General features: G+C 39.1%; 1 protein-coding gene across 1 annotated transcript; it reads left to right on the plus strand.

Annotated features, from left to right (window-relative positions):
- The first annotated feature begins 78,401 nt into the window (after positions 1-78,401).
- On the plus strand, positions 78,402-206,238 carry slc12a5a (solute carrier family 12 member 5a). Its single transcript, XM_036571237.1, has 26 exons — positions 78,402-78,507; positions 146,320-146,414; positions 148,779-148,910; positions 166,592-166,738; positions 182,326-182,380; positions 183,962-184,092; positions 186,984-187,231; positions 188,536-188,747; positions 189,133-189,300; positions 189,851-189,949; positions 191,595-191,652; positions 191,802-191,976; positions 192,713-192,831; positions 192,930-193,028; positions 195,434-195,553; positions 195,860-195,964; positions 196,643-196,811; positions 197,485-197,680; positions 199,108-199,277; positions 199,481-199,612; positions 200,401-200,508; positions 200,966-201,091; positions 202,893-203,083; positions 204,334-204,348; positions 205,046-205,179; positions 205,311-206,238. Exons 1-26 carry the CDS (start codon positions 78,453-78,455, stop codon positions 205,400-205,402), a joined length of 3,351 nt encoding a protein of 1,116 aa, XP_036427130.1. The 5' UTR covers positions 78,402-78,452; the 3' UTR covers positions 205,403-206,238.
- The last annotated feature ends 6,843 nt before the right edge of the window (positions 206,239-213,081 follow it).

The following is a 213,081-nucleotide window of genomic DNA, read 5'->3' on the forward strand; positions in this document are numbered from 1 at the left end:
ACACTGCAGGCCAACCCCCAACCTCTCTTAGCTGGTCACTCTCATGGTGGTCTCTGAAATGTGTGTCACACTGTCCTCAACAGTCTAATGTTTTGGTTGTCATTAACTCTGAAAGAGGACATTGTATTGAGACGTTTTTTTTGGTTGTAAAAGCCAAACATAGCCCGTTCCCTCCTCCTCCTCTGTGCTTCTTGTGTCCAGTCCAAAAATGACCATCCGTTCTCCCTTTTAACCTCATTTTCTCCCCTGATTACAGCACCATTTACATGTGCCACTTTGCTTTACACCTCTAAAATGTCTGCCTGAGCTGTGGTGTGCTGCCAGACGGGCTCTATTGTCTTAGCTAATGTATTGTTTGTTTTTGAAGCCGGCGCTGTAGTCACCGGCCGCTCCGCCTGATCTTATTTGCATGAACATTACGAGTCAGTTGTTGCCTGAATGCGATGGAGGCCATTAGTCTGTTGATTATTCCTCGTCAGCAGTGAACTGTTGACCAGCCCATTGCTTCCGCACAATGGCCTGTAGAGTGGTTGTTTTTTGATGAAGCTGGTGGAAGCGTGAGTATTTTGGCACAGTGGCTGTCAGGTGTTAGAGGTGTGAGGCCTCAGAAGCTTTTGTCTGTCAGACTGGGTAACACTTATATGCACAAAGTTATCAGCCCCTTTTCAGAGGAGTTATAATGTGTTGATCAGTAGCCCTGTGGGGCTGAAAGAGTGCTGAGAATAATCTCTCTCTCTCTCTTGACCTCCGCTTCTTCCTCTTTTTCGCTTTTGAACTCATAAAGCCACTCTCCTGGTATAGCTCTAGTCTTTTGATTAATAAGTGTCTTTAAATACCATTTTACCTTTTTCAGCCTAATTACATCTGATTTTGGTCACGCTTTATCCCATGGCTACTCTACACCCGGGATCATCACGTAGCAGCCCACAAGCAAGTGGCCTCAACATACAGTTTATATTCAGTTTTATTAAAATTATGTGGTAGGGTAAAGCATTTGAACACTGTTCTTGCATCACATAGGGATGTGCATTCTGACTAATATTCATATCCAATATCTGAATATCCTTAAGAATTAACACACAGATATTTGGTTACCTGCAGAGAAAGGAAAAAAATATGTGGAGACCCTTCCTAATTATTGAGCTCAGGTGTTTGAGCCACACCCATTGCTAACAGGTATATAAACTCAAGCACAAAGACATGCAGAAACATTAGCAGTAGAATGGTTCATACTGAAGAGCTCAGTGACTTTGTATGTGGCACCATAGTCTGCCTAGATCTGCTAGATCTGCCCCAGTCAACTGTAAGTGCTATTATTGTGAAATGGAAGCATCTACTGAATTTGAATTATTCGAAAATAGCACACTTAAATATATTTAGCACATATATTTTAAAACTTCACATAAATTGCACATATATAGTGTTTATATAATATATATATATATATATATATGTGTGTGTGTGTGTGTGTGTGTGTATAGTTGCTCTGCATTTTCACTTAAAATAGATGAGAAGAAAATCTTCGATGAAGTGGAGAAGAGAGGAATCTGTACGATACTTCCAATAAACAATATTTGTGCTATGAGTTAGAGATAAAAACCATTTGTTTTCTGTTAACTAGACAACTAGTTAGGTTAGCCAAGTAGATACCAGTTACCATGACTGATCTGCCTAACACCATGGCGGAATAATGCTATTTCAAATTTGTTATTTAGACTAGTGATGTTAAATGTGGGGATAAAACGTAACCCATTAGAAAATCTATTAAATACATGCCCACGTAAACAAACCAGGCCAACTCTAAACATCACTTAATTTCGGTCTGATTTTTTCCCCCTATTTTCATTCCTGCGGTCAACTGAATATCTGGTCATTAACTCTTACCAAGAACATCAAAATTAATCTGAATGCACATCAGTACCATGTGTATTGATTTCCCTTCACTCTTGCTCTCCAATGCAATTCATGCTGGTGTTTCAGATTTCAGGCCACTGGTCTTCTGATCCATTTGTGAACCGTTATGTTGCAAACACAATTTGCTCTTGAGTTCAGAAGCACCGCAGCAGGCTGTTGACTGCTCTGAAATTTTGTCTGCCTGTGTCACAGTCTCTCAAGAAATAATAAGTGAGGCAGCTTTTGTGTGGCAGGACCGGAGACTGATTGGTTTCAGTACACTGCACCTGGTGCAAGGTGCACATTTGAACTACACGTACAGCATGTACGTCCACGCATACATGCACACACATGGTGCACACACTCATAACATATTGATATTGATGGGAGAGCACTCACCTGTGCAATAACGTCATTAAACAAATGCAGTCCTGCACAGATGAAGGGCTTAATTTGATCGCCAGTTGTGGACTAATTGTATTTGTATGGCGTAGCCAGACCAAGTGCTGCAATGATGTAACTGCTCTGCTTCATCATAAATGCATTTGTTCAGCAGCACACACTTCCACAGAATCATCTCGCTGAGTAATCACCCAACACATCGGTCATGGAACTTGCTAGCATTACACTCATAGGTAGAGAGAAACTGCTTACTCCAGTCTTAAGAAATCCTATTAAACTGTGATATGCATTTCATCAGTGTTGAAAAAATAAACTCTCCAAAATGGAAACTTTGTAGGAGAAGGAAAAAGCATTCTTAACTTAACCAAGTCATTTTAGACCAGGGGTGTCAAACTCAACCACTAAAGGGCCATATTAAAAATCTCAACAAATCTGTGGGCCAGAGAAAAAAAATGTTTTCATTTAATTTTTAATTAATGTTGTGCTACAACCTAAGCTGGCCATTTTTTTCAAAATATGCAAAAAATGCAGCAGTAAAATATATAAGCACTTGTAGTAGACTTTGAAATATTACATGAATACTTGAAAAATTCTAAATTTAAATGTCCTCAGGAGCTCAGTCTTTTAAACCTACCTGTTTGCTTGAACTAGACAGCTGGCATCCTTTCTTCGCTGCAAGTTCATTAATACTTAAGCTAAATTTCTGAGCTAACGTTAGGTGTTTATATTGGTTGAACTGCAGCTGAACTGCAGTTAGTGTATTTGGTGACATGACTGGTGTGGAACTGTCTAGAATTGAGGTGTAACTGCTGCCCCAAAAACTGTTGTTGGGGTAGGAGAGTCAGAGTGCACATAATGTTGCAGTGCATGCTGGGTACTATAGTGTAGCACGTTGTGAAACGGGCTAGTAATAATAGAAATTTAAAACACTTTTGCAGGCCGGATAGGATTGTGTCGCAGGCCTATCTGGCCCATGGGCCTTGTTTTTGACACATGAGTTTTAGACCATTTGTATTCCCTACATCATGAAATATTGTTCATCATGACGGTGTAAAGAGCAGTGATTTCAAATAAAATTCGTAAATCAAATAAAATTTGATTCAAAATTTGATCACATTTTTAAAATGTGTCACATCTCATGCTTAAAGGAACAGGATGGTCTTAGTTGGGCGAATTGACGCATTTCATTGACAAGTAATTGATGAGACAGTGACTTGATAGAATACTAAAGGCTGAGATGATCAAGAAACATCCTGAAAATGACACATATAATAATAATTTCATGTTTAGATAGCATTAATCTTTGTTTCATGTGTTGTACAGCTCCAGGTGCTTGTTCCTCCATGTTGGATGAGTAGCTTGACAAAAGATATCCTGGATACTGATTGGTCAGATGTGGGTGATGCGTAGAGCTCTATTCGTGGGTACCCAGCAGAATAGTTTATACCCCAATACAAATATTGATATTTCTGGAAGCCTTCTAATGCATATAAGAAGGGGAAATCTTTGGTAAGAGCAGATATCATCAAAATACTGTATATTTGAAATTCTTCGCTTTGTTATTAGTTTTTATGTATCTATTTTTGACCTATTGTAAAATTGTGCTCCTCACAAAAGAAGAGCTGTATCAAGAAATAAGAGGGCTTAAATGAGTAAAGTAACCTCTCATTAGTCAATGTATACCAGGGTAATGTCTGTAATGCCCGTTCCTGTACTGCACATTTGTTTGCTACAGTCTTTGTTCACTTTTTCCAGCGTCAAATAGACTTTATAGATAAATATCTATATCACAATTACTGGTTAGGAAAAACATGTGGTATTGATATTTCTGTATAATAATTGATTCTCAAAAGGGAACAGGATCAGAAGTATCGATCCATGAATCCATCATGATGGATCCGTCCATCGTGATTATGCACCAGTCCTGACCTCCTGCTGGAATTATAGAGACATAACATTCAATGTTAGACAGTCTTTTTTCACAACCAAACTGAGACACCAGTATTAACCATATTATTTTATCTTTGGATGGAATCATTTCTAATGTTGAGTGTTCCTCGTTACACTACAGCATACAGATACTTTCGCATGGCACCTAAAAAGCATCCAGCAACGTTAATGCACCACTAGGGAGCACACCAGCAATTAAGCTGTCAGCTTTGCTCTTTAGTGGCTCATGCCAAGATAACCTGCTTGACATTGCTATTATCCTGTTATCAGGAAAGAGTGTCTAGATTGTAGAGCTTTCTATAGAGCTTTTACTCTGGTGTCATCATTTGAATATAGTATTTAATTACATTTCTAATTATTTCTTTGAAATATGCTTTACACTCAAGCTTTCAAACACAGCAGTTCTGGGCCGTGCAGAAATGTTTAGCATATTTCTCCTATGAACCAGAATGTTGTTCTCAGATCTTCTGTAATTTGCTTAATGCCAGTGTGCTAGTGGCATAGTTTAGGGGTGAGCATGTCAGGTACAGCATCATTGCTGGGGTTTTGAAGCACTGTGCACTGTGCTAAACACACCTACCTTATTAGTACAGCTGGTAGTGCACGATTAGGGACTATAGACATTTTCCCTGAACAGTTTGTCTAGTCATCCTCTAGCCTTTCTTCAATGGTTAGATTAAAGATGATCCATCATCCAAATAATATCTGGTCAGGGCTGGCCCTATGGTGGTCCCTTTCAAATAATGGATGGGGTAGAGTAAGTGCTAGCAGTATGAGTGGGCTATGCAGGTCTAAGCCCACCCACCTTTGTCACTGGCCCACTCAAAATGACTGCTTAAGTGTACTTTTAGTATCAAAATCTTATCAATAAATAAGCCAAAACACAAATAAAAATGCATTGGCTAAATAAGTGACATATTAGAAAAATCCACTTTAGATGTTGACTGGTCAATTCAAGTCAACTTAACTTTATCATTATACCAGTACAGGGTTGTACAGTATAACGAAACACTGTCTGGCTACTTTTCTGTGCAGTGATTAAAAAAAAAAAACAGATTAAAAAGACAATAGTGCAAAGACAATAGACAAACATGCAGTTTAACAAATCAAACATGCAGTTTAACCAATAGCCATAACTATTGAGGCATTTGATAATCATTTAGACTTATAATTGGGCAAAAGCTCGATATATAAAAAACTCTCAAAACCATCGGTGCCGCATATAGACTGGAAGCATGAGCGTGACTTGCTCAAAGCATGAAAGTAATCAAACACATCATGTAACATTACTACTAACAATTATCCAACTTTAAATGTAGCTCATTAAATCCAAAGTCATCAATGCCAGAATAAAGGGGAGAAATAGTGAGTATATTAAAGTTATGTTAGACATTTACTTTTATTTCTAAGTTTTATGTATGTCAGTTCTTCTCTGATGAACCTGCTTAGAAAATCTTATAGTTATGGTTCCTTGTTTGATGTAGCCCCTCTGTCAGGTTTGGCCCACTTGTGAACTTTTCCGACTAAAGGCAGCATTGCTGGAGCTGCTACTGGACAGAGGTGGTCTGATCGTTGTGCAGTCATTTTAAACCTACAAAGTGCACTTACAATCTTACACAAAAGTTTGGGCGCCCCGGTCAAATGACATTTTGTTGATTTTCTAAAATTAGTTAAGACGTCCTCTACAGAGAACTCACCTCTGCTCATTTTAATGCGCAGGTACTGTTTATTTGCTGAATTTAAGATAACAAATAAAACATAAAATGTGGCCTGTACAAAAATTGTGGCACATTATCATTATATATTGTTGTTTTAAACTCAAATAAATGGAAATTGTGCACTAAAACATGCAGGAAAAAAATGCCACGTTTATGTTTACGGTAGAAGATGTATACTTTCTCTTTTTTATTTAGAAAACATGTAATTTGGAGGTGTTCAAAATTTTATGTACAACTGTATATGGTAGGTGTACCTGATGGAAAGGACAAAGACTGTAGGCTGTCATTAGGAGAAGCCGGTGATGGTGGGTTCTGTGCTTTGCTTTTTGTTTTAAGCACCATCTTTATCTTTTATTACAACAGCAGAGGGCAGCTGTGTTCTGCAGAATTGTCCTTGTACAGTGCCTACTGAGAATCATTAAGACATCTCCCTCTCTCTCTCTCTCTCTCTCTTTCTCTCTCTCTCTGTCTGAGCTGGGTATCAGGGGTAGAAACAGCAAGGGGAGGGGGCACATCATCATGGAGTAAAGCCATCATAGGGATGTTATGTAATGCAATGTCTGCACAAAGAAAGAGGGGGTTGAGCAGAAGTACTAACACGAATCTCAAAGAAAAGGGGGATGAGTGTGCACACTTATGATAGTGAGGATGTTTTCTGACATATTTTAACACAGAAATTGACTCCAGACAAAAGATGCATATAGAAATTGAACGAATCCATTGGTCGCCTGTACGTTTATGTTTGATCTCATGCTAAATTTGCATTTTTACCTGGAAGACCCTGCAAATGCACTTCAAAATGAATGTGATTGTGTTATACCTCTTGTAAAGAAACATGTTGTAGGCTCACATGCACTCGCTGCTCTTTAGAACCCAAAATCTGAGTCTCCTTGTGATGGAGCGACACAAGATCATCAAGATGAACACTGTCATAGGTGGGTTACATTGTGCTTTTTCCAAGAACATCTTGATTCTTTTCGATGTTATCTGCAGCACATGCTGGTCCAGTGTGTCTTTATCACAGCAGACGTTGCATCTGATTTCATCATCGTTTCCAGGCTGAGATCAGTGCGGATCCTGTGCATTATGGTGCTGAGCAGTGTCACATTTCTCAGAACAGAACCTGCTCTTCATGTTGATGAGCTCCCAGCATCCTGCTACTGTGCTTCTATTGTGTGTAATTGCTGTAACCTATCTCCACCCACAAATGCTTTCTTAGGTAGCAGCTGTGGTGGAGTTGGACAAGCTTTACAGATCGATGGTAAAAATGTAGATTTGCACAACGTAACTTTTTACACCAATAGCCACGTTTACATGCAGCCTGATGATCCATTAATAATCCGACTAATAGCTCAATCAGAATACAATACATCTAAGTAAACACCTCAGTCGGACTAGTCTAGTCCAATTGAGGCCGTTTTATCCGATTTGTTTACTTAGATGTATTATATTCTGACTGAGCTAAGTTTATGCTCTGAGCTTTAGGCGGTGGGACGGGCGTCCAGCTTATGTGTCTCAGAAACACGTCTTCCTCTCGGCCTTCTTTAATAAGGACATGTGAAGTACGTTTTCCTGAGTCTGACATCATTTTGAAGTAATTAAAAACACAAGCGCTGCTCACTGCTGCTCATCTCACTCTGACAGGACTCACGTGATCCTCGTTGTCATGGTAACGTCTGCACTAAGCGGTCCTCTACGCATGCGCATAATTTTGGATCAGATTACTTGTAATGTGCATGTAAACTGAGATTTTCCATCAGATTGTTGAGTAAAGTGTGATCTATATAAAGTGTGATGTATAATCTATAATCGAAATGTATTCAATCAGATTTGCATATAAACACAGCCATGGTAAACAAAATAATATTCACTTGGTGTCAAATTCGTCATCGTCATTTCCGACATGCATAGTTTGAATTTGCTACAACAACATAGTCCAGCTGAGTATAGTATTTAACTGGAAACTTAGTATTATGAAAGCAATCTTAACAAAGACAACTACAATTTTTTTTAGGTTAAATGGAATTTTTACCAGCATTTAAAGGTTGTGCATCCTATGAAAGAATATATTGCTTGGCAGAGCAAGGATAAGGCCATTTAATTGCTGTTCACCATAAATGATGCCAAAAGATGCCACTATATTGCTTGCATGCATTTGGCGGACACTCTTATCCAAAATGACTTACAGTTGAGCCATGTTACAGAGGTAGGCAAACGTAGTGTTAAGAGTCTTGCGCAAGGCTCTTATTGTTGGAGCGTGGTGGGCCTGCCAGGGCGGAGAATCAAATGTCAGTCTGCTGCAGTACAGGTTAGCAGTACTGCCTACTATGCTGCAAACGTCAACTTTTTGAGTTCCGGTCTTCTAGATTTTAGGGTACAAGCTTCATGTTGCTGACATACACAGCTTAATTTTGCAACAACATCTAAAATGGGATTCGAACCCAGCACCTTCTCATCAGATGGGACATGTTTTGATGTTTATGTTTTTACCTTAATGGTGGGCAAGCCTGTTTAGTTTAGGTTCCTGCTAGGTTCCTGGTAAAAAAAAACAAATTTTCTTCATGCTCATGCTGCAGTGTATCAGTGTACTGCTGCCCCTGCAACATTGTGCTGGTGCTAGCATTGACTGTAACCAATTGGATTCCAGCTCTGCTCCATTCCACAGTGAAATCTCGTTGGATCCGGATGGCATTGCATAACCTATAGCAGCTGGGAATTGAGGTGAGGAAAGCTGGTCCCAGGTCAGATTTCTATGCAGGTCACATTGTCCCTGTGGGGTAGGCGTTCAGACACGGCGGCATTCTGCATCTCCAAGGACCAGGACAGGTGAAAGAGACGAAGGTGTTTTATGACTGCAATTAGTATTGCAGCTTCCATTATCACAAGTGCTTAGCTAAATAAGGGTTCGGAGAGTCTTTTTTTTAGGCGGTGTAAAAGTTGGCCAGGGCGAAACATGGCAGGCTATTAAATGGCGACTTTGAGAAGAGCTGAAGGTGAAATGCTGTTGATTGCTTTTTGTGAGTTGTGCCTTCCAAACACATACACATAATGCCCTCCTGGGTAGCACGATACCAATATCCAACCTGACCTTATTACGTCAGTATGCTGTTGGCACACGTGGATGATTCTCTCTTTCTCTCTCTCTCTCTCTCTCTCTCTCTCTCTCTCTCTCTCTCTCTCTCTCTCCCCTCTCTGGCCATACCTTCAGGCTCTTTGTGAAAATGGAATGATGCTGAAGTGAATGTATGGGTAGAGAGAGTCTCCCTCTCTCAGTCTTCACAGCTCCACAGAATCCCCCAATGGCCAGAGTTCAGCAATCCAGCAGAGAACAAAACACTGCTCTACTCAAATTGGATCCAAACGTACATCAAGACTAATATCCACCCAAAAAGGCACGTCACCTGCTGCTGCTGCTGCTTCTGCTGACACTCCCTTGAGTGCATAATTTATCATTGCCATCATGGGAGCTATTACATCTCCCACAGTTCCACAGCTGAACAGTGTCAAAAAGGTGACTGGAGTTTTTAATGCACCCTTGACCAGCTGTCAGATTGCACACAAAATGGTAGCAATTAGGCACTTTTATCTCATCTTTCATGGAGATTCAGCAGATTAATTGGCAAAGCTTTGTTGATCACCATCATTCGTTATCAGTTGGGTGAGGCCGCCGCCTGTTAATGAGGTATTACAGGTTTGGAAGTATAAGTGCTGCCTTGGAAGAGGTAGAAGGCTGTGATGAATTGGAGGGAGGTTTTGCCAAAGCTCGACTCTCTCAATTATGCTAGCTTGGATGAGGTGTAGCCTGCAAGGCATCACTGGCATGTGGCTGAAGCCAGGAACAAGAACCATGACTGATGGATGGTCAGTGCTTAGTTTCTGCTAATGTGCCAACAGAGGCATCAAAGTATACTAATGTTTCATGCAGTACCTCAAATTGTATTATACCAGGATGTACACATTCATATTTTGGACACTGAACAAAGCACCTGTACACCTGCCTCACACTGTACTGAGTTCCTTACCTGTACATACAATGAATCATTCTAGTACTAAACTTTGGCAGACTATTAGTCATTGCTTTTCATTGGTCAATTTGAATGCTTCCAGCTAACAACATCATTTCTTCTTTCACAGTCATTACTGTACATTCAGCAGTCATTTCTTTATTCATAATTCTTATTGCTTTGTTGTGTTATTGTTTTGCTGTCTGGTATCAATCAGCGGGTTGGGTTCCGCTTTTTAGTCTTGGTTCCTCTCAGGGTTTCTTAGGAAGTTGATGCATAATGATATCCGATTCATATCGGAATAGCCAAATAATTGCTTAAAACAGTTATCAACGTCGGACAGATGTTCAAATATCGGTTTGAAATAACAATTTAATGTATTTATTGTATTCAGAAAGAGGAGAATGTTTAGTAGCAATGCTGGGCTACTGTGCCAAAATGTCTGCATTTTATTTATTTGACTGCATTTGTAACACTAGTAACAGAAGGAAGTGCTCGTTTAGGTAATGCAACACTAATTCAAGTAAATTTAATCCCAATTTCTACATTTAGACAGTGTTTCTGTATCAGTATTGACAGACATGGAATTATAGGATATTGGCATCTTCCAACAATTCCCTAATGTAAACTTTGAGCTTCGGACCTGGATTTCTGTAAAGCTTCTTTGCGTCATCCAGTGCAAAATGCACAACAAATTTGTATAAAATTGCGTTGAACTGAACTGAATTGAACTTAATTGAAAAGCCATGAGGTTTGCCAGGTGCCCTTAGAACACAATGACTGGCGCAATGTAAAATCTTGCCAGCCTTGCTTTCTGCTACCACTTTTCCCTTTGGCATCAGTCATTTCATTGAATTTCATGGATTCGTTAATCACCTGCATCGTCTGTCTCCTTTCACCACGTTCTCAGTGTCTGCTAGTGATTTGCTCATGAATGTTCTATTCATTTGACTAAGAATTTTGTCCTCTGCGTAAATGGCCAACAGCTTTTTCATTTCTGAACCATTCCAGTTTCCAGACCTCTCTCATGTAATGGTTTCCTCCTGTTGTCACTTTGCTGTGTTAAGGTTTTAATCACCCACCTCAGAAGGTGTCAGCATGACGTAGGATAATAACGTAATCATCTCTTTCCCAGTGGTGGCTTCTGTTCGCCCTCCTGATAATTTTCTGGGGTTACTAGGTCTCGTGCCGATCGATTGCCGCACATTTCAAATCCGGCTGGTTCACACTTAACCCATTACTGAATAATTACCAATCAATTCCTGTGTGAAATGGACTATAGATGCATCTCGTCATGTCCTGTGTTTGGAAACTTGGCTGGAGTTGTTGTTGTCACTGACTGGAGCTTCAAGCACATGACAGAGCTCTGATTGTGATGATAGATGTAAACATAAGCTCATACACAATTTCTTTTCTAATACTTTTGCACGTCTCCTTGCTTTAATGACCGTGTTAATCCTGTCATTAAGGATTATACCAGTCTCTCCAGATATTTCCTGTCCATTTCGCCTACTCAACTGATAATTTTGCTGGGCAGTCTGCCCCAGTTTTCCATCATGTTTGTTAAACCAGTCAGATACCAACACCCCACTGTTGTCATACTGGAATGTGGGAGTGTCAATGTAGTTCTGCTCAAAAATAAAACACAAAGTTACTGAAAGAATGGGCTAAAATGCACTGACACTGATGGAACCTGACAGGATTGGCGTTGTCATTCACACAGTTGCTAAACCAAGTTTTAGAGAAAACGTTATGCGTGTGACTATTTTTTGACAGGTGAGCTTATTTTGTGCCATTGCTGCTTCACTTTCAGTAGTGAATATTAGCAAATGTTCTTATACACCTAAATGTAATGACCATGTATATGTATATTGTAGTATATTAATCCATTAGATTAGGTTGGCTGTGAGCTCCCACCACTGCCTTTTCTTATCTATCATACACCCACAGGCTTAAAGGTCACATCTGTCAGCTCAAGGTCCCCTTTATCCCCATTTAACACACACACACACACACACACACACACACACACACACACGCTCCTCACAGCCCATTATTATTACGATAGACCTTCGCATTACATTATTACTTCACATACTACATACAGATATGGGAAATTTAGCAAATGCACAATGACATTACCATAATAATGATAACTGCATTACAATAATCTTTTTGTCTGATTAATTTAGTTCCACATATGTGTGCCCACCATGTTCCTAAGGCTAGTGCATGTGCAATACATGAGCAGCACAGTTCACACACTCGTTTGCATTCCTTTTGTAGATCTGGAAGATTCATTCCTGAACGAGACTTCTTTCAATAACTTTTCATAAATTACAAACCAAAAGTGGGTGTGGCTTAAACCAGAAATGTGTGAAGTTCTGAAAAAGAGTGTATTTACTGACCGCAGACTAATCAAGAAGCCTTATGGTTAGTGACATGCATATAGAATGTTATTTAAACAGTCAATCAGCAGCCTAGATTTCAGAGCAAACATGCTTATAGGCTCACTGATGCTGAGACTCACTTTTTAAGTATTCAAATTCAAATAAAGCAGTAATTTGGAAACAAAGTAATTTGGTCAGCACCATGAAAGTATTGAATTTTGATGCTCAGCCCTACACAGGATACTCAGGGCAGCCTTGAGCAGTTAGAATTAAGTATAACCCCAACACATTTCCATCTTAAGCATTGAAAGTGTAGCTATTAACTACTACATCCAGAAGCAGCCATGCTGTGCTGGGTTTTTTACATACGTGTCTCATCTCTGAGATGAGCTGACACTGCTGGCTTTCAGCTCTGTTACAGAAGGCTGCTGTCATGGATGAATCTTCCTCACATGTTTAATTTCCTTTATAGGTACGTATCTAAAACATCAAAGCCGCTTCCACACGTGTGAATCTGTGTGCCGCAAGTGAACCCAATGCAGTATCAGCCAGTGAAAGTCTTTCTCTAATATGATAATACGGAGTTGCCGTCTTGATATGATAATTTGGTGTTGCGTGGTTCCTTTGTTTCAAGCCTCTGTTTAAGGTTTCAAAGGTTACATATGATAAATGTTATGAGCGCTTGGGATGTAGACTGTGATTCCTTTAATTTGCATGTAACTTATAGAAACATGAATTGTTGGCTTCATTTTACTTTTACAGGTTTGCTGCTGTACTGGTAGCAGCTGGGATAAGACATGTGCTTATAAATTATTATTGCCTCATGATTTATCATGGTTTATGGTATGTTTTTTGTGTTTTAATAGCAATAATGTTTCGGTGCTTATACATTTTGGGGATTTCTCTTCCCTGATGGCTCATTATAATGGCACAGCAGGCCTCATTTCTGCAGTCCTTGCTTTTTCATTGGTCTTAAAGAGCATTGTGTCTTTTTTTACCCCTCTAGTGATATTGGAATCATCTGTACTGGAAGATCATAAAAAAAAGGCAATATTTCAAACCGATATGTTTGGATTAATTGCATTTGTAACCCTGTACAAATAAATGTTATATTTCTCTATAATGTGAGTCCAGGTAGATGTATGGAAGATAAAACATAACGCAGGAAAGGATAACATTGCAACCTTTACCGTGAGCTGTGAAGGTGCCCAAACCAATTACACACTAAAGCTGTACGAACATCATGTAAAGTCATGAGATCACAATGAGACAGCATAGTGGGACCTTGTATAACTAGAACTTCCCGGCGTTTCTAAAAAATCTGTAAAAATGCAATTTGTCTGACTAAATTGCAGCAGCAGTTGTGGCAGAACTTCTTCCTTAAGTATGAGTTTTACCAAAACAGCCACAAATAATCACAAATTACGCAACATATAAGTAATGCACACCATGCTAACAGTTTACGTTTGGCTAAATCAGGGAGGTTCTGTCACAATTCAGATCAAAATGAAAACACAGAAGACCATCAGTGACCTCGCGTTTTGGCCTGCAAGGCTAGTGTTAGGAGACAGTATTGACGTAGGTTTATCTATATATTGTTCAGTTTTGTTGTTACAGTTTTGCTCAATATCAAATATTTCAGATTTAGTTTGGTTTTTAAACATGGTTATTCTGTAAAAGATAAAGATTCCAGAATAATAAGCCACTGATAACCTACAAAAACAGGTTTACTTAAGCCTCTTAAATTATTTTATATAAAAAAATGTACATGCACCACGATATATATATATATATATATATATATATATATAATCCCGAATAGCATCAGAAAGTTTAATTATACTGTGATATAATTTTTCGGCCATACCACCCACTACTATTTCAAAGTGTTCACAATAATATTGCAGTAAACCTTAATGAATATCAAAACATGTTAGGCTGGAATATATCTCCATTTTTGTTGTTTTTCAGATTCTGACATATTTCAAAAATTCAAAAATGCCTGTTGCTCTTTATATTGTGTGTAAATTTCATGATGAATGCATCAAAGGAAATGGTCCAAAATGACTTTCTGGTTCCTGGTTGTGGTTTCTGGTTCAAAATTACTATTTTGGAGATACAAGGTTTTGGTCCGATAGCAGTGATGCATAGATATAGAAACAGGAGAGAAGAGTAATATGCAGTGCATGCACTTGTTTTTCTGGGGTAATGACTCTCTACTTTAATTGAAACCTTGGGCAAAATGTGGAAATGTAGTTAATGACTGGAACTTGATTGTTTTGGGGCTTAAGCCCTCCCTGACCTGTCAGTCCACAGTGCAAGCCAGATAGATGGAGGAGAGATGGATAGTGTGCCTTGCCCTCCCGTGCTGTGGGGACTTTGTTTCATTCTTCATCTGTCTTTCTCTCTCTCTCTCTCTCTCTCTCTCTCTCTCTGGATTTTGGTGCAATGCAGTGCCTTCACCATATTGCAATCACATAGACTTTGGTATGGCAGATCTCCGTGTGCGCGTGTGTGCGAGAGTTTGTGTATCTAGCTATCTTTTTCTTCTCTTTCCACTAATTCCCTGCCTCTCAGCAGGTTAACAACAAAGCTATGACAACGAGCTCACATAACCAGTGGATTTGCATATCAAAAGTATTCACACATTCTGGGAACACACAGAGAGAGAGAGAGAGAGAGAGAGAGAGAGAGAGAGACTCCCTTGTGTTTATTCTGGTCTCTATTTGCATATGAACCACACTGTTTCCAGCCTTCCTGCTACTGTTAATGGAAAAGAAGCCTCGTCCCCTTTATATTCATAGAGGACTTGACTTCAATCGTGCTCCAGCAATAGCGGCAAATTTAGTCCCGCCGTATGAAAATATCACTGCGACGGAGATCCATTTCTCTCTCTTCGTTCCGAGAGCAGTCGAAATTGTCAAACCTCTGGCTTACCAGAGCGTTTATAGACTGCATATTTGATTTCTCACAGAGTGATTTAGCGATTCTGTGTTGCTCCATTGTTTTGAGAGCGACCTCCTTTAGAGCGCTGCTGCCAGAAACGGGGCCACCGCGGCACGTGCGCAGGGGCCGGAACCTCTTAGACCAGCCTGTGGAGAAGCTCACCTTTTGGTTTACGGCTCTCTGTGAGCTTTATCATTCTCCAAATGAAGGCAAGAGTGAAGGGATGAGTGAGGTGGATCAGCTGAAGCTGGCAGGAAGATCTCGTCCTCTTTTATTCTCCTCACAGGCAGCACAAGACCACTTTTTCTGAGTACCTGAACAGACCCCTACTCCTACGAATACTAATCACCAATCAGAGTGAAGTAGTGATCGTCTTTTTGCACAAGTGCATGTGTGAACACTGAATCGTTTCTTTTCCCTTCAGTTCGAGTGCATATTTGAATGCTGAATCATTTTCCTTCCTTTTTGAGGGCATATTTGAATGTGGGATTGTTTCATTCTCCCTCTACTCAAGTGCGTATTTGAGTGCTCAAAGATAGGCCTTGCACCACCGTAGGGGAATAACTGGTTCCTCAGCTTTGCTGTGGGTTTCCTAACTGAGCTGTTGCAGTCGATATTGCCTGCAATAAGCAGATATAGCTATGTGCTGCAGTTTTCGGTTTGATTCACTTTCTGTTGACATATTGAAAGTTTGTCATTCCAATTCAGCTTATAATAACATTGCTGCCATAATAATTTTGTTGTTGTAGATTTTTTCCATTAGACGTTATTGCTTTGTGGTTTGTGCCAATATGGCTAGGAAAAGTGCATTAAGTGCAATTTCAGTGTTTCTCCTACCATCAAACACATGAGCCTTAGTTACAGAATTCACATAGTTAGTGGTTGTGTTCATTTCAACCTAAAACCAAAATGGACCTTTTAAGTTCAAGTCTCTGCTCATAATAAGCACAAGTTGTCATATCATATAATTTAAAAGACAAAACTTTTTTTCCCCATAATCTTTACTTGAAGTGTAGTAACTTTTGGCCAGCCTTACAATGTCGTGTGGTTTTTGATTACATCACTGTGCACCAGCGGGTGGGAAAAAATCATATTAATAATATTATACAACATAAAAATAATAATACCTCCCTCTTCCAACCCACTCGTGATCACTCAGCTAGCTTAGAGACCTTCCTTAATATTGTCTTTCGCTCAGAAATACAGTGCAGAAAAAATCTATTAAGATTTCTGATTCACATTGGACCTCATTCACCAATGTCTTCCTAAGTTCTTCTTAAATTTGTTCTTGAGAAAGTTCCCAAGAAAAAGTCTATGTCAGACTCTGTCATGTTCTTCAAACTGCAGAATTGCTCACACCTTTGTGTGCTTAGATTCTGTTCTTACCTAAGAACAGATACCAAATAAGAAAACATTGGTGAATGTCAGAATCTTTGTGAAAACTGTGTGAGTGGGTTTTAAGAAAACATTTCTTCACACTGATTGTATGACTGATTACATGAGAATGCTGTGCTGTGTGTTTTGGTTGTTGAGCGTTAAAAACTAAATTTGTTTCAGCTTTGTTTAAAAAAAAAAAAACAACTTCTGCGAGCATTTTCCACAAACATCTGTGCATATGTGGAGTGGAATTCCCAAAATCATACTCAACATACCTTACATACGAACATGGTTTTGTTGAACAACCATCTCAGCAGATGGCTATCAGGCTAACGGGCTCCTCCAAAAATCTACTCAGAGTTAGGCTTTACTATAAAACTGAAACATAAAATATAAAGAATGGTACTTGGCTCTGAACTTTTGTTTAGACGTTAAGCAGCATTAAACCCAGTATGATAAATTAATGTACACCACTGTTAGCTTGGCGCTAGCATAACACTGAAAAGCCCAGATTCTATGCCTTTCATGTTGTTGCACCTTCACAGCTTTCAATAAAGGTAAAATCTTCAATACCTTCACCTTTGGTTAATATTTTTAAACTTTAATATTTTGCTGATAGGCTATAATATAACCAGTCTACTTAATGGTAGTGCCTGAAGAGTGACAGTAGTTCTGTAATGATCGTTTGCCTAATTAGTCCTGCCACCAGGCCGGATTCAAGAGCATATTTTAACATTTCTATTCTTATTCAAGTGCATATTTGAACACTGAATTGTTTTCCTTCAGTTGGAGAGCATATCAGAATACTGAATAATTTCCTTCCTTTTGATTTGAGTGCGTATTGAATACTGAATCTTTTCCCTTTGATTTAAGTGCATCTTTGAATGCTGGACCATTTTTCCCTCTTATTCAAGTGCATATTTAAATAGTGAACCATTTTTCCTGCAATTTTAGTGCATATTTGAATGCTGAATAATTTTTTCCCCTTTTAGTTCAAGATCATATTTAAATGCTAAACTGATTTATCTCATAACGTGCATATTTGAGGATGGAATAATTTTCCCCCCTTTAAATACAATTGCATGTTTGCATGCTGAATCGTTTTATTCAAATGCATATTTGAATGCTGAGTCATTTATTCTCTTCAATTCAAGTGCATTCTTGATTACTGAATCGTTTCGCCTTAATCGCTACCCCCACTCCCCCAAATCGAGTGAATATTTGAACATTGAATAATTTTTCCCCTTTTACTTGAGGGCATATTTGAATGATGAATCGTTTTCCCTTCTTTTCAAGTGAGTAGTGAATCGTTTCTTTCGTTTGAGTGTGGCTACTGGCTGCATGAATTGTTTTTTCTTGACCAAGTGCATTTTTGAAGACTGAATCATTTGTTTTCCCTTTGATTCAGTTGCATATTTGAATGCTGAATCTGTTTTTCTTCTCAATTTGAGAGCATATTTGAATGCTGAATAGTTTTTCCCTCCTGAATGCTGAATTTCTCAAGGCTAATTAAACAAGCTCGCATCTTTCAAAAAACCTTTCAAGGCTTTTATGGTTTTTCTGCAGTCAGTGTCCAGGCATAGCTGATGGAAGGAAAGACAGGTCAGTGGGGTAACTGGAGGGTCGAGCGTGTTTTAGGCACTGGGAGATTTGCGCTGTTTGTAGGAGGAGGGCAAACGCAGTGCCGCCACCACTAGCACATAATCCTGAGCTATTTTAGAGCTTCCCTCCCACGCATAAAAAATCCAAGGCATCCACTCTGATTTAGCATTCCATGCACGCCTTACGTAATGCCTTTTGTCTTTCATGCCTCATCTCTTCACGCGGCCAGGAGAGAGAGGGAGAAGCATCGTTTATTAATGAACGGAGTGTTGCTATTGGGACATGACAGAGATAGATGGAGACATTGAAGAGAGGGAGAAGAACTTTGCTGGTCATGTTGCATGAGAAGACTCAGCACAAGGCTCTCTCACGCACGCAGATACACCACCTCACGGATATGACAGTGACAGCCCTCAGAGTAGGATGGGAAATGGTTGAGTTCAGCCCCCTGAACTCAGTACCTTCTTGCCAGAAAGGGTTGCGGTCTGACATCAGCATGAAATGCTGGATCAGATATTTTGGAGGATCTGATTCTGTAATAAATCTAGCATAAAATATCACATAGCTTGTTTCATACACAAAGTAAAAAAAGCAGGTCACACACTGTTAGAAATAAAGGTTCTGTGCATTTTTTGTTCATCAAGGTACAAACAATGTAAATGTTCCCTCAAAAGTACAACAGTAGTTTTAATTGCGTACATTAAATAAGTTTTTCCAGGTGAAAAGTACATATTAGTACCTTTTCATAACCAAATGTTTTAAAACAGAACAATAAAATAAAAGCCTGGAGACGAGACGGGGTGTGTGGAGTCAATACAGCTTAGAAAATATAATTTCAATAGATTATGGTTCAATTATGTTCCCTGACTAAAGGTACTGTGATGTACCCTTGAGGGTATCACCCCAGTGACAAGAGGGGTCCTACCCTGGTGACAGTTTCATACCTTTTCTTTTCTGTGAGTACATGATAACAGTAACCACATGTAGTTTAATGTTAACTTAAGAACAAGTAGCTCACTATTCAGCAAAGCACTCTGTTGGAGTTGCTTTTATGTCAGTGTGGGAAATACTTCACATTTTAGATGACCAACTTAAGAGAAGTGCTTTTTATCTAAAATAGCTCATTTTAAGGTTTATTAGTTTTTAAAAATAAAAAATGTCTTTATTAGCCAATACTCAAGGTTTCAGTATCAATATTGGTAAAAGTAGTACTGTGCCAAAGAAAAGGGCTTTGGCTACCATTAATGCCCATGCATAGCTGAAGCCTATGCATATAGGCTTTAATTTTGCAAAATAAACTCAGACAAATATTACAGACAATTGAGAGAAAAAAAAATGACTAGCCCTAATATAAAATATTTTTTTGAAAATGTTTTTGCTTACATTGTGCTAGATTGGTTACAGCTGTATAATTGACTGTATTTATAAATCTGCTGTTAAAATTATGTACTAAACTAATTTACAAAAGAAAGAAATGAAGAAAAAATAAGTAAATTGGACTGTGAGTGGAAAATAAATGATGAAAACTGACACTTTGACTGACAATACTCTGCTTGATCACCAGTGGGCCAACCAAAAAAAAAAACTGAGCAAAAAGCCAGTGGGCTGCCAGTTGCCGTCAGCGGGCCAACAGTGGCCCGCTATTATTTCACTATCTAGATTGTGCCAAATTCTGCCTCCCCTTTAATAATCTAGCTCACCTTCATGTGTGCACGTCATTCAAGCATTTAGATTTGAGATTAGTGTCCGTTTTTATAAATTTACCTTGAAAATTCAAGATTAACAGTTATAAATAGAAGCAACAGACACTGCAAACATACTCTGTAGCGTTCATATGCTTGCATGACATGCATGCATGCAAAAGGCAGTCGAATTTCAGCACGACATCTGTTGTCTAAAGCTGTTGCTCGCAGCGTTTGACAAGTCTATGAGACCTCTGTGAAGATCTGGATGTGGAACATGTTGAGGGAATCCATGAGGTTCCATGAAATGGACAAGTTTTCAGTGTCTGACCTCACAAATGCTCTTTTGACTGAATGGACACAAATTCCCACAGACACACTCCAAATCTTGTGGAAAGTCTTGCCAGAAGAGTGGAGTCTGTTACAGCCACAAAGTGGGGGGTGAGTGGATAGCTGAATATTAATGTCCATGGTTTTGGAATGGGATATCCTACAAGCTCATATAAGTGTGATGGTCAGTATGTCCACATACTTTTGGCCATATTGTATATATCAGATTTACTTAATTGCAAATATGAGCAAAACTGAGTGTGTTTACATGCACTTAATAATCTGATAACTGCAGAAAATTGGATTTTGTCAGTAATCCAATTAACACATTTACATGCACTTGGGTAATCAGATAATGGAAAAACTCCAGGTCTACATGGTTCAGGCAGTGATTGGATTTCTGCTTGCAACTGGCCAATAAGCTCACAGAATAAGACATGATGTAAACGTAATGTAAAACTCAAACTTCATGCTGCTGCTTTTTTTCACACCACTTTACCTGAAAATATGAACATACATCATCTAGAACTGAGCTAAAATCCAGTTCTCTGTCAAATTTCTTAACCTTACTCCGGTCTAAGAAATCAGAGTATGTAAGTAGTAACTTAACAGTGTATCACTGAATTATTGACCTGTATGTTTTCTTCTTGACATTCTGTGATGCAGCATAACGAATATCAGAATATCCAAATAGTGATTTCAGTATCTGAATGCATGAATCAGGAATGGTTGACTAATGCCATCTTCACCTCACACACATGCTCTAGTGGAGAGTGTGGGGGCTTGCTTAAGTGTGAAAGCGGGCTCACTATATGTGTGTTTGGTTGCAGGGAGATTTTGGTCCCTGTGCTAAATTTAGAGCATTTCACATCTTTTTCCACACAGCAGAGCTGCAGCCTTAATGAGGTTGAAGTTGCTCTTCTCCAGGGTTTCTAATTTCCATCAGATATCATTAGTCTGGATTATGGTGTTTAATGGTGTACAGCAAGGCTTCACCCTCGTGGCGAATGTGCCTTGTATCAATCATAATTTGCTAGATGTTTTCTAAACAAAACACTGCCTGGCAGAAGTTTGGGCATAACTTCTGTGTTTTTGTTATACAAATAAGCATATTTACTTTGTCTGTTTCAGTAACTTACAGGGGCACTTAACACCAAATGTAGTGATAGATGCATTTTTCATTTTGGCTAAACATGTTTACTCACCTCATACAGTGATGCTTCAATAGTCTGTGTCTGTGTTTACATGCAAAGATTTTAACCAATCCGATTGAATACATTCTGATTATAGATTAAGACTGAGGTCTTTCTGTGCTCACTGTACTCAACAATCTAATGGAAAATCTCTGTTTGCATGCTCACTACAAGTAATCAGATCCAAAATTACGTGCATGCTTAGAGAACCACTTAATGTAGACATTACCATGACAACACGCATCATGTGAGTCCAGTCAGAGTGGGACGAGCAGCAGTGAGCAGTGCTTGTGTTTTTAATAACTTTAAAATAATGTCAGACTTAGGAAAACATCCTTCACATGTACTTATTAAAGAAAGATGAGAGGAGGACGTCGTGTTCTGAGACACATAAGCTGGACGCCCGTCCCACCGCCGTCTTTTAAAGATCAAAGCATAAACTTTGTCTCCTCTGCAGTTTCTGCTCCCATCATGTTGAACGGTATAAACTTTCGCTATGATGCGACGAACATGCGCAGAATGTACTTAAACTTTCCGATTGGGAAGGTAATCAGATACAGGCATTTACATGGTTATTATTCTTCTATTTAACGTATTATTTACAGGATTACCCACCTCGTTCAATCAGATAGAAATTGTATTCCGAATGGCCTCAATCAGACTAGTCTATTCTGATTGAGGTGTTTACATGGACATATTCTATTCCGATTGAGCTATTAGTCGAATTATCAATGGATTTTTAGGCTGCATGTAAACATGGTTTGTGAGATTGTCTGATTTAAAGACTAGGAACCCCCCCCCCTTTTCTGATGACATATCTCGAAGGTGAGAGGAACCAGTACAAGTGCTTTGGGTTGGATACTTGAGGGTGGGCTGTTTTTAATGTTTTTATTTTTTCTATCTGGTTAGTGCAGAAAGAAGATGGATAGCTAATGTTTCTGCTAGGAAGTTGAATATTACATATGTATTTTAAACCTCTACACCAGTGGGCATACATGCAGTCACCATTCTTAATGGCTCTATGATGTATTTGTGTAATGCATGCTGGGTATTGTAGTGAGAAAACACTGATAATGAGAGTACAAAGATACAAAATTGTGACTTCTGTCAAACTCATGAGGCTAAAAAATACAATGCTGTGCTACAGAATGCTACAAGGCATGATAAATAACATAATACATATTAGTTTTAGGCCAGAATGCCTCTCGTTAACATATTAAAGATGTCCAATGTCCAAATCAGTTTCTGTACAGATGGAAAACATTTTACTGATTGCTTTTAATCAGCATTCTTAGATTCTAAAACAAAGAATCCCATCCCACTTGCATATAAAAGGCTTTTTTTTTTCTTGAAACAGCCAGGGCACAGTAACCGCCCATTTCTGGTAAACAATATGGGACGATTGCAGTCATGCCAAAGGACCCTCCCACTGCACACGCCTGACATAAAGCACATCATGTATGAGTAAGCATTCATTATTACACTAATCACAGTGCATGTATGACACAGATTCTGCAATTCTCTCTCTCTCTCTCTCTCCCTCTCTCTCTCTCTTCTTCCCTCCCCAATGTGGAGGATGTACTGATTGGCATCGGAGGAGGGACGGGTCCGGTGTAGTGATCATTTTAATTGAAATTGATTTTGTGTGTGACAAAGAGAAGTAGAGGTAATAGATAGCTGAGCAGCCAGATGAGGTGTGCGCAGTCTCTGGATTTCTAATAGCGCCCCATGGCTGGAGTTAAATTGAAAGCATGAGCTGTGATATCCTTCGGGAAAGGGAGTGTAGATTAGGTCTCTCACTGTTCTCACACACACACACACACACACACACACACACAGATACACACAGACACACACACACACACACACACACACACACACACACACACATATACCCACAAGCTTGCTGCACTGCTCTCGACAGGCCAAAACACATCAGATTCTTAAGCACATGCACTGCCATGGTTTCTGTCACAATTCATCTCTGTTCACACAGAAACTGAGAGGTAGTTTCTGTCTCTCTGTTTGTCTTTCTCTCGCTCTCTTTCTTCTATCTTCCCTGTCTGTCCCTCTTTCATACTGTTGAGTCTTTCCTGCATTTCCTTTTTTTATCCTCTCTTCCTTTCAGCCAGTGTGGGCACCCAAGACGTATTGCCATTTCTGATATGAGGATGTAGCCTGCGTGTAGGTGTGCGCAGGAACAAAAGCTCACATGTTTTATGTCTCTCTCTCTCTCTCTCTCTCTCTCTCTCTCTCTGTACACACACACACACACTATATGCACAGTAATATATATATCCATCCATCTCTCTCTCTCTCTCTCTCTCTCTCTCTCTCTGTCTCTCTTTCTGTCTTTTTCTCCGTTTCTCACTCTGAAATAGTAGCACTGGATATGGTGTTTGTCTTGCAGTATCATTTGGAATTGAATGGCCTGCAATTGGCAAACCTATTAGCGCTCACCCCTAATTGAATTGGCTCAGACCAATTGGAGCGGCAGTTTCGTTTTATTGAGTCGGATGTGTAGGTGAACGTGTTTATCACATTTCTGCCTAATCTCTCTCTCTCTCTCTCTCTCTCTCTCTCTCTCTCTCTCTCTCTCTCTCTCTCTCTCTCCCTCTCTCTCTCTCTCTCTCACAAACACATACAACACACACTCCCCCAGGCCTAACAGGCTGCAAATATCAATAACGCTGGCCGCGTGGGGGGAATCCTGAAGTGTGACGGACTAATGTCAGCACCCGCGTTCCCACACACTGTCAGTCTCGCCCACACCTCCGCTCAGCTGGCTAAAGTGACAATTAAATGTGCTGAAGCTCAACGGACCCCCCAACCCCCACAACAGCCTGCCTCTGCCCACCCCACCTTAGGGATAGAATCACCGGCGTGATGTACTTTGACCCTAAGAAGATGGTGATAACAAAAGTAAGCCAATATTTGTTTTTTAATAATTCACTCAGAAATATTAATGCTAAACTTTCAATTGATTTATATCTTTATTAGTTTATTTGCACCCCATTAGTGGTGCCAATGCATGTGACACTATTACCATGCAGTGGTTCTCTGTTTAGTTAGAAACCACAAAATTGGCAAACTGACGCTTGTACACCCTTCTTCTGGAAAAGCTTGCATATTTTATTCTCTACCAGAGAGCAGGTCTTATATACCACAGTTTTTGTTTCATTTGCATATTGAAAATCTGTATTATAATCTATCCAAGTGCAGATCAGAATGTGTGTATGTAGTTAACTAGTTGCTCATGTTCTGTTTGTGTAGCCTATAATTAAGAGCAGTCTTTTCCATTGTATTCTATTCTATAGATTAGGCTGATCGTACAAATGGAATTGATAAATAAATGCAAAGCAATAATAAAAAAAAAATCATGTGACTCATCAAACAGAATGAAAGAATGGTAATTTGCACAATATTGGCACATATTTAAGTGATTGCAATAGTCAATATTATCAAGTCTAGGTAGGAGGTGAGCCAACAACAGGAAGGTTACTGGTTCAAATCCCAGGACTGACTGGGTATACCTATTTATGCCTTTGATGTGTTCCTCTGCTGGCAATGCAGTGCTACTCCCAGGCTGGACATTAGAAACAAAATGACAAATTTCCCTTAATAAAGTACAGAACATACAGTGTTACATTACTTTGCAATTGCATTATAGTAATAGAGCTGTTTTAACTGCTCTAAATAGAATACAAAGAGAAAATCACAATAAACCATGTTTTTTTTTTTTAGTTATGTTAGGCTATATTATGAAAAGAAACAATCCAGAATTGTTTTAAATTGTTATCAGATGCAAACCATAGCTGCAGTATGGTTTTCTTTGCAGATGTGAAGCCTGCCATCCACAGCCTTCTCTGAGTTAAAGAAAATCAGTAGCATGAATCATCATTCAACAGGAGTAAACAAGGATCTAAGTCAAGAGTTATTTTTGTAAAATTACTTAACTCACTGATTCCAAACTTCCAGGAAGATAAAACAACTGGGCAATCCCTAAACATGCAAGAAAATGACCTTTAGAATCATTCTTACATATTTTACAGCTTGGATCTGACTCACGATTCATTACATACCTACCATACCATACATTTATATGGTGTACAGTACATTCTGTCATAAGTTTGAAATGAATGAGTACATGCACTAGATTTTTTGTGGTGATAGAGATTAGACCACACTGTTTACCGTCCCAGCCAGCCAAGCTCTCTTTTCTATACAGACAAGATTTTTACTGGTTTGCTTGAGCTTTCAGGTCATTTCTTGTAGATGAGAGTGACGATACCTTGCGAGCTTCCAGTGTTTTAAGTCAGATTTAACAGTGGATGAGAAGGTAAAGCACAGTTCCAGGGTACACCATAAGCTTTCATTGCAGATCTCAATTTCAAATACATAAAGAAGCCTGGAAGGGAATATTTTGTTTGAATAGCTTGGAATGTCCGCAGGCCATTACAGTCAAAAATATAATAAACAAAGTTTATATTTGTGTTCATAAGTACAATAGCAAGTTTGTTATCATGATGGCATGAAAAGCTATTGTGGTACAGAACAAAAAAAGAAGAAAGAAAAGTCAGAAGTGCAGACTTAAAGCCATCAACATAGAATATAAATCAAATGTAAATGTCATTGATTGCATAACTCGCCATGTGATTTAATATATAATTACGTAATCACATTTGAAATTGGTAAGTAGGTTAGAGAAAGGCTTAGCTGCCCACTGGAGACCATTTAGCTATTTGTTTAACCCTATAGTGAAAAATGTTGGGATTTTAGAAGCACATGCTGATCCTAGATCCATGCCTGAGGGCAGTTTTCGCCCAGTCACATTCGCCTCTAGGCTACAAAAGTATTTTTTTGCCAGAAATGGCGCTTGAATAAAACTTATTTTCCCTGACAACCACTTTACACTTGTGCCCCAACGTATTCTCACTTAGGCTATTTCTGAACTCTGGCACTGTGTGATTAATTCTCTGCATCTCAGCTTGCCTTGACCTCTGTGTTTATCCTTTCCCACTGTCACTGTGAGGGTGATTGGAATGCGTGAGTGGTGAGCTAAGACTCCTGGGCATCTTTTAGCAATCTCCATCTCGTTAAAGCTGCTCATTACTCATAGGGCACATTAGCATAATCCATCCCACTCAGTGCCAGAGTGGACAACGTCACTGTTCTGCTTGTTTCAGTGTAAGTTTATTCAATGCAGATTAGGACTGACAAACCAACAAGGTCACGTGATATTTTTTTCTTCCAAGACGTTTAGCATTAGCTTAGCTATTCAGCATACAGCGATTTTGCTTTTCGCATGCACAAGCATGTTATGCCAAGATTGCTGATATCTTTTAATCCCATCCCACGGTTAATTATTCAATTACCAGGTATTAACGAGTTCTGTAATTAGTGTTAAAGTTGCCAAAGGTGCTTTTCTGCCAGTTCGGACATCAGTCAAGTTTTTTTTCATCTTTTTTTTTTGAGGGTTCCCCCAGGACTATATAAGAGGCTTAACCATTGGCATGTCCATTGACTGGAAGTCTTGGATAACACATCCTGTGGTCTTGATGGTCTTGGTTTTGTAATCCTGTTGGACAAATATGCTTAGCTGTGAAACTAGATTAAGACTGCTGTGTATCTTTCACTTAGAAACTGGAAATGGCTGTTGAGTAATCAGAAAGGTCTTCCACATTTGCCAACATGTCTTTCTGTGTAAGGATGGTGTATGTAGTTAGGACTGCCCAGGCTAAAGGTTAATGTATGTAAATAAACCTGGAAAGCTGTAAATGACCTTAGATTATTTATGTGTATGTTGTACAGTCTACATTTAAGAGTGCCTACAAGGTTAAAAATGAGTGAAGGCTAAGCTAAGTACATTAGCCTAAAATACATAGTTTTGAAGTTTCAGATTTAGTGCAGTCCTAGAAATACAGGTTTTAAATCAAATGTAGTCTAAGGCTAGGGTTAATATACTTTTGTGAAAATAGTGGTATACCCAATCCACCAAGTTGGGGTACGGCTTTATGGCTTTCCCTGAGATTAATGTAAAATGTATTTATTTACGTACTTATTTAGCTATGGGGCCCATAAGATCCTTGTTACACCACTGAATGGCACTAATCTAATACCAAGTATTGTTATCAGGCCTATATCAGCAGAAAAATCTGGATCAGATATCCAGAATATCCAGAGGAAAAAAAAATGAATCAGATTCAATCCTGTAACGAATCTGTCCTGAAATAGCCACGGTCAGTGTGTGTGATGTGATCTGAGTAGCTGTGTATTTCCTCTAGTGGGATAGTAGAGTGTTTGAGTATTTTGAGCACAATAGTCTGCTGAAGCTTTCAATATTGTTATTGGAGAAAAAAAAAAGTGGCATCATGTCAGGATGTGCATTCAAAAATTCAAAATTTTGATGTTCAAGCATTTTGTAAGACTTTTTTTTCCCAGTTTAAAATACCTCCCTGTGCTCTTTGAAAGACATTTGTGTTGAGTGAGGAAAAACAAACACATTCATCTTTCATGTAGTGTGTTTTAACCTAGAATCTTCTCATCTCTGAAGAAAACATCGTTTTCTGGGTGTTGATTCTATATTCACATAATGGCCGACTATGTCATTGTGCTGCTGTGTATAGTTCAAAAAGGGTTGCAGCACTGTGAGGCTGTACAGCACCACATAGCAGAGCGGTGCTATAGAACACATAAAAACATGTTCAATTTTATTTTTTAAACTCTGCTTGTTTAAATTTAAGGAAATAAAACTTTCAACGTCATTTATCATGCTTGGAATCGGTTTACTGCCTCTTCGAGGACTCGTTTCGTGCTGAGAGTTATGAGGTGAATAAAAAAAGGACTACGCTGGTAACATTAGCAGAGGTAACGGACCATTAGCATTTGTCTGTTTATCTAAAAGACTGACTTTCTTTGTACAAGTTTCAAGCCTACTGTGGCTTTCTGTGTTCTTGATACAGCTTTAGTGTAGTATAATAATGGCAATAATAATGGTTTACCTTTCTCCTTTATAAATGAATATTCAATTAAATGGAAGGAGGGGCAAAAACATAAAAAATAAATAAATACATAAAATCCATCTTCTAGCCGCATTTGAAAACATGTTTTTTTGTTTAAAAATAGCCGAGGGAAATCCGTAGTTTGTCATGCAGGATGAGTAATGCAGGCTGCCTCTTCAGATGAGCTAATGCTAACACTACAGCTAACCAGAACACTGATTGATGCCGATGGAGACTCGTTGTCTTTTGCAGGTGGTCCCTATCCCTATGTTGATATGAAGTGCTCATTCTAACCTAAAGAAAATCCATCGATTCGTAGTTATGTGTGATTACAAACCCATGTTTTCATTAATGTATATAGTATATTCCATTTGTGCTAATAGATCCCCTAAATCTTACACACAGCACCTTTAATGTGTCCTTGGCAATGTGCTCACATTAAGGCACTCATTGTTTGCGGGTAGTAAACTGTAATACATCCTAATGTTTGCATTTGCTTGCAAATATGAATAAAAACTCACCACATTTTACAGTACTGTTAAAACTGGTTTGAATAATTTTTCCCCCTATGATGAAACATAATGAATACCCACATATTTACATAGTTTTACAGCTGACTCCCTGAATTAACCAGTACCTGAGTACCCATACATCCATAATATCATGCCATCTTTTGAAAAATGGTTGGCAAAAAGCTGGTTATAGATGGATGGCTGGATGGATAGATGGATGTTGTCTTCGAAAAAGATGTCAAGTTGAATGAGAGAAATCTGATACTCTTTTGCACATTGAAGGTTGCATTACTGAGGGAAGAAATTTTCCATTTTATCTTTGAACTTGAAGATGTTTTGTCTTGAGTTTGAGTTGAGCTGGGTTGGCATGACCCATTTACTGCTCTTGCGTATTCTTTTCTGGACTGGTTATAGTGGTCAGAGGCATAATATGATTCTTTTTATATGTCTCATGGGTGAATACAGTGTAAGAGTATGACATTGGTTGGGGATTTGTGGCTTGTTTGGGTTTCTCTCTCCCTCCCTTTCTCAGGTGATTGATATTTGTACTGACTGCAATAGACAATAGAGGGCACTGCAGACAAATCCAGCACTCCCGGTTGGCCTGACAGAATGCGGTTTGGATCTGAACAGGAGAGAGGGTTCTGTTCCAGCATTCTCAGTGGAAATGTAGCTGAAGTGATTTACGTGACAGACAAAATATCTCCAAAGGCCAGTCTATAATAAGGTGATCTTTGCGCTGAGAAAAAGTGCCAGTCATCTTAGGCAGATGATGTTTCCTCCAAGCGTCAGAAGATAATGTGGAGATAAAGTGAATTTTGGAAATGTTTTGAAGGATGACTTCTAATAACTGCAGCAAAATGCTGCTCTTCTAATTTCTGCTGTTGTGGTTGCAGGTTTGTGTGTGTGTGTGTGTGTGTGTGTGTGTGTGTGTGTGTGTGTGTGCAGATAAGGACTAGCGTCAGTGGACTGGAAGAGGCCAGTCTGGCAGGCCTGAACCCAGCAGAGTGTAAAAAGACAGCATGCTGTTTCTCAGAATGGACAGGGAGACAGAGAGAACTGGAGGAGAAAGACAGGAGAGAAGGAGCGAAGCAACCAGTATAGAAAAGACAGTGGTAGGATGCTTTAATGGAAACTGAGTGGTAATTTATAGGATTGAGGCCAGAACCGGTGCAGTGGCTATTACTAAGAAAAAAAATCAGCTTTCTTGGAAGCCAAAGAACATTTTACATATTTTTCTTATAATGATGTTTGATGACTCATCTCTTTTCCAGTGTACGCAGGCCTATATAAAAACTGCTGCCATATGTTTCTAAGCATGAGAGCTGAAGTACAGCGCTTTAATTAGCTGTAGTCTGTGGTGAAAAAAGGGGGGAATGGTGGGTTCAGAAAAACAGTCAAGGAAAAAGTGTTGAGATATTTCTCATCTTATACTGTGATTAAACTGCATTTATTTTTTTAGAACAAAGTATGTCATGTTGATTTCATCTATCTGAAGTTCTCCAAGGGTATCTGAATGCCGTCTAATTTTCCTCTCTAAACTGGGTAGGATAGGACTGCAGCAATTAATTAATAAAGTTAATTAGTCAATGGCAACATTTATGTAAAAAAGTCAGAATGTTGGCCTATCATTTGCTTAAAGCTACACTATATGTTTTTTCATCTTAAAACTGAAAGGAGTAGCATTAATGAGCCAGGAAAAAACACTACAGTATGGTGTCCATGCACTGCTGCTAGTCTGAAATAATAATTTAAAAGTCAGGGAGTTTATATGTCATATGGAAAATGTTTTTATGTATTCATACTTTATACGGGAGGAGCTCGGAGTAGAGCCACTACTCCTCCGCATTGAAAGAGCCAGCTGAGGTGGTTCGGGCATCTGATCTGGATGCCCCCTGGACGCCTTCCGGTGAGGGTGTACCAGGCACGGCCTACCGGGACAAGACCCCGGGGTCATCCTAGGACCCGCTGGAGGGATTATATCTCCAAGTTGGCCTGGGAGCGGCTTGGGGTCCCCGGGAATGAGCTGGAGGAAGTTGCGGGGGACAGGGTCATCTGGGATTCTCTGCTCTCCCAACTGCTACTGCGACCCTATCTGGACTAAGCGGTTAACAATGATGATGATGATGATGATGATGATGACTTTATATGGAACATGTCTTGACATACTAAATTGCACACACAGGCTCAAGAAGAAGGTCTGCCTCAATGTTTAGGCCTCAAATGCAAGATAAACATTATACTGATGAAGATATAATGACAATCAACACGACAATGATAATTCACTTACATCCTCAGAAGACACGGCCTTCACCAAGTTTGACTGAGTTTTCTTTGAATACTCTTAATGTGCTCACAATCATCAGATTCGTCCGCTCGGGAAAGGAGTCCAAAGCACTTCGCATGCAATTACACATTCCCTCCTGAGAGATCTACAAATCCCCAAATCTTACCTAGTGCAGCTTTTAAAAAAAAAGCTCTGTAATACTTTGTATAGTTCTTTTGATGTGCACTGTCATTCTGACAGGTGGCAGTACACTACAGGAAGTGTTGTGGGTGGTGTGGTTTTTTTATTGTTTTGTTGCACCATAAATAAAGAAATCTCTTGTTGGGGCTGGTCCCAAACGGTTCCCTAAGCCCAGAGGTTCTCCTCCAAGTCAGCACTTCGGTGACCTCAAGGACAAACAGGGGCAAAAAAGGAGTCCTCAAGGGTTTTTGGTTACAAAGCATGTATTTTGGACAATGTGACATCAAGAATATGTATGTGGTGAAAATGTTATACTATTATACTGTATTTTTTTAATTAGCTAATTTGCATATTGATTATCACTGCCCCAGATGTTAGCCAGTCCAACTAAGGGTGACTTTTGTGCTTGAGGCTATCAGGTTGATCAATGACCATTCTCACTAAGCTATGTGTAACTATGCATATTTATTTCTGTTTCTTCTTTTTCATAACAATGTTTATCTGTTGTTTTTGTTTTGTAGATGTTTACATATATTGTCCCTCAGCGACAGAGAATGTTGATTCAGTTTAATACAGTACAGTTGCTCAGTATAGGTTAGAGTTGTCAAGTGGTTCAGTGACAAATTAAATTAATCTACAATTTAATTCGCACCTGAATATGAAGGGTATCATTACACAATGCATTATAGAGCACCTTCAGGAGTTTTCTTTTCAGGATATGCACTGTGGGCTTTACATATACAAGAAATATCAATGCTATGTTATGCTTAATATCACCTTTCTTAGATTAAAAAATGCCTTTTTCATCATATATTAGTGGTTAATCTTTTCGAAAACATATCCAAAGTTGTTACAAATAAATATACAGAAATAAATATACAGGATTTTGGAATTAATCTCTTCATATATTCTTCACCCTGTTGGTCAGGCATTTTGGCAGCACCTCCGGGTGGCTGTTTTCGCTCATACAAGACTAGGCTCCTATCTGTAACCTGTAAACGTGCAGCTCAGAGCCACATTAATGTTTCACAAACTTTGAAATTTGAAATCACTGGTAAAATCTGACCAACAGCATGAAGAGTTTGTACCTAAATAACACCAGAAAACATGTTTTTTCAGCTTGTCCAGGCTATTGCGCATGTGCATATCTCCACAATAAGAAGAAGCTTTTCCCGCCTGCAGCTTTACCTGCAAACTAATTGGCACTTTTTATTGATGGGTGGTACTTTCCCCATGAACAGAGGTCATGTTGAGCACTGCAAGCTTTCCCATTCCTGGGCTTTGCTCCGACAGAATGTTGAATGATGGTGGCTCTGTGATGGAGCAAAGTGAGAGAAGCATAAGGGTTAGATTAGTTGAGTAATCAAAATTATAGTCAATAAATGAATTGATGGATTAATTATAGAAGTAATCATTGGATGTAGCCATAAAGAAGAATGAATCAGATTGGTGACCATGAAATAAACTGGCTTGCCCGACATTCATGGCAAGCATTTATAACCACTGACACATGTTCACAACTTTGCTCACCCTTTCCCCAGCAAGGTGGGGCTGGTGCCAGTTTACATAATGTGTCCAGACAATAGTCTTGTCAAGAAATGGAGCCTAAGGTAAACGTAATCTGACTGAAAGTACAGGTCCCTGGGCGGCACATGCAGCGTCCAGAGGGAGCCTGAGCAGTTAACCACCTCCACCGCTGTCTGCATTCATTCATCACCCCCACCACACTCCCCTCTGCTCGTGGACTGAGAGCCAGAGGTCCGGAGAGACTGGAAGCGTGAAGGAAAGCCTGGAGAAGGGAAGAGGGAAATGTTCCAGGTGCACAGGAGGAGCAAAAATGAGGGGGAGCAGGAGAGAATTAATGAAAGAGAAGTAAAGTGTAGAGACAGTGGCAGAGAGAGAGAGAGACTGAGGCAGGGAAAAAAAGAAAAAAGAGAGAAAAAAGAGCCCTCTCCGTGCAGGCCTGCTGCTCGTTATATTGGAGAGGAGTGCTGTTGCCGGGGCAACCAGCGGGACCCACGATTGGTATTTGGAGCAGTGCTCCAGTAGAATAGCAGCAGAGAATTTGATGTTCAGCACACATCTGGGGTCGACTAATACATCACACGTATCACCGCTGTCCTTCTCTCTCTTTCTTCCTCTTCCTCTTTCATCCCTCTCTCCATGGCAGGGCTTGTTCCTTTCTGTATGGTCTACAAAACCTCCTTGATGAGACACACCCCCAGGGGCAGCATCCAATCTTCTTTTATCGCTGTATGCTTGTTCTACTTGAGAACCACCGAGTCAAACGTGTCTCCGTGCAGCAGTTTTTCAGTGTTAGCTATTAGGGAGTCTATTATACTGAAGATGCTCAGAGTTTTTTTTCCCTAGCATGTCGTCCCAGTGGTCAAGGTCAGGGTGATGACTTATGGCGTTTTTCCACTTGGCAGTGCAGTACGGTTACAAATCCGTGGTCATGCATCTTGTCATTTCCACTGCCATGCTAACCATACCTGAGTGCCTGTGCTGAATTTGGTTACCTTTCCTGCTGAGGTGCCAAGTGTGCCAAGCCAAACGTATGGATGGAGCTAGAAATCGTGCAGACCACTGATTGTCACAGAATCCTCACGTGTTTTCACTTGATGACTGCCACTTCTACAAGAGAATACTTAGCCAGAAACGCTACCTGTGAATCAGTGGTTCAGCCAAAAATTCAATGTACTGTAGTCGGTTAGCCAAGATTTGATGTCTGAAAGTTGCCTTTTAGTTTTGCACCTGGAACTACTAGGCCAGGGGTCGGCAACCCAAATATTAAGAAGAGCCATTCTGTCCTTTCAACAAAAATCAAACCACCTTGGGAGTCACAAAATGTTATGTCAATTTTACCTTCTTCGCTGTAATATGTCTCAGTATGCTGTACTGTATATGATGTATAACATTAGGCTAAAAAAATATAACATAAATGAAAACACAGACTTACTCTGCTTTAAACTTACTCAGCTATAGTTGCTTTTCTCGCATCTCTGGAAGGATACTTTTCCACAAAAGTGGAATAGTTTCTTGTAAAATTTCTCTCAATGTTTGGCTTTTCATGAGGCTAAAGTCAGCTTCTCATTCGCCAACTTGTTGTTTGAATTTACCATTCCACCTTAAATAGTGCCCAAGGCACCAGAATGTAACTGCTGGAACAGGAAAATTAAACAAGAAGCTGGTGAATGAGAAGCTGACTTCAGCTTTGCGACTTTTTAGTGTTTGACAGTTTCTCGTTGCTGATTAAACGTATCAGAAAACCAGTTGGAGTGCATATAAAGTCTGTTCGTCTCCAAATTATTGATGTTCATCTTTGCCTTTTCACTGATTACTAGCTAGGCAAGACTGTTGTCTGCATCACTATGATGACCAGCAGTCTGCGCGACAACCTTCAGAGTTAAAACGTTGGTGAATTAGCAGATATAGGCTACATTAACTCATTACCATGTTTATATTAACTTGTTAATGTGTTTAAGATCATTTATTGTTAAAACTGTGTTAGAACGATCATCAGAGCTTTGTTTTACTAAAAATCTAATTCTGCTGTGGAGCCACAACAGGACAGGAAAAGAGCAACATGTTGCCGATCCTTGTGCTAGGCTAATGTACCTACCCAATAATGGAAGCTTGTGATCATTTTAAGCTGAGGTTAATTAGCATTATGCAAAGTGCATAAATAAATTATCACACATCTCGGTTAGACTCAAGTATGCAGTTTCTGGCACTGTATGATGTGCTGATGTATTAAAAAAGGACAAAAGTAAGTTGCTTAGCTAAAAACAGTAGTAACAGGTTAGCTGCACAGTTACGCAGCTGCAGTAATGTTTTCTGTCTTCCTTCTGCACTAATGAATAAAACACAAAATTAAACAACCTGTTCTCAATCCATGATAATGCATCTAAGCCTAAGAAACTAAACATTTTATTAAGAAGCTGGTGAGAAAGAAGCTGTTCACTTTGTGGAATGCAAAGGAAACCGTGTTTTAATCACTATTTCTTATTTTCATTACTATTAAAATGATTTGTGAAGTCTTAGATTTTGATACTTCATTGTAGCCCTATTTAATTATTTTCAATCAAAAATATCAGCCCCTGTTCTTCTTCAACCGAAAACCGAAAGTGCTATTTTTTTCTATTTTTGTCCAAAGATTTTCAGTGGCTGAAATTTCAGTGCATCATTAATGTGTACATTTGATTTTTGGCCAAACCATGGCTTCAACACAGTCACCCTGACCAGATACGACTGGCCATGGTGCTGTATTGCTGTTTACTGTTGTACTGCTGTGTGTGGTAACTAGCCACAGATCACACTGACCACACAGACGGAAATCCACATTCCCCGAGGTGATGTAACACAGATACATACCGGCACATTTAAAGATGCTCATCGATTGCACCACACCAAGACAAGAGAGAGAGCGAGCGAGAGCGAGAGGGAGATGCCGTTTGATCCTCTAGAGAGCCGCACGGTGGAGGCGTGTGGTCGTCGTATTTGTTTTCAGTGGCAGTAATGTGGCAGAGACGTGAACTCAGTTTGGAGATGACACACACAATGCAGAAAGCCCATCTATAAAAGATGAGAGAACGGAGAGAACAGAGGCTCGCAAGGCAGTCTTTTTCCATGGATGAGTGTGCCTTCCTCTGAGTGTGCGTGTAAAAGAGAGAGACGGAGACAGATAAAGGTCTCGGTGTTTGTGAGATTGCAGAGAGCTCTCAATTGCACTGCGTGTGCATGCATTTGTGTGTGTATGTGAGGGCTCTGACTTGTGCATGGCGTGATGCCTTATTCCAGCCTCAGGGAGAGGAAGAGAAAATGCAAATGTGGGATCCTCATTTTTCTCCCAGCTCTTTAAAAAGACATGACCACTGAAAAGCACAGTGGCCTATTTGCACTGTTTTATTTATGCCTCATTCAGGCCACTGCAAGCAGCTTAAGCAGTGTTGTACATGGCATTGTTATTTGACTTTCCTATTGGAAAGATGGATTAGCCAATTATAATTTAGAGTACAACAGCTGGAAAATGCCATACTTCCTAATTTTCTTTTTTACTTGGTGCTCATTGAAAAAAGGGTGAAAAAATAGGTATCTTGGCAAACAAAATAGTCTTACGTCTAGTTGATATATGCAATATTTCTCATTCTGCAATGGTTGTAAAAATATGTAAGATTCACTTTTTTACTTGCTTATGAGATCTTTTATCCTATTCTACTGGCAGACTTTTGTTTGTTTGTTAAAATGGTTTAAAAACTAATAAAAACATCTAGAAATAAGGTGGTATAATCAACTGTAGGCTAAAGATTAGGGTATGAGTTTTTCACATACATGTCTGCTGATGCTGATACTGATACATAGACACAGAAATGTCCACCTAGATTAGATTAGCACAAAAAATGATAACATTGAAGAATAAAATGCAGTCACTTTAGCGCAGTAGCCCAGTGTCGCCTAAATGTTCAGCTCTTCCACACTACAATAAATATCAGTGGCAAACTGTGGCTATTAGCACTAGGCCTTCAATTTGGGCCATAAATGTCAAAACTCACAACATAAACCCAACTCAGCTTCTACTAGCGTCCCTATAGGATTCTAGTCATTTAAAAGCACTAAGCTAACAAGGATTCACATTGAACACTTCCTGATGAGGCTAAAGTTAGCTTCTTATTTGAATTTTTCCGTTCCACTTTAAATGGTGCAGCAGTACTACTGTGTTAATGGTGGGGTGGAAAAATTAGAAAAAGGTGACACTAGATTAAACACAGACACAGCGTCTTCTAAAAGACATTACATATTTTACTTGAGGCTTGTGACAGATAGTTTAGCTTGCACAGCATGCCTAGCGTTAGTTTCACAGTGACTCGATAGAGTGGCCTGGTATAGAGCTGCCGCCACTGTTTTACTTTTCCAACAACTCACTGATGATGCTGCTGCTCGCATTTACAGACAGTGACGTAACTAGGGCTTCCAAAAGGCCCAGAGTGATGTTTTTTCTTACAAAATTGGTCCCACACATTGTAAATCAAATAAATAAGTAAAAAACTGTCAAGATACTTCAGAGAAAAACTGTTTCTGGTCGGCCAATTTTCTCTTTGTCATTTCAAGAATTTAACAATTATGTTTCCAACCAAAATTTACAATACAAATGACTAAAAATTACAGACATGTATTTGTCTTAGCTCCCGGAAATCATCTGGCCTGCTCTCAAGGCCTTGAAGGTCCTGAGAGGTCCCCTCTGATAAATACATCATAAATCTAACAACCTGTTAATCTGTTCAATGCAGATTATTTTTAAGCAAATTTCTGCTGTTGCAGATATTATTCCAGTGTCATCGTGCATGCCTACTACACATGTAGCAGATAAAGATTAGGCTAAAAACACTGGAGTATATACATGCAGTAGTATAATTTAAATCCTGTGTTACTCTGAAAATGATACATGGACTAAGATCTCAACCCATTTTTATGAGAACCTTCGCTTTTCTATTAAGAGAATGTGATCTAGGTGATCCTTGCTGTAAAGCAGGTTGTCTCATAGCCTGGAGTCATTCCAGGCACTCAAAGATTCTCCAGAATCAAGACTGAGTGGTTGATTGCAGCCCTCATAAGGGCAGTCCTATAACTGCACAAAGGAAGGTCGTGTCCATGTGAAATGTTGAAGGAGCATTTCAACGAAAAACTGAAATTCCATTTGTGATTCCTGGATCATTTCAAATGAATATAGAAAGCTCAATTAAACAATATAGAAATGTTCGTCTTGTCTATAGATTGTATTTTGATATATCTATTGTAATGATAAATAACCGTTAGTTTCTTGCTAAATACTGCTTTCAGCTTGATAAGAAATGTGGCATTGTTGGGGTCATCAAACTTTCTTATGACATGAACCAAAAAAGGCTATTTTCTTTGAGAATGTATACTATTACATGAGATTACGCATCAGACGTCTCCCACTTCGTTCACAGAAGTCTAGAGGTGTCCCTGTTGTTATTGTTATTACTGTTGTTAAACTGTTTAACCCTCTGTGTTCTGAGGGCATTTTCTCCATTTTTGAGTATCTTCTTAAATTCTCCTTTAAAGATACTTGCACATGACATAATACCCATGTGTTTCATATCAAAATGCTCCATTGTCTTTGCCACTACTTTCCAAAACTGCTGCAGTAACTTCAGCGGCTGTAAACTCTTTGCACTCCATTTCACGTGTGTCTCCAATGTTGAATTAACGAAGAATTAAGGGTTTCTGATGTGATGGTCAGTCCTTAGTGATTACCTGAGTGTCCATTAGTCAGTTTCACACAAAATGTAGACGGACACAAATCCAGCAATTACACACAGTAAGAGGCAGATGACGTGTATCTCAACCCCTCTTCATAGCCTCATAACTCCGGATGAGAGTCACGTATGATCTTGCGATAAGATGGAATCAAAAGGATGACTCTGCAGATTCAGGAAGTGTTTGAACCGTATTTCTGCTCTGTATTATCACAAAGAGAAAAACATACAGAAACACGGACGAATTTGTGGACCGCAGAGGGTTAATGAATTATATTATCAGTTGGGATAATGAGGAGGGATAATGGTCTGGAGCTGTTTTTCAGGGTTTGGGCTATAGCCCCCTTAGTTCCAGTGAAGGGTAATGTTAATGCACACAAAGACAATTTGGACAATTGCATGCTTTCAGCTTGGTGGCAGCAGTTTGGGGGAGGCCCTTTTCTGTTCCAGCATGACTGTGCCCCATTGCAGAAAGTGAGATCTATAAAGACATGGTTTGACAAGTTTGGTGTGGTGGACCTCCAGTGCACAGTGACTTCAGTGACATCAGGGATGTCTAGAACGCTTATATAGGTGTGATGGTCAGGTGCCCACATACTTTTGGCCATAGTATACATTTTTATTTTTGTTCTTTATATGATTTCTTGATATTTCACCTGGTGGGTCCTGTGGTGGGTCCTGTCTGAAATTCTTTATCTCCTTGGGCCACCACCCCCCTCTTTGAGCCACGATTTTCTGCTTTGGATCACCGCTTCCCCCAAGTATTGGTCATTCCATTTTATGTCCTTTGGTTTTGTTATCATGGAATATAAATGCAACTTCTAAGACTTAATGTTGTTTCTAAATATATGACATTACAATACTAAAGGTCATAGTGCTCCATGGTAAATGGCCATTTTAGATTCTGCTTTGGGCTCCTGACCATGGATGGCCACAGCATCATGGAGATTTGGGTCCCAAAGAAAGGACGCAACTCTTGAAGCCACTTGCGCCACTCGAGAGCCCCCCAAATAGTGCAATTCTGACTGTGCACTGCTATTTAAATATTTCAGCGAATATCCCACGTTTAGTTGGCTGAGAAATGAGAGTGCTATTCCCATTCGCCCCCCTCTTCCAAGCTTTCCTTCTGCCTTCACGCTCTCCTCTCTCTTCCTCTCTTTCTCCAGCAATCCTTTTTTCCACCCTTCTTCCTTCCCAGCCGTCCCGTGAGAGCTGTGAAATATTCTTCTTCAGAAACGGAAGAAAGAGAAAAGAGAGTGTTTTTGAAGCACATCCTTTCGCAGTGCAGTGTTTATGCGCAGACCAGTCAGACGTATGCCTGGGTTTGAAGTAGACCAATATGCATACTTATTAAATACTGTACCAGGAACAGTACAATGGAAGTAAGATTTGGTTTTCTAATGCCTTGCATCAAACTACATACACAGCCTTTGTGTGCTCATTAAATTCAGTAGAAATGCATAATGCATGACCCAGCAATATAGATGTAGATGTAGTGGATTTCTTTCAAACCACATTTTTGTATAGGAACATAGTCTGTAGCTGTATTTTTATAGGCTGGCGAAGTTTAGTTGCATAACAGTATTGCTTAAAGGGCCCTTTTCATGGAAAAATGATTTTTTTAATTAATTATATTTGATGTTTTGTGTCAATTTTGTGCAGAATTTTCAAAAGTTATCATTACTCTGTAGTCGCTACAGTCCAAATATGGAAATTAAGCTGCAAAGCAGCCTGTTTGAAACTCAGCCCTGTTGTGATAATACAACCATGAACATGAATACAGTGGTGCTTGAAAGTTTGTGAACCCTTTAGAATTTTCTGTATTTCTAAAATTTCATCAGATTTTCAGCAAAGTCCTAATAGAAGAGAACCAAATTAAACAAATGAGACAACAATATTAGACTTGGTCATTTATTTATTGAAGAAAATTATCTAATAAAATTAAATGACCAAGTCTAATATTGTTGTCTCATTTGTTTAATTTGGTTCTCTTTATCTTCTATTAGGACTTGCATGAAAATCTGATGAAAATTTTGGTCAAATTTATGCTGAAATAAAATTCTAAAGGGTTTACAAACTTTCAAGCACCACTGTAAATATTACTGCCCATTGAGTCCACAGCATTTTAACCCCTCCCATTCACAATAAAGTTACTGCAAAGAGTCTGTAGCTGTTATTGGAGCAGAGATTAAATGTTGTACTGTTCCTGGCTGTCGACACAGAGTCTGTCTGAGAGGTTCCACAAATCTGAGAGGCGCGGCTGAAGCTTCCTGAGGGTTTTAGTCTGAACTTTACAGCTTGTTTTGTACATTTTAGCCTGGACTCCTTTTAAAAATGGTGTTCCTCATTTCTTCTGTGAAAAGGTCAGCCAATCATAACAGAGTATTTACAGAAATCAGTCTTAAAAGGGACATTAAAAATGTGAAAAACAGTATTTTCCTCACTTTTCTGAAATAAAAGATTCTGATGTAGAATGTAAACATCAGTAAAGTTTATACAGTTCTGAATTGTTTGTGATGTCATCAAAACCAACACATTTACATATATCGTTTTTCAGCCTACAGCAGTTTAGCCCTGCCTATTCTTGATGTTATATGCTGAAGTTATAAGGAGTGTTTCAGTCTGGTCTATTTTGAATGCAGTACAATGCAGGCAGCCAATCAGAGCAGAAATCATTTACATATATGAATCTTACAGGCAAATAACAAAAACAGTCTGTTTAAATCTATGGGATACAGAGAGGTTGCAAAAGGGTTCGTGTAAATTGAATTGTGACTGCACATAAAACCACACAGAGTTATGTTGACCTCGAGGAAGAAAAATAAAAATGTAAGATATGGGCCTGTTAATAATAAGGGTTAAAAAGGGGTGATGAAGTTGTCATGAAAGAATAAATTCTGACTGTGTTTAGTATATAAAACCAAACAAACACAAAGTAATATCAGGAAAAAATAAAATACAAGAAAATTGTAGAATATGAGCCTTTTAATTCCTCACTCTATAGCAGTGCATTTCTCTTTGAGACGTTTAAGGCCAGTAGAAGCATCACCTTGCAGCAAAGCCCCTAGAGGCTCCACCACTCAACACCTAACCCCCCAAGGGGGAAATGTATTGACCAAATGATTCACCATCTGGTTCTCTCTTAATTCCTCTTTTCTTTCCTTTTCCTTCCTTACTCCCAGTTGCTCTCATGTGTTGCAGTGTCAGTCCCTTCATGTCTCACATTGCCCACTTCTCGGTCACTGCGACCTCCTGAGCCTTGGACAACCCACAGGGAGCACGTCGTTCAGAAAGCAGTGGCAAAAGCAGCCTAAAAAGCCAGGCTAAATCCACTCGTTACACTATAGAGAGGGAAAAAAATCAATTTGCTAGGAGGACAATACTTAATATTTGTATTGCTCCCTGTTCCCATCTCTTAGCTCTTGAATAGACCATGTTTAAAATGTGGACCATTGAGATTAATAGACTTTTCTGCCGGCCTGTCCGGCAGCTCTGGGGGTGACGGTTCAGGCTGAGATTTCCTATCGTAAAGCTGAGCTGACTGTGGACTCTTATCAGCCAGCCCACAAGGCGAGAGCGCTTTTCAGCTTTCAAGTCATATGCTTGGCAAGCGGCAGAGGAATGATAGCCTCAGCTACATTTCAGCAGCCAGTGGCCCCAAACATCAGGCCAGGCTCTTTATTCTTTAACAAGGTGATGCCAGCAAGATGCAAGTGTAAGAAACCAACACTTAGGGAAATTTGGGTGCTTCTAATGTGGTACTGGTGTCTGTATGTAATACAAGCCTATAAGGATTCTTTAGATAGCTTCTGACCTATGCAGTTTCTGTCAGTATACAAATGTGTAGAATCAGATCATTATCAGATTTACAAGCCTGCCAACATTTTAGACAAAGGGAGGCCATCTTTCCTCAAAGGTACTTTATGCATAGGGCTTAAACGACCTATTTGAATTGACTCTAAGGAAACTGAAATTAATTAAATATAAACATCATATGTATAGATTAGTCTGTAAGTATTTGGATTTGAGCACAATTTGATGAAATGGTGACTAAAGCGCAGACTGTCAGCTTTAATTTAAGGATTGTGCGCTGTCCGGTGGATCATTATCACACACACACACATTAGCCGCTTATCCTTCTGGGTCACGGTGGTGGAAGGCAGGAAACACCCTGGACAGGCCGCCAGTCCATTGGTCCATTGGCCCATTGGATCACGAGAAGCAGAAAATGCAACCACCTTCTGAGACTGAACTTTAGAGGTGTGGAAAAATATCAGATTTTCTTGAAAAACTGAAAGTAAGTGTTTTGAAAAAGAATGGAAGCTGCGATATAAGCAAAGAGCGTACACACTAAATATATATACACACACATCGGTGGCACGATGGGTAGTATAACACAATAAGCCATGAGAGGCTGTGTTACTGTGATTTTATCACAGGAAAGGTGTTCAGCCTCAAGTGGCTTATTGCTTTTATAAAATGGCGACCAACATAAAATCTGATAAAATACACAGTTTTTCAAAAGGTAATTTATTATTAATAATAATCGACATAAACAAGTATTCCGCCAAGAAATGTAGTTCCTTTAGAGTATGGTATCGCTGCCAAGTAACCATGGATGAGGAGAACATTCGGTGAGAAATAGTCATTTGGGACACTAGAATTTCTAAACTTTCATAGCTAGCACACTTTTTAGGGAGCACAAAGCCGTTTGGGATTCAGCCTGGGTTTTACACTACTTCTGACTGAAACATGGACATTTGAAGAAGCATGTAATCCATTCAAGCGATAATTTTTAAGCTTTCGTACCGCCGTTTTAAAGTTAATCACACCGTAAGTACTTTAATTCAAGCCAGTCATATTAACGATGGAGTTGTTTAGGCTGTTAGCACTCTTTTAGCCTGTTAGCTAGCTGACCAACCTAGTTCTAGTTAAGAACTTAAGGTGCCAGCCCCTCAGTTTAAACAAAAACAGGTTTTCACTTCATCAGTACACTCAGAGGTCCATGTGAGCAGCAGCATGAGAGTAAAAGATCATTCCATTAACAGCACAAGGGTTTTTTTTTTCATGCCATGGCAAAGTAATACAGAATTAAGTTGTTGTGAGGCGGTCATAGGTGTGCATATATTGTGGATTTTACATGCAGTGAAAATGACTGTTGCTCTTTACATTGTGTGTAAATTTTATGATGAATGGACCAAAAACATGAACCAAAACGACTTGGAAAAAATTCTGGTTCCATTGACTTACATTAAAAGTAAAGTATGTTTTTTCCTTTTCCTGTACAATTATCATTTTGGAGATATGAGATTTTCTTCCGACAACAGCGATCTACAAGGTGGACTCACAAAGTAGGAGTGTCTAATAGAGTGGACAGTGAGTGGACACAGTGTTTAAAAACTCCAGCAGCACTGCTGTGTCTGATGCACTCGTACCAGCGCAACACACACTAACACACCACCACCATGTCAGTGTTACTGCAGTGCTGAGAATGATCCACCACCCAAATAGTACCTGCTCTGTGAGGGTCCATGGGGGTCCTGACCACTGAAGAACAGGGTAAAAGGGGGCTAACAAAGTATGCAGAGAAACAGATGGACTACAGTCTGTAATTGTAGAACTACAAAGTGCGCCTATACAGTAAGTGGAGCTGATAAAATGAATATTGTACTTTGTACTTAATGGCCATACAATATTGTGCAAAAAGGTACTCAGTCCTTTTATACATTATACCAAAGATAATATTTTGCAAAGGTGTCCATCGGTTTACTTATCAGTGCTTAGATGACTTGCTGAGGAAGCTAACAGACCTAACTAATAGACTTGCCAGAAATACAGCAGTCACTTTGACAAAGAAATCCAAGCAGCAGCTGCTCCGTCATTAGATCAGACTGTGGGTTTAATTACATCTGATGAATGGAGTACGATGAATTCTTAAGTGTGCAAAAGCATCTTAACTGCTCAGATCCAACCAAATGCTGCAAACGTGAATGGCACTGAATGGCACTTCACCTTGCAGTAGGACAATCACCTCAAACTGCTAACGCAATTTCTTTTCAGGGCCAAAAAGTGTTATGTTCTTGACTGGGCAACTCGGTGACCCAGCCTGAACCCCACTGAGCAGCATTTCACTTAGTGCAGACAAGAGTGAAGGCCAAACCCCCCCAAATCAACCAAGAACTGAAAATAACTGCATTACAGGCCTGACAGAATGTCACCAGGCAAGAGACCCAGCGTCTGCTGATGTTCTATGGTCTGCAGACTTCAGTCTGTGAGTCAGTAAGGATGTTTACACGCACACTGATAGTAATAAGACTATTATTTTATTTTGGCAGTTGCCTGATCGTGTCAACAGCGTTCTACGATTTCTTCTATTAGATTAAAGCTGTTATCAGATTCCAAGAAATTTAGAATCAATAATCAGGTTATTCAGTGCAGGCAGGCATTAATCTGTTTTTCTTGTTTTTCCACGTCTGTGCAGGTGCACAAAGATATCAGGAGAGGGGGGGGGCTTCTTAGGAGGCAGTAATCTCTGCAGACTTAATTCAACACTGAAATTATTTTTTTGTACAAATAGCAGCTTTGTGTGCAATTTGGAGCCATAAAACTCCCCAAAAATATTTGGCTGTAAAGCGACTCCATCTGATAAAGAACACAGCAGCATCAAGTTAAAATTTTGTCATGTGCTTCTTCTTCAGTGGGTTCATTGGTGGGCTGCGAAGCAACAGTACATGTACAAACACTGTTTGTTTGGAGAAAAAACAGCTTATTAAATAGTAACTGACTCACATAGACCCAGCATTTTCCCATGAACAGAGCACTAAACTTGTAAACATGTTAAATGAATTATTACCATATATGTCTGGTTATCTGCGCTTGTGAGATTATTTTGAACATGTAAACATACTCACTGATTGCTAAGCATTTGCAGCCAAGTACTAAAAATTTGTCATTATTTAACCCTTCAAACCCAGAACCTACATTCTGTGGGCTGTCTGCATGGCTGCATCCTCTAGGCTTCATAACACATAACAATTTTGGAGACGCTGAGTAAATTTTTGATTTAAAAAATGGCCAAATTCATAAAGATATCAAAGATCAGTTAGCATTTATAACTCAAACCATGACATATCTGAATAGCCTAGGGTCTTCTGACCATAGGAACATATTGAATGAACATAGTGATTGTCTTGTATAAATACTTTGTGACTGACCAAAACACAACAAAATTACACAATTAGCCTATATTCTAAAGGTTTAAGACCGTTAACATTAAGCTGCACTTTAATTTCATAATCACTGTTTAATTTCAAATCCAATGTGCTGGAGTACATTACTAAACAACATAAACTGTCACTGTCCAGTTGTTTAGTCTTTGTATATAATTTTTGGAATCATTTGGAAAACACCTGTATATAGACCAGATTTTTAAGCATACAGACATTCAGATTGGACCACAAAGTAAACAAGCTAAATAAGCCTATATAGTCTAATCACTCATAAGCCTAAATAGTCTAATCAGTCAAACTCGGAAAAAAAAGTGATGTGATGTAGTTTTAAGGGATGCTACAAGTCATGACTTATGTAAAACTAATTAAAATATATCTTGTGGAATGGTATAAATAAATATATTAAAATGGTACCACTTGAAAAAAAGGCTACCGTTATAAAGAGTTTATTAATGGTTTAAATTAGTTTACTAATGAGTATTTTTGGTTATAAACTCCTTAAAAGTCATCAATAAGCAGTTGTAATACATAAAACCTGTTGCTTATACTGTTAAAGCCCAGATCTTGTTGGTTACTGATATTAATTTGTCCTCTCCATCAGTCAGCATAACGTCTCACTGTTGCACTTTTTATTTGTGTATTATAACTGCATATTAATCATTTAAACAATCTCAGGACACATGACACTTATAAAATACTGGGTTAAATAAATACAAAATACGGTATTTTATCTATTTATATAACCCGTCAAACTCGACAGTGTCTTTGGTGTGAAGTCTTTCTCACGTCTTTTTGGAAGGAAGTAGCTGCTCAAGGTTTTTGGAACTGTTTTAAAGAGTGTTCCTGTTTAAAAGTGTTTTTCAGCCACAGATGGTCAGAACGGCGTCTGAATCCATATCTTCAGGGCGAGAGTGAAGGCTGAGCTGCATGCATGATGGTAAATGGCTGTGTAGCGATGGTAATTCATCATTCTGCACGTGCACGTGCCACTTTACGCTCAGATGAAATCTGCCAACAGATGAGGCCATTTATGTTCTGACAAAACATTTACATCATTCTTTTCAATGGTTCTTCTCTTTTGGAGGGCAAAGCGTGGATTCTGGAGCTCAGTTTAGTTTCTTCGTTTTTTCAGTCAGTCTCCTGCATCTCCAGCCTGCGCGACATGGGATGATTCAAAGGAACAAATTAGGAATCTGCAAGTAATTCCAAGGATGTGCAATGGAAGTTTAGTTCAGTTACAATCAAGCAGTCGAGTACATATATACAGTATGCACAGCTAAAAGTATGAGGAGCGAATATAAAATACATGTAAAGAAATTGTGTGTGTGTGATAGTGGGAAAGGTTTCTCTGCATACTTTGTTAGCCCCCTTTTACCTCGTTCCTTAATGGTCAGGACCCCCACTGGACCACCACAGAGCAGATACTATATGGGTGGTGGATTATTCTGAGCACTGCATTAACACTGACGTGGTGGTGGTGTGTTAGTGTGTGTTGCGCTGGTACGAGTGGATCAGACACAGCAGTGCTGCTGGAGTTTTTAAACACTGTGTCCACTCACTGTCCACTCTATTAGACACTCCTACCTTGTCAGTCCACCTTGTAGATGTAAAGTCAGAGACGATAGCTCATCTGCTGCTGCACAGTTTGTGTTGGTCATCCTCTAGTCCTTCATTAGTGGTCACAGGACGCTGTTTACTGGATATTTTTGGTTGGTGGACTATTCTCAGTCCAGCAGTGACACTGAGGTGTTTAAAAACTCCAGCAGCTCTGCTGTGTCTGATCCACACACACTAACACACCACCACCATGTCAGTGTTACTGCAGTGCTGAGAATGATCCACCACCCAAATAGTACCTGCTCTGTGGTGGTCCTGTGGGGTTCCTGACCGTTGAAGAACAGGGTAAAAAGGGGTTAGCAAAAATAAGTAGAGAAGCAGATGGGCTACAGTCTGTAATTGTAGAACTACAAAGTGCACCTATAAAGTTTAACGAAATTATTTGAAAACATTTATCTCAGCAGCTTGTATGTTTTTGCCTGTAAAAAAAAAAACAATGTTACATTAAAATAAATACAAATGAATATAAAACAGTAAAATATAACAAAGATTTCTTGTTCTCAAAAAAGTATTTATCTTATGAGCCGCCTGGAAGAACACCGGTTCAGGTCCTGAGTTCTCTGTGCCATCGCAAGGATTTGTTCAATCAATCTTCCACCAGCACATCTGATATTACATAATGAAGAAGAAGAAAAGAAGAAGGAAGAAAGACACACAGAGTGGGCTCTGGCAGAGCGGTGGGCATTAAAGCTGTAGAAGAGCTTTCACATCGCGTCAGTGCAAAGTTCTCAGTTAAGTGGCACGTGAGTGTGATGCCTGCACGCGTCCCGTTACTCTTCTCCTCCTGTGTATTATTCATCAACCAGGATGACTCTGAGGTTCCCTGCAGCTATTTATAAAGCTCAACCCCCCTCCACCCCACCCCCAGCTCATCCACAGAATTCCCATGAGCACACTCACACTCACACAGCATCCCAAATACACAACTGGGTGAGCCTCTTATGATCTCTCCCTGTCTTTGCCTCTCTCTCTCTCTCTCTCTCTCTCTCTCTCTCTCTCTCTCTCTCTCTCTCTCTCTCTCTCGCATCTCGCATCTCTCTATGATCTGTAGACTTATGATGTTTTGTTTTCATTAATCACTGCAGATGCACAGCTGGAGAAACGGGTGAGGCATTCACTCTCAAGTCAATCTTTTGTGGCCTCTTGTGTTCTCGGAACCCTTGAAATGAATCATCTGGCTATAATTCTCTCTAATTAAGGCTGGAAAATAAAGAGTAAATATGATAAGCCAGACTGGAGTGTAAGGTTGCAGCAGCGTTTGAAAGTTATTATGATATTTAATATTTCAAAATTCATTTTAGTAATGAAGACAAATAATGATAGTGTATGTAATTACCAAGATCATTTGCATATAGTGACTTAAACAGTATAAAATACAATCAAGAAATAAAAATAATGCAATACTGTTGCTTCATTTTTTTTTCAGGTTTATTCTTTTTATATACCAGGTGAAAATGTCAGCTACCCATCACATCAACAATCTGAAGAGAGAGCTTTTTTATCAAAATGCAGGGTGTTTCCTAACATTTTTTTTATTATTTATTTTTTTGTTTCTTGTGTATAATTAAGCTAACATTAACATTGTGGAAAATTTGTAGCCATTCCCAGCCAGTTTAGTTTCACTATATCGGGGGTCGGCAACCCACATGTTAAGAAGAGCCGTTTTGTCCTTTCAACAAAAATCAAACCACCTTGAGAGCCACAACATTTTATGTCCATTCTACAATCTTGGCTGTAAATATGTCTCAGTATGTGCAACTGCTGCACCATTTAAGGTAGAACGGGAAAATTCGAACAAGAAGCTGGCGATTTGGAAGCTGACTGACTTCAGCTTTGTGACTTTTTGTGTTTGACAGTTTCTCGTTGCAGATTAACGTATCAGGAAACCAGTAGTACAAGCAGAACCTTCTTTTTCTATCGTGAAACCATGGCACCAAACCAGACTGACTCAGATCCAGCTCTCTTGAGCGTGAATGATGCTTACATCAGTTTCCATCACTCCAGCTTGAACTGTTAGGCCTGAATGTTTGGCCAGCAGTCAGACAGGAGGGAGGAGGGAGCCAGAGGAGAATGCTGGGATTCTTCATAAGCAAGTTGCCCAGCTGGAGCAACAGAGATGCTAACAGTAATGCAACTGTGGAGCCAACAGCCCGAGTCTGACTCCTCAGCCTGAGTCTGACTCCGCTCCCTGATTAATGAGCTCAGTTTAATTTGTTTTTAATTAGCATTTTCTGTCGCCCATGTTTATCTGTTGCCTGCACGGCAGCCTGGACAGGACAGATGCTCGAGAGCACATGTCCATATACACCCTCATGCTTCCTGGTGCATGTTCAGAATGCAGGCGTTTCGCTCACAGATAAGAATGTTAAACACATGCAAAGAGACGCACAGCTGCATACATATTTAATATGTGCAGGAGTCGTTTGTGTGCATATTGCAGTGGCGGCCAAGATGCAACATTAACACTGAGGTTTCTGTTCATTATCGGTCAAAACAGTTCACTGTTCTGAACACGCAAGGGGATTTCAGATATCCAGCAGACAAGTTCAAACAAATTGTGTCACGCAGACCTTCGTCCTCCACTAGGTAAATCTGCATATTCCAAAGCATATATACATATATATATGCTTTGGTCAATGGAGTGTCAGTACAAACTGAGTTGAACTTGAAAATACCACTGCTAGTTTAGCCAGCTGGATGTCAATCCTTTACAAGACACTACATGACTGAACCCCACTTTGTGCTTGGTACTTGAGAGCAACTTGTTAACAGCTCTGTATGCACATAGGCACATCATGTCTGCAGTGTACATCAAAGAGTAATTAAAATGTAATCATATAATGCAATCTTGTTTTCTTTTTCCTGGTTTATTGTTTCCATTAGTTGTATTATTAGCTATGGCTCATAATTGTCAAAATTGTTTCATAACTACAAAATATTTGTTTATTGGTCAGTTGTCATAAATTGCTTTCATGCCAGAAAATGTTATCTTGTCATCAAAGTTGGCAAAAGAAACTTTTATAAATGTTTTTTGTAGGTTTATGTCTGTTGTCATGAAGGGTTATGTAGGCATCATGTAGCCTTATGAGCACTGCCCTTCTGTAGAGTGTTACTGTAATTTGTATAAAGTGTTATTAAGGTGTTATGCACTGTTATTAAAAATGAAAACAGCTAAGGTAAATAGTTTAAAATTGCAAGTAAATATGAAATGACTGATTTGATTAGACTGGGAAAATGTGCTCAGATACTGTAACAAAAGTGTCGCACTTTACACAACTCACTGATTCTGCAGTACAGAAGGTCCCTCTCCAGCTTCTGATTCCTCTGCACAATGAGGTAACATGGAAAAGGAGAATTCTAACAACATGTCTGCGGTGAATCTTCAAAGAAGGCACCATGGCGTTTCAATTTGGCAGGTTCACACTTGAAAGTGCGAGCGCTCATTCTCATAAGCAGTTCACATTCTCTGAGAAAAAAACAGCACTCAATCAACTAGGCCTCGACATGCTCAAACCAGCCAGCAAACAATAGCGAAATATGAAAGAAAAAAAAGAAAAAAAACACTTTTTATAGGTTCCCTGAAGGCAACACGCCCAAACATGTCCATGTTGTTCTTATTAGATGCAATTTCCCAGCGCACTACATGGTTTAATATTTCAGAGGTTCCCTCCTGGTGACAGCAGCTCTCGATTATATCTGTCAACAGCAGAATTAGAGGAGTAGTGGGGAAGGAGGAGGGCTAAAACTGGCATTATTACTCCTTCTGAGCAAGCCCTTTTGTTTGTTTCCTTGCCATTTACTTGCTATTCAGGATTTCTAATTGTTTCACGTACACTCCAGTGAGCTGTATTAGATTAATGCTTATGCTTGATTTCTGACTGGAGCCTGACAAATATATGTGACTGCAAAGCCACCATGATGTTCAGAGAAATATAATTCATGTGAAGTGCTACCCTGCTCAGAGCTCGACAGGACCAGCCGTTATTTATGTCTTTCCAGCCGAGACTTTCCTGAGCAGCCTTATGGGAATCCCAACTTCTAAATTGCTTCGGTTCCTTCACAGCTTGGCCTCACACATAGTGTGGCTGTAGAGTATTTGTTGACATGCATTTCTCAGATTGTCTATCCTTTCTTTGCAGATGTAGAATAACATTAGCATCAAGACTGAAAAGGTTAACATATTATTGCTGTCCAAAAAAATAATAATAATCAATTAAAACAACTATCTCCAAAATGGCAACTTTACAGGAGAAGACAACAATGTTGTAATGGAAGTTAAAAAAAAGAGTTTTTAAGTTTTTATTCTAAGCAGGTTTGCAGCATTTCTATTGGTCCATTCATGTTGCAAAAACTCTGTGAGTCAGTGGAACGATGTAAGCATTTATATTTCCAAATCTTGAATAAATCGGACAGTATCAGCCTGGTTCACAATCACACTAAGCTTGGGTTCACCAAGACCTAACAATCAAGCCAAGCTGTTTGCATCATCCAATCTTAGTTAGACTAGCAGTCTCAGTTAGATTAATATCAAACCACTGGTGTGTTTGGAACCATATTTATTGTTGTAAATGAGCTGTGCGAGTGAAGAACCTTTTTAAACTTTGAAGAACCTCCACGAAATATAACAGGGGTGTCAAACTCAACCACTAAAAGGGCCATATTAAAAAATCTCAATAAATCCAAGGCCCAGAGAACGCCTATGTTTTAACTCATTTTTAATTAACATTTTTCTATAAACCAAACTGGCCATTGTTTATTCAAAATAAACAAAAACTTCAATAGTAAAAGATAGGCACTTATAGTAGACCTTGAAATATTACATGAATACATGAAATATCAAAAATTTAATTGTTCCCAGGTGCTTGGTCTTTTAAACCTATCTCTTTCCTTGAACTAGACCCCTGGCATCCTTTCTTTGCTGCATGTTTATTAAGACTTAGGCTCAGTTTCTGAGCTGCTGAGCTGATGTTAAGTGTTTATATTGGCTGAACTACAGCTAGTATGTTTGGTGATATGACTGGAGTGGAACTGTGTAGAATTGTGTAGAACTGAGGTGTAACCGCTGTCCCATAGACTGTTGTTGGGGTAGAAAGGTCATGTGCATGCAGTGCATGCTGAGGACTGTAGTGTAGCACGTTGTGAAACGGGCTAATATTAATAGAAAATTAAAATTCCTTTGCCGGCTGAACAGGATTGTGCCCCGGGCCTAATCTGGCCCACGGGCCTTGTATTTCACACATGGGAAATATAACGATTCCGTACAAGTTGAGGGTTTCTCCTAGAAAAAGCTCTTAGGAACCCTTATTTGTAAAAGAGTTAGGCTGAAGTCCTTCTCCATCAGTATGTCGGGTATGTTGTGAATAATGCCTCCACTGCCATATAGGGGCACCAACAACAGCTTTCCATTATGCCTGGCTGCACACTACCCTGTTTAGTTGCTGCACTCATACGCTTTCTCTTGAGTTGGAGTCATCGTGCAGAGGCTAACAAGGCTTGGCTCACTGGCTTTAATTTGTTTACAGTCCCATCAGTACCACCTACTCAGCTTCTCTATCCAACATCAGCAGAAATAATCAGCTGCTGAGGAAAACAAAAACAAAGCTTCAGTATCTGAGAAAAAAACATCCGTGTTATATTTCTTCATGAAAATGTGACGCATTGAATTTACTTTCTTGAATTCTCTTAATTTCACGTGAATAAAATATATTTCAAAAAAAGCTACAAATAAGCAAATTGAAAGACAAAAAAAGAAAGATTTTTTGGAGAAGAAAAGATTTTTACCAACTTAGCATCTATATGAATAAAATTAGTCACTTTGCAGGTGAAGCACATCCCCATACTCATCTGATTTAGCATGCTGTTTATTTTTATGTTCATAAATTTAGTATGTTTATTAAAGCCTTTGCAAGACACTAAAAAAATTAGGGCCACCTATTTGAGACTACAGGATCATGTAGCGTAATGTAATTGCAGTGGCTAAAACATTGTATATTTAATAACATTATTCTCATTTTATGACCATCACGAGGTCACAGTCATTATCATATCACGCCCTTTGAGAAGGCACAATACTACCTTCTCTTTAAACACTGACAACGATGTTGAAACTTTGAACACCGGCTGAAATCGGTTTACATTTAAAGTTTAAGTAAATCTAAAAGTTTGTATTTTTGTACCAGAGCCACTTTTATTTGCCATACCGAAGCCTTGAGTATCGTCCAATACCAACATCGGTGTGATATTTTTACAGTTTTAAATGAGCTATGTTTAACACAAGCTATCAATCTGTCATGCTCAAACTACCTAAACCCTGTACTACCCCACTGGAAGAGCTACACAGCTTACAACGTCGCATCACACAGTGTGAGTGAGCGCTGTTTCAGGATAGATTTGTTACAGGATTGGATCAGATTCAATCTTTTTTCCCTCTCAGTATTCCATCCAGCATTTTCTGCTGATCGGTCTGATGCTGGTCCGGTGGACATTGTAATAAGTCTGCAGCCAGTGTATTAGCCTAACGCAGGCTGTCTCACTCAGGCTTGAGGTGTTTAACATAAGTTAGTGGTAGTTTCACTGTAAGCTGTCCCGAGAGTTTAATGTGCCGCTTAAGTTCACCCATCATCAAATATTTATGGCCATTTTATACCCTTTAAAAAGTTAACAGGGCTAAATATTTCATACAGTATGAAATATATTCTGATTATCACCAACAGAGTGTATGTTACTGTATTCAACGTAAACTCTCAGTGCCCCCTATAAACAAATGCATCATCTTAAATGTGCCAACTATGCGGCTTTCACTGAAAAGGTTTCACTGCTGCAATATACCCTGAAGGAACTATAGAATAGAGTGCATTATTCATTTTTCTAAACATGTTCCTCCTAATAGGTTGTTCTTTTTGCCAACAGGGCTACATTTGGGTCTTAAATTGGAAAATATGCACATCTGATCATCTAACATATATGAATAAAACATTAAATAAAACATGGATAGAATTTTTTTACATAGGTCATATTTTATGGCTTTTTTGTTGCAAATTGTTAAATCTAGCAAATAAATAGTAATTGTGCATTAAAATGTGCAATGTGATTCCCTTTGGGATCAATAAAATCTATCTATCTATCTATCTATCTATCTATCTATCTATCTATCCATATGACTGTATATATACTAATGTCAGTATAAGGAATGTGTTTAGAGATGCTTTCACAAAGCCAGGAGTCAGAAACCTTGAACAGTGTGGGGAGATAAGAGAGGACTTTTTTTGAGCTGGCCAGACTAGAGCCGAACCCTAAGGACCACATATGGCACAGTGTTCCAAAACGAATTTACTGACCCGTTACTGCAGTCGACAGAAAAGATTATGGGATGTCTGATTTAGATCAGTGCATGTACCCGCCTGACTGCCTCCACACACGGCCACCGGAGGAAGATGTGCAAGTAATGTGTTGTCCAACGTGAAAAATCAATATCTTTGTCAAGTTTGGGGCCGACTTACCTGTTTTTTTTTTTAGATTTGAATGCTTGATTTCCACTTTTTAATTAAGTAATAAAAAATACTCTAAAGGTTTTGTTGACATAAAACAGCTTATTAATACTTTGGCTATAGAAGAGATTCTACAAAGAATATTTTCCACCAACTGAGCTGTAGGTGATCTGAGGGGTTTGCAGTAAGCCTGCCTCAGCTGAGAGAAGTGGTCTGGACGGGCCTCAACGGATCAGTAGAACATGCCAGAGTTATAGGCTTATGAATAAAAAAGGTGGCAAAAAAGTGCTATAGAAAAAACACTTAAGCTTGCTAGAATAAAACTTTAAATGGATTTTTTAAATGAGAAGTGTGATTGTGCAGAATCTTTTTAAAGAACCTCCACGGAATGTAGAGGTTCTAGGAAGAAACCTTAAATCGGTAACGGACTTTTCAAATCAGATCAAATCAAATCACATCAAATCGCTACTGTCGGAACAAAACCTTGTATCTCCAAAATGATACCTTTACAGGAGAAGTAAAAAACACACTTTACTTTTAATGTAAATCAGTATAACCAGGGGATAGAATATATATATATATATATATATATATATATATATATATATATATATATATATATATATATATATATATAATGGAAAGGAGATGACACAAGAGGTCAATCTATATGTGCAGGTATAGGTTGGCTAGATAGAAGCTACAGTAAGATCTCAGTGAGTCTGTTTGAGGTGTGGATGTGGTGTGGATTGTCTGTGGAGATCATTATGATGATGATTCAGAAGTGTAGTGACAGGCCCATAGACCGATACACCAGCACTACTGATTATGTTATGTGAAAGATTCCTCACACTCACACATCTCATTTTCAAAAAATGGTTCTTCACGAAATCAAGCCCTTACAAAACTACAGCTGTCTCTGAAATGTAACAAATGCCACCTAAGTCAGTATTCTGAGGCAGGAAAGCACCCAGCCATGTCCGAATCGAATGTTTGCATAAAGCGCTGCCTGCTGAGTTTCCTGAATTCGGCTGTTTTCTGACTGCAGCGTGGAAGTGTCCTTCACTGACTTACATATACTGTCACCAGTGTATCAGCACCAAAAAGGAGGAAAAAAGCTGAAGTCACCAGCACTGGCACAGTTTGTGAACAAATGCAAGTCATGTGTAATTTTAAAGATTTGATTTCTGGAAAGACAGAGCCAGTTTTATAGCCATTCATTTCATCTTGCTGCAGTTTATTTCTAATACAGAATTCAATTTGGCTGTTGCGATTTTTAATAATTATTTCATGGAGAAAAAGCCTGTTTTTCACAACCTAGCTTTAGCTGGTTGTTGAAACTAATTGCACTACTCTTTGCTAAGCAGCTGTGTTGTGTAGAACAAGTACAGCAGTGATAGTGCTTATTTTAAACTTTAGAGCTTCTTTCTGTGAGGCAAATGCTTAATTGATGTAAAATACCACATTCTGGTTCAGTAAGAAGTTCAATGAGACATGTTTCTGTGCAAAAGATGCTAACACAGATAAATGCTAACAGCTATGAGTGGCATGAAGTATCGATGCCTTTGAAGCCTATCTCAAATGTGATTTGGTGGCAGGTACCCTCACTGGCAGTGGCTGAGATAGCATGGACAGTAAGGCATTGAAGCAGCTGCCCTCAGTTGCCTTGTAGTTAATGCAAAACTTAACAGGAGGTCAGTGTAGACTGAATAAGACTGGAGTAATATGCTCAAACTTTCTTTTGCTGGCGAGTTCATAACCATATTTATGTTAGCTGTTTTTTCAGTTGCAGTTTTTGTAAATATATTAAGTAATTGCTACCTGACCCAGAAAGCCGGCCCATTTATTACAAAATATGGGAAACTAGGCCTGAAACTGTTGATGGTGTGATGGTTAAGGTACTGTGTCAAAATACTGCTTTAGTACTAACAGTGGCTTTAATTTCCTTATATCTTTGAACTGTTTCACTCTTAACCAACACAATAAAATGATTCAGTTACCTAAATTGCTAAAATACATTTCTGAGAGGAAGTTACACTGTATGAGGAGCGCATAGCCACCGGCTTAACTCCTCAGTATGCTAACATGAGGCTTATCTAACTTCTTTACATTGTCTTAATTTAATCAAGCAATTGTGAGGACTGTAATCTCATTATCTGAAGCTGTAGCCCTGGATTGAGAATGATGATGATCTAGGCTGTTGGGATTACCTCGGAATTATCCACTGAACAGGCCCGTTATCGCTGATCACCGACGCAGGTGTTGATCGATCTCTCTTGTGAGATGTCTGCCACTGCTTTCTGCAACTCACACACACAGATGGCTGCCTGACAGAGCTAGTCTACAGTTTCTACGTGATTCATTGAGGGATGCTAACGGAGTTGGCAGCAAATGTGACCATCATGGTTTCAATTGGTTTGGCTAATAGCCAGTCATTGGGCTGCAATTGCCATCTATTGATATAAGATAAGATGTACATTATGGTAGGAGCTCTGTTTTGTAACAGTGCGGACCACAACCATGTGTTATTGAGGTGTGTTCTAAGGTTCTTGTGGTTTGCTCAGTGACCAATATGATCTGAACGTATCCTGCTTCCCCACATATTCAGTTCTATATTGATCTGAGGAAGCCAGAAGCCACAGCATCAATGACTCTATCTGTACTGAAAGGGTCAATAAGTGATTTCCAAACAGAAGCCAAAGGCAAATTTGAATGTATTTGATTTAAATGTGTACATGATTTCTGCATGAATTACAATTAGCTAAAGTAAGTAAACTGAAAGATGAAGTTGTGTTGATGAATATTCAGGGATGGCAGAAGTACACAAATTCCTCCACAAATTACTCAATTGCAAATACTCCTCTAAAAAGTGCTCTGGTAGAAGCTGAAGTATTCAAATTCTTTAATCAAACTACAAAAGAACAACCTCTCAAGTTTACTGAAGGTATACTTGTAAAAATAGCCCCTCTAAAAGGAAATTTCTAATGCCAACTGTGGCTGAAATTGAAATTTTGCAGATATATCAAGATTATTATTATTATTATTATTATTATTATTATGATTATTCCATTAGAATATGAACCCCATGCTACACCAATTGAAGTGTTTGGGCAAGACTCCCAACGCTACATTCGCCCGTCTCTTTAAGTCACTGTCAATATGAGCATCTGCCACATGCCTTGATCTACAGCTGGAAAGTGTTTCATGTAAAATAACTTATGATTTCCAAACATATGTAGATTACAAAGTACTGAATCTTTTAAAATGTAGTAAGTCAAAATCCTTAAGAAAAATAAAAACTAAGATAAAGTTCAGATAGGTAAAACACATTTGACTACAGTTACTTAAAGTAACTTTACAGTGACAGTCCATTTTATTTATGTGGAAATAATGTACACATTTGAATCCAGTAAATTAATAGCATTTTTAATGCAGTGTCATAATACATATTTTGAATGTCACACATCCAGATCTTGATAGTTGCTCAATGAGTGATGTCAGATCTGCTTTTCTAGTGCTTTTAGAATGATATCCAAGCTACATTTTGAGATGTGGGCATAATATACACTATCTGTCCAAAAATATCCAGACAGTCCTTCTACTTTCAGGTCACCCATTGCTGACACTGGCATTCAAATGCATACACACAGCTTGTATAATCTCCACAGAAAGCATTGACCAATAGAATGGGATGCTCTGGAGCAGCCACACATGAGGCTGCAGTCTCCATGCCCAATGCCAGGCTTCAGCTAGAGGGGTATTAACCCCCCCAGCACTGGGCTGTGGAGCATCCAATTCCTTTGGGATCCAGAACTGATCCAGAACTAAGCCTGTTACCGCAGCAAAGGGGGACAAACTCCCTATTAACACCCTTGATTTCAGAAAAAAAGCTGGAGGAGAAGGTGTCTATACACTTTTGTACATGTAATGTAGCTTGAAAATGAAGTTAATTAACTACTTATTGAAAAAAGCCAAATACAAATCTATTCTATTAACAGTTTAGATTTCACATCATAATGTCAGCATAACCTTTTTTCTTGTTTTGTCTCATAAGTAAATTAATTGTAGGAAAATTTAAAAAGCACACTTGCTTCTGTCTCTCTCTCTCTCTCTCTCTCTCTCTCTCAGTCTCTATTTTTGTCTTTCTCTCTCTCTTCCTCTCTCTTTCCTCCTTCCTCCCTCCTCCAGGACTTAGTGTCGAAAAGGAGCTTGTGTGTTATCAACCTTCGAGACACAGACTGGCTAATGAGAGCAGAAACATTCATTTTGTTTCTCTCTCTCCCTCTCTCTCCCTCTCTCTCCCTCCAATTCTTTCTTTCACTCCTCATCCCTCCTCCCAAAAGCACAGAGCTGATTAGACACCAGGAGTCTTTGCTTAGAGCTTGTCTGCTCCGTTCTGTTCGTGTTGGTCTCCTGCCTCATTTGCTGCGTTTTTTCTCTCTTAAATGAGTTTCCTCTTAGTCTTTTTCCTGGTCATCTAACTTAGCAAGGCCAGACTGCTCAGTGTGACCTGGTTGTGTAAATGTTTTACTTCCTTTTACGATAAGGATACAGAGAAATTCCCAGACTTTTTTTCACCTAGTCTCACTCCCCTTTTTTTCAGAACAAGCCATTTTTGGTGAGGCAATTTTAGGCCCTGCTGTGTTTTTGAGACTATAACAAAAAGGCTGTGCGATTCTGAAACTGCCACATTGAATTCGCTGGCATTGAATGCCATTTTGAAAATGGCCAAATGTGTTTCATGGAGGAACATACTGTAAGTGTGGCCATTCCAGAGCTAAACTGGTAATGTGCTGTCTTTGCTAAACTGCAGAGTGGTAGTGCATGTTGTAGTGAATGGGAAAGGTCAGTGCAGCATGAAATTACATTTAATTTTCAGGCCTAATGAGTTATAGCTGTAGGAATCATGTACCCACATGCATGCACAAACCCATACGTCATCAAAGATTAAATTGTGGTTCACATAAACTGCCTGTATAATCTCTATAGAAAAGCATTGACCGATAGAATAAGACACTGGAAGAGCAGAATTTGAGCCTAAGGTCACCATGCTCAATGCCAAGTGTCAGCTAGAAGGGTATAAGCCCCCACCAGCATTGGGCTGTGGAGCAGTGGAATTGCATTCTCTGGAGTGATGGAGTCCAATCCGATACATATGGGATGAGTTGGAGTGTCGTTAATGATCCAGAACTAATCATCTAACATCAATACCTGACCTCACTAATGCTCTTCTGACTGAATGTAATCAAATCTTCACAGCAATGTTCCAAGATCTAATGTAAGGCCCAGATGAGTAGAGACTGTTACTGTATCAAAAGGGAGGCAAAATCTCTATTAACCCCTTAAAAGGCCAGGACTCACTGGCAGGCCCAAAGTTTTATTACACCCTTTAATAATCTCTGTGCACAGAGATATACTACCTCACTTTAACTGTATGACATCTTTCCATGAACAGGCAATTCTCCTAATCATTCAACAGACAAAAAATCTAGCAGAGGTCACAGCAACAGTGATAAATGTCACTTCTTTGGCAAGCTGAGCCATCCAAGAACAAGTCTTTTCTTAATGTACTGGCTGCAGCTTTAATGAGCAACAAAAAGAGCATGCAGGCCACTTACTTAGTCTCAGACTTAGTCACACTTTTACTTTGGATTAGAATGATTTCCTACAATACTTCAAACAGCTGCTGGTGTCTTGCAAGATCGAATTAGCCAGAAGGACTTGTTTCGTCATGGCTGAGCACTCGACGCCAGCCAAAATGTTCTCTTCCTCTGGCTCTCCACGCTGTGTAATTAAATTCTCACTTCTGTTATTTGGACAATTATTTATTTCACCGCATTCCAAAGTGTGACCCGAAAGGTTATGAAAAACGCACGAGTTAACTGCATTTCCCAAACACTGTCTTTCATCTCGTACGCTTGCATAATGCTGCATAACCAGGCCTGTAAGCCAATCATACATGCCCCACATATTTGCACACCTGCACCATGCACCGTGGATATTTGCCCTGTTTTTCGAACCCTGGGGGGGAAGGGTTCCACAATGCCTACTTAAGCTCCAATTCCAAACCAAATACAAGCAGTGTACCAACAGCTGATTCTAATGTTGCCTAATGCCCTCGGAGATTGGCTGTGTTGGCTGGAAGCGTTACTACAGAATTTGTTGCAAATTAGTAAATAATGTGTCGTGACAAGAGAGAATGGAAGTGGAAGGCAGTGCAACTGCAAAGGAGGAAAAGATTGCAGAAAATGGACTCTTTGATATTTATTGCGTTTGTGTACTGTGTGTGTGTGTGTTTATTCATTTGTGAGACAAAAATGGCCTCACTGTGTAGGGAATACAATATAAGGGGGAAATAAATGGTCCTTATTTAGTAACATGTTTTGACAAAAGCAACATGCTTCATTTCCTTTTTTGTTTGTGAGATTAAAAGCATGTAAACTGAAAAATCAAATTTACTCAATATTCCCATTACTCCCAAACATAGTTGATCAGTGAAGGCATGTTTGGTGTCCAATGTTTGCTACTTTTGGGGCTTTGAAGCTAATAGAATTATGATTTTGAGAGACATAGATTATGACACAGTTAAGCTAATATAGCCTTGATTTTGAGTGATATAGTTTTCCATTTTTTATTAGCCACTTTAGATTAGATTACATTAAGAATCAAATTTTGGCAAGGTTCAGAATAAGGCTTGAAAATTCTTATTACTTATAGATATATATGATATATGGGCTAGTTTCCCAGAGATGGAGTAAGTCTAACGTTTGACTACATTGCAGTCATTTTCTAGGATTAGCCTTATTTTGGGTCTGGAAAGCCGGTCTAGTATGTTCAAAACCCCTTCTAATTAGTGCTTTCATCTAATTTAAGGTGTACCCATTGCTGACACAGGCATTCAGGTGTGCACACGACTCCATAGAAAAGCACTGGCAATATAATGGGACACTTTGGAGCTGCTGCGCATGGGCCTAAAGTCAGCATGCCCAACGCAAAGCATGGGCTAGAGGAATATAAAACCAATGCTCTTGTGGCTGAATGCAATCAAAACCACACAGCAATGTTCCAACATTTAGTACAAAACCTCCCCAGAAGAGTAGAGGCTGTTACTGCAGCAAAGTAACTCCCTATTAATACTCTTGACTTCAGATGAAACAAGCATCTATGAGGGTGGCACAATAAATTATAATGTTAGTGTTATGACGGTATGAGTTAAACACAGTAAACACATTGTTAAGACCTACGATGACTAATGAAATTAACTACTAGCTGTAAAAATGCTTCAGACATGACTGTTACTCTCAGTGTTGTGTGTGTATAATGTGTGAAGCAATAATGGCTACTGTTACAACAAATCTGCATCACTATAAGGAGCTTTTTACAGAATTAAATATCTATTTATTAGTTTACATATGCCTATGTACACTATAAAACATATACATATATAGAGTTTATAGAAAAAATCCTTGCAGTTAAGATGTAAGTAGCTATTAGTATTTTGTTATTTTTGATTTGCACGAGAGTAAGTAGTGCTTAGTAGTGTAAGTCTGTATTATTTGGCTGTTTGCTTTCTATTCATACAGAAAAAAAGTTGATACTGGTCACTCTATCTAGTCACAGGCACACTATTTTAGTCATAATTTGTTGCTTCTCATATCGTCATTATGAAATCCAACAGTTTTACTGAACATTGCATTTTATATCCATATGGTGAAGACCTACTGTCTACAAACCTTTGGATATGTAGTGTATTTATACTGTAAATGTAAAACTACCTGCATCAAGTGTCATCCGCATTCTAAACGCAAGCTCAATTTCTGTTTATAGCTGAAACTGCCCATAATAACCAGATATTCCCTTGAGTTCCATACATTATAAGAGTCAGGGTCAGTAGCCCTCTGCTGCCCCCAGGGCCCAAAACAAAGCTGATTAGCACAAACGTGTATGTAGATTGGAGCTTGTTAGATTGTCTTCACTTCTCCAGCACTGTTCCTCCTTATCAGGGTATCACTTCTTTTGCCCTCTTTTCTGCTGAGGGGAAAAAGTGGGTCACAATTCAAGTCCCACTTCCATATATGGGCCTCGTCGAGTGCTCATAAAACTGAAAATAGTAAGTAATTGGTTTGTTGTTTGCACACAGATCCGAAGGTGACATTTTGAGAGATGTCTGTCAGGTTTACATGGACAGGGGAAACGAGTCGTTCTTAATTAGCCACGGGGATTGATGAATGTCACTAATAAGCCCAGAACCGAATAAATCCCAGTGACGACTGGAGCTACTTCTCCTTCTGAATCCAGCCTTCAGATACGCTCACACACACCCACCTCACGGCTACGCAGCAGTGTCGGATTCCTGTTGCTAAAAGATACACCTCGCAGTTTCCTCCTCCTGTTTCCGCCATGTCTTCATCAACACGTCCTCGAAGGTTTTTTTCTATACAGAAAAAAGTGCTCGCTCTGTAGCTCAATAGCTCTGTCAAGTTCACCTTTTCAAGAGTGAGCTCAACCCACATCCTACCATCCTCCTCTGTCTCTCTCTACACAGCCCGCCTCAGGAGAGCTGTGTGAAATACTGTTGGCCTTGCTGTTTGTTGTTTGTGCAGGGCAGAAAAGAGAGAAAGAGAAAGAGGGAGAGAGAGAGAGAGAGAAAGAGAGAGCTATTGTTAAGGAATTAAGTAGTTCAGGGCTGCAGCTTGTTTTTCCTCTTCATCTACTTGATCAGCTTCCTTCAGCCTGCATTTAGTGGGTGAGGCTTTGATCTCCTGCATTTGCTTCTGGCTGAGAGGCCATGGTGCTTCTCAAGCAGGTGCTTAGTTGATGTTTTCTGGACTTGTTAGCATTCTAGCTCTTAAAATCATTGCTGTTTCGATGACCCCCTGTCCATGCCTCAGGTCATTAGCAACCCGACACTTACACAGTGATGTCAGTTTAGGTACCTTGTACACTCATTCAGTTATTTTATCAGGTACAGCCACCATATAGTTCATCAATGACGGTGGTGAACCATTCTCAACACAGCAATGACACTAATATATGATGCTGCTGCTGCTTTGATTATTCTAGGCTCAGCATATACACTATATGGACAAAAGTATTGGGACAACTACACATTGCACCCACAGGAGCTTTTACGACATCCCATTCTAAATCCATAGGTATTAATATGGAGTTGGTCCCCCTTTGCAGCTTTAACAGTTTCCACTCTTCTGGAAAGCTTTCTGCAAGATTTTTGAGTGTGTCTGTGGGAATTTTAGCCAGTTCATCCAGAAGAGCATTTGTGAGGTCCCATAGCATCATCCCTCCTCCACCAAACTTTACAGTTGACACAATGCAGTCAGGCAGGTAACGTTCTCCTGGCATTCACCAAACCCAGACTCGTCCATCAGACTTCCACATAGTGCAGCGTGATTCATCACTCCACAGAATACATTTCCACTGCTATACAGTCCAGTGGCATAATGCTTTATAGTGTATGGAGCAATGGAAGAAGGCCCCACCGAAACCATGGGCCCGGGCACTCATGTGGATGTCAATGTGCCACCTACCAAAACATCATTATGGACCAGGTAACCCCTCCATGACAATGGTATTCTCAGATGGCAGTGGCCCCTTTCAACAGGATAATGCACTGTTTGTTCTGCAGTTTTCAGTGATTCTTCCAGTGAATATGTTAACTAAAAGCTTGCCAAGCTAGTCAAACTAAGACATATTTAGTATGGTTTTTGACAATTTACTTCATATACATGCAGTTTCTGACAGCAAACCTAAGTTATGTTTATTCATACATTCATAGATACATAGATACTTGCCCATGGAAATGTTTTGCCACAGCCCTTAAATTAGGTATTGTTGCAGGAAAATGCATTACACCTCATATGTTGACATTACATCCATGAACAAGCATTCACTTTGCAAAGAGAGAGTACAAATAGTGGCTTCACTTCACTGTGTATATTGTAAGTCATCAGTGATCTAGTTCTCTGTATATGTCTATGGTTTTTGTAGCCAGTAGCCATGTTTACATCCAGCTGTCAAATTTAATTCAAGCAAGGAACTTAAAAGTCACAAAACTATGCAAATACAATATGCCTATAAAAAGTGTTCACGTTGTTGTTTTTAAGCCATACCTGTATAGCTTTGGCTGTATGCTTGAGGTCACTGTCATACAGAAAGACAAACCTTCTCCCAAAGCCGGAGTTTCATGCAGATTGCATGAGGTTTTCTTCTAGGGGTTTCCCTGTATTTAGCTGCATGAATTCCACCCTTTGCCCTCACAAGTCATCCAGGCCTGCTGCAGAGGAGCGTCCTCACAGCATGATGCTGCCACCACCATGTTAGGAGGAAAACTAGAATGTGAATACTTTTTTATAAGCATTGTAAGGCTGCATTTCCATCATTGCTGTGCAATAGAATAAAACTCTCTAGATCATGTCTTTAACATGTTTCTGAGAAATATGGATGAAGTTTACTGAGAAATCTTTTGAGCAGCAATTAATTTGAATTAACTTTGGAATCATAAAAGAGCAGCAGAATGCAAACATAATGGCTTAGGAAATGTCCATTAACCAGCAAAGGCATTATGTTTGTTTAGCGTCTAGTATGACTGCTATGGTTTTGCTTTGATAAGATAAAGGTACTTTTTAATTTGTGCATCAGTCAGCTGGGACTTGTTGCCATCTGTCGTATTTTGTACAGCTGTACAAAAAAACTGAAACACCTGATCAGTCACACAACTTTATTCTAGTCATGTTCATATTATTTACTCAGTTTCCATTTGTCACTTTTTATTGCTAAAATATTTATCCATTTCAAGCAAGCATGCAAATCTTGTCAATTTTAAGAGATATTTATAACACCTTACTTAATTAAGCGTCATGATCTTTTCTCCTTGGATTTTTTTCAAATGATGAAATGCTCTGATACTGGATGACTTTGCCCATCCAGGTAAAAAAGCACAGGAATCCTGCGTACCATACCTGTATTTTGCATAAATGTTTGAAACAAGCCTTAACATATGGGCGTCACAGTCTTAGATCTTAACTACGCAGCAGCTGTTGCTTGGATTTCTTTGTCTGCTTAGATTCCTTTTGTGATGGACATGTTTCTGTGCAGGTCTCTGTAATGCATCCGTTTCTTCAGCAGATGTAATTCTGTCAGTCAGTTAAACACCAGACACCTTTGCATGAGATCAGTGTTACTCACAAGATAAAGTCGTCCCAAAGAAAATTCTTTTCAAGCAGATCTGAGTGATTCAATGTCAAAGATGTGATTGTGTTTTGTTACTAAAAGTTTGTGCTGTAGTTAATATCACAATTGTTGAGTCCAAGACAAGTTCAAGACCATAACTAGCCGAGACAGAGTCAAGACTGAGTATGAAGAGGAGTGAGACCAAATAACAGTGAGACTGGGTCAAGACCGAGTCCAAAGAGAGTGAGACTGGGTCAAGACTGAGTCCAAATAAGAGCGAGACTGGATCAAGACAGAGACCAAATGTTCTTTGGCCTTTGCTCATTTTCTGTGAAGACCATATAAAATGACACATTTTCAGTGACTCCACGCTGTACAGCCCCTATATTACACATGTGCTGTTGGCTGAACCTGCAGGGAATAAAAAAGTGGAGGTGCTGTGTCCTTCACTCTGTTCTCCTCCTACATGGCCTGCTGTTAGTGTGTGTGTGATTGTGTGTTTGTGTATATATATGTTTGTATATGTATGTATGTGAGTGTGTGTGTGTGTGTGTGTGTGTGTGTGTGTGAGGGTGGACAACATGGACAGGCTGCTGACTGGCTACAGCTGCTAAAGGAGAACCCTACACTGGCGACTTGTGATATTTTAAACATCTGGTATTTTACATAAATTGTAATGGCTGTATTGATTTAAAAAAACAATAATGTGGTGGGCCCACCAGACCACTGAGTAACACAAACATGAGCACCACACAAGGGTTAACAGTTTCTTGGCATTCAGAGGCCACTCTGAATGAATGAAACCAAAATGTTTAGGGGTTAATTCTCACTGTGGTTTCTCACAGTGAATAGATAAATAGATTTAATGAAGATTTTATAGATTTTATATTGAAACAGTTTACATTTCTATCAGCCCTCTGTGCCAGGTACACAAACTCATTATTAAACAGTAGTCAAACTCAGTCAAGACTAGAAAATAAATCTGCCGAGATCGAGACATGAAGTACTTACAATATCAAAAGAAGATATGTTTGTTCTCTTATTGGATGAACTCAGCTCTCTGGTGGTCCAGTGGGTGCTACTTTAGCCACCCCAGGTCTAAAGGTACAGTCTTATACAAGAAATGAACTTAAATATAGCTTTTTTTCTGTGAATTTTATTGGACAGTTTCTATTTATTTGCTGAATTCAACATATTGGAAAAAAATAAAACATAAAATCGAAAATGTGCCATAACTGTTGCTCAGGCCATATTTTGTGATTTTTTTTTTTTGTTAAATTCAGCAAATAAACAGTAATTGTGTATTAAAATGTGCAGAGTTGTGTTCTCTGTAGAGGATGTGTTCACTTATTTTCACTTAGAAAATCAACAAAATGTCATTTGACCAGCGGTGCCTAAATTTTGCATATGACTGTATGCTTTCGTGCTTTGACTGTTTGCTTTCAAGCCTGCTTTCAATTTCATAAGTACTAAAATACTCTTTTGGACATCTTTTAAGTGGGATCACCATATGCTTAGTATCATAGGCTGTTCAAAAATTCATCCTTTTGTGATTTTGTGATGTCATTACGGGACAAACACTCCAGTGCACTAACTTTCTACATTGGAACGCCCTAGAAATTGTTCAATTCCCGTTTAGTCTAATACATGCAGAACAAGAGGTTGATTGGCAATACACCTTAGCAATTCCTTATCATACAATTTCTATAAAGAGTTAGGCTTACCACATTCTTCCTGTAGCCAATCAGCACAACCTCTCCAGTCAGAACTTGAGAAGCTTCCAGCTGAGCCACTAATGATCCTTGTATATGTACGGTTTTACTGGACTCTATGCACAAACTATTTAGAGGCGAACTCACGCCCTGTCAGTCATCTTTGCGCCAACATCTAATGAGCCCTTTAGAGGTTAATGAAGGGTGTTTTTGGCAGCAACCTCAAATGTGATTGAATGCACAACAATGAGAGAACAGGACAAAAACTAACAGACAGGAAAATGTATTCACTCCAGCAATGAAGTGCTGTCACATTACATGGCTGTACAGATCTGATGGAGGGTTGCTAAGACACAACACAGTAGGTGGCTAATATTTTATGATAGTGATGTGGGTTGAGTGTTTTTATTGTAAATTCCAGGCTAGATTATGGTATTTACATGGACTGTGAAAGGAATATGTAATATTATGATGGATAATGCTTTGTTAATGCTTTGTTATTAGCTGTTTTGGCTGTGTTCATATCCCTTGTTAATACCCCTTAATCTTCTGCCTCAGTGGTAATGGGTTGTGCATTGAACGTTTCAGTCATTTCCCTCCACGACACGCAAGCACGTATACACGCTGCACCCACGCAACCTCTCGAGAGGTCACACTCCTGCTTCTCTGCCCACTAAATCAATCTCTACCTATCAGTAAAGTATTTCAAGTGTCCGTCGGGAAGCGTTTCTCATTAAGACGGAACCTTGAGCGGGCCAATATGGCCGCTGTTTACCACGGCCAGTCTAGCTCATCACCTTTGGAGACTTAGTGCTCCAGAGTCGGGCCTAACACCTAACACATACGAAAAATTTGTGACCTGTTTCAGTGCCCATTTTAAAGAGCCCTTATCCTACATTTTTTGCATTTTATTTTTCCCCCTGAAATTCATAGCTTATCTATTTTCTGTATGTTTATGAAACATTTCTACATGAACCCTTTTTCCAGCCTCTTTCTGTCTCTCCTAGTACACTGTTAGTGATAAAGGTTCTGTGCAGGTACGTTTTTCGTTCATCAAGGTGCAAACAATGTAAATGTTCCCTCAAAGGTACAACAGTGGTTTTAAGGTCCAATTGTGTTCTTTATGTAAGTTTTTTCTAGTGGAAAAGTACATATTTGTATCTTTTTATAAAATAATGTTTTAAAACACAACAATAAAAAAAGCCTGGAGACGAGACGGGGTGTGATGGAGTCAATACACCTTATATATATGCTTTCAATGGATTATGGTACAGTTATGTTCCCTGACTAAAGGTACTGAGATTTAACCTTGAGGGTAGCACCCCAGTGACAAGAATGTAGTTCCTGCCCCAGTGACAGTTTCATACCATTTATTTCTGAGAGTGTAAGCAGGCTGTTTCTGTTACAGTGTCCTTGAAGGGGAATTACCCCATTTTTTCAAAATTTCTTTATAATTTAGATGTAAAGTCATTGAGAGGTTTGATGTATAATGGTTAATTGTAGAGAAACTTACCAAACAAAGCCGTTTTATGTACTATCCAAAACAACGAGTGTGTGTCTTCTGAGTTTTTGTATTGTGGCATCGGCATAGAACAAGATACAGAGACATTGAATGTGTGGGCAAGTTCCCTTTTATTGAACAAGCATCCATAGGAAACTGCTAACCCCAACATAAAGCACAGGCCGGGAGTAACGCAGGAGGACACAATATACATAAAGGATGGACACTTTAAACACACTGTAGCCTACCATCATAGGTCACGTTCCCTCCAACCAACACAGCTTCATTAGTAAGATCCACAACAACAGCACCCGCAGCAACATTACCTTTTTAAACGGGGAGTATCCTCAGAGCCTGTTCGCATGGCTGCACCTCCTGAGCTCCCATGGCATCGTGGCCCATGCAGATGCCACAATATAATGTTAAATGATGGAAAAATAGTGATAAATCTGAAAAAAAAAAAATTAAAAAGTACTACTTTGCCTCAGAACACCCTACATGTACTCATCCACCAATTATGGAATTTTTACAAAAGAGTTTTAAAAAAGACAAATACTTTTTCTCAAAAATATTATATATGAGGGAGCTTTCAGAGGCATTGAAATCAGACTATTACTAACACTGTGAATAACTCTGACTTTGTTTCTTTAGAACAGCACATTTCACATCAAACCAGTGGGAATGGCATTTTTTTAAAGAGCTCTGTTTGCTCTGTATTGTACCTCATTTGAAACACTCCTTCTAACATCAGCCTGAATGAGCGGAGCTAAACAGCTCTACCCTGAATTGCTGGAAATGTTGTTTTTTGTGACATCACTGAAACAATGAAATCTATTTGCCTGTTTTTGTTCATGGCTGGTTAAAAAATATTCGGCGCTATAGGCCCCCAGAGGCCCAGGCCCGGTGATGCACCCCTGAACACATTGAGTCAGAGTCAAGACCAAGACTTTGTAGTTAGATCGGGTCTAACACATTGCATTGTAGTTCAGTGTACATTCATTATCATTAATCATACATTCTACATATTAATAAATAGTATCATATTTTGTAAAATATGACAATAAAAAAAAATATATATATATATCCTAGAAATATTATAAATTATTATCACATTACAATCTTAGTCCAACTTTGTATTGTAACTTTTGGAAGCAAATGATGGTGAGATTCTTCTCTAGCCATTCTTCTCTAAAACTTTTTCAAAATTAGCAGCTAAAGTCAACTGAATGTAAACCAAACAATATATATATACATATGTGTATATATATATATATATATATATATATATATATCCATCCATTTTAAATGAAACCATAGTAATAATGACATTCTGAAAAGCCCTCAAGAGATGTTTTAATTTTGGAATCAGTGAAGATCAACAAACAAATAATACCCAGTTAAGCCATAATGAAAAGATTAATTAGATCCTCAAGCAGCACCAATCAAATTTGATTTATATATGTAGAGAAAGGACTGATTTATTCTGTTGTAGTGTTTTTAAAATTCAAAAATGATAGGAAAACCGAGACAAGACCAGGTCCAAATGATGTCTAGACCAAGACAAGACCGAGTTCTACAACACTAATTGTATCAGAAAGGACTGGAACACAAGCATGAAATCATTACATCCTCAGAAATGTATGGTTTTCCTCACATCAGAGGTGCATGTGAATTACAACGTAAGTGCTTTATTGGCAGGATTTTTGCCCATATTGATAAATCTGCAGAACCAACAGGTCAATATCGGTTTATCAGTTATCAGTCAGACCCTACTCCAGAGGAAGAATGGAACCCAAGGCTTTTTTTTCAGAGTCTGCGCTCTCTGTCAGCTGCTGACTAATGAGGATTGGCTAGAACATTATTTTGGTCACCAGTAGACGGTAGTTAATGGTTATGTTTCTGGCATAGAGGCGAAGCTTTGAGTCTGTGCGTCCAGACTGGATGTTTTATTGTGTGTTGTGCATGTACAGAGGTAGAAGTACACCGTCTGACATGAAGACACACACACACACACAAACACCCAGGGATTGTGACTCACCCTACATGGCAGTGAAGCGTGTAAAACTCCGACATCCTCCATCTGACAGGCCTCCCTCGCCGCTCGTAGCGTTTTGTATGTGTGTATGTTAATGCAAACTGAAGCTAGACTCCTCACTGTCCTCACTGGCCAAATCCAGCCTGTGTCCACCGCATCGCCCCATCCGGCTGTCTTATTTACTTCTACGTAATCATGCTAGGTACATTCGGCCGGTCTGCTCTGTTCCTGAGAGCGGAGTGGACTGAACTGGACAGGATGAAGCATCTCTGGAGTAGTATGTGGTTGAGTTTTGCTCAAGGGCATAACAGCAGCTGTGTTCTCACCATCCACCAAGTGACATTCCTGCCCGCTGCCATAGCACACACTCCTGTAATGGCTTGGACGTACAGTAAAGTGCAAAAGTCCCTTCTTTTATTTAATTTCCAGTCAAGATGGTCACTAAGAACAAGTTATTCATTTTTGAGCATCTGAAACAATCAGAAAACATACTTAACAGAACATTACAAAGGAGCCTCAGGAACTAAATATAATTTCAGATTTTAAGTCTGTTTTTCTGATGCTGACGTCTGTAGAGGTCTACCAGAGTCTTGTTTTCTAATTTCTGAAACTCCAGTTTTGTTTTTTTTCACTTATTTTCATTTGACTTCCTTTTGCAAGTGGATTGTCATATACCTGACCTACTGAAAAATGATTACCTTGAACTTAATGGACTTTTTAATGGAGGAAATTAAAGAAAAGAAGTTTGGTCTCTGACTGTTGCACCATACTTTGTGATTCTAGGGGGAAGAAAATGATATAGAACCCTTACAGTATGTGGAAGTTCTTTAAAGCAGCACTATGTAAGATTTGGGGATTTAGAGACATCTCTGGTGGAAATGTGTAATTGCACACAACGTGCAGAATAACATATTTTAAAATGGGTTGTGTATCAGACCCCTTTCACAAGCAGATGAATCTGATGATTGCATGTGAATTAAAAGAGTATTCAAAGAGAACTCTTTATGAGCCTGTGCATGTGACATTAATACAGAAAAGATATATGATGAAAAACTAACTGAAATCCAGCATGACGCCTCTGACTTTTAAATTATTATTTCAGGCTTTACAGGACAAATTGCAGCAGCGCACACACCCCATATTTTAACATGTGTTTTTTTCCTGACTCAATAATGCTGCTTCTTTCAATTTTAGTAAAAAAAAAAAACAAAAAACAAAAAAACTTACAGCTTTAAACTTCAGATACACTAAAGATTCTTCACGCTCACTCATCTCTCAAACCGTTCATTGAATGATGAGTGGTTGTTCTATCACTCCTAAGAACTCTTTTGGCACCTTTATTTTAAAGAGAATAGATGTTAATATTCTAAAATGATGCTAATAGAAATTTTTAGATTTTATTTTTCAATATTTAGTACTTAAGTACTTTGTCATCAACAAAAAGTAATTAAAGATAAATAATTTATTTGTATTTATCTGTTTGTAATTCTTTTGTCAACTTGCTTTCTTTTAAACAAACTGTTGCAAAGGGCTCTTTGAGCAACTGCACAAAATAATTTCCTAAAAAAAGTTTGTAAAAGAGATTTGTGGGTAAGAAAAAAATCTTTTAACGGTTTAACGAACGTTCACATGAAGTAAAGGTTCTGTGCCAATGCAGGGGTTGCTTATGTTATGTGTAGATTCTTTAAAAAAAAAGGTTCTTAATATATATATATATATATATTGTTTAATGTATGTCAGTGGAACCAGACTTTTTGTCCAAGTAATTTTGGCCCACTTTTTAGTAAAGGGCAACAGCTATTGTCAAATTATGAAATGTGAAGATTATTCCATGCATTTTTTGAGCATTTCTATTGGTTCATTTATCATTACATTTTCACCTAATATTGAGCTCAAATTAGGCAGAAACTTTTGTTTGTTGTTGTTGTGTTTTTGGACAGTGATATGTACCTAATGCATTTCATTAACAATCATAAATACTTGACCAATAGGCCTCTATAATGAAACACTTACATTGATTTATCCCATCTAACAGCTCCGTACTACCTTTCCATGCAGTCCGAAAGTGGAGCTTATCTCTTAGCTGCTGTAATTGCACCAGTCAATGTGTGCACATATGCAGCGAGCGCTGACAGCTTTGTAATTGAGTGCTTACAGGTCACAGCCCATTTCAGATGAAAGCTCTCCTCACTGCTGCCGATTCCTCCAGACATCGTTGTGGCCCAAAAATAGCTCTGTTTTTCGGCCTGGCCTGGGCCACACCGGACTGAGTGGCTTGTCATGTATGTTGGGTGTAGAAGTGAGAAGCAGAGGGATGGGGTTGACGGCTTGTACTCAAAGACTAACAGGAAGAGAAAGTTCCTTCCCCAAGCCTCCATGTGAAGAGTGTGTGTGTGTGTGTGTGTGTGTGTGTGTTCTGAAGACATCTCTTTTCATTTACACTTTATGAAATATGGATTAATGGAGTTATGAGATTTTGTTATGTAATCTACCCATGAAAATGTACAGTACTGTGCAGACGTTTGAGAGCATCCTTCTTTTTTAATTCATAGTGAAAACAGTGCTTAAGTACGGGTTATTCATTTTTCAGCATCAAGGAAAAAAACGAATTTTTCTGTTTTTAACAGGTTTAACAGAAAATTACACAAAAGCATCAACTAACAAATATCAGTGTGTCCATACCAGGGGACTTGCTTTCAGTTTTACAAAGAAATATTTTTCCACACCTCCAAAGTTCAATCTTAGAAGTTGGTTGCACTTTCTGCTTCTTACCATCCACATAATCCCAGACATGTTTAGTGATGTTGAGGACCCTGAAGTGAAGTCAATTGTTCTGACAACACCAGAAGCTTCTTTTTGTCTATTTCCTTTTCTCAGTGAGGTTCTTCTTGACAGCTACACTTTCAGACCCATAGTGCTGAGCTGTCTTCTCACAGTGGAAGGATGGACAGAAACACCTGTGGATGTTTTCAGATCTGAAGCAGCTTGATTTTCTCCTCTCTCTCAAAGATGAAAGCTTTAAGTGCTGTTAATCTGATGGGGCAGTTTTGGTGTCTACCAGCTCTTGCATGCTCTTGGTTGTTAGGAGTCCCATTTTCTCTGTAGCTTTCCATCATTTTTTGAACTACTTTTACAACTTTACAGTTTTGGAAACTTTTTTCTTTGTTTTTCCTTTGACTTTCTGCCTCATTAAGTGGATTATGTTATATTCAATCTCAACAGAAATATTTCCTTCAGCCTTTTTAGATGCTAATGAGAGAGAAATCTGCAGGCAGTTAAGGTGAGTCTGGGTAGCTGCTTGCATGAATGTTAGGCTACGTTCACACTGCAGGTAAAAGTGGCCCGAATCTGATTTTCTCACCAAATCTGATATTTTTGTTTGGCTTTTCACCGTATCTTTTAAATTTGACATCAGTCTGAACAGATCACCCTCCTAAACTGACCTGCATGCGCAAAACAACAATGCTTCACGTGCCGCACTCATCCAGAGGTAAACAATCACGACTGCCAGCGAACTGCCAGCGAACAAGTCTCTTCTAATGTCATGAACAGAAACATCACCCCACATTTTTGTGAGGTCCAGCAGCTCGAAATTATGATGAGTGTCAAGTTCGATTGATGTAAAAGACGATCTGGCTGTTCAGACTGAGTCGCATTGCTGCATATCGGATACATATCGGATTTCAGTCGGATTGCTGTTCACACTGTGTCACATATGAAGAACAAGATTGGATTTAGGCCACTTATACCAGCTGTGTGAACCTAGCCTTAGAGTCTGAGTGAAGGGGGACATAATGTCAGTGACTCCTTTGGGAATAGCTTTTGTTGGGAGGACACAGCTGTAACTGGCTAGTTGTAGGATTGGAAGGATGGAAGAGTTAAAGGGACAGTAGAGTGAAAAATAGTAAAGAGTGGACAAATGAAAAACTGATAGATTTATACTCGTGTTGGGTGTTGGAAGCTTCTCTGTCATGTTCTGTCTGTTTTGTGTATGCGTATATGTGTGTGTGCGTGTGTGTGTGTGTGTGTGTGTGTGTGTGTGTGTGTGACATGCCCACATACTCAAACAGAGCATGGCTCCATAGCATCCTGTTTAAAATGCAAGATTGATTAGAATTTTCTTACATAAATATGCCTCATATGCACACCTGTCATTTACTGTGCAGTGCAGATTACTGATTATGGTTGCCATGGCAGCAATAATGACATTGCAGGATTCACCTGAGATTAACAAAGGGGTTTGTCTCATTATCCCCTCAAACTCAAACACAATCCTCTTCTCAGATTTTGGCAGGCATTCTCTATCTCTCTCTCTCTCACACACACACACACACACACACACACACGCAGTTACATCTATGTGTTTATACACACAGACACACCGATCAGCCATTCTCAGCACTGCAGCAACACTGGTGTGGTGGTGGTGGTGTGTTAGTGAGTGGATCAGACACAGCAGTGCTTCCACTGTGAGAAGACGACTCAATGCTATGGGTCTGAAAGGATGTGTAGCTGTTGAGCAGCCATCACTGAGAAAAGTAAAACCTGCTCTCTAGTGGTCCTGTGGGGGTCCTGCCCAAATAATACCTGCTATCTAGTGGTCCTGTGGGGGTCCTGCTCATTGAAGGACAGGGTGAAATACATGTATCTGTATGTAATAATATGTGTTATATAATATGTCTCATTTGTATTATGTATATAGGCATCAATGTCATAAAATATCCCAGATATACTGTATATGTGTGTAGCTATACGGAATATACCCCATATGTATTATATATGGAAGTAGTGATATGTGCTTAATATGCATTATGTGAGTGCCTATATATAATAATACATACTATGAGTATTATATATGAAAGTTCCTATTTGTAATGAGAATTGTGTTATATAGCCCTAATCTTAACCACAGGAAGCCAAAAAAAAAACTTGCTCGTTCATTTTAAAAAAATGATGCATGTAGCTTTTGCGGCTCCTAAAGAGCCAGTTTACTCTTGCGGCTGCATGATAGTTATGAAAATTGCGATTATATTGCACATACTACAGTTATAACAGGCCTTACAATACACTGAAAACACAATTGTGTACCAGTAAATGTTGTTAATTTTTGTTAATTATTAACAAAATTATTTGTAGTTCATGTGAGGTGCTGATCACATGAATGCATCCATTCATGAAAACAACAAAAGAACACTCATGTGGAACATCTGAGATTGAGCAGGACACTCAGAGAGAAATGTGTGACTTATTAGGTGGCTCATTGGCACATTGCCTTCTGTGTATCAATATCTCAGAGATCAATATTCCAGTAATAATTAACAAACCGTATGTTATGCAGCCTTAATTGTCTTTTCTACTTTTTTCTGCAAAAAAACATTTCATCCTGACAATGTGTAGCGACAAACAGGCACATTCACACAAACGTGTGAGGTTAAGGCCGACGCTGGGCATTTCTACGGCTGAGGTCCCGGCAGATGTTCAGAAATCATTTACTGAGGTGAGGTATGTGTGTGGGTGTGAAGTAACCGGGACTGAACCTCTCTCCGGTGGTTCTGCAGCAGCTCCAGTGTCTTCTAGGTTCCACTCTACTGTGTGCAAAGGGACTGTTTTGACTCTTCTTGTGACTTTTGGATGATGGTAACTGTTTTTTTCTTCAGCAGCATGTAATCACAAGTTCATTTTTTATGCAAAATTTGTCTCGCTTGAAGATTTGCTTGTCAACAAAGTGCTCGTTTCCTTTGTCATATGTAGAAAAAGGAAGTGGAGCAGAGAATGTGAAGGTTGTCTGTGGCTCCGTCACTCTTATCCGTGTTGGGTCTGAGGCTGAATGCTGATTGTATTGATTGTGTTCTTCAAAACAAATCTGAAGACACAAAACGCAGTGTTATTATCTGACATGAAAAGCAGTGAGCAGGGGCTATTATTACTAAACCCACCATGAAGACCGAGAGAGAGAGAGAGAGAGAGAGAGAGAGAGAGAGAGAGTAGATTCTACGCCTAATGCACCCTTCTGACAACCAGCAAATATGAAGAGCTGAAGAAATGGGTTATATGTGGATCTAGGTCTCTCACTCTTTCTCTCTTTTTCAATCTATCTATTTCTTATCTCTTGCTCTCTTTCTTCCCCTTCTCACGCTCTCCCACTACCTCTCAGTTTTCTCTCTATCTATCTATCTATCTATCTATCTATCTATCTATCTATCTATCTATCTCCATCTCTCACCCTTTCAATTTATTTCTGTTTCTCTCTCATTCTCTCTCTCTCTTCTCTCTCTCTCTCTCTCTTTCTCTCTATTTACCTTTCTCTCTCTCTGTTTCTCTCTCTTTCTCTCATCTCTCTCTCTCTCTCTATTTATCTCTTATCTCTTTTCTCTCTCTTTCTCTCTCTCTCTGTCTGTCTCTCTCTCTTTCTCTCATCTCTCTCTCTCTCTCTCTATTTATCTCTTATCTCTTTTCTCTATTTCTCTCTCTCTCTTTATCTCTCCCTCTCTCTTGGTCACTCAGTTGTCTTGGTGAACATGAACGAGCGTGTATGTGTCCAGCCCCCCCCCCGTGTGTGTGTGTGTCTGTGTGTGTGTGAGCGGACGAGCGAGTGAGAGAGAGCGTTCCATCATCCAACTCCTGCAGCTCTCCGCGATACCCTCCTCCTCCTCCTCCTCCTCCTCCTCCTCCTGAAAAGAGAGAGAGTCAGAGAAAGAGAGAGAGATAGAGAGAGAGGGGAGACGACGAGAAGAAGAGAGGGGGAAAAAAGCGCGCTCTCTTTCTCCATCGGCGTCGTTCTTCCTCTCAGCTCCAGCAGGGAAAGAAAGGAGGACAGGAGGGTGAATCTGTCCATCTCTTCCCCTCTCTCTTCCACCTCTCCGAATTTGAGTGGGAGTGCGTGTCTCCGTGAGTGGAGGACAGTTCGGAGCAGGGGAGCGAGGAACAGCGGAGAGCCAGGATGCTCAACAACCTGACCGAGTGTGAGGAGGGAGAGGGGGGAGCGAACAGCCAAGGTGAGTGCTGGAATCTCTCTCTCTCTCTCATACAGACAGAGTGTCGTTTTACCGTCATTCCGTTAGCAGCGTTACGCTCCAGTATGCAGCGCACATGAACGCAGTGCAGTCACATGCTGCGCACACATGATCCGTCACACACTCGCAGCACATACACACCCACGCATGCGGCCGTGGATAGATGAGGAGGAGGGAAGATGGAGAGATGGAGAGCGAGAGAGTAGGAGGAGGAGTGTGTTCTGCTGGTTCTCCCTGCATTGCATCCTCTCTCCTCTTTTACTGCATGGCTGCCGTGACTAGAATAGTAATTGGCTCTTTTGTGTACGTGTGTGTGTGTATGTGTGTGTGTGTGTGTGTGTGTGTGTGTGTGTGTGTGCTCTGATGCTCCAGAGCTCACCGTCTCACACACACACTTCAGAGAGCTGCTACACCTGCGAGCTTCACAGAGTCACGTCTGAAATGCTCTTCACTCCTGGTGAAGATGGACATGCCAACTTGTGCTGTCACTCAAGCCCCATTCTCTCTACAGGTCTATCTCTCTCTCTCCCTCTCTCTCTCTCCCTCTCTCTCCCTCTCTCCCTCTCTCTCCCTCTCTCCCTCTCTCTCTCTCTCACCCACTTAAGCTCTGACTCTCTTTCTCATGCTCTGTCTGTCTGTTCCTCTCTTTTTATCAAGCTCTCTCTCTCTCTCTCTCTCTCTCTCTCTCTCTCTCTCTCTGCCTATCTCTCCCACTGACTATCTTGTCTTGTTTTTCTCTCTCTTTTTCTTCTGCCTCTCTCGACATGCCTCTGTCTGTCTCTTTCTCTTGTTTTAGCTGTCTTTCTCTTCTCTCTCTCTCACTTCCACTGTCTGTCTTGTCTTTCTGTCTTTCTCTACGTGCCTCTCTCTCTCACCCACTTATGCTCTGTCTCTCTCTCTCTCTCTCTCTCTCTCTCTCTCTCTCTCTCTCTCTCTCTCTCTCTCTGTCTGTCTCTTCCTCTCTTTTTATCAAGCTCTCTCTCTCTCTCTCTCTGGCTCTGTCTCTATCTATCTTTTTCTCTCCCACTTGTCTTTCTCTCTGTTCTCTTCTGTCTTTCTCTACATGCCTCTCTCTCTCACCCACTTATGCTCTGTCTCTCTCTTCCTCTCTTTTTATTAGGCTGTCTCTCTCTCTCTTTCTCTCTCTCTCTCGTCTCTCTTTTTCTCTCTCCCACTGTCTGTTATTTTTCTCTCTTTTTCTTCCATCTCTCTTTTTCCATCTTTCTGACTCTCTCTTCTTTCTCTCTCTCTCTTCTGTCTCCCCCTCTCTCTCTCTTATCCTGTCTCATGCTCTCCTTCTTTACTCTCTCTCCGTCTTTCTCTTTCTTTTCTCTTTTCCTTTTCTCCTCAGTTATCTCTGTACTCTTCTCTTTGTCTATCTCTCTGTCTTCTATCTCTGTCCTTCTCTCTCTTGCTCTCTTTTTCTCACTCTCCCTCTTTTTCTGTCTTTCTCTCTTCTTTCTCCCTCTCTTTCTCTCCATGTCTCATATTTTCTATCCGCTCTCACTTTTCTGTCTGTCTCATTTCTGTCTTCTCTCTTACTTCTTTCTCTCTCTTATTTCTCTCTTTCTTCTGTCTTTCATATTCATTCTTTTTCCTCTTCTGTCTCTCTGCTTCTCTCTCTCTCTGTTCTCTCTCTCTCTCTCTCTCTCTCTCTCTCTCTCTCTCTCTCTCTCTGTCTCTGTAAGGCAGTGCTCCAGACTGCCTCAGCAGTGTCTTGCTTTGTAAAATCCCGTCTCCTTCAGAACAGCATCCTACAAATCCCCATGTTGGGTCATGGCAACCGCACCACGGCAACGCTGCCACAGTAACAGTGGTGACTCTGGACTAATATTGGGACCAACACAAGTCAGCCAGTGTCACCTGCTTCTATCTGCAGATCCAAATATATGGGAAGCATCTGAATATTTATGAGTGTTCATATTTCTCTTAATTACTACTGTTTTATTGGATGAGGCGGGGGCGTGTAGAACATTGGTGTGCGATGACACCGAGGCTGTAGATCTTATTGAGGACAGTTTTTTCCCTCACACACCCATTAATCACGCAAATCAGATTAATAAAGATGTATGTGCGTGTGTGTGTGTGTGTGTGTGTGTGTATGTATATAACATGGAAGCAAGGCTTGCAGATGTTGGTCTTATACAGGTGTATTGTCGGTCCAGTCACAATTTTAACATTTAGCTGGAGATTCATTTTCGTATACATAATCACAATTAATAATTAAATGACCTTTTTGTTGATTTCATTCCACTGTTATGGCAAAAGCTTAAAGCTTCTAAACTGGATTATTAGCTACTTTGCTTTTTATCCTAACCTGTTATTTAACATTAGGATGCACATAATATAATATGATGAAATGACGCCTTCTACATAATTATGAGTAGAGTCAAGCAAAACGTAAAGGGGAATTACACAGATTTTTCTAAATTCTGCATAATTCAATCGTTAAGGTGTAAACAAAATCATTCAGAGAGGTTTGATGTGAAAGGCTCTGTTCTAGAGAAACTTACTGAGTCAGAATTGTTCACAGTGGAGTTCATGGGAACCAGACATCCAAATGCAAAAGCTCTAAAAGAGCTTTCACAGAAAGTTATGGTTATGAATATCCTGCCCAATGAATGAGACATTGTTTTGAGAAGAGTTTAGCCTAAAATTAATTTAATGCAGGCAGTGCATTGACATTGTTTCCTATAATGTAATACCTGTTTAGCAAACTCCTTACAAAGTGATAATTCTCAAAAATAGCAGTTGACACATCAGCATACCATTCCGTTTTACCTTCTAATGCGCCTAGTGTTTATGTAATAGTGTTTGGTAACTTTATCCTCTTCTGCAAAAAACAAACAAACAGGAAAAACAAACCAAAGAAACAAAAACACATAAAATAACAAAAATTCTGTTTGTTGTAACAGTTGTATGATTTTGAAAATACTATAGAAATAATCACTGTCAGACCAAACGACCACAGCTCAAATAATCCAGTTTGTCAGTTACGTAATAATTATGACAGCCTCTTATTGGTCTCTTCTTTCTTGTACAGAGCTGAGGTTCCTACCCTACATGGTGAACCCCGTCTCTAAAGATGACGACACTGAAGCAGATCATTTACGTAATTCAACTTTTTCCTTCCGCTCAGACCCTTTCAGTCGTCTCTTGCTGCTTTCACATTATTCTTTCACATCATTTTATTCACTGAAACCTTCAGTTCACGTTGTTCCAAATTAACCTCCACGCGCAGCAGTAAAAGAGCAGCCATCACCTTGCCTCTGTCTGGCCCTCTCCATGGTGCTGAAAGCAGTCAGGCTGAGTGAGTGTGGCTGCAGTGCTGCTGTCCAAGGTCCTGATTTATCCTCTTCATTGCGTGCTGAGTTACAGCCTGGGCGGGATTATCAGGAGATTTGGGCGAGCAACTCCGCATCTCGCTCCTCCGAGATGAAAGGCATTCGTCTCCAGATGCATTCGCCGTCCGCCCTGTTAGCATATTCATGAGACGCCATTTGATTATGCCATTTGTTAATTTTCGGGAGAAGCTTGATGCTTATTCAGAGAGAAAATGAAACTTATTTATATCTGTTAGAGATATGTAAGCAGTGGCTTCGAATACGCTCCTCAGATGGTGGTCATTTCATTTATATGCACGTGAGGATGAGAAATATGATGATGCGATACCATCATCATCATTAATTACGTCATGTAGTTGATGTTTTCTCAAAAAGGCATCTAACAGGGGAAATCAAGTGTCGTAGCTGTTTAAAGTTTCGCTCTGATTTCAGGGGATCATACGTTCAAACCCCAATGACACCTGAGTCCAAGAGAGCGTAATTGGTCCTGTTTAAGTAGATGTGGTGATACGCAGTAAAACATTTAGTAAATAAATTTTGTGCATAGTTCTCATGGCACACAATTTGGTTCTGCTTCTTAAGACTAGAAAAACTCTCTTCTGGTTGATGTATCTTGAAGGTGGAAAGAGCTTTTGGAAACTACAACTGCTTTACTGTGGATTTTTTGGGGCTGTAGAGGATTTTTTTTGTTTTGGCTGACTAAGTGCAGAAAGCAAAGTAACCCGATAGCCTAATGTTACTGCTCGAAAGTTCGAAAACACATTTTTAAACTACCTACCCCCAAATATCCTCCCCAAAGCAGTTGCAGTTCCTTCCACCTTCAAGATATGTCATCAGAAGGGGGTTTTCCTAGTCTGGCCAAAGTGTCCCTTTAAAAAGAGCCTTTTTTTTTTTTTTTACAAATATATGGACTATACACCAAATTAAAGAATTATCTATCTATCTATCTATCTATCTATCTATCTATCTATCTATCTATCTATCTATCTGTCATGCCTTTCGCCGGCTTAGCAGAGTCTAACACTCCATACTCCGTTCAAAACTCCAACTCCCAGAATCCTTTGGGGGATCACATGACCACGGACTAACAACCCTCCACCTATCCACGCTCCCATGCACCTGATTATTGATTGTTGACACCTGTTCTAGTGCCTGTATAACCTGTTTGTGTCCGTAGCCTTATTGTGAAGTATTGTCTCAGCCTCCTGTGCATCACCAAGCCTTTATTTCTGTGCTTTGACTTCCCAGTTTATTTTCTTACTTGTCTTCTCATTCTCGATTCTAGCCTGACCCCTTTTTGACTCTGTTTACTCTTTTGGGTAGTGACCTCTAGCTCATGTTCTCTCATTCTGATTTAGCTTAGCTTGTATTGCCCCGTTTGCCTGTGTATGGACCCCTTGCCTGTTTTTGTACTACAGTTCTGAATTAGCCCTTATTAAACATTTTAACCACAGCCTGCTCTGCGAGCGTCTGACTCTTTCAAAGCCGTCACAGACGCTTGCTTTATCTAACATTATGCTGAGTGATGGTAGGAGAGGGAGGACCGTTCAAACAAAGAGGTGAAGGCCTGTTATGGTCTCTTGGACTCCCAGTTACAGATGGCTGGGGCATCACCAATTTCCCAACGATAGATCCAGTGCTTAGACAGATGTGCCAATCGTGAGGCCCTGAAACATTTACAGCCATATGCAAAAGTTTGGCCGCTCCTTTTGTTGCTTTTCTAAGTAAAAATAAATTAACATGTTCCCAACACACTTCTGCACATTTTAATGCATAAATACTATTTGTTTGCTGAATTTAACATGCTAGAAAGAATAAAACAGAAGATGTGGCCTCTGCCAAAGTTATGGCATGTTTTATATTGTTTGTTTTATTTTTCCTGTGTGTTAAACTCAAATAAATAAAAATTGTGCACGAAAATTTTGAGAAAAAAATGTCACATTTAAGTCTGTTCCCTATAAAGCGTGTATTAACTTACTATTTAGAAAATCAACAAAACATTTGACTAAGGATGTTCAATCTTTTGCATACGACTGTAGGAGAAAGAAGCTCACACTGAAAGTCAGCAGTGACGTCACTCCTGAGAGAGAGCGAGTCTTCCACAGGAGGATTAGTGTCAAACACCTGTTTGAAAAAATGAGCAAAGCTCTTGAAAGGTAATTAGGAAACAGAGCTATAGCATGTTTTATGAATTCAAAAGATGCGTTTTACTCTCACTCACTCAACCACACGCGCTCATCAGTGTGGTGGAAGTTGGTGCTGGAGTTGTCTGAGCAGTGCTTATGCATTCAGACACCAGCCGTGCTGATAGACAGTGCGTGAAGGATGTGACATCACAGCTAGCATGCTAATGAGCGGAGCAATCTCACCTGATAATCATTGAAGGTGTCAGCTCACAGTGCTGGCTCACACACAGCCCTCAAAACCACAAACCACAACCTTTTGGCCTCTTTCACTCGACCCAGGTGTCTTGTCTTTGCTTAAATTAGGAAATAGTACGAAATAGTAATAGCAGTTCTTTTAGAAGGGAGAAGATTGTGCACTTACAGGCTACATTACATTTGCACTTATTTTGTCAGCAGTTTGTAAAAAGTCAGAGACACCAGGACTTCTGAATGATCCCAATGTAAAAGGGCGGCTATGGAAAGAAGAAACAGCAGCACTTAATCTTCTAAACCAGCTGCTCCTGTCTGGAAGCAGCTGAGCACTGAAACTGACTGATCAATTCTTTTCAGTTGGATAAGTTTTAATGATAACATCGTCACTGTCCAAACAGAAAAACTTACATCTCCATTTTTTTTTTTCATATTTTACATTTCTGCATCATTTGAGAGCAGCAACTGTCCATTGTCAAGATTTTGTCATGAAAGGATGAAAGGAAATGGTCCAGAATTACTTGGAAAAAAAATCTCATGACATTGATTGACATTAAAAGTAAATGTTTTTGCCTTTCCTGTAAAGTTACCATTTTGGAGATATCAAATCATTGTTGATTTTTTGAGGCTTAACATTTATAGAATAAAGGCAAATTCCACCTTTTCAAAATTTCTGCATAAGTAAATGCTCTGTTCTAGCTTACCGAGTCAAAAATATTCACAGTGGTGGTAATAGAAACCAGGGTTTAATGCCTCTAAAAGCTCCCCGACAGAAAGTTATGACATGAAATGTTTACGAATATTCTGCCTGATGCCTGAGACACTGTTTCATCACAGTTTGGAGAAGGTTTTGGCCTAAAACACATTTTTTAAAAAATACATTCAGGGTATAGAGGTACATGCAGGCTGTTGTAACACAAAATAGTCTCCAAAGGAACCTTTTTTTTCCCTCTGGTTCCTGTCACCACCATTGTAAAGGAATCTGAGTTGGTAAGTTTCTCATATCATACCACTCTGAATTACATTGTTCAATTATGCAGAAATTTGAAAAAGTCAGTGGAATTCCCCTTAAAGTGTCAGATTGACTTTGATTAGTTTGAAATGATCACAAATAACAAAATAGGGAGGAGAAACTGGGTTGGCGATGTGGCAAAAATATAACATCACAATACCTGAAGACACTTTTATGATACACAATGAGTGTCACAATATTTTGCTTTCCTGAGGTTTGATCAGCTGGAACAGACCAAAAAAAAGCATAAGAACAGACAGGATATGACTTTTATTCAATGGGCTGCACTTAATCCACTTAAATTGGACTAAATATTCTCTCTCTGCAGTGAAATATGCAGGCGGTCAGTTTTCTTTGAGTACTGACGATATCCCTGATATGGTCAGAAAAGCACACTGTGGCATAATGTAACGTGTATGGATGTTCATTCTGATTCTAATTTTCATATTTGGGTAGGTGTAAGAGTTAATGCACAGAAAATGGAATGGAAAATTAGAAAAAAAGGACTTAGACTGAAATTAATGTGGGGCTTTAGTCTGACCTTTTTTTGGTTACAGCACTGGTGTGAACACAAACATTTGGAAACATATTTCATAATTGAAAAATGATGCTATAGGAGACGTTGTCCTCTTGCAGGTGTTCTTTTCTCCTCAATAGATGATGTGCCAACACAAAGTTTGTGAGAAAAATAGATTTTCACTGTTTGTAGGCCTAGATTACATGAGCTAGAGAGGTTAGCCTAGTTAGTTTGTCTATTTAGCCACACTGTATCTGCATTCTCAGCCACTTCCTTAACAACATGTATTTGGCAACACATTGGTATGACATAATTATTTGCAAATGTGAGAAAACACCACATTTTGCAGTGCTATTAAAACATAAAGTCAGTGTTTAACAGAATTGTTGGTCTTTCCATGATTAACTGAGTGCTCCAGTACCTGCGCACATCCCTGGGAGTGGGATAATGATTGATATCATCACATTGCCCACCTGTAATAATGATGCAGAAAAAAGAGGGGGAGGAGCGTCGAACAGAAAAGTAACATAATTGGACAGTTATTCAAAACGTAAAACTTTTAATAGAACTTTTATTTATTTATTAGGAGCTTGCTCTCTCCCTCTCTCTCTCTCTCTCTCTCTCTCTCTCTCTCTCTCGGTCCTGTCTCCTGCCTGTGTGCCACAAAAGGCCGTTAATGATGATTTAGTTTCAGCTGACTGCACAACATTGTAAAAGCTCCACTGAGATTCGCTCCCATTCTAGAGGGGAGTTTTTATATTGCTCCTGTCGGAACAAAAGCTCGTATCTCCACTTTTGTCATTTTTCAGTTTTTAATATAATTTGAAAATACCTGTTGCCCTTTACACTTTTTATAAATTTCGTGATGATTGGACCAAAAGAAATGACCCAAAATTATTTGGAAAAAAGTCTGCTTCCATTGACTTACATTAAAAGTAAGGTAAGTTTTTTCCTTCTCCTGTAAAGTTACCATTTCAGAGATGCAAGGTTTTGTTCCCATAGCTGCGATATGTATTTTTATTATTTCTGATAGAGAACACTACAGTTCAAAGTGCATGAGAGGCTTGAGGGTGAAAAAAATGGAAAAAGGTCCAGCTCCCAGGGTTTTGTGTGATCAGTGGGTTCACTCCATGAGGCCCGAGGGCAGCTCTGGTCCTCCACTGCTGCCATCCAACCCCTTAATTTGGATAATTTTTCTGTAAAAATAACTGTAATGTTTCCGGTTAACAGCTGCATAAGAATGTCCTAGATTTAGAGCAGCCTGGCCTTTTGTCTAATGGCCTGTCATGAAAACAGTGAATGTAAATAAGGGGTTAGAGTTCGCCAACGAGGACGTGGACACCGGTGATACTCGCACAGCTGGTCATCTTCTGTCATGTGATTAAAGAGATATGATTAACTGAAACAGGGCCTGTTCACTGTCCTCCAGCACTGCTGTTACAACTCACATCACTTTTTACACACACACACGCACACACACACACACACATCCAATTATAGCCCTGGATAATAGGTTTTTCATAAAGAAAAAGGGTTACTGATTAAAAGATCAGCGGTTTCTGTAGTGAAGGCAATACAGCTGAGCAGTAATTTGAAGGTAATTACGTCAGTCTTTCCTCAGACAGAGCAGCTACAAAAGAGCTCCATTCACACGCAGGTTTCACTCTGAAGTGGCTCAGTGGACGAGAGTGTAATTAGAAAAAAGACAAACGTTTCTGTCAGAAGCTTTGATTGTGCTTCTCTTTCCTTTTTTCCTTCTTTTTTCTTCTCTTTCTCTCTTTCTTTCTTTCTTTCTTTCTTTCTTTCTTTCTTTCTTTCGTTTTAATCTTGACTGGTAAAGCTTGGCCACACCACTCCAGCCCTGGCCGTTTGGGGACTAATTACTTGTTTGTTTTCCTCTTTGTTTCCTTTTCTTTTTGTATTTAAATAAACATATGTGCACAAGATTAGCAGCGTCCCGCGGGGGCAACGGAGGGGGCTACGTACCACCCACCTCTTTCTTCTTTCTCTTCTTTTTCCTCTTTTATGCACTTCTTTCTTTCTTTCTTTCTTTCTTTCTTTCTTTCTTTCTTTCTTTCTTTCAGTCTCTCCTGCCCTCTTCTTTCTTTGTTTCTTTGTAAAAATGCATTAAAGTGCATCTAATTTGACCAAAGAGTAAATGTAGTTATTGTCCTTCTTAATTTTGTGTGATAATCTGACCAGTTTTTAATTCTTTAAAGAAAAAGATATTTTATCCCTTAAAAGTCTAGAGTAGTTATCATTATTTTACTGTACTATTTAAAGGTAATTATGTAATTAATTGCATATTGAATTACATTTACGATTGATAATAACATTTACATTCTGTATCAGCAGGTTTGATCTCTGCTCTTCTGACTTTCTTCTGATCACTGATAAAACATGGCCAGAGTGTAAAGGATATTTTTCTTTCTGCAAAACAAGACTGTCCTTACAAAAAAGGACTTTTTATCAAATTTGTGTCACAATAATCTCCTTTTAATCTCCTTTTCTGTTTACAAACACAAACATGATGGTGATTGAAAGTTTAGCATAAAAATCCTAGACTTTCAACACAGTTTCTCTTATTTCTATGAGCTACAAGTGAGAACTGGTCATTTATATGAAATAACATGGTGCTCTGTTTTGACCTGGTGTTAGAGCTGCTGAGACTCCATAGGGTTCAAGGCTGATGGTGTCAGGAGGTGTAGATAATAAACTGGAATGAGCTGGTTGTTCATTGGTGGGAATGTGCCTGTGTGTTGGAGCTGTTTTAAGTGTGATTTCCTTGATGTACCGTCGCCTCAGAGACTGCAGTCGCAATGAAGCAGCTACTGAAGTGAACACCACGGAGAAAACATCTGTGTGTGTGTGTGTGTGTGTGTGTGTGCACATGTGGGCAGGTGAAAGAGGTTTATTCTAAAGCTGAATGGAGGAGCGGAAATAAGAATGAGCGAGAGAGAAAGGATGAGGTTGTGAGTGGTCCTTCACAGAGACTGAGAGCAGGATGGGAAGACGGAGGTGAATGAAGAGATCACGACAATCGAACAGCATGACGCAGGGGATTCTGTCAGGAAGGCTGAGTCTAGATACCCTCCCAGTCTTCCACTGCTAATTCAACTCTATATATTAAAGACTACAGATGAATTATTACTATGAATTACTCAGTAACTACTGGGGAACTATATGTAGGTATGTAGTTGACCTTTCTGTCTGTCTGTCTATCTATCTATCTATCTATCTATCTACCTATCTATCTATCTATCTGTCTATCTGTCTGTATTTCTATCTGTATGTCTGTATGTCTGTCTATCTATCAACCTATCAATCTGTATATTGGTGTGTCTATCTATCTATCTATCTATCTATCTGTCTGTCTGTCTGTCTGTCTGTCTCTCTGTCTCTCTCTCTCTCTCTCTCTCTCTCTCTCTCTCTCTCTCTCTCTACCTACCTATCTATCTATCTGTCTATCCAAATAATATCTGGTCAGCAGCGGTCCTTTAATCAGAAACTGACCAATGATGAACATGATAGAGGGGGCTGGTAATTAGTGCATGATTTCAGATGAGCTACAGTCTGTAATTATAGACCTACTGGAGTTATAAGAAAGGTGGAGCTCGTAAACTGGCGAGTGACTGGAAGTGTAACATAGGTGTTTCTAGATTTCTAGGTCTAGTAGGTTAACCTCTTAAACGGCCAGGGCTCGCCAACAGGCCCAAGGTTTTATTATACACTTTTATAACCTAAGAATAGCTCAACCAGTTTGCAATGAAGTTCCTGTAGTTACTGAATAATAAGCCTTAGTGTGTTATAAGCCTGTGATTTTAAGGGGTTAATGAGGGTGTTTATACATCTCATCATGAGTCTCTCTGTCTATCAGTTTCTTTCTCTCCTATTTGAATTCACATTCTGCACTCTGCAGTCACTCGTCAGCTCTGTATTTGTGCACATATATTGAGCAGCTCATTAGCGATATTGAGGCTGTGACGGCTCTGTGCGCTGTGGCGGATTAAAGATCCAGGACTCTTGACACATCTCAGCAACTTTAATGAGCTCAGATTCAGAATCAGATTACTTCCTGCACTGCTGCATTTGTCTCAATTTATTATTATTATTATTATTATTATTATGTAACAGTTTAGACTTATTATTCTATAGCTGCATGGAAAAAATGGAAAATGACTGACTTATTCTTATTAAACAGGATTTCCACTGATTCATATAGCATTTTTTTACTATCCAAAATAACCAGTGAACCTATGTATGTCATTTTGTCTTTGTTGGAATGTTGATGATGGTAAAACTGAGTTTTTTGGGGGGCTATTTTCCCTTACAGTGCTGCACATGTATGTCTCTATCTTGAATTATTACTTTCTTTAAACAAATTTTTTATCTTATCTCAAAATTATCACACAACAGTGTCTCAGACACCAGGCGGCATGTTAATGACCATTTTCACTGAATAACTTTCATAAGGGAGCTTTCTGAGGCATTAAACTCTTTGGACGTCTGGTTCCTATCACAACCACTGTGGACAATTCTGAGAACAATTCATATCAAACCACTCTAAATGGGTTTGTTTACATCTTTACCATTTAATTATGCAGAAATTTTATAAAATCTGTGAAATATGTAGAATTAGGTTTTTACCATATCATTTCAGTTGCTGTGGCTTTGGCCTTTTTCTTCCTATTAATAGAAAAAACCCTCAGGAGTCTGAAACAGTCTGAGTGTCTGATCTTGCTTAAAAATACCATAAATACAGCAGAAGCTTATGGTAGTTGTGACTGATTTATGGCGTGCTTACAAAAATCTACATCCTGTGTTTGCACTAATTGCATCCCATGTTGACAGCAAAAGCCTGTAGAGATGCAGACACACACACACACACACACACACACACACACAAACATACACATTTTGTATAAACTCTTGCCTTTTGTCAAGTACAGACATAGGCAGGGAGCTAATGTGCATTTCCATGGTTACCCACTGTTAGTCGTGATTGGTAACCTCACTGTTCTCACTCTTTCACCTGAAGGAACAGAACAAATGAATGCTCACAGCTCGTAATAATGTGTTGGATATGGGGATTTATATATCAAGATACGTATATTAATATACTTATTCTTTTTTAAATTGGTGCTGTGGACAATATATGATGTGCATTAAACCAATTTTACATTTTTAAAAAAGAAGATTATGATTTTTTTATGGCAATGACAAATTGTGCAATGACAAAAAAGTGTTCTACTGTTGTATCACAAAGAATCATACAAAAAAATCTGAAAAGAGCTGACCATAAACATGAGAAAAAAAACCCTCTGCCAAAACCATTTACATTTTTTCAGATGCTTGAAACTAAACTTTGACTATTTAAAAAAAAATCATATACCGATACTGACGTCTCTGGTATCGGCCGATGCTCACCTAATACTTCTTTTTTTAAAAAAACTTCTAAGTATTAAAATCAGCTATTTTTAATTGAAGTACTTCACTTAAAGGGGAATTCCATCAGTTTTTCTACATATTTCCACTGAGAGTTCTGCATAATTCAGTTGTTGAGATGTAAACAAAGACATTCAGAGTGGTTTGAGTTTGTGAAATGGTTCATTGTAGAATTAACCAATTCTGACTTCTTTACAGTGGTGGTGATAGGAACCAGGTATCATAATAGCTACAACACCAATATAGCCATTTTATTTACTATGCTAAACAAGCAGCAAACCTGCATGTGGCGTCTGAGTTTTTATATGTAATGTTGATGATGGTACAATAATGGAAAATTATTCTGGGGATGCAATGCATATATCTTTCTGCCTCATATGGACTTACTAACTAAAAATTATGTTTAGGCCAAAGCGTTTTCTTAAAACATTTATTAAAAAAAATCACAGGCCTCAGGCAGCATACTTGTAATGATTTTATGTAATAACTTTCTATAAATGAGCTTTCAGAGACATAAAACTCTTTTGATATCTGATTCCCACCACTATGAACAAATTTGACTTTGTGTCTCATTTCACCTTTCTGAATGACTTTTACATCTTAACGATTGAAATATGCAGAATAAAAAAAAATTAAGATGATCACCTAAATTTTATGTCTTTATGTCTATCATTCTGAAACTACTCAAAAACTACTACCCCACAGGAAGAACTGCACAGCTAACAACATCACATCACACAGTGTGCGCGAGTGCTATTTCAGGACAGATTTGTTACAGGATTGGACCTGATTCATTCTCTATTTTCCCACTTTTGATACCTGATCCAGCATTACTGCTGACATCAGCCTGATACCTGGTACTGGATCGGTGGCATTTCTGTTTTACTTCTGTATTAAAAAGTATTGTGGTGTAGAAAACACATCAAAAATAACAATATCATGGAATTTGTTTATCGTTTGCATATGATTGCACCTCAAACTGGATTTGTTGTGTGTTGCGCGGTGTGCTAATGATATAGAGGCCGTGCCAGCAGATAAGATGTTTTCTTTCTTCTGGATCTTCTTGCTCACTTGTGTCAAACGTCCGCACGGCTGCACGGTGCTAGTGAGGAGAGGAGACATGAGTTTGAGAAACAGTCGGGGTGTTTGTGCAGCAAACTGCCGCAGTACTTCAGCCTCAACAGCTTTGTGTGCAATAATCTTTGTGTATGCAGTCAATTTGCTGGGAAAGTGCTGTTGATTTCCCTTGTGTGTGTGTGTGTGTGTGTGTGTGTGTGTGTGTTGCAGCATCCACACATTTCAGGATTGTTTAACTGCTAAAAATAGCAAAAGACGGAACTTTACAACGGAGCTTCAAAATATTTCAAGCAAAGCAAAGAGCCAATAACCCCAACACCACACAAGGGTTAATGTGAAAGTGTGTGTACATGTATCCAGTGTCCACACACTCTCCTCAGCAGGATTCCAGCATTGTCTTCTTTCTAAACACATAAGACGAGTGTGTAATTGGTGCTTTGTGAAAAGCCTGGGTGGATAGATGATGTTGAAAGAGAGGAATGGAAAGTACTGGAAGGGAATCAAACGAGTTCAGAGTAATTGGGCAGTGTGAAAGGAGGAGTGTGTGAGAGGGATCAAACTCCATGCTGCCTGAGATCGCTGCCAAACCCTCCGTCACTCCACACACACACACACACACACACACACACACACACACACACACACTTCAGATCTGAAGCATCGGTCTCCTAATTAGAGAACTAGTGGTGATGCTAATGCTAATGACTGCTTACTATAAATAGCCATATGAAACTATACATTAGCCATCATCAGCTGGGCCGTGGAGGCTGAAGCAGACTATTGTTATTAGTATGGTTGGAAATGGCTGGAGAGGAGCTCGTGTTTGTTGTGATGTGCTGTGTGGGATCCGATCTTTTCATACTGTCACATCTCTGCATGAGAAAAAGGGAAACCATCTCATTGCCTGAGTGCTTGATAGGACTGAGTGTGTTTTGTGTGTGGGCGTATGGAACAACAGTAATTGTCCAGTTAAGAGCTTTAAAAGATTGAAATTCATACATTTTGTACATATTATGTTTAAATGTTACTTTAAAGGAGTGCTTCTGTACAGTGGTGGTGATAGGAACCAGGGGTTGTGATGCCTACAACTCAAATATTTACTATCCAAAATGACCAGTGAACCTACATGTGTCGTCTGAGTTTTATATGTAATGTTGATGATGGTAAAATAGTGGTAAATCTGAACAAATACTTTTTCTATGGGGATTACTTTGCCTCAGAACTCCTTGATTGTACCCCTCCGCCATGTATTTACAGCACATACAGGCTTAAAAAGAATGTCTGACTTAATGTTTAGGTCTTAAATGCAAAATTATCATTATACTGATGAAGACATGATGACAATAGTAGATCATTCACTTACATCTCAGAACTCATGTCCTTTAACGTGTTTTGGCTGAGTTCTCTTTGAATACTGTTTCAACACGCTCGCAATCTTCAGATTCGTCTGCTTGGGGAAGGGGTCCGAGGCACAACCCACGTTACTAAGTGTTCTTCCGCATGTTGCATGCAATTACACATTTTCACCAAAGGGGTCTCCAAATCTCTGAATCTCATGTAGTGTAGCGTAAAAATCTGACACAGTGATATATTTAGAAAATACTCTAATACTGCCAGCACTAGATAACACACAAAATATTAGATACCTTGTAGAAATAGTTTAAAAAAACAATTTCAAAGCTGCAGGACTGTTGAAAACTTGCATGTATGTTGTTTAAAACTCATTTGGTTGTTGAAATGGAGAGGATAAGTCATAATGGAATGCACAACTAGACATCCTGAAATCAAAACTGACCTTTTTTATTATTTATCATTATTTACTTTATTATTTCATGTCTCTCATTTTAAGCACAATTTATTACATCACATTATTTAGAAGACCTAATTCTTGCTTTCTGTAGTATTCCATAAAAAATGTATTTTTGCCAAATTTGAAAATGTCTTATAATTTTTTGATTACATCACAGCGCACCTGCAGTTAATAAAATGATATTGACCTACAATATCATGTTTCATCTCCCCCTCCCACCACCTTCACAGATCATTAAAGGAAAATGCTCATCTAGCTCAGAGACCCTCCCTGGTGTCATGATGCAGTCTGAAATGTGTTACACTGCAGAAGGAAATTCTGTTATGATTTCAAATTTATGATTTTTTTTAACTGTGGAGTGTATGCAAATCTTCAGCACCCCGATCAAAGGACGTTTTATTGATTTTCTAAGTGAAAATAAATGAACACACCCTCTACATAGAAGACACATAGAAGACTGCATGCTTAAATGCACAGTTTCTGTCTATTTTCTGAATTTAACATATTGAGAAAAGAGAACATAAAAAGTGTGTAAAAGTTATTGCGCATTTTATATTGTATGTTTTATTTTTTCTAATATGTCAAACTCAGCAAATAAATAGGAATTGTGCTCTTAAATTTCAAAAAAGTCATATTTAAGTTTGTTCCCGGTAGAGAACATGTTAACTTATTTTCTCCTAGACAATCAACAAAACGTGTAATTTGTGTTTTTCGCACTTTGTATGTCTTTGTATTGAGCGTGAGCAGCTAAAGTGCATGCAGTGAGAGAGTGATGTACAGTGAAAGAGAAGCAATGGATAACAGAGGCTTAATGAATTCCTCCCCTTACTGGTCAGGCTGTCACTCTCTGTTGACAGACAGTTGAGTAATGATTTACGTTGTGAGTGGTGGAACATCTGTCAGTCTCTTCTCTGCCTCCTCCATTGGACTCTCCATCTCTGTCACACTTCTCTGGGCACATTTACGCCCAGTAAAAGTCCTCAAGCTTCCACTCTACAGCTGTAGCATGTCTTTTCATCAGTAGCTTCCACAGCAGATATTGATTGGTTTGTGTTGTTTTGTATTGTTTGAATGTGTTTTACTCTATAAATGGACTTCATACAGAATTACAGCTGTGAATGTCTCTAATCAGAGGACCCATTTAAAACAATCACAGTTTGGTGGTGAAATTATACCATAAGGTAACACAAACACTGCAATGTGCACATTAAACATGCATGCTTTGCACAGCACATAACCCTTGTTAGTAGTTGTACATTGATTAAATGAGTGACTGCTGAAGTAACATGGAAGCGTCCCAAACCTTAGAGAGCTCTACCCAGTACTGAAGATTAGCTCTACCTCTAAATACAAGATCAATTCCACTATTTTATCCCTGAACTGGAGTGCCCTACCTCCTTCCCTTAATGCTCCTCTCAAAGCTGCGATCAATATCTTCCACTTGTTTGTGTCCTTCTGTGTTTAACTTCACTTCTTGTTTTCTTGCTTTGTTTTTAGCTTAAGGTCATTACTTCATTTTTCACATTTTAATCAGTGTAATCACAAATATATCTGGCATTATTAAGCTGTTATCAGTTCACATTTCAAGTTCTAAAAGGCTTTCATGTCAAAGCTTTCTTCAGTCATAAAAAGCTTTTATGTAAGTTGTTTGTTGCCCTGAAGCCACTGTGACTTTCAAAACACAAAATAAAGTAAGTATTGCAGTCAAATGAGTTTACAAAGGTACAAACCATGTATTGAAAAATAAATAATTTTTAATAAAAAAAGAGCACTCAGTTTTCACTCAGTTTTCTCTGTATTTAATACATAAAGACTAAAGTCAGATTTTATTTGAATCCAATTGAAAAGTTCTACAGAGTAAAGTCCATTTGTAATTTAACCCATTGTGCCCAGATTTTTCTTTTTCTTTTGTTTTTTATAAAAAAAATTCAAAAACAGAGGATAAGAATGCAAAATGTATAATACAAATATATCAACATTTCTACAACTCACAATATTATACATTTTAATTACATTCAGAATAATGTGACCCTTATTAACAGTTCAGCAGAGTACAGGGGATCTTGTTTTCCCATGATTGTCTATCGTCCTCAGTCTTAAAAGTTCACACAATATCTGTATATTAACAGTTTCAGCTGGTATTGCACTTTGTTCATTGACCATTTTGTTCATTGACCATATATCCTTTCATATCTAAAAGCAGTGTAATACTAGATTTATATAAAAGAGAAAAGGGGGGTGTAAACTGTGCCAAATTCTGTTGCAAGTGGGCTAAAATAGACCAGACTGAACTTTGGAAATAAAAATTTCAAAGGTTCTTAAAGAGGCAGTAAAAGGTTATTAAAAACCATGTTATGTTACATGGCTGTGACTAAATAACTGAAATAGGTGATATATAAAATAGTTTGTTTAACTATCACCAGGAGTGATGCAGGCTTCTGAAGGTGGACCCCTAAGCAGCATGAACATCCCTAAAAAACAAAGCTACAGGTCATTCTAAGATCGGGAGCTGGGTTCACAAAAGTGTCAAAAACTTTAAACTCTTCTTAAATGTGCTTTTTTCTTAACTTCAAAGTTCAAATAAATTGATTTTCTTCAAGAAACTGGATAAAAATTCTCTTAATCTCCTCTTAATCTTAATTTTTCTTTTAAGAACAGTTTTAACAAGTGATATTAAAAAAAACCTTAACCTTATGTCAGCCTCACACTTCTCTTAGACTGGAAGAGCTGAGGAGCTTCAAAAACTGTAACTTCTAATGAGTATCACAAAATATGACTGTTAAAATAGATGATTTAGTTAAATGTTTTTTAATTCAAATTCAGAATGCAATATGATATCTGTAGGATGCATAACAGATAAGTTTTAGCCTACATAAGAAAACAACTCTTAAGAAAATTGAAGACTATGATTAGAAGTATATGAAGAATATTTGAGAATTTCTTAAGTCCATTTAAGAACGTTATATGAATTTCTTAGTGTTTGTCTTAAGATCCTGTATATGTTTTTTTTTTCCTTGGGAAAGCTTTTATGAATCTGGCCCCAGGTTCCCCGCTGAAGTGGGCGATACTGTATGATGATATGCTTTATGAATGTTTTATTAAAAATAGTTTTAGCCACGGCTCCCAAAGGCACAATTGTCAAAGTTTCCACCTTGAATCCCGACAAAACCTGGAGTCCAAGAAAGCAGAATCGGTCTTGCTTTTAGTAGTTTTTAATGTGGCTGTATTGTTTTGCTGGTGCATCGTATATGTTCCAACTTGAATGAAACAGAATACATTGAAATTGGGATGCATTTCATGACATGTGTTATCCATATCGCCAACTGGTATTCCTTGCTATCCATAATGGCTTCAAGTCCCATGTTCTAAAAGCCTGTATTGTTGCTGAACCAGTGCTCCTGCTGGGAGAGTGTGGCTCTCGGCCGTCGTCTTGTCCTGGCTGCGGAGCAAGAGAGAGTGTCGACATCAAACTGTTTCAGTCTCTGGCGTGTGCTAATCCCTTTAGTTCTGCAAGGACAGTTGATCCCTCGCCTTCCCCGGCCGCCTGGCTCCCTCTGATCACAGATTATAAAACACAACACCTCGTAATCCCACTCATTTTTCTCAGCAGTCTCTGGCCAAAGCACACCATTCCCAGGTCAGCGTTGACATGTGTGCCTACAGCGTTGCTAGTCACCAAATGCTGCAGGTACCGTTTCCAAACGTACACTGTCCTACATGATTTACCATGTTCTCCTTCCTTAAAGTGATACTTTTACTCAAATATGTACAATTTTACACATGCAGTTCTGAGCAGGCAGCAGCTCAGAGTTTTTGGAGCATTTGTCTACTATTAAGTTATATAACTATTAGCTATAGTTTTTATGATGTTTCAGGCAGAGAAAATTATGCTGTTTTGAAAAATTTTTGAATTTTTTTTTTCACCATTTTCTTCTGTTAAATTTGAGTCGAGCAGGACTAAATTTGGTGCAGGTGATATCAGATTTCTTGAACATTATCTGTAAAATGTAATTAAATCTCTAAAATCTTGAACATAACACCGGTAAACACTGTTTTTGTGGCATATATTTACTATTAAAAAAATGTAAACGTTTGAAACTTTAAGAGTAAATGAAAAAATAATTTTGTAAAAACTTATTTATAATTTATAATAATTAATTTTAGTTGACTTTATTTTTTACCAGTTAACAAAATAAGCCTTGGAATCATGTATGTTTGTCATGTAGGACAATTCACCGGCTTACTTTGACTCTGGTAAGAAATTATCTGCAGGGTCATTCTGCCCTTAACTACCTTGCATGTAGCTTCCTAATGCTGATCTGAGACCTGTTTCAAAGTCTAAACAGACTCATCTGTGAGTATGAACCAAATGTCATCACTTTCACCGTACAAGACAGTGTCCGGTAATGCTGATGCATGTAGTTTAAAGTGTCTCTCCAGACGGATGTGGAAATGATTTGGATAAACGAAGCCGCCGTAGCTGGTCAGAGCTGCGTCTGTTCTCTCTCTGTTTCTGGCCTCCATGCTCCTGTGGGCGGAATGTCATAGGCTGTCATCATTAATCTCCCTGCAGAAGGTGAACAGAACAGCCTTTGATTCACTAGCCAGAGAGAGAGAGACAGAGAGAGAGAGAGAGAGAGAGAGAGAGATGAATTTTATGTTTTTAACCTTTCATGTCAACAGTCTTACTGCAGTACATTTGTCTACATCGGACCAGGATCATGTTTTACTGTATTTTTCAACAGAGATATAACTCAAATATTCTGCATAATGCATTTGCAGTGTACAGTGAATTAAGTGCAGTAGAGAGAAATTTATCCCACTTTGTTCTTGTATATTTTCCCCCCGATATCCACTCATGATGTTTGTATGGTTTTATGTACTAACAATTCAGTCATGGTTCATTTGTACACGACTATTTTCGGACCTCTTTATCTTTTACAGCTAAACTGGCTGTTTACGCTGTGCCTTTAAGGCCGATATACAACTATATGAAAGTTTGAAAACCCCTTAAAAAAATCAATGGAAAAGAAGAGAAGTTTAAAATATTTTGAGTGTAGTAAAGACTTGTGTGCTTTTTGCAAGGTGGAGTACTTTAATTTCATTTTATTTCTAAACTGTCACGTGCAAAATTTGAACATCCAATTTTGTTGATTTTCTAAGAGAAAATAAGCTTCTACTCAGGATAAATATGACATTTTATGCCAAATCACTGTTGTTGGAAGAAAATATTTTTCATGTTTTTTAGTTTTTGACATAATTTGAAAGTGCCTGTTGCTCTTGACTTGGAAAAAAAGTCTGGTTCCACTGACTTACATTAAAAATGAAGTAGATTTATTCCTTCTCCTGTAAAGTTACTAATTTGGAGATATGAGATTTTCTTCCTACAACAGCGAAACACCCGTACATAAATTACCTGATTGGCTGTCCTGTGTTGTGCCTCATTCAAAAAGCAATCTCATTATAACTTCAATGTGAATGGGCAGGGCTGAACTGCTGTAAGCTAAATACATTGTTTTTTTTTTTTTTTTTTTGGTGACATAACAAAAACAACACATTCAACAGAAGACAGCTTTGTTTCCCTATATGGATCATACAGACTGATTAATATGTTTTGAAATTAACAGTGTTCACGTATTACACCGAACTCCTTTATTTTGCTTTCTGTTATTCAGGCCCTGTAAAGGCAGGACGGGGCTCATACAGTAACTTCTGTGGTTGGGAAGTTTATGGGCGCAGATGGCATCTACCGAAATGTTACATAAGCATCTTGTCAAGCCCCAGGCTTGTGAAATCTAAATGGACCCCAAATAACCCTATAACAGTCCAGAAGCATCATAAAACATTTGAAAGCAGTGCTGAAGGCAACTCCTGGTTGTTAAAAGAATATATTCACAATGCACTCGCTGTAACAAAAGTTTGGGAGTTGTTGTTCACCGTGAGTTGTTTCGAAAAAAAAAATAATTGTTTGTGCACTGCGTGTGCGTGTGTGTGTGGACCAGGCCTCCTCCTACCACTTGCCTGGGCGGCGGTGGTATCGCCTTTGTCTTCTTGTCTTCGTGCACCGTCAGTTACCATGGCAACGTGAGTCTGCATTCCTTCTCACCTGCTGTTTTTATCAATTCACACTATGGGTGCTCTCTCTCTCCCTTTCTCTTGCTCTAGCTCTCTCTCTCACACATTGTTCCTTTCTTTCCTGGTCAGACGTGTTTCATCGAATTTCTGCTGCCGTTTGTTAAAACAAATAATAATGACATGAATTTAACTTACACATCTGCAATATGGCCAAACATTTCACAGATTAATGATACCTACAGTGCTTTCTGAAAAGTTTATCATGATGGCATTTGTTTTGATATAATCTATCGTGATAATGAAATTGTATCCTCATATCGCCCACTCCTACACACCTAAAAATAAAGGGTCACTGATTAACAGTTCACTAAATAACTTCAGAAGTATAGTTCTAGGAAAAGTTTTAATTGGTAGTAGACCTGGGTGAGATCTAACAATAATTTTCTTCTTCCAAAACATGATTATGCTTAAATAATAAATAATAATAATGACAAAATCATATTGCGTACTATTGAACAACTTAACACTTTTGGGTAATAAACTATTTCACCACTTGCTCTGAAAGTCATGATTGCAAACTTGCATTGTTGAGCTCCCGTTGGTGTGGGTTCATGGCTGTTTCTTATTTTTAAATAATTCACACAAAAGTGATGTGCATGCTATTAGCGCCCCCATGTGGAGAAGCTTCAGACACAATTGAGTGACTTCCGTGAAGTCCACATGTCCACATGCTTTACGTATTAAAAAAACCAAGGTGTTTTCCTTCGTGACAGCTGAGGCACTGTGGTATTCAACTGTGGATGCCTGTAGGAAGCTATATAAGATATTGCTGCTGTCCAAAAAAATGTTTTGTTTTCTACCGTTTCTACCATTTTTTTCTATCGTTTGAGCCCAGTTTATGCCCTTTACATTGTATGGAGACTTCATGATGAATGGACCAATAGAAATGCTCCAAAATAGGAATAAAATCTCTTTATATTAACTTACCATTTAAAAACAATTCTCAATAGCTCTCTATCAATTTCTTTTCTAAAACAGTGGTCCCCCTTTACATCAGCAAGCTAAACTAGTATAGAGCCTTTAAATTATGTGGAGGTTCTTTAAACTCTGAAATGGTTCCTTCCATTGAATAGTTCTTTAAAGGACTGAAAGGGGTTCTGTGGCAATACTCCAAAGAGCCCTTTTTGGCACCTTTATTTTTGAAGAGTACACTCAGTCCCTTAGCACACCACTATCGATACTTTGGGCTCATGAACACATCCAATTAACATCCCTCAGCTATTCTAACATGTACTCTCTGATCTCGAACTATGTTTAATCATGTTTAAACTACGATCACAGAGCACTAATTGTCCTTCTGTCATTCGGCTCTTAAAAGGGTCTGAGTGTTAGCATTCTAGTTTTCCGCCAGCTGTTGGAGAAATGGAGTAGACGGCTCGCTTTACCTCCGAATGATCACATATGACCTCAGAGTGCTTCAGATGGAGCTGCTGGCCATCTGTGCTGTCCCCACATGGAGAATCCTGCCGGTGAAGGCTGAAGATTGGCGGGAGCTTGCACTGGAGCTTTTAGTGGACTGAGGCTGCACTGATTACTCCTTTAATACACCATAATTAAGAGAATGTGACATAATGGCTGTATAAATGTGAGATTGTGTGTGTGTGTGTGTGTGTGTGTGTGTGTGTGGACTCACAGTACTTCATACTGACTCACTCACTGTATACAGTATTATGCAATGTCAGGACGTGGGGTTGTATATACGTCTTTTGTATGTATTATATCATTGCTGCCTTGTATCTGTGAAATAAGAACTTCATAAAAGAAAGAAACTTCTTAACTTTAATGAAAGTTTAGTGTCACAAGATTTTATTCCAAGCAATTTCAGACCGTTTTTACTGGCTCATTCATCATCAACAATATATGGGCAACTTTTTGTGAAATGGCGTAAAAAATAGGTTGTCATTTATTGTTATCAAGTATTTGTATGTAATAACAATCTGTGTATCATATGCATGTAAGTACCTATATGTAATGCTAATATATTCCATGTGTGTTTTATATACGCATGTACATTTCATGATGAATGGACCAAAAGAAATAGCCCAAAATGACTTAGAAAAAAGTTTGGTTCCATTGACTTACATGAAAAGTAAAGTAGGTTTTATATATATATATATATATATATATATATATATATATATATATATATATATATATATATATATATGCCCAGTATGTATTATGTGAATACCTATTTGGAATGATATCTGGGTAATAAGCATTTTTTGCACAGAAAACACTAATATTAGAGTAAATACAAATAACATCAATACAAAAAGTATTCATTTGATGTATGTCAATGTTTTTGTTTAACCATTTCCAAACCTCTCCTCAAGGAAGCCCAGTATTACTTGCAGTTATCATCCAGTATCATCAGTAAAATCAGGTGTGTTAATGATAGAATTTAACAAATCTGTGTCATGGCAGAGGACAGATAATTGGTTTTAAACCATTTTTTAGGAATCCAAGACTTTTGCACAGGACTATAAGTGCCTATAGCCCTTAATAAGAATATTCAAAACCCTAACCATAATCCTAACCCTAATCTTATCTTCAGTAACCAAAAAGGATAATGTTACCCTTTCAGTTTTAAACAAAATAGATATTTCTGTGGTTTTCCTACAAGTCAGGACATCGTGATCTTGAAAATGTACATCTTCACACACCACATACATCTATAATAGACATGCTCATGTCAATGTGTATTAAATTCAGCATGTGCATTGCAATAAACACCCTCTTACATCATAATATGCAAAATGCATCACATACACACTCTTATGCATGCACACATACATACATACATACATACATACATACAGACTCATATATGGTTCAATGGTGACAGAAACAGCATATGATCTGTGACTCTGTTGACCTTGTGGCTATTTTTTCCACTGTGACAGTGAGTGTGTGTGTGTGACTGTGAGTGTGTGTTTGAGTTGTACTACATGTAGCTCTACCTGGGATCTCTCAGACACACAGAAGCATGGAGCCCTGCCCTGGGGCACAGATCCTGCTCACTGGGCATTGTGGGTAGAGCATTCTCTGAACGCTCTATTTCTTCAGCCTGATTTTGTAGATTTTTCCAACACGTGTACAAACCCTGGACACGAACAATAATGAGAACACACACATAATACCACACATTGTAATACATAATACATTATATATATTACCAGGCCCTATATTAGATTCCAGCCTCACAACCTGAGAAAGTACTGGTGGTTTTCAGACAGTCCTTTGGTATTTTTGTTCCATATGTGATCAATGAACCTGGATTGATCACAGCTGTTGCCAGGTTAGATATAGATTGTTGTCAAAAATTCCATTCCACCTAAACAATTTAGGTTAGGATTCAGATTCACTACATAACGTTGAATTTCCAGTGTTATATGCTATACTACTAAGCTGGACTATGTTGTCATAGCTAATTGAAACTACTCTGCTAATGTCAGCTTATATGACACAAAAACTACACCCAATCTGTCTAAAACAGTGAGAGCTCTCAAATGTATACAAAAACATAATTTGACATCAATATTGCACTCTTAAATTCTATATCATAGAATATAAAATGTAACATAAACATCAAATAAACAAACATTACTCACCGCTGACCTGTATAAATATTAACAATCAAATAAACAAATATTACTCAGTGCCGCCCTCTAAAGGTGTTATTAACAAACATCAACAATAAACAAGCATAACTCAGTGCTGCCTTCTACAAGTGTTATAGCCCCAGTCAGAAGTTAAGAGTTTTTGTTGATCCATGACAGATCTTAATAAATGCTTTTGCCTCAACCCAGCATGCCCATTTCATTGCTGTGAACATGTCATTTAAGAAGGTCATGATATTTAGTCTTGAAATGTCTTGAAAATTCTGCGAACCTCAAATAATTCACTCTGACACAACCTAAAACACTCAATACAGGAGCGTTTAACATTTCGCTCTCCTTCGCTCAGAGAGGCTCTTCATTCTCTCTAAAAAACATTTTCTTATGAGACACCTGGGTCTGTCTGATCGATCTGTCCACAGTGCACTAACACCCATTTTATGTGTGTGCCTGTGTGTGTTTGAGTACAAAAGAGATGAAGGGGGCGGGGGTCTTCTTTCGGTGCAGTATTAGCTGAATATTAATGTCAGGATGTCTGAGTGGACTGTACATGGTAGACCGGAGCAGCAGTGAAGCAGTGATGTCTGGTAGACAGCCTTGGCAGCACTAAATACTGAGGAAGAGAGTGAGAGAAGCAGCGAGATAGAGACAGAGTGTGAGGGAGAGGGAGGCTGGGCCACATGGTTGCCAGATCCCTGTAACGACAGTAAACGTCACTGCTCTAAGTAGGTCATGCTGCAGGCTCCATGGTGAGGCAGCGTGGTGTGGGAGAAGATTGTGCTGGTGTGTATGTGTGTGTGCATTTGTGTGTCTTTGCTTTTCCAATCGGTAATTGGGTATATAGAATAGAATAGAATAGAATAGAATATTTATTGTCGTTGTACAAATTCATTGAGATTCATTCTGTGAAATATCTGTTACTGAAATGGATGCCTGCTCCCTTAGTAGTATTGAACTATAGAGGGTCAGGCCCAGATCTTACCTGAGCACGTTCCCAGGGGCCCAAGCCACTAGGGGGCCCTTGTGAGCAATTATGACATAATTTGTAGAGTTGTGGTGAAAACATTACTAGGAGTGCAATGGAAAAAATGACTGATTTCAACCCTGTCATTGTGTTACAGCCTATCATGTTCTTCACATCTTTCCTGAACATCTGCTTCAGTTTCTCCTCCAGTCACTACATAGAAACCATTACATTATCTACCATTACCTCAGGCAAGCTGTCAGTTATTTCAGCAGTGAGCCAGCATTCCTGTAAAGGTACTTTGAATTTGAAGCTCCAGATGTTCAAAAGATGGGGACTTGTAAAGGCAAGACCCAACACCTCAAGTAGAGGATGCCCATTTCCAAAGGCGTCAAAGATAACAAACAGTTCATCACAGAAATTTGGGCCCCTAAAAAGCAAACCAAATGCAAGAGCGTCAGGAAAAACTCTCTGCAAGAGAGCACAAGGAAGAAACATTGAGAAGAACATAGACTCAAAAGTAAAAACTCCCTAAGAACATGAGAAAGGACCAATCAGAGGAACCAAGACTCAAAAAGAAAAGCTCTAAGAGCTTAAAAAACTAAGAGGGACCAACATACAAAAGGTAAAAACTCTTCCTCGGAACAACATGAGGAAGAACCACTGAGAAGACATCTTGAGTAGCTTACAATGATCTTAGAGAGATGGTCATGTGCTTTTTCCTGATACTAATGCCCTTGGCTTGCTCTTTGGGGGGTTAGACCCAGATTTCTATAAAGCTGTTTTGTGACAATATATAGCCCTACAAATTCATTTGAATTGAATAACAAAGAGCAAAATTAAGACTATATCGCTGTCAAAACCTCCAAACTCTGTATGAAAATACCCACTGCCTCTTATATTGTGTGAACATTTCATGATAAATGGATCAACAAAAATGGTCCAGAATTACTTGGGGGAAAAGTCTTGTTGCCTTAACATACATGTTCATAAGAATATACACAGCAACTGTGCGCTAAATTGCCCTGAGTGACAGAAATTCTGATTAATTCCTTGAATTTGTGTGACTCAGTAAAGCATAAGTGGTGACCAAATGAAGGTGTTCTAGTGACCCTACCGCCATGTTAATCTCAGACCTGCATGTTAGCTTTGTTTGCTAACTGACCCTGATACGTCTGACAGGTTTAAGCTCTGTTGAATGGAAAATGCACAGTGCTGGAGAACGCCTCTTCCGCACAGCGTCAGTGCCTCCACTGCTTTGCCAGCTCAATGTTCCGCTTCCACCTCCATCTACAGAAAATCCAAGCCTGGATTTAGACCGAGAACACGGTGCCACAGCACTCCTCCAGTGAAAAAGAGCGAGAGAGATAGAGACACGGAGAGAGAGTTTTAAAGTAACAGTGTTTTGTTTTCCAGATCTCTGCTTTCTGCATTATTAAACATCAGTGGCTCAGCTATTCGAGCGCAAGCCTGTTTATTTATTTATTTTCTTTAAAAACAAGAAGGATTCTGGATGTGGGGCCGTGTTACGCAATCAGGCGCATTCTCAGATGATCATTCGTTCCTTGTTCTTACCAATGGTTAGCCTACATGCTATTTTCCCCCCCCTTTTTAATGCAAAGATATTTTAGTTAGCAGTATGGGGAAGATTATGAAATAGATTTATTCATGGTTACACAATAGCTTGCGAGGCTTGGCGGAGCGAAATGTGGTCGTGCTCCCATGATTTTCCCAGCGCACGTCTCTGCATTTTAATTTGTTTACTGCAAACATCTGAGTCTTGTGTGCAAAAATGCAGCAAAGCGAAAAAAGAGATGGAATTACAACCTCTTTAAAAAAAAATTAAAAAGTATTAATCTTCATGAATCTGAGCATTTGGATGTAAAATCTGCACTGAATGACTGTGGCAGAGAGACTATTAGCCTTTCTGAAGGACACATCATGGATTAGTCTGAACCTTATTGAAATGCGAAATTGGCTGGATGGCTAATGAATCAGAGGCATTGAAATGGATATGTGGAGAGTTACGTGTTATGTAACATGGTGGATGGAGTTTTTTTGCTGTTTTTTGTCCCTGTGAAGAGATTTTGTGGGAAGATTTTTATGGCATCATTGATGTAAAATTAATGCATAATTAAGTTGTGATTTATAATGTCTTCCTTACCCTTAGAAGTTGAGAGTTTTTACTGTCATCTTGCCAAATGCAATTATACAAATGCATGATTAATTACATAGTTAGTTGTGTGAGAAGTTGAATTTTGTACATTCTTTCTGCAAAATAAACTTTTTAACAATAACTTTTCATCACTAAAATCATAATGAAATATTTTCTCTTTGTCGTACAAACACAAACATGCTGTCAACTGAAAGTTGTAAATCTGTTATTTTAACAGATTTTCCCCCAATTATTTCAATGAGCTATGAGTGAAATATTAATATCAATTTACAATATTGACAAGGTGAAATGGGCTCTGTAAAACATGAAGGCTTTTATACATGCAAGGGTCTAAAACAGCACCTTAATAGCACCGCATGTTCTCGAGCTCATACCCCCATAGAGCTATAAAACTGCATTTTCAGCCATAAAATTAAAGACCTCTCTTAAAGCACAATACAGGCAAATAGCTTTATGAAGTATTACTTCTTAGGAATTCAGATACTTGTACTTTTTATAGATGCAATATGAAAGAACCGTGTCTTGCTTGAAACATTTTCTGAACACTTTACATTTTTCAGGAGGCATCTCTTAGTCCCAGAAATCCTTAGTGATATCCTGTTTGTGGTATACAGACCAGTGGTATAGGCAGATATAACTTTTTGGGTACGCCTGTGGGAAAAAAGCTTGGCCAACTTGATAGATTTAATTTCCAAACACGCCAAATGTCCTGCAGTGTCGTACTATAAGGCTTTAGCCTTTTGCTTACATCATTGCCCTACCTATTCCAACACTTTCACCCCCTTTAGTGATACAAAATAATAGCAAAACATCAATAAGAATGCAGAATTCACATAAACCCAACCAACACTGCCACACCCATCACTATAAAGCATGTGTCCACTCACTATGGGCATCAGTTTTGTCCAGTGACGATAACCGAAAATAGAGGAAAAACAACACAGCAAACTTAAAAACCTAAACCTAATTGTCCTAGGCTGAAGCATACTGGCACAGCAGGTAGATGTTTATGGACCATTTATGTTTTACTTTTGAGGACTCAATGCACTGAAATAAACATTTGCCACATTTTGGTACAGTCCGTTTCAGCTTTTGTTGTAAAAGACCACCGACAACAACAATGTTTTTTTGGCTTTGCAAATGTCTTTTGGAAAGAAAATCTCAATTTCACAGTTCACTCAGCTGGAGCTTCAAACACAGGCATGCTAAAAAGTCCTGAAAGCTTGTGTCATTGGCGAATAGCAACAGCTGCTAAGCAGTGATTGGATGGCTGAGAAAATAAGGTGGAGTGTGCGACTGGTCATTTGAACTGTATCACACAGTCAGGAATGATGCAGAGACCGTGATGATTTTGACTGGTCATAGTACAATGTTAGCATTCACAGAAAATAAATAAAATTTGATTATCTTAAAACCAGCACAATAAATATTCTTTCTCCTTTTGATTGGGTGGGCCTATGATCAGTCTGGGTACTCCTAACTGTGGCTACACCGTAATACAGAGTGCATCATGTTTCATTAATAACACTAAATTTTTGCAAATGCACGAGTTACTTTTGGAAATTTACAGCCAGCTAGCTAGCATGACAAAACAATAATAACTTTAATTAAATATTGTAAATCAATAGTAAATAACTAAATTTAAAAATAAAAGCTTTCACTAACTACAACAGTTTAATTATATTCCTTCAATATTATCTATAATTATTGATGTGTATTAAATTGTCATCGATTGTCACAGATATTCATCATTTGACTTTGTTTTTGGCAAAATACTGGAAATATTAAACAGCACCGGAAAATATCTTTTTGTGTCTATATAGAATTCATTTCTAAATTTCCAAATTACTTATTTATATAAGAATCATTTGTATGACAAATGTCATTTAACATTCAACTTATAGTTACTTTTAAATTTATATTTGAAGTAGCATCTGTTTTAAAGTGAAAGGTAAATGAACTTAAAAAAAAAAATTAAATTAATATTTCAGTACAGTCACAATTAAAAATACATAATTCCTTTTCAGATATTACTATTATGGTATAGCATTGTTATAAAAAAGTTTTTAAAATTTTCTTCAAATTATGTTTTCTGACTGTTCAATGACATAAAAACATCACAGTTGGGAATTCTTACCGGAGTGGGTTAAGACCACTCAGCAGACAGCCCAGGATGGACCTGTCCACATGTTGCATATTTGGCCCAAATGTGAAGGCAGTAGTATTACTGTAATTGTATAGCACTGAGACTGGAGTCTAATAAGTGGAGCTGTCCACAGTATTGGTGCTGAAATACTTCCTCCCTCCATTACTATCGATTCACCTTGAGGAAGCCCTGGCATAGAGCAGTGAGGGTTCTGTAGGAAATATGATTTAGCCAAATAAAAAAAGAAAAGATTAGATAAAGAAGAAAGCAATCATGTGAAGGTCCTTCCAGCGCTCAACACCATGGTCACACCTACGTAAGCTGAGTGGAGGAGGAGAGGTTGGAGGAGATCTTTTGACCATGTAAAGCTCATATAACCACACTATGAGGAACTGAAAGGCTTTATTTTCAGGTTAAAGAACCTTGGTCTTGAACTCAGAGTTCACCTGGATCTCACTTTCTGATTATTAACAGGTTTTAACATAATAACAGTTACATCACCATCTTCACTCACATGGATGATGAATGATTTAGGCAAAAAAAAGAATAGAAAGGACTGGAGAGACTGTGTATCTGCTGAAATGCCTTATTAGAGATGGTAAGAAGAGACTGAAGGTGAAGGCTTTGAATTTTCAGAGCTCTCAGCAGAACGAGAAACAACTGAATAATCGAGGACTCGTGTGATGCAGTGAGCCATACTTAATGCATTTCTGTGGTTGTTTTGTTTGCGTCACAGTTTTTTATGAGGCATTCCCTGACCCAGCAGAGCCACGGGTCATGCTGAGCTCCTTTCTCAACCTCCAGTGAAACCTGCAGGCTTTATGAATTGCATCCATGCATTTCCATCACAATTAAGCACAGGAGTATTTTTAACCGTGTGCTCTGCTCAGTGCTGAAGTGTATTTCCTGCTCTGCCCAGAACGTGAGAGAGCATTTTTTGACAACAGTTTGCTGATTTCTCACATTTCTTAGAGTTAAAGCTGCGTTCTGTTCCTAATGATCTATAACACCTCACACTCTCACACGTACACATGCATTACCCACGAGAGTCAGCACCGTTTTGAAGCTCTGCTTGAGTTTTATAGAGGATATAGCCTTGATCCTTCCTTCTGTAATCAGTCCCGAGCTAATTTTAGCAACAGGCTGTCAGCTGATCTAAATGCGTCTAACTTGGCTTTATATGACATGCAAGATTTCTTCTTCTTCAATGAAAACAAAGCTAAGAGGGTAATGATACATGTATGTTTAACGATACATGATTTCCGATGTGATATTTCAGATTCCGTTTCAGGATTCTGAAGTCAGGGTTTAAATTTTTGGAAATGCGTGTATTAAATTGACTCAATTCTTTGTAGTTGTAATTATTTAAAGTGCTGTTCAAAAGTCAGAGACCACCCTTCATTTATTTTATTTCCAAAGTGGCCATTAAGTACAAGTTATTCATTTTTCATGAGATATTATTCGAAGAGATTAGAATAAGATAAGCCACTTGCATAAGGAAGAAGAAAGTCAAAGGAGAACAAGTCAAAAACAAGAGTTTCCAAAAGTAGAGGTCAAAAAAGACCTGATAGACCACCCAACTGGTCAAGGTCAGATAAACCACACTTCTCATCTTTGAGAGAGAGAGGAGAAAATCAAGCTGCTTCAGATCTGAAAACATCCACAGGCGTTTCTGTCCATCCTTCCACTATGATAAGACAACTCAGCGCTATGGGTCTGAAAGGATGTGAAGTTGTCAAGAAGAACATCTACAAATCAAGCTGCTGAGTCCAGACCTCAACATCACTGAATGTGTTTGGGATTATTTGAATTGTGAGAAGCAGAAAATGCAACCAGCTTCTAAGACTGAACTTTGGAGGTGTGGAAAAATATCCCTGCAAAAGTCTCCTGAAAAGAATGCAATTGTAATGAAGGTTAAAAGTGAACACATTAAATACTGAAACATTCATTCTATATTTAGTTGTTGAGGCTTCTGTGTAGATTTCTGTTAAATATGTTTTCTGCTTTGTCCTGATGCTGAAAAAAGAATCACTTCAATGGCTGTTTTGACTGGAAATATAAGATAAATAAAAATCTTCTAGCAAAACAAGCCCCCAAAAATCACAGCCCATAGAATTTTTAAGCAACATCAGAAAAAAGCCCAGTCATTTAAGAGCAGATGCATGCATAGCACAAGCCCTGCCCCCTCCCCCCCACTTTCCTCTGATAGGATGCACCTAGATTTAGTTACTCATTTCTATGAAAGACAGCAAATGAGAAGCCCTGGGAAGATGCTGAGGGTCATATTGGTGAAACAATATTGAATTCCCACATTTTTTTTTTATTATTTATTTATTTTTTAATACTGCATTGAAATAGTTCATTATTAACATTCATCTAATGGGTCACTGTTGGGGAAGAAAGCTTTGCATCTCACATACTGAGACCATAAGAGAAGCCATATATGCAAGAGGTATTTGAGTGAGATGTTCAGCATTTGACATCATTTAAGGGGCCCATATAATGGAAAATCACGTTTTTCTCGCTTTCTTGAAATATGGGTTTGATATAGAATGTAAACACTTCCAAAGTTTCAAAACATTCTTTGGATGTCACAAAAACACACTTACATATGCTGATCTACATGTGTTGATCTCAGCCTACATTCTCAGAAATAAAGGTATGAAATTGTCACTGGGGTGGAACCCTCGAGGGTACATCTCAGTACATTTAGTCAGGGAACATAATTGCACCATGTTTCGCTGAAATTATATTTTCTAAGCTGTACTGACTCCACACACCCCGTCTCGTCTCCAGGCTTTTATTTTATTGTTCTGTTTCAAAACATTAGATTATGAAAAGGTGCAAATACGAACTTTTCACCTGGAAAAACTTATTTAAGGTTCACAATTGGACCTTAAAACCACTGTTGTACCTTTGATAGAACATTTACCTTGTTTGTGCCTTGATGAATGAAAAATATACCTACAGAGTACCTTTTCTAGTGGATAGTACTTTTGATCCACCCAGTCACACTGGAGATGTAGAGAGTGTTCCAGCCTGTTTAATTAAGAGAGTGAAGTGTTTTTTCACACCTGTTTTTGTTACTAGACACAGTGGGCAATAAGTGAAAAATACAGTAAAAGAGAAATATAGAATGTGAACCCATTAATATGATATTTTTATCTCACCATATTTGCTCTGGACACATCCACATTCTTTGATGCATTGCTATAACTGGGGTAACACTATGTTTGTCTGTGTTTGTTAGTCTTTCTTTTCTGGGTCTACGTCTCAGACTGAGAGCAACAGGACCACTTTATTGTACTGCACTGATTCATGCCATGTCTTTCTTGCCACAGTCACATTTCTATGCTGCCGCGCGTCTCCTATTTCTGTTAAGTCTCTTGCCGAGCGCATCGGGCATTAACTTGTTCCAGCTGGAGAGTCAGGGTCGTACATCAGAACGCTCCTGAAACGCAAACACGCGCAGCCACAGCAGTGCGAACAAATCTTTCCCAGAGTGAGGAACGTGACAGTCGAAAGGAGAGAGGGACACAGAGAGAGAGAGAGAGAGAGAGAGAGAGAGAGAGAAAGAGAAAGAGAGCGTGTTTGAGTATGTTTGCCTCTGATAGGCACGCTGCAGTGCATCATGGTCACACATCCTCTGCAGACACCATCCATCAATGCCACACACACAGAAAAACACACCACACAGGCCTGTGTGCGTCCTCCACGTCCAGTACAAGCAATACTCACTAACCACTCACTTGGGAATCTGATCTTAAGTGCATTTATCTGCCGGTTTGCCTCTTATTGTCATGCCTGGCAGTGGCGTTCAAGTATTACACAGGTTCTTCAACCAGCCTACTGGCCAGGCCTCACTGGGGTGGGCACCTATAACATGTAGTATTGCGCAAAAGAGACCACCTTTCATTTATTTAATTTCCAGTCAGATTATTCAGTCAAGAGAAAATTACACATTCTCTCTTTCTTACAGCTTCCATTCTTTTCAGAAGACCTGCTTCCAGTTGTTCAAAGAAATCTGCCGGGATATTTTTCCACACCTCCAAAGTTCAGTCTTAGAAGTTGGTTGCACTTTCTGCTTCTCATGATCCAAGTGTTCCCAAACACATTTAGTGGCTCCTCTTACAAACATTACAAACAAATATTTAAAATCTGCACTTTCAGTAGAATTTCTCCCCCTCGAGTGAGAGATTATTAATGTTTTATTACACCATGCTTGTTGTTGCTGGTGATAACTTCTAAGAGTTAACAGTCCTATTTAAGACTTAGCTTAGCAAGAATTGACTAAAGGTTGTCAACCAAGTAGACTGAGGAGACCTAGATGGCCTCTTGTGGTGGTGAAAAGAAGAAAATCTCCCCTTAAAAAATGTGAATATTGGTAAAAATGAATGCAACCTAACAGTTAACATAGCAAAAATGGCAACATGCTAGCCAGTCCCTCCAGTCACTGTTAGGGTTTTTAAGCGTCACGTTTATCCACTGGTGCTTCTTGATCAGATAAGCTGTTCTTCCAATCGACAGCACTGATCCTCTCAGTTTCCTCTCAGAAAATGCGTCACACGTTTCAGCCTTTTCCGTTTCTCTGTAGCTCCACTGAGGGTCTGGGCTATGCTAGTTTCTGTGGTGGGGATTCTCTGAACTGCCCTCGTGCATTACGCTTCCCCAACATGAAGCCTTTGAACCTCCTCCTTTTATTTATTTATTTATATCGTTCATTAAATTCACACTGTTTAATTAGTGTTTTATCAGAGCCTGTTTTTTTCCAAAGTGGCAGCGGAGCTTTGAAGATCATGCGGTCTTCATCAAAAGGAAGAAGCAGCTCAGAGAGCGGCGGGTCGGCGACCAGATGCCACGTCAGTTTTTGTCCCTTTTAATAAACATGCTTTCGACTTTTGTTCCTCCTGCCAAACATTTGTTCCTTTGCAGCTGTTCTTAAAACCATTGTCAGCACTTGTTTTGATCTGTTTTTGAAGGCATCCTAGTGTAACTGAGATGAAAGTGGTTCGGCCTGCTTGGGGGGGGGCTTAAAAAGGACCGATGCAAATTTCCTCACAATGCAAGCAGGAGAAAGCCTGGGTTGTCATTTAGGCGTCCTTGGATGGGACACTTTAGTGTTCAGTGTCTTTGCATGTCTTTTGGTTTTATTTGTGGAGTGTCTTTGATCTTGAACACCTCTAAAGATAGAAAACAAAGCGATAAATCTCCTTTTCTCCACCGGCCATCCTAGTTTATTTGCTGTGATTATTTATAGAGCAATGAACCAGAAGCAGATAAGAAAGAAAAGGAAGGAACAATTAAAGCTGGTGGAATTAACCAGCTGTTCCTCTGGAGAGGCTAACACTGTGTGTGTACTGGTAATCTTAGGAAGCCCTCACACTCTGCTGTACTCACACACACAGAGCAGATGTTCGTGGTGAGATAAGGAGTGGATTGGATCTGATTAGAGCAGCAGTGGATGGAGAACATTGCGCAGAGGAATGCTATTAGATCCTTCCTCACTGATCCCACGGTTCCTAGAGTTAAAGCTGCATTCCGTTCCATACGATCCGTAATACCTCACACACACGTGCATTACCCATGAGAGTCAGCACAGCTCTGCATGGGCTTTATAGAGAAGATGGCTATGATCTCTCCTTCTGTAATCGTTCCGAGCTAATTTTAGAAGCAAGCTGTCACTCGATCAAAACGCATCGTGCAAGTCTTTCCAGTGAAAGGGAGCTTTGAGTCTCACAGATTTATATGTGTGATTTAAATGAGACGTAACACAATGCAAGCTGCACAGTCAAAAGTCAAAACACCCTCAGTTAAATTACATTTTTTGTTGATTTTCTGAAAAATAAGTCAACGCATCCTCTTAAATATGTGGATTATATGTTATATTTTTAGTGCACAATTTCTATTTATTATCTGAGTTTAACAAACTGAAAAAAAACATAAAATATAAAATGTGCCATTACTTTTGTGCAGCCTGCATTTTATGTTTTATTTCTTCCCCAAAATGTTAAATTCAGCAAATAAATGGTAATTGTACATTAAAATGTGAAGAAGTGTGTTCTCTGTAAAGAATGTGTTCACTTATTTACACTTAATTTACACTTAAAAATCAACTAACATGCAATTGACCAGGGGCGCCCAAACTTTTGCATAAAGCTGTATATGTTGTTGTTTATGTTTTTTTCTTTTCACTGTTGAGTGCTCTTTTAGTAATGTATGATCAACTAAATAGAATAGAATAGAATATTAAATATGTGACTTCCTGAGTCTGATGGTTGTTGTTATGAATACTAATTAAGCAAAATAAACAGTAAAATAAAGTAATAAAAAACTAATTACAACATATGAGCTATAAATCAAATAAAATATATTTGTTATTAACAAAAACTAGCTAAATACCTAAAAATTAACTATAACTGTGTCCTAGAAATCTAAATATAACTAAAGCCTAAATATATATGCATTTGCAGCAGCTGCTCTTTATCATTTACATCACTGTCCTACTCCTCAAACTGTTCAGTGACCCCTCATTTTATGTGAATGAGGGCATTTTTATCCTGTAGGAGACCACTCCAATTAGGACAGAAATGTTTTATCGTAGGATCGAGGTGATCCGTCAGAATAACTTCATATTGATGTGCAGTGACCCTTCACTCCGAGGCGAAAAAGTGGATACAAATCATGCAAGCAAATTGCCCCCACAACACAACAGAGCCAGCAGACCCCCTTAATTTAGGAGTAAAGCATTCAGGCCTTGTCTTTGTGTATGCCACACGTGTTTACCCTCTTGTGGAGAATATGCTGAAGAATGACTCATCAGACTGTGGTGGGCAATATAAACTATTCTTGCATGATCTGTTTTCAGAGAACTCGTAAATGTTGGGACTGTATAGGACTGAGTGGTGCTGAATCCTCCTTTTATGTTAAGAAAGTATTTTCCTTCTCCTCTAAACTTACAGTACCATTTTGGAGATATGAGGGTTTTATTACAACAGCAAGGATGTGCAGGAGGTATTTAACCCTTTATGTGTTTGTTACTCAGTGGTCTACTGGACCCACCGCATTATTGGTTTTTTAAAACAATACAGCCATAACAATTTCTGTAAAAATACATGTTTAAAATATCACAAGTCGCCAGTGTAGGATCCTTCTTTAGCAGCTGTAGCCAGTCAGCAGCCTGTCCATGTTGGCCACCCTCACACACACACACACACACACACATACACACTAACAGCAGGCCATGTAGGAGGAGAACAGAGTGAAGGGACACCACACTTTTATTCCCCGTGTTCACCCCAACACCACATGTGTAATATAAATGTGTAGGGGGTGAACAGAGTGGAGTCATTGAAAATGTATTAGTTTAGATGTCCTTCACAGAAAATGAGCAAAGGCCAAGGAATCTGGGGTTGAAATAATTATAAATCACATCAATTTTTCTTTTGGGAAACATTGAAAATGGGTCCCACAGATCCCCAACACCACACAAGGGTTAATAAGAGTCCTTGGGCAGGACTCCTAGCACTGCCTTTGCCTACCTCTGCACAATGATCAAATTGCAATTTGCTCTGAATAAGATTGTCAGCCAAATGCCATAAATGTAAATCAGATCTCCATTATTTCCATTTTGACTTGTCATATATGATATATTATTTTCTTGCTGTGTTTCCAGGTGAGTGTGTGTATTTCTGTCTTGCTGTTCTGTAAGTGATGTGTTGTGTAGTGTGCGTTTGTGTGTAATGGCAGTTCTTGGAGAGCTGACTGCAGTAAGCAGTGCTACAGTAAGCAGTAAGCCTGCCTGCTGGAGGACATCCAGATTAAGTGTTTTAATCAGACTGACAGCCACTAATAGATTACAGACGAGGTTAAAACTGCTCTAAACTGTGGCTAGAGTACAATTAATTCCCAAGCTGACCGAACAATCCTTCCAGACCGCAAGTGTGCGTGTGTGCATTTTCAGGACTAAAGTGTGCTCAGAAACGGGAGAAAACAGAGCTGACCTACAGTGTCAGCACTCACGAAATGGTCCTCACTTTGTTAAGTGTTGTTCACAAAAACTTTCATTTTTTAAACTGGAAGGGCAGAACCTGTTTATTTCCTAGTGCCTGAGATTAATATTAGAGCTTGGTTTAGGGTTAGACTTTAAAATTTGTAATTACATGTAGATACTTACATATCGCTGCTGTCTGAAGAAAACCTTGTATCTCAAAAATGGGAACTTTACAGGAGAAGGAAAAAACATGCTTTGCTTTTAATGGAAGTCAATGGAACCAGACTTTTTTCTAAGTAATTTCGGGCCGTTTCTTTTTGTCCATCCTTCATGACGTTTACAAACAATGTAAAGGCCAAAAGGCATTTTCAAATTATGATATAAACTGAAAGATGGCAAAAATGGAGATAAAGGTATATATATGGGCCATATTATTAGACTTGAACTACCATTAAACAGTTTTTTATGTGTTCATCCTGTACGACTTCACAGCTTTCAAATCATTAGTAGGACAGTAAGCTGATGAAAATGAGACAATGTTAGAAATCTCCAGAGCTGTAGAAGATTTTTCAATGACTTAGAAAACTGTATAATATTGAGAATGTAGTTATAAGAAAATTAAAAGTGGAAAAGTGAAAAATGTAACTGGGTAATTACACTGTATTATCTATTACTTACTAACTTACTGCTCTCAGAATACTTGAAATATTGGATAAAACATCTTAAATACATGTGTATGACTCCACATCCTGACATTGCACAAAAACAAACCCGTGTGTGTGAGAGGGTGATGGAGAGAGAGAGTGATGTGTGAATGACTCTTTATCGATGAGCACTCAGTCTTCATTTATTACTCAGAACGTGTCCACACTGTAGTCAGCCTAACACACACAGATGGCAGTCCCTGAACACGCACTACCTGTCAACATGGTTGAAAGCCGTCCTTTCCACTCATGCGTCAACCAGTCAACACGCAGCTCACCTAGCTGACCAATCGAACCTCATTGTTTTCACTGTGATCTCACTGAGAGCTCTCCTTCCAAAACCTGTCTGTACCATCGATCTGTTTTTCAGTCATCATAACATCAGCAATAAGCAAAGTCCCAGTGCAGAGAATCTCACTAAAGCCAGTTCATTTCCACCTACGTTTCCACCCACCTTAACGCTTACAAATGCAGTTATGATAATACAGAAATGACAAATAACACAATAACTTTCAGTGATTACCACATTTGTGTTTATAAGTAGAAGAGAAGGTATTTTATTATAATTTGATGATTTGTTATTGTTGAGAAGTTATTGTTGTTATTGCATTGTCAAGTTAGCTTGCAAGAACAAAATGTCCTTTAAACGTTCTTAAACATTTTAAATGTCTTTTAAACCTTCAAATATTTTGACACACAAACAAACAGAAAAATGCTGGATGTTAAGTGAAAGTAAATGTAATTGATTATGTAAGTAATTATGTGATTCATTGTGCATTTTGGTAACTCATATTTCCATAATATAATATAGCTAAAGTATAACTGTAGGGCTTATAAATACATGCATATATCAAAACGTGTACAGTCAAAAGTTTAGATACACCTATTCGTAAAAGGGTTTTTCTTATACTTATTCAATAATAAAAGTAAAGACAATGAACCTCTTTTCCAACAAGCTTGAGAAAGATACACATATCGCTGCTGTCGGGACAAAACCTGGTAACTTTACAGGAGAAGGAAAAGACCTACTTTACTTTTAATGTAAGTCAATGGAACCAGACTTTTTTGTAAGTAATTTTGGCCCATTTCTTTTGGTCCATTCATCATAAAATTTACACACAATGTAAAGAGCAACAGGTACTTTTTAAATTATGTCAAAAACTGAAAAACAGCAAAAATGGACATACAAGGTTTTGTTCCAACAGTAGCGATATGCTGAGATGTTGTTGTCCTAACTTTTTTTTTTTGATTCAAACTCATGACTTGCACTATTTAAATTTGCTTAAGTGCCAACATTTAAAGCATTTAAGCATAAGCTTAAATGCATAAGTCTTTAAGAATTTGAATACATTCAATCAAACATTTGACTGGTAGTGGTCAAATGAGTCATAGATCTCAACAGAACTCTGCATATTGAACTGACTCGTACTTATCATGGCCCAAAGTAATCAACAAATCGCTCGCCTACTTTCATCTAATAAGGATATTGTATTTGGACCTCATACTGTGCAAGATCTCCTAGTATAGTAAGTATGTGTGAATTGAGCTTGCCTAAGACGGTAAACAGTGTTGGAGAAGCAGACTCAGAGCAGATATTGACAGTTGGACCCCGCTCCCCTCTCTTTGGCACTGTTTGAAGTGACAACAGAAGTTCATTGTCTGACAAGATAAAGAGTTTCTCTCTCTCTCTCTCTCTCTCTCTCTCTCTCTCTCTCTCTCTCTCTCTCTCTCTCTCCCTCCCTCCCTCCCTCTCTCATTGGCTCTGAGGCAGAAACAATGAAGTTTCCTGAAAAGAGGTTTTAGATTATTGGCAGCAGGAAGCACTGCCATTTCCACTGCACAGGTTTGATGTGACAGCTTCAGTTTATTCACCTAGGCGGAAGAGACAGGTCCTTTTGTCATTGGGCTCCACTGGGATGAGAGTGATAATGGGAGAAGAGGGGAGGAGAGACAGAGAGCTGGTCATGAGGAGATAAGCTTCCACTCTGTTCATGACTCGATTGCTGCTATGATGGTACTTTAGGTGCAGAATAGAACGATACTGTTTCTGTAAGCAGAGGAAATCATACTCATTTCAGAGTTATACTCATGGTTTTTATATCTCATCACTGTTGGAACAAAATCTGGTTTCTCAAAAAAGTGACTTTTAGGAGAAGCAAAAAACATTGGGCCTCATTCACCAACCATTCTTAAGAAGAAATTTCTTCTTAAAACCCACTCACACAGTTTTGACGAAGATTCTGACATTCACCAATGTTTTCTTGTTTGGGATTTGTCCTTAGGTAAGAACAGAATCTACACACACTCACGAGCACAAAGGTGTGAACAGTTCTGTGGTTTAAGAACACGTCATGTATCTGACATAGACTTTTACTTAGCATTGAAGAACACATTTAAGAAAAAACCTAGGAAGACGCTGATCAGTGAGGCCCAATGTTAACTTTAAATGCAAGTTAATCATTAATGTGACTAGATTTTCATTCATCCATTATCTAACCTGCTTATCCTCCTGGGTTGTGGGGACAGGTCATCAGAAACCCACCCAGACATGTGGAGAACATGCAAACTCCACACAGAAAGGACCCTAGTCGCCCGTCCGGGGAATCGAACCCAGGCCCTTTTCGTTTTGAGGCAAAAATGGAGATACAAGGTTTTGCTCCAACAGTGACAAAATATATATATATATATATATATATATATATATATATATATATATATATATATATATTCTGATTCCAGTACTTGACACTATCAGTTAGGAATACTGTCACTGAAAGTTGTATGTCTGAAATCATTCGCTAACCCCTACAAGCCTTGAGTTTCATTTGTCTATATTATTTAAATATATGTACATGACTATATTTACATTATTACTTAATCAATTACATTTACATTTGATTTACATTTGACAGTTGATACATTCTCTATCAACAGAACAAGGTCTTCACTTCTGACTTTTTTCCTTTTATTTTAATAACAAATACATGGCAGAATACACACTGTTCAGAAGTTTGGACTAGTCATATTAATAATTGTTATTATCTTATTTACAGTAATATAATATGCAGATGTAAATACTATAGATCAAACACCAAAGGGTATTCTGATATTCCTTATTTTGTATTATAACTATGAATATAACATACTTTAATTCTCCATTTCCCATCATCTGCCTCAATGTCTGATCTCTGCAACATTTAATAATGAAAGCTGTCAATATAAATAAAGGACTAATGGATGGTAAAAGGTTTTGGTATGACAGCGATGTGTAGTATTTGACTGTGATACATAACGTCAACAAGCGTGATAGATATCTATAGAAAACCTTTGGAGAATGTAAATGAGAAAGGATTTGCTCTCCACTTCTGTCTTGGCGAGAGCTGCCTGAGTTACCATTTCACAGTTTCCTGTCTAGAATTTTGACTGCAGTTCATATACAGGAAACACATGCACCCTGTATGCATACGCTGTGAGTCTACCTGCAGAAGAGATGCTTTTTTTCCCAGTCTGTGAGCGCTTTGGCCCTCAGGCCTTTCCGACACATCTCTTGTGAGACGAGTGTTGAGTCGTGATGTAACGTTTGACGGGGCGCATGAATTATTAAACTCCAGGAAGAGTCGCGCTCGTCTTTGTGGTGTTCAGCGTGCCCCTCAAAGAGACGTCACCGGGGAACATGTGCCAAGAGACATGAGTTTTGTACACGTGAAGGATCAAATATGTGCGAATCCCACGTGACTGGAGATTAGCATTGTGTTTTAGGTGTGGGTGAAATGCGACAGCAGGACGTTTATGAGCTCTTAATATCCTGCACATGCTCTCGTTTTCCCTGCTGTACCACACCTGACTCAACTTGTCAGGTAATTATTGAGCCCTTCATGAGCTGAGTCAGGTGTTAGGGTAGGAAAACACAAAGCTGTGTGGAGCATGCAGGTGTGGGACTGAGAACCAGTGCATTATGGGATTAATTTAAGTTTTCTTAAAATCAAATTGACACAATTTTTCTGTATTTTCTTCTTTAGCTTTGCACTTTTGTCTTGCTGATGTAGCTAACAAGTAAGCCACCCACTGACATCATGCTAACTTCATTCCTAAATTATCGTATGCTTCGAACAATGTCAGTTTGTTGAAAGAGAGTTCAACCAATTTTTCAAAATTTCTTTATAATTCTGTTGTTGATATTTGTAAACAAAGGAACTAACAGACTCAGATTTCTTTACAGTGGTAGTGATAGGAACCAGGGGTCACGGTGTCTACAACACAAATATAGCCATTTTGTTGCTATCTAAAATGACCAGCGAACTCACATGTGTCTTCTGAGATTTTATATGTAATGTTGATGATGTTAAAATAGTGGTAAATCCAAAAAGGTTTTTATTGAGAACTAAATTGTTTTACAACATCCTGCATGTACCCCTCCTTCATGAATGGCCTTTTAAAAACTAGTCCAAACCCTTCTCAGAATGTCAGGCAGCATATTCATAACTATTTGATGTAATAGCTCTATGAGAGGTAGCTATTTAGAGGCACTAAATGCTTTGGATGTCTGGTTCCTATGACCACCACTTGAACTATTCTAGCTATTCTAGCTATGTTTCTCCAGAACAAAACATTTCACATCAGACCACTCTGAATTATTTGCTTTACATAATAACCATTTAGTTTTGAAGGAAGTTTCAAACATTCTCCTTTAAGTAATCTCAAATAGACTTGCTTATATGGTTTTGGGCCCTGTATGACATAACATTAACAAAAAATTGACAAAAGTACAAAACTTTTGAGATTGCTCATACTGATGCAGCAAATGTGTAATGATTTAGACATGCAGTTTGCACTGTACCTTAACTTTGATGAATGGTTATATTCAAATGTGTGAGAGACACTGTTGGTTTCTTTTCTGTATGTATTTCTGTTAAAGGAGTGTTGTTTTTTTATTTTTATTTATTTTGTTTGTTTTTTTTTATTTTTGGTTTGTTTTTTTTTCTGTTCTAAAGCTGTATATGTTATGTGCGTTTCTCTCCAGTGGTCAGCACCACCTGCCCAGCCAAGAAAGGTGAGAGAATGCTGCCATTGTAGGTGTGACGTGTGCGTGTGAGGTGCGATGTGTGACATTTGTCTCACGTGCACTTTTATGTCATCTTTGTGATTTTACTTCAGTTTTTAACCTGTTTGTGTATGTCCTTATATTTGCACACTCTGGAAAATTATGTGTCAAAGGAGAATTCCATGCATAATTCTGTGGTTGCAACGTAAACAAAAGTCATTTAGAGTGGTTTGATGTGAAACAGTTTATTGTAAAGAAACTTACTGACTCTGGATTTCTTTACAGTGGTGCTGACAGTAATCAGGGATGTCTACAACACCAGTATTGCCATTTTATTTACTACCCGAAAACAACCCACTTGTGTCTTCTGAGATTTTATGTGTGCTATTGATAATGATGGAGTAGTGGTAAATCTGCAATTTTTCTTAAAGCACCCTACATGTACCTCTCCACCATTTTTAGGCCAAAATCTTCTCTTTAAAGACCATTTGATGTAACACTGTTCTGTCACAGAACTTTTAGGCAGACGTCTGGTTCCCATCACAACCATTATAAACAATTTTGACTCTAAAGTGGTGCATTTCACATCAAACCACTTTGAATGAGTTTCTTTGCATCTTAACCATTGTAGTTATGCAGAAAATGTACAAAACAGGTGGAATTCTGCTTTAATGAACACCTCACTTTTTATGTTACAACTTTTTTAATGCATTTTGTGTCAGAGCAGAAAACTACAACATATCTCTGACACAAAAAGTAATTAGAACACAATTTGTGTTCAAACTCTGAACACAATGATTGTGTTTTAAGTAACACAAAAGGTGTTGTCCTTAGCTGGACATGTAGATGTGTTAAACAACAGCAGACACATCTTTTAACACATCTGTTTTGACTGAGTGTACCTCACTTTACAACCGTATTGTTATGTCTACATTCTTCTATTATGTCTGTGTGATTTCTGTGGCCTTTTTGTTTCGTTTTGTCCTTTATGTGTCCGAGTGATGACAGTGTGTATGGTACGTGGTGGTCCCGGCTGTAGCCTCACTGCAGTCTGCCTCCAAAACTGAGGCACAGTAAATGCATGCATAATTTATTAATGATCAAAGGTAGACGGAGGACAGAAGCAGTGAAGCAGGACAGGGAGGCAGCGAGCCTATTAACGAGTAATCAGGCCAGACCAGACAGGCCCTTGATGCTGAATTCAAACCCCCAACTAATTTTACCGTGACTTTGGCCTGGGAAGGTTGACCACTGATCCAGGTAAAGGGAAAGGAATATAGATACAGACATGACAGAGCTGGGCGTCTAATTAAAGAATACTTCTCCAAATGTCAGTAAAACACCTAGTGAACGGTGAGCAAATGGAGATGTGTTAGCATGATCTGTTTCATGGCGTTAATTAGCTGCTATTATGAATGTTAAGGCTCAGTTATACTTTAGTATAATTTCATGTGTGTCTGCTTCTCAAGCAGGGGAAGCTTGTGGGCAACCTCTGTTAGCTGCTCTTCAACTTTTCATGGTTCTTGACATGGTTTGTTGAAACTTCTGCTGACGTCACATCACAACGCCCCCACTGCTTATACAGGTATTATACTGTTCAAAACGAGGGAGAGGGTTAAACCATGGTCAGACTGGACTGTCGCCCTGCTGTTTTCTTAGCCAGGGTGGAGCAAAAATGAGGCGAATATGGGTGCTCCTGATGTGACTTGGCTTAGCAGGGAGCGTTTTGTGCACTAGTTTGTTTGGTAACTTTACTGAAAGGCATTATTCGGAAGGCTACATGACTCACACTGAAAACTAATGGTTCTTCAAGGGTTCTTTAGTAAAGAAAATGGTTCTATATACAACACTTTGCTTGATTAAAGGATTATTTTCATCGTGAAAGCATTCTTCAGATTGATGGAGAATGTGTTGTATATAGTTCTATATAGAACCTTTTTGAAAAGGGTTCTATATAGCACCGAAAAAGTTCTTCTATGTTACAATGTCAAGCTTGTAATGTTAGAAAATTCTTTTTTTGTGCCATTTAAACATTTTTCAAAAAGGTTCTATAGAGAACCATCTACTGCACGTTCCCCATCAATCTGACCCTTTAATCAGGCAAAGGCTTATTTGAGTGTTCATGGTTCTATATAGAACCATTTTCTTTACTAAAGAACCCTTAAAGAACCATCTTTTTTAAGTATGTACTATTTAGCCTCCATAAGCCTTTCATGACGACTTCCATAAACCTATATAAACATTTATGAAGGCTTATTCCTGCAAGCTTTAGTTGCCATAAAGGCTGGTTTTGTCTATTTAGGTGTCATTTTATCTCATAAAACATAAACAGTGTTTAATAATGTCAAGCATAAAACATTTGAACACTGCTGTTATATTTTTGAGTGCTTTTGAGCTCCAGTTATAGGACTTTATAACAGTGCCTCATGTTCATGACGTCAGTGAGCATGAACCATTCATTTAGCCAATGAGCTGATCAGCTCACCAGCCAGTCAGCACTCGGTAGCAGTAATGCTAGATTCTTTCAAACCAAAACCTGTTTGCAGTAGAAAAATGGAAACATATTCGTACGCTTTGTTTGATTTTTCAATTAAACACATCCCTCTATTTTTCCAAATGAAAGCAAGTTCATGCATAAATAGCTAGAAACGTTTAGTTTTCAGCTGTTTATCTTCATTGATCCCATTCATTGGGTACTCACAGGCTCCCTCGAGCATTTTCTATTCATATTTTTGATATAATGTGAGAAATAGGAAGTGGCCAGGCTCCTCTTCAACTGGCTCTGTTATGACATCTGGCGCTTGTTGGAATAAGCCTGTCTCAGTGTCTACGTAGGTTTAAATCAGTTGATTTGAAGGGCTTATGTAGGTGTCATGTAGCCTTATGAGCACTCTTTTCTATTGTCACACTTCTAAAGTTTGAAAATTCATGAGTTTAAAGTTACCGTAGATTGAACACAATGCTAATACAAATGAACCGAAGGAAGCAAATTCCTTTTACACAGCCTGCGGCCCTTTACCAGTCAGGTGAACTGGCTTTTTTTGCCAGGCAGATTTTTCTTTCGAGCGCAGCTTTTCACTTTCACAGTACAGTTTGAATCAAGCATACAAGGTTGACTTTCCTTCACGCTCAACAAGGCACTCCAGCAGAGCTAATGCTGAATACTTAATGCTGACAGTTGAATTGAATTGAATACATAATGGTCCAGTGGACAGTAGAGGCTTTAGCCCAGTGTCAGATGGACATAGTTTATTGTGTTTGCACTCTGGGCTTCAGGAAACCTCAGGGAAATCCCTCAGCCTGCTGGTTTGAATTCCTTTTCCAAAAGAAATTCACTAAAGGGGAATATGTGCACAGTGATGGTTTGAGATAGCGCTACTAGCGTTAAAGCTAAGTTCATGTCATCTCTTCACCCTGTTGTAACGTACAATAAAACAAGACTGTGATCTACAGATTTTATTCCAGCTTTGGAGTTCAATAATAAGAAGATCCAGTGTAATGTGGGCAAGATGCTGGAGAGATGAGGTGCATGTCCATATCAAATCATCATTGGTTCCCCTTTAAACTGTCATCGCAACGTCTTGTGTGTCATTGATGCAATTTGACAGGCATGATGCATGGAGGTGCATGGTGGTCACCTTTTGGAAAATGACCCGTTCCGCGCTGCTGAAACGAAGAGGCCAGATGTATCTGGTTAAAAGTTATGTTTATCGCTGAAGTCGGGGGAAAGGAAATGAAAAATGGTGGGTATTTTTAGCAGGGCATTGAGTAGAGGTTTATAGTCTCCAGCGGGCAGGTATTATCTAAAGCTGTTGCAGTCAGGGGATAGTTGTTACAGGTAAAGCAGCTTCAGCACTGTATATAGAGCCACCGATAAGGCCTAGCACTGTCTGCCTTATCTAGCCCAGCCAGATCCTTACAACAGACTCCCTCACTCCCTCACTCTCTCTTTCTCTGTTTTCCTCTTCCAGTGCTATAACTTGGAGGGCTGTGGAAAGCTCATAACAGTGCTAATAGACTGTCTACGGCCCATCAGCTCCTCTAGCTAACTCCATCTCATTATTCCGCGCCAATGTCTAATAGCGTGTGCAGAAAAGGATGATTTTAAAAAGCATTCAGCTTTCTAGTCTGAGATGTAAAGAATTGGCGACACACGCTGTCAGGACGATGAATGCTTAATAGCTATCCCCAGAATTGTGCATTGTCGCTTCACTCCTACAAAAGCCGCCACATTTATTCAAGCACTGATCAGAATATCTATTTTTGTTGGAGACTATTTTTATATCGATGAAATGTATCTCAGCCATGGTATGAGTAGTGCCACACTGTAATCTATAGTAGCACATTATATATTTGAAGGTTGATCTGTGTCAAGAATGACTGTGTGAAATTCACAACTTGTATCCCAAGAAACAAGTTGTGAATTTCTGATGTGGGAACAACAGTACCAGTCAAAAGTTTGGACATATCTGTTAAATGCATGTTTTTCACAATCTTAAAGACAGCGAATGGTTAAATACTTACATTTCTAAGACAAATATAAATAATAAAGTTGATGCATATGCAACAACAAATTTTAAATGCTCCTCCCAACAAGCTATTTTCAACAGATGTGTCCAAACAAGTCTCAGCATATATGGATGTTCTTAAAGGACTTGGAAAAGCATCCCAGGTGGCTTTTCATCAACCTGCTCGAGAGAATGCCAAAAGTGAGCAATGCTAACTTAAGGCAAAGGGGTGCAGGTAGTTTTGATGTTTAGTCACTGCAAAATGCTATATATGTTATATCATAGTTTGGATGTCACTATTCTGAAATGTGGAAAAATACAAATGACAAATAAGGAAAACCTACGAGAACGTGTCCAAACTTTTGACTGGTTATGTGCCTTGGTTTTGGTTAGGGGTTGCTGGATCCTATCCCAGTGGTCATTGGGCAAAAACACCCTGGACAGGTCACCAGTCCATTGCAGGGCCCTTGATTTTGGACTCCTTGAAAATGAATGTCACTGTTATGTTTGTTGAACAAAACCTTCTATCCCCATTTCGTTTGTTGTCTTGTATCTTCATTTATGTCATATTTGAAAATGCTAGCTGACCTTTAAAATGTGTTAAAATTTTATGATGAACGGACCAATAGAAATGCTCCAAAATTACTTGAAAAAAAGTGTTCTATTAACTTCCATTCAAAGTTTACTATAATTTTTGGAGATACTATATTTTGCTGTAACAGTGACAATATGGCACAACTCATTCAACAAGCAGGCTTGACTGAAATTCTCAGGGATGTTGGAAAAGTAGACAAAAGCAACTCCTTTTGGAAGTGTGGATATTTTGGAAGACAGCCTGACAGCCAGGAACAGCACAACATTTATTCATGCTCTCGCATCTTTTACTCCGATGACTCTGCTAAATACTGTCTGCAGTAACAACACTTCTTCCAGTGTGATTCGGTGGAATAAACTGCTGTATTCTGAATGAGATGTTCATGGTAGTGACATCACAAAATTGACATTCAAAACAGGCTGTTTGTGCAGGTCAGTTTCTATATGTATATGGACTGGCCAGTGAATGTTACATTTTGAAAAGAAGGTTTGCATCAAACATAGAAGAACACTGTAGTTTTCTATGATATTGGCTCTTTAACTGTTCCAGCAAATTACATACCAGAAGGCTGATGAATTACTTTATGGATGGTCTCAGAATTGCTTATGATCATTCGATTTAGTGCTCACAACTTTTCCCACATCGTCTTAATCCAGTGGCCTTTTCAGACTTATTTTTGTCCGTCACATCCTCCAGTCTGTGTGGGTTCTACGGTTCTGTCAGGCCCTTTCTGCTTCACTGGGAGAAAGCATGAAACCATAAATAGAGGTCATTCTGCTGGGTTCAAATGCTCCTTTTGAAGTGGCAGTCTTATTAGAAAATGTGTCATTTACTCGGGCCCGCTCACATGGACACATACGCACACAGAAAATGGCTGCTTTTAAAAGCTTAATGGAGCAGCAGCTCAAAGGGGCTTAACCTGCAGCTGCTGGACAGCCGAGGGAAAAGGCTGACATTAGCCTGCTTATGTGAGGAAAATACACATACACACATGGGTTATGAATGTGTTTACTTTCTGATGACAAAGGCCGTGTCTCAGGAAGCACGATCAGCTTAGACGGGGTCCCTGACTAAGTTTCAGCTTCAAAAACTTTGACAAATGTCGGTTAACAACAGAATTCTACTGATTTTTCAAAATTTCTGAATAATTAAGTCATTATCATGTGATGTAAACAAACTTACTATTAAAAAGTTTCTTCTAGGGAAATTTGCCCAGGCAAAATTGTTCACTGTTGTGGTGATAGGAACCAGACGTCTGAAGAGTTTAATGCCTCTAAATGCTCCCTCGTATGAATGATATTACACAAATGGTTACAAATTCATTGCCAAATGACTGAGATGTTATGTTATAGTTTTATGAAAAGCTTTTGTCCTAAAACACATTTTTTAAATCATGCAAGAAAACTTATTTTTCAGATTTGCCACTATTTTACAAGTGTTAGCATTACAGATAAAATCTCAGAATACACATGTAGCTATCACCACTATTTTGCAAACAAATCTGAGTTGACAACTTTCTCTACAATGAACCATTTCATATCAAACCACTCTGAATGACAGCTGAATTTTACAGAAGTTTTGAAAAATAGATAGATAGATAGACAGACAGACAGACAGATAGACAGACAGATAGACAGGCCTGTTAGCAATGGGTGTGGCTGAAACACCTGAACTAAATAATCAGGAGGTGTGTCCAATGCTTTTGCTGATATAGTGTACAAAAACAATGTGCTTTTCCATGATGTGGGCTCTTTAACTGTTCTAGAAAATTACATACCAGAGGACTGAATAATTACTTTGTGGGTAGTCCCAGATGATTTCATAGATGTTTCCTCCACTGAAAAAGTATATTTTTCACATGGGTGACATCACAAACGTAATGATGAAAGTGTGACCTGAAATTAATGGAGGGGTCCACTCCCATCAGAAAGCTGTCCCTGATTGGTTGGAGAGCTGTTTATGATCCATGGAGCAGGCTAGGAGTGCAGCAAAGGAAGTTGCCATTGTGATGTGGCACAGTAAAAAGTAACCCACCATCATTAGGCAGGAAATCCAGAGTTAGATTGAACTAAGCTTAAAGTTAGCTGGCTTAAAAGTACTATTTGCATTGAATTAGTTCCGTATCGGGAGGTGGGGTAAAGTAACTGTACCACAGGGCATCTGTAATGTTTATAGCTGATATAGTTGAATCTAGGTATAAATTACAGTTGAGAGTGGCTGCTTGATTTACACACAGTGGTCACACCAAAAAATAGAAAAAAATAGAAAATAGTAAAACAAATTTATCTAGTTGTTATTTTGTTCACCAGTTGAATGCAGTATGTCATTAGCATTGTCATTAGTTTGGGAGTTTACTGCCAACAGTCAACATCACTGCATCAGATCATTTTACATGGTTTAATGTTTTAAAGTTTGTACACTTGAAGCAGGACGAAACATATCAGCTTGATTTGAGTTATAAAGAACATAACTGAATCTTTATTTGAGTGCCTTCATACATAAGAACAAACACACAAACTCCTTTTCCACATTATATCAAAGCATTTTACTAACATCAGTTTTAGGGTAGATAAAGTAGGTAATCTTTACTGACACAGGAGCACACAGTCTGTTAAAATGATTCAGACAGGACCAAAATCACTGAGAAACGCCAGTAAAATTAGCCACCTACCTACATATAACTACTCCTGTCTGAATGGTGCTTAAATAAGAAATCCAGTTTGGTGAGAAAGGCCTGTAGTCTGTCCACTTTAAGTGTGGCATGCTGTGTCCTGCATGCTGTGCTGTGGAGCAGCCAAGTATTTAACACGGTCAGCATGTTCCTCAGATGATGTTTGGATGTTGTCTCCTCTGAAGGGGTTTGTATTTATCTCAGGAGAACACTTTTGTGATGAATCTGCACTTATCATCACTTACTGCTGTTCCTACCTCTCTCCCTCTCTCTCTCTCTCTCTCTCTCTCTCTCTCTCTCACTCACACACACACACACACACACAAGCGCACACACACACGCACCCCTCAGGGCTGGTTTCACACCTCCACTTCCTTGTTCCAGTATCAGAGATGGATTTTCACTTTTCTCACCGTCTTCATGTCAAAACCATGTCTATTATGAGAGAGAAAGGAAGAGAAAAAAGAAAGAGAGACAGAGAGATAGGGAATGAGAACAGAGAAAGAAAAAGAGAAAGAGAACAGAGAGAAGAGAGGTAGAGAAAAAAGGAATAGAGAAAAAAGAGAAAAGCAAAGACAAGAGAAAAGAAAGAGAGAGGAGGAAAAGAGAGTGAACGCAGAGAGAGAGGAAGAGAGAAAAAGGAAGAGATAGGGAGAAAGAACAGAGAGAGAAAAGAGAGGTAATTAGAGAAAGAGGAATAGAGAAACAGGTGAGAGAGAAAAAAGACAAGAGAAACGAAAGTGGACACAGAGAAAGAGGAAGAGAGAAAAAGAGAGAGAAAGAACAGAGAGAAAAGAGAGGTAAAGAGAGAAAGAGGAATAGAGAAAAAGGAGAGAGAATAAAGAGAAGACGAAAGAGAGAGAGAGAGAGGGCGGGGGGTGGGGTAAAGCAAGAGAGTGAGTTGGCAGGCAGAAGGAGAGGTCACACTAAAGGGAGGCCTGTCGGAGGAAGGTGTGTGTGTGTGTGTGTGTGTGTGTGTGTGTGTGTGTGTGTGTGTGTGTGTGTGTTAATTTGAGGAGTGTTTCACACCTGCAGGGTTTCTGTCTGTGTCCAGACGCGGTGAGCCAATACCTCGGCCCACTCACACCTGATGAAGCATCCACTCACTCTCCTAAATCAAACCCAGCATGCTAATATCACCCTCCCTCCTCTACCCTCACAGCTTTTCCCTCTTTTCTTTTTGTTTTCTTTTCTCTTTTTCCTTACTTCTGAATTCCATGGCCTGTCCTGTCTTTTTTACCAAACCACATTTTTTACGTTCTGTAGTCAATAATTCACAATAATTCTTAACTTACTACAGTATGTCAGTGTAAATGCTGTACGTTGCTCATTTACATGTTTGGGGGAGAACTTATGGAACTTTTGCGCCCTCCTGAACTTTTGCGCCAGGCTCCATTAAAGTGTTGTGCAGCGCTGCTATGCCTGTAATGATTATGCGTGAGTGTGTGCGGCCCTACAGGCCTGCCTCTGATTGTTCAGTTACATCACGTACAGCTGAAGGAAACTGTCTCTTCCTATTAGCCGCACTCTAACATGGATTAAAGTCTTTCCTGCATGAGGAGAACCCCATGGCTTCAAACACATCCAGCTCTGCTGCTCCTGGCTACTACTGTGCTTGACCGCTGTGTAATAGACAGAACCTTACTATCCAAAGTTTGTGTATTCGTGATTATTTTCACAAAGTCAGTGTTGCTTCCAGACTTCTGGCCAGCAGTTGTTAAATCTCTGCTTACTTATTATAATGAGAGCATCAGACTGATCTGAGACCAGCTGCTAATGGCAACAGATAGTGCTGCTGCTGCGGTGCTTTGTGTGGGCCAGCAGCAGTCAGTGGCTCCTGAGAATGATGTAAAGCCTCGTAATAAAGACACAAGCCCTGCTCCTGCTAGGCAGAGGTCAGTCCTGCTGCAGGCCTTTGTTCAGCCCAGCTGGACAGGAACGGTGAATGGCCTCCACAACCCCATGGTGCTCTATTCTAACTCTCACCCTTACTTTCACTAGTTGGTTAGGAACTGTCACTGCTTTGTAGAGTATCTCTAACACAGTGAGGTGATGTCTAATGTCCAAATTGCTCTGGATATTTTATGTAACTATTATTTGCATTGATTTTTATTACATTATTCCATAGTTCTTATTATTTGGTCTTAGTTTTCTACACAGTCTGACAAACCAATATGCTTTGCTCAGACAGTAGTAATGCTGGTCCAGGGGTTTCCAGCCCTGATCCTAAGGCCTGTTTTATGGTGCAGGATTTCTCACTTGGCCAATTAATTTTAAGCATTGTTCAATCTGTCCCTGAATTTTCTGTCTCACAATGGTGGATCTTCTTCCTGGGCTATATCGCCATGGCAACTTATGCTGCTTGCTGACTATCTTCAGGACTGTGGCTCAGAAACAAGAACGAGGGCTGAGCTTCTGATCAATCAGGGACCACCTTCTGATGGACCCATCTGGTCCTTTTGAGGTCATTTTCTCTCTTTCTTTATAAAGCTTATTTCTTTATAACCCAAATTACAGAAAATCTAGAAGATTTAATCTCAATTTGTACATTTTATAAATATGTATGTATTATATACAATATTTAGTATAAAATATTGGATTCCAGCATCTTGGTCAAAATTTTAAGCAGACATCAGATAAGGTTATACACAAAAACAGAGTAAGAACGGACCTCAACTTTAAGACTTGAGAAGTCCAGCAGTGTGGTTCAGATGGGATGGTCAACTCTGGAAGAGGTTTTTAATCACTTGGTTTGTTGTATGAGGAGCTGGGCTCCCCTGGACTGGTCTATGGTGATGTATTTTAAAGGGTTTAAGCCTCTGAGTCAGGTGATGGGCTCATTTCCTAGGTTCACAGTGTTTCTCTGGTACTTTGGCCTTCGGCTGTGTTTTCTATGGTACTTATTAATAATAGAAAGTACTGGAAATTAAGTTTTTTTCTGTCTCTCACTTCGCCCTTCCTCGCATCAGCCAACCATCTGTCAGCAAAAACAAAACATGATCGCTCAGGTGTCACTCAGGTCGATATAATTACGCCTGGAGCGGTCAGGCAATAAGTAGCCAATATTGGGCTAATGCTGTGGCATTTCATTTCTTGTGCTCATGTGCAGGGGGAGCAGCATTAGACCTTTCAGAAATAGCGGGGGGATCAGGAGGCGGGGTGCGGGAGCAAATGAAGAGCAGTGGCATCGCTGACTCTTATTTATTTATTGGATTTCCACAAATAATCTGCTGTCAGAGAGCCCAGCTGTGGAGCTTAGTGGGGTCGAGGAGGAAGAAAAATTAAAGCTGACACACACTGTCTCACACACACACGCACGCTATGCGAGGAAATTACTAAATGTTCCCATTCATCATCACGAGACAACTGGGTGAGCATTCAAAAAGCTCCTCTGGTCTCTCTCTTTCCCCTCCTTCTGTTCTGTGTCTCTCATCCTCCTCAGTCAAGCCAGCAAAAGAACGGCACCAACAGGAATTTCCATCCTTAGCCCAGCATTCAAATTTACGGCCTGATGCAACTCCTACAACACGTTGCCTCGGTGTTCAGGGAAATGTTCGCCATGGCTTAGATTGCTCTCCCAAATTACTTTACCTCTGCACCACTTCATCTCCTGCGTTCAGATTTTCTTCTCCGTCAGTTTGACAGCCCAGTGGTCCGTTAAATCAGCTACAGGTCTGAGAACAGCTTTCAGCACCGAGCGGCACTTTCCTTGTCCTCTACAGAACTGCGCCTAGCCTAAACCCCAGCAAAATTAGACTCATTTTATATAGTTTCAAAAGGTTCCTGTTCAGCTATTTGATGGGCTGTAAAAACCCACCTCAGCCTTTAGTAAATTTCAGCTGAAAATCCTCCATTTCTCAGGTCTCTACATCATTTCAAGGTATTACAATGAAGGTTTTATACTGCTGAATTTCACAGCAAAGGCAATTCACTCAAATTTAGCCATTAGTCGATAGGCTGCTGTAATGAGTGGTCAAGTTAGGATGGATGGAAGAGCAAAGACTGTTTGAATCCAAGCACAAACAGTCAAACAATCAAACAAGGCAAAGTCAACAGAAAAAGTCTGTGAAGGTTGTCAGACGTCCAGCACTGGACTATAATCTTGAAGACATTTTCTTACGTCTGGGGTTTCATCCGACCTTTTGCCAGTTTCAGTTTCAAACTTTTAAAGCCCCTCATATAAGTGGCAAATATTGTTTAAGATACATCCAGTCATCTTTGCTTACTACTAGACCAGGGGTGCCCAATCCTGGTCCTGAAGATCTAATGTTCATATATGCCTGAAGGCCTTCATTACCTGTGTTAGGGTTGGAGCTAAACTCTGCAGGGTGGTAGATCTCTAGGTCCAGGATTGGGCAACCATGCACTAGACAATACATCAAACAGGTATATTTAGAGCTCTCAGAATTAGGGACGCACAAAGATAATGGAATCATATCATTATCAGCAGATGATTGCTTAAAATGATCATGACAGATGTTTACATTTGACCGATACTTCAAACACATTTACTGGTCTGTGGAAGACGCTGAAGACAGTGATACTGAGCTACTGTGCTGAAATGCCAGCATTTTTTTTACTTTACTGCATTTATACCCCTACATGTCATATTTCTTTATAATGCTTATCCAAGCATATTTAGTCCCAGTTTTGTCAGAGATGTACATGAAAAATACTGTATATCAACACCTATACTGAAGTCCTGTATCTGCATCCGTATGCAGAGCTGTAAGTAGAATAACCAACAAGGTCATACAAAAAATCAAATAAGAATTGACTAGTAATAAGGTTTATGTTTGCAGTGTCCAGCGCTGTGCTTCAGAGCTGGTCATTTATGCTAGATCTGGTTGGCTAGAAATAGGAACATTTGGACAGTGCTTGGCAACTCATAAAGGAAGAAAACTGCCAACACAACAAATTGTAAGAGCCTATTGTTTGCATTCAGGTGGTCATATTAGTACCAGATAAGTTTGTCATGCCAACAACAGTAGTATGCAGAAGTTTGGACACACTGGGTGAAATTATGTTTGGTTGATTCTCTAAGAAAAAATAGGTAACAAATCCTCTTCAGAAAACACTTCAATATGGCATTCTGTAAATTTTATGTCTCTATATCAATTTTTATTTTTATTAGTTAGTGAATAAACAGTAATTGTGCATTAGAATGTGCTGAAAATCAATAAAAGGTATTAATTTATTTGCTGAGTTCAATATACTGGGAAAAAAGCACAAACACAGACACACATAGTGTAGTGCACAAAGGTGCCATAACTTTTGCACAGGCCATATTTTATGTGTGATTTTTTTCAGTATGTTAAATTCAGCAAATAAACAGCAATTTTACATAAAAATGTGTAGAAGTGTCTTCTCTGTAGAGGATATATTATCTTATTTTCACTTAGAAAATCAACAAAAAGTCATTTGAAAATTGACATAATTAGCAGCCATTTACAAAGACTAAGTCTACTGTGATTTGGTATAAGAGAATAATCTGTCTGGTCACAACGTGTAAACTCAGATAACATGGAACTTATTAATCATTTGTATTTACGGCTTTGTTAGCCATTCAAATGCAACTTTTATGCAGTAAACTCAGAGACTTATGAAGGCTGTCCAAATGCACAATAAGGACGAGAGAATAGAGAGTGCATTGCTCTTTATAAACACTATAATGAATAGGCATGCAAAAATCAGCAATTCCATTTCCAATTCCAAGGCCATGTTGGCTGAAATATTGTGCTGATTTTAGCGTGACAATTAAAGAGCAAGTGTTACTTTGCAGTTTGTGTACTTTGAAGGCAACACCTTAACTAACCTTTTTTGCTGCAAACGGATTGGCCAGTGTAGAAGGAGGTGGGGTTGGATGCCTGAAGGTCACCTGCTAAACTAAAGTAAAGCTTCATTAGAGGACAGCCTCCACTGCTGTCACTGAGTTACTATGTTTTAGCCACGAGCTTCTGCATGCTAAGAAGACGGAGACGCTCTGAACAGGGAGCTCTCTATAGTCCGATTCAGCTCCGATGCGCTCTGACAGTCTGACAGGAAGTGCTGAAACGCTCCAGAGGCTTATCTGTCAATCAGACGCAGCCAGCCCGGCCACATCATATACAGCTGTCCACACATCTGTCTCCTAACACATAGCATACATAGGATTTGATCAGAAGGACATGTTCACGTTCTGTCACCCTTCTATTTAATCTCCTTTCCAGTCTGAGAACTGTCCTGGTGATCACACAATCAGGAGATTATAGTAGTATCAAATAGAAGCATTTGAAGCCCATCAGTATCTTTTATAGTGCTCAATTAGTGTCAGTCTGTTCTACACCGTCCTACGCAGAGGTTTGAACACCTCAAATCACGTTTGTTGTTTGTTGATTTTCTAAGTGAAAATAAGTTAACACGTCCTCTGAAAGAGGACACACTTAAATGTAGCATTCCTCCACATATTGTAGTGCACAAAGGTGCCATAACTTTTGCACAGGCTATGTTTTATGTTTTCCAAAATGTCAAATTTAAAATTTGCATTAAAAATGTGCTGGAAATCAATAAACTGTGTTATTTGTCCAGGAGTGCCAGAACTCTTGCATACGACTGTACTGTAAAATCATACAAAATAGCAAGATTGACTGCGGAACACTGGATCACAGTTGGATCACAATTTACAGTTCAAGGAAAAACATAGAAAATCAAACAGTCTTAAACTCATGAAAGCTTTCCAGATTAACCCCTTAACATTCCAGGCTTATTACATCATAAGGCTTATTATCCTTTAACTACAGGGACGTCAATGCAAACTTTTCTTAGGTTATAAAAGTGTGTAATAAAACTTTTTGGCTTGGTAAGGGCTTAGAATGTGGGATGCAGAATAATGCTGGAATCATATCTATTAAAAAAATAATTATCCACTTTAGACAGATGTTTAGATTTGACCTGTTAGCTGGAAAGGGGTCGTAAGTTTATCTATTTTGTTACCCAATCCAAAGCCTTTCAATTTTCCCCCAGTCTCTAGCAAGGTCATCCATTTCAAAGCTAATCTTCTAGAATTCTGTACAAAGTAGTACTGAGGTGGTCTCTAAAAGTGAGAGAACACAATTTATGAGCACAGATTTACACTACTTGTGTCAATAAAACAGACATGCCTTGAGAAAACTGGAGATAATAATGAACTCTGGGAGTAAAACTGGCTGTTGTGAGATCAGTTAGGAACAAAATCAATGATGATTCACTTCAGCAACGACTTATTTAGCCAATTCACTGTGAGAAACATAAAACGCCCTGGCTACCAGAGCTTAAATGGCCCAGAAAGAATCAGTTCACAAAAGACACTGGTCAGTACAGTGTCTCTTAGAAGACTAGATTATTGTCATTTTAAGACTTTAAGATCGTTTCAATGTATTATGGTCCAAAAGGCAAGGCGACACTCGAAACAAGAAGTAGGGGTAAAAATAAGAAATGGGATTGGTCTTTAGTCCTAAATAGCAACTTATTATCATGACGTAGTCCTCATGTTTCAGTGATCACATCCTGGTTCTTTAGTCATGATTCTGGACGCAGAGGCCACACAAACGAATGGAGATTCTCTAGACCTCAACTAGGTTTTCAAACCATGCAGATTGTTTTACTAGATAATCTAAAAGCTAAAATCCTTTCAGCACATCTTCTAATGAGAAAACCTTCGACCTGTGTAGTTCAGCTTAGTATCTCTGATTGCCTCGACAATGTCATCCCCACCTCACACACTCAAACACACATAGAATCGCAGTCTAACACACACAGTCATGCACTAATTACCTCTGAAGTCACTGGCTCTGAAGAGTGCCTGTTAAACATTGATCATAGTTGGCAATCTTTGATGCAGGGATTCTAATTAATTTACCATCATGCAAAGCCATCTGTGGACACCCGTGATGGGATGTGGCTTTCGTGCGGAACGCTGACCTAGGGCCCCATCATCCAATGTCGAGAGGGGAATAAAATGACTGCACATGGATTAGACCTGTCACTTGGCGATGATGTAACGATAGCGGTCGGCCCCTCAGGTTGCGTGTGCTAGTTAGGCACGGTGAGGAGAGACGACTGCATTTTAGAGGCCTCAGGGCCTTCATAGCTGCTTCAGACATATGGTTGTTTACTGTTTTGTGTACAGATGCATACAAAATAAATAGGTGCATGTTGCCTCTGTTGAAATCTCTGAAATGGCAACTGTACAAAGGAGGGAAAGAACATGAGCTTTAATGTATATTTATGCAACAAGATTTTATTCCAAGTTATTTTGGACCATTTCTATTGAACCATTCATCATGTTCACATAGTAATTAATTTCCAGTTAAAGCCACTAAAGCCACTAAATACAAGTTATTTATTTTTCAGCAGAAAAAAAACACATTTAACTGCAAATTACACAAAAGATTCAACAATTAAGTAGAATATCAACTTTTTCAGTATTTAGTGTGTCCACTCTTTACCTTTATTATGGCTTCCACTTGCTTTTAGTTTTTCAAAGAAATGTGCGGGGATATTTCTCCACACCTCCACAGTTCAGTCTTAGAAGTTGGTTGCATTTTCTGCTTCTTACAATCCAGGTAGTCCAAATACATTCAGTGATGTTGAGGTCTGGAACTTTAACTCTGGGGTGGTCAGTCCATTGTTCTGAGAACACCAGCACCTTCTTTGTTTGATTTCTTTTTTGTTGTCTATTTTTTTTTTCTCAGTGAGGTTCTTCTTGACAGCTACACATCCTTTCAGATTCATAGCGCTGAGTCGTCTTCTCACAGTGGAAGGATGGACAGAAACACCTGTGGATGTTTTCAGATCTGAAGCAGCTTGATTTTCTCCTCTCTCTCAAAGATGAAAGCTTTAAGTGCTGTTAATCTGATGGAGGCCGTTTTTGTGGTCTAGCAGTTCTTGCAGGGTTGTCAGGAATCCCCATTTTTGTAAACTATTTTTTCCCCCACTTTTCCGTTTTGTTAACTGTAAATAAGTGAACAACGTCATCTACAGAGAACACACTTATGCACATTTTAATGCACAATTACTGTTTATTTGCTGAATTTAACATTGGGGAAAAAATAAAACATAAAATGTAGCATGTGCAAAAAATCTGGCACAATTTATGTTTTATTTTCACTTAGAAAATCAATAAAATGTAATTCGACCGGGGTGTTCAAACTTTTGCACACAACTGTAAAACATACAAGGTTGATGACTGCACTCAAAGCAGGAAAGAAATAGAAAAAAAAGCTGTAAGAAGTGCTCATGTTTAACCATTTTGTTAAGTGCCTCATGGTTATTCTAATCTCCTGAAGTCCATAATGGTCATTTTAGTGAACATGCCCCTCTCTTTCAGTAATTCTGCAAATTACACCTAAACACTGTTGCACACTAACATGTACTTACTTTAATTCTGTCACACTTCATTCAAGGTGGTAGTGTTTGGTAAGCACCTTCATTTCTGTAGTTTAGTTGTATCCCAGTCATTGTTCAGTTCTGTTTGGTTGATGAATTGTATTCCAGTAATGAAAGCTAAACAATGGCAACTGTTTGACCACCTAATTGTGTCTTTTGGATGTTCCTGGGTTGATTACAATGATTATGGTCTGAGGTAGAAAGCCATCTAGGTTTATTTTGGTGGTTATAAGACAATAATTGGTGCATTTTCCTTTGTTTAATTGTTATGTTCCTTGTGTTTTGTAATCCACATTGCACACACAGTTTGGTCCTCTACTAACCAGGAAAGAAGCAAGGAATATTATTTATTTTTCACTTTTCCCCTCCTTTAATCATGTATGTCCTTATGTTCCTTATCTTAGTGCCCGCAGCTTTATTCCAACCTTGTATTATTTTGATAAGAGCCTACGTGACTCAAATGTCAAAACCGGTTTACACCTATTTGTCACTGCTGATGGGGACGAGGTCTGTTGTAACGGCAATTACATTTGACAGTGTTCAGTATGTTTTGCTTTATTCGATCAGAATGATTTATGTTTTTGTTCTTTATGATCAGGATTCAAGCTTTACATTTAATCACGAATGAACAGGAGTGAACTGGGGCTTGTGAGGGAAACTCTGCCAGATCCCTTTGCACTAATGTAATATGCTCCTTTAGAACCATTTCGCAATTACATTGCATTACTGTCTTGGCATCTGTGACTAATTTGTTATTTTCATGCAGTAGGTTTGTGTAGTTCAAGGCTACAGTAGATAATTAAGGAAGATTGCAATAAAAACACTTATTACAGAAGGTTCAGTTAAACTGCCAACAGAACAGAGTCATCCAACTTATGGGTTTTCACAAAAGCTCAAGGAACACTTGGTTAAATCCTCAGATCTCTGTTTTGGTCTTAGCAACAAGGAATTGAGATTAAGGCTACAGATGGTCAGATTGTATACACAGTAGCTAACTAAAATTTCATAAATAATAAAAAATGTCACTTAAATGCTTGGCTCTGTGTATATGTAGCAGGAGTATTAGTAGTAGTAGTGGTTATGTTGTGCTTTGTACATTATCTGTGCAGTTTTAAGGTCAACTAGCATGTAAATTAATAAATACTGCATTGGTTGGTGTTATAATTCTGTCAATTTACAATTCTTGTAGCTTTTTCCTGTAGCATGAAAACTGGATTAATGTTGGATTAATTGGATTAAATTTGGTTTTGTATGTGTTTTCCTATACCTCTACACAGTAGGTAATGTATGGAGCTATGAGAAAACAATACAGCATATATATTATATGATATTGCAATGGTTTTAGTCATATATAGTTTCACATTATTATTTATGTGTGGTTTCCAATATGATTTATGATCAATTATCACACCTAGAAATTTCTTCTTCTTTTTTATTTTCATACACTCTCTCTACTTCAACATTACTGATCATATTTTTAGCTTGATTTATTAATTTGCCGATTACCAAATGTTATAAACCTTGTTTTACTTAAATTCAATGATAATATCAAATAATTTCTTTAAGACATTCAGTTCTCTGTCCACTGTACGCAGAAACCATTCCAAACATTTCCCAGAGCAATATTGATTGGTATCTTCACCAAATAATGCATTATACACAGTATAAAGAATTTAGGGCCTAGCACTGAACCTTGTGGAACCCCACAAGTAACCTTCGACGAATCACATTGGACATTATTTATTTGCACATATTGATCTCTCTCTTCAAGGTAGCTTCTTAGCCATTAGTATGTTTTCCCTTTAATACTGTATCTCTCTTATACCATATCTGCTTGCAGCTATAGCCATTTTCCCCATTAATGCAATGTAGTCCAACAGTGCAGAACATGTTAAGATCAGATATGAACCTAGCATGGTTCTACAGGGCTCTAGAGCTGTAAATTTTACTGGAATTATAAGAGCAGTTGGAAAAACTGCACTGTGCATTTGTGACCATCGTCCATTTAATGATTACAGTACATCAACAGTGATCACCGTGTTCATTTTCTACGTGTTTGTAAGCTTGTATTTGAGGATGTGGATGGAGCAGGAAATCCAGCAGCCTATCAGAAAGGTCACCTATGAGAAAAGGCAACAGCTGCTCCACAACAGCTGCCCACAGGCCACCATACACTTTTAAAAATAAATGTTCCCAGCTTGGGTGTACGGTTCTAGGGAAAAGAAGAAGTTTGAACATGGAAGGTTCTTGTTGTGGGAAAGGTTCTTCGCACTTGCACATCTAATTTGCATCATGTTAAAAATCAGCTCTTTTGATCATGCATAAACGCGGCAAGATCAAATAAGGCTTGATTTCCAAGCTATAGGCTCACTCCAGTAATCTCTCTCTCTGAGTAAAGTCACAGACTAAACATACTTACATAAGTAGCCCACATTTTTACCAAACAGGCCCAATATGCATAACCAACATTCGAAACAAATTGTTATTCGTCTCACACAATAAAATCAGGAGGAGGCAATTAAATTGGCTGGTTTACATCCGGCTGTTTAAAATGAAACATTAGGTTTAATTGCAAATTCATAGCTTAATTGAAATATATTGAGAGCAGAAAGGATTGTTTGTCCCCACGTGTTTTTCACATATCATCCTGCTTTAGTTTGTATTCCCACTTGCGGTTTGCAGTGACTGCACCAGTTTTTTGCAAATCTTTTGTCATTTTATCCAGACTGAGGGAAAAAGACCAGTAACACTAGAAGGGTGTCTACATAACACATTCATAACATCTTACATAAATGCTTCATAACATGATAATGCATGTTTAAATCAATGTTTATAAAGTATACATGTTTTACATGATATCAATATGGGCTATTATGTCAATTTTTTTTTTGAAAAGTATATAATTTTCAGTAAAACGGCCAATTTCTGGACAGTCAAAATCAAAATGATTTTACTTTATCCCTTTGGTCATTTTGCATGTTTTACCCACACTTTCAATTTCTTTTAATTATCTGATTTTTTCTTAAACATCTGTTGCTTTACATGTCACTTTAATACACGGACATATTAATGTTGTATAAAACATGTATGCTTTATGAATGTTGATTTAAACATTCATGACCATGTTATGAAGTGTTTATGTAAGATGTTATGAATGTGTTATGTAGACACCTTTAAAGTAAAGGTTTCATAACTGTAATATTTACAAACAGATATTGTGATGTAGCAAGCCAGTTGCGGATTGTACAGTTAACATTAGCTATCAAGCTATCTAATGTTATGTATATTGTAGTTATTGTTATTTTGGTAGCTAGCTAACAGCTGTGCTCTGTTGCCTTTACATTTAGGTTTGAGGTTTGGTTTCACAACAAAATATGAAAGAGATATCTAAATTTGAGGAACCCCAGAGGGGTTTGGGTTCTTGGAGGGGCCCATTAGGGATCTGGAAAGGATCTTTTATTGAAAATGTCTATGCATTACATCTTCTAAGAGCAGTTTTAAGTTTGCTTAAGTTTCCCAGACAGCCGACTGCAACACAGAAGAAAATGTTGACATAATCTGTTGAATATCTAGAACTAGTCGGCTCTCCTTTGAAGCAGTTCTGGCTGCTGATGAGAAACCCATGCTTCTACCCCCTTCAGTGGAATCCAGTTTACTCAGGATACATTTTCTCATGCAGACAGTTCAGGCCCCGTTTTTAACTAAGCCGGAGCACACAGACTGAAAATCACGTTATATGAAGATGCAGGTAGTTGAATCTTTCAGTTTCTTCTCACATGTTCATGTTGTTGATGCCGTGAATTCCATCAGAATAGCTGAATTCTTTTTTCTGTCATTTCCACCTCACCGCTCACACAAGCCGGAGGCCTTGGACTGAAATGTGTTTGGGCCATTCATGACAACTCATCCTAGAGTGATGATGACCGATAGCTTTCCCTCTGGCCAGATCATAAGTGCTGGTCCAGTGGTGATGACACCACCATGTGAATACGTTGTTTTGACTTTTGAATTATGTCAGTGTGGTGATATTTGCTGTGACAGCCCTACTTTTTAGTCAGTCAGATATGTTATATTCAAGTAGTGTGTCATACTGAAAGTCTGTGCGGGTTCATATCTCTAGTCTAGAAAACATGAAAAAATTGATGTTGTTCAGACATTTTTAATGCAGCTTTTATATGTTCAATTAGAAAAAGTCAAAGAGCCAGACTTTTCCTGAGGGCCCAGATCCATTTTTCTTGTTTTTTTTATTTTCTCCCTGTAGTTTATCTGGTTTTATGTACCAAAAACAGCCATCGTTCATTTTCACATGATCATTTTCCAACCTCTGTTTATTTCAGGCTGTTTTTGTCACTTTGCCTTAATGACTGATACATGTAAATTACATCTGGCCTGATTGACTGCCTTGGATTATGGATATGAGCTTTTTAAGGTTAGTGGTGTTAGTGGTGTTTTGTAGTGCTACAAAGTGTAGCAAGGATATGGAAATACCCCAGAAAGGCAGGAATACAGAATTGAGTGTGTATGAATTTGGTCTGAGACTGTAGCCGCCTCCTTAGCATTCCCCTCCTGTGGCCTGTGTTCAGAAGTCCCCATCACCAGTCTAACCCTGTCACCCTGCTCTATAAATAGCCCCGGAGCAAGCCAAGTCCTGACTCCAGGTGGCTTACTGACAGCCTGGGGCTATCAGCACAAACACGGCTGATCTCCAAAACCTCAACATTACAGGACACAGATCAGCAGAAACAGGCAGCTTATACCAAGACTCAACTGCCCACACTGGCCACCGTCCTGTTATAATGCACGAACAAAAAGAAACAGCGCAAATTAAACGTGTTTATTGTTATGAATCGAGCTGCTTTTCCCAATTTAAAGTTGCTGACAATCATTAGTTTTTTTATACTCAGTAAGGGATTCTAAAGTCTGAGAGCTCATGGAAAATCTAGATTTACATTTTAACCTGGAAATAAACAGAAAGCTTTAGATGAAAAATGAAATTACAAGTAATATGAAGAAGAAATGTTCAAGGTTTGGCATAAATTAAAGCAAATTTGTGACGTTAGCAGGGTTTCCATTCAAACATTTCACAAATTTGAAGCAAATTTCAAGGTCTTTGAAAGAAAAAGAAAATCAATTGTTGTTTTCATCAAGTACTTTTATGCACAGATTCCTGTGTGTCACAGGTTGCACTGTACGGCATGAGACAAGACTGTGCGTGGAGGGATTCAAACTTTTTTAGCTCATCGTAGAGCAGTTTTGCCATCAGTCAACTATACAAAGCTGTTTGTCAGAGTCTCCAGATGGAGCAGGGTGTGGCCCATCTAATGAGCGCCGTCCCACTTCGCCATCACCCACAGAACCCCAACAAACATCAGAACAGACATAGCATTGATGGCTGTGACTCCATTCTTATACTACAGTAATAAATACTATTATACTGGTTATGGCACCCTTGATGTACAGATGTGCCATACTATTTAGCGTGGTATATGTGGTTTGAGACACAGCCGATAATTTTCATTTGTCGCAGTGTAAGTTATCATCAGGTAGAGAGAAAACACATGACTTTCATACCTGCTATGTCATCACGCATTCAAAAAATCAGTTTCCATTTGCGTTTTTCACATTTCTCCTTTATTGATAAACCAACTTTTCCACTTCCTCCAAATTTCTTTTGAGATATTTCAGCTTTTTTAAAATTTCTGGCTTTTCCATCCATTTTTTTTCAAAACATATTTGAGGTCAAATTTCCTTCCTTCTGTTCAGGCACCTGTTCAGATGTTTCTCAGGTGGATTTGATCTTTTCATCAGAGGCTTGTTTAAGGTAGTCAGCTTGCAGCCATTGTTCAACTTGTACATCGTCATTAAAGCAAAAGAGGGACATTCCTAATACTAAGAACTTCTGAAATTCAAGTAAATATTTCAAAGATTCTGCTTTTTCCTTATGCTGACAATAAAATTAGCATTTTCACTAGTGGTCTCAGATGTTTGGACCCCCCTATATGTTGTTTTTTAGTGCACAGCCGTCAGTACTTTCTGACTACAGGGCCTTCAAACAGGAACTGTGATATGCAAAAATAGGCTTAATGTGTCCAGAGGAACAAAGGCGAATCAGAGTTTGTAACATGGAGATGCTCACTCTTGATGTGTTTGGCTCTGGTACACTAGGCTGATGTGATTTTGTGTGTGATGACGCGGCATGTACTTGGAGGTTGTTATTTGGTCTGATTGCGATGTTTATTTGCCGCTCTTCTTCTTTCAGGAGATGGTAACCCCAAGGAGAGCAGTCCTTTCATCAACAGCAGCGATCCAGAAAAGAGCCAGCAATATGACGGCAAAAACATGGCCCTGTTTGAGGTATGCATGCACACACACACGCACACACACACACACACACACCCTCCACACCTAAAGCTAGAGCTGCTCTTTTAGTGTGATGTGCCAACAAATACACACCCTAGTGAGTAATTGAATAAAGGGTTTGGCAGTGATTAATAAGGGTAATTAGTGTTTGAAGGGCAGTCAGACCACAGGAAATTGAACTGTGCAGGTTAATGTCGTCAAACTTGGGGCTCTTTAGTAAAAGGACATTGTTTCCAAAGTAAAACAGGCAGGAAAGGACATAATGCACTTGAACTGGGTATTTCCCAAGGAGGCTTGCGCTTGACATTAACATGGCTTTTTGTTTATGCATGTTAATGATCATGTCATCTTAACCTTACAGTAAAAATTTCCACTGTTCTTTTTAGTTTACCTTTTGTTTTATTCTTGTTGGTGTTGCTGTGCTTCATTATTGCACTTTGCACTCTACTGCTGATGCTTTGGAAAGTGACCTTGAGCTATTAAAGCATATTATTATTAACGCTGGCACTATCAACTATACCAGTAATCGAGTAATCTGACAATCAGATAGCACTTCATTTGGAGTGGTTCTTTGTAGAAGAGTAATATCTTGTAGATGTTCTGTTGATACATTACTTACATTAAGTAGATGTGTTGTTAATATGTTACTTCTATTATGCAAAACCCAACCTTACCCTAACTCTGGCCCTAATCCTAACCTTAACCTCAACCCAAAACCTAATCCTAACCCTAACCCTAATCCTAATCTTAACCTCAACCCAAAGCCTAATCCTAACCTATTTTTTATTTTTTATTTTTTATTTTTACCCGATTTTCTCCCCAATTTAGTCGTCTCCAATTCCACCCGCTAGTTAGGACTATCAGTTAGGACTACCAATCACACGATACTATCATCGCTAGGAGGGTGAAGGCTAACACAGGCTTCCTCCGAGACCTGTGAAGCCAACCACCGCTTCTTTTCGAGCTGCCGCTCACGCAACGTCACTGGACAGCCGAACGCGCTCGGAGGAAAGCGCCAAACGCCAGATCTGTTACGTCAGCTAACAGACGCCTGCGCTGACTAGCATCGCGTTAAGTGATGGGGGGAGAAGGGGCCATCCTACCCACCCAGAGAGAGCGAGGTCAATTGTGCTCTCTCGGACTCCCGGCGACAGATGGCTGTAGCATCACCAGGGATCGAACTCGCGATCTCCTGATGATAGTGCCAACGCTTAGACGGTTGCACCCCTCGGGAGCGCCTTCATATGTTTTTGATGACATGTAACTGAGAGTCTGTTGAATGATTGTTTCATCTAAAAGAACCATTCAAAATAAAGTGTCACCGACAATTATTTCACAATTGATCTAATTAAATAAAGGCCAATCAAAAACAATTAACTTAAATTCAACCTGAAGTCAAAATTGACCTTTTTACCTTGTTAGTTCCTGGTCTTATTAAGCATGATTCATCATATTATAAATTCTTGTTTTCCACTAAGCTTTGATTAAAGTGTAGTGGCCTCTGCAATGTCTGCTGATTTTTGATTCCTTCACTCTGCACCATCAGGCAGGAAAAATGATTCTAAAGTACTTTATTGGGAAAAGGACACTAGGAAGCCAGTCTAATCACTGCCAACTAATTAAGTAAGCAAGTTTCAACAATTAACCCATTCATGACCAACAACTACATTTAATATGATAAGAAAATAAGCCACAGAACTTGTTCTGACTGGCCTAAAGTGATGAAATTGTGTTTTCATACTTCTTTGTGTTATATACCTCTAACAATGCCCATTTAGAAGATTTTGATTACATGTAAATTTCATACTTTTGTTCACAAATACGGCCATTTTTTCCTATAAGTGGTATAAGCAGTTGATTAGGGCCCCCAAGTCACCAAAGTATGTACTTTTTTAAAATGTACTCAGTATTGTTTGTAGAAATAGAGCAGTGAGCCTTGAAACTTTATGTTTTCCTGATGAAAAGGAAACCATTATAAGTTCTTTTTTTGCATACAAAAGAATATAATTGGTTTGTAATTTCTTTAGATGTGTGTTCAGGCAAGCTCAGAGAACACATGGACAAAATTTAACATTTCAAGTATAAACACTGATGGGTTAATTGTAAAAATCCTTGTTATTATTATTTGTAGTAGTCGTAGGACTATTAAATATTGGTATTAGTTGTAGTAGTATTACTAGCAATAGTGTTATTAGTAGCATCAGTGATAGTAGTTTTACTAGTAATAATAATAGTATTATTATTAGTAGTAGTACTAGTAGTGGTAGTAGTAGTAGTATTAATATTAATAGTAGTAGGTATGTGAGTGTAAAAAACACTGAGATCGTCCTGTCTTTGCATGTCTGTGTGTTTGTGTAGGAGGAGATGGACACTAGCCCGATGGTATCATCTCTGCTCAGTAGCCTCGCCAACTACTCCAACCTGCCTCAGGGCAGCAAGGAACACGAGGAGGCCGAGAACAACGAGGGCGCACGCAAGAAACCTGTGCAGGTAACACACACACAACAAGACTGTTTGCACTTTGCGTTAACAGATGTTTCATGTCAGGATCATATCTGCCATTACTTGACTTCGGGATTCCATTTACACTTTTTACTCCAACGCGCCCCCAGTGTGACCAGATGGGATCTGAATTTAACTTCCTGACTAAAAAGCACGTCAACACATACTTTGTTTCCATTTTCCACTTCCCTTTACTTTCCCTCTGTTACAATGTGACTCAGTATGCTTGGCATGGGCATATTCATCCACTCTGAATGTAAGAAGGCACTTGATTTTGGGAAAACTACAGATTCGTATATCCTCCATCCTGCGTTTCCAAACTCCAAACAGCCAGCACTGTTCTTTTCGTTTCTTCTTTTGTGCTATCTGACAGAGTAGTTAGTGGAGACAGCTGTGTGTTGGTCAGGTCAAAGGCTGTGATGTAACCTCCTGTCTGAATGACAGATCTCAGCCTTCTCCTTCCTCACTAACCTTTGAACCTTTGACCCAGAGATAGTCCCAGAGGTAGCCTCAAAGGAGAGACTGCTCTCATTAGACATCCTCTACTCTTTCAGTCTGACAGATTCACTGTACTCTCTCTCTCTCTCTCTCTCTCTCTCTCTCTCTCTCTCTCTCTCTCTCTCTCTCTCTCTCTCTCCCTTACACTGTTAAAAATGAGAGGTCAGCTCAACTCAAAATGATATTGTAACTGATTCTTGAGTTGACTCAACTTGAGGACACCAGACACACAACTCAAACTTCTTAGTTGAGTCAAAAGTTCAGTAGTTCTGTATCTCTTTAGTTCTGTATCTCAGTTAGGTAAATAAAATGAACTTGTTTTTATACTAAATTTCTCCACTAGCCAGGACTCTTTCCATCACACGGCCCTGCTAGACATTTTTCCTCTTCGGTAAACACTCATGGGTGGCTATGGCATCACTGGGGCTCAAACTCACAACCTCCTGTTGGGGTGACGGTTTAGTCCACTGTACCACTCAGGCACACATGACGCAGCTCAGGTTTTGTGTCGATACATGTTTAATACACTGGAGAAAATATTTGTTGTTTTAACTTTAGAGGATGTCATTGTCTCATGTGGTGCAACTGTCTAATAATTCATCCCAACATTAGGAGGTTGTGAGGTTGAATCCCAGCAATGCCACAGCTGTCCATATCAGCAAGCCCAAGAGGAAAATATGGCAGATGAGACTGTGTGATAGAAGGAGCGCCAACTAGTGGGGAAAATTAAGTAAAAATGCAAATTTGATCTACCTGAAATGCAGACCTAGAAACAGTAGCAGGGAGAATTTTTGACTTAACTAAGAGGTTTGAGTTGGGTGAAAAAAAAGCCATGTTATCAGTTACTATATAACTTTGAGCAGACTTCTCATGTTTTACAGCGCATCATCCTTGACTTCTCTCAACTATTTACTAGCCCTTAATTTGTTGTGAAGCTATAAACAGAAAACTTTTTAAGAGCCATTCAGTCAGCCATACGTAATTTACATGCTCAACCCCAGTAAGAAAAAAGTGGAAATACTTAGTAATAAGGAATTAATGTAAATCATCACTTCCCACCTTTAGTACTGCTGTACATACCTGGTAGTTCACATAAGCTCCGACATACATGCAAGTCACTACATACATACAAAGTATGTACCAAAATGTATTCATAAGCACTACATAATTAAATACTAGGCACCATACAGTGAAGTGCTATGATAAGTTTTGCACATCAAATTACCACTGCAAATTTCCATTAAGCTAACAGTGCCACACATTTGTTTTCCCACACTGAGTTTAATCCTACCTAAGGCAGATCTAACCAAAAACACAGACATTTGAAGCTCGTAAGGCATTCAAGTAACAAAATCTTTACTTATTTTGCAGTTTTACAGTGAATCTTTAAGTAAATTTCAGTTTAAAACCTAACAATATTAATATTATCAATATTAATGGAAGAGCTTTTATGTTAATGTTAACTTTAAAATTAATATTAGCTGTTATTTAGCTTAGTTGCTAAACACATAAACTTAAACAAAACCAGGTTCGAACCTCCTCTACCAGTACACTCAGTGAGAAGCACAGCAGTCCATTCACGGCACAGTGGTTTTTAGTGACGTGGCCTCTTGGGGCTGTAATGCAGGATTCAGTTGTTGTGAAGCAGTCATAGGTCATTACAGCTCCTTCAAATGTGACTAAGCCAATCAGATTTTAGAACCAGAACAATCTGTTCTATAATTTATATTCTACCACCTTCTCTGTTCTTGTAATAAAGCAGTGACAGTTCGCTCAGAGGTCATGTGAAGCGTCAGCGCTGAAGTGAGGATTAAAGAGTGAAACTTGGCAACTCTTTAGCTTCAGCTGTCTGCCACTGCAAAGATGTGAAATAGAGAAAGAGAGAGTGGGAGAGGATTTGTTCTTTCGGCGCGATTGAAGGGAGAAGGATAATCTTCCCCTCGTCTTGAACTTAATTAGCTCGCAGCGCAAAACAGCTGCTCTCCAATCAGCCTCCATTTTCAGAGGGTCAGCAGCACATGCTCACGAACACAGGGGTCCATACGCTCACATCACCTCTCTCTCACTCTCTCTCTCTCTCTCATTTTTTTTTATATTTGCTCACTTTTCCTAAATGCTGGTTAAAGGAGCACTCCAGCCAAATTTTTAAATTCAGCCATCACTACCTCAGTTGCACACATGCCAATTCGCCTCTTACAGTGGTGCCACAGGAGCCTGCAGAGTAAAATATTCGGGTTTAAATACTAGAAAAAACATCTTCCGATGATGAGATGATGATGATGACTTTAAAAAAAATGGGTGGGTATTTGAGGGCAGGCTGCTAGGAAGCCATTCACATCTGTATTTATTAGCCTCAACATAAGCAGCTGCGCTAGCATTCATTGATTTCTTTATTACACTGAGAGGATTCCTGATAGTTGTGTAATGTATTTGCAATGCATGCTGGGTACAAAAAGGATACAGTATCCTTTATTACACAACATGACAGATGATGGATGTATTAAATGCTAGTTTTGCAGAACATATAATGAGAGAAGCAGGACTGGTGGAAGATGACCAATGATTCAGGACTGGTGGAAGAAACATCAGTAACCTTCAGTATGCAGATGGTGCAACACTCATAGCAGAAAATCTGACCTGAAGGCTCTTATAATGAAGATTAAAGAACAGAGTGAAAAGATAGGACTTCAGCTAAATATAAAGAAGACTAAGGTTATGACAACAGAAAAGGCCACTAACTTTGCTATTGACAGAGAAGATGTGGAAATGGTGGACAGCTTTTGGCTACTTGGATCAATTATTAACAATAAAGAGCTCAAAAAATACAACACAGATTGGCACTTGGCAGAAAAAGGATGAAGGAGCCTAAAAAGATCTTTAAATGCAGCGATTTGTCTCTACAAACAAAGATGGTCTTCTCTGTAGTCTGTGATGTGAAAGATGGGCAGTAAAGAAGTGAGACATGAGAAATATAGATGGAAATCATGCTAACAATAAACAAACCAAGGACAATTTTTACTTATTGAATGTTAAAGCTGCAGGTTTTTGCGTTAGATGATCAGGAGGCTTTGAGTGACCAAGGCTGCCCTGTCAGATGAGCTAAAGCAAAGTAGTGTGGCATTATATCTTAGAGTGGACATATTGTCTTGAGGTAGCAAACCTATAATATAAAACCGATCAGGCATAACATTATGACCTTGTTTCTATGCTCATTGTCCATTTTATCAGCTCCACTTACTCTATAGGAGCACTTTGTAGTTCTACAATTACAGACTGTAGTCCATCTGTTTCTCTGCGTACTTTGTTAGCCCCCTTTTACCCTGTTCTTCAGTGGTCAGGACCCCCTTGGACCCTCACACAGCAAGTATTATTTGGGTGGTGGATCATGCTCAGCACTGCAGGAACACTGAAGTGGTGGTGGTGTGTTAGTGAGTGTTGTGCTGGTCTGAGTGGATCAGACATAGCAGTGCTGCTGGAGTTTTTAAACACTGTGTCCACTCTCTGTCCACTCTATTAGACACTCCTACCTTGTCAGTCCACCTTGTAGATGTAAAGTCAGAGACGATAGCTCATCTGCTGCTGCACAGTTTGTGTTGGTCATCCTCTAGTCCTTCATCAGTGGTCACAGAACGCTGCCCACAGGACGCTGTTGGCTGGATATGTTTGGTTGGTGGACTATTCTCAGTCCAGCAGTGACACTGAGGTGTTTAAAAACTCCAGCAGCACTGCTGTGTCTGATCCACTCAAATACAGTATCCTAGACAGTTTAGCTTACTTTATAGCCAATGTAGATGATGTTACGCTTGTTAATAGATAGTTCTGACATAGATACAAATGAAACAATGAGAAATGTTGCAATGAAACTTGAAGACAAAAGAAAGAAAGAAAATAGTCTGGTTTATCTTGGCAAGCAGGTCGCTCAGATTTGTTTCTGAATTGTTTTGTTTGCACTTCTGGCGTGTTCTTTCCCTCTCTCTGGGTGCCCGTCTGTCTCTTTATCAGTCTTTCGAGCTTTCAATCCTTCGCACAGACATGAGACACTGGAAGTCAGTTTGGATTAACAACAATTTAACGTCTTGCTTATCACTGAAAACTGTTTAGCTTGTCATCATTCGGCCCTTCGGCTGACACATCCGCGCTTTTCTTTTCAAGGTCAGAAAGCACAGCAATACTTAGAGATGACTGGGAAGACTTCCCGAGCAAAATCAGAATCCATATGGCGTTCCTGCCATTCCTCACATGCATGAAGCCGTGGCGGAGGAAAACGGATCAGACTGAAGAGCAAAGGTAGAACGATCTCGTTCTGCTTCACTGAGTCCTGGGGCGAAGGTCTTCCTCTCCTCCTCCTCCTCATCAGTCTAAAGTTCCTCGTTAAAATTCAGCGAGCCTCCCCGTCGTGATTAATGTCATGTCGTGTTGCGTTGCTCTGGCTGCACGCTTGATTGCGCTGATAATTGTCCTAAGCAGAAATTTCACACTCTGCACATTTATGCCGAATAAGAAATCAGGATGCTTTGGAAGTGGGGAGAGGCAAAACGGGCTGGGTTCACGAAACGTGTCTTGAGGAATAAAATCTTTTTAAATGTATTCAGCCTCACAACTGATGCCTATTCATGATGTGCAGACATCAAAGAAAACAACCTCAGGTATCTTACTAAGGTGTTGAGCCACTATGAACCACCAGAACAGTTTCAGTGCACCTTGGTAGAGATTCTACAGGTCTCTGGAACAATCCTGAAGGGATGGAACACCATTCTTCTAAAAGATACTTCCTCAGTTAGTGTTTAACTGTCTAACACATGACTCCAATAGGTGTTTAATTTAGTTGAGATTTGGTGACTGTGAAGGCCATAGCATGTAACTTAAGCCATTTTCATACGCATCAAACCATTCAGTGACCCATAATGCCCTGTGGATGGCATTGTGATCCTGGAAGAGACCACTCAGATTTGTAGTGAGTCTTCCCTCTAAGGGGACAAGTGGACCTAAAAAATGCCAGTAAAAGCAGAACAGAGCCACAAGATCTCCGCACTCAGGCATTTAAGCCTGTACTGTTCTCTTGGTGTACGCAGCATATACACTCACCCATGTGTAAAGCACCTTACTATCCCTACTAACCCATACTATAGCCTTTCCTATGGAGTTGTGGACAGACTGTACTTTCTCACACAGTCTGATCACATCCTGCATTAACATTCTCAGTCACCTGCAGAACAGCTGCACAAGCACTGATGTGGTCATTGAATTTGGACTTTTGACAGCAGTTAACCCTAACCCTATATTATTATTATTATTATTATTATTATTATTACTACTACTACAAACTGTATTTATAGAGCACTGTTTACAGCTTAAAGGACTTTACATTTTAATATTAAAATTGAGTTATGAAAGCAAAAACACACAAGCAGAAAAAAATGATCAGAAAAATAAAAGTAGATAAAATGACAAGCTAAATAATATGAATCACAATGGTATTTTAAATGAAAAAAAGATATTAAAAAGATACGTTTTTAAATGTTTCTCAAAAATGTGCACTGAACTTGAAACCCTAATTGTTAGAGGAATTGAGATCCACAGTTTAGAAGCAGAAAAACAAAAAGAGGCCTCTTCTCTGCTTTCTTCTCAGAAACCCTCTTTAAAAGTCACTTAAACATTGTCCGGTAGCACTACTATGGCGTTCTGTTCATAAGGCTATGAAACATACATAAACTTGTCAGTGACAACTGACATTAGCCTACATAAATTTTTATTAATGATCATTCCAATTAGGCAACATCTGTCATGAAGGCTACTTGATAAAAGCCTTTTTGATAAAATGATATGATGTTATTTCACACAGGCCACAGAGTTTGGTAAGATGTTAATGCTTGATTGTATCATGCAGTACAGCAGTTTGGAAGCATCTACACTTGTTATGTTCCTCCACACATTTATTCAGGTTTTTGTCACCTTTAATTTGTCACTTGTCTGTATATTTAGATAGTATAGCAAAAATGACAGTAATATCTCTATAGACCTTTATTTTTTTATGAGTCACAATTAAAAACTATTTTGTTTTCTTAGTGTTTGTCTTAAGATCTTTCATAACCTTCTTCTTTCAGAAGCTTTAGCCAATCCCTGAGTCTGTGAGGCAGTGCTGGCCTTTGTTACAGGAGGTGGTCAGATGTCAGTGTTTTCATCTGAGAGGTGACATGTGGTATTTACTCTGGCCATATGCTCTTTCTGGACCACTGGCCAAAATGTCCGCTACACATTCGCACACACATGAAAAATTGCTAGCTCATGTCGACCTTCCTGCTGCACACCCCACTCGTAACTTATGGCTATTGCTTGATTCATTTGCAGCATTTCTCCGCACGTTTACCCACAATCACAGACTCGCACATACCCCCCAACACACATGCACTAATCCAGACAGATGCTGACAGTGATCCTGCCTGGCCTTTTCGTTTTCCCCGGCTGCGGCCCTCCTCTTTAATAATTCACCCCAACTGAGCAGAGGCACATTAATACTGTCAGCTTCTAGAGGAGCAGCCAAGCGAGAGGAGAGTGTTTAAAAGCTCACTACTTTTCTCCCCTCGTCTCCTCCCCTGTTTTCCTTTCTTCCAGCCTCTCACCTTTGCTGCTGGATTACTGCCCACTGTTCTACACATGCCTTCGGTCATTCCCAGGCTGTTAAGAAGATGGTAGAGCTGTTAAGTCCAAGACTATGACTAATTAAAATAAGACCAAATCTAATTGAAAGTGAGACTGAGTCAAGATTAAGGCCTAAGAAAATTGCCAGTCTAGTCTTTAAGGTTTGGTGTGGAATAGGCCTTGATTTTTGAGTCTTGATCTTAATTGATCTTAACTCTCAACTGGTTTCAAGGCTAGTCTGTGAAAGTTTAGAAAGAGTTTGGTGGAGCCACTTAAATGTAAGCTATACCTAGAGATTCACATGGGACAAAAAAAATAATACTTAGAATTCTAGAGTTATTTTGCAAAACATAAATGTGTGCATGACAATAACTCTTCAGCAAATTCTACTACTAATAATGTCCTCTTCTACATATAAACACAGATGTGGTATGGATTGAAAGTTTAAAATGTGGCTCCTACTGTTCATTTGCAAGTTTAGTCAGATGTGAAGAAGTACCCTCAGATCATGCGTTAACACGTGAAGAGTTTCTTGCCGATCACTGCCTACTAAATGAATGAATCCATCCAATGCCAACTGATAAATTAACCACAAACAGACGTGTTAGCTGTGTTCCAAAAGCCAGACTAAATGAAAAGATGGGAAAGAAGGCCACTTTCTCACGTCATCAGAAAAGAAATCAGTGTGAAATTTGATAAAGAAAATATAGTTGATGTGAATGATAGTAAGCTGGAAAGGAGAACGTTGATGTGAATGATGATGAAGGCAAAACATTTTTTTGTACTTAAATACCATCTTGCTACTAAAAAGTGTTGAGCTTACTGAAGGAAGTTGCATTTCATACCCTGCATTTGTTTTCACCCTCTCACACAGACACACAGATAAGAAAGAGCGTACTGTATATTATATTGGCCTTTTACTGGTATTTTTAACCCCTTAAAATCCCAGGCTTGTTACATACTAATGCTTATTATTCAGTACCTACAGGGACTTCAATGCAAACTGGCTGAGCTATTCTTAGGTTATAAAAGTGTGTAATAAAACATTGGGCCCACCAGTGGGCCCTGACCATGAAAGGCGTATAGTAGTTGGTTTAATCTACCAGCATTTTTCTTGAACTTTCTATGGGACAGACACATGTGGAGAGGATTATGGGTGACAGAAGAGTGTGAAGGATGCTCTAGTAGCATCCTTTAAACCTGTCAGAAGGTAGGCTGGATTTCTCGTCTGTGTTTGATGATCCTTTCGATTGAATAAAATATCAGTCGAGAAATGCAGCCCACCTAGAATAAAGCACTGTTGGAGTTGGGGGAATGTTGATGACAAATGCATATTAATTTATTAAACAGTAGTTGGTCTCGGTAGTTGGACTCCCAGGGCTACCGAATGGTGCAATCATCTAAGCATTAGCCTTATTGTTTGGAGGGTGCCAGTGTTGCATACAGCATAATTGTCCTTGCTCTCTGTGGGTGGGTAGGACGGCCCTTCCTCTCCCCCATCAATCAGTGCAGTGTTAGCCAACACAGGCATCTATTAGCTGATGTAACGGAATTAGCAGTTAGTGTTCACCTCCAAGCATGTGTTGGGCTGTCCAGTCCAGTTTGAAAAGATGTAGTGGCTGATTTCATGTGGCTCTGAGGAACCTCATGTTAGCCCTCACCTTCCCAGCTTGGTAGCATCATGTGATGGGGTAGACCTAGCTAGTAGGTGGAACTGGGGTAAGAACGGGAAAAATCCCCCCAAAAGTTGTTCTCTGAAGGTGCTGTTTTATTCTTATTCAATAGAGACGTCTGGGTAATTCCCTCCAAACTCACTGTGTAATTCCCATCTATGCTTTAGTCTTCTCAGACATTAGAGAGGTATTGCTGAGGACATCAACACCATGTGCCTCTCTCACTTTAATGACAGAAGGGACAGGCTTGTGAAGGGCCCGCCACTTATCGTGCTGTCTAATCTCCCCGCCTGGTTCAACCCATTTATGACTAATAGCATTATTGTGCTCTAGTAAGTAAATGCAAAACTCGCTTTGACTTTAATGACCATCTGAATACAGTTTCTGAGAAAATATGGCACATTGAGTGTCTGAAATGCTGCGCACAGAAAGCAGCAGCGTGTTGTTTAGCTGTATGACATTTGCTTGTTTATGCTGTTCAGTCAGCATAAAGCAGTTTGCTATATTCATAAAGCGTTGCGCTTTATTAGCTCATAGAAATCTGAACTGCGTATTTCAGCAGTTGATTTCTCCTTCTAGAATACTGAGCAATATCCAGTCGTGAGCTAGTAATAACAAGCGGGCCATATTCAGGTTTTTTATGTAACGTACTAGAGCTCATATTTCTCTCTAATGAGCTTTCATGCTTTAAAGTAATGATTAAGGGAAAACTGCGGTGTCACCACATAGCAGAATCCTGTGCTAACCACATCCCGCACATCTGGCCCCCACAGCTGGGCAGGTGGTCCGGGGCGGCCTGGGTGGCATGGTGTCCGAGGCAGGGTGGGCACGAGGGCTCGAGAGGCTGAGCAGCTGGCGATGGCAGAAGTGGGGCCGGGGCACCTGAGCCCACACAGCCGGGGTCCTCCAAAAGCTGTCCCTGGGGGGGAGCACCGGGCATCTGCCGTTGCTCTGTGCCACTGCAGTACCTGAGTCTCTTGCAGCTTGAGAGCACCCCAGGGGAAATTACAATCACACATGCCTGCGCATGTGCTCGCACACACAAACAGTTGCACACGCAGAGAGACTTGATTACACACCTGCTCCAGATAGTGGAAGAGTAAATTGAATGTGAGTCGTCTATGATAGCCTCTATTCCCGAGACATGCTCGGAGAAAGAGTGACCTCTGCCAAACGCTGTTGATTCAGACATTCTCACCTGCCTGACAAATCGCCAGTTTCATAATGAGAACTCATTTCAGCCAGTGCGGTGACAAAGCATGGCTTTTTGGCTAGCTGGTCCCCGCTAAAGGTGCCAAATGTGAAGATGTCGCTGGAAGGATCATGTAGGACACTGTTAGAGGCCTATTAGAAAGCCATTTCCCTCGCGGAAAGTTTAACATATAGGGATATCTGATTAGACAGAATCAGTGGAATAAAAGGTATTTGCTTTTTTCACATACAGTTGTATGCAAGTTTGGGCACCTTTGGTCAAATTACATGCTTTTGTTGATTTTCAAAGTAAAAATAAGTTATACATCCTCCACAGAGAGCACACTTAATGCATAGTTACTGTTTATTTTCTGAATTGCTAAATGTAATTGAAATGTAACTGAAAAATAATTGGCTTGTGCAAAAGTTATGGCACATTTTATATTTTATTGTTAATGTTTTAATTACAGGTAACCTTCTCAGAATGCTGTGTGACTTATTAGAATCCCAAACAAGCATCCAATCATCAGCAATACACAAATAACCAGTTATAAAGTTATACAATTTAGACAGTGTGTGGTCATCATTGTTATTAGTTAGCCTCTAATTTTACAGTACATCAACTCGCAAGATGGGGGACAAAAAATCTCACTTAGGGCCCCCAAAAGGCAACAGTCAGCCCTGCATATACTTATAAGACAGGAATACACAAAGCTACACACCAAAAGCAATTTGAGTGCTAATAGTGCCCCCTTGTGGAGAAGTGGAGGGAGGGAGTGAGTGAGTGAGTGAGTGAGTGAGTGAGTGAGTGAGTCAGTCAGTCAGTCAGTCAACGAGTCAGTCAGTCAATCAATCAGCCAGTCAGTCAGCCAGAAAGAAAGGAAGGAAGGAAGGAAGAAGCAGGCCAGATCCATGAGGTATGTTGCATCTGAAAAATGGTTCTATAATGTACCAAACAAAGTTCTAGGACCCTTGTCAAAAGGTTCTCCATCATAGAGGAGAACAATTTAACCATACAACGAACCATTTATCCATTTGTAATGGTTCTATAGAAAACCACTGTATTACTGAGAGCCTCTTGAAGAAGGCCTTTTTTAAAGGTGTACCTTTATTTGTAAGAGTGTAGTTTAGTACAGCTTTACTGGAATACTTCATTTTTTTCAGGACTCTGGCACTACTGGAGTAGCTTGAATGCTTTGCATGTTTAGTAAAATATCTTAGCATTGCCTGTGTCAGAGTTTAAATGGCTGTGTTTAAGACTATTTTCTTGTAGGTGTCTGCTTTCATGTATTAAAGCATAGGTTATGCTAATGCAATATTGTTATGTATGTTGCACTACAAACTGTCAGTACACAGATCGACTCTTGCTGTCAGAGAGTAGCTTGTTCTAGTATGTAGTCAGAGCTAGCAATGCTGTGTTGGTATGTAGATGCCATACTCTAGCTTGTTTCTCTAATCGGAGCCTGACTTTGACTTTGTTTCTGAGGCTACAGCACTTTTCCATTACGACCGAAGTGCTGATAGAAGAGATGCAGAGACGAGCAGGCCATTCCTATTGCTATTATCCTGCCGCCTCTTGGGCCGCTCACTATAATGGCATTCCCGTGTTCCTAATTGTAGAGGAACAGGGTAGAGTGGTGGGACGGCCGGAGCGTGGCCTTGTTGAAAAGCACTTACTTTTCCATTGTGAGGAAGAAAGTGCTTTTGGTGGACTATTACTCTGGCTGACTCTGGGGTCAATACAGACATGTCTGGACTAGAATAGCAACATTGTTAACAAGAGCCAGGGGTCGCTAGTCATCCTGTCGTCATCATGATCCAAAGTTGTAGACCGTAACAGACACACACAACACTCTCTGTCTGTTCAGTGTGATATCTGAGCTTTCAGGGTTTAAACTGTGACAGAGGTCTTGGGGTGGGTCCCAGGGCAGAGCGTCTGACTATGAGGTGTCCTAAGTACTGATGCTGACTACTTTCAGTATTACTAGGCAGGACTCTTTTAACTTCATATTTATATCAATATAAATGATTTTTGCAACTAAGGCCACGACACACAGTCAGGCAGCATCCAAAATTCAAAACTATTGTATTTAATAAGGGTGCACGCAACAACATCTGGCATTGACTTGCAGTGGTGCTCAGTAACTCCCAGCACTGGTCAATTATTTTACCACTACATAATTCAAATAAATGAAATGAGCCCACAAAATCTATAGTAGATGACATGGGGCTTGAAATTTACTCAGTGAAAGAAAGTCAGTCTAAAGTCTTTAAAATAAAGAGATAAAGACGAACGTTGTAGCAGTTGAGAACTCTTAGGGCAGGGGTCGACAACCCCAATGTTACAAAGAGCCATTTTGTCATTTCAACAACAATCAAACCACCTTGAGAGCCACAACATTTATGTCCATTTTACCATCTTAGCTGTACATATGTCTCAGTATATGCTAATGTACTAGTATAGGATAAAAATAATGCACATACTTTGCTCTGCTTTAAGCTTTAGTTTAAAGTTTTCGTTTTTAGCTATAGCTCTGCTGCTTTTCTCGCATCTCTGACAGGAAACTTTTTGCAAAAGTAGAACAGTTTCTAGTAAAATGTCTCTCAATGTTTGACTTTTTATGAGGCTGAAGTCAGCTTCTCAATTGCCAGCTTCTTGTTCCAATTTTCCCGTTCCACCAAAATGGTGCCTGAGGCACCAGAATCTAACTGCTGCACCATTTAAGGTGGAATGGAAAAATTTGAACAAGAAGCTTGCAAATTAGAACATTTTAGTGTTTGTCTTTTTCTCATTCCAGATAAAACGTATCCAGAAACCAGTGCTTATAAATGCAAATAAGTCCATTCCTCTACAAATGATCGATATTTGTCTTAAATCTTTCTCTTTGCCTTTTAAGTAACTACTAGCTAGGCAAGATTGTTATCAGTGTTGCTATGTGACCAGCAGTCTGCACACCACTCTTCAGGGCTATAGGTTGTTGAATTATCAGATATAGGCTACATTAACTCCAGTATTTAAGACCAATTAGTGGTAAAACTGTGTTAGAATGAGAGGGCCTAATCAATTCCATGAACTAAAAAATACATCTGTAATTTTTTGTGTTTATTTTTATTTAATAGAATTATCCATGTATTTAACCTCTGCAAAAATTACCATACTGCTCTTCTTTCATTGTGAAATTTGGGAGGGAAACAAAAGGGTTAAATTCTTAAAATGTCCAGTGGAAAACTGGCCAGTTATGGATAGTTTTCACCATGGTATATATGTAGATATAGCTAAGTGAGCTGTCCTGTTGATTAGGATTTCAAGAGCTGAAGGAAAATCCTGACTGACTCAGCCTAATTACAAAGTGGCAGAGGAATCAGCCATGTTTTGAAAAAAACACCACTCTGGACCTTCTGCAAGTCCTAGATACATCACTGAATGTTAATACAAGCCTAATAAAAAAGTTCATGTGAATTGCCTTTAACTTAGCACTGACACACTACTAGAATCCCATGGGGATGAACCATCAGAAGCTCCTCCTCAATTCAAACCCTGTGAACTACCACTGTCTATCAGTGATACCTGCACTGTATGCAAATTCTAACTTTTGAACAGTAAAAGTTGAGGTCACTCAGTTAACTGCTAAGCTAAATGTCAGCTAATCACATACAAACGTCACCTGCTTCCTCATCATCAAGAAAGTAGACGGGAGGTCTTAAAAGAACACTATTACTGAAATCATGGTGGCTGACGGCGAAGAACACCCTCTACCCACACACTGAAGGGCACAGATGCTAAATCTAATTAGCATACCTCAGACACCAGGCAAGCAGCGCTAGGCATTAGCATACAGGGAAGGCACACAAAGACAAATGACATTTTCTCTGTGCAGGCTAGTGCAGGACGCATCGCCCAGGTCTTTGGTACTGAAAGACCCAGGTCTAAAGTCTTTCTGGGCTCAGTGTTTCGTAATGGCAGATGGTGGATATTAGAATCTCCAAAGACAGAATACTGACATTTTTTTTGCAGTGCAACATGGTTAGTAACAGAATACATTTAACAGTGTTACGTAATCAGGATACAGAAAAAAGGTGACTGCACTGCATTACAGTTACTTAAAAAGGCAGTAATTGGATACTTGATAAACAAAATAGGGTGATTACTTAGCAGGATTACATTAAAACCATTCCTGCGCACCGAATATGAGTTTCCAGACAGGGAAAATGTGAGATTATTTCAGTTGCCGTCTCTTTGATGTTTGTGAACTCCATCAATCTCTGTTTTCTCAAGTTATTCAAAAGGAATGGAAAATAATAAGATTACGTTATTTTAATATCGTAATCTTTTGGATTAGATTACAGATTAGATATTAAAAATAATCAGTAATCAGTACTGGAATACAGTTTAAACGTATCCAGAAACCAGTGCTTATAAATGCAAATAAGTCCATATAACCCCAGCATATTACATTATTGAACTACACATACTTATGAATGTTAGCCTGTAAACTTCAAATGATGAGAAGCAGTTAGGCAATGCATGACTCCAAAGAAATAATGACATGTATGGATTTCAGTTTTACAGCGAGCTCCAGTTCCTATAACACTTAATAATACAACTTTATTATGTTATAACTGCCCAGACATCATTTTTCCATACACATTATATTAAATTACATTAATTACAAAATGAATCCATCCAGCCAGAATCAAATTATCCCTCATAGAGGTGTTTGGTGGACATTGAATTCAATGACAGGCGATGTGGGGTCATTTTTTTATTTATTTATTTCACATTAATTAAATTAAAAGTCCCATTTCTTAGCTTGCCATCTGCTGTTACTTCAGACCCCTGACCATCTGACTGTGTGTGTGTGTGTGTGTGTGTGTGTGTGTGTGTGTGTGTGTGTGAATACTGTTGTGAAATTCTAAAATCAACTCAGTATAAAGATTGACATACACACACACACAAACACACAGACACACACACACTGTGTTCGGATGTATAGTATTGTTCAAAAATTTGGAATCAGTGTTTTCCATACAATGTAGCCAATTTGGTTGTATAAGATGTTTCTAATATGCTCATTCTGTATAACTGTATAACAGATAATAATTAATAGGCAATAGGAAGCTGTAAATAAGAATGAAAAAATGTTTGAAAATTAAGTTCTAAGAAAATGAATATGCAGAATTTATCATTTTTCAAAAATGGTGTTCAAATCTGAAAGCAAATAACTTTTACATCAAATATGTAAATAGCTCATTACAGTATGTTATTCATTGTTTACTAACTTCTTGTTTACAGAAGTCTTTAAATATTGGACTAAAACTAGTTTGTTATAATTTAATTACTTTGTTTATATATACACTACATGCTGTATGCAAAAGTTTGGGCACCCCGGTAACTTCTACACAGCTTAATGCACAATAACTGTTTATTCTCTGAAAAAAAATAAATAAATAAAAATACAAAAAAGGTGGCCTGTGTACAACTTATGGTTCATTTTATATATTATGTTTAATGTTTTTCTTAGTTTCACTCTTTCTGTGCATATATATTCTCACTAGAGATGGCATAATGCCATTTCTGTGTTTACAATACTGATACCGATGTTCAAACCTTGAGCGTCAGCTGATACAGATACTAATCTGTTATTATCTCTTCCTCTACTACTACTGTTAAGCTACTAAACGACTAAGCTTTTGAATGTGCATCTAAAATCATGCCGTAACTACTTCATTCTACTATCACACAGCCAGCAACATCACATCACACGTATGCAATATTTCAGGATGGATTTGTTACAGAAATTGATTTTTCTCTCTAATTCTCTTCACATACAGTTTATTTATTATTTCATTGTATGTCACTGACAATTAAACCTATTGCTGTTGTATGTGTTTGGCTGAGATTTCCATCAGTGTAAATCCACAAAACACAAGTGAAAGAAATAAAGAAGGAATAAACCAATCAGTCAAACACTTCCAAACTGGCCTTCACTCATTTAATGTCAGTAATTGTCAGCTTCTCTTTACATGCCCCTCCTCGACATGGACACAAAAGCACCGCAGTTTGTTACCTCTATTAGAACACTTCAGGCCAGTGTCATAATCACATTGAGCTCTAACACAATGACAATCTCTCATTTGTTCCTGAGCTGAAGTGCGGGCTGAGAGGTCATGTCTATGGCAGAGTTACAAATAACTCAATCACTACAGGTTTTGTTCTGTATCTTTGGTTCGACAAAGGTACACCGAACAATATAATCATGATGGTTTTCATACTCAAGCACCTGTTGAACCACCTCCCCTTTTTAGGCAGCCTTTGCTTAGACATGTTTGAACCCTGTGTTTTAGATACTTTCATTATTTCACATACAGTCAACTTTAATTTAACCCAGTTTTACCTTGCTGGCCTCTCCACCCCTGTGAACTCCAACTCCTATAATGCATCTGGTTCTGATGTCACAGTCACAAGCCCGCCATCAGCCAATCATGGACACATACACAGATCCTCCTCTCCTGAAAGCTAATCACTCTCCCCTGCTCTCATTAGTTCTGTTTGTACATATACTGGTTCATTTTGTTCACTTGTTGTAAAGTATTGCCAAGTGCCTTGTCTGTTGTGTACTGAGCGTTCTTTCTGTTTTTGCCTCCTGTGTTTTTGACCCTTTTTGGCCCTTGTTGACCCTGTCGGATTTTCCTTTGTACTTTGTTTTGGTGTTTGTTTCTCTGGCTGCTGACCCTTGCTTGTTTATGGACTCGGATCTCGGTTTCCTGATGTACCTGTTTGGTTCTGACCTGGCCTGGATTACTGACTACCCCCTTGCTTTGCCCAACTACCAATAAAGCTCCCTCCTTTTACTTCCGTGAGCATCTGGTACATCTGCCTGATGTGACAGGAGTATCTTTCAACTGAAATGTTACACCTTTTTTATTGGTTTGCATTAAAAGTATCAGCATTCTGTACGTAGAAATGTAAAGAAATCAAAAGATAAAAAGATGTCTTTGTAACAGTAGAATTTTTGCTACACTTTCGCATCTGTGTTATGGCAATGTATGTATAAGTTCTCCCTAACTTTTATTTCTAAATGACATTTGGGACAGTGAAACCTGTAAGCAGGAAGTGTTTAGATATGTTTTATAGTCTTTTCTTGCTAAGAAAGAGTTAATAAATAATAATAGATAATTATATCTAATATGCATGTATACCTAATATGCATAACTATGCTTAAGACTCAGGAAACTCATAGCACATGGAGACAGATAACGTTTTTTCTGCAAGTTTTAAGTCTCATATTCAATAGCAGGTACAATTTCCTTCTAGTGAACTGCAATATTTTTACAATAATATCGTTTTCTTTGTCAAATGCAATCAGTTCAGCCACTCGCTTCATCTTGATAAAGATGCCACTCCAAACTCTCCATTTCCGTCATTCTGGGAGCAGCAATTTCCCCCTTTCTCATGAGACATTCATCACAGACACAAACATTACTGTATTTACAATCAGGAGATTAAAGGCACTTACACACACATTTACGGAGGCTGAGCTATGTTAACAACGTAAGAAAAACAATAGCCCAACTGATAATTGTGGACAGAATAAATAGCTGCTTTCCAAAGATGATTCATTGTTTTTCAGGAAATAAGTAATGGTTTTTCTCAATGTGTGTTCACAGGCTCCGCGGATGGGCACGCTGATGGGAGTGTATCTCCCTTGTATGCAGAACATTCTGGGCGTGATTCTGTTTCTGAGGATGACCTGGATGGTGGGCATTGGTGGAGTCATTGAGGCTTTCATCATCGTTCTCATGTGCTGCTCCACGGTGAGTCGGTCATGTTCAGCCATAGACAATCACATGCACACAATCTCATACTGTACATCCACATTAGAGGTCTGAAACCGAAGTCCATAGCCGACATATATCCCCAACTTTGAGACCGGACCTGACCAGCCCCAACTGGTACTGCTAAACTCCGAACTCAAACCTGACCCGAGCAGGTACTAGTCCACCTTGTACATGTAAAGTCAGAGACAATAGCTCATCTGCTGATGCACAGTTTGTGTTGGTCATCCTCTAGTCCTTCATCAGTGGTCACAGGACGCTGCCCACAGGACTCTGTGGGCTGGATTTTTGGTTGGTGGACTATTCTCAGTCCAGCAGTGACACTAAGGTGTTTAAAAACTCCAGCAGCACTGCTATGTCTGATCCACTCAGACCAGCGCAACACACACTAACACACCACCACCACATCAGTGTTACTGCAGTGCTGAGAATGATCCACCACCCAAATATTACCTGCTCTGTGAGGGTCCATGGGGGTCCTGACCACTGCAGGACAGGGTAAAAGGGGGCTAACAAAGTATGCAGAGAAACAGATGGACTACAGTCTGTAACTGTAGAACTACAAAGTGCACCTATATAGTAAGTGGAGCTGATAAAATGGACAATGAGCGTAGAAACAAGGAGGTGATCATAATGTTATGCCTGATCGGTGTATGTTTGTGGAACTACTGATTGTACCTCACAGAGAACAGCATCCAAGCAAAGGGAAAGATCTGCTGTGACCTTTCACCAACCCAACACGTCCCTCTCATCATCCATGGTGTCACTGAGATTGATGTTCTGTTGAATTTGCTATTTCCTAGTTTCATTCAGGGACACGTTCACGCACTCCTCAAACTCTAGAGCTGTTCCCCGAACGCAGCTATGGACTAAAACTTTACAAGAGTGGAAGAGCGAGAGAGAGATAGAGCATGCCTGAGAGTGCAGAAATTTACATTAAAAGCACTCATTATCAAACAAACTTGAGCCCAAGCTGAGCCTGAAGTTCTGTGTAAAAAAAATTGGCCAAATCTGGCCTAAAACACAATATTTTTTCATAACAACGGGCTCACTTCGGGTAACAGACTTCTGATGCAGACATTGCTGCCTTTATTGTTATTTACAACATCTCAGTGTTCACAATGTATTGATTATTCTTTTTTTTACATATCAGTGTTGAATGCAGAAACCTTTTTATTTACTTTCAGATTTGCAATGTTGTGTTATCACTAAGCTACCCATAGCATAGACCTCTGTGTCATCATTAATGACCATATTAGGGCCTCTGGGTCTAAGCAGATTTATCTATGGGAAAAATGAATAGCATTTTTCGAAAACCACTGCTGTCGCATCCCGTTGTAAACAGAAATGTTCCAGAGGTGATACATTTTGCTTTACATATAAATTTTTTTCTGAGTATCATTGGATCCTTTGAATTATGAGGTTGTTAAGGAGCCAAAGTATGAATATTGCTACATGCTACAAGCTAACACTGCTGCACACTGAACTGACATCATTAGACTGGAAACCAACCAGCAAGCTTTGTCAAGTGTGCAAGTTAAGTTGCTTTGGCTGTAGTAGAGTTTGAGTAGCTAGTGTTGTTATATAATAGCGTTGATGTTTAATAGTAGACTTACCTTTATGCAACATTATTTCAGTGCAAGGAGTGTTTGCTTGTAGCATGTATGTATCATTATTCATATTTTGACTACTAACAATCTCGTAATACAGAGGACCCAGGATATTAGGGGGAAAAGTCCATAAGACAAAACACACATCAGGTTTGGAAGATTTTAGTTTATTTCAGGATTAGTTTATTAATTACAGGATTTATTACAGGATTTTTTCTTTCAAAAACTTTGACTCAGAATTTCTATTATGGACATGCTGACAACTGAGAGAGCTGTATCTTAACTCCAAACATTTAAAACTTTTCACACATTTAGACTACTTTTTCACCTTCTATGTTGCAGCTGTACAGCAGTCATTCGCTAAGATTTTAACTTGATGCAGATAGAGCAGCAATCTGCTGACCTGGTCAGCCAGCTCTAATGAGAGGGGAATATTGTCAACGTTACAGAGAAAATAGCACATGCACCAGTTAAGGAGAGCCTGTTCACTGCAGGCAGCAGTCTTACCCTGTCAGATTCTTTCCTTGAATCCATTTGTTAGGAAACAGAGTCGTAGAACTGTGTTGCTATGTGTAGATTTGTACATTTTGATTTACACTGTCATGGTGTTTGTACTAGTGTAGTGTAGTCCTTTGGAAAAGGACACTATATGATTTAAAGTGAGATTCCCCCCAATGTTTCTAAATTTCTACATAATTAAAATGACTGTGATGGAAACAAAGTCATTCAGAGTGGTTTGGTGTGAAATGCTACATTCTAGACAAAGTTACCAGGTCAGAATTGTTCACAGTGGTGGTGATAGGAGCCGGGCATCTAAAGGGTTTAATGCCTCTATAAGCTCCCTCACAGAAACTTATTACATGAAATGGTTTTGGCCAAAAACATTCTGGCCTGAAAAATGTCCATTTTCATTATTTTAAATTTATGCTCATTTTCCCCCAAAAACTCCTAAAATCTTTATGAGCACATCATGTATTCATTTCATTATCTTCAGTTCCAGTGGTCACAAGCCAGTGCCGACTTAAACTCCTTTGAAGAAGAACCAATTTTCAGTTTCAAATATAGCATTACAGCACTTCTCAGGGGTTTGAATGAAGAAAAGAAGCAATTTGGGTGTTCTCCTCTTCAGATGACATCCCACCATTGCAAATTTGGCAGCCATTCAGACTGAGTTCTGGTTCCTCAAGGACTGGGCTGAATGCTTCTGTCAGACAGGAACAATAGGGCTCCCCAACGAAGTCAAGATCAGTACAATTTGAGGAGAATTTACGCTTATTTAAGCCTTTTTATTCGAATGAGCCATATCATGCAGAGGAACTGTGAGTTCTGAGACTGGAAATGTAATTTCATCCTAGGACACATATCGTGATTTTTCTCTTGTGCCAGTTGTCTCTTATTGCAGTAAGAAGCTGTTTAGGAGGTGCACCAGTCACGATTCTGCATAATATCAACTGATCACGTGATCACAAACAGCTCGTTGGATGCTCTTGAGGCGCATCAGATGTGAAATCCAGTTGAAACTGGTTTGAAGTATTTCATCTTTCAGAAAGTGTTTTGCTGACCAGCAGCTCTCAGAGCCAGTCTTGGGGACACAGCCTGCTGCACATGCTTGTGTATTTACCTTATTCACCTATTTAATCCACTGAACTGCAGGGTTATTATTAGGGCTGATATTGAATTTCAATATCTTTATGATACAGAGTGAATTACCTTAATATCACAGAATATCAGGAAGTTCCATTTCAGTCATGCAGTTCTAAATTACACCAATAAGCGGCTTGTCTATCTTAAATCTAACCAATACATCTAATATTTCCGTTATTTTGAGGTGGTTGTGCATTTATTTTAAGATTATTTTGCTTATTTCTAGACATTATTTACTTGTTTTAAGTACTTTTATCGAGTATAATTATCTCACTATACTGGCAGATCATTTTGCTGGTTTCGAGCATATTTCTTAAAAGGCAAGTATTGGACAACCATGTATTTATGTTATTTCCCCAATATGTCACAATGGATAAGATTAAACATGGTTATTATTTCGTTCTTGGATTTTACAGAACACAGCTAACCCATTAACAGCAAATTTGTTTATGGCAGACGTTTTTCAGTAAGCTGTGCTGCTGCTACATGTTTTGCAGATTGCTTGATTAAATGCTTCTACACTATTTCTCTTCTGTTGAACAAATCACACACACAGTTTTCACTGAACGACTATTCTATCTAACTGCTATGTACATAAATGCCTTTTTTTGCAGTTATTTCCATATTATTTCCATATACATCCATTTGTAATGCATGTACACAGCTATTCAGGTATAAACCAGGCAATGACTGATAATCCACAGTAATAAAAGCTTATTTTAATGTCTGCAGTTTGCAGAAATATCTGGTGAATATGGTCAATATAAAAAAATAACAGCTCGCAATAATAAAGGGAGAAATGAGAAATATGATTGTGAGTTTGAATCTTTAGCCTGCAGTTCAAGAGATCATGTGTTAGCTGCATTGTTTAAAGTGACAAGTCCTTACTAGTGGGGGAGTTGGTCATGACTAAATTAGAAAAAATATGAGAGGTTTAAGGTTTTGCATTGTAATTACAGTTATAGAAATAACTTACCTACGTTCATACTTTCCGAGAAATATTTTTTTCTGCTGGCATTTTTTGCAGGACCTTCACTTCTGTCATTGCACTACAGGCATAGACCCTTATCTGACAGTTTTGTAGACCTCTTTACTGTTTTTGTTCTTATTTTTTTAACAGTGCAGCTCTAGTGATTATCATCATTTTGATATACTTTTTAAACGTAATTACATAATCGCAGAACTAGTTACATAAAAAATGGCATTTAAAATGAACAGCTTTGAGTCTGCACTTTTGACTTTAAGTTTGTTTTCAGTATACACACACACACACATCATCTAAACTGCTTATCCTTCTGGGTCGCGGTGGGGTGCTGGAGCCTATCCCAGCTGTCATTGGGCGGAAGGCAGGATACACCCTGGACAGGTCGCCAGTCCATCGCAGGGCAGACAGACAGACATACACATTCACACACACCTAGGGGCAATTTAGCACGTCCAATTGGCCTGACTGCATGTCTTTGGACTGTGGGAGGAAACCGGAGCACCCGGAGGAAACCCACGCAGACACAGGGAGAACAGGCAAACTCCACACAGAAATGACCCTGGTCGCCCGGCCGGGAATCGAACCCAGTAAAACATGACAACAATAGCTTTTCATCAGATTTAGTGTGCACGCTTCTCTGCTTGTCTCTGTACCTTACAAGTGAGACATAATTCATATCAAATTACAGCAGACTGCCATTTTTCCTTTATTGAGTTGTATGTTTTAGATTCAGACAAACAAAACCTTCTTTTTGTCAGAGGCTGATATCCCTTCATACATTTCACATCCCGCCCACTGTGTGTGTCTTGTTGCATTGTAAGTCATTTTCTGTGTGCAGATCTCAGAGTGAGCGAGTGTCAGTGAGCATGTTATATGTCTGTATAGCTCGTGTTCTTGTTCACATGTGATTTGTATGTTTGTGTGAGCACACTATGTTCTCCTGTGCCTGTTGAAGGGCTATTTTTAACCACAGCTTTAAATTTGCTATATAGCAAACTGAGTCATGCTCAGATCTCTCTCTCTCACTCACTCTCTCTCTCTCTCTCTCTCTCTCTCTCTCTCTTTGCAGCCCACATAACATTAACTGCCCTGTCACTCACACACATATATTCACGTATATCCTGGCTGAATAAAAGATGCAGCGCACTGCTGAAGTTCTACACAGTGACTTTTTAATCTGCTTATAGAAACATAACACTAAGACCACCAAGAGAAAATGTCTAGGGGCCCCACTTTCTTTCCTTTAGGATATTCCCCCGTCGTAGAAAACCTTAAGCCTGAACTTGAACTGATGGTACTAACCAGAGACTCCACACGGCAGCATCCACATGCACATTCACAGACATGTGGTTTGCATTTAGGCAGCATTCGCATGCTTTCAAGAAAGCTCACCCTCTAAAAGCCCATCTCCACTGGGCTCCCTTATGGCTAGCAAGCAGCTAAACATAGACTTAGTTGCTGGGTCACTGCGCAAATGTTCATGTATGACTAATGTGAAAAGAGGGCTTAGCTAGCAGGCTAGAAGAGACCAGCCTGAGAGCAATTTTTCATCTGTTCTTATACTGGACGTAGCTTTCCTTTAACATAAGTGTCTGATAGTTGTTTAAAGGGCCCATGTCCTACGTTTGTCTATGATTTCTTGGAGGTTGGCTTATGACATTTGAGTAGTTTGAACCACAAACATGACTCACTGTTTTTTAACTTCTCTTTATCCCTTAGAATTAAACTGGCTGTTTTTGTTACTGTATCTTTAATACCAATATATGGTTGTATACAGTGCAAAAGTTTGAATTCCCCTGGTCATATTACATGTTTTGTTGTTTTTGCAAGTTATAATAAGTTATCACATCCTCTACAGAGAACAAACTTAAGTATTGCATTTTTCTTCACAAATCTTAGTGTATAATTTCATTTTTTTCTAAATTTAACAAACAATAATAAAATATTAAGTGTGCCATAACGTCTGCTTTTTTTAATGTTAATTTCAGCAAATTAACAATAATTGTGCATTAAAATGTGCAGAAATGTGTTTGTTGTAGAGGATGTGTTAACTCATTTTCACTTACAAAACATATAACCAGGGGTGCCCAAACTTTTGCATATGAGTGCTCTCTTCTGATTGGCTGTCATGTATCGTGCCTTATTCAAAAAGCAGTCCAGGCTGAAACACTCCTTATAACTTCAGCGTGAATGGGTGGAGCTACCGCTAAACTGTGGTAGGCTGAAAAGACAGATCTATGTAAATGAGCTGGTTTTGTGACATCACAAAAATACATTTGAAACAGGTCTTTCCAGCTTAATTTTCATCTGTGAACTGGGGAGTGAAGGGAACGTTTTAAAACTTTAACAATGTTCACATACTACATCATAGTCTTATTTCAAAACAATGAGAAAAGTTTTCTATGGGCCCTTTAATCAAAATGACTTTGTTATTCATGAGCATTAAAGATGCTTTCCTGCAGCAGCTGAATGGCAATTGACCCTACAAATAGAAACATTAGATAAACATGTCCCCCAGTTGGTGCATGTCTGTGATTCTACGTTGCCAGACAATCTGGGCCTGTTGCAAAGAATAGAATGAAAGAAAAAATTATTTGTAGCTGGAAGATGCCAAGTTTCTAATCATAGAGGCCAGAATAGGCCCATTTCATTTTCATTTTCCTTTGCAGATGACTATTCTCAGCAATGCGCTATTTATTTTGGAGCTTCTAATTTAAACAGGACAATTTGTGTCAAGATGTTCCCATTTTGCCCTGCGGCAAAGCAGAAGAACCTTCCACATTAACGTCAGTGGATTCTTACATGCGGTATAAGGCAACAGAGCAAAACACATTACAATGTAAAAATCAGTGCAAGAGCTACCAAAAATTGTGGATCAGATCATTCCTTCACAAGGCTACCATGCGGAAATAGCTATTCAAATGATACTATACAAGTAATTACAATTGTCATGACATTATTGAACCAAAATAACACACTAATAATCTAATAAACCCAGAGAAATTAAAAAATCAATTAAAGAAAAGACCTGTACACAGATGCGTTTAGTAATGGCCAGCATTTATGGATTTTTCCCTCTTGGTTCTGATTACCCAGAGAGTTTGCCGGGGTGTGTGCTTTGTTGGGCTTTGAGAGGCTGTTTAAGAGTCTGACCGCGTTCTCGAGGTTCTTTTCTCCAGATGCCCACTGCCTGCCAACTGCAGAGATCAAGGCCTGTGCAAAATGGCCTGATCCCTGGAGGAGCCCAGCGTGGCGAGATTCAATAATGTCTGTTTTAGGTCTATAGAAAGTGTTCACGTCTATCTAGCTCTCTCTTTCTATTTCATTCTCTATCTCGCTCCCTCTCTCTCTCTCTCTCTCTCTCTCTCTCTCTCTCTCTCTCTCTCTCTATCTCTCTTGCTGTCTCTCTTTCTCTCTCTCTCTCTCTCTCTCTCTCTCTCACTCTCTCTCTCTCTCTCTCTCTCTCTCTCTCGCTCTCTCGCTCTGACAAACTGCCTCATGTCTTCATTGTAATTCAGGTGAACAGAGATGCTTCGTTAAAGACCCTTGGTGAAGTGGGACTGAGGAGTTGGTTTCTACCCCTGGTTCTGGAGTCACCCTGGCCTGCATGTGTTAGTGTTTTCATGTCCTAACACATCAGCATTAACTCATTTAGTTATATTATTGTTATTTGGTGTTATAGCAGAGGAACTCTGGATTTCAGATGTAGATGCCTGTGGAAAGCCATGACGCATTAGATTTTCATCTTTACAGTGATTATTGGTTTTAAGCATAGTCATCGCTTTACGTGTCATCACTGCCAACGTCCAATTACATCACCCCATGGCCCAGGCCTACCATCTACACCAGGCCTGTTTGTAGCCTTCTGGGGGCCCTAAACGAGTTTTTTGGAGCTCCCGTCTTGCTTGCTGATGTACTGTAAAATTATATTCTAAATATTAACACTGACTGCCATGAGCTGTCTAAATTATGACTATTTGTGTATTGCTGATAATTATAGAGAACCTTCTCAGCATTCTGTTCTTTCTACATGTTTAGGTAGTAAGTTAATCACATTTGTGTTTGTGTGTTTTTGTTTGTAAGCTGAAACCTAGTCAGAGAGCCTGTCTAAGTTTAATCTGCTTCTTTAGACAGACACCAGACCCACTTGTTCTTGTTGTCCACCTACAAGCCGACACAGATGGCATAATGTTAACACCACAAACACACAAAACATACCTTTATACTATTTCTCCTCGTTTTCTCTTTTTCTTTTTTTTTATTTTTCAGCTCCAGTTGTGTACATTTTTTTGAGACATGATTAATCAGTTAATTTTTTCCCCTCACTTTAGCATCTCAGACATAAAGATGCAGTAATAACCCAGAAGTTGTTAGGGAGCCCCCTGGCAGCCACAGGGCCCTATGCAGCTGCTTATGTCGCTTATTAGTTAGAGCCTGCACTAGTCTACACCACTATGGGGCCTGTGTAAAGATGTAACTTAGCTAAATATGTGGATCAAGTACCAGGAGCAAGATTGAAACCCACAGCTGCAAGACTTCTGATCTGACTCTTATGGGTCAGATAACAAAATAACATTACCATAATAACCTTATACAGCAAATTAGGTCATGGCAGCTGTTTTTTATATGTCTATGTGTGTGTGAGTCCATCAGCCGTCTTCTGTCCGTACCAGTCCAGACCAATGTGAGACATCCCATCCCCATCCTCTCCTGCCTGTCTGTACATACGCCTTGTATGAGTGTGTATGTGCTGTGTAGGACTTTGCGTCAGAGGCAGCAAGACTACGTTTGCATCATCTGGAACCCAAGAGCACATGGGCAGGCAGCTGAGGCTCTCTCATCGTAGCATGTCTCTCATAGCAACAGATGGAAAGGCAGAGAGAACACAGATCCTTTTATAGATGGCAGAGTAAAACAGTGCTGTGGCAGAAGAATCAGCAGCCTTAGTCAGCCTGAAACATTAATAATGGCCCAGACAATTACCGGACCCAAAAATTCTATAAAATATCACGTCTTTTTCGTAAGTGTGTCTGCGAGAACGGAAATGATGTTCCTGCAAAGATGTGCGCATTCTACCAGAAGATACAGTATCTTTAGATGCCTGAAACATTATTATTAACCCTTTCAGCAGCTATTTTTCTACCTTTTAATGTACTTTTACCCTTTAATGACAAGATTTCTCAGCACTGTTATAAAGATGAATATCAGTAGATGTAATAAAGATGAATATCAGTAGATTTTTATTGTGTTTTATTTGAAAAACAAACCCATGCAAATTTATTTCTTTTTTCACGTAAAGTCCAGAAATGAAGGAGTGCAATGCATCATAAAATGTTTACATTTACATTTACTGCATTTAGCAGACGCTCTTATCCAGAGCAGCTTACAAAAAGTGCTTTGTCTATCTAGAAAAGGAATCTTTGCTAGTTACAAATAGGTTAGAGAGAAAGCTGGTCCTGAGCTCAGACTCTGCTAGAAACAGAAGTCCATGTTGATACCTAGAGAGAAAGGAACAGAATTAAACACAGTGCATTGCAATACATTTCAATAAGTACAGCACAATACATTACAATAAATACTTAACTCAGTGTTCACTTAAGTGCTGTGTAAAGAGACGTGTCTTCAGTCTGTGTTTGAAGACCGCAAGAGACTCTGCTGTAGGGACAGCCAGTGGGGGGTCGTTCCACCACCTGGGTGCCAGAACAGAGAAAAGTCTTGAAGCTTGTCTTCCACGCGTCTTAAGGGAAGGCGGGTCAAGCCGAGCTGTATTTGAAGCTTGAAGGGCTCGTGCAGTTCGAGCTTTGACCATTGCCAATTAGGTAGGGAGGGGCTGGTCTGTTTTTGGCTTTGTAGGCATCAAGGTTTCAAATCTGATGCGTGCAGCTACAGGAAGCCAGTGAAGGGAGCTCAGCAGTGGAGTGACGTGACTGAACTTAGGAAGATTGAAGACGAGCTGTGCTGCTGCATTCTGGATGAGTTGCAGAGGCTTAATGGCCTGCATAGGAAGACCAGCCAAGAGCGAGTTGCAGTAGTCAAGCCTTGAGATGACAAGAGACAGAACTAACACCTGGGTGGCTCTCTCGAGTGAGAAAGGGTCGGATCCTCCAGATGTTGTACAGGAGAAACCTGCATGACTGAGTTAGGTTCGCACGAGATGGCACGATCATGATGAAGACCTGTAGTTGCAGGGATGAATAGCAGCTCAGTCTTGCTAGGATTGAGCTTCAAGTGGTGATCTGTCATCCATGAAGAGATGTCAGTCAGACGTGCTGATCATTTTTAATTATAGCCAGCTCAAATATCTTTGGATGCTTTAAAAATCAGGCTGATCAATCAAAGCTGTCTTGTCATGTTTGCCGTCCAAACAAATGTGTAACAAAAAAACAGTGCAAAAGCTTATATGACAAGAAATTTTGGTAAAATAAAGTGCACCCTATGTAAGCCTATTAGTTGTAGTGCTTAACATAAAAATGGTAAATTAATCAAGGAATGAAGTGTTTAAATGCTCACACTGTGTTAAAATTCACATTTGTTTTAAGAAAAATTGTACGGTGAATAGGTGTGAATAGGCCTTTACTCTGATGAAAACAGTCAATAATAAGCTCTTGATGATGTGAATTGCATTCTGAATGTGCTCACTAAAAATCTATTGCAGTGCATCCAGCAGATAAAGGCAGCATGGAGCTTCTTTTATACAGTGATAGGAAACACAGTAGCTCTTGTTCCACATGCTAAACCATTTTAATATGACCAAATTGGACATGCATGCTTACAACTACCCAGATGGCAGACTTTAATAAGTTCAAGGAGTTTCTAAATAGACCTCTGAAGTCTTGCATTATTTTGTAGTTTCTGTCTTGTCCATATTAAGAACGCGGGTCTGAGCTGGTTTTCTCTGTGAAAGGAATGACATTTTTGAAAATCATCTTTATTGCACAATGATAAACAAAAAGGTTCCAAACTGCACATTTTGGTGTACATTATTCCCTGAGTGTCACTGAATCCTCTGGATTACGAGGTCACAGTAAAACAAAAATAATGTTACATGCATGCTAAAAAAAGCTAACAGTCTTGCATAAACCTCACCATTGTTATATACAAACACCAGTTACTCAAACTGTAAAAAACTACATTTGACAAAGCTTGTTGTTTATTTGGGGTATTTTTGAGGTTGCCAGTCTTATGATGTGAGTTTAATGTGTTAGCAGTGTTAGCCCACATGTAGCAGTGTTCATATTTCATCTTCTTAATGACCTCGTAATTCATAGGATCCAGCAACAACAGGGAAAATGTCCATATGGAAATGCAGGAAAAGGTAGTAGGGAGAATCAGGAGAATTCCTGTTGAGCCAGGGAACAAAACCTTGTATCTCTATCATTGTCGTTTATGTATGTATATGGGCAGCTACAGAATGACAACACAACTTTACATGTCTGTTTTTCACTTGTTTGGAAATGGAAATGAGGTTGCTACTTTATATTTTTTACACCGCATGAATACAAATGTCACATCCAAATGTATGAATGCGTCATTTTCCGTGAGTGCTGAGAAATGTTATGATTTATTTAACATATAATAGCAGGCAGACACTCAGTGGCTACTCTGCCTTCAAATAGAGCTTTTAACTTTTTGCTGGTTTATTTGTCCGGCTGCTTCTCTTTCCAATTACAGAGCAAAAATGACTCCATCGTCTCTGTACCCTTTGGCTCGGCAGCGCTGCTAGATTGAATTCTGTTTCTGATGTGTCATATGATTGTGTAAACATGCATTCACCGCAGGCCGAATCTGCCTGACGCTCTGTTGCTAAGTAACAACCAAGCAGCACACACCTTGAATTAGTGGAGCGAGCCACGTCTGTGCGGTGAGTTTGATTTGCAGAGTTTATGAACGTGGCCCGCTGTTAGACTCTTTCACCACGGAGGTGGACAGAGACAGCTGCTATTGGTCAGTCTATGGTAATAATGATTACTGCATCTTGTTTTAGACTGTCGGACGTATTCGGGTTTATGATGTGAACCATATCCTCTGTATGCTCATTATTGTTCAGCCTCTGAAAGTGGTTTGCCGTAACTAATGCCGCAATATTACAGGGTCCCAATTGAAAACAGATGGTACGATTGGCGGATTTGGGAAACCAGCTGCTCAAGCCAGATTCCTCAGCCAATCATGGGCTATATTTGTCATGTTATTAGCATATGGGTTGATGTGATGATGTTAAGAGTGGTGGTGTGGGCATTATAAAGTGCGTGTATTAGGTGTAATTGAGTGAAAGTGGACTAGCACTCACTTGGGCCTTAGCCTGGGCTTCATCAGATAAAGCACTTAAACAATGAGAGTCTTATCAGAGCTCCTTAGAGAGAGACAGACCTGTGCCCATTATGCCTGATTACAGTCTAATACACCAAGCACTAGTCACTGCACACAGCACACTACTGTGTGCAATTCACAGCACATTTAAATGCTGTTGAAATTCAATTAAAGGGAAATTCCACCGATTTTTTAAAAATCTGCATAATTCAGATATAAATAATGTCAACTAGAAAGGTTTGATGTCCATTGTTCATTCATCAAACTTAATGACTCTGAATTCTTTACCATGGCAGTGAAAAGTACCAGGGATGGCAATGTCTGCACTGCAAATATTGTATAGCAGTTTTGTTTACTACCAATTGATTATATTGCCAATCAAGTTGGGTCGTTGAAATGTCAGAAAATGCACCACCCATGTCTTTAAGATGCCCTAAAGTAATCATATTTGTCTTGTAATATTTTTTTTTCTTAGTGTCTTTTCCTTTAGTGTGGGATTACCACAGCCTGCCGTGTTGAAATGGGTTACTGTAGAAAGGTGGCATGGATGTTGATTAGGCAAAGTCTTTCAGCATAAGTGGCCCCTTCTAACTAGTGAAGCTACTTTAAGGTGCATCCGTTGCTGACACAGGCGTTCAGCTGCAGTTTCAACATCTAGTATAAAGTCTTCCCAGAAGAGTAGAGACTGTTACTACAGTAAAAGGGGAAAAACTCCCTGTTAATACCATTGAATTCAGATGAAACACTGGATGAGGAGGTGTCTACAAACTTTTGGGCATATAATGCATTCACTGGTATTAGTATTACTACTACTAATACTACCAGGATACATACACCCAAATAGCCTTGTTAAATGCCATGCTTCTTGTCTCTCTCTTTTGCTCACTTGCTCTCTCTCCCCCTCTCTTGTTCGCCAGTCAGCAGCTCCCTCGCTGTATCTGCAGTGTGGTAGTGTAGAGAGAGACAGTGTGTGAAGAGTACTGAGCTGAGACTCTGTGTCTCTGTTCTCACCTCATGCTCCACAGCCCCATCAGTCTCCTGCACATTTCTACTTACTACCTCGTATCCACAGTGTAGTCAGTATCCCAGGACGGAGTAGGATCCTCCTCTGCTACTTTTAGAGTCTCAGTAACTTTTAAGGGAATGTGACACTAACTATGTTGATTGAGGCCGAGGGCCTTGATGCAGAGCACTGACACTGAGAGGTTAACATTGTCACATGGTTTATAGGTTTATATTTATAGTTTATATTTAAATGTATTATTCACTATATTAACATATTGTGTATGTTTTTATAATTCGATCATTGATTTAGACTCTTTCAGAGTGGTTTGAACACAGATTGGGGGTTTGTTAATGTCTTGTTCTTTGATCAGTAAAGCCCAAATTAGACAAATTAGATATTTCTAAATGGTTTATTCACTTTGTGTTAAACTTCCTTTATAATGACCTGTATTACTACATGATTGAGAGTCTTTTATGCGAAAGTCACTAGTAATTACATTATTAGTTGTAATAATGCTTAATAGGCACTTTGTTAAGCGGCAGATAAGGATAAATTAAAATTTAAAATCAATTCGATTGATTTTGAAGTGTTTGTGTGTGATATGTAGTATTTTATTCCTATAGGTTCTAGTATTGACTTCCATATTCTGAAGTGTAGTTGTCATCATTACTAATTAGAGGCTAAAAGGTGCTAAAGATGTTTTCAGTAAGTCTGCTTGCATCACAAATTCAGTACCTGTTCATGGTATTTTGGCCAACAGGAAGATTGAATACTACATTAGTATGCCAGTTTGTGTTCCATACAAGAGTTCAATGGCTAAAACTGCACTTTAGACTATGGAACACATCTTGACATATTAGTAACATATTAAACTCTTATTTCTTAAGTAATAAACTGAAATTAAGCAATAAACTTGACACTATTTCTAACCTATAAGAATCCAGTGCTGCCAATACACTAACAAGAAGAGAATTAAGATCATAATTCATACTAAATAATTTGCACAGCAGGGTGTTCATAATACATTATTACAATTTAAGCCCTATTGGAGCTGGATTAGTGTTACCTGGGGAGGTGCTGTAATCTGAATGATTACCGATGAGACCTGTGATTTTAATCCAGTATGAATCTACAGTGTCTGTAGTTTTTACTTTAAGTCTGCTAAGTCATAATTCTGGAGTAAATTACTTTCTATAATTCACAGAATGCAGCGCTCCTCAGTAATAGCAGTCCAGCTCGAACTGGCCTTACGGTAATGTAATGCAACCTGAAGACAAGGCAAACAGATAAAATGGGCCTTGATTTGACCCTTAATCCTTAAGTTCATGACAAAACTACTGAAATAAATCAAGAATTATATTTGGGGTGATTTGGGGAAATTACACATCCTTTATCCCATATGAATCAGCCAGTAACATCATGTACACTTTGCATTACCAGACTCCTACTGGCAAAACTAATCGAGCTCAAACAGGGCTTAATAATGACATTATTAGTGAGATTCATATAACAGTCCTCTAGTTATTTACTAATACCGGCCATAATGACTGAAGCTTAATGCATAGTGAAAAAATCAGTTAGAAGTGTCTAAAATGGTTTCAGTCACCACCACTGACATTGTTTACATCTCAACAATTTAATTATGCAGATTTTTTTTTATCTGTAAATTCTCATCCAATATGTCTGTATAGGTGTACTACTATATAAGTATACATTTTACACACTGTTATACACCCTTAACCACCCCATTGGTCATTGGTCAGTTTCTGATCAAGGGGCCAGATATTATTTGTGTAATGGAACATTCTTAGCAGTAACACTGAAAATATCAAGCAAAGAGTGGCTCTGTGGTCAGAAAATGACCATTGACAGAGGGCTAGAGAATGGCTAACACAGGACACAGGCTACAGCCTCTAGCTGTAGATGAAACTACAACGTAAGTGGCCGGCAGACATATACTGAACCATACGTCCATTTTCTCTAATCAAGTGCATTTCTCCTTTTGTCCACACAGACAATGTTGACTGCAATCTCGATGAGTGCCATTGCCACCAACGGAGTAGTGCCAGGTAAGAGACGCCCTCCTCTCTCCCCATACCTAGAGTGCTGTGACAATCTAACACAGTAGCCTTGGCAACCGTAACTCTCGCTGATGTCCAGACAGCATTACCCTCAAGGCTATATTTATGCATTCACGATCCTATCATTGAGCCCTATTCTAATCACAGCCTCAGCCTCACCTCCTGATTGGAGGAGAGCAAGAATGAGGGCAAATTACTGGCTTGGGTCCCTCTCTGTTTGTCAGTCACCAAAGACCACTATTATTCCCCTACTACTTATGTCCATGCTGTGAATGGACCCTCATTGGGTCTATACAACAGAAATTATAGTTGTGGGCTGTGCTCTAGTTTTACAGGGTCACTTGTAGTATGTTTGAGGAGGGAATGTCCTCACCAGTGCAAATGGTTTCACCCTGTGTGTGTGTGTTAACGTAGCCTGTGATCTGATCGCATGGAGAGCTTTCGCCTCCCAACCACTTTTTTTTTTTTTCATGAAAGCTACAAAATATAATACATCCATTTGGTTCCCCTCAAAGCGCAAACTGTATAGTTTATTGCACAGTGATCAGGAGATCAAATCAGTAGCACACAGTATGAATGGTTGCCTTGTTTTTAAAGGATTGTTCTTTCTGCAGTAGTACTCATAAATCTTACTTACAGTATTATTTATAAATCTTATTATTAAAGAATTACATACAACATCCCAAATGCCAACTATGGAAAACCATTCCTGCCAGGTAGAGGAGAATTTTTTTTTTGCCTCCTTCTCTGTTTCTGGTAGCAGTATGACAAAATCTTGACTTGGCATTTCAAATTAATACCTTTTATTTTCTTAAAATTTGGACTTTCAAATCATTTTCATTTCAAATTAAATTCTTATTTCCTCAAAATTTTGATCTAATGTCTCAAAGTAATCAATTATTTTATCAAAATATTTAAGATAATAAGTCATTATTTCAGAATTTCAAGTGGTCATTATTTTGACAGTCATCATTTCAACATAGTAAGCCATTATTTCAACATAAGTCATTATTTAGAGACCCTAAGCCATTGTTCCAACATGTAAGTCATTATTTAGAGATACTAGTCTTTATTTTGAGACACTTAGTCTTTATTTTAACATAGTAAGCAATTGTTTTGAGAGAAAAAGTCATTATTTTGACATAGTAAGTCAACATTTGTAGAAAATCAGTCATTATTTTGACATAGTAAGTCAACATTTAGCCATACTTTTGTCAGAAACTTGGCAGGAATGGGCTTCCATGATTCACCAATAACAATTATCATTCTTTTAATATGAATCATACAGAGATATGTGGATCACTGTAACACCTTTAAACTTTCAAATATCAACTTCAATCTGATGTTCTGAATATGTATAAGTGCTAAGTCATTGCTTGGGTAGTCTTGGGCACATAAAATGTCTAACAGATAGTTAAACTTGAGGAAAGACCAGCCAAACAGTTACCAAAGTATCACTCAGTTTACACTGTTATAGGTAGCCTGTATCTCTGGAGAAGACTCTGTTTTCTGGATCCCGTTCATTATATGTGATTATCCAAAGTATTTACAGTGTATGTTTGTGTGCAGCTGGAGGCTCCTACTACATGATCTCTCGCTCGCTCGGCCCTGAGTTCGGTGGGGCTGTGGGGATTTGTTTTTACTTGGGAACCACCTTCGCTGGGGCCATGTACATCCTGGGCTGTATCGAAATCTTACTGGTAAGAGAACCACCACAATTCATGACTTGTCCTTTCTGTTCTTTTGTTATCTCTGGATTCTTTTCAGTACTTTCTCCCTCTTGTCCTTTTCCCTCGCCTTATCACTTCACTCTCCTTCACTCTCTCATTCCCTTATCTATTCCCCCCTCCCTGCGTGCCTTTTCATACCTCTATCGGCTCCATTTTATTCCGTTCATCACTCATTGTTTCATCTTTTCACTTATCCTCTCCTATTTGTCTCTCTTAAGTCATGATTTGTACTCTCTCTTTCGCTCTCTTCATGAAGGAGTAATTATGTGGATGGTGTATCAGTGAACAGAAAGGTGAATTTGCTCTTTGAGCTGTACCACAGTTACATACACTCACAGCCTGAACACACATGTTCCTCAGCACCCCTCCAAACAGGCTGGTGTCAATCCAGCTTCTGGGTTAATTCTGCCCTATGGAGAACGCCGGCTTAGCCACTGTCAAATGGAAATCTCTTGTGATACTGGGAAACGGGCCTGATTCAAATAGGAGTTTTATCCTGCTGTCGAAAGAGACACAAAGACTGCTATTTAAAAGAGTGAAGAAGCGCTTTGAGATTACACTTGAATTGTAACCCTGGGAGATATGATATGATGAATAGGTCACCATGACAACTGGCCAGGCGCGTGTGCATGCGTGTATGTGTGCGTGCGTGCGCTCATTAAACTATGAAAGCGTATGCCTTCTCCAGTAATTCATTTCCATCAAAGTTCTTGGGGTTAAAGCATAAATGAGTTTAACCAACTGTGCAACATTCAAGGATCAACGCAATAAAACTCACCCGGCTAAATTTGGAAGGAGGCTGTAAAGTTCAGCTTGCGACCATTCAGATGCATTAAGAGTGTTTTTAGAAAGGCGTCTAATATGGCTTAATGGTAAGTAATTTGGCCGTTTAATTCCACGCTTGGCTGGTTCAATTAGCACCAAAGGAACAGAACTGAACAGAATTCCATGCTGGTCATTCATCAGAAAAGAATGACTAGAAGCACGCCTCTTCACTCTCTAATGCTTTTAGTTCTCTGGAGATTTTTTTTCCCTCCTTCCTTCTTATTTTTCTTGCTCGCTGCTCTATGCTTGTGTATTATGTTTATAAGGCTGGATTCACTCGGTGAGACTTTCATACACTTGGTGGCATGTTGTGAGTTACCTGCGATAATTTCTGTGCAACTTCCAGTCATACAAAGTAATTCAAAAACATTCAAAGTTGAACACAATACATTCAGTGTAATTTGCAACAGTTTATCATCGTCATATATTTTTTCCAGCTGTCGTTAAACAAATGTCTTACAGTTATGGCCTACAGTGGTGCTTGAAAGTTTGTGAACCCTTTAGAATTTCTTAATTTCTGCATAAATTTGACCTAAAACTTCATCAGATTCTATTCTAAGTCCTAATAGTAAATAAAGAGAACCAAATTAAACAAATGAGACAAAAATATTATTCTTGGTCATTTATTTATTTAGGAAAATGATCCAATATTACAGATCTGTAAGTGGCAAAAATATGTGAACCTTTGCTTTCAGTATTTGGTGTGACCCCCTTGTACAGCAATAACTGCAACTGAACGTAACTGTTGATTAGTCCTGCACATCGGCTTTGTGGAGTTTTAGCCCATTTCTCCATACAAAACAGCTTCAGCTCTTTTATGGTGGAGGGTTTCCTCCCATGAACTGCTGCTTCAGGTCCTTCCACAACATTTCTAAGGGAGTAAGGTCAGGACTTTGACTTGGCCATTCCAAAACATTAACTTTCTTCTTCTTTAAACATCCTTTGGTAGAACGACTTGTGTGCTTAGGATTGTTGTCTTGCCGCATGACCCACGTTCTCTTGAGTTTCAGCTCACAGGACAGATGTCCTGACAGTTTCCTTTAGAATTTGCTGGTATAATTCAGACTTCATTGTTCCATCAATGATGGCAAGCCGTTCTGGCGCAGATGCAGCAAAAAAGGCCAAAACCATGATACTACCACCACCATGTTTCACAGATGGGATAACGTTTTTATGCCGGATTGCAGTGTTTTCCTTTCTCCAAACATAACACTTCTCATTTAAACCAAAAAGAACTATTTTGGTCTCATCTGTCCACATCTGTTCATAGTCTTAAATTTCCTCCATTGGTACACAGTCTGTCTGTCTCTGGATTGGTGGAGTTCAAACTCTTTAGAGATGGTTTTGTAACCTTTCCCAGCCTGATCATCAACTCTTCTTCTGAGGTCCTCAGAAATCTCCTTTGTTCGTGCACAAACATGTGCAGACTGTGATAGATCCCTGTTCTTTAAATAAAACAGGCTGGTCACTCACACCTGATTGCCATCCCATTGATTGAAAACACCTGACTCTAATTTCACCTTCAAATTATCTGCTAATTCTACAGGTTCACATACTTCTACCACTCACAGATCTGTAATATTCGATTATTTTCCTCGATAAATAAATGACCAAGTCTAATATTTTTGTCTCATTTGTTTAATTTGATTCTCTTTATCTACTATTAGGACGTGTAAAAAACTGATGAAGTTTAAGGTCAAATTTATGCACAAATTTAGAAACTTCTAAAGGGTTCACAACCTTTCAAACATCACTGTACTTGATGTCTTCTCACATCTCAGTCTCCTTCTGTAATAACTGTGTGTAAATTTAGGGGCATCAAGAGAGAAGAAAATTAATCTAGCTACATAAATCATGTTAAAAGCAGGCTAAAGACAAATAAAGAGTGTCACAGGCAGCCGTTTAAACAGCGTTAGATGGCTGCATAACGCAGCTGCTAACAGAAATGTTAGCTTTGAGAAAGTCATGTTTGTTGTCGTCTCTCAGGAAAGAAACCAAATGAAAAACATGCATCTCTCTCTCTCTCTTTCTCTCAGATCTATATCGCGCCACAGGCGGCCATCTTCAAGATGGAGGGTTTAGAGGGTCCGGAAGCAGAGGCGGCCATGCTGAATAACATGCGTGTGTATGGCTCCCTGGTGTTGACCTTCATGGCGATAGTGGTGTTCGTGGGAGTGAAGTATGTCAACAAGCTGGCGCTGGTGTTTCTGGCCTGCGTTATCTCTTCTATTCTGGCTGTCTACGCTGGTGTCATCAAGACCGCCATTGAGCCGCCTGTGTTCCCGTAAGTGCTTCGAATTATCTGGTAGTGTTCTTCTTTTAAGCTCTGTCAAAGCTGGGCTAGTTTATTTTGGGGAGGAACTGTAATGTAAGTGATTTCTGATGAGATGTTTGATTTTACTCCAGTACAAATCTGCAGTGTCTTTAATCTGACAGGTAATTTACTAGTGTTTAAAAGTTTGTGTCTAAAATTGATGCAATATGCCCATCCTGTACTATTTCACAGATTTTCTGTAGTCAGTAGGACACTAGGAAGCTGTGAATAAAAGTGAAGAAATGGTGTGTAGAATGATGAAGACTGATAATGACAGATGAAGCTGTATCGCAAGTTATAATAAAAATAGTGTTCACAATTTATCATATTTCAAAAGTTGAGATGAATTATCAAGGCAGATAACTTTACCTAAATGTTAATGTAAAATAATGATTACAGTATATTTTTTTATCACGTAAAAACGTCTTGTTCACAGAATTCTTGAAAAATTGAGTAATAAAAATACCTTTTGGGTGTTTAGTTTGTAATTTAAATCCATATAGAATAAGTTATTATTGAATATTGTCGCTGTCATATCGCAAGTTAAGAAGATAATTTACGCCGTCTCTTGTAAAGTTGTCATTTAGAGATATATGGGATAATATAAAATAACAAAAATTCAACTGTAGTGTACTTCTGGGGCAAATTACTGAAAAATCCAGGGACTCCTTAATATCAATATCCAGTTATAATAATCCTATTTGAATTGACCTCATAATGCAATAACACCAGTGTGCAGTCTGTTGTGTTGCTTGTTGCCCGTCATCTATTATGACATGAACATTCAAGCTATGACGTTTTAATACAGACTCTCTGTGGGAATTTATACAGACAATCCAGTATGAATCATCCAGTTAAATCCTTTAGAAATGACATTACAGAACATCCACTTGTAAAACCACACCAGCTGCAGTAGTGCTTTAATAACATGGGTAGCTAGTTTTACTAACCACAGGCCAAAATCATGTTTTATGATGTCAATTTTAGCTCATCTCCAGCTGAAAACGGTAGGTCAGCATGGTGCTGTTGCAGTTTAATGTGCTAGTAGTTTCAAATCTATGACTCCCTAGACTCATTTTGCTAATGCTGCCCCTACGACCAGTCCAATCTCTTCCTAGGCAATTTTTATAGCATTCCCAGCCAGTTCCAGCTGATTAATTGATATGTGATTTGATAGGGGATTAATAAGAGACCATATAAGAACTGACTCAATGTGAAATGAATTAACCCAGTGCAGTCAAAATCCCCCTACATGCAAATCCAAACGTCCACAGAGTATGCGTGCTGGGGAACCGGACTCTGATATGGAAGGGCTTTGACGTGTGCGCCAAGGTGATGGAAAGGGAGAACGCCACGGTCACCACCAAACTCTGGAGACTCTTCTGCGATTCAGAGTTCCTCAACGCCACCTGTGACACCTACTTCGCCAATAACAATGTGACAGAGATACAGGGCATCCCTGGCGTCACCAGCGGCATTCTGAAAGGTGCACACTCTTGCTCCATCCACTAGTCATATATCTTAGTCATATATCTGAATGATTCAGACAAAATGATGTATCACTGATCTTTTAGTGGAGGTAAGGTAAGATGTGCCTGCAGCCAGACCAAGCTGTTAACCCTTTAAATGCCCAGGGCCTGCTGGCACACCCAGTTTTATTACACACTTCTCTAACCTTAGAATAGCTGAATAATAAGCCTTAGTATGTAATAAGCCTGGGCTTTTAAGGGGTTAAAATGACATGGATTACAGTTACCTTTCAGCTCATAAACTTGTTCCTTGTCTCTCTCACCTCTCTTTCTTTCTCTGTCATGCTTTTTCTTCCTTCCACTCATTCTCTGTCTCCCTCTCTCTGCCTCTCTGTCTTTCAGAGAACCTGTTTGGGAATTATTTGGAGAAGGGGGTGATTCTGCAAAAGAAGGGTCTTCCCTCCTTTGATGAGCCAGATGCCCTGCCCACTAACACAAACCGCTATGTGCTGGCTGACATCACCACCTTCTTCACACTCCTGGTTGGGATTTATTTCCCTTCTGTCACAGGTCAGTCACAACACCCTGCAGGCTGACCCTCCGCAGTGCTGCAGTGTTAACAGAACACCCTATTTTATTTATCTCCCCTACATGAATGACATCAATCCAGGTGAAGTAATTATGTAAAATGTTACATAATTCCAGCCATGTGTGTTTGATAATTGCCTTTGTGTTTGAAGTTTTGGGAACTGTGTGTAAGGATAGATTCATTGCATATTTTTTGTATATTTTAGTTGTATTTATGCCTATGTTGTGTGACTGCTACTGGCTGCTAAATTTCCTTCGGGATCAATAAAGTATCTATCTATCTATCTATCTATCTATCTATCTATCTATCTATCTGTCTGTCTGTCATTCTGTCTGTCTGTCTGTCTGTCTATCACGTTTTGAGACATTTGTAAATGTGATTCATTTCTAGATTTCTGAATAATTTTAATATTTAAGACGACACTGAGTGAGAGATGCTGATGCTGTGCCAACCTGAACTTTCCAAAAAATAATCTGTTTCTAATATTTCTCTCTTACCCTAATCATGCGTGTCTCTATATGTGTGAAACAGGTATAATGGCCGGCTCTAACCGCTCTGGTGATCTGCGTGATGCTCAGAAATCGATTCCAATTGGCACCATCTTGGCCATCAGCACCACCTCCTTCATCTGTATCCTTACAAATGCACACAACCCCAACCTCACACGTGCCTGTACATACACGCGCTGCTCCATCTTGTGGTCCTACACTTTCCTACAATGTAAAATATATTACTGTAAACTGAAACTGCAAGGGCCTGCATGTGAGCCTGCACTTCAATTCCGCAGTCTCATAACTACATAACTTACATACCATTGCTGTCCGAACAAAACCTTATATCTTCATTTTTGAAAATTTCAGCTGCGCTTTATATTGTGTAAGAAGTTTATGATGTATGGACCAAAGAAACGGTCCGAAATTATTTGAGAAAAGAATCTTTTAAACTTAGGCTGAACCTTTTTTTTCTTCTCTAGTGAAGTTACTTTTTTGAAGATTTGAGGTTTTGTTCCGACAGCAATGATGCAAAGAATGATTTATAGTAGTTACTGAATAATGAGCTTTAAGATTAGTAACTGGGTAATAAACCTGCAGTTTAAGAGATTAAACTGGTAACTCCTTGTGTACATCAACCAGTGTATCTACACTTACAGGAACAGCAGCTTTTACATTTAGTAACACATTTATCAAGTGTTTCATTGGGATCACTGCGTCCATGCAGAGTACTGTGCAATAGTCTTATGCTGGGTTCACATGTTGCCATTAAAAAATACATTGTTCCGTACCTCATAGCGGTACACCACCAATGGCAGCATGCAGCCATGGAAATGTTGCCATAGTGAAAGTGTTAGTTGTTTAGTCAAGGAGGAAAAACGTTGGTTTATTCCACCACTGTGTTCGACAGCAAAAGTTTGGGAAAATTTGAACTCTTGGTAGAACAAGAGTTTCATCTGTTGACTCCTTCGGTATCCTTCCATTACTGTGAGCAGTAGCAGAGATTTCTATTGTGGCTTCATTTAACACAATGGATTTCCAGTTTTCTGGTTTGCCGGTTTGCCATCAGCCGCCTACCACCAACATGTGAACGCCACATTATGCAGCCATAAAGATGGTTTAAAACTATTTATCTGGCCAGTATGTTTGTTTCTGCTATAAAAATAGTATATTACATAAGAATATACGCAAATAAACATAAAATAGTCAAAGATTTTGTTTTTAAATGTTATTGTGTTGATTAGAAGAATACAGTTATAAGACCGCAGGTTTGGTTTCTGACATCTCACTGCACTCCAGCAGTCACACAGGTTTGTTCAATTCCATCAGAAGTGCCTGATATCATTTAATGAAGGATTGATTAGATAAACTAGGCTAAACTGGAGGATAACTGTAAATACTGGACTTTCTTGACGAGAGCTTTGGAAATGACACACTCACACATAAAATCATGCATTGTTTATTTGTATTTATTCTAATATTAATATTTCTTTTGGAGAAATAACTGCTTACTCGTCAGGGCTGGGTCTCCCAAAGCATCTCAGTACTAAGATGATTCATAGATGGTAGAGCGAGCATCACATTGTACACTCTCTCTACCAGTTAAGATGATCTTAACAATGCGATGTTTTCGGTAAGCCCAGCTCAAATAAATAGCTTTACATATCATCTTATCAGATGCCTTTGACTTCTGCACAGTACTGTGTGTAGTTATTAATATGTAAATGACATGTATCAGCTGTCCATCTCTAAGAAGTGTGACTTCCTTTAACTCCGGCTCTCAGACATGTCCAGTGTGGTGCTGTTTGGTTCCTGCATTGAGGGATCAGTGCTGAGGGATAAGTGAGATTCCTCTTTATTTTTTATAACGATCAAATCTGCATTTTTATTTATTTATGTTGTATGTAGTGAGCTGAATGTCTTTTGCTGCGTTTGTGCCAGGTCCAGTCTGATTAGTTTCATGAGTTAATGTTAATCTGTGATGGGTTCAGGTTTGGTGAGGCTGTACGGGGGAATCTGGTGATAGGCACGTTAGCCTGGCCGTCTCCATGGGTCATCGTCTTCGGCTCCTTCTTCTCCACCTGCGGGGCCGGACTCCAGAGCTTGACGGGTGCCCCACGTCTTCTGCAGGCCATAGCCAGAGACGGGATAGTGCCGTTCCTCAGGGTGAGACACGCAGACACAAAACACCTAGCTTTTAAAAAATTTTTACAGTAACCCTGAAGTAACGATTTAAACCTTAAAAAATACAATCGAATAATACATTGTTAGATATTTTTTGTGTATTATTATTAATCCCTATTAAAAATGGCATAAACTTTAACAATTAAGAGTGTGATGATCTATGGATACGCATGACTATGCAAATTGTAAAGGCAACAACAGCTCAAGCTAACATAGGCTTACCTGCTCAAATAAAGTCTTTATTCTCTAAACCTGTATCAGTGAGGCTAAGTTGAGCAGACTTGTTTTGAGGAAAACATCACGTGTAAATATTTGTGACAGTACTAATTTGGGAACAATGCAAAATTCAGTAGATGTTATCCCCTTGTTGTGATGTCAGCACTCAAACCTTTCAGCTGTTCCAATATGTGCTTTTAACAATAGATTAGATAAGAAAGCTGAAATGCAATGTTTAATCATGTTGATCATGTTTATCATCTCAACAAAATAATCATACTTAATGCATAAGATCATTCAAAACAAAAGGATTTAGTCTAAAGTCTAAGCCATTTAAAAGCATAAAGGGTGTTTTCAGTTCTGATTTTGAAGCAGTTCTTTAGAATGATCAATATAGCGCACAGTGTCCCCCAGCTTTTGACAGGCTGTGCACACACACAACCACTGATTCAGCAATGTTTCTTCTTTTATACCGTATTCATGATGTATGTTTGTATAACAGGTTTTCGGCCATGGCAAGGCAAATGGGGAGCCCACCTGGGCTCTGCTTCTGACGGCTTTTATCTGCGAGAGTGGAATCCTCATCGCCTCTCTGGACTCAGTCGCGCCCATCCTCTCAATGTAAAGGGCGTTTATAATCGTATTTGCTCGTTACAGTATCTCACTGTGGCAGGAGTGTCATTGTGACAGTGCTGAATCACTGTTCTCACTCTCTGCAGGTTCTTCTTGATGTGCTACATGTTTGTGAACCTGGCCTGTGCCTTACAGACTCTGCTGAGGACCCCCAACTGGAGACCGCGCTTCAAGTTCTACCACTGGTGTGCAGAGCACACATGTACACACACATATATATATGCAGAATGTAGAGTGATTGGATTATGAATGAAGCTTATTATGGAGCAAATGCATCTGTGATGTGTTTCGTAGCACTCTTGATTTCCAGGCGATAAAATTGCCTGGAGAAACAGCGCTACGGGGAAGCAGAGCGTATTTCAAAACCGGTCATTTTCATCTAGTGAATGTTGAGGCAGGATTTTTTCCATCCTCCTTCGTGCAAAATGAGCAAAACCAATCAGTATGTAAACTCCCTGCTATTCCACACTGAAACAAATGAACCCTGACATCACTGCCGAAATCAGAGACTGGGACTTTGTCCAAACTGCTGTCATTAACACATTCAGGCCGTGAGATTGACTGAGATCCTAAATAAAGAGTTCTAATTTGTGTGTGCAGTGCAGTAGATTGGCAAGCAGTTCATGGGCGATTTGCAAAGAATAATTGCATAGATGATGTAAAAAGGTAAAAAAAAATGATATTTAAAATGAAGCTTCTGCGTAGGCTAGTTGTTCTCCATAGCTAAGGAGAGCTCAGGTCTCAAAGTGGTTTAAGTAAAAGGGCTATAGCCAAAAAAAAGAGTGTGATAACATAATAATATAAAAATTATTGAAAAAGTTAGAAGAAGATAGAAAGACATAGGAAGAAGAACAAAAGACAAAATAGCATATGATAAAGCTTTGGCAAATAAAACCAGATTCAGTATGTTAAGCCAATCACATTTCATGTTTACAGACTTTATACAAAATGATCATTTTAAACTAAAAATGTACTAAAAATATTGGCAGGATTTCAGTATATGGGGACATCACAATGATTCTTATTAAGCCTTAACAAACCAGTAGTAACTGGTAATTAACTGGCTGCTTATTACTACTTTATAAAGCAATTAACACCTTCTTAGTTGAGAATGTTAACTAGGTGAAAACTAAATGTTTAACTAAATAACTGGGGCCAGTGTTTATGCATTTAGAGCTAACTGGTGATTTTCTATTGATGTAATGCCCAGAATAAAAATACTCCCAACTAGTGGTTTGTTAAGATGGTCTAATTAGACTCAATGTTGACTAAAATCTGTCTTTTCACTCTCAACAAGCAGTGTTTGATTTTATTTAAAGCTAATTTGTGATTTACAAATGTGATGTTGGTACAAATCAAAACTAGTGATCTGAAAAGGAAAAAGGATGCAATGGCATTAATTGGGCATTTCATTATGCACTTCATGCATAAGCACAATCCGTATAGACCCAGTACTCAGGAAAGGGTTGTGCTCAAGATGTATAATACACAAATAAAACAGCTTAGTAAAATGCGTAACTCACCCTGGTTACTGCTTAATAAAGTAACAATGGGCAGCCAGTTAATTAGCAGTCATCAACTATTGAACTGAAACGGCTAAAAAATAGTAATGGACAGTTCAGGATGTTGATAATGCAAAAGTTAATGAGGTATAATCCCGAAAAAAAGGTGCATTTAAAAATGTTTAATTGACCTTATGTATTGCTTAATAAAGTAGCACTAAGCAGCCAGTTAAAGCTGCTCTATGTAAGATGTTTTCTTGGTAAAACTGTAGTTGCATTAATGAGTTAGGCGGAAAAAAAACACAAAAAATATGATGTTACGCGTTGATGTGAGTTGCCTGTAAAGCCTGAAATAATAGTTTTCAGAGTTCATGGCTCGGGGAGTTTTTGGGGGCACTTCATAAATCTTTATATATTAATGCCACATACGCAGGCTCAGAAAGAAGGTCTGGCTGGATCTCAAATGCAAAATCAACATTATACTGATGAAGATATGATGACTATAGTAGATAATTCACTCACATTCTTGGAAGACATGTCCTTCGCCAAGTTGTGACTGAGTTCTCTTTGAATACTTTTCAACACGCTTGCAATCTTCAGATTCATCCATTCAGGGAACGTGTCCGATACACAGCCCATGTTACAAAACATTCTTCTGCGTGTTGTGTGTAGTTACACATTCCTGCCAGAGAGGTCTCCAAATCCCCAAATCTTACATAGTGGAGCTTTACTTAGCAGCTATTGGCTTGTTAAGGCTTAATAAGTGCATTACAAAGGCATTATAATATCCTGTTTTATTCACCAAAATATTAGGTTAAACAGTAGAAATATACAGTTTTCACTTTTATTTTTAAAGAAAGGACGCGAATTGCATTTCATAAAGACAAAACCTTAAACGGAAAGCACATGCTATTTTGCTCATTTAAAATCACGCAATCCTGTGTAGGAGATTAGATTTGAAATTTTTTTCGGGTATTATCAAGTTTTCATCTGTTTTTACACATGCGAACCTCTAATAAATCAGGGCCTCTCTCTGTCCGAGACATACTGAATATTCCTCCTCTCTCTCTCTTTCTCTGTCTCTGCAGGGCTCTGTCTTTCCTGGGCATGAGCCTGTGTCTCTCGCTCATGTTCATCTGCTCCTGGTACTATGCCATCGTTGCCATGGCGATCGCCAGCTGTATCTACAAGTATATCGAGTTCCAGGGGTGAGTGGAACGCACCCCGGTGGAGAAGGGGTTGGGCAGATTGTTTTTTTGGCATTTGACATGTCAGTGTTTCTGCTCCAGTGCAATCCTCCTCAGCCAGCGAGAGGCAGAACTTGATCCAGGATTCGATTTATTTTGTGTCTTCCTTTTTAAACTTGTTGAGAGTCAAGCTGCGCTGTGACCTCAGCTGGAGGAGATCAGATAGCGGGGAGGATTCAGCGAGAGGATTACAGCCTTAGAGTCATTGCACAAGCTTTGTTTGTGTGTGTGTGGCTGCTAATTTGGATCTGACTTGGTTGTTGACAGGGCGGAGAAAGAGTGGGGAGATGGGATACGGGGGCTGTCCTTGAGCGCGGCTCGTTACGCCCTCATGAGGCTGGAGGAGGGGCCACCTCACACCAAGAACTGGAGGTAAGGGTCCGACAGCACACGGTAACACGCATACCAGGCTCAAAAGTTTTAAATTACTTGTTTATGCACAATAATAATTTTATTAAAGGACCCATGTACTACAATTTTCTTGTACTTTATTTTTTACTTTCTTTTAGCACTTAAAATTAAACAGGCCTGTTTTGTTACTGTGCCTTTAAGACTAATATGAGATTAAAAAAAAAAGCATCTGATTGGCTGGCTTGCATTATGCCTTATTCAGAAAACACTCAGGGCTGAAACACTTCTAATAACTTCAGTGTGAATGGACAAAGCTAAACTGCTGTAGCCTGAATAGGCAGATATACGTAAATGTGCTGGTTCTCAGGACATCACAGAAACAGAACAGTTTGGTTTCCATATATGAACCATATGGGCTGGTACACTTTGAATCTTTGAAGCCATATAAGAATGTTTAATATGTCATGAAAACGAGCATCACTTAATGCATTTGTGCTTCCTGTTTTTGGCTAACAGCTGAGGCCTCTCTCTCAGACCCGCTCTTTAAATTAGACATGGGAAATTACACAGAAGGGCACGTGAATATCACCTCTCTCTCTCTCTCTCTCTCTCGCTCTCTCTCTCTCTCTCTCTCTCTCTCTCTCTCTCTCTCTCTCTCTCTCTCTCTCTCTCTCTCGCTCTCGCTCGTTACCTCTCCAGGCCTCAGATTTTGGTGCTGGTCAGTGTGGATGCAGAGCAGAATGTTGAACAGCCTCGTCTGCTCTCTCTGACCAATCAGCTGAAGGCAGGGAAAGGCCTGACCATAGTGGGCACAGCGCTGGCTGGAACCTTCCTGGACAATCACCCTCAAGCCCAACAAGCTGAACAGGTAAAGTACTCATGAGTGCACGAACAATCATACTCATTTTCTCAGATGTGGACTGCATTGCTGATTGCATACCGACATACAAAATTCTCAGTTGTAAGTTAAATGTAAAAATGGCACAGAAAAGAAAGGTAACACTGCCTCCAGAGCACAAAATCTAATTTACTTAATGAGTTATTAAGGAAATTCTTATTTATAACATGACTTGCTTCTGTTTCTGAGAACGGCTTTCTCCAGAGCGATGGAGCTCCGTCCAGTCCCTTTGGGATGAGTTAAAGTGGAGAGCTGATCACCTAACATCAGTACCTGATCTCACTAATGCTCTTGTGGCTGAATGTATTCAAATTCACACAGCAATGTTTAAAGCATTCCTAGTGTAAAGCATTCCTACAAGAGGCTGTTACTGCAGCAAAGAGGGAACAAACTCTGTATCAATACCCTTGATTTCAAAATAAACTCTGGCTAAGCAGGTGTCTACAGACTTTGTACTGTTATCTATAGCAGTAGTTCTCATACTGGTCCTCAGGACCGCCCCCCCAGAAGCCCACCCGCCCCCTTTCCAGATGGCTCCTGAGATGGTGTTGGGAGACAGCAAATAACATGGACTTGAGGGCTGGTTTGAAAACCACTGATCTAAAGATGTGAAGAAGCAAACTTTTCCCCTCTCTCCTTCCAGTCCGTGAAGAAGCTAATGGAGACTGAGAAGGTGAAGGGCTTCTGCCAGGTGGTGATCTCCTCAAACATCCGTGACGGCACCTCTCACCTCGTCCAGGCCGGTGGGCTGGGCGGCCTGCAGCACAATACTGTGCTGGTCAGCTGGCCTCGCAACTGGAAGCAGGCTGAGGACCACCAGCTCTGGAGGAACTTCATTGGTAAGTCCCCAGAGCTCTATTCCAGTCTGAAGATCATCATAGATCTTCCTTTTGCACTGAATCCCTTCCACGCGGGATGGGTATGCAGCCATGCTCCCTTGCAGGATTATATAGTGATTCCGAACCCTGGTCTTGGAGTACCCCCTGTAACATTTTAGTGTTTCCCAGCTCCCAACACACCTGGTCCAAGTAAATAGCAAGTTAACAAGACCTTAACTTGATGGGGGATGTTAGAGCAGGGACAGCTCTAAACCATGCAGGCAGGGCTACTCTAGAAATAGGACCGTTAACGTGTACAAAATGATTAAGTGTTAAGATGTTATGACTGAATATTAATTGTCTAACTAAAGTTGAGATTTCCGGATCCGACCATAAAGATCATTATAGAAGTTGATCAAGCTCTGTTTTAACAGATTGGTGTTGGCTATATTAAGTTCAGTCTGATCTTTTTTAAGGATATTTTATCCCATTGTGCTCAAATTAAACTACTGTTGTAGAAGTGGAATAAACAGACATCTTCCAGCAGAGAGGCATGTTTTCAGAACCTAGAAGTGGGTTAAATGTAAGCAGCTGGAAAATGAAAATGGGAATTTCACAGATTTTTCAAAAGTCATTCACCTTAAAATGGTACATTGTAGAGAAACTTTCAAATTCTGAATTACTTTAGAATGGTGGTGATAGGAATGTCTAAAATGCGCACACATATATACATATTTCACTAAAACCCCAGTGCATTTGGCAGACGCTCTTATCCAGAGTGACTTACAATTTGGTCATTTTACACAGGTAGGCGAAGGTACTGTTGGGAGTCTTGCCCAAGGACTCTTATTGGTATAGTGTAAGGTGCTTACCCAGGTGGGGGATTGAACCCCAGTTCAATCTACGAAAATGCAAATCAGTCCTTCCAAAAAATAAATAAATTAATTTTAAAAATTATTAACCTTTTTTGGATCATAATTATTTTGTTTTCTGTTTTATTTTGTACAAACTTTTACATTAAAAAATAAAACTATGCTTTATTTTTGCTTTAGTGACGCCTTTATTTTAAATACAGGGCATTAAACAATGCCATAGCATGCTTATATGATTTTTAGCAAAAATGTCACAATTATCAACTCAGACTATCCTAAAATACCAAGTATGAAAGGATCAAGATCAATTGCAGAAAAACACGACTGGGACATCACAAAATGAAAAATGCTGCACTTTCAAAGGGAAATTATTGGTAGAACGTCATAATTCTGAACTAGGCAAATAAGTATGGGTGTGAATCTGATTTCAAAGAGCTCGATCAGTAATGAGCTTTGACATGAGTTTGCATAGAGCTATTAAGGTATTAATTCTATGATCTGCTAAATTCTGCTAAAAAGTGATGCATTATAATACCATTTCTTATATCACAATATAATGACTGCTTCATCTTACAGAGTTGGTCAGAGAGACTACAGCTGCAAGCAAAGCCCTGCTGGTGGCCAAGAACATCTCAGCGTTCCCATCCAACGGCGAGCGCTTCACTGAGGGCCATATCGACGTGTGGTGGATTGTCCACGATGGCGGCATGCTCATGCTGCTGCCATTCCTCCTGCGCCAGCACAAGGTTAGCACTTCACTTCAGCTCCTGTACATCATTAAAATCTATATTATCATATTACATATGATAATACTATAAGCTTAAGAATGATACACAAAATTCCCAATAAGCAGACGTTAGAGAAGAAGCCGTTTGAGGAGGTAGAATATTCAGATATATCTGACCAACAGCCACATATCAGTGTTACTGATTTTGATTGTGTGTTCAAGGTGTGGAGGAAGTGCAAGATGCGCATCTTCACTGTGGCCCAGATGGATGATAACTCTATTCAGATGAAGAAGGACCTGACCACCTTCCTCTACCACCTACGTTTAGATGCCCAGGTGGAGGTGGTGGAGATGGTGAGGTTTTCTCTCTCTCTCTCCCTCTCTTTCTCTTTCTCTCTTTATCTTCTGCACTCACTCCTCATGTTCTTTTTCTGGCTTTCATTTATTTGATGTTCCTTGCTGCACATTATCTCATCTTCGAACCTAATCTCGTTTCTCCCTCATATTGTTTATGACTGATTTTTTTTGTTTAATTTTCCTCTCTTCTCTTCTCTTCTCTTCTCTTCTCTTCTCTTCTACTTTCCTGTATTCTCATCTGTCCTCTCTCGTCTCCTCTTTTTTCTTCTTTTCTCTTCTGTTTTCATCTTTTCTCCATTCCTTTTCTCCACTCCTTTCCTCTTCTCTTCTTCTCTTCTTTTCTCTTCTCTTCTCTTCTCTTCTGCCTTTTTTCTTCTCTTTTCTTTTCTTCTCTTCTCTTCTTCTCCGTTCTTCTTTCCCTTCCTCTCTTCTCTTCTCTTCTGATCTCTTCTGCCTTCTTCTCTTCTCTTGTCTTCTCTTCTCCCTTCTTCTCTCTTCTCTTCTCTTCTCTTCTCTTCTCTTCTCCCTTCCTTTCTTCTCTTCTCTTCTTTACTTTTTCCTCTTCTCTTGTCCCTTCTTCTCTTCTCTTCTCTTCTCTTTTCTTTTTTCTCTTCTCTTCTTTTCTCTTCTCTTCTCTTCTCTTCTCTTCTTTACTTTTTCTCTTCTCTTGTCCTTTCCTCTCTTCTCTTCTCTTCTCTTCTCTTCTCTTCTCTTCTCTTCTCTTCTCTTCTCGTCTTGTCTCTTCTCTTCTCTTCTCTTCTCTATTTTTCTGATTCTCTTTGTAGCAAGACAGTGACATCTCTGCCTACACGTATGAGAAGACCCTGATGATGGAGCAGCGCTCTCAGATCCTGAAGCAGATCAACCTCACTAAGACAGAGCGCGAGCGCGAGGCAAGCCTACATAACCGCCTTCAAAACACACACACACTTCCAGCAGCCGTGACCATCCGCCCAAGCAAAATGAATTTACTTTCTAACTATTTCTTTCCTCAGGAGAAGTGCACCAATGGTAACTGCACTGCCTTAAGCATGACTCAAATGAAGCAAAACAACAACATAATTTTGTTACTGCAGTGTAGGATTTAAAATCAGCAGGAGTTCACTCCTCCTCTCCAGCCTAGGGCAGTGCTGTGCAAGTCCTTAAGACCTCTGCAGTGCACAGTCTGGTGGTTTCCCTGGTCTAACGTATCTGCTACAGTGCATGATACATGATAATTAGCCAGCAAGCTAAATCAAATGTGTTGGAGCGAGGGGTCTATTGTGGAGTGCTCAAGGGCTGGGATTGGGTCCAGTCTGGTCAGCATTACTTCTCCTGCATCTTCTAAAGCTGAATGAGTTTCTCTTTCAGATCCAGAGCATCACTGATAGCTCCCGTGGCTCGATCCGTCGGAAGAACCCAGCAGCGGTCACCACCCAGCTGAGTGTGACTGAGGAACCAGCTGCCAGCAGCAAAGAGGAGAAACCAGAGGAAGAGGTAATTGAACATGAAGTCAGTCCTGAGATCGTATCTCGCTTTGCACAGAAGTATCAAGAAGTCGGATTTAACTCAAGCTTTCTGTTGGGATTTTTAGCAGGTTGTTCTAAGTCTGTTCTCAGCCCTCCAGGCCTAGTAGCTGTGTAAGTCTGTCTGTGTTCCAACACATGATCTTAGATCTGCAGATTCTGGCCTTCTGTAAACACTCTCCATGAATTATCAAGAGGCCTTTTCTGTTATCTCTCACTATCTGTGCACTCCACATTTTCATTTGTCCTTATCTATTATTTTATTACTACTTTCACCTTCTGTGTTTTTGGTTTTATTTTTAAAAGTTACTGGTTAATAGTCTTGTGCAGCCGGACATAATCTTGTAACAGGAATACACTTCTAGGGACAACTTTTTAAACTTTTGATGTTGGATTGTAGTGAAATCGTCTGCTAACAAGGGTCCACCCCCACTAAAACCCACCCCAAATTCCTCTACTCCATCTGGAGTACCAACAATATCACAAGTAAAATAAGTTAGTTAGCGAAACGCTGTTTTTTTCCCTTGCAAGAGAAAAAGTTTATTGTTACCGCATTTAAGGTGTTCTCTGTGACACGCCTACATACTTAATTTGAGTGATTTTTTTTGGAGTCTTTTGCTTATTTGGCTGTACATTTGGGATAATGACAGGCTTGTTGTGCAAATGTTGATGAGCACATTATCGCCCCCTACTTTGAGCTGTACCTTCACAAAGAATTGGTAATGGTTTATAAATTTCACGCTGAGTTTGCTTTTACCCTAGGAAATCTATGTTTCAACCCACGTTTAACGCACAATTTCTCATTCTTGTCCCCAGATGCTCTTGTTATGAGAAACCATTTTAATCGTATGAAAGGTGCTCTATAAACAAAGTTATTATTATTATTATTATTATTATTATTATTACTATATAGTACCATTGAATACCTCCTTGAACAGAAGTCTTCCATAATCTTAAAGATAATGTAATGGCTTTTTAATATAATGGCTTCTTAAATGTTTGAAATTCTTTTCTAAGACAAATGCAATTTGTCAGAAGTCTAGAACTATGTATGAATTACTTAAAAAAATACATACATATATATATATATATATATATATATATATATATATATATATATATATATCGCTGTTGTCAGCAGAAAACCTTGTATCTCCAAAATGCTAACTTTACAGGAGAAGGAAAAAACCTACTTTACTTTTAATGTAAATCAATGGAGCCAGACTTTTTTCCAAGTCATTTTTCATGAAATTTACACACAATGTAAAGGGTAACAGGCATTTTCAAAAAACGTCAAAAATGTATATATATATATATATATATATATATATATATATATTAGATAGATAGATAGATAGATAGATAGATAGATAGAAATCTAAATTCTAACATTTTTTGATCCATTTCACTGTTTTGGCTGGTCATTGTGCTAAAATGCTTGCAGTGCATTTTGTTTATTGCATGGTAGATTAGAAAACAGTTGTCTGTGCTACTTTTATATTGTATATTGTGTTATATTGTTTTGCCTCATCGTTTCATGCTTCTTGAATTATAACCTGGTAATAAAACAATGCACTATATTGTGCTTTTTCTCTCTCTCACTCTCTCTCTTATCTTCCTGCTCTCTTCCTCAGTCGTAACAGATCTCTCTGTCCTCTTCCTCAGATGTAACAGCTCTCTTTTTCCTCCTCCTCCTCTGCCCTCACACTCTCCGTGTACATGTTGTGCCCTGCCCTGCCTCTCAGTGTGTCACTGTGTCCCCACCCCCACAGGAGCAGCTCATCCACGACAAGAGCACCAACCCCCCCACCCCTGCCACCCCCCAGTCCCCGGCTGCCGAGGCAGAGACCCCCAGCACGGTTGTCCAGATGACCTGGACTGAGACCAAGTGCGACGGCGAACAGGCCAAGCCTCTGGGAGTTACCACGAATGAGGCTATCAAAGACCTCTTCAACATGAAGCCGTAAGTGTGAAAACCAGCAATTAGTACATTTTCATTCACTGAGCAAGAAAAGGTCCCTAGAAAAGGTGCATGAGTGTAAAATGTCATGACCAAGAGACTGTATATTCACTGGTCAGAAAATGGCATCTTCTCCTGCAATCTCCTGAAATGTGTGAATGAGTCAGTGGCTCAGTGTTATAACACCATCTGCTGGACAAAATAGTTTAGTGTAGTTTTGACTTACAGTTGTGCTGTTCTAAGGATGGGCTGTGGATGCGGGGAGCTGATTCTCCATAAACGCTGACAGTCAGTTTGAAATGTGTAGTATTTTGCTTGGAGTGTGGGTAGCCTGGGCATAAGGGAATGAAACTCAAGGACAGAAGTTAATACTTTTAATATCATTCAAACACTGTTACCTACAGCCCTCTCCTTCGTTCTCTTTTTCAAAAAAAAAAAAAAATTATAAGTATATATATTGACAGTAGGTTATATATGTATAATGTTACCACACACCACCATAGAAAACTTTCAATGTATTTGTTTAAACATTTACTCTTTTAAATACTTCAGTATGCTTAAATGTAGATACTTTTTTACTTTCATAAATGTTTGATTTGATACTTCCACTTTTAATTGATTAAGCCTTTTTTTTTGAACCAAGGTCTTTTTATTGTTTTTTTTTAGACAATAAAAAAAGGGGAAACATATAAAGGGGAAAAATAAGAGAACAAAAACCCTCTGAACAACGCTGCACCATAAAAGATCATTTAACCGGTATACACTCATATATATATATATACACATAAACATACATACACACATATAAGAACAAGGAATTCTATAATACAATGAAAAAGAAAAAGAAAAAAAAAAAACAAAAAAAAACTGATTACAAAGGAATTCAACAAAACAAATAAATACTTTTTCTCTTTTTCTTTTTTTCCCTCCTCCCCTTCCCTTCCTTTTCCAAAGGGAAATTTCAAAAATGTAAAATATCGATTGAGTCCATGTTTTCTACATATGTCAAGACAGGTTGCCAGGTCTTATAGAACTTATGATCACAGCCAGTCACAGAGTAACGAATTTTTTCTAGACTCACGTAGTGCATTACATCCTTAATTGATTAAGCCTTTAACCCAGTAATCATACTTTTACTAAATTGCAGTTTCCTGTATGTGCTCCATCCCTGTTTAACTGTTATTACCTTATATCATTCTGAATGGTGAGTGCTTGCTCTTTATACTTGTGTTCCTCTGTTTGTCATGCTGCAGAGAATGGGAGAATCTGTGAGTATTCAGTTCTGTCTCTTTCTTTTGCTTCCTCTAGCAGATATGCGCACTTACAAACACACACACACACACACACACACACACACACACACACACACACACACACACCTATTCCTGTGTTTATTAAGGATTGCATGATAACAATCGGTTTATTGCTGCTGTTACCAACACCAAAATGTTGTAGCATAATTACTCATGACTCATTGTAATAAATAGCCAGTTGTCTCTTACTTTTGACTTTAGCACCCTATTTAAATCATGTTATTAAAATAGGTAACTACTTTTTCTTTCAAGAATGTCGATTGGGCCATTAAGAGCACATGATGTTATTCATATTGCAACTTAGGCTCATAGAAAGTTCTGGAAATATGCTACCCGGTTTCACGTGTGAGCTAATAAAAATTTGCTATTTGCCAGTTTTAAAGAAATTGGAAATTGCCATAAAATTAATCAGTGGAGCATCCCTAGTATTTTTGGGTATATCTATTGACTTCTGTACATAAACCTGCAGTGCTACACCTCAGGACCCAACCTTAACCATAGGAACAGAAAGGTAGTAGTACTTCCATTACTAAATGCACACACACACACACAAACACACACACACACACCTTCATATGCATCTGATTCCGATTGAACACATGGTCCAGTTACTGTTGCTCTTTCCCTTCTCCATTCATTCTCCATTGTTCAGAAACCAGTCCAACGTTAGGCGCATGCACACTGCTCTCAGACTCAACAATGAAATTGTGAAGAAATCCCAGGAGGCCAAGTTAGTCCTGCTCAACATGCCCGGACCACCCAGAAACAGGACTGGTGATGAGAACTGTATCCTTTATTTGCATCATATGTATGTGAGATTGTGTGTATGTGGGCACAAACCTCAGGCAGAGCAAACTGTCCTCGTGGTCTGTACAGTGTGTCTGCTGTTTTTCTTTAACTCTACCTCCCTCTCCCAGACATGGAGTTCCTTGAAGTCCTAACCGAGGGTCTCAACCGGGTCCTGCTTGTGCGTGGCGGAGGTCGTGAGGTCATCACCATCTACTCTTGAAAAACCAGCCTGCATCGCTTCATCCCATTCCCCTACCCAACCTCAAAATCCCACGCAAACTTTGCATTCATACATCCAGCCCAAAAGACCCCCGTGCCACCCCCAAGCAATATCCCAGAAATCCCTGCCCTGCCCTACCCTGCCCTTGCCCCGACCCACTCCATACCAGAGACACAGGCCCTATTCTGAACCCCCTCACCTTCTTCAACCAGCCCTCAGAAAGCCCCTTTTTACCAATCCAGTACAGTTCTATCATTCGCAGCCCAATGTTCCCAACAGCCTCCTCCCATTCTATATTTGTTGTGAACTGGTGATCCGCGGTTTCACCTGCTGAGTTCAGTGCCACGTTCATTACGAGGGCAGACTATTGATGTCAGTAAGTAATCTGCTGCATTCCGGAGGTTTTCTCCATCCCCACTTTCGTAGACTTGTCCATCACTCTTCTCATCCAGTCAGGACATGTCCGAGGGTTGACGAAATGGGATGGGCGGGTTACGATACGTCTGTTTTGTCTTTAGGGCTTTTTTTTATTTTTTAGATTTGTTTTATCATTTGTTTACAAACAAAAAAAGGAAACTTGCCAGGATGACAGCTGCCAAACAAGCCAAGGAACTGCCAGACGTCACATCACTGTGGTGGAGAGACAGATTTTGATGGATGAACTGACCAAGACAGTGGCGGGACAATTCCGCCACAGAGTGGACAGATCTCCCAGAAGCCTCGTCTGGCTGACGGCCATGGAGAGACGCTCTGTCTCACCGTCCAGTTAACACGCTTGGACTAAACTGCAGTGAAAACAGTTACATTCTCCGGACTGCGCTGGGAAACTTGAGAAAAAAGAAAGAGTTTGTGCTCCGTTTTCTTGGCACAGTTCTGTCATTTTATTTGTGTTTGTATGCATGTCTCATCGTCACCCTCCGTGCACGCCTCATCTTTTCGTGTCTCCCGGTCGGATGTGGCTAGCTATCCCCTGCCAACTACGACATGTGCCAAAAAAAACAAGAGTGGGAAGATCTGTGACTTGCTGTCTGATTGCCAAGCAGCAAAAGATGAAGTCGTTTATCAGCATTATTGACGCCGTAATTAGAGAAGGGACACGAGAAAAGGATTCATAGTCTACAATCTTTGAGGTATTGAAACATCAGTGTAGTGTTCTCCTGAATTTACTAAGCCTCTGGTGAAGAAATGTCCTTATCTGACAGGGTCGGCTCCAAAAAAAAAGGCTTTTGGAAGGCTTTTGGCTTCTCACTGGAAGTGAACCATACTGTACTGTAGCCCCTTTCACGAGCACTCAACCTGCACTGGCAGCCACTGTGCAACAAGTGATTTAATGAGTCTGTGGATTCATTAAATGTGTGTGTGAGTGTGTGTGTGCGTGTGTATGCGCGTGTCCATCCGTGAGAGCGTGAGAGCTACCATTTTTTTCCCTTTTTACAAAAAGGAAAGCATATATGTTTGTTACATTTACAGAACAGATCTATTTAAAGTATCTTTAACAGTATGATATGTATTATCTGTGTTGGGATGCACCAGAATATCCTTGTAAAGATCACACAGCTATACGATGTAGATGTTGCTTGTGCCATATAAGTGAAAATGCTCTCAGAGTGGAAACCATTATCAGCTAAAGGTAAGACTTTACTGTAGGCTACACGACACCTACATTAGCCCTTCATGACAACTGACATAGACGTACAAAAACAGTCGTAAACACGAATTCCAATAGGCATCATTTCTCATTAAGGTTTGCCCCCTTTTTAGATGTCAAGTTGATGTAACATCTATGTCAGGTGACGCTTCTTCTGACATTAGGTTGCATCGTCGCTTTCTAGGGTGAAATGGCAGACTGTAGCTCAGAGTCTGGCACAGTGACATCAAGTTAAGTCAAGGTTTATTTATATAGCGGTTTTAAGAACAGGTGTTGTCACAAAGCAACTTTACAGAATAATCTGAGTCAGAGTTCACAAGAGCATCGCCAATGATGACGGTGGCAAGGAAAACTCCCTAAGAGCAAGAGGAAGAAATCTGGAGAGGAACCAAGACTCAAAAGGAGAACCCATCCTCCTCTGGTCGACTCAAACAATAACAAAAGAGCAAAATAAACAGAGAATAAGGTTTTACCATTAGTATAAAATATTAAGATACAGAAAAGAGGAAAAGCAGGTAGACATAATGCTGAATACAAGTGATTCTGGTTGAACATGCTGAGCATTTTTGTAGCCCTTAAACAGGGAATTCTACTGTTTTTTTTTCCAAAATGTTTGCTTAACTAAATGATTAAGAAAAAATCAAAAACAACTCAGAGTGGTTCTCCATTCTGGAGAAACCTACCGTGAGAATCGTTCACAGTGGTAGCGATAGGAACCAGACATCCACCTCTAAAAGCTGCCACACAAAAAGCCATTGCATGAGATGGTTACAAATATGCTGTAAATATCATGCCTCGATTTACAATAATTCTGATGAAAAATTCTGTTTTAAAATCCATCCCAAGGCAAATTAGTCCCCAAAAGTTTTTCAGAATTATTACTATTTTTCCAATACCAACATCACAAGACATGAATGACTTATACTGGGCTTTGTGTAGGTTTGCTAGTGGTTTCGGATGACTAATGATTTTGTTTACAACTTATTATGACTTATGAATTATGTAGAAAATTTAAAAAAACTGGAGGAAGTAAAGTAAATAAAGTAAGATTCACTTGACCATTTATACAGATTTAAGATATGTCAGCATTGTATCACTGTGATATACCCTAAACTACATAGTTGTTATAACATAACGTGGCATTTCACCCAAAATAGTGTCAAGTCACAAATGTCAGAATTGTCACGTGACATAAGTGTTGACATCAAAGTCAGAAAAAGCATCATTTTTGACAGCCAGCTCCTATTGGAATAAGGAATTTATAAATGCTTATGTAGCTTTATGTCAGTCGTCATGACGAGCTTATGTAGCTGTCATGCAGCCTTATGAACACTGGCCTACAGTAAAGTGTTACCGAAGACACAATACCGATTACACAGTTTGAAAAAGAACTGTTAGTTTGAGCTAGCTTGAAAGTAGTTAGAGGTTATAGACGGAGAGAAACCACGCCCAGAAAGTCGAGCTCTATGCAGTAAGGCTGTAGTGTCGATCGTATGCAAACTGTCTACACGTGCCGGTCTGGTCGGAATAGCTGAGGGAGTTCTTTTTCATGCTTTGAAAAGTGCATTTTTGAAAGGACTGTGCAATAGCTGAAATGGACAAATCATGTAATCACTGCATTATTTATTTTTGTATGCATATATTTTATATATGTGGCTTTACTTTGCGTCATTCTCACCGCAGAAACCGGTCGTCACAGCTATAGTATATATTTTTGTTTTGCGTTCAGAGAAAAGAACTGTTATGGTCACTTGCACTTGTGGTAGATTTATTGTTATGAATATACAGTATATATATATATATATATATATATATATATATATATATATATATATATATATACATATATAAATTATTGGAGAATAAATCTAGAGTTTATAGAGACTACAAATAACATTTTCTGTTTTAAAGGATTATGAAAACCTCTCATAAGTTGCGAATGCTGCTAGTGTACGAATAGATCGATTTGTATTGTGTGTATGTACATAGAACAAAAAAAATAGTATTTAAAGGTATATACAAACATTAGTGGGGGAGGGGTAGACTTATGAAAATACATATCAGTGCTGGTGATTTTTGCATCTAAGATGTATGCAGGTTGGTTTTTTGCCAACTTCAGACTAAAACAACTATCAGCATTTCCGTCTGAAATCTGAAGCTGAGCCGATCTGAAACGTCCGGACAGCTTTTGTGGTGTTGTTCTTCTGGTGACGTACAATATCAAACCATGCAATGCACAAGCGTACAAGGACTGGCTGCTTTTTTGTCTGGTGTACGTTCTGAGCCGCCGCATGTTCGCCACATGCTCTCGTTTGCTTTCGGTAAGGCCGCCGAGCCGCATATGAGTAGACCTCCGCTCATGCATCGCCTGCATAGACTGAGCCTTTTGAACACGTTTTTTCCCCAAACAGGCAACTCTGAGTTGGTTCGAAAAGACAATTTTCAACCGATGTTTTGAGATTATTTGTGTTTTTTAATTCCTGTTTGCATGGTCCGTGTATGAATATTTGTTTCAATGGTTTCTATTGTGTATTGTATGTAGAAGGTAGAGGCAAAGAAAGGAAGCGGCGTCTGCTGGAGGCCGTCTGGTCAAGGCCAGGGATGTAATACTTCTGTATATGCCAATCTGTGAAATGTGTGGGCACCTTCTCTGCGGCTCTACGCAAATACGCTTATGTGCATCTTCACAGAAGCATATATCAACCGTAATTCAGCCTTTAATCCGTGGGTTGGGGGCATGTTAAAAGAAGCAATTTCTTCCTGTCCAATATAAAGCTAAAATGTAAATGATGAAACAAACTTGTATTGGGAACAAAAACACCAGTTTAAAGTTCTTCTCTATGCCTAACATTATGGAGAAATCATACTTACACTGGACTTACACACACTAGCTAATTCTCTATTCTTCTAGGTGAGAATAAAGTCACCTAGCACTACTACATGGCCACTAAGTGCTCCAGAGTATAAACTAGAATGGTATGTTGATGTGTTGATTGCTATTGTTAGCCTATGTAAAGAGTTTGCTCAGGCAGTATTAGCTAGCTAGGTAGCTAGTCTCGCAAGCCAAACATCTGCCTTTCGTCAGAGTCTGGTGCATTTTGCAGATCATGGGGTGCTCAGATGTCGCCTTTTCAAACTTCCTTTCATGGCTGTCTATGGAACAAAGAGCAAAAAGCTCTTCTCTAGCTTGCGCAACACGCCTCAAAGTTTAAGTTGAAAAGCTCGAAAAAGCACCATACATCATCACAGCTGACCAATCAATATAGAAGACCTTCTCTGTAGTCAACGATGGAGGGAAAGCTAGTTTTGGCTGTTTTCCAACATTCAGAGCTGTCTCTTTTACATAGATGTCAATCAAACGTGTTAGCTCACTCCTTTAAGAAGCACATCCTGCTTCTTTTTAGCATGAAACACTCAGGGCCGGTTTATGAGGAGCCTGGCCACTTCCTATTTCCTCCGTTATATCAAAAACATGACCGCAAAATGGCAGAGGGCACCTCAGTCTTCAATGAATGAGAGTAAATGGAGCTCATTGGCTAAAAATGAAAAGTTAAAATAATTTCTAATCACTCGCTCAGAACTTTAATTTAAGAAAGTAGAAAGATTTGTTTCACTAAAAAAATCATCTGTATGTTTTCTTTTTTCTAAAGCAAACAGGTTTTGGGAAGTACAACGCTAGCATTACTGCTACTGAGTGCTGATTGGCTGGCGACCTGAGCAGCTACATTGGCTGTTCATGCTCACCGACATCATGGACGTAGATGAGGCACTGTTTTAAACGCCTAAAACTCCAGTTCAAAAGCATTTAAAAAATATAACAGCAGTGTTGAAATGTTTTCTGCTGTTCTGTGTTCAGGAAATGATTGCATTCTTTTATCTTACAAATGTTTAAGCATTTGTAAACTATGATTGTACTCAAATACTCCATATTAACCCATTCGTTTTGGACTTGCTCAGGAGCGCCCTCTAGCGTTTGAGAAACCCGGAAGAGATTAAAGAGTGGTAATTCTCCTCTCTACAAGTTCTCTGGCACACTCGCCTTTTAAAAAGACGTCCTCTGAATGCCCCCTGATAAGGCCAAGTTCCGCCTACATTGATATGAAAGGCCATTTGACTGACATGCAAAACAACCAACAACAGATTTTTGCATGACGTGTAGAGGTGGTGATTTTTTCTAAGCAAGACTAGCACCAAAACAACTGTGCGGGAAACCTGCGAGAAGCAAATGTGTCTTGCTTAACAGCTTAATATCTTGCTTAAAAGCTACTGACTGATTCAAGGAAAACTCTTGAATAACCTGTAAAGATGTAACGCCATGAATTTCACACTTTCATCAATCCACTGACTATCCTGGTCTGAAATGCCCAGAGTGCAGAGAGCGCAACTGCTTACAATCATGTTTCCTGTCAGACTGATTAAACCCACTGCAGGGAAATATGTACATAAGGCTCTGTGAATAAGCAATCAGTATGCAGCTGACCACAACAGCTGTGGCCTGCTTAACATACACTGAGCGTCTGAGGGTGAGACTAGCTAGGTAACTAACACTGATGTTAGCTTGTATTTTGTTAGCATGCCCCCCAGTCATTAATCAACAGTTACACCCTTGGCCTAATTGGTATCAAACTGGTCAGGAGTGGTTGAAGGCAGCACGCCGAAGCGACTTGCGACCCAGAACATCGTGGGTGGATGTAGCCTAATGAAACGTTTGGATGCATTCTATCGTTACCTGTTGTATTTTGATATTCATAGATCCACGTGAATTAGACTAGCAGGATACTTGGTGTGGTATGAATGGGTCTTAGGTGTCATTTTGGCTTTGTATATTAATGCTCTTGGAAACGCTAGCTTTCAGTACACTTGTCCTTCGTTGTATTGTGAGAATGCTTTTAGTACACTTCGAACAGTGGTCTTAGACTGATTCACCTGTTTCATTTCTTTTTCGAAGGTTATGTGCAATATTGATTCCGATGTTCTCTTTGGGGTGAGGGGGGGTAAAAGTTCTGTATGTATGTTTGTTCGCATTTATATATGTGTCTGTTTGTTTACCTCTGCTTTGAGCACGGTCCCGTCTGGGCCGTGACGATCATCGGCGCTCTTTGTATGCTAGAGGAGTGTACATCACATCTGTTCTATGGTGGCTGAGATAGAAATGCACTTTATAGAGTTAACATTCTCAACGGTGGCGCCATTCGCCGTTTCCAGAGCATGCTGGATTATTTCAGCTTTCCTCTAGTGGCAAGAGTGTGTACTGCAGTCATGCGGAGGCAACAGCGTCATTCGAGGTTTCGCCATGACTTTGCTTTCGCAGAGCAGCTATGTTCTCTGCAGCTGACATACTACCTGATCATAATGGTTTTTATCCTGCTGTACAATACTGAGGTGTTCTTATTTTTCACTTAGCATGGATCACTGGCTTTTTTGCTGTCGTTTTCATTCTCCAATAGAGTATAAATCATAGATGTGAAAAATAAAGGTGTTACATTTCTTGTACCAGACAATGAATCAACATAGTGACTCCCTCCCTTGCTTCACCTGTCCCACTATCCCCCTACCACTTCAAATCACATGCAAGCCCTCCCAACAGCCCCCATTACCCACTGTCCCAAGCTCTCCCCTCAAGCACTGTATCAAAATGTGATTGCAGTATAAATCTGAATATTGATCAAAGACTATAAACAAGCGCTTCCACTTCTGGGCTTCTTGGCTCTGTTAAAACTGGCAGCGGGCAGATGCCTCTTCCCTCGCCTTCTTTCCGTCACTCTATCATCATCAGAGGATTTTATGAGAGGAACCTTGCTAAGATGTAGCAAGAGACAAAGCCAATCTTCTGTATAATAAAGAATGGTGTTCTTTTATCATCTTAAGGAATATAAAAAAGATATAAGGGCTCTGGATAACAATCTGTCCTTGGTTTTTGAGGTGTAATTGGGTCCTATCCAATGCTGAACACCTCTCCACTTAAGAAACGCTGTCCAAATCCTCCTTAGTGCTCCATTCCCTTGGTTCTCAGAGATAGAGATTGGCACAC

The sequence above is a fragment of the Colossoma macropomum genome, unplaced genomic scaffold (genome assembly GCF_904425465.1).
Source record: "Colossoma macropomum unplaced genomic scaffold, Colossoma_macropomum, whole genome shotgun sequence".
Classification (NCBI taxonomy): Eukaryota; Metazoa; Chordata; class Actinopteri; order Characiformes; family Serrasalmidae; genus Colossoma; species Colossoma macropomum.

Coding starts and splice junctions, on each gene's coding strand:
- slc12a5a (XM_036571237.1), top strand. CDS start 78,453: ATGCTCAACAACCTGACCGAGTGTGAGGAGGGAGAGGGGGGAGCGAAC. Junction 184,093..186,983: donor GCTGTATCGAAATCTTACTG/GTAAGAGAACCA, acceptor TCTTTCTCTCAG/ATCTATATCGCGCCACAGGC. Junction 199,278..199,480: donor TCCTCCTGCGCCAGCACAAG/GTTAGCACTTCA, acceptor TGTGTGTTCAAG/GTGTGGAGGAAGTGCAAGAT.